Raw genomic sequence first — 288,358 nt, forward strand, 5'->3', positions numbered from 1 at the left:
AAAATACCCTGCAAAATAATTATCAAATTATATTCTTACAAGGAGACAGTTATAGATATGCGACAATCATTTTGGACATGAGTGTACATGCTTGTATTTTTTTAAATAATCTTTTACGTTTTGTTTATGTAACAATTCAGTGATAAAATTGTTGTCATAATTACGTTCTAATCTGTGTTCTTATAATATAGAAAAAGAGCAAAGTTTTATGTCCGGGATATGTGTAATCCTCAGGTGAAAAATGTTGTTGTATAGTACTATATTATCACACTTTAGTACTATAGTACTATTTTTTTTAACAATGTATCATAGTACAATTACTGTATATAAAAAATATGTTTTATTTCACTTGGAAAATATTCAATTAAATGGTTTAATACTCTAAAGAGAAAACGTACTTTGCGTACAGATAACGGCGACCATATTGAATGATACAATGCCCTAGGTACGGATCTTTTGGCATAGCCTATAAATTACAAAGACACCTACCTATTCCACGCACATCAAAAAAGTTACAATAAAACATGTCATCCGATTACATAATACAACAACACTGATGGCAGAAGTCAAACCATTAATCTTTTGACACTTGCCAAAAAATTATATGACTTCTGCAGCCCTTATTTTACGCGACCAATGTGAAGTTTCTGTATATTGGAGGACAACGAATTATAACTGGTTTGAAAGCTTATAAAACGCAGGTTCTATGGATATGTCATATGTACCGTTTGTTGTCATATTATACAGTAAGAAAACAAAATTGCGTGACATTCTTAAAAAAAAAAAAATAAATAAATTTCTTTATAAATAATCTGAGATGGCAACAGTGTCACATATCCTACTGGTACCCTGTTATATCAATGCATGCGCCAGACATCCATGCATGATATACCCAAGTATGGTTCAGATCGAATTGTTATAACTTGAAAATATGGGAGAAAAAACTTGGTGTACACAGTGGTGCCCACCCCCCTCATGTCCATGACGCACCCCCCCCTCAATTGTCTATCCGTAGGTGTTCTTCCATGAAAAAAAAATTTTTCGATTAATTTTTACACCCCCTCAAACATATTTATATAGATTTTTAACCCCCAAAGATTTCAATGACGCAGTTTGCGTCATAGCCCCCCTTCTGGGCACCCCTGGTGTACAAGTGGCGTCATATTGAATATGGCCGACATTTTGAATGACGCACAAGTCCTAGGAGAGGGGACTTTTGGGATATGACTCCTCAGAATCAGAGGAACTTATTCCCCGAGTTTCAAAAAGTTACTAATTTTGTCCGGGTTTTGCTCATTTTTGACTTAATCTGACTGAACTACCACCAGTGCCCAGAATTCCCGACTGGTATTTTGAAAAGTTTCTTTTCGCCCATTTGGTCCCAATAGTGCCCTAAAATATATATTAGAATATTTTTGAAAAATATTTATTTTTTTCTTTTCTTTTTTTTTTTTTTTTTTAAGTTGCCAACATGCACATACGTATTCAAAAAAGGTAACATTTTGAAAAGTTACAATTTTGAGGGAGAAAATACACTGAAAAACATAACTATTAAAATCAAATCAATCAATCCTTTACACACCTTCAATCTTTCCTTCTGGAGCCTTTCAAATCAATCCTGTTGAGTCTTTCTCCTCAAAACACATTGTACCCAAAAAACAGTGCTAACCTCGCGTCAATATATCATACAAAGAAAATGCAACAGTGCTATGATGAACCAAACTCCAAGTTACTTCATGGTTAAAACCAGCAATGCCAATTCATGAGTTTCTGCGCTATGACGAAAAGTTGCCTAGGGGACGCAATGGGTTAATAACTGTTTTCCTATTCCTTCGGACGTATTCAGAATATTGTTAAAACTTTTCTTTCTTAAAATTGCAAATGACGACGTTGCTGTTTGTCTTCTAGTAATGCAGTGTTAACAGTAAACAAGTTCTGGAGGGTTAAATTTACCTTGTGTGAAAATCGGTTGATAACAACAGAGTGTTTTAAATTAACCTTCTTGAATTGGTTACCTTCTTCTAACCTATTCTATAGGTTAATAACAACGAAACACTATTGTTTCTACACATTTTCTAGTAACCTTTTTCGATTGATTATCGGTGACCTCGTGAAATTAACCTTTTCTGTTTCAGAAGGATTGTTGCAAATTATTGACTGGTAGCATATCGTATGAAAGCTATTGTTAAATAAAAGAAGATAGAACAAATCTCAACTCTCTACGATAACCCTGTGCAAGCGGGCAACTGGTCAAAATGTCAATACAACCTACATCAGAATATCTATGGCCACACTTCTAAATCCGTTAAGTTGCGACAATAACAAAATAGAAAAACACGTTTGAAAGTGCAAGGTGTTGAAGTAAAGCAAATTGCTACAGAGTCTCTCTCTCAAAAGCACCCTCCGATATATTTTATTTCTGCGCCATTATTCCAGTTTTCTCCAACCCCACTCCTCTCCAAGTTGCCTCAAAGTTTCAAGGTTACTCCGTTTCGTCTTTAACATTATGTTTTTCGCTCAGCAAATACCCAGATAGAAATTTAATAGTGCAATCTGTGAATTCGGGGTCCCGATGCGCGGAGCATATACCGTTGCCTTTTGACCTTCTCACCCTCCACGACGATTGCGGTTGACAATGTATCCTTTCTCTTCTAGGACACGAAATCCAATGGTCATGGTTATTCTATGAAGTAAAGCATTCGAAGTCACACTTATACTTGGATAAAGTCCGTTGTGCGACTCTGTGAGAGACTCTGCAGCAATTTAGTGTTGTTTTATTGTTTGAAATGAATCAATTTGTCATAAGAAAAAGAAAAAAAGACAGCACATGGGCCAAAGCAATGCCATTGTTGAATAAAAGAAGAGAAAAATTAATTCAAATGATAGTTCCGCTTATGGACTACAACCTGAAACTGACAATGGAAATTCAAATCTTGTATCGGTCCCAATCACCATGAGTGTCCATAGAAGAAACCTCTCAATCTCCACGTCTAGCAAGTGGTTCAGATTTTCCCCACCCTTCGAACCCTTCAAAGCCCAATTAGACTTTAGTGTCACCTACAAATTTTCCAAAACAGTCTCTGAAAGGTCGAACATTGAAATTTGTGCCAACTTGGTTCCTTCCGTGGCTGCACGTCGATCCAAACAAAACGTAATTTTCTGTTTTTACTGTATGGACATCTTGAAAAACATTAAAAAAAAAGTTCTTACTAAAACCATTGAAGCTGCTTTGTCTACTGTAGGATTTTGCAACTGGAAGAAGGCTAAAGAGAAATTAAGTATGCACGTAACTTCAGAATGCCATAAACTGGCTGTACTGCGCTACACGCAGAGAAAAAATCGAATAGAAAACCAGTTAAACAGACGAATTTTAGATGACAACTGAAAGCCAGGAAATTCCTGAAAAAATTGTAATCTCAAGTATACGTTATCTTGCAAGACAAGGGCTCTCATTTAGAGGACATGACTCCCGGTTCAGGAATTTATTTCAGTTGATGAGCCTTTGCTCTGAAGATTTTCCACAATTGAAGAGCCAGATAAAGGGAAACATGAAGAGATGTAATTTCATGGATGTTAAAATCCAGAACGAAATCTCGAAACCATAGGCCAAGAAATTGCTTTTCACATATGTAACACAATCAAATCTCAAAACCCTCCTCTGTTCTCTATAGTGTCTGATGGTTCCCGCGATGTGAATGGCGAACAATTAAGTATTTGTGCCAGGTGAGTTGATGAAGATCTCTGTTCTCATGAAAGTTTTCTTGTGTTCTACAGTATATCTAAAAACTACTGGTGAGTTTATAGCTTCATTTATTCTGGATGAGATGGTGAGACTCCTGCTTTCCATTGCTCAACTCAATGACCAAGTTTATGATGGCTCTGGAAATATGTGTGATGGCTCTGGAATTAGTGTTCCATCTATTATGTGTAAACAGCAACTTCTTGCTTTGTACGTACATTGTGGAGCTCACAGTACTAACCTTGTGCTTAAGGGTGCCTATAGTGCGTCAGAAGTAGTGAGAAACTCTTTGTAGTGGGTGCACAAACTATGAGTACTGTTTGACCTCATTCATCATAATGCCTGCCAAGACCAGTACTCCACTACCACCATATCGATGCCGTTCCACAATGTTCGTGGGATGCAAGCAAGTTCCCTGTTCGCGACAGATCAGAGTGCGATGGGAATCGCTCTGGGAACTGTATCGGGATTCATCAGTGTACAGTACGCGGCTCCATTCGTTCGGTGTTCACTGGTGATGTTCCCGACATCACTGTAAATGGGCTCTTTTGTGTGCCTGCGTCAGTCGAACATATTGCTGGTCATCGGGCATACAGACCACTAGCACGCAGTCTCCGGTATACAGTTTGGTGTGACACTCGCACCCCTGAGGCGGCTGCAAGCTCCGCTGACAATTGTCTTGCAAGAAGAGTCCGGTTCCAACGCACAGTAATGGTTAAGTAGCGAACCTGTTGTGGAGTTGTAACCCGTGGACGTCCCCCACCGGGCCTACGGCGGCAGTCTCCGGTGTCGCAAAACTGTTTCCACAACCTACACACGACACTTTGTGGCACATTGATGGCTCCTGCTACTGTTGTCTGTGTGCCACCTTTTTCCAAGCGCCCAATGATTCGACCTTTGGTAAACGCATCCAACTAACGTCTTTGTGCCATATTTCATTATTATCTTGCTATATACAACTCAGCAGTACCTTCCGCTCACCACAACACTGCACTTACTGCACACACGGAAGGCGCCTTCTTCGCATCCAAGCACTAGTTTTCAATTTTTCCCTATAGAGAGCCTGGCGAACGTTTGCCATAGTCGGTTCAATGCTCCTCACAAGCATCCCACGCCACCCACCAAACGTCTGTGCTCGCAATGACCTTCCTTCCTTTTACATGCAACTTCTTGCATTATGCTTAAGTTTTGGACACGTGTGTATAATAAATATTGTCAACAGTACCATAAATAGGATTTTTTGTCGAACCTGTTATCACCATTGATAGGATTTATTTATCCTAAATTGCGGCACTTTAATTCATGTTATGTGACATTTTGAAAATTATGCGGGGGGGGGGGGGTGCAATGATATCAGCCTTTCTTTAAATTTGGCCCACAATGTTGAAGGGTACTGTCTCCCCCCCCCCCAGAAATTTTTTGTTGGGCACGCCTATGACGCAGTGGAACCGGAGACTCAAGTCATTCCAAGTTTACTGACAAGCCTTGTTCTGGAAGAGCAGTAACTGTCACCGACGTAACTCATCAAGGAACGGTTGACAAGTTGATCAGCGAAAATCGACGAATCAAGCAGGAGACTATCTTGAAGCTAGACATCTCTAGGGTTCATAATCAGGGAACTGCTAAGTACCGCAAAGTGTGCAGAAGTTGGGTTCCAAGAGTGCTGACAGATGAAATGAAGGTCCTCTATCAACTTTTATGGCTTATAATTGGACAATAATTTAATGAAATAGAAATTAAAGTTTAGGAGTAAGTCATATTAATCATAATTTTTAAAAATTGTTTGCAACGTATCAAATCAAAGTGTTGGGAATCACCGAAGTGACTACACCTAACACTTTTTACAAAAATAAAATAAAGAAGAATAAATGCACACAGGATAGAGAGAGCTGCGAATAGGTTTCTTAATTATACAACGCTTTTTTGCTACAGTTACTGTGTGTTTAGAAATAAAGAATACAAATTGTGTATTGTTTGTGTATTACTATAATAATGACTTTTCCCTGTCAAATATATAAATATTTTTCTTGAGCTTTTGTAAAACAACGTTATTACTTTTGCACCGGTCGAAATCACTTTTTTCAAAACTAAAATTACAACTGTGCTACCATCTAGCGGACAGAATGTAACTAACGTAAATGTGATTCTTTTGTTTACTAACCGGTGTGGTGGTGTCACTTTCAAAAGTGTTCAACATTTCTGAAGTTCCCGGAACTGATTGTTAAGAATTTCTTTCCAACTGTACATACAGTACTTAAGAAAATAAAAAGAAAATCTAATACAGTAGTAATTTTGAGAATCTCAAACATGCTTTTCCTTCCTTCGCAGCATTTAGAGGAACAATTAAAATATGAAATTTAGTCATGCCAATTTTCTATAGGATTTCATCAAAGAAAATGCAGTTGTGCCAATGTGGAGACACAGTTCTATCTATAACATTTTTTGTTCAGTTTTATGTTAGAAACGCAAATTTTGCGTTGCGTTGTCGCAAACAAACAGACATAAAAAAAGTGTAAAGAAAATGAACGTGATCAGTTGGTGTAGATGGCATATCGCCAAGTATTGTAGAAAAAAAAAACATTAAATATATTATTGATCTCATGTATTTCCTTATAAATATGTCATTCTTAAATAGAGAATTCCCTAGTACATTGAAAATTGCAAAAGTAAAACCAACATATAAAAATGCAGACATATCAGAGCTTGAAAATTATAGACCTATTTCAATTCTCTGAATCAGTGTTCGAATTGGAAAGAAAGCACAGGAGGTATGTTTTATTACGATTTTGACTCACCATACCGTCTATCTAAATGTTGAAATACAGTGAGGGTATGTTGCCTAAAATATTGCATTTCTATTTACATCTCACAGATGACGAGAAGAACCCTAGCAGAAGTAGTGTTACGTAGGTATGGGCTCGCCCACTTTTCGCACGGAGGTTTCAAATGACACCACGAAATAGCACACATACACATATAACTTTACCTGGAGTGGCAGACGACATCTAAGTATAGACCACACCTCAAACACCGAAAATGGACTTGACCGTGTTGCTGACCTTTCCCCGCGACTCTGTTTTAGGGTTCTTCTCGTCATCTGTGAGCTGTACATACTGACTGAAAACCACTGGAGAGCTTCTCTTTAGTTACGGGGGGCAGAAGGATCATAGAGAGACTTTGATCCCTCGCCAACAACTTTCTGAAAAAAAAAAATCCCTCAGTTGTATTATAGAGAATACATGCACGAAAATGCTCAAAAACCGAATTTTTATATTAACGATTTCCTACGGGGAAAGTTCCCGACCCTCACTTGACTGAGGGGTATTCCAAACTCCGAGAAGAATCGCCTCCACAGCAGATAACGAATAAATCCGGTCATGCTCAAAACATGACATTTATATGAATTAAGACAAGAAGACCATACATAGTGTTGCCACGAGACGAGACGAGACTTCAGGCTGTCCCGTCTCGTCTCGTGCAAAGCATGTCTCGTCTCGAAGGATTCTGTCTCGTATCGTCTCGTCTCGTTTGTCTCGTTTTGTCTCGTCTTGTCTCGTAAAATATTGTGGCATATCATACGAACGAAAGTAAAATGTAGCAGACTGTACCATGCTTATCAAGACACAACAAAGTTATTACCCAGAACCAGAGATGGAGTGCTTCAGTGGGTCAAGTTTTCTGAGTGGGTCAGTGGGTCGTGGGTCAACAGCATGTGATCCACTGTGACCCACTGCGACCCACCACCCACAATGACCTACTGTGACCCACCACCCACCGTGACCCATTGCAACCCACCACCCACCATGACCCACTGCCACCCATCGACTCAGTATGATCTACCGACCCACTCTGCTCACTGCATTGCAGACAGTATCTTCTGAAGACTGGTAAATTTGTCTTCATTTTACTTTCAGGACCTTCATTTCCCTTTCTTTTCCATTTGTTTCTGTCTATTTACCTGAGGTAAGTATATCTAACCAAGTGAAAAAAGAACTTCAGGCACTTTTGGATATTGATATTTTTAATTGTAATAATATTAATAGGACTTATACTACTACTTAGCTTTCTAGACCTGTGTGTTTTTAGAGGAGCTAACTACTGGAAAAAATACATTTTTGAATCACTGTAATATATAAATTATTATATAAAAAATTGAATGTAACTATGTGTGTCTGATCATCACGGTCAAATTGCAAAGTCAAATGAAATGACTTTTGGTATATACTTAGGTCTTAATCCAAACTGGGATGTTATATTGCTTTCATTATAATGCATAATATCCTAAGGAGGTAGTGAGGATCCGAATTTTTGCGAAAACAAAATGAGTATCTCGCACGCTGTTAAACTTACGGAGCTGAAATTCAGTGTATTAACTCTTTATTGAAAATAAACAGAATGTGTCCTAGCATTTTTTAAAATTCTCCTTTATGGGGCGGGGGGTGGGCTTTCTATATATGGAAAATTGGTGGTGAGTTGGTTTGTAGAAATGATCGAAAACGATCGATGTTATTTAAGAAAAAAAATCAAACAAAAAATACAGTGCTTGGCTTCATATATCCATTGCTTTCTACTATAATAATTGCTGAAGCTTATGTTTATTATATGGAGCGCTTACAGCACAGGCCAATGAACCCATAAATTTGTGAGAAAAATAGGCATAAAATTTGTACTGTAAGCTTAATTACACGGAAATTTTAAGTTTGGACCGTACGCATAATTATATGAAAAAATTTACACTTTTTCCCCTTTACGTTGGTCTACTTACTTGATTTGGAACTTTCAAATTTCATCCTTTTTCCACTGAAAAGTATCGATAATTCAACAAGGAAATAATTATACAATGGTAATTTAATTGAAATTTATCGTAATTTGGCAGATGGCAAACATCAATGTGGTAATTGAAGGGAAGGAGGGAAATTCCCATTCACCTCTGAACACTTTCCAGGAGCCTCGTTCCCTTTCGCTTTCTAGACAAGGGAGGGAAGTTGGTAATGGCATCAAACCTTCATGTGTAATTACAAAAACTAAATTTATAAACAAATAAGAAATCATCAGTTTATTAGGCAAAAATTGATAATTTATGCACAAGATTCCCTATCGAAGGTGTGGTAGATGAAGTTTGTGTTCTCCATGAGTCGACATTCCAACTGACATTGTCGATATGGAAAAGATGTTGTATGGTGATAGAGAGATGATACTTCTTGCTGAGTATTTCAAAACTGACCAAGAAAAATCGTCTTCATTTTACTTTCAGGACCTTCATTTCCCTTTCTTTTCCATTTGTTTCTGTCTATTTACCTGAGGTAAGTATATCTAACCAAGTGAAAAAAGAACTTCAGGCACTTTTGGATATTGATATTTTTAATTGTAATAATATTAATAGGACTTATACTACTACTTAGCTTTCTAGACCTGTGTGTTTTTAGAGGAGCTAACTACTGGAAAAAATACATTTTTGAATCACTGTAATATATAAATTATTATATAAAAAATTGAATGTAACTATGTGTGTCTGATCATCACGGTCAAATTGCAAAGTCAAATGAAATGACTTTTGGTATATACTTAGGTCTTAATCCAAACTGGGATGTTATATTGCTTTCATTATAATGCATAATATCCTAAGGAGGTAGTGAGGATCCGAATTTTTGCGAAAACAAAATGAGTATCTCGCACGCTGTTAAACTTACGGAGCTGAAATTCAGTGTATTAACTCTTTATTGAAAATAAACAGAATGTGTCCTAGCATTTTTTAAAATTCTCCTTTATGGGGCGGGGGGTGGGCTTTCTATATATGGAAAATTGGTGGTGAGTTGGTTTGTAGAAATGATCGAAAACGATCGATGTTATTTAAGAAAAAAAATCAAACAAAAAATACAGTGCTTGGCTTCATATATCCATTGCTTTCTACTATAATAATTGCTGAAGCTTATGTTTATTATATGGAGCGCTTACAGCACAGGCCAATGAACCCATAAATTTGTGAGAAAAATAGGCATAAAATTTGTACTGTAAGCTTAATTACACGGAAATTTTAAGTTTGGACCGTACGCATAATTATATGAAAAAATTTACACTTTTTCCCCTTTACGTTGGTCTACTTACTTGATTTGGAACTTTCAAATTTCATCCTTTTTCCACTGAAAAGTATCGATAATTCAACAAGGAAATAATTATACAATGGTAATTTAATTGAAATTTATCGTAATTTGGCAGATGGCAAACATCAATGTGGTAATTGAAGGGAAGGAGGGAAATTCCCATTCACCTCTGAACACTTTCCAGGAGCCTCGTTCCCTTTCGCTTTCTAGACAAGGGAGGGAAGTTGGTAATGGCATCAAACCTTCATGTGTAATTACAAAAACTAAATTTATAAACAAATAAGAAATCATCAGTTTATTAGGCAAAAATTGATAATTTATGCACAAGATTCCCTATCGAAGGTGTGGTAGATGAAGTTTGTGTTCTCCATGAGTCGACATTCCAACTGACATTGTCGATATGGAAAAGATGTTGTATGGTGATAGAGAGATGATACTTCTTGCTGAGTATTTCAAAACTGACCAAGAAAAATCGTTATCAGACTTAAGTCTAACAAGCAGATTGTCGATGAGGAGTTGCAGAAATCGGGAAGATGTTATCAATTTCCACGACAGAGTGCGAACGAGGATTTCCCTTTATGAATTTACAGATGACTGATGTTAGAAATAGACTAAGTGCTCAAACATTGTCTAACTTGTTGTTCATCAATGTTAATGGCCCACCACTAGACAAGCTCAAAGTAGACGAGCTAGTTATTTCTTGGCTGAAGGATGGACATCATTCCACTGCGGATGATTTACCACGAAAAAGTTACCAACGGGAAATAAATCCGATTTCAGATTTGTTTTAAGGTGGAAAATTGCGAGTTATGGAAAATGTATACTTGTATTACTAATGGCTTATTTGTGTTATTCAACTTTGTACTTAATTTTTAGTAAGTTTTTTCTTTGCTTTAGGTAAACTACTTTGAATAAATATTCATAATAATTGCAAGTATGCATATTTGTAACTTAAATTTATTGTGGTGTTTTAGTGATTACACAAATTACAATTATGAGCATACTTTATGGAGATGCTCTCACATAGGGTACCCAAGCACCTTTATACACTATGAAAAACTGATTTTTCAAGTCTTTTGTGAGAAAAATACTGTGAACTGAGAAACCATAATCTTTTTCATATAGTACAGAGGTATTTTCCTGCGAATAGAAGTTTCTTTTGGAATGCGTTCAGAAATTAACACTTGCAAAAATACACTCTTAGTATAAGTATATTTTAGGCACACACTAATTCCCTCCACCACCCCCACCTCGGACTGTTTCAATGTACTCACTGACAAACACTTTACCATATTATATCGTAAAGGTCAGATCCACCGTTATTGTAACAGAGTGGTGCTTGAGCGATTGACTAGAAATTCAAACTCCGATTAGTAACACTTTCACAGTCTTGTTTTATTACAAGTGTAAACTTTCTAGTCAGTACAGAAGAGGCCGTGGATCGTGTTCAGAGTTGATGATGATGGATTTTGGTGAGTCAGAGTAGGTCAAAGTGGATAAGATTGGTTCATGGTGGGTGGTGGGTCACGGTGGGGATGGGTCATGGTGGGTTGTGGGTCATGGTAGGTCAGAGTGGGTCACGGTGGGTGGTGGGTCAAGTTTTCATTGACCCACGCCAACTCTGCCCAGAACACACAAGACAAGAAATGTAACGGTAGCTGGAAAAGTACACCGTGAAGCATTCACCTCTGATGCGTGTGGTAGTCGGTTCGATCTCGGTTAGTACCATGTGAGCTTTGCGGTGAAAAAGACGAGTGTGTCTGTTTTCTAGGAGTTGCCTCGTATCCTACCACTTTCTTCATTCTACTAATTTTTCCATCATCATCCATTCAGCGTGAGCCAAAGTTGCCTAAACGTCTTAAAAATAAATTCAAAAGAGCTCACAAGGCAAGGACAAATAGTCTACAAGATAATATTTCTGTGCTGTTAGTTATCTGATTCTCCTCGACCGTGACTTCTTTTTTTCTTTTACATTCTGAAACATTGAAACTTATATCACGAGTTTCAATACACGAATATGCAGTAAAATGCTCATAGGTACATCGAAGACGAAGACACTTGATTTAATATATTCCAGAAAGATATACCTAGGTATATACTTTGATTTCACATATTCCAGCCTTTAGGTTTCGCAGTGTTAACCCAGACCAATCCAAAAACTACTTTCCAATTTAGCATGTTTAGATTTGTTGCAATTATTTAAAAAAAAGCTTGGAACAAAATAATTTTATTGAGTAATAAAAATAGGATCAGTATTAACAGAGGAAAATCACTTTCATCAAGAAATTAAATGTCGACTAAAAGCAGGGAATTCGTGTTACTATTCGGTTCAAAATCTGTTGTCGTCGCGAATTCTGTCGAGGAATCTGCAGCTTAAAATATACAAAACGATAATCATGCCTGTTGTTCTGTATACTATGGTTGAGAAACATGGTCGCTTACTCTGAGGGAAGAACGTAGAGTGAAAGTATTTGAGAACAAGATCCTGAGACAAATATTCGGACCCAAGAGGAACGGGAATAGGGAATGGCGGAAACTTCATAACGAGGAACTACATAATTTATACGGTTTATTCAACATTGTTAGAGTCGTCAAGTCTAGGAGGCTTAGGTGGGCGGGTCATGTAGCTAGAATGGAAGAAAGTAGAAACGCTGAATTGGCGTTTGACTGGACTGGAAGACTTGACAGGACTGGAAGACCAATCGGAAAACGACCATTAGGAAGACCTAGGCGCAGATGGGAGGACAATATTAAGATGGATCTCGCAGAGATTGGAATACAAAGTAGAAACTGGATGCAGTTAGCTAAGAATAGAAATCAGTGAAGAGCTTTTGTGAACGCGGCATTGAACCTCCGGGTTCCATAGGCCATAGAGTTAGTTAGTTTTTAATAAAAGTATTTAATTCAAATTTTATAGGTTACTGCACAATAAGCTCTATTTAAAATGCCATAGTACTGGAAGCTGAACGACACATCGGAGGAAAGAATGCTTGGGGGACATTCTACACCCCCATTTTACAAATCTGTCCCCATACCCGCGGGGACTGTGCCCCTATATGGGGTTCGCCCCGTTTGTGTAACATACTCATGACGGTACACCCAGATTAGCTAATGGTGTAAAAAATGATTTTTGGGTGGCCATTTTCGATTAATGATGGCGACTTTTTTAAACATTTTCTTATATTGTCATGATCTATTCGTGATCGTACAACGTACATCTGCATACCAAGCCGAGCGGTCTGCGGCGATATACCATCAGCTCGAAGACCCCGGGTTGAGTCCCGGAAGGGTCATGTGTATGGATTTTAACAGCACTTGTCTTTTCGTATCAGTGTCAGGGGCTGAAATCGTGCGTGATAAGAGGATTTCAGTCTGAAAAATTTGGGGAGAATATAGTTTGGTATCCTATTTCTTTTTTGTTAATTATGTTCTTCAGTGTACGAATTTTGCCCGTTCTCATGATATTTTCTGCTTTCAACGGAGTTCCATGAATATTATACCAAATGTTCTTTACACTTCAAGTTCGAAAGGTTTTATGTGCCTGTAGGAAACCGTTTCTGAAGATAATTCAGGTTCTAATTAATATTATTCACTAGGAAAGGGAAGTATTCCCCTCCTCTCAACATGGAAGCAGAGGGCAATTTCGGACTCTGGTCAGATCCAGCATTTCAACGGAACAAAACAAAGACTCCCTGTAAAACCTCTTCACCTTCGTTAGTATCATAAATTTACTGAATGCAAACAACAATTTGAAGGGTTCGTCAACAATATCTTGGCTTTCTTTGTCCTTCGCCCGGCTTCCAAACGAAGAGCTGAATTTTACAACACGACTGCTATATTTCGTAGAAGCCCCTAAGCTAGCGATTGGTAAAATGGTAAAAGTATGTGTGTATGTTTGTGTGTGTGCACGCGCGCGCTAGAGAAAGAGGGAGGAGAAAAAATTTAGTTGCAATATGACGTGCTTCAATTGCCGTTTTCGGTGCATTTATCAGTGAAAAGTGTACCCAGTTTTAAAATTGAAGGGATGGTGGTGGTAGTTCGGTTTCTTGAGCTCGTAAAAATCTTCCCTGTCATTGTTTTGTTTTCATCATCCCAGCCAGAAATGAAAAAAAAAAGAAAGCCTCAGTTTACAACAAGGGGAATTTGGGACAAGACATTAAGGATGATATTTCTGGAAGCTCATGTATCACGATTGTTTCATTCAATAGAAAGAGGACACTTTTCTAAGAAGGCCTTTCAAAATCTTTTCTCACAAAGGGGATTTTACTTTTGCAATCTATATGACTACTGGCAACTTCATTTTTGGCCTTTCCCGCCAGCGTTTGCACTTTCGAGACACGAGACGAGACGAGACATTTCACGAGACGTCTCGTCTCGTGGCAACACTAACCATACAAATGCATACGAAAGAAACAATTCAATTTGGCATATTCTAAATATAAACTAAATGAACTTCTTTGAAAACATATCGTTTTACAAACAAAATTTAGGAGAATGATAACAAATACGTCGATGTTGTCAACTTAGAAATTATTTCTACATTAGAAATAAAATCGTTGTACGTGCAAAACTATTCGTCTATTACTGTGTATAAAAATGGATTTATTAAAGGTATTTAGCATCTACTCTCCCGTGACGGTATGTCTTTGATCCCTAAAAACCACAGTAGGTATGCTTTCATCACTGACAAACCAGAAACGGTATGGCATACCACCGGATACCGTCTCACTTCGACCATTGCTCAACTCTAAAAAATTCCAGAAACCACAATGAGTGTCTGTAGCATATTTTTTTCTAAAACATGCAAGAAAGGATTGGAGAAGGAAGGAAGCGGCCTGGGACCTATAAGTTAGGTACTACTCCGGCATTTACCTGGTGTGAATGGGGAAAACTCAGGGAAAATTTATTCAGGGTGGCTGGCCTGAAAAAGCATGTTACACTTTTTCGACCGAGTGACCCCACCGGGAATCGAACCCGGGACCGCTCGCACCCAGAAAACATTGAAACAATGCTTACGTTTTATTTGCATAAGTAAACTGTGAACACTAAAGTTATTTTTTCTATTAATGTTCTGTCTGAGTGTGTTTTTCTTTAAATGATACTTTCATTCAATGAGGATTGTTAGTGTTATTTTTTATATTGTTTAATATAGTCATGAATGAGCTCATGTCATGATGATTGATGTTTGGAAATTAACATGAAATAAAAGGGAATTAATTGTAATTGCCAGGGAAAATCATCTTATTACATTGAATTTTTATACACCGATTTTATACCGCTTTACGCATATTTTTTATAACAAATTTAGAAATTCTTATTTACCACAAAATCGTGTCTCTAAATATGATTTGTTCTACACTAGGAAGATTTATATTATCTTATTAGTATTACGGAAAGAAGATAGTACATTTCTACCTTTAGTTGCTGTATGAAATGTCCCTACATTTTGCTTCAGATAGGCACTAACTCTACTCACCAGCATAAATAGAAGTTGTGACTAATAAAGGATGCTGAAATAGGCCATTAACTAACGGAGGAGCCTGAATTTGTAAGAGGCTTCGCAACGAAACGCAATGAAAACTATTTGTAACAGCTATGCGTATGCCAGCTGTCACAAAGTATTGTAATACAAAATTTGCGTTGCGTTGACGCAAGGAACATCTCAACACTTTGAGACAAACGACCTTTTGCACCTCTGGTGTTTTGTTCACATTTCACTGCTTTTTGTAATTCACCATATCAATGTCGTATATTGGGATTCTCAATTGTGGCATACTGTTGGACTGAAATTTGTACATTTTTAAAGCAGTCATAAAACGTGCCGCATGGAACATTACTTCCTAAGGGATCTCACACGGGGAATCGAACTAGGAATGGTATCGAGACGAGACGACACGAGACTTTGTCGAGTCAAAAAACGCCCTCTCGGTCAACAGATGCTTGTCTCGATCTCGAGGACCAAGTCTCAGTCTCGTCTCGAAAGTGTCGAAATAAATAGTGTAAGATTAAAATTGTAAAAGTATTATTATCTTACACTCTGTCGTTTCCTTTCTTATCTTTTGCCTTCATTTTTGACTTTTTAGTATAGTATGGTGTACCTTTTCATAGCTAATTTGCTAGCGCTAATGCTTTCCATGCGTGTGTTCCAGGTTAAATCATCAGTGGGTATATCATACCTGGGACTAAACTCTAACAGTAATCCATATTTCCTTTCAGCAATAGACTTTGGTGCATATAGCATCAGTACTGCCTATACAATTAAACTCTATTAAATTAACTTCAGTACTATACAGTGGTGTATTTCCTTCCTTTGAATCAGAATTGTGCATTACCTTCTAACGGATAACGCAACACATACCAGCACGAATGTATTTAATCGTACCGAAATGAAATTTTACAATTTGTCATTATCCAATACGTTCTGCTTTGACTGTCATTTTAAAAACAGAAAATAACATTCATTATCTTAACAAATAGGGTAAATTATTAATACAATATATTTTGTTTCAAATTGATCAAATGTTTTAATGCCGTTTCACATCTCCGTGTTTAGCTGACACTTTATAACACGAACTTCCTGAACTACGACACTCATCTTTGCTATGTGTGTCTCGAGTTGGATCACCAAACAAGTTAGATTCAAACTCTGATGTTTTGCATAGTTCGCGTCTCATTTTAAGTATATTCTGTTTCTTATACAAGTTCACAAGGTCATAATGTAATACATAATCATATATACAGTGCCGTTACATAGACTAGACTAAGCTTATTTCTGAGCTCTCAGTGGTTTTCTTAATTTACTGTTTTTCATTTACTTTCTTTGTTTACTTGATTTCCTTATTTACTACTCTTTTACCTCAGTTTACTGATGGTAATGATAATGAGAAATGAATGAAATGGTGGAATGAAAAAAGTGGGAGGAAACGGGATAACTCCGAGGAAACTCACGCACATGGTTTTTGTCCACCACAAAGTTCACTTGGCGCGAGCAGGGTTTGAACCCGGGACCCCAGAAATCATTGAAGGGTGTTTATGAATATGGCAGAGGTTCCATAGGCCTTAGAGTTAGTTAATTGTTCACAAACTGTGAAGATGTTAAAGAATACCATTAATGAGACAATACTCTAAACTGGACAAGAGAATGCAGTCTATTTTAGGAAATGGAACATCATTTTACAATCTATCTCATAAGATTTTTGTTGTTTAAATTTCCTTGATCTATCAGAAATCGGAAAACGTAATAGTACAATATAAATAAGTTTAGATAAAATATACGTTTTCGTTCTGTTAGTAACGTATATAATGAATTTGTCGCACTGTATTACTCAATCTGAACCATTAACGTGTGTACTTGATACAGTTAAAGCGCTTTCTCTTTGCAATTTCTAGACGGATTTTAACATGAAACGAGACAGACAATTCAGATATTTGAGTATAAACCTTCTTCAAGATCATATAAACCCGGATCTTAACATGAAATGAGACAATTCAATTTAAGTGAAAACATTCTTGAAGATCATTTAAGCAATCTTTTATAGATTAATTTTTCTTAATAGTACAGTGAAGTTATTTACATTTCCATAGTAAAAAATTGATCAATTTCTTATCATTTCCTTTTGTAAATCTCTTCTGCAACACAAATTTGTTTAATTTGTACTAAAACACCATTATAATATATGTTCTACCATTATTGGCATGTCACTTAAATGAAAAGCAAAATGAGATCCTTCCATGGACCGCGATCTTACTTTACCTTATCGGGGATCATCTTTCTGTAACCCTTTACTGTTTCGTCCATCTATTGAAGTTTTCCCCTCTCCTCTTTTTCCTGCCACTATACCTTGTTGCACTCCTCCATGATACAGTTCATTTTCTCACCTAATGTTCAAACCAGATTCTTTCCTATATATATATATATATATATATATATATATATATATATATATATATATATATATATATATACAGTAGAGCGTCGATTATCCGAAGTAATTGGGGGACATGGGTGTTCGGAAAACTGGTTTGTTCGGATAATCGAACTGTACATGTTTATTTGCCAAAAAGAAGTACTGTACAGTAAATTTATTCATAAAAACAGGCATCTCTTTAAGTATTACAAAGTAACGTACAAAGGCAACTTTAGAAGGCTGATTGTTGACAGACCGACAGAAGTATGCTGATTGTTGAAACACAGCGACTGGCGGCTTGGCCGGTCAGCAGCGCCGTACGAAGGCCCCATTAGAAGCAATGTTCCGTCAGCGGTGGCTCAGTGCGGCGACTACTGTGGGAAACTTGGTTTGGGAGTGAGGGGGATGATGGACGGTAGGGTGGGAGAGTAACAGGTGCGAGCGAGTACACAGTTCGGTTAAGCGATCGTTCGGTTGACCGACTTTCGGATAATCGACGCTCTACTGTGTATATATATAAAATCGATCTTTTCCCCTTACTATTCCTAACAATTCGTCTTCAATTCCAAAGTATGATACAATTACATTTCTCCATTCTTCTCGACACCCATATTTCAAAAGCCTCCGGTCTCCTTTAATCGCTATGAACCCTGGGCATGTTCCGTTAAATGTTTGTAGATGTTTCTTTAAATCATATTGGTTCAAATAAAATATAATAATGACGGTATCTGCATTTTGTAAAAACAATGATTTTCTTTCAAACCCTTTATTTTTCTTCAAACGAGAAAAAACATTTGACATGATAGTTAAACGGAGTAGTATCATTCAAATCATTTAACAACCATTTCTATGATTTGTACAGTAACTCTGTGTTATTACTATACTGCTATATTATCATATGTTTATTATTATTATTATTATTATTATTATTATTAATAATAATAATAATAATAATAATAATAATAATAATAATAATAATAATATTCTCTAGGTATTTACAAGGGCATTAGAGAAATTAACTTAATAAATAATTGCAGTAACAGTGTCAGTGAAACCACTGACCATTTATATAAATTAATTTATTCTGTATTTAACGAGCATGTATCTAAGAAGTCAATTGGTTGTAAACAAAAATATAAGGATCCATGGATGACGCGAGAATTGAAAGCACTAATAAACAAAAAAAAAAACTAAATGTTTTGTTAAAGCCAAAAGAACAAATAATGAAGTATGGTATCAGAGATATTCAGACCTAAGGAAACTTGTAAAAAAGAAATTCATTGAAGCAAGAAAATCTTATTATTCAGGTTTAGAAAATAGTATTTATAAGAACAGCTCATATTTTTGGAACGTTTTTAAAAAGTCTGACTGTAAACAAGTACCAAAGCAAATAAATTGTAATGCTATGCTATCTTGTGTAAGTTTGTAATTTACAACTTACAAAAGTCTATTTTACGTGAACATGACTTTTGTAAGTTATAAATTTGTATCCAAGAAACACCATTAAGCGTATGTGCAACTACTGCTTTGCTCTTTTTCTCTTCAAAAGCGTAACATGTTTAGGACGATTCGTTTCGTTTTCCATTAGAGTTTTGAAAGAGATTATTTGTGTTTGAGTGTAGGATCTTTAGTTTCCTTTAACCGACACTTCTAGCAAATGCAACTTAATTCACACAGCAGTTAAAAAAACTCGTACTGCCTTAGAAAGTATTCCTAAAAGCAGAAGCTGCATCATGCATCCTGAACAGTGACGTAACTAACGGCAGTGCGTTGAGGGAGCCCAGAGTAAAACGGGGCCCATTGAAAATTCGTAATTCCACTATTTTTCCTCGATGTCTAAAATGAGACTACTTTAGCCTTACATGAAAAAGAAGCTGTGGAGGGGACTGCGAAGTCTACTGAAAAGATTTATCACGTCCTTGCAGCAACAACTTTAAGTTTTCGAACAGTAATGAAGAACAAGATTGATTGAAATTTTAACTTTGAATGAAATAACAAAAAATCTAATCTTATATAACTCTCATTGATAGTAGTGTTCCGTATTTGTTTAGACGCCTATTCTTTTATAACTTTACCTATGGTGCATGGGGTCCTTGGTTCGATCCCAGCTCACGCCGAATGAACTTTATTATGGACAAACACCGTGTGCATGAGTGTCCTCGGGTTTCTCCCGTTTCCTCTCACTTTTTTCATTAAACAATTTCATTTATTTCTCACCATTACTCTCTCCATAGCATAGTCGGCATAATCGTGGGACGTAAAAATTAGATATTTCATTTCATTTTTCTTTTATAACTGTATATCACTTTTTCTGTGACGAGAGCAACATCTAAGCGAGTATTCAGTAAATTAAACCACTAAAACCTATATTCATTGCACAATAGTGCAGATGAAGTTTAGCCCTTTGGCAATCTTCAGCATGGACAGCAAACAAAGCCAATACATTGATATTGAAACAGTAGTTAACGAATTCCTCTGCGAAAAAGATCACCCGTACTGTTGTGTTTCAGATGATAATTTATAATTATACTTAGTTGGTTGAAATTTCTCCATAGTTGTGGGGCCGAGATACTGAAAAAATCCCTACCAAGAGGTAAAGGTGACATGTCAAAGTAGTCAAATACGAACGAAATTAGTGTCGAATTCATATGCAAAGATGAAAAGTGACACTGTGGATGCTGCGTAAGTCCAAAATAAGCCTTGGTTGGCTTCGAGTTTACAATGGGAGGGTGACAGGAATAAAGAATCGAAAATATCCTATATTTGTGTCGAATGGATAGTTTTCGGGATTACTGACATAAAAGGTGATATTTCAGATGTGTATATGTCCAAGGTTGGCCATATTGAAATAGGGTCATAGGGAGAACCAGTAAATACTTCAGAACAGTTCCTTTTTGGTGCGTTTCAAGACACTGAGAGTGAAAAGTGATAATGCACAAATCACATTTTGAATTATCGGAGATATGACTTCTGGGGAAGTGTCGTTGCTCCAGGGAGGCATTACTAACTGATCACTCCCTAAAATCGTCACTGTTTTGCAGGGCCGTAGACAGAAATTTATTTCAGCGATCGAAAGCTTGACAGGAATTTATTTCAGCGATTGAGGGCATATTTTACTAAAATGTCTATCATCCAGGGGCGGATCCAGGATGATTGTTTGGGAGGGGCGGTCGTTCGAAGTCAAATCAAGGTAAGAGCGGATTGCAAAAAAAAAGAAAGAAAAGAAAAGAAAAAACAAATTTAGAAAAGAAGTAGCTCTTCTGCAGAATTAACTTTCTTAAGAAAGTAAGGCCTATCTACTTTAGGTTTTAATTTAAGTTTATAATACAAAGATGAAAAATACTTAGGATGTGTTTTATTTTTAAAATAAAAAGTATAAAAAGTACCCTATTCTGGGGGATGCGATCACCCCAAACACACTCCCCTGGATCCGCCCCTGCTATCACCATCTATAAAATTAGATATATATACAAACAAAAAAGTAGTGAATTCGTGGGGGCAAAAGCTCTGGATTGCCAAGGCCTGTATCCTGTGTATGTCCCTGCTGCTCTGAATTGTCAAAAGCTCCTCTTCAAAGGTAAGACATAAAATGTAAATAATAAACGTGTAACATAGAATACAATATAAATAGAAAATATGTTATAGTTAAGAAATAGAAAATAATTATAAAATAAATTTGAAGGACAATTTAAAAAAATCAATAATACTTGTAAGTAAAATATACTTTTAAAACAATTTTGCATTTATGCAAGGCTACAAACAAGTTAGGAGTGCCATGTAAATTTAGTAACAAATATAATATTGGAAAATTATTTCGAATTAAACTAGCTGTGACTACATTACTTCAAACTTGAACTTGTGGAATATACAGTATGAGCGTAGCTCAAATCAAATAATCAATAAGAATGGTCTTGATTGGAAGCTCGGACCATCCACGTAAAAGTAACTTACATTAACCATTCACCTAACAGACAATGACGCACAGGGCTTGGCACTACTTTATCAGATGGTTCTATCAAATGTAACTTAATTAAAACAATAGTAACAAATTTCAAAGCTTTAAAAAGTGTCCTGAAGAAGAGGAAGTTCATTTTGCACATTGTAACTAAGTTACAAGAGGTTTACGTCCTATCTAAACGGCGCATCCACCGAGTCAACTTTTGGAATATCCCCTTAAGTTAGCTTTCAACGCAGCTAAGGGAAACGTATGTGAATCAGTAATAGAATTCTCCGTAGCAGAATGGATAAAGTCATGGTTCGATAACCACAAGGTTCGTGGTTCGAAACCCGTCGAAACAGATTTTTTAAAATCTTAATTGCTCAGTTCTGAAGATCTTTCTCTCCTTTCGTAATCATCTGATGCTCTAAAAAGAGTTCTCCACATTAATTCGACAACTGCCTAATGTGATCCTCGCAGTTCGAAAACTTCCCTTCTTATCTTTCACAAAATCAGAATTTTCGTCATAATACGAATGCTGTCCGATCATTTTTTCCCCAATTCTAAATCTGTGTATACAAATCATCCCTCTCTGTCTCCATACTTGAATCCCTCTCTCTCTCTCTCTCTCTCAATGTCACCCAGGAAGTCATATGGCTTGAGTTCAAACCTTCGACTCTTGAAACCAAATGTAAGCTCTTTAGCAATGTGCTATCGTAACTCTATAGGTTTGTTGTTAAAACCAGTGTCTTTTAGACTTTATTCGGGGGGGGGGGGGAAGGAAGAGATTCTCCGGCGACATAAGATTTTCACTTTTTATTAGTGTATTACTATACATTTGATCAAAAAATGCGTATTTATGAAGCTCAAGAGAGGGGGAATTACACTCTCCTGTCCTGCCCAAATGACGCTCCTGAAACATTTGCTTGCATTTACTGAAAAGAAATTCAATGAATCATTGAATAAAACTCGTTTCTGTCCGTAGATATTTTAGAGCTCTTGGCAATTTCCATAGATTTCTTAGGGAGCATCTTACTAGCTTGCACTCTTTAAAGAAAGAAAAGAATGAAACTAAAGATATTTATGAAGCTCTGGGAAGATTGTGTGACTTTCCTTTAATTTAGGCTCTTAAAAATATTTCAGAACAAACGAATGGAAAAGACTGTTTTAAAGCTATAACGTTGTAAACTTGATTCCTGTTTCTTTTTCAGCTGAATGGAAAGAGTGTTCTACGTCACACACACTGCTTTAGACAAGGAGAGGCGAAGGACGGGGAGGAGTTGGAATAAATACTAGAAGCAACTAATCGATTGATACATGTATTGCGGGAATGCATAAGAAAACTGGTCAAGAGTTTGTTATTAATTTGGACTTAGAATTTTTGTAACAAATTTTATGCCGCGGACTGTACACCTTGTCTCAAAAAGGTTGAGCGCATTCTTTATTGGTGTTTTGAGGCAAAAATTTTCTAAGTCCAGCTTCGGGTATCTTCGGTAAAAAGTAAACCAGGTTCGAACCTCCAAGCCAGCCTTTGCAATCGGGAAAAAGTTTGCAGATGTGTTTTTCTTCTTTTAAATATAATAAGACTTGTTACCAAGTGTAGAGAAAAAAAGCAACATTGATTGAAATACTTAATGATACAATATTTCGAAACCTTGTATTAATGTCAGCACATTCTTGTTTGCCATTTAGCTCTCCATACGTAATTGAACATTTAGATACGTTAAAGAATCTTTCCATATGTAAAAGAATGCTCAAAGTTAAGACATAGAACGTAATTATCGCCACAAAAACAGCGTTTGTAGTGGATATGAATGTCATAATTTTCTTGAGAACCGTTACACATGTTTCGCTAGAAGCATGTTTCTATAAATCCTTGTGTTAGCTCACTGGTAAGCTGTCGGATTTCAAATCGTAAGGTTGTGAGTTCGATTCTCGTCTCGGTCAACGGTTTTTTTTTAAATTATATTTTCCGCAATGCATGAAAAATTATATAAAATAATTACATTAAAATACATCAGTTATATATATATATATATATATATATATATATATATATATATATATATATATATATATATATATATATATAATATAATCATTGCAGAACATAGTAATTATTATGTTTAAAATATAACATCTGAGATAGGTAGGTGTTTACAGCAGGTCGGTATTGTATATGAGAATGTTAAATACAAGTTAGGAAAATCGTTCAATAGCAATAAATAAATTATGTAGTGTATTTATTTGCAGCTATTTGTCATATAGAGAGTACTTCTCAATATTCATATTACAGCACATCATTTATGTTCTTGAAAAATTATTCGATGCATAAAGAGAGGGTATAAACAGAGAATCCAAAGTCGGAACGCTCGCAAGAAATTCAGGAACCCCAAAGGTCACGTGAGCAGACTGGAATTGTCCTTATGAAGCATGCCACAGCAGAAAGTCTTTACATAGATTTTCAATTCAATTCCCATTAGCGTAACTAGGATATTTTCCTAAGGGAGATGGGGCATGGTCCATTAGTTCTGAAAAATTGGAAGAATCTTTTAGAAGACCTTGTTATGATGTTATATATAGTCTCCCTTACCCCGCACTCATTATCAACTCCAAGTTATTTAGTTCTAACACGACACTGTCATGTAACATTTCAGTGAAAATTTATTTTTTTGAAATTTACTTAAAATTGTATATTCCCTATATTCTGATGCTACTAAATAACTACCTAAAATCTACTCTAATTATGAAAACTCATAATGTTCTATTACTGTTTTACTCGAGCAATTCTGAGTGAAAATATATTATTCGTAAACGTTAACTGTCATGCTCTTAGTTTACTCTTACACAAGGGTAAAAGTGGGTCTGAAAAGATAGGGGGACGGTTGACGTCACGCCGTCTTCCGTGCCTATCTTTGCCCATTGCATTTTTTAGGAATTGGAGGGGCACCGTAGATAGTTTTGGAAGTGGGAGAAGGGTGTCCTCCTGTGTTCCCCTTTACTTTTACTCCTGCTCTTACATCTTTTAGAAACACAAATAAATATACAAGAAGTGACATAATTTAAAGTTATAACTTTTCAAAAATCAGTCATGGGCTATCCATTGTCGTTTACTAATGTTGCACTTTAATTACATAAATCTTTGCGAACAAAGAAATGCAATAAATTTTTATACACAAAACATTTTTAACTAAAAAAACAGAAACAATGGTATAAAAACAGTGGTAGAAATATAGTTGGCTAACTCCCGAACAACTTAAATATTTAAAAAAAATACAATTAGAGTGAAGCAGATCAACAATACGAGAGGAGAAGACATGTAGACGGACTTGAGGGACCTGTTTTCCTATAAAAGATGTTTCCCATTATCTTTTCAATTAAATATTAAATTACACACCTTACAGTTTTCGGGAGGGCGTATGATAAGTGGCCCTGATGGACAAGCAGATGTGATTGTAAAAATTAAAACAACAAACATTTAATGAAACAAAGATTCAACCAGCAGAATTGATTGATAATAATGTTGATCACAATATTTTAAGAGAGAGAGAAAATATATCAACACTTATAATTTTCCTGAACTACATTATGAGCTTTTAAGCGTATTGTTGTAGTTACATCGTTAGCGTCAACCGTTGGGAAATATCATTACAGCCAGGGGACACCCACAAAGAGGTCCACTGGACCCGAGCCCTCAATATATATATATATATATATATATATATATATATATATATATATATATATATATATATATTTTAATGATTGTGTTTTGTCTGTACCAGGGAGCACTCATGGAAAGTCCATCCAATTTGGATCGCATGAAATCTTAGTGACTTGACATACATATGTGCACTTCCTTAATAAAACTATACTTGACTTAACAGTGAAATTATTATTGGTTTATTTCCGACGAACAAAGCAAATTAAATATTTATATTGGCTAATCAGTAAGCGCAAGAATTTCTCTAGATTAGGGAAATTTCCCTCAAACTACGAACACTGCTTGTTATTGCTGCGATACCCATGTAACTTTTACAGCATGAAACTACAATATCAGGTTATCAGGAACATATTTTTTTTCTTTAGCATAGCACAAATGCACTCCCTTTTCGAAAGCAAAATATAAAAATTGTTCATGTGGTGCACAACTTACGCTACTTGGAAATTATTTATGGTTTACTCGGACGCAGAATAACGTCATGTCTGTGTCTTGCAATATTGTACCCCTCCCAACTTTCGACACTCTGAACAAAAATTTCTGGGTGCGCACTTGATTACAGTTTATACCTTAAGAATGTAAATACAAACTTCAGTTCATAAATAATACTAATACTAAGAAGAAGGAGGAAAAGCAACAAACGATATTGAATAGTGACTTTTGAATGGGTATTATATGCGTAATTGCTTCAGTTTAGCAGTTCAAGAGTTCGGCTTCTTTTTTTCTTTCCTTTCTGTTTTTTTAGTGTACCTTAATAATTTGCTCTGAGAATCGTAACTGTTCAAACATTACTACAGTATGATATAAATAAAATAATAACAATAAGACTGATTTATCACACATATATAAACAAGAAAAAATTACTACGTCAATAAGTGAATTACTTGAAAGAATACAAAAATAATTTACATTAATGAAGCTATCAAATAAAAAAAGTCGCATACAGCTCAAGTCGAGAGGTCACTATACTGCCCACTATCACATTAGTCCAGGTATTTTATTACATTCAGGCACAAGACCATAGACCCATATTAAAAAAAAAAAGTCGATAGGCGGACGAATATAGACACTATTAAACATGTCGAATGCAAGCATCATTAAAATTGTTATGCGTAAATTGAGGTAAATTAATAACATTATTTTCATCCAGTATAAAAATTCTGGGGAGGGCCAGCTTTGCTTCTAGGGGGAGCCGGCACCTCCTGGACCCTTTCTAGTTCCGCCTATGTCAATTCCTGATATATGCTTTTGCAATGTGGAAGTGGTGATGCCTTGAGTCGCTCTCTCTCGCTCGCTCGCTCACTCTCTATTTATACAGAATATAAAAGTGGATGTATGTGTGTGTTTCAACATAATTCTGATATATCTAGAGCAATTTTAACTATATTTCTTACAGTCTGGAAAAGAGTACTGTCGGGATACATATCAAAAATGCTAGAAACGGGTCGAAATTAGTATCGAATCCATAGTTTCGTGGTCGCTTAGATGAATAGTTCTACTTTCAATTCAAGTCCAATTAAGCTCCCATTAGCACCCAGGATGGTTACGTAGCGACATAAAAATATCGACGTCAACCGATATTAGAATCGAATCGTAAGTTTTCAGCGCCGCTAACAGTGCCGCATTTCCCATTAGTCCACATTAGTCCACATTTCACATTAGTCCCATTGCCTAGAGGGCAACATATTTGCAGCGTGCGAAGTTTAAAACTTGAATAATATCTTAATTTTTTCCTTATGAAAGAAGTTAAAAATCAAGAGCAAATATACTATTTCATGAACAATCCTCTTTTACTATTGTAATATGTTTAATATTAGCGTTAGAAATCTAAAAATAATTCAGAACATGTTTCACATTTGTTATTTTTTGTTACGTAGTTGTAGCTGTAGCATCTAGTGAGTGGTATTTAATTGTAATAAATTCACTAATTAAGCATATTCGAATTAAGTTTTATTTTTAAGTAGGGATGAAGGGGCCTAGAAATATGTAGTTATTGGGGACGACGAGAGCAAAAGTGCGTATGTTTAGCCGTGAATTAGAGATCATCTTTTGTTGTAGTTATGTAGACCTTGAATTATTTTGCTGTTTTATTTCGGTAATCCCCGGGAGAATATTGGGATGAGACTGTGCTTTTGACAATTTGTTTTTGGCAATACACGGGAGAGTATTGGGTTATATTAGTTAGCCGGACATGGTGTTGATTTTGAATAATCGGACAAAGTGTTGGAAAATAGAAACAACAAATGAAGGATGTTACTATGTAGAAATAAATAATGTGTAATCGTGTTGATGTAGAAATGGAGCCATATAAGTGGCTGAAGTCTTTTTTATGTTAAGGAAAGTTAGAGCCAGTGTGGCAATTGATATTTTTGGGTTTATGAGCCAAGCGTGGCTGTTGATAATAAGGTCGAAGAGTAGAGCCGAGAGTGGACACTGTTATGGTAGGTTGATGAGCCAAGAGTGGCTTTTGATATTTTAGTGGCTTGGTAACGCCAAGTGGGATCATAGTTATTGTTATAGTTTTTGGGATTCAGAAAGGCTCCTGTTTAATTCAGTGTTGGGCAAATTTCAATTGAATTAACAATTAACAATTAATCTGTAAATTTAATTGTTAATTGCAATTAACAATTGAAATGAGTAATGGTTAATTGTTAATTGCAGTTGGCCATTGAAAAAGGAGAATCAATTGCAATTGATCAATTGATTGAAAGTAATTGCAGTGGAAAGTAATTGCAATTGAATTCTGTAATTCAATTGCAATTGAAATTAATTGGCAATTGATTCAATTGCAATTGATTTCCACAGCAATTACTTTCAATTGATTGATCAATTGCAATTGATTTTCACTGATTAATTTTCAACACTGTAGTTCAGAGAGGGCGTGGGGCAATGAAAACTTTAGCCACGACCAATTGACTCACCACCCGTCGTGACCCACGACCCACCGTGACCCACTCTGACCCCACCACCCACCATAAACCACTCTTACCCACTGTGACCCACAGACCCACCAAAACCCATTGTCATCAACTCTGACCCATGATTCACGACCTCTTTTCTACTGACTAAAGAGTTTAAACTTGTAATAAAACAAGCCTATAAAATTATCACTCATCGGAGTTTGAATTTCTACGATCAATCGCTCAAGCACCACACTAATACAATAACGGCGGATTTGACTTTTCTAATATAAATAAAATAGAGTTTGTTCGTGTGTCTGTCTGTCTATCTTTGTGCGGCCTGTGGACGATAGGAGTGGACCGAAATTTTTCAAAATTTGGTCACGGGTAGCTTGGTCTAGGCCCCAGACCTTTTTAAATTCCTTACTAGGGGGTCTCCAGGGGACGCTTACCGGGACCGGCCTGGGGACCAGAAACGTCGACCGAGAGTTACCAAATTTTGGTCAAAGATACCTTGGTCCAGGTCCCACACCAAGGCAAAGCGTTTTCAACAAAATTCGAACCAGGGGGTCTCAGGGGGGCGTTTACCGGGACATGTAAAAGTAGAACGATATCAGTGTCGATTTCATAGTTTTCGCGGTCGCTGAGATCCATGGTGAAACTCCGATCGCATTAACTTCCAAATTCACCGTGTTCGGCTGCGGGCCGTGGGTCAACGGGGGGGGGGGGGGATACCGAAACGTAAAAGTAATCCAAAATGACAGATATTAGTGTCAAATCCATAGTTTTCGGGATAGCTGAGCTCAATGGTGAAACTCAAGGCCGCGTTTACTTTCATATTTAGCCCCCATCAGCTAAGAAAGGGGGGCATTATAAAGTGGATCACGAGACATGTAAAAATAATCCACAATGACCGATGTCAAATCCGTAGTTTTCGCGGTGGCTGAGATCAATGGTGATACTTTCATTAGCGATGATTTTCAAATTTAGCCACCATTGTATGCGGGCCGGGAGTCACCGGGGGTGGGGAATTGCGAGACATGTAAAAATAATGGAAAGTGATCGATATTAGTGTCAAATCCATAGTTTTCGCTGTCGCTGAGATGAATGGTGATACTTCCACAGACGTTGACTTCCAAATACAGCCCCCATCGGCTGTGGGCCAGAGGCATTGTTTTTCTTTTAATTGGAACCAGAGGATTATAGGGACTTTTACCGGCATATGTAAAAAGTAGTAGAAAATGGCAGATGTTAGTGTCACATTTATAGTTTTCGCGGTATTGGTTGGGGGTTGGTGGGGGCCAGAGGAGATTTTTTCACAATACGAACCAAGGGGGTCTGAGGGGTGGTTCACCGGGACATGTAAAAGTAGTAGAATTTGTGTCGAATCCATATTTATTGGGGTTGCTCAGACGTATAGTGACACCCCCGATAGTGTATACGTTCAAATTCAGCCCCCATCGGCCTTCCTAATGAAAACACATGTACGTTGTTGGATATATATTCACACAAAATATATCCAATTTTAGAAATGTTTCTTAATTGTTCTCCCGTTGTTCAGTTCGTTTACATTGATATTTTATCTGATCCATGCGAAGAACGGGCATAACAGCTAGTACGAAATGGTAATGTGTTTGTTATGGAACAAATTACAATGAATTCAATTATATAGATAATAATTATAATTAATAATTATTTCCTTGTTGAATTATAGATACTTTTCAGTGGAAAACTAAATAAAATTTAAAAGTCCCAAATCAACGTAAAGTAGACCAACGTAAAGGAAAAATGTATAAAATTTTCCATATAATTAAGCTTACAAACTTAAATGGAAAATTAGGTTAATTACATGGAAATTTTTTGTGTCGTTTTGTGCGCCTATTTCCTCGTTTTCTGCGTCACCGGAAATGGGTCAATGTTATCCTACAAATATGGTGGAACAAGTTAATGCTGTTCCGTCAGGAACGATGTCGAGGTCGTTTCCTTCACATCATCTTGTGCGTGTTTTCTACCGTTTTGTAAACCTATTTCCACGTTTTGCGAATCAATGGTAGTGGGTCAAAATGGGCATTCAATGTGGGAAGAAAAATGATCCACTCTCCCACCAGTATCGAATTTCAAGGTCGCTTTTTCGCATTGTTTAGTGCATGTTTTACCGTTTCTGCGCATATTTTCACGTTTTGTTGGCCAACGAAAGTGGGTCAATGACGATCTACAAATATGGCAGAAAAAGACATATCCATTCCACTTTCAAGGTACATTTTGACCCTCTCCCACTGGTGCACAAAGCAACACAAATCATGCAAAAAAAAAAAAACTGTGAAGAAAACGACCTCGACATTCGATGGTGACGAAATAGCATTAAGTTATTCCGCTATACTTGTAGGCCATTTTGACCTATTTTCATTGTCGCACTAAAGTTGAAATAGGAGCACAAAACAGTACAAAGCAGGCACTATACGAGGCGAAAGAAACGACCTCCAAATTCGATAGTGGCGGAACAATGGCTCTATTTCCTCACACATTGATGGACCAATTTGACGCATTTCTGGTGATGCTCAAAACGTGGAAGTAGGCGAACAGAACTGTACAAAATACACACTAAACGATGCGAAAGAACCAACCCCGAAATTCGATAGTGGCGGAACAGTGAGCCATTTAACTCCCACTTTAAAGCCCCGTTTAACTCACCTCGGGTGATGCACAAGACGAGAAATAGGCGCAGAAAACTTAAAAAAAGGCACTAAACGATGCGAAAGTAACGATGTAGAAATTCGATAGTGTCGGAACAGTGGGTCATTTTCGTCACACCTTGGAGGCTCATCTTGACACACTTCTAGTGACGAACAAAACGTGGAAATGGGGGCACAAAACGTAACAAAACAGGCACTAGTCAATGCGAAAGGAAGGACCTCGAAATTCGGTAGTGGCGGAGTCATTTTCGTCACACTTTGGAGGTCAATTTTGACACACTTCTGGTGACGCGCAAAACGTGGAAATAAGGGCACGAAACGACACGAAACATTCACTAGTCGATGCGAAAGGAACGACCACGAAATTCGGTAGTGACGGAGAAGTGGGTTATTTTCGTCACACTTTGGAAGCCCATTTTGACACACTTCTGGTGACGCACAAAAGGTACAAAACAGACACTAAACGATGCGAAAGAACCTACCACGAAATTCGATACTGGCCGAACAGTGAGCCATTTAACTCCCACTTTAAAGGCCTGTTTAACTCACTTCCGGTGACGCACAAGACGAGGAAGTAGGTACAGAAAACTTTTTAAAAAAATAGGCACTAAACGATGCAAAAGAAACGACCTAGAAATTCGATAGTGTCGGAACAATGGGTCATTTTGGTCACATTTTGAAGGCCCATTTTGACCCACTTCTGGTGACACACAAAACGTGGAAATGGGGGCACGAAACAGCACGAAAATTCAGTAGTCGATGCAAAAGGAAGGGCCTCGAAATTCGGTAGTGGCGGAGAAGTGGGTCATTTTCGTCCCACCTTCGAGGCCCATTTTGACCGTCTTTCAGTGACGCACAAAACGTCGAAATAGGCGCACAAAAGGGTACGCGGTGTGAAATTAACGTCCTCGAAATTCGATAGTGGCGGAACAGTGGGTCATTTTCGTCCCATCTTGGAAGCCCATTTTGACCCACTTCTGGTGACACACAAAACGTGGAAATGGGGGCACGAAACAGCACGAAAATTCAGTAGTCGATGCAAAAGGAAGGACCTCGAATTTCGGTAGTGGCGGAGAAGTGGGTCATTTTCGTCCCACCTTCGAGGCCCATTTTGACCGTCTTCCATTGACGCACAAAACGTCGAAATAGGCGCACAAAAGGGTACGCGGTGTGAAATTAACGACCTCGAAATTCGATAGTGGCGGAACTCTTGGTCATTTTCGTCCCATCTTGGAAGCCCATTTTGACCCACTTCTGGTGACGCACAAAACGGCACAAAACGATGTGAAGGAAACGACCTCGAAATTCATTGGTGGCGGAAGAGCAATAATTTGTTCCGTCATATTTGTAGGCCCATTTTGACCCACTTCCGGTGATGCACAAAATGTGGGAATAGGCGCACAAAGCGACACGAAACACGCACAAAAGATGCAAAACAAAGTACCTCGAAATTCGTTGGTGGTGGAACAAGTTAATGACGCCGTGAGCACCAATATAAGTATTAATATATACTGTAGTTCTTACCAGGGGCGCGGTCGGTCAGTGGTAGAACGTTCACCTCCGGTGCTTGAGGACCCTGATTCGATCCCAGATCACGCAGTTTGGACTTTGTGGTGGACAAACACCGTGCTCGGGGTTCTCCCGTTTCCTCCCACTTTCTTCATTTCATTCATTTCCCATCATCACCGTCTCTTTTAGCCTCACCGGTGGGACGTAAAACTAAAGATTTCATATAATTTTTTGTAGTTCTTACCATCAAAGCTGGGAACTGCACGGTCCAATTTTTTAGCCAAAGTAGAGGCCCAACCGGAATAGTGATGTCAACCAGCCCGGCTCGGTTCAACTGAGCGTACAGCTTGAGCTGGCTTGGTTGGGATTACCCATCGACTTGGCTCAATTGAGCCAATGGCTTGAGCCGGCTCGGTAAAGGCGAGTTATCGACTCGGCTCGATTGGAGCCAATGGCTCGAACCAGCTCCGTTGAAACGAGTCTATAGGCTGGGTTCGAGTTAGCTTAACTGAGCCAATGGCTCGAACCGGCTCGGTTGGGGTAAGCAATCAGCTCGGTTCGGTTCGGCTCGTGTGAGCCTTCGGCTCGAGCTGGCTCGGTTGGATGAGCTGTTGGCTCGGCTCACTTCTCGGTTCGGCTCGATAAGTGAATGAGCTGTGAGCGAGCCGCTTGAGTCGTTGACAATCCTAAATCCGGGTCGAGCAGTTTTAAACATGTTTGGCTGGAGTCCCATAACTTCTAACAATTTTTGGCTCGAGCCCGAATACTTGCTCCTCCTGAACTCAAGCCAAGAATCTTGTGACCGATGTCCTTGCCTCCTGAAGATTTCTTGACTACCGAGATCGACAGTTAACTAATTTTTAGTATTCCGATACAAACCGCCTATATTCCATGTTTATACAGGTACACGGTGTTATAATAATAATTAGTTATAGAAGTAGTAGTAGTATCATTGATAATTATATTGTCTATGTAGGATACTTGAAGATAGTAGTACTTGGAACTACACAAAGGATTTAGCTCGAATTGGCTCGACTCGACTGGAAACTCGATCCGAATTCGAAATGAAATGAAATCTTTGAGTTTTACCTCCCACGGTTATGCCGGTTAGGTTAAAGGAGACGGTGGTGATGAGTAATGAATGAAATGGTGGAATGAAGAAAGTGGGAGGAAACGGGAGAACCCCGAGAAAACCCACGCACACGGTGTTTGTCCACCACAAAGTTCACTTGGCGGGGGCTGGGATCGAACCCGGGACCCCAAGCACCAGAGGTGAATGCTCTACCACTGAGCCACCGCGGCCCCGATCCGAATTCGAGTCGAGTTGGGGGGAAATTTTTCGAGCCGAGATCTCGAGTCGAACTCAAAGATGTCTGCTTCGAGTCGAGTCGAGTTTTAAAGAAAACTCGCTCGAACTCGCTCGTGCTCATTCCTATTGTATGCATGACGGGCATATAGAGTTCTTTCGAGGGGGATAGAACCATAAACATAATATATTTAAAAAACACTTAGTTTCACGGCTTTCTTCCCAGGGGGGGAAAGGGATGGTAGGTATCCAGCATTTCTTATAAGTACCTTATTTGAAATATGTAAAACAGTAACAAGTGGACAATACAATATACACACATCTTCTTATCTTCAGTTTTAATTGCTGATTTCAATTGCAATTAACAATTACAATTAACAATTACAAGTTTCAATTGTCAATTGCAATTAACAATTGAATGTTTCAATTGCACCCTTTGCAATTGACAATTAACAATTAAAGGTTTCAATTGCCTGGTGACCAATTAACAATTAACAATTGACGAAAATTTAATTGCAAATTTTATGATTGAATTCAATTGCAATTGAAATTAATTGTCAATTACAAATTGAAATCAATTGCAATTGAAATCAATTGCAATTGATTTTCAAAGCAATTACTTTCAATTGATTGATCAATTGCAATTGATTTCAATTGATTTTGCCCAACACTGGTTTAATTGAGTGTATTGGTGTAAGTCAATTAAAGGTTGACAGTGAAAAGAAAATGGTATAATTCATTTGTAAACTCTAGTAGATTTGAGAAGTTAATTAAAGTAATACTTTGCTTCACTGAAGGTACCAAAAATAAACAAAACTAACAATTATAATACATATCCTTAGGGGGGAGTAGATGTCCGAATTTTTGCGAAAAATTGAGTATCTCACAAGTCGTTGAACTAAGAGCTAAAATTCAGCATATAACTCTTTATTAAAAATAAACAGCATATGTCCTGACATTTTTTATTTTTTTATGAGCGGGGGGGGGCATTTTCTATATATTGGAAATTGGTAGTGGGTTGATTTGTAAAAATAATCGAAAACGTTTGATATTAGTTGAGAAAGAAATTGAGTAATGAAAACTACAGTTCTTCGAATTTTATACCCACTGCTTTCTATTTATAATTGCAGAAGCTGGTGTTTAATATATGGAGCGTTCAGAACATAAGGCAATTGTGCCATAAAGTTGAGAGAAAATGGCCATAAAATTGGTATTCTGAACTTAATTACATGGGCATTTTCAATTAGTACGGCATGCTTAATTATATAGAAAATTAGTTTTTCTTTCTTTTTTACGTTCGTCTACTTTTCCTTGATTTGAGACTTTTAAATTTCATCCTATTTTCTACTGAAATGTGTATGTAAGGCAACAAAGAAATAATTATATATGATAAATTTAAATTCATTTTAATTCGGAAGATGAGAAACACTTTACCATTGTATATCTTAAAGGTCAGATCCACCAATATTGTAATAGAGAGGTGCAATGAGCCATTGACGGTAGAAATTCAAACTCCGATAAGTGATAATTTCATAGTCTTGTTTTATTACAAGTGCAACCTCTTTAGTAATGGAGAGAAGGACGTGGATCATGGGTCAGAGTTGATGACGATGGGTTTTGGTCGGTCGGAGTTGGTCGCAATGATTCAGAGTAGTTCATAGTTGGCGGTAGGTCAGAGTGGATCACGATGGATGATGGGTCAGAGTGGGTCAATGGGTCATTTGGGTGTTGGGTGATAGTAGGTCATGGTGGGTCGTGGATCAAATTTTCATTGACCCACACCATCTCTGGTTAAAATTGTACTAAAGAGAAGAGGCACCGAAGATGTATGTCGGCCATTATGCTCAAATTTTGCACATAGATAGTACCCCACCAGAAAGCAATAAATCTGAAACGGTTCACGGTACCACCTCCTAGAACTCGAGATGTAGGGGTTTGTCTGATTGGCTAAATTAAGACCTCAATGATTTATCCTTCAACAAGCAAGCTTTTTATGATCGTTTCCGTGGGGAAGTCAGAAGAACACGTGCCTAGTAATCGTAATATTGATAGTTCGCGTCCACCCCGGGGTATTTGTTTAGTGTTTTTTTTGACTCACCTAAGTATAAACAAATCACAGATATAGGCAATTTAACATATTTTGGGAGAGTAATTTTGTGGTTCGTTGGCGTTTCATCGCGTCTCTGCCAATGGTAGTAAAGTTTTCAAAATGGAACTGGTGCCACAGCTGATCGTCACTGCGGGACCACCAATTTTTGGCGAAAGGTCAATAGTTGACCATCTGTAGTCCACCGACGCTTACAGCTTAGAGTAATGAACGATGTCTTTGCCTTGTAGACTTCATGACTACCGAGTTATTATTATTATTATTATTATTATTATTATTATTATTATTATTATTATTATTATTATTATTATTTGTAGTAATAGTAGTATAATTGATAATAGAATAATTATATTGTCTATGTGTTGTCTCGGTAGGATTACACACAGGATTTGGCTCGTTTTGGTTCGACTCGACTCTAATCCGAGTCGAGTTGGAGGAAATTTTTCGCGCCGAGTCCTAGAGTAGACCTCAAAGATGTCTGTTTCGAGTCGAATCGAGTTTCAAGGAAAAGTCGCTCGTGCCCATTCCAACTAATGAGAGCTAATCGGAGTTAAGCGAAATCGAAAGGCACACTATTTCTCTAAGCGACCCCGAAAACTATGAATTCGACACAAATATCGATCATTTTCTATCATTCTTTTATATGTATCCCCCTCCCATTCACCATAGGTAACCCAACAGCACTCTTTTTCAGACTATAAGAAATGTGGTTAAAATTACTCTAGGCCAGTGGTTCTCAATCTAATTCCTATCACGATCCCCTTTTATCACATCCTCTTGCCAGCGACCCTTTTATAATTTGTGTTTTATAATAAGCTTGTATGGGATTTTTAACATACCTATTTCTATAATAGTAGAATCCATTTCTTGTTTATAGTGAACAGAGCCGTGGCATGGAAAATCAGCGCCCGGAGCGAGAGTATATGACGATGTCTCCGTACATATGAGTGAGGTCGACAGACTAACTGCGAAGCGCCACCATGGTTGGCACGAAGCTCAATACAATTTTCAAAAGTAAACCCTGCATTTCCTTGATTTTGAGCACATTTTATTACTTTTTCCTTCTATTTTATACATGTGCACATGCACCTTCCTAACATGAGTAACACACTTCCTCCGAAATTTGTGCCCCCTTTTTTCGGCGCCCGGTACTGACAGTGGATTCAGTAACTGTAATATCTATATTCCCAACGACGAAGGTGTTGGTTCAAGATGGATGTTAAACTCCTTCATTAAAGAGGTCATTAACGTATCAGATCTAAGCCCACAACTTCTTGACCAAATAATCGAATAATCATGCGACAAGTCTTTGCAACTGGTTTTCTGTAACGAAGGCTTGGACAAGTTCTGCCTGATGAGGAAAAAAGAATATCCTGGTCTGGTATCTACTGCTTTAAAAGTAATAATTCCATTTGCTATTTCGTACCTGTGCGAAAGTGGGTGTGTGTGTGTTTTATTTCATGGTAAACATTAAAACAAAGACAAGAAATCGCTTATCAGTTGAAAATGGCTTGATAATGTTCGTCACGAAGATTGAACCGGGCATTGCTGTACTAGTGAAATTACACCATGCTTAGGTATCTCATTAGGTTTCAATTTTAATTGTATTTCAATGTGCAGGTTTTGTTCCTTGAGTATTTTTCTAGCATTTCTATATACAATTCTCATTAGTTTCATATCATACCCCTTTCATTTAAATTCATTTTTAAACAACTCTGCACCCTTTGAAAATGTTCAGTAGACTTATTTTTTATTGTGCTTTACAGTAGGCCTATGTATAAAAATAAAAGTATGCCTATCAGAACAAAATTCAAAATAATATTTAAAAATAATTTCCGGTATTAGATTCTAACTATATTTATCTCTTCCGCTTATCTTCGCGACTCCCTAGGGGCCACGACTCCCAGGTTGAGAAACCCTGCTCTAGGCATACATGAGTTATGTTGGAACATATATACATACACTTTTATATGTATAAATACAGATAAGAGAGGGTTGAGAGAGAGCGATTAAGATATTACCGCTCTCAATCTCTTCACTTTACTTTTGCGATTCGTAAATTTCTTACGTGACTGTTTGGGCCTAGCTAGTTTTTTGTCTTGAACCACGATCCGATTTTCGATATGCTCTACCTAAATGCTGTAATGCGAATATTGAGAAGTTACCTGCGTATGAAAATAGCTGCAAATAAATACATAACATAACTTATTTATTGCTATTACACGATTTTCTTAATTTGTATTTAATATTCACATATAACATACCGACGTTCTGTCAATACCTCAGATGTTATATTTTAAAGATCAGTATTAATTATGTCGTGAAATGATATGAATATATATATATATATATATATATATATATATATATACAACTATGAATTGTAATGTAACTATTTTACATAATTGTCATGCATTGAGGAAAGTAGAATATCATAAAAGAATCTCACCTGAACGGGTATCGAACTCACGATTTAAACGCTCGGGGTGTACCACTGAGCTAACATTACCGCTTTTCAGAATCTGCTTCTGAAATATAACTGAGCTCATACGTAAATGCTCTTTTCCGTATGGAAATCACAATGACGAAACAAGAGTGTGAATACATAGTTTCGAAATATTGTATCATTAAGTATTTCAATCAATGTTCTTTTTTTTCTACACTTAATACCATTTCAACATGTCTTATTATATTTAACAGAAGGAAAAACATATCTCTATACTTTTTCCCGATTGCTAAGGTTGGCTTAGAGGTTCGAACCAGCAGCTTTAGTTTACTGTTTTCCGAAGATGTAGGACTTCGAAAGTGTTCGTCTCAAAACAGCTATCATCATATCGCTCAATCTGTTTGGTATATGGTATATGTTTTTATACGTATAAAGTCAGTATAACAATTTATTCTTTAAACAGCTTTTCGTATGTATTAATATTCCTTTATAAAAACTGTTTTTAATATTATTATTACGGCGCACCATTTTCAGATTTCTTTTGCGAGTCGTTGACCAAGTCGTTCCCCACAATAGGCGTGTCGTGCAAGTAACCAATCACACGTCAGGTACTAGCTTTTACCTATTGCTTCCTGCTCACACCTCAGAACATTGGTAACTATGGATAGACGTACAGCAGTAATTGCTTTATGGGAGTTGGAAGACTATTCTGCAACTGCAGCTAGCAGGCGAGTAGGTGTCCCGGCCTCTATAGGAAGGCGATGGATTCGGAAATATGGTGCTACAGGTCAGACTGGTAATTTACGATCTCCTGGTCGTCCGCATGTGTCAACCGAAGCCGAAGATGCGAGATTAGTAAACGAAGCCCGGTTAGACCCACTAAGGACGTCTAGACAGCTAAGGGAAGCTTCTCTCTTTCCTGGTAGTAAGCATACAGCTCTGCGAAGGCTTCGTCATGTTAGGTACGTGGCTGTGTTGCTGCCGTGAAGGAAAAACTCTCAGACGACCACAAAATTTACCGTCTCGCGTTTGCACAGACGAATGTGGGTCGCAATTGGGAAAACGTAGTTTTCTCAGATGAATCCATATTCACAACATCAAATGAGGGACGCCGTTTTGTGTATCGTCCGAGAGGCACCCGATATGACCCTGGATGTGTGGCTGCTTGCAATCGCAGTGGCCATGTATCTATTTCATGTTGGGGATGGATTTCCAGTCGCGGAGCAGGACAGCTTCACAGAATTGAAGGACATCTGGACAGTGCTCAGTACTTAGACATTATGAGTAATATCATGGTGCCATCTGTACGAGTATTTCAGCCTGATGGTGTGATTCAGTTCCAGCAAGACCAATCGCCAATGCATACTTCCCGTGTGGTTCAGGAATGGTTCGCAGGGCAGCCTGAGATTGATTTAATTGACTGGCCTCCTCGTGGAGCAGACCTCAATCCCATAGAAAATATGTGGGCAGAAGTGAAGCGTACTCTAAGGGACAGTTGGTCTGAGGCAGATCCACCAAGAACTCAGGATGACCTTTGGCATCTTGTTTCCGGAGCATGGTTGGAGGTAGGGGAAGGAGATAGATTTGTCACCCATTTAATAGATTCCATGCCCAGAAGAATGGAGCGTGTAATAAATTCAGAAGGGTCTTGGACACAATATTAATGTCCCCGCCTTAACTCCCGAAAACAGCCCTTTTCAGGGCTACCTAAACGCTTCTGAAAATATTTCTAGAAGTAAACCACTCCTTGTATCCGATTTCAGTGAAATTCTACTAACAAAAAAAACGATAAATCGCTGCAAACTTTGAACTCAAGACCTCTTCATTACCAAGCCCGTACTCTACCAGTGAGCTAACATGAACACGCAACCCAAACACGATTTTCAATTTCTGGTATTCGATGACAATGATGCTCATATACTTTGCAAATGGTGTATTCAACTTGGGATATTCCGCAACACACATACACACACATTAAGAAAGCGAGAGAGAGAGAGAGAGATGAATATACAAAAGCATATTCAACGTATTCGAATGAGACTCTAAGTAACGACATTCCGTTCTAAAGAGAGTTTGTGTTTCTTCCCGTGACGTTAAGGGGATCGGGAAAAATTATGTGTCTTCAAGCAGTATCCGAGTTTGGATACTCTGTTTATATACTTTCTATATCCGTAGGAATATACTGTATTTCACGAATGTAAAAACATGCTGTAATGAGAATATTGAGAAGTTACATCTGTATGACAAATAGCTGCAAATAAATACACTACATAATTTATTTAATGCTATTGAACGATTTTCCTAACTTGTATTTAACATTCTCATATATAATACCGACCTACTGTGAACACCTACCTATCTCAGATGTTATATTTTAAACATAATAATTACTATGTTCTGCAATGATTATGTGATATATATACAACTGAGATGTTTTAATGTAATTATTTTATATAATTTTTCATGCATTGCGGAAAATACAATTTTAAAAAAACCGTTGACGAGATGAGAATCGAACTCACAACCTTATGATTTGAATTCCGACAGCTTACCAGTGAGCTAACACAAGGACTTCTGCTAACATGCTTCTAGCGGTGTATAACGGTTCTCAAGAAAATTATGACATTCATATCCAGTACAAACGCTGTTTTTGTTCTACTTTGACTTTTATTTTAGTACTCAGTCTATGTTTATGTTCTATGTCTTAACTTTAAGCATTCTTTTACATATGGAAAGATTCTTTAACGTATCTAAATGTTCCATTACGTATGGAGAGCTAAATGACAAACAAGAATGTGCTGACATTAATACAAGGTTTTGAAATATTGTATCATTAAGTATTTCAATCAATGTTGCTTTTTTTTCTACACTTGGTAACAAGTCTTATTATATTTAAAAGAAGAGAAACACATCTGCAAACTTTTTCCCGATTGCAAAGGCTGGCTTGGAGGTTCGAACCTGGTTTACTTTTTTCCGAAGATACCCGAAGCTGGACTTAGAAAATTTTTGCCTCAAAACACCAATAAAGAATGCGCTCAACCTTTTTGAGACAAGGTGTACCTACTAAACAGGCCCTGGCCAATACCTTCCCAAATCCTTTCTATTGTTATTGTTGTTGTTAGATATGCAGTATAAAATGGCCTCTGAACTGTATCTGGTGATTGTTAAATAAATAAATTAAATAAGTGAGACAATAATGCCTTATCCCTCCACCAACATACACACAGAAATATGATGGGACAGCTGTATTAATTAAGAGATTTTTTAATTCAATAAATTTACCGACAATAAATATAGCCTATATATTGTTTGACATGCATATTGTTAGTACAATATTAGGAACGATATTCTTATTTACTTCTCTAGCCGCTAGCGTCGACGCAACGTAAAATTTGCGTATTAATTTGCGATGATCAGCATAATAATTAGAATGACGTTTTGAATTTTTTGCGTTTATTTCTGTACGCAATGTTTGTGGAGATTAGATCGGAATGTGCCTCTAGAAATAACTATTCACTTAATGTTTTCAACAAAGAAAAATTGGCACACAATGGCGGATCCGGAATATGATCAAGGGAGGGGCTAAAGCATGATTTGCCGCTTCGTCCAGTGTAAAGCAGGATTGAAACCCATTTTATCCAGTGTATACCAGAGCGTCAAGGAGGATCTATAGGTCCTTTAGCCCCACATTGGATCCGCGCTTCCGCAATGATATATCAATCCGAATTTTCTGAACAATTTGATTGTAATATACAGGCGCATTCCAAATTGGTATCCGTAAAATTTCTGTATCGCAACACAACGCAAATATTCCGGATAGCCATTAGAGCCTTTCAATTTGATTTGTGCCCCTTCTGGCGCTGCAGTCGATGTGTTTTTTCCCGTACCCTCCCTCAAAAGAGGAGGGAGAAGTTGTTGCGGCCGAGATCTTTCAATTGTTAGATGCGGAAGCGTTGCCAAAATGAATTATTTCACGGAATTCGCTATCCTCTATTTTGTTAGCCATTCTAAGTAGCCTACGATCTTCACTCGTCAAGACCAAACGATTGAATGACAAATTGGCAACACACGGCTGAGGTCATTCACTTTTTTCCCTATGCAAAGGGAGGGTTTCCTCCGTTAGAGGGCAGTGGGGGTGGGGCCGAAGTATAGTTCGCATACTTTCCGAGGATAGAGATGAGATAGACAGGCTCTACCACTATACCAATTACCACAGATTAAATGCAACTTTTGAGTTGCGTAGACGCAAACCACTAGGAAATGAGAAGGAAGCTAATAATAAGTTATAGGCCAAATTACGATAAAATTTGAAGACCGAGTCAGTTGTGTAACTTTAGACACGGATCCAACTAACGAAGTCAAAGTAATCTCCATATGTCTCTTGAAAAAATAAATCAGTTTTTCTGGTCCGGCCATCGTCGATCTTAGAGTATTCGATAGTAAGCTAGTCTGAAGATCTTGTGGTCCACGAATCAATTCCCGTGCACGCCAAACAATTTTTATTTTTTGAGAACAAGTAGTAAATGTGAATATAGCAAAGAAAACAAGTAATGGTTAGCTTCCCCGTTATAACAGCTACTGTTGATAGAAGATTCAGCTTTCTGAGACATGTCAAAGCATGGTTAAAATCAACTATCTCTGATGAAAGATTAGCAGGATTGTGTATGATGAATCTCCATCGTGAACTTATAAATAAATATAAAACACAATTCATATCAGAAGTGTGGAATGCTTTTGGGAATGAGTCAAGACGTATGCAATTCTCTTTCAAGAAGTAGACCAATGTGTAGTGTAATGATGAATGAATGTTTATCCATATTTGTATACAGATGTTTTCTTTTTTTGTATGTGTACTTTCCTTTATATTGTGTTTTTGCGTTTCTTTTTAAATTTGAAGTCGCCAATTTAGTTAATAAGAAGGTTAAGAAACGCAACCTGAATGGGGCAAGATGTAAATTGAATTGAGTTCTGTGTGTTGTAAAGTGATTACGGGAGAAAGAAAGTTCTTGCGCATTTACTATGAAGTTTATGAAGTGTTTCTACTTTGTAGCTTAATTTTTTAGAAACACGAAGGTTACAGTGGTGTTTTTTTTTATAAAACACGCTATTTCTCTGTAAAACTGTAATATCATTTTCCTAAATACTTTTTTCCATGTATTATTTTTTTTGAGTTTTTATTTATTGTGAAATGATTACATTCTGCATTGGTGTCCACATTTATACTATACACTATTCCCTATTCACGTTTTAATTTCATGCACAAAAGTTACTTCTTTGTATTTATTGAGATCCCGAGAGCGGTAAAGTTCTTGCATCATTTCACGAAAGGCTGATAAACATAGAAGCATTAGGAACATACTACTGTTATAATGTTTTCTCACTCTGTTTTTATTTATTTATTTATTTATTTTTGAGTTTGTTTCTTTTGAGTTTACCACCCTAAAAGCCCGAGAATATATGGGATGTGAACCTAAAGGTTAATGTGGAATCCGGATTTCATGGACTCAAATTTCATCGGGAATCTAACCTGGGTCTCCCGTACCAAAGACACGTATAGTAAGCATTGCAGCCACGAGGGAGTTTTGTCTCTCTCTGGTTTATATATATATATATATATATATATATATATATATATATATATATATATATATATATATAGTAGGAAGTCGATAATCCGAACTAATTGGGATCACAGGTAGTTTGAATTTCCAAATTGTTCGGATTTTCGAAAATGACCAACAAAATGATATTTAGGCTTAAATATACCGTACACTATGCTTTTTTTTATTGATACAGTGGTTATACAGTACATACTTAATTACAATACCGTACGTAAGACTACTTACATTTAATGTTTCTGAAGAACCTACTCGTACACTAAATTACAGTGTTCTTGTAACTCACACTTAAAACTTATCTTGTATATGCCTGAGGGAAAATAAAAACAAAAATATGCATAACAAACTGCTTTTGTAAAAACACTAACTTCTCACAACGCCGAAGGACAATCCTATTGTTTATTTATCGCTAGCGTTAAGACAAATATTCTTGTATTCTGAATTACCGCTCCAAATATTCTTGTAAATATTTTACTCACGGTCGCGGCCATGGTTATTTTTCAGGTTTTGATTCGAGTATCGGGCCGTGGCCCTTGACTGGATGAGGTTTTGTTTGAAGAATATGTGGGTTGGGATGATTGATGGGTTGTTTTGATTACATCATTTGTTCTGTACCACTGATGACTGAGCCAGCAACTGTCGCTGGTCAGGTAATATCAATCATTTCATTAGTTTGATCACGAAGGGGGTGTGCGATGAACATTGCAATGCAAGTGGGCTGTGTCTATAGTAGCGAGTGCTGCATTGATATATCTGGGTATTTTTCTCCAGAAGTTGACACATAGATGTGTGAGGACCTCACGTATGCTGTGTAATTCTAGATCTTATAATGTTTGGCTGTTTTTGGTATATCTATCATGACCAGTGACTATGCGACCTGCGTTGGTTTATACGCTTTCTGAGGTTTTGATATGACTTGGAGCTACGTGCTGCCAGGCCGGAGAAGCATAGGTTAAGGTGGATAGTATTATAGCTTTAAGGATATATACTCTTGTCCTATGGTTGAGAGATGTACAGCGTAACATTGCGTACAAGGCGGATAATCTGCGGAATGCTCGTTGTTTAATTTCTGAGATATGGGTAGCAAAGGTGAGACCTTGGTCCAAACGGATTCCTAAATATTTGGCATGCGGGGATTCAGGTATGAGTCTCCTTTCAAAGTATAATGTAGGATGATCTTGATGTGTTCGTTTGGTGCACACAACAGCCACACTCTTTTCCGCATTTACTTGCAATCTCCAGTTCCTTGTCCAGTTTTGAAATGCGTTGAGTTGTTATTGCATGTATCGGTAGCAGAAATTTAATTTATGGCTGAAAATGAAAAACGCAGTATCGTCTGCATAGGTTGCGGGGAAGCAGCGATGATGTATAGCTGCATCTGCTGAGTATAGTGTGTAGAGTAACGGGGAAAGTACTGTTCCTTGTGGTACCCCAGCTCTAATTGGTCTGGCAGAACAAAGACATTGTCCATAGGAAACTCTAAAATGACGGTTTTGGAGGTAGGAATTTAGCATCTTGATATACGTATGTATCAGGGATACCTTGTTGTAGTACTTTGTACAATAGTCCGTCATACAATGACAACCATACCCGATCAAAAGCCTTTGATATATCGAGGTACACTCCCAGTATATATTACCGTCGATGGAAAGCTGTGGTTATGTAGTCTACTACTCTCACTAATTGTGCTGTCGTGCTGTGTTGTTGGCGAAAACCAAATTGATGTGTGGGTATTAGAGAATAAGCTTCAGTATAATGTTTCAGCCTGGTGAGCAGCACACGCTCCAATAGTTTACTTATATGTGATAGTAGATTTATTGGCCTGTAACTCGTTGGCAAAGTAAGATCATTTTGTAACTTTTTATGTCATCCATTTCTCTCACAATAATAAAACCGTCATTCTTAACACTTTATTTTGTTCTCTTGCAGTTTGCCACACTGATATATTTGTAGCAAAATTGAGGATTGATCCAACACCTTCCTAATTCTCAACCAACCAAACGACTCAGTTTTTGGGTTGCCTACTATTGCAGGAAAAGAATTGCAGGTGGTAATGCACTTTTGGAGGCGTCCATACAAGGTGTAAAGAAAAGTTCGTTACAAATTTCGGGAGGTGACTCCTCACATCAAAACAAGAGAAAAGTTCTTTTGCAGTTTCTTGAATTCAGCTTCGGTTTTGAGATAAAGGGTTGCTAACTTGGAATCGAAAACCGACTCCTAACAATAAGAACTGAACACAAACATGTGGTCACACTTTGGGAGGTGAATCCTGAGATCAAAGCAAGAAAAAAGTCCTCTTGCAGTTTCTGAACCCATACTTACGGTTTTTATCTTGTTTCACACAGTTTCCGTCCCTGGATATTATCTTTCTCTAGACATTCCTTTACGAATGTCCCTTCATAATGTTTTTGTTCGTATGTTTCCAGGTATCAACACTGTGTTCTCTGTTTCATATGTTGCATATGTTATATTAGCGAATACTTAGAAGCCTATAATATGACAGTGCAATATGCAAACCAAACTCGATATACCTGGATGGAGGTATTGACAACCTGATAGCATCACTTGTTTTATCCTAATCCCCAGCGTATTGCTACACATTACCTTCTGGTAATGTTTTGCTTCTCATTTGTAGTGAAGTATTCCGTGTATTCCTGTTGAACGGAATTGCTTTTTGGAGTAGCCCTGGAGAGCCCAAGTTGTACACTCTGTATCTCGTAAACCAAGCTGATTTCGAGAAACTGCAAGAGGACTTTTGCTGTTGTTTTGATCTCAGAAATCACCTCCCTAAGTTTGTCCACATGTTTGTGTTTAGTTCCAATTATCGAAAGTCGATTTTGGATTCCAAGTTGACAACCTTGTATCTCGAAACCGAAACTGAATTCGACTTTTTCTCTTTTTTGATCTCAGAAATCACCTCCCAAAGTTTGTAACGACCTTTTCTTTAAATCCTTTATAAGCCTAATCTATATTTACAATTGCGATGCACTTTGACTTCTATCAATTATGTATACTAAACATAATACATAAATAAATAATCATTAATAAAACAAATCTCAATAGTTATGAAAAGATCAGTGTTCCTAAATGATATATCAGAACTGCAACAGAGGCCTACGCACGCAGAGGATCCAATGGGTCGCATCACCTTCTGTTTGTTTTGTTCACCAATCTCGCGACAATCGCTCAATAATATTAGAGAGAGAGAGAGAAAGAGAAAGGAAAAGCACTACCAGAATTCCCCGTTTCATCGCCAAAACTCTTTAAACATGACTGAAAAGTTGTTACTCGCCTTTCCAGGCCCATATCCAAGAGGGGATCTAGGGAAGCCGGACCCCCCAAATTTTTACTGGCCCCCCCAAAATTTTCATGGTAGGCTTGCCCCCCATTAAGGTAGGCTTAATGACTTGCCCCCCTTAACACATTCATCCCCCCTAAGTTATGTGGCTGGTTTCGGGTCTGGGAACTAAGGACATTTGCAGACACAATAGAGACTCTTAACGAAATGTCCAAGGGATGTCGAATGAAGTCCTTGTGTTTTACTATAGTTATCACGACCTGAGTTGAAACATGACCTTGAGCCAAATGCTGGGTTACAGTGTATGAAACCCCAGTATGAAAATTTTCAGCTTCTGCTGTTGTGTCGTAAACGGAATATTTGAACGTACATTTTTTAACGTACGTTGTTGAATTTCCGTATAATTTTACATTAACTTCGTATGTATATTATTATTATCAATTTATTGATATTACGCTATGTTTGTTTATTGTTTCTATTTTATTATTGATTATCTTTCATTGAAGTTGATTGAACTCGGCTGGCGAGGTTGAAAACTGTGTATGTATGGAAAAAAGTGTTTGCAGTGTGTGGTTGAATTTGTAGTTCTGTACGTTTTTTATAGTTCTTTTTCTAAATTAGTTAATTCAAGATTTAACTAAATATGTATGAACGATAATAACAAACAAAATTAAAAGAAACAATCTGTAAAACGCAAACAAAATATAAAGACAAAAAAGAATCTCGCCTGAACAACAAACTGCAACCATATCATACAGTGTAACATCACCTTTCATTACAATAAGAAAAAATGCGTCCCATTAAAAACATGGACTAAGAATAAATTTCGAGATAATATTATATTTTAATTGAAGCTAGGAAAACAGAAAATACAGTTTCTCATATTTAGTAAAAACGCACAAATCTATTTACAGCAATATTTATTATAAATATTATATATAGGCATACAAAGGCATTTAATACAATAATCATATGTAGCAAATTAATTTATATCTTATACTAAACCTAAATAATGATATTTTAATTACTATATTTTAACAAATTTCATTGCATTCCACACAATTTATTACGTTATTTGGGTAGTTTTTATTTCAAGAATACTATCTTTAATGCACACCTAAGTGAAGATCGAGCTAAAATATGCATTTGTCATATTATACAATTGAAAATTATTTTACAAAATTCCAAGAAGCGTTCTGTACTTCTTGTATGTGCAAGATACAGTATATAAAGCAGATCTATTTTATTACATTGTTATTATTATGTTTTCAACTTGAATTAATTCATCTTTAACAAGTAACTAATTGAATTTATACATTCAATTAGTAGGTCTACGTTCATTCAATGTATGTACAGTCTTTTTTAAAAATATATTAGTGCTTATTTGTAAAAGTTCTGTACTTACATACATAGATAAAAGTGACACAACCCAAATATGCAACTTTTCTTAAAAATCTATTTCGATACATCAGCGGACGTTCATATTATGCTCAGTACCCTCATTTCTATGTGCGAATATTTGGAATGAAAAACAAACGTTCATTTCCTAAACGTGGAAGTAACAAGCCAGCAACCAGAGAGGGTCTAGTGGAGGGACCTGACCCCCCTAAACTTTTCATGGCCCCTCCAGACTTCCAGTTACTTCAGAGTTTTCTTTCAATCTTTAAGACAACTACGGACCTCACACCTTTACATTTTGATACTTTCTTCATAGTAATAATTGAGAGGTAGGTAACAATACTATCACTTAAATTACAAACCTTTAAGCACACAACATGTAGAACATCTATACAGGAAGTCCGTGGTTTTATTTACACCTTTTATAAACTATGAGATGTAAAGAATGCCAAGAACCCCTAGGGATCCGCAGACCATCAATTAGGAAAGACTTCTTTATGCTGGGTTTAAACCAGCATCAATGAAAGATAATAATAAGCATCTTTCGAATGATATTATTATTTTTTTTAATACATATATAGTATTTTCTCACTTGCAATATTGAATGGTAGCTCGTGAAAGAGCTCACATCACATCGCTAAGAATTGAAAGATTACCTTACTCTCTTATATAATAGGCTACACTAATTCTCATATATAATGCATCAGGGCTTGGGAAAGTTTTCTTCCCTTAGATTGTACCAACGAAATTATAACAGTTTCCCCCAAGTGACTTCCCTCACAAATCCCTGCTGCCTCTTCTTTTCTGTAAATGATTTTAACATTTAACACTAAACCGTACGAAATTCGAAAGAAAAAAATATTGTAAGCTACGACTCTTTTGCTTATTTATTTGAACATTTCTAACAGCACACTATTTAATCCATCAAATTCTAAAACATCTACATTTTATTTACATCCAGTACTAACTTAGGAGAGTATATAAAATATACAACATTCCGATATGAAATCACCACAATAGGGTGTTTGTTTAAAAAGGGAATTCAGTATTCATAAATTGAGGGAAATTTTCTTAATCTAAGGAAATTTAGTAGCAAAAGGAAAAAAAAAGATTTTTTTTTACAGAGAAATGATCAAATGCATAGTAATGAGTTACAGATAGAATTTTGAGACCATGTTTTCCTTCTTCCTTCTGATTGAGGATAAACTGTGGCCCATAATTCATTTCAATTACCTTTGCTGTCTTTCCTCTTTAGGGTCCTGATATATGACTCAGTGCCTAGTGTCCGTTCTCCTGACACTATCCTAGAGAAGAATGGTAGTATTGATGAAGATTATAGATCAGGTGGAAATCCACTCTATTGCCTAAGGTAAAATCTTTGCTCCAATCAAGAAACATTTAACTAAAGTAGTGTTATATTGTAAGTGCAGAAAAACCACCATCTACAAACTAAGGAGAAAATTGAACTTCTTTGAAATTAAAAAAAAAAGAAAAAGGAAGAAAACAGAAAATAAAAGAAAATTTTGTTACTTATGTGTGAAATTTGTGTCAGAAAATCTGGGAAGACTGAGTTCAATTCGAAAATAATTTGGACGAACTTCAGAAGGTTACACGTTTTTCTTCAGCTAAAACTTTTAGGACTGCTAATGTTAAAAAAGGAAAAGAAAGCAAGAACTAATGTAATTTTAAATTTCCGAATAAAGATAACATCATTTACGTGTAAAATAATAGGTCTAGTGTAAGAAAACAAGGTTTAATTTACATGGAAAAGAACACTTCCTTGAGACTCTATTAGCTGCGATATTTGTTAGCCAGAAAGACACACAAGCAACTACGAGTACTATACACTGGTACCAAAAGTATTTTTGTTCATGACGAGTACAAAGAAAGCTAATATGAATACTTATTTCAACTTATTGAAGCACTACGTCAATATTTTAACTTAGAGCATATGTTCCAAATATGTTTTTTTAAAGCCGTGTTGTCTTTATAAACATTGCAAACTACACGTCTTTTTGTTTGGTTTAGTTCCATACTTGTCTTTATTGAGTGTAATTCTGGGTTGAAATTTAGAGGAGATGCGTTGAATAATTACTTCTCAATAATCTTCTTTAACATAGACTATACATAACGTAATCTTTCAAAAGCCTTTACCACCGTTTCTGGCTTTCCACAGCCTGCAGGTTGGAACCATTCCCTTAGAGTAATCCCTCTTAGTAAAGGTTGTGATACAAGTGGAAAAATTAATGGCATTACATCTACAAAGTAATTGTTGATTAGGTCTTAAACTTTACAGCGATATTTACATAATCTTCTCTTCATATATATAAAAAAAATTTCGTTAAATTCACACACGTAGAGAGATCTTAATACATTAATTAACTATATTTTAACTTTAGTTCTGATCAGTGACGTCGATAATGGCCCCGCAAATCACGTGATTCAGGAAGAGACCTCTCAAATTCTGAAACTCGATTCGCATAGGACTTGTTATTAGTTCTGCAGGAGACCGCAAACCAGTTTCACCGCCACTGCTTGTGATTTATCTCGTTTTTAACATAACCATCTCATACTGAAGAAAAGCATTGTTAACAGAAGTATTGTTGAAGCCGCTGACTCAACTGATGCGTGATTGTAGAAACCACCTCGAACTTGGAGCCCTGCTGTTTCGATTGTATGTTTGCAGTAATCTCCGTCTGAAAATAGGAGACGTTCAAATTATCAGCATACACTGTCTTTACACAACAATCAAAAAGTACGCTGCATAACATAAATTTGATTATTATTGAAAAAAAAAATTAAAATGAATGATGCACTCAGTATATTATAAACTAAGAATATCATCAGTGGCGAAGCGTGCTTAGCAATTCAGGCCAACTAATCTGTTCACTGATCAAAGATAAGTTTTTAGAATACTCTTTAGAGGTTGGAATGCTCTTTAACAAATATTTTGATATTTCTCAATGAAGAAGTACACGCGATATAAATTACAATGGTTTTCTTTCCAAAAATATTCTTACCTTAATGTTTAATTTCTACCAATCAGGGGTAAAAGTGAGAGGAAACGTCGTCCGCCCACTTAAAAAATATATCTATGGCGTCCCCCCACTTCCTAAAAAATACAATGGGTGACGGCACGGGGACGGCGTGACGTCATGCGTCCCCCTACCTCTTCAGATCCACTTTTACCACTGGTACAAATAATTGGAAGAAATCTGCATAATACTATTGAGTTCAATATAAATCAAATATGTTTGGAATATATGAGAAAAATGTACAAGAAACGTGAGAACTCGTATTTTTGTATTTTTTTACTCATTGAGACTCGTTACGATGTAGAGCTCAACAGCGATGCGTAGTATCTCTCTCTCTCTCTCTCTCTCTCTCTCTCTCTCTCTCTCTCTCTCTTTAAGAAATACTCATGTGGTTCGGATTCCACGTTAATCAGTAGGTCCACGTCTCATATAGCCTCGCTGCTGAACGGGACGTTAAACTCAAAATCAACTCAACTCTCTTTAAGAAATAGACTAGCTTCTTTACTAGTACAGTATTCCCCTTCACTACTCTTAATCCGAACTCATGCTGTGATTATAAATTATTGCGAAATTTTCCAAGTTGGTACCCCTATCACTCGTACACGACACGGAATTCGACAATATGCAAAATTACTTTTTGTCTTCTTTTGATGTCATGAATCACCTCTCGTAGTTTGTGCACATCTTTCAGGTTTACCTTGTGCAGTTAACCATCGCCTTCCTTGGATTGGATTAAATTTGAGTTGAGCGTTCCGTTCAGGAGCGAGGTTATATGAGACGTAGACCTACAGCTTAACGTGGGATCCGAACTACATGAACTTCCACCAGGAATCGAACCGGGTCTCCTACGCTATCCACATAACAATGAGGAAACTCACCTTCATGTTCCTAACCTAAAAATTACGTAATGCGCTGAAATGTTGGCGGGTATGCTTTTGGATCTCGTGTTCGATTCTCAAAAAGGGTACAGTCGATACAATATTGTGGGGGGTAATTATGGGGTTTCATGAATTAAAAGTGAGTAAACTGATCTAGAAATCCAAAAATAAAGATTTTCTGAATCGATACACTGATTATATATTGCATGGTTGAACGTATGACATGTGGCCGGCCATATCCCTCTATAAGTTATAACTGCATTAATTAATTTAGTGCATTTTTATGTCCCATTAAACATCTTCTGCCCATTACGTTAAATGAGACGATGATAAAGGACGATACTAAACACTTGTACCCTGAGCTAGGTTCGTACTCACGACACGATTTAGGCTAGCGATCTCAAGATGTGTTTATCGCGGTTTCGAGCCCCATTCAGGGCACGCGTGTTATGTATTACCGTTCCACTATTCATTCTCGCGTCTCATTTAGCCTAGAGGACATACTTGTGTGTGAACTCACACTCAAAAATAAATATTTATGAAAGGGGAGGGGAAAGAGGTATGTGATTCATATGATCAGTAAACCGAGCCTATTTAGGTCTCAATATTGACAGATATATCCTTCTCATCTTCTGGTTCAAGGTGTCAAACCTCTGTCAAATACACAAATAAACAAAACACACAAATAAAAGTTCTGTCCAAGGATATGGATTCGATGAATTTTGTTACACAGAAACCAAAATTTGGATTCTGTGTAACAAAATACTTCGAATCCACACCCAGGGGTCCATTGCACAGATCTTTTTTTTTTTTTTTTTTTGTATGGCTGTTACGTGTATCTTCTCTATCCATAATCGCTCCATAAGTTTTTCGCTCCTAAAAAAAATACACAGTTAATCGTCCTGGGATTTCGAAATTTGAATTCGGCGTAACAAAATACATGGAATCCATGCCCTGAGGTCTGCTGCACAGAACTTTTATTTATTTATTTATTTATTTATTTTTTATTTATTTATTTATTTATTTATTTTTATTTATTTATTTATTTATTTATTTTTATTTATTTATTTATTTATTTTTATTTATTTATTTATTTATTTATTTATTTATTTATTTATTTATTTATTTATTTATTTATTTATTTATTTATTTATTTATTTATTTTTGATTGTGTGGCTGTGTATTGAATACTTACAAAAAACAACAATAACACTTTTTCTCACTTTCATTGTGTTGCAGAGTTAAGTCTTCAAAAATTCGAAAGTAGATACTCCAAAAATTTTGAGACCTACAAGCTAGGGGATGACCCAAGCAAACTCACACAAATTAAAATCTAGAAGAGTCATTTCACAAATTAAAGCTAATGTATCTGCTTATGAAACAAAGTTTACACATTGTCATTTTTTGTACCGGAAATTATCTTGTGCCATATCCATTAAATCACGTCATGATGAGTTTAAGTAAAAATGGAAAGAGAGATAAAAAGAAAAACAAAGCTCATAAGCAAAAAATGCAGTTCAGTTTTCCTGGAATAAGAAACGAAGAAACTTCCTTTAACACATTGCAAGTGCATTGTCTTTCTAAATTTTTATTATCGATAAAAGTTAAAGCACTTTCACTATTCTTTCAAGGAAACTACGTAATCTTACAAAAAATTAGAAAAGTCTACGCCATTTAAAAGTCTCTCGGTTTATCTATTTCCTGTTGATGTTTTGTAAGGTGTAAAATATCGTAGTTAGGAAGCTGAAAGGTATGACAAAGATATAACCTTTGCAAATGGATGTTTGTTGTTAAGACATAACGCAAGAAGAACCTTACCATACGTCCATCCAACGAATTCTTGCGTTCGTAAGTTCTCGTTTCGCAACCAATCTTCCAGCGGTCGAAAATATTCCCGAATAGCACTTCCATCCAGTTTGTATTCACCAGTGATAATTCTCAAGGCCTCTGGCCATGGTTCAGAAGATCCCACCTCCATCATGCGACTGTAAATTAAAGAAACGTTATTTTACTTAAAATGTTTACTAGTTTTCTAAGCGTTATAAATGTGCAATGGCGTATGTAGGGGAGGGCTTCCAGGCTTAATCCCCCCCCCGAAATCTTACTTACTATAGTAAACAAGTAAAGTATATGAAATATCTTGCAGAATCTTCACATTTTCAGGCAAATCCCCCCCCCCACGAAAGTTAGCAAAGCCTCCCACGAAACAAAATTGGAAATACGTAAGTGTGAATGTGCATTCTTGAAGTACTGCTAAAGTGCATACGCTCTTAAGAACTATCATTGTATACATCAAGCCATTATTTGTTTGTTCTTCCCAATTTGCTTTAGGTGGTTGGTTGAATTAGTGATTAATATCCCTTTCAGCAGTGAGAATATATGAGACGTAGACCTATAGCTTAATGTGGACTCAAATCATATGAACCCCTTTCGGGAATCGAACCAGGTTCTCCCACGTCGAAGACATTACGCTAACCATAGTCTCAGGAAGGGGTTCGCGTTTGCTTTAGTAGCATTTTATGCCATTAGATGCAAAGATCATTAGATGCTTACCAAAGATATCTCTACAATAAAATTTACTATTCACTTATTGTCATATCATATACACAGTGGCGTATTTAGGAGGGTGGCTTCCGGGCTTAAGCTTCCCCCCCGAAATCTTACTTAGTATAGTAAAGTACATAAAATATCTTGCAGCATTTTCACATTTCCAGGCAAAGCCCCCCCCCCTAAAGTTAGCAAAGCCCCTCCCGAAACAAAATCGTAAATACGCCACTGCATATACATATAATGATATTCAGCCATACGAGGACCATATAGGGGTCCACAGTGACTCAGTGATAGAGCGTTCACTTTTGGTATGTGTGATACCTTCTACAATACCAGCCCGCAGCAAAGGGCTTTGTAGTGCACAAATAGTCGACCGTGCACATGAGTTTTCTCAGGGTTCTCCTATTTCCTCCCACCTTCTTCATTTCACATTTCTTTCATTGGCACAATCACTAAAGACTTGCAGTTGTTGAAAAATGCCATTTTTACAAGAAATTGTGAATAAAAAGTCATTTACTGTAATTATTGTCCGTATTTGCCATTTTATGGTTGCTTCTTAAATTTTCTTCACCTTTCTATCAGAAATACAATGTTCGTTTTTATCGTTGAATGCAAAGCAGCAGTGAGATAGGGAAATTAGCTCTCCTCAAAGCTCTCCTAACCAATCAGAGCACGGTTCAAATTAAATACACGCTAATATAAATCCCAATGTTAAGCTGCTGTTTTTATATCGGTAAATGTTGAAAGATTATTTTCATGTCTTAACATATGACAACTTGTGTACAGACAACCTGAAGAAAATGCTTGTCATATCGTGCTATCAGAAGCGAATTATGTGCAATATGGCCGAGAGCCCCAGGCTTGATCAAGTCCCAGTGGTGGCTCTGTGATAAATCGCTTACCTCTGGTGCGTGGAGGTCCATGGTTCGATCCCCGGGTAAGCACGTTTGTGGTGAACAACATCGTGTCCGTGGGTTTTATATGAGTACTCCCGTTCCCTCCCACTTTCTCATTTCACCAATTCTTCCATCATCATTCATTTGCTTTAATCATCGTCTCCCTTAGCCTAACAGGCATAACCATGGGACGTGAAATTCAAAGATTTCATTTTTTTTTATCAAGTCCCAGATCAGAATATACTTAATATGAACCGACAAGGGAATATTCCGATTTGGTGAATTCAATTGCTGAAAATTATTGCTAGCTTTGGATTCAACACCGAAAGGAACACAGAAAAAGATGGTGTTTAGTGGCAGACCGTATACAAGGTGGGAGATAAGTGAGGGCAAAGTGCGAAGATAGGAAATAGAAAATGTGTAGAAATGCCATGTTAATTTTGAAACAAGTAGAGGGATTGAGGTCAAATGTTGGACATGAGAAATGCATGTAGAGCTTCGCTGAATAGACGTGATGTGAATCATGGGAAACATCAGAAAAGCCGCCATGTTGGAATTAGCGCAAGAAGAATATACGGGAAAGGGGTCATGGCTCTTGACACACACCATCTATTGAAATCAATGGTGGCCAATACAGTTTGAGATCTCTGTTTAATTGCAGCTATTATGAAACTTAAGAATGATTGTGTGGTTGATACAAAAATGGAAACAACAGTGGGCACATTTGAAAAACGATAAAGATGGACAATCGGGCTCGTCACAGCTGTCTCAGGTATTGAAATTGAAACAGTACTCGACAGGTGTCATGAATGCGCCAGGTGCTGTTTGAAAATATCCAGTTTTCTAGAAAGTATATCTAATTATAGCTTAGAACCTTGGTGCTGTAAATTGGAAGTGGGTCAGTAATTGCAAGTCAATGAAGTAATATTTTCCCGTTGTCATGTTTTCAAGTAAGATGACAGAAAAACAATGCCTGTTATATATTTTATGAAATTCTTATACGGACGGAAGAAGAACACATTGAACGATTGTATGAGTGACTTGCAACCATCAGGGATAAGGAATCGGGTAAATCCTACATTGTCCGGTTTCTGCACCAACTCTTCATCTTTATTGATTCCCCACGAATCAACGAGAACCAGCAGTTTTATCTGCTGTATAGAAGACCAGAAAATGTGAGTCATGAACTCTTTCAGGTTATCCTTGGTCATATTTGTAGTTTTATCAGCGTATGAACGAGTATTGGGTGGATCGGGATGTTCGTTGGCTGGAAAGTGGCCTCATTCACGTTTGTGCTGTGGTCGTTCCTCATTCACGCCACTTTGACGACAGTATTACTACATTGTCATAGCGTGGAACCTGTTACAGAGGTCTCAAACTGTGTTGGCTACTATTGATTTCAATAGACGGTGTACGTCAAGAGCTACAGTATATGCCACATGGCCCCTTTCCCGTATAATCTTCTTGCGCTAATTCCAACATGGCGACTTTTCAGATGTCCGCCATGATTCACATTACGCCTATTCAGTGGAGCTCTACAAGCATTCCTCATATTCAACATTTGACCTCATCCTACTATTGTTTTCAAAATTAACAACGCGTTTCTAGACATTTTCTATTTTCTATCCTCGCACTTTTCCCTCACTTATCTCCCACCCTGTATACGGTCTGCCACTAAACACCCTCTTTTTCTCCGTTCCTTTTGCTGCTGAATCCAGCGCTAACAATCATTTTCAGCGATTGAATTCACCAAATCGGAATGTTCCCTTGTGAGTTGTAATTTTTGGTTCATGTTGTTAACTAGTATATTTTCTCTGCATTTCTATGTTTACGGTACTAATATTTTTTTTTATAATTTGTAATTTTCATTGTTATTTTTTTCATTTGGATTTGTTCTGGTTATTGATACTTTCAAAGTCACGCTCACTAATTATTTCTATTTCTATCCTTAAAATACGTAGAGAGCTCATTCATGGCTAAGCGATTATCGTACACACCTTTAGCGTCTGAGATCCGGATTCAATTCCCGGTAGGAGCTCATGAGGTTCGGATTCCTCGTTAATCAGTAGGACCCGTCTCATATAGCCTCGCTGCTGAAAGGGACGTTAAACTCACAATCAACTTAATTCAACCTTAAAATACGTAGATTCACACATTTAATTTTAGATTAACACATTAAATTGATGACATAAAAGTGTAATAATATATTAATTTGTTGCATTATAAATGCAACTCTCTAGTAGCATTCCAAAAGGCATTTTGCCATTTTGTCTGCCATTTGCATTTTTATTTTATTTTGTCAGAACTACTTGTCTTTATGATCATCACCGTAGAGGTGAAAGTACGGCAGACTTGCAAACTATGCCAATTCAATATTGAAACTCATACACAGGGTGTTTCAAAATAACACCGACAATGTTTGGGAGGTGATTCCTGACGCCAAGCTAAGACGAAAAGTCTGACCAACCTGGGTGCACAAATGCTTCCTTTCAGAGTTATAGGGTACCAAAAAAATATGAAAAAATGAACTTTAAAGGTCCATAGCTCCAAAACTATGGAACCTACCGTAGTCGGGTCAAGACTTCACTTAGAAACTAGTATCTGCCCTATCCAAATATCTATATTTCAGAATCCTGCGGTGCTTCCGCAACAATTTTTATAGAGGTAGTTGTTGAGTACTTCAAATTATATGCCCGTAGCCAAATCCACCGTATAAAAATTGTTGCTTGAGTACCTCAGGATTTCGAAACATGGATTTTTGGATAGGGCACACATTAGTTCCTAAGTGGTCTTGACCCGACAGCGATAGGTCCCATAGTTTTAGAGCTATGGATGTTTAAAGTTCATTTTTTCATGTTTTTGGAAGCCTGTAACTCCGAAAGGAAGCATTTGTACACCCAGGTTTGTCTACACTTTTCGTCTTATCTTGGGTCCAGAATCACCTCCCAAATGTTATCGGTGTTGTTTTGAAACACACTATATAACTATAATGGAGTAGATATTGGTATGTTCTTCTGAGGCGCTGAATTGTTTGCAAAGAAACCGCTTGTTGCTATCTATTACCGTTCTTGTTCTATGGCGACCAACTGAAACAGTTGATTTTTCACCACTTTCGGTTTCAATAGAGAGTTAACGGTGAAGATCGTACGTACTCTTGGGACGATAAATCGACTGCAGAGAACCGCCTCTAGACATCTCTTAGCGTTATTATTGTATTGAAATCAATATTGAATCGGGGAGTACTAGTAAATTTCAACCATTTCTAGTTTTGGTAGAGGCTGTTGCAAGAGACGCTGAATCGATTGAAAAAAAAAACAGCTGGTCGTTATCTGTGACCATTTTCGGTCTATGTCGATCAACGCCGAAACCGGAAATGGTTGATTTGTACCACTTCCGGTTAAAACATACGTGTTAACGGAGAAGATAAAACCTATTCTTAGAATACTGAATTGATTACAAAAAAAGAAAAAAAAAGAAAAAAAGAAACGCTTCTCGATATCTTTCACAGCTCTTGCTCCATTATTACCTGTCGACAGAGAGACAAACAAACGAACAAAGCCACACTTATATGCGTGATATAGTTTCGAAATCTAAAAAACGAAGAAGAATTATATATATTTATATATATGTGTATAAAATAGAATGTTTTGGTGTGGAACATAATCGCCAAATTATGTAAATACTGTGAGGACATTTTATGGTACAGAAACTACTTAACTTGTTCCCATTATCAGTACATATATTTTCTATACTCATTCAAGCACTTATCATAGACTGATATTACTTGTTGCATTTACAGTTGAAATTCGAAATAATAAAACTACCGTTGTAACCTCTCATGCCCCACTTCCTATATATTCAATTGAAATTCAAATCGATCCCACAATGCAACGAAAGTAATATCGACATGCCGGCTACAGCCGTAAATAATTCTATCGTCTGGTACTGGCAGTAGCTAATTGTATCATTGGCTACCTCTATGAAAGTCTTGCGCTCTGAATGATTGGATTCGCTAGCGTATTTTCTTTTCGTGCTTAACTCTAGTCACTTGTTTTAAGTTGGTCAGAAGGAAGCTGCTGAGGTTGGATTTACATCGAAGTTGGACCACCCGAGTGTGACATATTATCATGGAGGTCAAGGCGGAACAAAACGAGCCCTGCGGGGCTTCTAATCACATTCGCTCGCTGACGCTCGCTCAGCCATATTTCCTAACGTGAGTAAATAACTTTTTTTATCGATAAAGTTGTGTATGCAAAATTTATGCATTATATATTACGTAAAGAAAAAATGAGTATTATTTTCATCTTATTTTAATGAAAAAATTGTTTTGAAAATTAAAAAAAAAAACTTTCCTTGGGCCGGGTTTGAACTCATGCAAAAAGAGATTTTCACTACTAGCCTGCTCGCTAACACGATCGACTATGGGGGCCAATAGGTGTTTGGCGTTTGCTTTCTGCTATATATAGGCTACGTGGTGAGAAACGGATAAGTAAAACCAATCAGAACCGTGTATTTAGTTCCTATGGCTAGAGTCAAGCGTAATTAAAATATATGCAATTCGCTCTCAGTTTTTTGTAGTTCGTACTAAACTGCTTTGAGTAGCGGCATCACAGTCTTTACTTACGTGATTTAGTTTCAGCGGGAAGAGTAGCAGAAACATACTCTAAGATTCTACCTTTCAACGTAACATAACGTATTTGTAGCTTTTGAGTGCATTAGCAGCTAAAAAATGCTTTTTCAAGACTGCAAGCGTTTTCTTTATAGTGTGGACGTTTACTTACGAGTATTTATTTATTTTAGGCTAAAATAAGAGAAAAATCTAACTTTATACTTTAACATTATTTTTCATTAATCTTATATACGTAAAGCAATACATACCCCAGAAGATGACCTGCTTCTGTACTTCGATAAATATCACATTTATGCAACGGGAATGCTGGATCATTAGGTTTGTACTGTCCAGATCTCAGGCAGAGGGCTTTATGAAACTGGAACTGTAGAACAGTACCAACAAAATATCTGAAATGATAGTAAGAAGAAAAATGTTATTTAGTAAATTATTTGCTTATTTTAAAAGTGCCTTACAGCAGAAAAACTGGAATATATTATAAGCGGAATATAGCAACAGAAACTTCTCTCGTACAACTGAGTACTCAAGCACGGTGACTCAGCGGTAGAGCGCTTATCTCTGGTGTGTAGGGTCCCTGGTTCGATCCCTGGCCCAGTAAGTTTGTGATGGACAACATCGTGCCCGTGAGGTTTCTCGGGGTACTCCCGTTTCCTCCTACTTTCTCATTCTACCAATTCTTTCATCATCATTCACTTGCTTTAATCAACTTTTCCCTTAGCCTAAAAGGAATAATTGTGGGACGTTATAGTGCGTCCAGTAAGAGAACGTCTCTGACAGCTCGCAGTGACAGTGCCACTACTCGCGTGTCAAGTTTTTTTTCGGTGCAACTGTAGTGGCAATTTAATTAATGGTATAAGATAGAGTGATCATGGTTGGTAACACTGGTATCAAAGTAGGGGCTGCAATGTCCCACCGCATGTGGTAAGAGACGTTAGAGACCATCTCTTGTTGGCCGTGCTATAGACTCAACTATTTTCAAGTCAACGTAGTGAAATGGAACTATAATGCGTTTGTTTTGAGTTATGAAATACGGTCTAATACTTATTCTTTACCAAATGAGGATCTACGTATACGAGATCAGAACACTGTAAATGGAAACCTAAGACCACGCAAACGTCATGCGAGTCTCGAAATTATTGTTTCCATTGAGTACATACTTATCTAGTGTTGCCCGTGAGGCGAGAATGGGCCTATTCGGTTTGGCATAAGCACCAGACTGTGTCACGTGTTCAGGTCAAAAGTCACATTGTATGTTAAATCAAGTCTGGAGATTCCAAATCAAGTATTTCAAGCACGTAACCTCCGGGTGGGGCGCCCTGGATAATTCTCAAAACATAGATAAACGTTATCACTATTATTGATTTTACTCAAACAACTTGACTTTTGACAATGTTCTATTCATACTTATCCTACGTGCTATTCTTCACTATGTCTTTGCAATAAGCTTTCTATTAGCCATTTTCTTATTACAGTTTTTGAGATATGTGGATTTCATTTTATTCACTGATTTTCCACTGACTTGACTTTTCCATTTTTCGTGATTCTTTTGACTATGTTCCATCCATTTTAGGACAATTTGCTTTCTTTGAATGTAGAATCTGCATAGTCTGTTCTATATTTAGTCTAATTTTCAGCCATCTTCCTCTTTAGGTTTTTGAGATAAATGGAGGAAGTACTTGTTTTCCATTTATTTTCCATTTACATTAATGTTAATGTTTCATGCTTTTTGACTATGTTTCATCCATTTTAGGACAATTTGTTTGTAGAATATAGAATCTACATAGTCTCATCTTCATTTGAGTTTAATTTCAGATATCTCCCTCTTTTGGTTTTGGAGATAAGTGGAGGAATTATTTTTCATTTATTCTCCATTGACATTAATGTTAATGTTTCGCGCTTTTTGACTATGTTCTATTCATTTTAGGATAATTTGCTCTTGGAATATAGAATCTGCATTGCTTCTTCTACATTTAAACTGAATTTCAGCCATCTTCCCAAAATCTGTTTACATCATTGAAACCGGATACGCCCTTTCTCGTCACGTATGGAAAAAGAGACAAGAAATAGGCCTACATTTTAAATTCGAGAAACAGGACAATTTTCGTCTCATTGTCGAGACAAGACGAGAAACTTCAACCAGTCTCCTAGCAACACTACTTCACGCATGTCTTAGACCCTAAACCCTGTTTTAGTGTCATATGATTCATAGTATAGAAACTGAAAAGTGTGAACATAATGAGGAGCATTTATCAATGTTTAAAGATACGCAAGTCATTACATAATAATGAATAGGATAATAAATACGATTTTAATGTTCTTATGTCACTTCCTTTGTCGATCTCTTTTGACGAAACGAAGAAAAGAATCATGTCATATATTTTGTATATAAATTAACAAAACAAGACGAGATGAGGAAAGCTTTACGAAAATCGGGGGAAACGAGATAGAACTGTTTAAGAGTCGAGACGAGACGAGAGATACAGTCGGTATACTAATAAGCATCACTATACATATCTACAATGCTTGATCAATTTATTAAGAGGAATTGTAAACAAGTTTCTATCATTCAATTCAATATGCATTTGCGTGTAGATCCTTCCGTCTATCTATTCTATGATACTTTCGTAAACTTTATGGGCCTTATGCAGAATCGTTTTTAGCGTTATATTAAGAGCTTGACTAATGCGTGATGCTAACTTTCATATACTGTATATACCATAAATCCCGAAAAGATTAAAAGCTAGCAGCAAATGAGAGGGCCGTGGTGGTGCAACCTCTTCGTGTATATATATTAGCTGAACCTACGCTTTCTACACGGTGCATCATTCACATATGAGCATGAATCTGCTTGTTATTCCTCACAACATCTGTACATGTCCCTTTACAGACATAGGTGAAAGACGTCTTGATAAAAAATTGCAAGGTGTGCCATAAAGGGGAAATTTGTTCGATGATTTTTTTTCAATAGCTCGCACCGTTTGCAAGATTGACCCTATTTCAGGTTAGAGTTTCAAAATCATATATGATTTGTGTTTTCTTTCTTCTTGCATGCAGTATGCAGTAAGCAAATACATTATATACACAATTAATTATAATTTCAGTGATATATGGTGTTTTTTTGGCAAAACACTCCAAACAATAAAAAATCATCTCTAGCCTGGAGAAATGGTTATTCTTCGTTTTTCATTATCATTTGCCCATGAAAAAAGCGCCTGAGAGATATGCATTTTTTTCATTAGACCATCAACGTCCCACATACTGCTCTCTACTTTAAAAATTTGGTAAAATCTTCCATTTTGTACCGCTAAGGTCTGACCTGTTGCTCACAAAAAATCTGTACTGTTGTTCTCTGAGTGTAACGATTAAGCGGGAAACTTTCCTGAATCAGATCTGGTCAGAACAGTGGCTGATCAAACTCCAGGACATTTTACAAAACCGCTAGATAATGTTTGCCATAGGGTGATTTATATTCGGCTTGATTCATTATTCCCTTCTCCGTCAAAGCGAAAATATCACTGTGGATCATTAAAATACTGAATACCATGAAATGCACAGCAACATTTCCTGCAATCATTCAGAAATTGCCAAAATACATGATATTATGTTGATGGCAATGCAAACACAAATGTCACTTAAATGACGTTACAGACTCTCCATGAATTGAAGAATGAAATCCTTGTTCATCAAGTGTATTCTCCCGACATTTCTTCCACTTACTACCATCTCTTAACTGCATTTCGAACACTTTTTGGAGGAAAGACCTTCGCTGATAATCGTGTGATGCGACATAGACTCTAGACTTCTTTCGTCATGGACTTGAATCGTTGGCTGAATGATAGCAAAATGTGTGGTTGAAGACGAGGACTATACACTTTTGTCACTGTAGTTTTTGATTAAGCAGGTATTGTAGTTTTCACTTTTTTGGCCTTTGGGGATTACTTTTCCAAAGCCTTTATTATTGAAATTAATGGAGTACAGGGTGTGTTAAATCTAGTGAGCAACATATTTCTGTGGATATCACTAAAACTCTAGTGACCACCGACACCAAACTCAACAGAAATAAGAACCTATATTATGTCGACATAGTCAACAATATCGTGATATTTAATATATCTTTATCAAGAAAAACTATCCAAAATATGATATAAATTTGGCCACCACTGAAACTATCATGGCCACCGACACCAACCTCAACAGAAAATAAGAACTTCTATGATGCAGACATATTTGCCAAAAATCATAAAAATATCATGATATTTATTATATCTGTATCATGAAAAACTATCAAAAATATGTTATAAATTTGGTGTTGTGGTCGTAATAGTTTCTGTAGTGGCCAAGTTTAGTGTTTTGTGATAAAGATATAATAAACATCACGATATTGTTATTTAATATGTCGGCATAATAGCACTTCTTATTTATGTTAAGTTTGATGTTCGTAGAAATGATAATTTCGGTAGTACGCAAATCAATATTATATTTTTGATAGTGTTTCGTGATGAAGATATATTAAATTAATATTGTTATGCTTTTTGGGAAATATGTCTGAATCTAAGAGGTTCTTATTTGTGTTGAGTTCGGTATCGTTTGCCATGATAGTATCACTGGTGGCCAAATTTATATCATATTGCTGATAGTTATTCATCATAAAGATATGTTAAAATCACGATATTGTTATGATTTTTGGCAAATATGTTGGTATCATAGACTTTCTTATTTGTGTTGAGTTTGGTGTCGGTGCCCACTGCCACTATAGTTTTACTGGTAGCAACAGAAATGTGAGGTCAGTTAATTAGGCACACCCACGTAACATGTTTTAAAGTGGTTAGTAAATACGTAACATGTTAGATGTTAATACGCGTAGAAAGATGATTTATACATATTTACTTTCTTCATATTTTGCCTTTCTCTAGCGATCTGTATCTCTTTATATATATATATATATATATATATATATATATATATATATATATATATCATAATAATATATTTCATAATGAAGAGATCATGGAAACACACCTGGTAATCATGATCATTTTTCTCTGTGTTTGCATAGTAAGAACTTATACTATATATTATATCCAGTGGTGCTATTCCAATTTTTTTAACAACTGCTGCTGAATACATACATACACACGCACACACACATTTATATATATATATATATATATATATATATATATATATATAGTCTGTTACAAAATAACTGCACCACCTAAGAAAAATCGATACATTTTGCGAATTGTTACATAATATTATAACAGATATTAATTGCAATAGTTTCAAATTATTTCTATACATCGTTTGGTGTTTTATCTACTACATATATAGAGACAAAAGGTTCAAATACAATATAATGAGCTACAAATAGCCATTATTACAAAAAGTATGAACATGTTTGTATTCATGCACTTTGTATGAACACATGTTAACATCTCATCAATGAACAAGAAATGGATGCGAGTTTTCTTGAACAGTGTTGTTAAATGTATAAAAGCCTTAACTGTGTATATACCCCGTTCAGTACTTTGTATTATCACATGTGCCGCTTTCAGTGCTGCCTACCTACTTGGCATGCTGTGTACGAGAGACTGGCACAATGATTCGTCTAACTCATGGAACCAAATTTGCACCACAGCTTCAATAAGCTCCTTCCTTATTTTGAAGCACTTCCCTGAAAGCTTGCGAGACATGATATGCCATAAATTTTCAATAGGATTCATGTCTGGAGAGTTAGGTGGCCACCACAATCTTTGGATATGCATGTCTGAAAACCACTTCTTAACCACAGCAGCTCTGTGACACGGCGCATTATCATTTTGAAATGTGAAGTAATCTATTTAATAAGTTTTTGCCTGAGAAATAATCCCTTGCTGTTGCTAGAAGTTTACGTTTTAAAATGTCCATGTAATACTCTGCATTAAGTGACCTGTTGGAAATTTCTATTCTTCCGACACCTTTCGACGTGAAACAGCCCCACACCATTACACTCTCACCAAACTTCTCTGTCGGTGATATACAGTCGCTATTAAGTTCTTCCCCACTTCTAATCCACAGTCGGAAGCCACTGTCGTTCCCAAGCACCCTAAACTTTTTTCAACGAAGAAAATCACCTGTTCCCATTCTTCAACACCCCACGCTTCGTACATGGTAAGAAAGTGTTTTCTGGCTCTTACCTGATTTGCGTTAAATATCGGCTTCTTTCCAGGTGTTTTCTCCCGAATTCTTTGTTCCTTTAGCCGTCTAACAACTGTTACGTAGCTTACACTAATGCCAGTATCACCGGACACAGTTTGAGCAATTTATCGTGGAGATGATGCTCTGCTTGTCAGAGCTAGGGCCTTAATTTTTCTGTAACCGTGGACTTGTTTTTCACCTTCGGCCACATTTGTCTCTCAAAGAGGACTTATTATACATTGTTTGATTTTTAATAACTCTACCGACTGTTGTATGATGCAGTTCAAGTTGTTTTGCAATTTGACATTGCGAAATGCCACGATAGTACAGCGCCAGCATCTTCCCTTGTTTAGGAGGGGATGTGTCGTTCAGTATTTTACCCACTTCTAGTACGTAATCACACTAATTATAGAGGATCAATCACAAATATCATATACATATCATAAACAATAACTCACAAGCACAAAAGGGTATGTACGGAACAAATTTTCATCAACAACGATCAGCGGATCACTATTCACTTGTTCATACATAAGGCATCCATTTGCATAATGAATGCACTGCCACCTGTTGAGCTAAGATCACACAAAATCTATGAGTAGCAATAAACAAAAACGTATCAAAATGCAATGGCGAACAATTATATGATATGTTAAGCCCCTTTAGAGATGAAATTAATCAACAATTTTCTAAGGGAAATTAAAACCTTGAACTTTTAGCAAGTGGTGCAGTTATTTTGTAACAGACTGATGTATATATATATATATATATATATATATATATATATATATATATATATATATATATATATATATATATATATGGGAAAACTGGGGTAGTGCCGAAAATTCAAGTTTACGCACGAGGAAGCTTGTTAGAAAACATACTATTTTGCTGTATGCTTGCGGAGAGACCTAGAAAAGTGTAGCATAAATCTGTTGACAGTCAGTTGAATGAATTGCCAGGGAGAAGACGTTTTGTTGTTTTTGTCGTTTCACTTATAACGTTGATTCAACAATCTGGGCAAGGTAATTTGGCTCTTATCTTACCTATATTGTTACAAATAAGGCTATATATTCCCCTATATTTGAGCATTAGTGCATTGTAATCTTACTAGCCTGTATACAGTCAATAATTAGTTTCAACTTTAACAATAAAATGGCGTCTCATGGGGAAATGCCAGACGGAATGTTTGCCATTACCGCGCGGCGTTCGGGATTGCCCCATGCTGTGAAATAAATTATCAAAGTTTTTTTAAATAGTTATTTTTTATTGAAAATTAAGTAAGTAATAAGTTAATGAAATTGGTCTGGGAAATAGATCGTCTTGGTAATAAGCGTTATTAGCTTTATTAATTAGAATAGTTTGCTATATTTATTATTTTAGGCCATTAGCAACCTACTTCATTTTTCTATAGTCAGTAACCCTATTTTAGATATTTGATCCTTCATCATAGGTTGCAATTTTTTTCTGTGTATGATTCACAGAGTGTTTTACAAATTTATTTAGCCAAGTAGCGTCCATTAGCAGTTAGCCAATTTTGTTTAGCCTATTAACCGCATTTGAATATTGAACTAATAAAGAATACTGTCCTTGGAGGCAAAACATTAATGCGTATATTTGTGATTTCTATAATTCCAAATAATGTTCTCATTTTAATGAATATTTTACTTAATGTACCGTTATTTCTGAAATTTATTTCAAAAGACTACATTCTGTTTAGCCTATTATCTATTAGCTTTCATTTGTAATAGTTTCAATGATGAGATCTGGTCGTGTTTCTCATTAACTTGAGTTGTGTTTGTAATTATAATTCTATTAAAGATTTAAATACTAAATTACGGTATAATTTTAATGTATTTTAATACATTTCGCTTCTTCCGTAAAGGCAAGTTTAAAGTAAACAGTAAGTTCGGGACCACCCCGACCGTTTGGGCAATTCCGAACATAGGTACATTTTTAAAACATCGCAATGATTTGTTGAAAAATGTTACTTTTGGCATTCCTCTGCACTTTAGTAAACAGGAGAAACTGAAAGCTTTCTATACACAAGGAATCTTAATTTTCTCTCTAAAACCAAAAGAGTTATTTATAATCAAAGCTTAAATGTTTGTGAATACCTCGGTCTCCTATATATATATATATATATATATATATATATATATATATATATATATATATATATATATATAGAGAGAGAGAGAGAGAGAGAGAGAGAGAGAGAAATAGATTGAGAAGTAGGTAGATACATATAACTCTCATTGGAGACAAACCATACAAGGTAGACGAAAGCAAATTCCTTACTGGATACCACAATGACACGTACAGACCTAAACAGCATCCTAATACAAGGTGGGTGACGAAATTAGCACTGCAAATATCTTGGAAACGAATTATCCAAGATAGATGGTTCTCAAAAAGTATTGGAAAGAGCTTCATCCAGCAATGAATAGACAATTGTTGATAATGGTATGTATGCGTTTCAAATACAAATAACTCTCACCACTATATTCATGTGATCCCAGTTCTCACTCTTGATATCTGAGAATTTGAGATTAATAAAGGCTTATACCTTGTTCTGAGAGATCATGTTTAACCCTGTAGCTGTAAGAATTTCTGTAAGCAAAGACAGTTAAGCTAAATTTACTGTTCCATACATGGGCGGCGATTAGGGGGGGCAAGAGGGGGCGGTTGCCCCCTTTTTTGAAGTGACCACTTAACTCTTTTTAAATTATATCATCTATTTTTCGGTGATAGGGTAGAATCATTATTCGATTTAAAAAAAGCTTTTTACTTCTGTTTTTTTCTTCAAGCCTGGAGGCATTGTAGAAGACGTTACATATGCTTTCACATCTTTCTGCGTCGAGACATAGAGTGTGATGACCACATAACTTTAAAAAAAAAATGTGTTATGAATTTTTTATTACTTTTTGCAGGGCTTACTTTTGCACCTAGAAGATTGAAATTTTGCACACACATTCAGTGCACCCCTTAATATTTTCCAGATTCTTTTCAGATTTCTGCGATAAAACAGGGGGGTCCGGAGGGGCAAAAAGGTAAAAAAAAAAATGGATATCTTTTTAACAAAGATCCCTTTTTTCGCGATTTTCCCTCCCTTAGATACATGATGGAGACATGTGAATGGTACCGTTTGAAAGGCTGTTCTATTCTAAAAAGAACAATGTACGAACCATGATCCTAGTATAAATAGGGATGTCTCAGGAAATTTTTATCTGAGATCTGTTTTTATACGGGAATCTGGAGTATTGTAGAGATATTATTTTTGCCGGGCTTACTTTTGCACCTAGAAGACTGAAATTTTGCACACACATTTAGTACACCCCTTAGTATTTTTCAGGTTTGTTTCAGATTTCTGCGTTAAAACAGGGAGGTACAAAGGGCAAAAATCACAAAGAAGGAATATTTTTCAAACAAATAATCCGTTTTTTCATGATTTTCCCACCTCAGGTACATGATGGCGACATGTGAGTGATACCGTTTGAAAGTATGTTCTATTCTGAAGGGAATGATGTACGAACAATGATCATAGGAGAAATAGGGATGTCTCAGGAAAATTTTATATTGCATCCGGGTCATCTGGGACATTGTGGGAAAGTTCTTAGCTCATTGGTGAACATTTTCCTGCACTTAGTTTTCAAGATAGAAGCTTGAAATTTTTTATACACATTTAGTACATCCGTTCGTATTTTCAGTTGATTTTGAGATCTGTGCGTTAACAAAGGGGGTCCAGAGGGGACCAAAGTTTGAAAAAAATCAGGAAAAAAATTCAGATTTCCCTCACAACTTCCCGCCTTAGGGACATGATAGGAAAACGTAAACGGAACCGTTTGAAAGGTTGTTCTATTCTGAAGAGTATGAAGTACTAACCATGATCCTAGGATAAATAGGAATGGTGCTGTAGCTGATTGTCTGAAATTACCTTTACCTTTAACTTTAAAAAGCCATAATTTACCTTTACCTTTAAAAAGCCATAATTTAAAATGGTTAATGTATTAGTTTCATTTAGATATGTAAAGTTTTTGCATATATTACTGGTTCATATAAAAAATATGGTACCATATAATATTTGTCGTTGCGTGAGTGTGTATTGGTTATTTGTCTTCCCGTGGAGTTAAGACAGCTACAGGAATTGAGTTTTAATTGCAATTCAAAGGAATTAATATTACAATTGTGTCGTAGCATATGCTTATAGTATTTACTGTCTTTCATTTTCTAAGAGTAATAACATACATTTAATGGCAAGTATGGAATTAAAAATGTAAGTTATTCATTAGTCCCCAGTTTCAATATAATTTCTACAAAACAAGCCTCATTATTCATTAGGGGGTATGTTTAGTACAAGGGATCCAGAAGCACGTAAAAAACACAAAATTTACAGGAGAAATGAGTGATGCAAGTACTTAGACTTAACATAACGTAACCAAATCTAACCTAAACTAACATAAACTAACGTAAGCTAACCTGAACTAACCTAAACTAACGTAATATTAGTAGAAATAAGCGAAATTCTATCATTTTTTGGAAAATTATGCGAGACTCCTATAGTAAGACTATTCATGGCTTTGGAGAAAGAATTTAAACTCTGTTATAACAACATTTATATATATGTCTATATTTTCATTAATTTCGATCGTGTCTGAAGAAGGATATGCTAGATATCCGAAACAGTTACAAATTATAATTTAAAATAAAGTTTTAAGCTTTGGTCAGTGTCTCTTTTGTTGAGACTCCTATACTAATATAACATAAACTAAACTAACCTAACGTAACCTAAACTATCCTAACCTAACTTAAACTAACTACCCCTACCCTAAACTAACCGAATGTGAACTGAAATTACCAAAATTGTAACATTTTTAGAGAAAAGAGCTGGACCCCTTCTGCTAAACATAGGCCTTCATTAGTATGATTAATAATATCCTTTCTATTTATTTGTTTTACAGATATGTTATTAAATAATCTGATCACACAATTTTCCAGACAGAATTTTAAGATGTTCATAAGCAAGGAATTAAGGGTTAGTACCTATGTGCGTTGCTCTTGTCAATTTACTTAATAAAATATGAAACACGATATACGGTATTTAAACTGAGAAAGATAGTATCCTATAAGTTATATAAGCTTTCGTCAAACAAAGTATTAGAAACAACCAGGAACACTAACATTGATATAAACATATTCAGATCATATCTTGCCCCCCCCCCCACTTTTAACGTCCAATCGCCGCCACTGGTTCCAGAGTACAACTGAGTAAAATTTACTGTTATGTCTGGGTATAACAAACGGTTCTGCGAACTGGAAATATTTTAAGAACCGGTTTTGCGAATTGCAAACATTGGTTCTAGCGAACCGGGTAAATAGCACCACTGATTGTATCGTTATATCTGATATCTACACAAGTTATCCCACATATGGTTTACGATGTATTACCAGTTTTTCAAAGTGTTAGGAATCACCGAAGCGACTACAACTAACACTTACTCCAAAAATTAAAAATCACTCAAAGGAAAAAAAAAAGGTGATATACTTTTTTTTTCTTTTTTTGCTAGCCGAAGCTAGCCCCACCCAAGGGTTACGCCCTCGACTCGGGAAGAGATGAGCAGGAAGATGGAATATCTGGTACTGTTGTTGGGATAAGTGATATTTATTTATTAATTTATTTATTTATTAGGAGCATATTAATTCACTGGACTTTATGATCTTTTGATCATAAACATAAGCATAAGGTAATGATGAAATGAATGAGGTATGAAGTAATGAATAAGTGCAATACACATCACAACACATAGGTAATGTTAGAATAACAAGTGAAGTTATCTTCTCGCCCCGGGGCAACGCGGGGCATTGATGTGAGACAGTTGGTGCCCTGTTAGTACGGTAGGATTACTGTGAATGATGTGATGGAAAGACGAAATGAGAATGAATATCGAGATGAAATGCATCTAGAAGAGGAATGTCGGGATGATCCGGAGGGACAGTGTATCGATAGAGAGTAAAAAGCAGAGAGAGAGGGGTGGGGCGTAAGGGTGGGAAGGTGACGAAGTCGGCTGCAGTATGTAGTGTGTCCATGAGTAGTGGGTGGTTCATTGTCAGTCGATCAGTGATATATTTCAAGCGAAGGTGTTCTATATGTGAAAGAAGCGTGGGAAAAGTAATACGACTATAGAGATCGGCAGTGGGGCTAGGTAAGGATATACGGTAAGCGATTCTGAAGGCATGGCGTTCTAAGATTTGTAGTTTTTTATAAAAGAAAGGTGCTGCAAGTATCCAGGCTGTGAAACCGTAAGTCAGTACTGGTCGGAGAAAGACCTTATATGTGGTGAGAACTGTAGAGGCTTTAAGACCCCAGCTGGTGCCAGTCAGGCGACGCAGTAAGTTGATTCGATTATAGGCTTTCGATAGAATAGATTTTAAATGAGGTCTCTAGGTGAGATGTTTGTCCAAAAGAAGCCCTAGATATTTGGCGGTGTTGGAAGCGTGAATTCGTGTTCCTTGAACATGAATATTTAGCAGCGTGGGATTGCGGTGAACCCTAGTACGTTTGCCAGGAGGCACAAAAACAATTACTTGAGTTTTATCGGCGTTGATTTTAAGTCGCCATTTGGAACACCAGGATGTGAATAGATCAATAGCTGCCTGAAGATGTTTGTTGATCTGTTGTATGGTTTTGCCTAGTGCCAGAAATGCAGTGTCGTCCGCATATTGAAAAGTACTGACAGTTGGTGGAAGAGGTGGAATATCTGCCACATAGAGAAGGTAAAGAAGTGGAGACAAAGCAGATCCCTGTGGTACGCCTGAATATAGAAAGACTGGATAAGATAATGCGTTGTTAATAGAGATGTAGGCTATGCGACCGGTGATAAAATTGAATATGAGTCGTATGTAGGTGAGAGGCAGATTATATTTCGTAAGTTTGTAAACCAGACCCTGGTGCCAGACAGTGTCAAAGGCTTTCTCTAAGTCGAAGAGAACCAGACAAGAAGGTTTTGTGGAATGAAATTGGTTGTAAATATGGTTGACCAGGCGAAGTAGCTGATCATTTATACTAAACTGAGGGCGAAAGCCGGCTTGATAAAGAGGTAAAAGGCGATGATCTGTGCAGTAGGTGTGGAGGCGAGTAACTAGAATTCGTTCGAAGATTTTGCTGAGTGTACTGGTTAATTGAATAGGGCGGTAGGAAGATACGAGATTGGTAGGTTTGTTTGGTTTCGGAAACATTAAAGTTTTGGACATTTTCCACGTGAGAGGGAAGAATCCGGTGCGGAGTATGAATGTGAAGAGTAGAGCTAGAAAATGAAGAACACAGTAAGGGGCCTCTTTAATATGCCTGTAAGAGATATTGTCCATGCCAGGTGCACTATTTCGTTTTCGTTTGGTTACATTTAGAATGTTATCAACTGTAATCGGCGATGTGAGTTCTTGATTGTTAACCAAGGTGTGGCAGAGTGCAGGCTGGAGGTGTGGAGATTGGAAATCAATTCGATCGACGGGATGTCGATGAGGATAAGGATGTGCCAGAGGCGGTGTGAAAATATCCTGCAGGTAATTGGCGAAAGCATTTGCCTTGTCAGTATCTGTGGCAAGTGGTTGATTATGAAGAAGAAGTGGATATGTTGTAATACTACGTTTGCCACTGAGTTGATTGAATCTCTTCCAGTATTGCGTCGGATGAGAAGTATCAGCCAGTGTATTGCAGGTTTTAGCCCACTGCCGATGTTTATATGTGATGATGTAATTGGTGACGATGCGTTGCATATACCGGTGGTGAACTAATGACTCTCGGTTTCCCGTACGCTCGTAGTCTCGGTAAAGCTGACGAGATCTACGTATGAGCGGAAGGTAGTGCGGAGGTAATTTCGGACTATACGGGTTCGAACTGGATGTAGGAATGTAAGTAGTGGAGGCCTGATTGATCGCACTGGTGGGGAGATCAAGAGAATTGTACATGCTGTCTTCTGATGTAGGTTCGGGAATATTAGAAAGTTTTGCAGTTAAAAAGTTGCGATATCCGGTCCAGTCTGCTTTGTTGTAGTTGAGAGATTTTCGTGTTAATCGTTCGTGGTTTGAGGCTCTAGGATGGGAGCGATTGATGATAAGTTGAATTGGCAAATGATCACTACCTATTGGATCTAGCACTTCTATGGTACAGGAAGATACTAAGTTGGTAGAAGTAATTACAACATCAGGTGTGGTTTGAGAGGATGGCCGGGTGTGCTTAGGTAGCTGGTGAAAGGTACCGGTGGTATGAGTTGTAAGGAAGTTGAGAAAAGCCTGTCGTTGCTGAGGTGTTCTGCTATGGATATTGATGTCGGCCATTATGATATAATGTTGGAAGTTATTTGAAATATACTGGAAGAAATCTATCGGAATAGCATGACCAGGTCGAATGTAAATGGTAGCAAGAGTGATATACAAGTGTTTGAAGTATAGAGTTGTTATTAGATATTCTGGAAGGTTGTGCTGTGGAAGTTCGTAATGACGACATGGTATAGAAGGTGAAAACCCTATTGCAACTCCGCCGTTTGCACGTCTAGCTGGCATCGTGCTGTCTTTCCTTATGATTGAATATCCGGATATCTTGCAGGAGGTTCGAGGTGTAAGGTGAGTCTCATTGAGAAGAAAACCGGAAGTGCGCTGTTCTTGCAGTAGAAGTGCAAATAGTGGTTTGTGCTGGATGATAGAACTGATGTTAACAAATATAAAGGATAGTGCCATGATGATATGTGAAAAGAGGAGGATGGAGTTAGACTTCGGTTTCAAGTGGACTGACATGAAAGTATACTTTACGTCCGCTGTAGGTAGCATGGAAGTTCATATGGAAGATTGCACGTGTTGAGTATTGGAGCTGCTGGAGGATGTGAGGACGGTGAAAAGGATGTATATTTTGAAGTGTGAGTGTGATGAAAGCAAGGAATTGATCAATGGTGACAGCCTGGTGTTTGTCAGCAGGTATGGAAGAAGATGGAATGGACTTAGTGTAATGCTGCAAAGGAACAGTCATTTCAGGCTTGGTTGGTTCTGGAGGAGGCCGCTGCTTGCACTTATAACTAAATGCTGGATGCTGCTCATGACATGTTGAACAGGTTGGAGGTTGTGCAAGATTTTGGCATTGGCGCGTATTGTGTGGTCCGGAGCAGTATCCACAGATTGGCTGGTTCGGACATTTATCAGTAGAATGAGCATTATATTTTTGGCATCTTTCACAGCGTAAGGGAAGTGGTGGCTGAGATCTGGAAGGCTCGACCCTATGTCGTTTACGGTAGATGTATGCTCCATTTGACAAAAGATCATCGATGGTCTCTTGAGAGTGTGTAAGTACTCTCACCATATATGTTGCGCCGTTATTGTTTCGAATGCGAATGCATTTAGATATGGTATAACCTTCTAATGCAAGTTCATCAGTGACTTCTTGATCCGTAATATCTGTGTCAACGCCTCGAATCACCACTGACAGAAAAGGCTCTTTACGTGGTGGGGGCCGTTGTTTTAGCGGTTTTTCAGTGAGTCGAGTAAGTGTAGCGCCTTTCCCAAAGATTTCAAACCCATGTTTGTTGAGCAAGGTTGTTCGAAAGTTTGGATCTGGAGTCCGTAAGATAGTGCCGTTACGTGTAGGTATGATTTGACTTATGTTAGCGCGTGGCATGTATTTAACTAGTTGTTTATACAGATGGTGTGCCTGCGAGTACTTTGGATCAAAGTTAGTCAGCAGAAACTGATAAATTTGTGGCCGAGTGGTCTCTGTTAATTCGGGAAAATTCTCAAGGTCCATTACAAGACCTGATTCACTTGCTGTGTCTGACAAGTCGCCTTGGTGAATTTTCTTTGGTGGCGGTGATTTATGATTGTCAGTATAAGATTTCCCGATTAACGACCTAGCAGGACTGGTGTCACGACTCGTACTCGGATTATTGGCACCTTTGCGCTTTGCTCCTGACGCAGTGGCAGAAGGAGCGGCTACTACCATAGGTAGACCTTGATGATGCCCTAGGTCGCGTGATGTATCCAGGGACATGATGCTAATCTTTGGCCCGAAGGCCGAAAACAAACCAGTGTGGCCCTAACTGTGTGATGACAATACGAACAAAGGTTAGACTACCCGTTTGGATAGTAGTCTAGGTTGAGTTGCTCCCGTTACCTTTACAGTAGAACCAGACGCCCTTGGCTGGATTAGTCTGACGTCTAGGATCTCTTGAGAAGGAACGACAGAGTACCCGGGATGAGGAATAGCAAGGTAACAATCAAAAAACAGCTTTCAGACGTATGGTACGTCAATAGCTGATGAGATCAATTACAGTATCGATCTAAGTATGCGTGATATACTATTTTTTTTTTTTACAAGGTTAAACCGGTCAAGGGGTACACCCTTTCTTCGGGAAGGGCATGAAGGAAAAGCTAAGGGATAGGTGAGAGAAGGTGAGGGCTAAGTGATTTATTTTTATTTATTTATTTATTTATTTATTTATTTTTCAGTGCATTTTTTTTGGGGGGGGTTTGCATTGATTAATATAGTTGGGTTTTCACATTCTTTATTTCTTTTATTTCTTTATTTATTCATTCAGGGCATCCATTGCATATATCGGACTCTTCAAATATGGAGGGCATCATTTAGGTCTATAATCGGCGAGAAAGTGGAGCTAGGAGTTCATCCATGGGATAATGAGATGATAGATGAATGCAGTGCAATTAGACAAGACAAAACACAGGGAAGATGGTTAGTAGAGACAAATGCAGGGTTATCTTCTGTTCTGTGGCAACTCAGAACTAATGAGCACAGATGAGCCTCTGGAACCACAATGATGAGTACTAGTGCAAAGATGGATAGATGTGCCGTGATAGATGGTCAGGGTGGTAGATGGCAAAATCTTGTTTAGTAGGATCGTTGTCAGCAAGGGTATTGGAGTACATTGTGAGAAGATGTTGAAGAGGGGTATCAAGATATTGAGAAGGTGTGTCTAGCAGGATGTCTGTATGAATGGCGTCAAGAATAAGGGGATTACCTGATTGAATGCCTTTGGTGATGTACTTGGAGCGGGTTTGTTCGAGATGTTGAAGAATGGTAGGAAAGGTAATTCTCTCGTAGAGTAGTGCGGTAGGGGACGGAAGGCGAATGCGAAAAGCTAGTCGAAAAGCGTGGCGTTCAATGATTTCTAGTCGCTGATACAGTTGGGGTGGGGCAGATATCCATGCAGTATGGCCATGAGTGAGTGCCGGTCGGAGAAACGATTTGTATGTTGTAAGAACAGTTTGTGTATGGAGGCCCCATGAGGTACCTACTAAGCTTTTCAGTAAAGCTAGTCGTTTAGTGGCTTGAGTTTGGATCTTCTGCAAATGGGGCTTCCAAGTCAATTTACTATCGAAGATCACTCCGAGATATTTAACATGGGAAGTTGGTAATAGGGGAGTGCCTTGAACTGAAAGACGTAGCAAGTTAGGATTTCGACGGATTTTGGAGGGACGTTTTTGAATAATGAGAGTTTGGGTTTTTGAGGCATTTACGGAGAGTTTCCATATGTCACACCAGTTGATAAAAGCATTTATGGCTGGTTGTAGAGTGCGATTAATATGTTGAATAGATTTTCCAAGAGTCAAAAAAGCGGTATCGTCCGCATATTGAAATAAGTGAATATTCGCCGGTAGGGGTGGCATATCTGTTACGTAAAGTATATACAGTAACGGGGAGAGAACAGAGCCTTGAGGTACTCCAGTGTGTAGGAATATAGGATGAGATATGGTAGAATTTATGAGGATATATGCGAGTCTATTGGCAAGGAAGGAATGTATAAGGCGGACGTAGCTAGTGGGTAAGTGAAATTTGTGAAGTTTATATAGCAACCCTTGATGCCATACTCTATCAAACGCTTTTTCTAGGTCGAACAGTAGAAGACAAGATGGGTGAGAAGAATTATAATGATTGGTGATGGTGTTACTGAGGCGAAGTAATTGGTCATTCAGACTAATGCCAGGGCGAAAGCCTGCTTGGTGAGTAGGAATGAGATTACGATCTGTGAGATGAGCATGGAGACGTGTAACAAGAATTTTTTCAAAAATTTTACTAAGGCAAGAGGTCAGTTGGATGGGCCTATATGAGGAAACATCATGAATTGGTTTGTCGGGCTTAATGAAGAGAAGGACCTTGGAGACTTTCCAATCAGGTGGATAGAAGCCTGTACGTAATATGAAGGTGTAGATAGATGCTAGGAGCTGTAGAAGTACTGGGGGAGCCGCCTTGATGAGCTTATACGTGATAGAGTCAAAGCCTGGAGCTGTTGAGCGTTTTCGATGGATGATAGCTTGGATATCTGCCGGAAGAATTTCAGAGGTTAGGTTATTATCAGGTTCCAAAATATGTGTACAATCAGGTTGGAGAAATCGGTTTTGTGGGTCACAAAATCGTGCTATGCGACGATAAATTGGTCTATTAACCAGCTGAGGTGGTGGAGTGAATATTTGCTGAAAATAAGTTGCGAAAGCATTTGCCTTCTCGAGATCGGTGTGAAGAGGATGGGTATTGAGCATGATAGGGTAAGTAGGTCGTTGGAATTTTCCAGTAAGTAATTTGAATTTTTGCCAATATTGAGTAGGATTAGATTTAATGGAAAGAGAATTACAGGCTCGCGTCCACTGTCGGCGCTTATAGGCAGAGAGATAATTAGAGACCATTCTGTTCCATTGGCGATGGAGGCGAAGTGCGTCAGGATTTCGAGTTCGTTGATAGTCCCTAAAGGCTTGTCGTGATGCAGTGATGATTTGACGATATTGAGGTGGTACAGGCGGTTGATGAGGGAAACGCATCTTAACAGGTATATGATCTTGAGCTGCGTGTAAGATTGTTTCTTGAATTTTGTCGGTAAGATGGTAAAGATCCTGTTCAGAAGTAGGAGCAGGTACGGAATGCAGTACTCTGGTAATATCTGATTGGTAAGCGTTCCAGTCAGCATGCTGATAGTCATAGTATTTGATAGGCTCAGGCTGTCGTGTGGGTTGTATAGGTGAGGTGATATCGATCAAAATTGGAGCGTGATCACTGCCAAATGGCGGGAGAACACGAATGTTTGCGATATTGAGCGTGGTAGAGGTTATAATGACATCAGGGGTTGTATCGCTGATTGGTCTTGAGGCAGATGGAAGATCTTTGATTTCAGCTGTCAGGTGATTTTGGACATAGGTTATGAAGTGTGTACGTTCTCGATTCGACCGGCTATGGAAGTTGATATCTGACATAATGATATAATGGCGAAAGTTATTGTTGATGTAATGAAAGAAGTCATAGGGAATTGGATGTCCTGGACGAACATAGATAGTAGCTACTGTTATGGTTAGGGATTTAAAGTAGATTGTATTAAGATTATGTTCTGGTAGGCTGGAGGAGATTGTGGGGTAAAGTATGAGTGCGGACAGGAAGATGTCGGTAGCAGCCTATTGCTGTTCCACCTTGCGCTCTGAGGACATTTCTGGCACAGTCATAACGAAATAACTGATATCCAGGAATTTTGAATGGTGAACTGGGTGTAAGAAATGTTTCATTGAGCGCAAAGGCACATACTTGTTCTTCACGTAGGAGTTGTTCGAAAACGAGTTTGTGTTTTAAGACGGATCGAATATTTAAGAACAAGAAAGTGAAAACCATAAATCTAAGAGTCCAAGTCATGTTGAGGTTCAATTGGGTGGAAAGTGAAGTGTACGTGAGGTCCTGAGTAGGTGGCTTGAAGCTGGACTTTAAAAAGAGACTTGGCAGTGTTTGTGATTTGTAGTAGGATATGGTCTCTAAGAAAAGGATGAACATTTTGAAGAACGATGGTAGTAAATCGTATCATGTCTTCTATGGTGATTGGGTCTCTGATGGAGTTATTGGTAGGAGTTGATTCGTCGTTTGTACGGACAGAGACAGTTAGATTTGGTTTATCTGGTAGAGGTTGCGGTTTAGCCTTACATTTGTAGGAATAGGTAGCATGAGTTTCGGAGCAAGTATTGCATTTAGGAGCGGCTTGTAGATTGGGGCAGGATTTGGTATTGTGATTGCCAGTGCAGTATCCACAGATAGGAGTTTTGGTGCATTGAGCAGTGGTATGTTGATTGTATTCTTGGCAACGTGCACAGCGTACTGATAAAGGAGCTGGAGTTTTAGAAGGTTCTACGCGATGTCTTTTACAATAGATGGAAGCACCGTAAAGAAGGAGGTCATCGATGGTATCTTTAGAATTGGTGAGCACTCGTACCATATAGGTAGGTCCATTTTGGCCGATGATTCGAATACATTTTGTGATTTCATGTCCTCCATAGCGTAGTTCGTCTTCGATTTCTGCGTCAGTGTAGTCTGGAGGTACACCTCGAATGACGACTGATAGTTGTGGAGGTCGCCGAGGAATAGGCGGTTGTTTTTTGGAGGAAGGTGAAAGGCGTTGCATAGTAGCCTGTGGGCCAAAAATTTCAAAAGATGCCTTATTTCGAAGTTTTGTAATGAAGTTGACGTCCGGAGATTTGAGAATAATCCCATTCCGGGTGAAGATGATGTCAGCAATATCTGCTCTCGGCATATATTTTTGAAGTTGAAAATAGACAAGTTTTGGTGTTCTAAATTTAGTATCATATTTCGTGAGCAGGAAATTATGGATGGTAGGTTTGGTAGGAGCAGATCCGGATGGTCCAGTAGGAACATGTTCCAAGTCCATGTCAGTTAGTTGATCTGTAGTAGAAGATTGGTTTGGCACCTGATAAGTGTAAACTGGAGATCTTGAGCGTGCTCGTTTTTCGGAACTTGTAGATTTGTCAGAAGATCCTGATAAGGTTCGTGTTTTGCGGGAGAGGTCGGTGAAATGAGGTTTTTCTTTAGGTTCAGGTTTTGAAGAAGGTGGTCGACACACTCCTGGTAGTTTATGCATGATGGTAACGTGAGAAGAGAGTTATGATAGCAAATACGGGGCACTCAAAGAGTGTTGCCCGTGTATTAAGTTGAGCAAACTGAGTGTTTCGAGGCGATCGTGCGAAGTAGATGCGGAGAGGAAGCCCACTGTGGCTCTCACTTGAGGCAACAATACGTCCTCGCGGAGATGTCGGTCAGTGCAAGCACTGGCCCTCCACAAAAGATGAGGAGATGAGTATGTGATGATGGCCACGGGCTCCCACTTGAGTCAACAATACGGACTGCAAGGGGATGTCGATTGTCTATAATAGAACAATCCTCCCTAAGTGAACAAAAATGCTAGAAAATGCTCGCAGAGCGTTACTAGTCGTTCCCAGACCTTGAATCGATAATCGATCGAATTCTGAGTCGAGTTGTTTCGTGATATACTATCCCGCCCTTCATTTACATAATGATTGGTTCTCCGAGTTATCGTAAGCTTAGAAATAAAGAATACAAATTACTTACAGTTTGAACATTATTATAAAAATGACTTTCCCTATCAAAATCATAAATATACTTTTGTTAAGCTCTTCTAAAATAATGGTATTAGTTTTGCACCAATCAGAATCACTCATTTTAAAATTAAAATAGTTATTATGCTGCCATCTGCCGACCAGAATATAACTAACAAAACTGAACTTTTGTATAGTAACCCGCTGGTGTCATTTAGATTCGCCGGAACTAATTGTTAAAATTTTTGAAGCTCCCGGAATTGGTTCCTGAAATTCTCTTTCCCTCTCTAGATCCAGTACTTAACAAAATAATAAGAAAAATCAAATACTATCTTTGAAAATCTGGAACATACTTTTTATTTATTTCCTTTCCAGCACCTAAAGAGACAGTTAAACTAAAACATGAGATTCAGACATGACATTTTAGTTTTCTAGAGCAGTGATCTGTCTGAGTGATCGCCAAACCGTCGATCGCGAGTTACTAGTAGCTCGGCTCCCACGCAAGTGCCTTGTCAGCCTAATCTTACAATTAAATGTATACGCCTCGGGTTGTGCATGTTATGTTTTTCATCTTGTGTTAGACATTTGCTAACTTGGATAGATTGACTTCATATTTACTAGAAATGTTCAGTTTATAGGCAATAAATGAATGTAAGATTTATTTTATTATTATTATTATTATTATGGTTGGTAGCTCACAGTAGGATTTAAAATCTATACGGTAGCTAAGAAGCTTCGTAAGTTTGGCGACTATTTTCTTAGAAGACCTCATCAAAGAAAAATACAGATGTGCCAATGTGCAGACGCAACTATGCATAACATGTGTTTGTAAGTAGCAAAGCGCCCTGTAAGTAGCTTTCTATTAGAAACGCAATTTTGCGTTTCATTTTCGCCAACCGATACAAATTGAAGCCTCTGTGTGTGTGTGTGTGTGTGTGCGTATATATATATATATATATATATATATATATATATATATATATATATATGTTGTGTGTTTGTTCAATAAAACCGGCGTCGCTGTTCAGAGAACAGTGTTGCCAGTTGTACCAACAAGTCGCTAAATCTAGTTTATTTGAAGAGGCGTATGGCGACAAGATTTATTCAAAAGTGATCAACGACGTTTTCAATGACGTTTGAAGAATTTTGACGATAAACGATACACGACGCTTTACAAAGCTTTTGCTTTTTTAAAAATTCGATATTATTGAGTGTTTGTCTCGAGGCCGGTGAGTAAAACAAACGGGAACCATTCTGCGAGTGCCACTGGGCATAATTCGAGAACAACCCATGTGTTTCATGATTTCGCCACCTAAATAGACCATGTATGACAAATTTTGGAATTCTCCGGTAGCACGTGACAACTGGTAGTATAGGAAAGTACCTAAATATGGAATAAAGTTGAGAATATGGAATACCACCGTATCTATCCTGGTAGGTAGTGCACTCTCGTGAAGGTGCCCGGAGACGCTTGACTATGTACCCTGTCGTGCGTTTTTGGTCAGTTTGTGGTGAAGTAAGCAGTTTGTTGCAGGTAATACTTCAAGGAGTGGATGTTCGCAATTGTTGATTATCGTAGGTGAGTGTTTCAGAAGTAATTCTCTTAGTCACATTGTAATTTGAAATTATTGACAGTGAATCACGCGGAAAGTTGGTGTTTTCTGGCTATAGGCTATGCAAGTTAGATTATTTTGTACCTAGGCTAAGTACCATTTTTGTGGTTATGAAAACAAATATGGCGAGGCTTGCAATAGGGAATACCATAAGGTTTTAAATATGGAATAGTATTCCATATTTAGAGTCTTATGCAATCATTTTGTTTCGTTTCCCAGATGAATAAACAGCGGAAGACTTGAGACCGCAACGCAATGAGGAGTGCAATTCACGATGTGAGGAAGAAGAAAATGAGATTTTTGAAGGCGGCCAAAATGTATAATGCACCTCGGACAACACTTTTTCGCTTGGCGTCATCTAAATTGAATCCTGAAGAAGCTGTTGTGGAGAAGCTAGGAAGAACCCAATTCTAACACCGGAAATGGAGGAGGAACTGGTCCAGTACCTGTTAGTTATGTAAGACAGATTTTTTGCTCTTACTCCGAGGGATGTGCGAACTATGGCATATCAATTAGCCAAACAAAATGTAATTGCACACTCGTTTTCAAAGTGCCACGAGTTTTCAGGAAAGACTTTTCTGAAATTGTTTGTGAAGAGACACAAGGGAAAACTTTCTTTCAGAAAGCCGACACAAACGCCATACAATCGAACCGTTGGCTTTTGTAAAGAAAAAGTGGCCCACTTCTTTGACCTTTTGCAATCGGAGATTGACAATAAGAACATTTCTGCTGATCGCATATTTAACGTTGATGAGACAAGCCTAACTGTCGTTCAATAAAAAGTTCCTCAAGTTCTTGAACACAAAGGAAAACGTCAAATAGGCGCAATTATCTCTACAGAACGAGGCTCTTTAGTGACCGCAATAACGTGTATGAGCGCCACGGGTATTTATATTCCTCCCATGCTAATATTTCCAAGGAAAAAGTGGTCAAATCATCTCATGCGCGGTGCTCCTGAAGGATCTGTTGGAGCGTGTCATCCGTCTGGGTGGGTGCAGAGTAATCCCTTCACTGAATGGTTCAGACATTTTATTAAACACACAAGGCCATCTGAAGAATCTACATTGATGCTCATTCTTGATGTCCATTATGCCCACTCAAGGAATTTAGAAGTTTTATATTTGGCGAGAAGCAATAATTTCTCCATACTTTGTATTCCTTCACATTCGTCGCACAAACTGCAGCCTCTTGACAGAACCTTCATGAATCCCTTAAAAACGTACTACAGTGAAGGGATCAGGATTTGGATGAGAACTGTTAGGACAGATGACGGTTGTGTGCGGTCTTTCTCTACATTTGAGTTAGCAGAACCCTTTGGAAAAGCGTACGTGAAAGCACAAACTGCTTCAAACGCCATTAATGGTTTTAAAGTGACGGGAATTTGGTCCCTCAATCCCCACATTTTCGATGATAGTGACTTTCTTGAAGCAAGTACGCACAACAACATAGATCAGTACCTGGCTTTGAACCATCACGAGATCTCTCTTCCCCTCCTATGCCACTACTAGGCTTAGAACCTTCACCTGGACTCCCTCCTCCTTCTACATCAATCATATCAAACACTTCTCTCCCATATACTTCAGACAACCTTTCTCCTACCTCTGCTTGTCCAATCGCAATTGAAGCTTCAGCAAGTGGACCATCTGGCAGCAGTGTAACTCCATGGCAAATATCAACAGTGCCCGCAGTGAAGAAGAGGGAAGGCAGTCGAGGAAGAAAGGCTGGCTCTGCAGTCATAATTACTTCATCACCTTACTAAAATCAGTTAGAGAAGTCTGTGAAAGCTGTCGATAGTGGAAAACAATTAAAAATGAAGAACAGTGCAAAAAACAAGGGTAGGAAGAATGCAACAGAATGCAACAGAAGAAAATGTAAAATTAACTAAGAAATTCACGAATAGTACGTTACGAAACAAATGTGATGACAGTCGTCCCCAAAGTGAAACTTCAGATTCCGAAACATCTATTTCCATCAGCGCATATGATGATCAATCATCAACGTTTAGTAGCATTCCCGATAATGATCAACCAGAGACAGGAGAAGATGCTGAGTCCCTCTTCTGTTCATCAAAATTTTCTGAAGATAAAGGCGGTGAAAAGCGGGTGATGTGTATGATGTGCCAATCCTGGGTTCACAATGAATGTGCTGGATATGATAAAGGTGTTTATATCTGTGACTTCTGTAAATAGACTTAGATTTCTCACGGGACAATTTACAGCATATCTAACACTAGGCAGCATATCTAATAATTTTTCTTTTACCTAAGTTTACAACTCTAAGATATAAATGTCTACTTGCAAATTTTGCTTCTATGTTTCTTTTTGTAACTTTACAGCTCATTTACTACATTTTTTGTATGTTTCAAATAATCTTTGGAATATTTGTATCTTTATATCATGTAATTAAAATATTTGTATTGGCAATTTCCTTTGTTTTACTTAGCATACCTAGATTAGAACCATGTAAAACATTCTGGTATACTTCATGAGAGTTGTTTATGGTATTCCATATTTAGAGCACTTTTTTTCGAGTAACAATTTTGTACTGTTTTGATTTTCATTTATTTTCGGGGTCTCTTTTTTGTTATTGACTGACTTTAAATGGCAGAAGTTATTACCATATGAGTACAGAATGCACACACATTTTTTCATATATAGAATCGTGTAATGTGAGCCACAGTTGCCAAAAAATGGAACGGTATTCCATATTTAGGTACTTTCCTCTACTGTTTCTTATTAAGACAGTGGTGCGTAAGGCCAATTGATACTCATCAGTTCGGGATAGCGAGAGGAAAATTATTTGCGAATGATTACTGCACGTTCATTTTCCAAACAGAAGAATGAACTAGGGCATTTCGAATATACACTATCTACCGAAAAGTCACCGATCAGTCTGCTAGGACATCGCCGTAAGGAATCCAGAGGAACCTGCACGACGCCGATCATTTGTTTCGGTGCAGACGGCATTATTAGTGACCGTGCGTCATGCGAGGAGACAGTTTGACTGAGAATGGCGCACAGACAAGAACTTACTGAGTTCGATAGGGGAGTCATCATCGGCTTTCATAATGCGGGTTTGTCGAATCGTGCCATTAGTGCCCAATTACGCCACCCAAAATCAACGGTGGGTGATGTAATCCTGAAATGGAAACGTCATGGTATCACCAGCGTCCCTAAACGGCCCGAACGACCCAAGAAATTGACAGACAGTTACCGGAGAGTGCTAAAATGAGTGGTATCCAGCAATCGAAGTCAAACTGCATCTGTCATCCAGCACGAGTTCCACACTGCATCGTGCACATCAGTTTCACTGAACACTGTCAGGACAGAACTGCATGCACTTGGATTTCATGGTAGAGCAGCGCCTCATAAGCCATACATCACTCCAACGACCATATCCAAGAGAATGGCATGGTGTAAAGTTCATCGAAATGGAACCTTAAATCAGTGAAAACATATGTTATGGAGTGATGAATCACGCTACACGTGCTTCATGTCAGATGGTCCTGTGTAGGTGTGGCGACAATCCGGGGAACGCTTCTTGCAAGACTGCATTGTGCCAACAGTGAAATTTGGTGGTGATGGTGTAATGGTGTGGTGTGCATTTTGTTGGTTCGGCCTAGGCCCGCTTGTTGTTGTGGCTGGTAACATGACGAGTGAAAATTATCTGGACACTTTGGATAATTCAGTGCTTCCCACATTTTAAAAATTCTTTGGAATTGACCAATGGTACTATCAGGATGATAATGCCCCTTGCCATAAAGCTGCCAGTGTTATGTGGTGGTATGACGAGAACAATGTGCAACGACACAGTGCCCTGCTCAATCGCCTAATTTGAACCCCGTGGAACATCTGTGGGATGAATTGGAGCGGCATTTAAGGTCCAGACCAACTCGTTCCAATTCACCTGCCGCACTTGGAACCGCCTTGCAGGAAGATTGGGTTGCCATCCCACCTGATACATATCAGCAACTGATGGAAAGCCTTCGTCGGAGGATACATTCTGTGAATCAGTCAAAAGGAGGTCCTACCCGATATTAGGTACGTAATGATTTTCTTCATTCCGAAAGTTGTGGGGTGAATGGTGACATTTTGGTAGATAGTGCATTTTCTACTATATTTACGAGTTACTGTGTGTACTCTGTAGTGGATGGATAATGCTGTGTAATTGAGAACTAGAAGTGACGAGTGTTATGACCTCTGCGTTCTTTATTTCCCTTAAAATTGTGGTGTTCTTTTAAAATTAAGCATGAGTAAACCCCAGTTCCAACAACATTATCGCAAAGAAAACCAGAAAATGCATTTTTTTATGTGTTTAATTCAACAAATACCTGTTTCATCGAGTTTCGAAGCTAGCGACATTTTGCCAATAAGAGTTAGTAACAGTATGGAAGAAGGACCATATTAAATACCCAGTTTAGTTGGCGGGATGTTTACATTTAGCAGGAGAAATGCATGGCTTCAGATAGGAAATTTCCTGTTACGAAATTGACATCACACCAACTAAATGACTGTGTTACTGACAGGCGCACACTCAGAAATGTTTGGTTGAGAGTGGTTCGAAGTTGGAAGGGTGGTGTCCAATATTACAAGACACTACGCATATGTAGTGTTGGTATTGAATAGGTTTAATTCTACATTCGAAAAGACGATAAGAAATTGCCGAGTACTGTTACTTATATTCTCAGTAAAATAAAAGAACTAGATTGTTCTATAAGATTGAGTACAGATAAAGTGCAAAGTCAAATATTTATTATACACAGGGGAGAATCCAGAACTGACTTCTGAGGGGGAGGTGGGTTGTAATAGTGCTACTTAGAGCTACTTTTAAGAGCTCCAAACTCTGGTATGGGTATTATTTATATATAAAATAAAAAAAATTTTCCTCCTCTGGGGGGATCAATCGCTCCGGTCACCCCCTGGATCCGCCACTGTTCTACATCGTCATTTTTCAGTTAAACAAGCAGTGTTCGAATTGGAAAAAAGCAGAGGCGGTATGTTTTATTACGATTTTGACTCGACATACCGGCTATCTAAATTTTGAAACGCAGTGAGAGTATGTTGCCTAAAAGATTTATTTACATAATGACTCAAAGCCATCGGAAGGCTTCTCAGTAGTAACGCGGGGGGGGGGAGGCATGGAGACATTTTGATCCCTCCAAACAACTTTCTAAAAAAAAATATATCCCCTTATGTTGTATTATAGAGAATAATACCGAAAATGTTCAAAAACCGAATGGGGATATTAACAATTTCCTGCGAGAAAAATGCCGGTTCCTTACTCGACTGTGGAGTATTCCAAACAGCCGGAAGATCCCCTAAATCCACCGATGCTCAAAACATGGCATTTATATCATTAAGGAAACAAGACACACACACACACACACACACACACATATATATATATATATATATATATATATATATATATATATATATATATATATATATATATATATATATATATATATACTTAGAAATTATTTCTGCATAAGAAATAAAATCTTACATGGAAAGCTATTCGTCAATTACTGTGTATAAAAATGGTTTTATTAAAAATATTTAGCATATACTTTCCAGTGACGATATGTTTCAATCATTGAAAAACCAGAAAAGGTATGCCTTCATCACTGAAAAACCAGAGGTGTATGGCATACCACCGCATACCGTCTCACTTCTACCACTGTAAACAAGTATAGTTTTACTAAGAAAATTTATAAAAGCATGTCGGGTTACGCAGTTTTAGGGAGGGGGTCTGGATCGAGTGCACCCTCCACATCAGTGGGTCCCTGTTACAGTTCTGACATATCGTTTAGCAAAAGTGATTTTTCCATAACGACTGTGATTTATTTGTGTATTCATTACATTTAGTGTACATAATAGATAGTTAAAGCACATCGAAATTGTAACTGTTGATTAGGCTTTATAAAGGGTGTCACACCTAACTCTGCTACTTGAAATATTTTCGAAATGGACCACTTTCTTGAGGGCCCAAAAAATTAAAAGAAAAAGAACTGGACTTACATTTTTAAATTATAAGATAAATAAAAAGTAAGTAAAACAATACAACACATATCAATAGTAACAGTGTTTTGTGTTATATAGGTTCCTATAATGTAATTAATGCCCGTCCCCCTTCTGCTAGTGTGCTCCCTAAAACATCAATAGTTTGCTTTCTGCATATAAGGTGCCTATGTTCTGCATGGACTGGCTGCACAGCTGGACGTACAAAGGAGGCCTCATTATCTTCTATAGCTTAGGGCCTCATCAAACTTAAATCCGCCTCTGGTCCCGGAGACCAACTTGAAAATTTGAAATGGAAACATGGGTCGAGTGATAGCTTTTTGACAGCTTTTGGAAAATGAAACGGGTCGAAGTAAACATTTGTGATATGGGGCAACGTTTTCAAAATGGCTATCAGAAATGTATGAGAAACGTGCATTGTTTCTAGCGAACTGAAAATTACAGGCACAATTAGTGATAACGGACGAGGTTGAACTTTTCTAAATACAGGTACTAGTGGCCGGTACAGTGGCTCACAGAAGCTTGATGTCCATAAACTACAACCAGCACGGAAAACGCACTCACAAAGAACCAGTAATCTCTTACCTGATGCAACTGTTTCACTTCATTAGATGTTCGAAGTGCTCACTGTTTGCATCAGTGCACTTTTGGAGACGACGAACAAGAAAGCGTTGTACAGATTATAGGGTTTCCACAAATATTGCCGCATATGCCGCACTAATATGTTCTTGGATATTCTCTTGTCTCATTGGGGTTTCCTGATACACTATCGTTCACTACGCCCCAGAGAAAGAAGTTTAAAAGTCGAGGGGTGGGGATGAGCTGGCCATGGCACAAAACCACCTCATCCTATCCACCTGGTTGGAAACTTTGCATCTAGAATTGCTCTGTGTCTAGACATGTTTAAAGCGTGCGGGGCACCCATCATTCTGATATCACATTGGTAGACGCGACTCCAAATTTAGGTCCTCTATGAGAAGTGGTAGAGTGTCTTGTAGAAATTATCCACATCGCTGTCCGTCTAATGTTGTGACACTCTAATTTTTCAACCACTGTTATCAAAACTGTAAAATTTACGCCTATTTTGGTGATTTTTTTCACTTGTCTCCAGATCTAGTACCATACCAGATGATGATTTGCAACTTAATCTGGTGGTGCCGCCTGGCGTGTGCAGAGGAGAACGAAAAATTAAATATGGTGAGAGTGCATGTGTAAATGCGAGTGGAAACAGAAGAGTACAAAAAGTTACATTATTGATCAAATCTGTAGTTTTTAATATATATTATTCATTTCGTGTATTTCTTTATTATACAGTAAGTTAATAATACGTTACTAAGGAAGAATGTTTTAAAAATACTATCTGACAATTTAATAGGATTTTGTTAGGATTCCGGACATAATGTTATGAACGGTTTGTAACGGACAGCATTATTTTACTGTTCTACATATTGTTCATGATATCATGGCAGAAATCCTAGAATGTGCTTAAAAGCAATTTTGAATATACATCACACATATCTGTTGATGAATTTGGTTACTTAAATTTTAATAATGTGATGATTTATAATACTCATGCAGAAATTATTATATACATAAACCTTCAGTAATTGTGCTTTTGGAATTATTACTTATTGATAGTATAAATTTCGTAAGAAGATTTTTGTTCACGAATAAAAGAAGAATTTTAAATATTTCGGCATTTAGTTCCATGTTTTATTGGCTATGTGACTATATCATATTTCAGTGGTTTGAATAACAGGAATGGCATAACACAGGGTGTTCCACATAAAGCCGGTACGCCTCATGCAAATCACACTTTAACAGCAACAATGAACTAACAATGAATAGATTATTGTCACGTTAAACAGTTATTTGTTTATAAAAGATGCTGGAAGTGGTGGCCATGGGTATCCAAGTATCGCTGACCTCGTTTGATGACATTACCAGCAACCCGTTGTAATTCTGGAGGCGTGATGTTAATTTCTCTAGTAATGTTCCGTTAAAGATCGATGGAGCCTGTCTTTACGTAAAAGTACACAATATCAATTCGCTGTTCTAATGCAAACTGCCCCATTTCTATCACAAATGTCACTCGTTACCACAAGCACTGATACAACACATAACACATTGCAACAACTCAACAATACGAGATTCTCACACCAACTGACGTACGAACACACTGCTGCACACAACTTTCCGATAAAATGCAGTGTAGTCAACTTTCCAGACAGTGTTGTCATTCCAGCAAGAGATGATTTACCGGTACGTGAGGCATACCGGTTTAATGTGGGACATCTTGTAGCTTTTAATGGTGATGAAAAATAATGTAAGTCAGTACATATTAAAAAAAGTAATTTTATGTTGAAAATATCTTAAGAAATAATAAACAAAGCGCCCCAGGTATGTATTGTTGTTATTATTATTATATAAATTAATGTGATACTTTTTCCTTTAATATTTTAATTTTCACTAATAGCCCTAATTGTTTTCGAAAAAGCCCTATATTCATTTATATAATCGCGAATAGACGTTTTATTCTGGAGGACATTACAAACTATTGGATGAAATATTTGGCGAAAGTTCCTTTTAGTCGTCAATTTTGACCTTTCCCAGAATTATTTGTGTGAATTGTGTTTTCCAAGACTTACTTCCAGTGAACACTGATACGTAAAACAATGATGTTCAAAAACAGTGAATTTTAAGTTAATTTCAATACATAGTTGAAAATGTATATAGCGATTTTTGACAAAGTGTTTACCAATCGCATCGAACGTTACATAGTTACAAAAATGGTAGAACAGAGATCTTAAAAAATGCGGGAAATACTCGTCAGTCCCGGCGTCCGCCTATGTGACACTCTACTTTTTTAGCCTTTATGATATCAGTAAAATTTACACTTATTTTGGTGATCTTTTTTTACTTGCCTCCAAATCTGCTACCATAGTAGATAATGATTTTTAATTTAGTCTGGTTGTGCCGCCTGGTATGTGCAAAGAAAATGAAAAACTAAAAATGATGAGAGAGTATGTGTAAATGCGAATAGAAACAGATTACCAAAAAAGGAACAAATGGAAAGTTGTAGCCTCGAACTACAGAGTAAGAGCAAAAATCTAAAACATATAAAACAAAGAAGTGAATTATTCTTATCTAGTGATGACTTACTCAAAAATGTTTATTTTATTGTACGATAGTGTTAAACTATTACTTGTGGGGTATTTAGGATATTGTTTAGGGAGGGCTATGCACTACATGGGGTAGCAGGGTGGCAACTGTCCACCTGAGTTTGAGAATTAAATATATTTTATCTATTGTATACTAATATGCTAGGGAAAAAATCTGAAACTCGTATGTCGATTGAGGATCTTACCCTCCCTCCTTCCCCAGGCAAATCTGAAATGACGCTCCTGCAAACACACGTTGCATATTTGTAATTTCATTTCAACTTAACTGATTTCATTTTAGAAAAACTTGGAAATATGGTATTCAGTTTTATTTGTATATGTTTTTATCTGAAAGAAAATGTTGAGACAAGTTGAAGCTGAAATATACTGATTGCAGTTTTAATGGTAAGAATTGCAGACTGGTGAATCTTATGTGATATGATATACACAAAAAATTAGCAGTGAATCTATTTTTTTATTCTATTCATAGAAGAAAAAGGAAACATCCTCTTGACCTACCTAATTTCCTGGACTACTTATTCTCCCCTCTTGATTTTGTTTAATTCAAACATTAACCTTCCTTTATAACTAAACGATTTAAATATTCCTTTCCTACAATATCTAAAGTCCCGTTATGTTGATATCCGTGCAAGTTGGTGTGGAACACCAGTTTCGCCTAGCAGCTCCTCTGAGTTTTGGTAACTGACGACGGCCGACTTGAATCACAAACTAACAACGGTTGAAAGAATGATAGGAGAAACGAAAGAAAGTAGCAACTAAGAAAAAGAAACAGAAGAGTGGAATGGACGAAAGAAAGAAAAAAGAACGCAGTTCTTATACGGAATCAAATTTGACAAATACACTATTATTTCTGAACAAAGAGTTGAAATATTGAAAGTCAATGAAATTCTTAGAAATGGTAAGAAGGATTATTATTGAACGTGGAATGCGAAAAACTAACAAATTTATTTCGGGTGGGGGTGCTTAAGCCCGATAGCGCCCTAGATACGCCACTGACTATTACCTTCTCTTAAACATGTTGTTTTTTGGGAATTCATAATAAATATGTTAAGATAAACATTCGGGAAACTTTCCTCCCAAAAACCTGCGTAGGCATTCTGAGTGAGGCTGAAAACTATAGTTGGCATGATATAAGATGTGTGTTAATTAAAAGTTCGATTTTGATTACCGAAAAACATTTTTAAAGAGTTATAAAGTGTTTAAAAAAAGTAACATACAGAACTGTAGGTCTCATCCGTAGAAGCTTGCAGCTCGACCAACACGTAAATATCAGATCAAATCCTAATCCAAACAGGTATGTCAAATATAAAACCAACATCTTGTTAGTAACATTTTTTCTTGAATGTTTTATGGAAAATGTTTATGCCTTCATCACTAAGAGAGATACATGTGTAAGCTCACAAATAGGGAAATAGAAAAGTTTGAAAAAAATAAAACGTAAAAGTAGCTGATTTGAACCACCAAATTGTGCACTACTGGAAGCGGTAGCACGCCTTAATGTACTTGGTTACGAAACCACTACGCAAGAACGAATAACATTTGAATATGAACGTCGCGCATGAAGAGACGAATTGCAGGACACGCTCTTTTCTGATGAATCCCGTTTCGTCTGCAACATCACTACAGCCGCATCCGTATCTGGTGCTATTGTGGCACTAGGTTCGGTGATATGCATTTTGCACCGCCACGTTGGTACAGCAATAGTACATTGACGAGATGTTGGACCTGAATGTGATACCTTTAGAGCAGGTCCTGTCGGAGACTATCTTCCAGCAGGATAATGCACTCCCTCACATTGCACGTTTTGCCCTAAACTTTCTGGCTAGACACAATAGTCCTCTGCGTCCTTAGCGAGCGCGTTCCTCCGATCTCACGCTGATTCAATACGTCTGATCGATGGTTGCCCAATACCTGTCACTGCAAACTCTTCCACCTACAATTAATGAGCAGGGCATCGTGTCGAAGACACATGGCTTGCCATGCCTCAAGAGGACATCCAAGGGCTCATCCTCTCGTGGCCTTGTAGTGTTGCAGACATTCCGACCGCCCTTGTTGGGCTTACAGGCTACTTACCATTGCCAGTTCTGTTCCGTTGTTGCAATGTTGTCACGTGTCGTACAGAGTGGTAAGTTTAACCATTTCCTATTGTACTATCTCTAACTGCCAACTTTGGTACTTCTCCTTGGTGTTGCATAGTTAATGGCGAGCAGTGTACTAGCTTATAACATAAGAGTTATATAATTTAAGTAGCACTAAATTCCATATTTAAGTCTGTACAAAACTAATCATTACCACACACGTAGCTATATAACCTGTATAATTTCTACATTAAAGTCCTAAATATGACTTTGCGTAATTCTATGCGATTGCCAAATTAAACAGCTTATTCAATTGTATAAAATTGTACAATCAAAATGCAGTTACAATATACAAGGCTTTCCTCTATACGTAAATTTATTCACAGTAGGTATAAATTTCAGAATAATAGTACATTAAGTTATGGCTTACCTGATGTAAGGGATGTTGGCTGGTATATGATATTTTGCACCAGGATCAAAGTCGTATTCCGAACGAAGAACAGGGGGCTTAATTCCTGAATATTTTTCCCTGAAATGAAATAACAATAATTAATTCAATCTTTAATATATTTTCACATGCTCTTGTAATATAAGTGTGTTAAATAACAAACTCTATGGCCTATGGAACCCGGTGGTTCAATGCCGCGTTCACAAAAGCTCTCCATTGACTTCTGTCCTCAGCTAGTTGGATCTATTTTCTACTTTGTATTCCTGTTTCTATGAGATCCATCTTAATATTATCCTCCCATCTGCACCTAGGTCTTCCTAATTAACGTTTTCCGATTGGATTTCCAGTTAAAACTTTGAAGGCGTTCCTACTTTCTCCCATTCTGGCCACATGACCTGCTCACCTGAGCCTCCTAGATTTGACGACCCTAACAGTACTTGGTAAACGGTATAAAATATGTAGTTCCTCGTTATGAAGTTTCCGCCATTCCCCATTCCCGTTTCTCTTGGGTCCGAATATTCGTCTCAGGATCTTGTTGTCAAATACTTTCACTCTACGTTCTTCCCTCAGAGTAAACGACCATGTTTGACAACCATACAGCACAACAGGCATGATTATCATTTTATGTACTTTAAGCTTATATGAATAATAAGCTGAAATAGTAATAATAAGTATGAAAATAATATTTTTAAAAACTCGAACAAAAAATGTAGTAAAATTGTGGAAAAAAGGCACAAATATATCCTTTAGGGGACTCCCGCTTATAAAGATTCATGGTTCACACATCATTGTCTTTAGAGCAAAGCAAGGTTTCGAATGATACGACACATGAGTGCCACGAGTCCAATTTTCTTGCAAAGGATATTTCTAAAACAAATGAGCGTCTCTGTAGGGTACCTACACGAAAGGTACCCTAAAATATACTGCGTGTCCTAGACTACATATTTGTCAAGTTTCATTGGCGTGCAATTAGTAGGAATAAAGACATGGAAATTTTTTGAACCTAAAATACCAATTGTTACAGAAAATGTGACTTCTTGAGAGAGGATGACGGACGGAGATGATAAATTCTTGACTTTAGTTGTAAAAAGATTGCATAATCAGCATTTATAATAATTGAATACTTGTAAATACCAGCTGAACGACATCATTTTTCTTGGACCACGTTGGATTAATGGGGCCAAATTACCGCTTTTTTAGCTTGAAATAAAGAGATCAAGTGTCCAAAGAAGAATGAAATTTATTGAATTCCATCTATGCATAAGAATATAATATATGAACTTTCCAAAGAAAGGTTACTGGGTAGTTTTTTTTTTTTTCTGTCTTAATAAGACTGCGCATAAGATTTTCAAAATTATCCCTTTTAAGTTCTAGTACCTATTTTTAGGCACTAAAGTAGTGTCTTCATTATTCAATTTTAAAAGTACCAATCAAGCTTTCTACCTTGGGGTTTTTTAAGTCTAGAGGCATTGTATAATACGGTATGTATGGTTTCACGCCTTTCTGCGTCAAGACATAGGGAGTGATGATGTAGTAACTTAAAAAGAAAAAAAAAAAGGTCTATTCTCATTATATTTTGGTAGGCTTACTTTTGTACCTAGAAGATTGAAATTTTGCACAAACATTCAGTGTAACCATTAGTATTTTTTTGATTTTTTTTTTTTCAGATGTCTGAGTTGAAACAGGGGGTCCAGAGGGGGCAAAAGAGTAATAAAAGGGATGTTTTCTAAACAAAAAATCTTTTTTTTTCGCGATTTTCCCGCTTCAGATACATGATGGAGACATGTGAATGGTACTGTTTGAAAGGATGTTCTATTCTGAAGAGAATGATGAACGAACCATGATCCTACGATAAATAGGTATGTCTCAGGAAATTTTACCTGAGATCCTGTTTTATATGAGAATCTTGGGTATAGTGGGGATATTATTTTTTTGGCGGACTTACTTTTGCACCTAGAAGATTGAACTTTGCACACACATTCAGTGTACATCTTAGTATTTTTCAGATTTTTTCAGATCTCTGCGTTAAAACAGGTGTTCCAGAAGGGCAAAAAAGGTAAAAAGGAGGAATATTTTTTTGACAAAAAATCCCTTTCTTCGCGATTTTCCCGCCTCAGATAAATGACGAAAACACGTGAAGCATACCATTTGAAAGTGTGTTCTATTCTGAAGAGAATGATGGACGAACCGTGATTCTAGGATAGATAGGGATGTCTCAGGAACTTTTTATATTACATCCGGTCTTTTGGAGTTAATCTGGGCCATTGTGGGGATCAATGGTAAATATTTTTTCCCGCCTTTACTATTCAAGATAAAAGCTTGAAATTTTGTACACACATTTACTAGAGCCCTTATTATTTTTCAATTGATTTTGAAATTTGTGCGTTAAAAGAGGGGGGGGTACAGAGGAGTTCAAAATTAAAAAAAGATCAGAAAAATTATCATTTCTCTCAAAATTTCCCTCATCAGGGACATAATAAGGAAATATGAATGATACTGTTTGAAATGTTGTTCTATTCTGAAGAGAATGATGTACGAAACATGATCCTAGGATAAATAGGATGCTGTAGCTGCTTGACTGAAAGTATATAATTTAACTTTAAAAGTTAAGACTATGGGTAAGATTTTCAAGATTATTCTGTAAATTGTTTATCAGCTTAAATTGATGTTAATATAATACAAGGTTTACAAACTTCACTCTACGACCACCAATATTTCACAGACTGATGCTAACTAAAACGTATGAAGCTTACCGTAATCTCCACCAATGGCAATTGTAATTTTCTTTGGTGACTCCATTTTGGAACACATCCCATCTCCATTTGTCCATAATTAGTGCAAATGGCAGGAAAACTATTTTGTCTAGCGCAAGAGCATATAGGAAGTTGATGTCATGCGCTACATCGTTTACATTTATATTGAGAAGTCCTAATGTTTGTAGATGTCTTGGTGTTGCTACTGATAGTGCTACAGCTTCACCAACAGCTTCATGGAAACCTGGAAATAATAAACAAAGCCCACGTTTTCATATGATTTTCTGTTTATTTGTTAGAGCCTATCGAAAATTATAAGGAAAACAGGAGCGCTGGCAGACACGTGCCATTATCTCCTTTGAGTTTAATGTTCAACTATTGTGCCCTGAAGCAAAAGGAGACGGTGATGATGATGACAATGAATTATATAATTAAATTAAGAAAATGGGAAGAAACGGAAGAGCCCCAAGAAAACACGCACACAGAATTTGTTCATCACAAAGCCTATTGTTACTAATAACATAATATACAATAACTTTTTAGTACTTGGAAAAGTGAGAATACAGGATTTGTTCAGAAAGTACTAGGACTGATTTTTTTTTTTTATGCATTCACAATTTTGAAACATCAATCTAATAGTTTTCAAAATATGCCCCTTCTGCATCAACACAGCGTTTCCAGCGAACTTTGCCAATCACTGAAGAGTCCCTGGAACACAGAAACTGGAATCTACTCTTCATCTCCCTCGTTCCGTCCTCTGGATCGAGCCGTGATGTCGTCCTTTCATGACCCTTTTCAGTCGGGAGAAGAAGAAGTCTGTCGGAGCGACATCTGGGCTGTAGGATTGCTGGGGAAGCTGTGTAGTGCCATGTTTGGTCAGGAAGTCCATGACAGCAAAGGTGGTGTGGCTCGGTGCATTGTCATGATGAAGCTACCATGATCCAGCCATTGCTGGACAGACGCGGGCGACTCGTTTTCGGAGTTTCTCAAGTACTTCCACGTAGAATACACCCGCGTTGACGCAAAACTTCACCGTGTAACGCCGCTATAACAAACGATTCTATGTGGAGATGACAAGGCACTTTGAAAGGGGTTCACCTTAAACTCGATCTACACTCCGTCAAGGCTTGGAGACGACTGGCGACTGGTACGCTGGTAGCTAAGACCCTCCACCACCCAACCAGTGCAATAACATCCCCCCCTCACCACGTTTTGGCGGGAAAAGTCAGTCCTACTATTTTCCGGCCAAACCCTGTACTTAGAAATAAATCAAATCTGACATGTTAATAAGTTGCTGAAATTGTAACACAATTTATTAACATATAGTTAATGCTTTACATACATTTTATTTATTTATTATACCTAGACCGAAAGCTAATATAAAGTGAATATAATTACCAAATGTTTTAATCTTAAATTAACCATTGTTTTAAGAACTTCTCCACTGTTAGGCCTAATTAATACCCGAATGAAGAAATATCAAATTGTATAACGTCGTCACTCATAGATGTACTGTACTGTTAACCATTAAGGAGTATTCTTGGAAATGTTGCATTTATAGTACAGGCAGGTCCGTAGCAAGCCAAAAATGTAGGGAGGGCCCGGCTGAAGTTAGGGGGGCCCGATCCAACCATATTGTAGTTCATCGCCGTATTATAGTTCATTTGCAAGCCTACCATGAAAATTTTAGGGGGGTCAGCAAAAATTTGGGGGCGGCCCCCTAGACCCCCCATGGATACGGGCCTGAGTACCGGTACTGTAAATTATAGTACATTTCTATTTTTATAACTACGTTAGAGGGCAGGATGGCTCAGTGGTAGAGTGTTTACTTTTGGTGCGAGGGGCTCCTGGTTCGATGCCCGACCAAGCAAGTTTGTGGTGAACATCATGATGTCCGTGGATTTTCTCGGGGTACTCTCGTTTCCTTCCAAATTCTCACTCCACCAATTCCTCTATTATTCACTTGCCTTAATCATGCGTCTTCCTCAGCCTCACAGCCATAATCGAGGGGCGTTAAACTGAAATGCTTTATAGCTACGCTACATTTTTACCAGAAAAGGATATCACAAACATTTTTTAAAAATAATAATTTAAAACACTAAAAGATGAAACAATTTTATAAGGAATAACATTCCAGAAGTCAAACTAATCCATTTAAACAGACTACCGGTAACATTGCATGATTTAATTTTTAATCATTTTACTTACTTGTTAGTCTAATTAACATGTATATTTATTAATTATTATTTATCACTGTGTACTGTTGGGTTCTTAAAGATCTACGCCGTGTATTTAACGCTGATTGTTTACTATTAAACTTATCCGTAAGAGTAACTACTGATACTATGAAAGTCGAAACTCTTCTCAGCCTATTTCAGTCTTTAAATGTCTATAAGCCTCTTGGCAGGCCCGTATCCAGGGGGGTCTATCCCCCCCCTAAATTTTGGCTGGCCCCCTAAAATTTTCACGGTAGACTGCCAAATGAACTATAATATGGTGATGAACTATAATATGGTTGCATCGGGCCCCTCCTAACTTCAGCCACCGCCCCCCCCTACATTTTTGGGCTGGCTACAGGCCTACCTCTTGGTAAACACACATATACAGGACAACCACTAAGGTTCACAGACATCAATTTCTCAAAACAATATAATCTTGTACTATATTCTGTGTAGCTTCTCCAAGCTAACTACTCATCAAATGCTTCATATACCGTGAACTCAAAACTCTTTAGTCACTTTAAACTACTATCAAAATCTCAGCCACATATGGCTCAATACTTCCAACTAAACCAAATTTTTATTACAAACATAAACTTGAATGTAGTCACGTCCTTCAATTGTTTCCGCTACAAATTATCACTTTACCCGATAAAACGCACGTAACACCTTGTCCGACATACCTAACATGTACTATGACTAGATTTCTATAAAAAAAAAAAAAAAAAAGTGATATGCTGAAGTGTTATACAGGCCATTGTTGGCTAAGCTACAATTAACTAAGAAAATTATTGGAAATTAAACATGAATAACTGGAATACCTGGCTAGACCATAAATTACTTATCTAACAATATCAATCAAATCATAGTTTATTGCTATTGAAAAAACTGAAAATTTGGACGAGGGAGCAAAATTATAGCTAATAGTCGAAGGTGTGGAAGGAGGCGGAGCTTTAACTGAAATGCGTGGACATTGAGAGTTAACATTCGAATTTTCATAATTATTAAACAATTTACGATTAAGGACGCCACTAACCACTGATTAATTCATTAATTACATATTAATCCATATAATTAATTTACAAACTTCTGATAACAGTATCACTTTATTCACCCCAGTAAGTTATTAGTGTGTGTGTGTGTGGGGGGGTGAATTTCAACCCTCTCATCTTCCCGAGGATTTCATATCCTGGATTGTAACATTATAAAATACGTCAAATGCGATTTGAAAGTCCAAAGGGGGCCCCCTTGACGCTCAGGTATACACTGCATAAAATGGACTTCAATCCTGCTTTACACTGGATAAAGCGGCAAACTATGGTTTATCCCCTCCCTTTATCATATCCCTTTATCATATATATGTAATGAAATTTTGATATTGACATCCAACAAATTACATTTTTGTTTTATTGCACTTAATATTCTCATTTTGTGTAATCAGTAATTTTATATGATTACCATTAGTCTATACGGGTGCATTCGGTGAACAGTATTATTACTCTGTAGGAGGTAGCAAGTTTACTATCGTAAAGGATGTTCGCTGTTAGGGATACGTTCGAGTCGAGTCGAGACAGAATTTTCCTGACAAAATTCGAGTCGAGACACAGCTCTTCCAATAGAAATATATATATTTTTCGAGTCGAGACATCATTTTTACAACACATTTTCGAGTCGAGACAGTCTCAAATCTTGTCTCGTGCGCATCCCTATTCGTTGTCAATTTCATTACTTCTAAGCATTTATTCTGTAAATTTGAAGACTGAATCTTATCTTGGAAACTTAGATAATGCAGACAGAGTACTTAGCTCAGTAGTACATTTTACTTTTCTGGCACTTTAGACTTTATCCCAAGGAAATTTTTAGCACATTGGAATTTGGTAATCTGAGACAATCTTATCCTCTAGTGGAGCGAATTAGTTTTCTATATTCAGGTACACAAACAGGCCTGTAGCCAGCCCAAAAATGTAGGGGGGGCGGCTGAAGTTAGGGGAGCGATCCAACAATATTATAGTTCATTTGCCAGCCTACCGTGAAAATTTTAGGAGGGCAGCCAAAATTTAGGGGAGCCCGGCCACCCTAGACCCCCCTGGATACGGGCCTGTTCACAAGTACTTCAATCTTCAAATTTCACACATAATTCTTGGATCAGTGTACGTTGTTTGCCTTATAAATATTCTTTATAAAATCTGAGTCTGAAATTAAATCAGTACCAAGCGTTATACAAGCTCTAGAGGTCTGCACGGGCAAGAAATTTTAGCCCAGCCCGGCCCATGAATTTACAATGAGATGCCCGATCCTAGTCCGAAATATATTTTAGCATATATGCCCGAGCTCGTGTGATAATCAAATGAGCCCGATATAAACTCGAATTACAGAAACACAATAATTTACGCAAAATTGTTTTGCAGTTGTGCTTTAAAAGTTCTTCAGAAAGAACGGTGCAAATATGTCGTTGTAAAGTATACTTACAAAGTTAGGCCCGAGAAATATGGTTGTATATTTAAAAATTTATGGCCCGAGCCGCTTTGTAGGCCCGAGCCCGTGCAAACCTCTAACAAGCTTCTCGGGCGAACATAATGCTAAGCGGTGTACTTCCGGTGAAATTGAGTTATTAGGTGGAATGGATTGGAATCCAACCACAGAACAGTATGTAAGTAGTTTAATTGCGAAAATATAAATTACCTACAGACGTCAGAGGATGCTTGATGCTTGTTTGGTATGTGTCATTACACTGAATTGCATGGGAATAGCCAATCTTCTTTCCCAGTTTATTCAAAAGTTAGAAAATTAGACAAGCATTATGTTTCTCCAAGTCGCTCATATAAGTTTAATTTAGTATATAATGTACAGGGTGTCCAATATACAATGCGACCCGGAGTTTGGGATAGTAGAACTTTTGAACCTGAAGTGATACACAAATAATGGTTATACTAAAAAAGAAGCTTTGTTCATGCATATATTTTTTTAACTAGAAAGCGACGATTGAAGTACACTAGGAACCACACAGTGTTGCCAGATGTAACCGAAGGTGTAATTTTTTTTTTTTTTTTTTTTTGCAAAACATGTAAATTGACTCATTACTCATACGCATGGATGTTCTGTCGTTAATTTTCAGTTTGTTTAGTTGGAGTAGCTTGGAAAGTATGGAGCACGAAAAATATTTTTCATTTCCACCGATAACTAATCGAGGGAACTAGGAAAATCGTAGTTTTCATAAATTAACTCTGAATTAGCAACCCTGCTGATGTTTCAGCGCATCAAAAGGTGTGTTACGGATCTATCTACATTATGCAATTCCTGAAAACAATGAAAAACAAACTTCGAAATTATCATGATAAAAATTTTACTTACATGCACCCGGCAACATTACTATTCATTTCTATGGGGCTGCTTAAAGCAAGAGGTATACAAGAACATATTCTCGAACCATACATCATTTGGAAACGAACATTCGCAGTGGCATTGAGACAATTAACACTTCTAATCTTCGTAAAGTTGCTGCCAACCTGGTGAAACGTGTGAACCAGTGTTTGAATCAAAAAAGGGGACACTCCCAGCATCCGCTATAGAGCTGGTAACTCATTTCTGATAGTAGCAGTGTTGCCGGGTGCCGGGTAAGTAAACGTTTTATCATGATAATTTTAAAGTTTGTTTTTCATTGTTTTCAGAAATTGCATATTGTAGAGAGATCCTTAATACACCTTTTGATATACTGGAATATCAGCAGGGTTGCCAATTCAGTGTTAATTTATGAAAACTACGATTTCACTAGTTCCCCCTTACAGAGGCCTCATCCGATTAGTTATTGGTGGAAGTGAAAAATTCTTCTTTCTGCTCCATAGTTCCCAAGCTACTCCACCTAAACAAACTGAAAATTAACGACAGAACACCCATACGTATGAGTTATGAGTCAATTTATATGTTTTGCAAAAAAAAAAAAAAAATTTACACCTTCGGTTACATCTGGCAACACTGTGTGCTTCCTAGGGTACTTCAATCGTTGCTTCCTAGTTAAAAATATATGCATGAACAAAGCTTCATTTTAGTTTAACCATTATTCGTGTATCACTTCAAATTCAAAAGTCCTACTATCGCAAACTCCGGGTTGCATTGTATATTGGACACCCTGTACTATACATAGCCTATATAAATAAAAGTGACTATGTTTGTAACCTCGCCCGACCGACACGATCAAATTTTCAACATAGATGAGGTTCGGTTCTGGGATGGTTTTTATCATTTTACTTTGACGATGCAACTTAGGGGAGGGAGAAGGGAAATTTAAAGATGATCGAAAATGGACGATATTTTAGTGCCGAATTCATAGTTTTTGGGATTGCTGAGATGAACAGTGACACTTCCGATGCCGTTTAAATCCAAATTCAGCCATGCAACTTGGTGTAGGGGGAGGATATATATATATATATATATATATATATATATATATATATATATATATATATAGCTATAAATGATCGAAAATAACCTATATTAGTGCCGAATCCATAGTTTTCGGGATCGCTGAGATGAACAGTGACACTTCGGATGCAGTTTAAATCCAAATTTAGCCCTTTATGACCCAAATGAAACGTATTCTTCCCGTGCGAAGAACGAGTATTCTGCTAATAATAGTTATATAAGTAAAAGTAGTTAATAGTCAACTAAGCAAGTTTCATATTCAGCTATTCTCTTGATTCAATCTCAATAAACTCAGTTTATAATAAGGATTAAGAATATATATATATATATAAATATTTTCGCCTAAATCTTTATGCAATCTGCAACTCTCAGACGTTTTAAGTGTTGCATATTAGCGTTGTGTGAAATGTACATTTAAGAATGAATGGGATGTGGATAGCTGCGTTTAAAGGCACAGTTACCTACGAAGATATTAACTGATTGACTCGAACTTGGTCCAGATAATCGCTCGAACTGTCTACTGAAAAAAAAGCCTTCATTCAGAAGTTATCGTGTGGGGTAACGGACAGACTAAAATTAAAATCTTGAAAGGCCAGTTAAAGTGATCCTTACAGAAATAAATTAAGAAAAATTTTTACAATGTTGCCTTAAAAGTACGTTTTTAATCAAATGTTGCCAAATGAAAATAAAATAAAATCTTTGAGTCCGACGATTATCGCCTTTAGGCTAAGGGAGACGGATGATTAAAGCAAGTGGACGATGATGGAAGAATTGTTGGAATGAGAAAGTGGAAGGAAATGGAAATACCCTGGCCTGAGATCGAATCAGGGATCCCACACACTAGAGGTAAGAGCACTACCACTGAACCACTGTGCCCCCCTAAATATTGCTAAGATTATCACTTAAAAGAATCAATTAATTCTCATAAAGTTTACTAGTAGTATAAATGTATCCATATATATATATATATATATATATATATATATATATATATATATATATCATGATACGAATGAACAAGAATCATGCAATACATTTTCATGTCAATTCAGCATAACAAGTTATTTACTAACCGCGTAATAACTTCATAACGAAAGTGGGAAACATACCTGGGTTAGCTCCATCTCTGAACACTTTAGGCAGATGCCGGTATCGTAAAAAGTACTGAATATGTCCCATTTCATGGTGGGCTGTGATGAAGTCCTTCATATTCACACGGGTGCACATCTTTATCCTATAAAATATTCATAACAAGTTTGTTGTTAGCTACTAAAATATGTACAGTATTTCATTCAGTCTTTCTCAGGACATATATCTTATATGTGTGTAACAAATTTATTTATGTTGTTATATCAAGGAGTCCTGGTAAATTCCTATGTGTATAATTCAAATGTTAGGAATTTACCAGGTCTCCTTGATATATTTTCTCTGTACGGCAGGGGCGACCTAGGCAATGTATCGCCCCGTGCAATGGCATCACTTTTGCGCCCCTTTTCTCCTGAAAGAAAAAATCTTAAAAGCCAATATTTTAAGCATGCTACTCCATCATGAACAATGAAAGGGAAGGAAAGAGCAACTCGCACTCAGAAAGGTTTCTACAATCTTGTTGTGTCCGATTTTTCTTTAAATAATAATCTATGATGTTCGTGTAAGATAATGCAAACACACCTGCAGAGGAAAGATGGTAATCCTTTATAGAATCCAATATCGAACTTAATATATCAATTTGCAATTCCAGTGCGACTAGCTCTTTTATCTTGATTTCTTGAGTTTCTTTCTACATCTGTTAAAAATTAAGGAAAAAAAAACTTGTTTCCATCTTCAATGATAAGCACTTGTATGTGACAAACACAAGACCAGTTTTCATATCAAAACTGTGATCTCACTAACTAAATAGAACAGGTGTTCGCTACTGTTCGAGAATTGAATTCTTGTATTGGACAACAATCAAGCAATTCATGCTGGAATTTGTTACACCATTTGTTTTAGTATTGTCCATGTGACCTTAAACTAATGCGACCTAAACTTAATTTATGAATATATATTCAAATAGAAGGTCAGCTTAGTAAATTAAACTACCATAATCATGAAGTCTGTTTCCAACAAGAAATATTTATTTTAAATGCTAGAGTTACGACAGATTTTGCCACCTCGTGCAAATGCACGTGTTGCACATATGGGAGAGCCGGCCCTGCTGTTTGGTGTACATCCGATTAATATCGTTTTGCTCCATGTAGATCAATATTGAAACCGAGAGTTGTAATGGATAGAGACCGGATGTTAGGCAAAATGCCTATTCTTTAATATTAAAGATATTATCAAAAATAACGTTTTAAAGTTTATATGGGGGGTTATAGTTACGATTTAAGCCCATTTTATTCTGTCTATTTTGCCTATTTCGAGCGTTACTGCCTAAATAATTGTTTTAGTGCCTAATGTAGCCTATTCTATGCATTTTCTTCAAAATAAGCCTTCATTAAAAAGATACAGTATAACTTATATAATATCAATAACACACACACGTATATATATATTAGGTGTTTGTAAACACAAACACGTGGTACATTATATATATATATATATATATATATATATATATATATATATATATATATATATATATATATACCGCAAAGTGAAAGAAGTCATTAACAAATAGGTATATTTCTATATTCATTGAACATTATCTGTGACTTGAATCTATTTTTTAATCGTATTTACTATTTATCTCCATTATTTCGTGTTACATTTTAGTGCCTATTTTACTGCCTATTTTTTACATTTTAAGTGCCTATTTGCCTGCCTATTTTCCAGGTTTTTAGTGCCTAAATATCCTGTCTCTAGTAATGGACTTCTGGTTTTAGTATAAAGAGTTAAGAATAAAGATAAAATATATATTCTAGGAACGCTTAATTAGGGATGCACACGAGACAAGATTTGAGGCTGTCTCGTCTCAAAAATGTGCTGTAAAAGCGATGTCTTGACTCGAAAAATGTATATTTCACTATTGGAAGAGCTGTGTCTCGACTCGAATTTTGTCAGGAAAATTCTGTCTCGACTCGTCTCGTGCGCATCCGTACGCTTAATCAATAGTAGGAAACTGCTTGTTCTATACTGACCATTTTTGTTCGATAGTGATCAATATTTAGACCGGAAATGATTTATTTCTACCACTTCCGGTAAGAACATAACCTCCATCAAGGAAGTCAATTCCTAACTTTTGACTTCCTACATCCGTACAAAACTGATGGGGATACATAAAGTAATTCTTGATTTTCTTTTTTTTGGGGGGGTGGGGTGAACGGACCCATAGATAGTCCTTGAAAATATATGGACCAATCCTGATAGATGTTAAGTAAATGCATCCTAAAATCAATTGCTGGACAAACCTTTTTACTCAATAGGGAGACTCATTACCAGTAGTCCGTTCACTAAATTCTGGGACTACCTCGAAATAACATACTTAAACGATGTCAAAAAAAAGTTTACTAAGTCCGATATTTTTTTAAAACATACGTACATCCCTTTTCGCACCACGCACTCTCGTGACCAGTCGTCAAGAGCGCCGATTTCCCTGTAACTTTGGGGGGAGGGGCATATGAGGATTGATTTCAATTGACTTCAATTGATATGAAGACAAATTGATTTCAAATTATGCCAAATATTGTATATTCATAAATTCAATACGGAGACCCACATGAGCTTTGGAGGCCCCCCAGGATCGGCGCCCTTGCCGGTCATAGAGATTTCTAGAACAACCTAGAAAAGTCGTCTAATGGAATACTATTCAACACCGCCGTCACATGCGCTTGAATCGATGCAACATCCTCAAAATGCTCATCCTTGAGATCAGATTTAAGCTTAGGGAAGAGACTGAAATCCATTACAGTCAAATAAGGTGAAAATACCTGTAAGGTGTGTTCAAGGACTTTGACTTTTCTCTTAGCTAAAAACTGGCACACAAGACAGCTGATGCACATTGACGCATTTTCTTGTATGTCAATTTTTGGCCAAAAGAAGAGTGATAGTCCTTGATGAACACACCTTATTTTCACCTGATTCAACTCTAGTGAATTTCAGTCTTTTGCCTAAGCTCAAATCTGCCCTCAAGGATAAGCATTTTGAGGATGTTTCATCGATTCAAGCGCATGTGACGGCGGTGCTGAACAGTATTCCATTAGACGACTTTATTAGAGATTCCAGAAACTCTACGACCGGTACCGCGAGTCTGTGACGATGAAACAGATGTACGTATAAAAAAATATAACGTCGTAATAAACTTTTCTGGTATCGATAAGTATATTATTTCTAGATAGTCCCGGATATTATTGAACGGGTTGTATAGAAACTTGAACGTAATGTAAAAATAAACAATATCAAATGAATAGTTTAGTGCTTACAAACATAACTATGAAATACATATTCTATTCTAATATTCCTACAAAATGTGTAATTCACTATACCTATAGTCGATGCGGTTGCAGAAGTCCCAGGCTGATGGCTGACAAATAACAGGCTGTCCTGGAATTTCTTCCAAAATAGAACCAGCCCAAAATTCTGGAGGCATTGCACTCAGGTTCAGAGAGCGATAGAATTCCTCTGCCAGGCGAAACATGGCAACTGGAGTATAGCCCTGAAACCAAGTATATTTATATTGAATTGCGATGTCAACTATCGTACAACCTACGGAATATCATTCATATTAAGAATATATGAACAACTCATGTATATCAATGCAAATATATTTGATAATACAATATACCTAGATACATATAATAATAACGGCAACATTTGCAAAAAAAAAAAAAATGTAAAATTATGCTGCAAGTTCAACGAAGATCTTACAAAACCGACGGAATATAGAGTATTACAGAGTGAGAACTGACTATCAATCAGGGGCGGATCCAGAGGGGGGCGATCGGGGCGATCGCCCCCCCAGAAGAGGAAACTTTCTTATATATATATATATATATATATATATATATATATATATATATATATATATATATATATACAGGGTGGGCCATTTTAATTAATCCACGGAAATATCTGAAAAATGATAAAACATAGAAGAAATTTTTGAAGTACACATTATATATTGCTAAGGGGGAAAACCAATTCTGCCAAAAGTACCCCTCCCCGCCCCCCGTAAATGGGGGTAACGGGGGGTAACTTTGAAATGTCAAATGGGAACATGGGTCGAGTAATACCTCGTTCGAAAGGTCTTGGAAAACTAAGTAACGCTGTACCAAGAGATGTTTCATATTGTGCACCAGTTTCAAAATGGCCGCCATGATCTGGTTCGGAAACTCCAGTACCCGTAGTATGAAAACCATGGAAGGTAAATGAATGGAACAAAATTGAAATACGTAAATATCATAGGGCATATCGAATGATATAATCCCTGTGATCCCAGTGGCCTCCCTGAAGGGGTCTTGTGGGCTAACTTCAAAATTTCAATGTCCGACCGGACAACGGTTCGGGCGTACGCTTGACCTACCCAATGCTATTTGGAAGGCAGACTTCATGCATAGAGAATTGGTGCACTAAGTTAACGCGGATGGCCACAGTTACATTTTGATTAACTATTAGCATTCATGTCATATTGTGAGCTTGAGGGACGAAACGGTGTGTACGTATATCCCCGAAATGCTTTCTGAATAACCAGCACGCATTGCATAAAAGTTTCTCTTTTTTTAGTCACTACAGCGTCATCCTTACAAACAAATGTTTCAACCACACCATACCTATTTGTAAGGTTAGCCTTAATTTACGAATTAAAGTAGAGTTCTCGTTTGAACTTTCACTTTACTTTCCACCCCACTCACATACAGAGCGCAGGGAGAGATTATTTTGCAGGACTTGGATTTCTCTCTATACATTATGGCAATTTTACTCTAATATTTTTTATCTCTGTTGTATTATTCTCGAGTCTTGGAATGCCTCCGTGGTTTTCCTATTTAATTTTCGTTATTTTCATTTATGTCTAACCGTATTCATACTATGGGCACTAGACATTTTCTTAGACACAGTCACCATGTCTTTGCGATCATTTTGAAAACGGTGTCTCATGTAGAAAATTTTCTTACAGAAGCTGTTTGATATTAATTTGTCTATGTAACGTGATGTTACTCGCTTCAAGCTGCTATTTGAAATTTTCAAGTTGGCCCCGGATACCTTTCAGTTGGCCCTTGGAGTCACCCCGACAACACCTCTCGATGTGCCTTACGTCAGTTAGCTACTCCAGTTTTTCTTTCTCCAATCGCTTTCATACTACGGGTGACCTTTTCTCTGACACGGATACTATGTTTCGGCGGCCTTTTGAGAACACTGCCATTTCCCATCAATCGTTTTCTCCTGCAATATGTTAGATTTTGCAAGATTTATCGAACGAGGTACCACTCGACTCATGTTACTATTTGAAATTTTGAAGTTAGCCCCCAAGACCCCTTTAGGGAGGCCACTGGGATCACAGGGACCACACCGTTCAATATGCCCTATGATATTTACGTATTTCAATTTTGTTCCATTCATTTACCTTCCATGGTTTTCACACTACGAGTACTGGAGTTTCCGAACCATTTTATGGCGGCCATTTTGAAACCGGTGCACAATATGGAACATCTTTTGGTACAGCGATACTTAGTTTTCCAAGACCTTTCGAACGATGTATTACTCGACCCATGTTCCCATTTGATATTTCAAAATTACCCCCCGTTACCCCTATTTAGGGGGGGCGGGGAGGGGTACTTTTGGCGGAATTGGGTTTCCCCGTTAGCAATATATAACGTGTACTTGAAACATTTCTTCTATGTTTTATCATTTTTCAGATATTTCCGTGGATTAATTAAAATGGCCCACCCTGTATATATATATATATATATATATATATATATATATATATATATATATATATATATATATATATATATATAACCCATCCCGAAGTTTGGAGCCCTTAAAAGTAGCAGTATGACAACCCACCGCCCCCCCCCCAGAAGTCGGTCCTGGATCTGCCCCTGCTATCAATTCAACCCAATGGCTCAATGCTACCCGAATCGTGTTGAATTTTGTTTCTTTAACACCCACTTTGGAGGGAAGTGTTATCATGGTGGTAATTAAATGAATCACTCAACATGATACGAAGTATTTTTAGTATTAGCACACAGTTCGGGCATTGTTTCATATACAGCTGCTAAACTCTATTTTCACGAAAACATTTTCTTCCTTATTAAACAGACCTGATTGCTATGAGGGATAATAAAAGTGTGGAATAATAATTATTTATAAGTAATTATGAGGAACGAAATACAGTAGGAAACGAATTGAAACATAGGAATGATGATAGGTGGCAGCATTTCTACCCACATAAACGTTGTCAGAAAATTCACATGCTTACAAAACTATTTTCATGTACGATTATAAGAGATCTAATACATTCTTAGTTACTTGGTAGGAAAGCCAAAAATACCGCACAAAACTTTCCTCATAGGAAAAACTTACAGCTTATAAAAAGTCTCACTATCAGTTATTAGATATTTATGATATGAATAGAACGTCATATGCAGCCTTTAACAAAAGCTGATGCTTTTGCATCTCATTTGCAAGCGGTCTTTACACCACCTGTTTCTGCACATCGCTTAAGTCCACGAATATCTGAACCGGCAATTAGCAACTTACTTCAGCCTTCGCTATCGCATGAGTTAGATAACAACAATCCTTTGACTCAGGCGATTACTACTGATGAAATACGCGGAGCCCTCAAACGCAATACTGCTCCTGGTTTCGATAGTATATCTTATAGAATTCTTAAAGAATGCTCACTGCAGTTTTTTCTCTTCTTAGCAACAATATATACGTTTATTTTACGCACTGGCTATTATCCGCAGGACTGGAAGGTGTCCAAGGTCTGTATGTTCTTAAAACCTAACAAACCACCTTACTCCGTGACTTCATATCGACCCATACGATTAACTTCTACTTTGGGTAAACTGAAAAAATCCTGGTACGTTGTCTCCATCCACATCTTAGCGAACATAACCTTCTACTCCGTGACTTCATATCGACCCATACAATTAACTTCTACTTTGGGTAAACTGAAAAAATCCTGGTACGTCGTCTCCATCGATATCTTAGCGAACATAACCTTCTACCTTCTCATCAAACAGGATTCCGGCCGCTATATAGTATCAATGACCAACTACTACGACTTACCACTATAATTACCAATCATTATAACAAAGCATTACCGTCTTGCCTCGTACTCATGGACCTCGAGAAGGCGTTTGACCGCATTTGGCATTACGGCTTATTTTATAAACTATTGAAACTCGGAATTCCTCTTACGTACCTTCGAGTTATATATTCGTTTATACTGAATCGTATTGCCTATGTGAATATCAATGGTACATTATCACATCCGATATTCCCACTGACCGGCGTACCGCAGGGTTCAAGCTTATCGCCACTTCTTTACATCCTCTATGCATCGGATTTACCATCTCCAGCACCTAATACATATTTGTTCCAATATGCGGATGATACTGCTTTCCTCATGCTAGGTAAAACAATTCAGCAAATTAATGTCCACTTACAGGCTACGATTACTGCATTTCAATGGTGTGATAAATGGAGACTCACCGCTAACGAAGATAAGACACAGACGCTAGTAATTTTACCGCCCAACCGCCGCAGTAAGGTTCACCGTAATCCAAATTTGCTACGCATACGTGTTGGTGATCATCTTCTACAGCCGACTAAAACTGTTACCTATTTAGGTATTGTTTTCGATGATAAATTGCGGTGGACAGCCCAACTCCAGAAACTTGTTGGGAAAGCAAAAAATCGATTACAGCTTTTACGCCGACTCGTGGGTCAAAACTGGGGGTTAAACTCTAAGTTATTACTAAATACTTATAAAGCCTTTATGCGTAGTGTCCTCACTTTCGGTCATATAGCCTGGTGCTCTGCTCCACAGAAGTTTTACAATAGATTAGAAATTCTCGAACGTCATGCTATCTGACTCGCATTTCGCATAAGACTACCATACCCCAATGATGATCTTTATAATAAGATCGATTTTCCTCCACTTGTCCAACATATTGCTCTCTTACGGCAAAAATATATAGCTAACTGTCTCCATTCATATAAAGATATATTTCTCGAGACCATATTCATAGACTTGGAACAAGACTCCCAGTTCCGATACTACTATACACCACTCAGCATCCTCATTTCCATTTATGCTCGATCACATCCAGATGATCATCATCATGCAAGATTTTTCCGACGACAGCTCATTCATCATGATATTCCTAATCTTTTACCATCATAGCACTGTATCCCACAACACTAATAAGGGCTTCCCAACGTTTTTCATCAGTCTTGAGCCGCCCCAAGACAGAAGACTAACCAGCATTCGTCTCACTAACATATTTCATTGTGTTGTGATGTGATGCGCACTGCATTCATTATCATGAGCATGAATGTCGTCCATTACAATATGCCTATATTTCGCTAGCACGTTTTTCATGTTTTGAATATTCATTTATTTGATGCTTTCACTGCACCTCTTTACTATTATTTATCTAAATGCACTTATTATTCTATTATCCTATTATGTGTTAGTTATTGTTAATGTTTACATTTTGTTTTTGTTTCAAGTTTTTTTATTGATATGCATATATGTGTTTGCAAATCTTGCGTTTTAGTAATTGTTAGTTACCAATAGTTTCTTTAACAGCAGATTGCCCAGCAACAAATGTAATAAAAGTTAATTGATGCTTTCACATCCCAGGCCAAGAGAGAGGGCGAAACCCTCTAGTGGCAGTTTATCATATTTCCAAATATTATGCGACAATAAAGATTTCAATCAATCCTGTCTCCCTCAAAAAAAAAAAACAGCCTTTAGCATGTAACTCTTATCAAACTTCTTAATGAGCGAATAGGCCTATACGTAAAAGCTATTTCCACACTGAACGTCATACCACCAAAAATCTGCAGCAACCTCACCTCTGATCAGTATCTGTCGTTCTAATCATCATCCGACTTAAAGGTATAAATGCAAAGCCAGACCCACAGCCGAATCTTTTAAGCCAGAAGTTTTTGTCCCTTTGCGTCCTCACGGGACTAAAGATACCACTATTCCCCCCGCCATCATCCGTATATCAACCGATCACCATCAACCAATTCTTGTCATTAATCACTGTCACTCTTCAGAGTATTCATCCTTTCCTTCGACATAACATCTTACAAAGGTTCAATAAACAGTTAAAGCTATCCTTAATGTAGACTTACAGGCAACAAATTCTGGCTCAAATATGTATTTTCATTCTAATGTGCTCCGAACAGCTGTGTGACAATTCTGAGCATCTATAACATAAACTCGCTTTTCTCCTTTTCATCATGGAACTGAACGTATTATTTTTCAATATTCGTTCACTATTTCAACATCAACCTCTCTTTGAGCAACTGCTCCGTAAAGAACGCATTAGTTCGCTTCTATTAAATGAATCCACGAATCCATCCCTGTATCTCTGGATATCAATTAATTCACCATAAACTTCCAACTCACCCTGCTGATGGCGGAATCGCCATCGGCTTTCCGCCTAACTTTTCTTCCCAGGATCTCTCCGCTATTAGCCTAATCTTCATGAAAATCTCATTGTCACTCTCTATTTTAAACATCTCTGTCATTGTCGCTACTATTTATGTTCACCCTGGCCATTCCATTCCGCATCTCACACTACATGATTTTTTCAGTACCTCTCTTTCAATTTCTACTCGTCCAAACTTATGGTCAATATCAAATTTCATCGCCGCTCACCCCAACAACAGAAAGCTCTTCGTACCTCTTTCACCCGTATACTACTGACTTCATTCATCCTATTCCCAAACCTACTCATCCCGCCAGCAACACACTTGACGTGGTGCTAACATCGACTGATCTTTCGGCCTCATTATGTATTACAGTCTTACAAGGGAAGTACTTGAAGTGGTACGCGGGAATCTGCATGTGTTATACGTCGTTGGAATTATCACACTGAGTATACCTCACATGTGAAATATCTCGCTTGAATGGGGCCTGTAGGGGGCGTGGCGACCATTAGAAGGTCAGAACAAGGCACGATTCGAAACACCAGAAAACGTGGACAAAATAGGAAGCTATTAATGTAATTGTTTTGAGATGTGGTATATGTAGGTTTAAAAGGTAGTTGAATACAAATCTGACATCAAATGTTTACATATCAAAATGGTGGATCCAATATGACGGTCACAAATTAAAAAAAAAAAAAGCTAAGGATCTGAAATTGGGTACATAGGGATATTCGAACGTATGAATCGGATACCAAACAGTGTAAAATTCAAAATGGCGGCCAAAATACAAAACCCTGCCATGGAACTGAAAGCGGGTGTCGCTGAGTAAGAATTCAGTGTTAAAAGTGCAAAATGCAATGTGACGGATCTATCGTGACGATCAAAAAGTGTAAATAATAATAATAATAATAAGTACAGAGCGGACATTGTGATTCTTACACCTGTAGAAGAAAAATTCCCTTTAGTACACAACGGGGCAAGTAGGGTAGGTGATATTTTACAATATAAACAGCGAGCGTGCTTTTCAATACATTCATGCCAAAATTGAGGCGCGGAATGCAGGGCAGGTTTTGTAGCGCACATGAAAGTTTTATGATACGAACAGATTGCAATCATAGACAATAACTATTTTTAATAAAATAGTTAGAAAAGTTAGGCGGAAAGCCGATGGCGACTCCGCCATCAGCAGGGTGGGCTGGAAGTTCCCTCCCTTGCTCCCGAAGGGATATGATATACGGGGTTCGGCATGTGTTATATATCGTTTAAAAGCTCGCACCGAGTACACTTTGCACCTGTAACATCTCGCTTGAATGGTGCCTGTACGGTATTGTGATTTGCAGATACCATCTGAAGATCCGAACAATGACAGCGAAAAGTGCACGTTGGAATTTAAAACATTGTTATGCTTCCACAACTGTCTTTCCGGGCTTACATTATGCCGTGTACACTTGTCAGACATATATATGACAAATGTCCACTCTCATGAGTAGGGATGGTACCGAAACCGAGACTAGTCTCGATCTCGTCTCAGTCTCGTCTTTAATTCGAGACCGAGATGTGCTTTTCCAAATGGAGACGAAGCCCAGGTTTATCTCGATACACGTATGTCCATTCTGTACTTTGGCACATTTTATCAGTCATATTGAATCCGTCATATTGCATTTTGCACTTTTAACATTAAATTCGTACTCCGCGATCACTAAAACCCCTACCTACCCGCTTTCAGTTCCATAGCAGTGTTTTGCATTTTGTTCGCCATCCCTATGTTGAATTTTTCACTTTTGGTATCCGATTCATACATTCGAATATCTCTATATACCCAATTGCAGAACCATAGGTTTTTTTGTGTGTGTAATTTGTGTCCGTCATGTTGGATACAACATTTTGATTTGTAAACGTTTTATGTCAGATTCGTACTCAGCTACTTTTTCACCTATATATACTACGTCTCAAAACAATTACATTATAGCTTTCTATTTTCTCTGTTTTCTGGTGTTTCGGAGAGTGCCTTCTTCTGATCTTCAAATGGTCGCCACGCCCCCTACAGACCCCATTCAAGCGAGATATTTCACATGTGAGGTATACTCAGTGTGACAATTCCAACGACATATAACACATGCAGATCCCCGCGTACCACTTCAAGTACTTCCCTTGTTAGACCCTTTGGAAGCGACCATGTTCCTATCAAACCCTCTATACTTCTTCGGCATTCTCCTGACCCTCAGTAATGACTGCCCGCTCGCACCACTCTTTGTTTCCACAAGTCCGAGTGGGTTAATTATCGCTCCCACAAAGCTGCAGTTCTTGAACGAACCTGAACTTCATGTAGCTCTTGATATTATTACGAATTCCATCCAATTCGCATCCAAGATGTACATATCCCAATCTACATTTCGCCACCACAAACCACCACTTTCGCCCCAAAATCTTCCGTCAATCAAGTCCTCTCGCCAACTATATTGATATTTTACCTGTACAGGAAATTCTGAATGCCTTCGACGTGTAGTCCATAATTACCTTGTGGCCTACAAGTGCCGAAACTGGATCAAAACGTGCAACAATCTTGCTGACACCTCCCACTCCATGAAGTTCTGGAAGCGTTTCCATTAACTCACCGGCAAAAGTACACATACTCCTTACCTACTTTTCGATGACAATCATTCTCTTTCCGATGGTACCACCAAAGCTATATCCAAGTCTTTGCAACCTATAACCAGGATATCTTCACCCCAACTGCTCCTGATCCACCATCCTACCGATCACCGAACTTACAACTTCACCCCAATCATCAATTACGTAACAACAATCAACTCACCATCCCTATCACTTTCTTTGAAATCTATCAGTCTCTCGGAAGAGGAACACTCCCCACACATAGATAACATTACTTATCATCATATCAAGGAAGGTCCTTATATCTTACGTTACCTCCTTTCCCACATTTTCACCTTCGTCCTTCCCATCGGCTTTTACTCCATACCTTGGAAAACTTCTACCACATTTAATATTTCTTAAATCCAGAAAACCAGCACACTCTTTTTCCTCTTATCGCCCCATCCAATTTACCCTAGCTTTTAGCAAAATTCTTGAACGTATCCTTGTCAACCGTTTCCACACACATCTAACCGACTATAATTTACTCTCTCTTCTTCAAGTTGGTTTCCACCCTTTCATTAGCATCTCAGATCAACTTCTCCGCCTCAATACTTTCATTACTAATCCGTTTAACACTTCCAAACCTTCCTGACTTCCGTTATTTGATTTTGAAAAAACTTTCAACAAGGTATAGCATCTGGGCTTTCTTTATAAATTCCTCCTCTTCAATCTACCCTATTGTTACATCCAACTTATCTATTTCATTCTAACCTGCCGCCTTAGCCACGTATTTATTAATAATAGTCTCTCTGATAACATTTTCCTCAATTCTGGTATTACTAACAAAATATTGTATATAAAGGAAGATCATCGTTGTGCTGGTCCAATTTCTGCATTCATTTTCACCTAGTTCTGTAACACTGCTCGAACACCATCTCTGTGCCAAATAGTAACACAAGAACTGTGTTAACCATCAACCGGATCCTTGGTGTTGAAATAACACGCAATAGTGGTAGTCTTGCTGAGTATTAAGCGTAACACTGAACCCTTGGTGTTGAAATAATATGCAAAAGTGATAGTCATGCTGGGACTACTGGCCTGTATTAACCGTAACACCAAACCCTTGGTGTTGAAATAACATGTAAAAAGTGATAGTCACGCTGGGACAACTGCCCTGTGTTAACCGCAACACCTGACCCTTGGTGCTGAAATAACATGCAAAAGTGGTAGTCATGCTGGGACCACTGGCCTGTGTAAAATTGAGTTGTTTTAATATCACAACTTTTACTGTGTACTTCTATCTGTACAATATTTGGTGAAATGCTACTGAAAAGTGAAGTACAATACCTGTTGAATCATTGCTGGAGTTACGTCTAAGAATGTTTTCCCAGGATATGGAATGGTGACGTCAAGAATGTTGCTCCAGGACTGGGCCCACATGTTACCTATACAGAAAGATTTACAGTAAGAAATTGCACTTACACACACACACACACATAAAAAAAAGAAAAGAAAAGAAAAAGAAAATAGGTTGAGAATAAAGAGTCAGATACTGGATACTAGTTGTTATTTGATAATCCCTATACATATAAGCTATTAGAATAAGTATAATATTTACTTTATTAAACTGTATACTCTATACCTTTTCAGGTTTTCAACTATAGTTTGTGAAACTTCGAAAACCACAGTTTGAGAATGGCTGGTTTATAACTGTAAACCAGAAGAAATTGTGTTATTGTAAATGTTGCGTAATAGAAACTTTGGTAGAAGGTAAAAGAGGACGGGACGGAAGAATCAAATTGATGACAGATATTAAACTCTGATAAAAACAGTAAAGAAAAGTAAGCAAAATTACGTTTATGAATGAGCCTATGCTAGTAGTTGAAGTATTATCCTTTTAAATTCAAAGTATCTGAGGTTTTATATCCAACCATATTTTTTTAGATTTAACCCCAAAAATCTTATATTTGAGGTTATAAATTGATAACAAACAACAACAAAACTCTAGGCTTTATATACCCTCTCACACTCCAGGCATGTCAAATTTTAACCTAACCAATATCTTTTAAGGTTTTACATAAAATATTATATTTAAGGTTAAACTTATGAGAAACAACAATGCTCTAGGCTTTATATACCCTCTCATACTCCAAGGATATGTGAATTTAATCGCACCAATATATATATAGGTTTGAAATTAAACTGATGCCAACTGATCCAAATATGTAAGATTTTAACTTCACCAATATTTTTAAGATTTAACCAAAATTTTATATTTGATGTTATGTTAAACTGATGCTAAATAACAATAATACTTTAGGCTTTATATACCCTCTCATACCCCAAGTGTGTGAGATTTTAACGTCACCAATATTTTTTTAGATTTAAGCAAAAATCTTATATTTGAGGTTAAATTGATGTCAAACAACAATAATACTCTAGACTTTATATACCCTCTCATCACCAAGGATTTAACATTTTAACCTCGCCAATATATTTAAGGTTTAATGAAAACATTATATTTGAGTTTAGACTGATTCCAAACACCAACAACACTCTAGATTTTATACCTATCATACACCTAGGATTTGAAATTTTAACCTCACCAAATGTTACATTTGAGGTTAAACTGTTGCCAAGCCACAGCAATACTCTAGGCTTTATATACCCTCTCATACCCCAAGTATGTGAGGTTTTAACCTCTCCAGTACCTTTTAGGTTTAACCAGAAACAAATCTGTTGCCTTAAATAATACTTTTAATCTCAAAAAGAATTTTATCTTTTAACCTAAGGGGACACGGTAGCTAAATGGTAGAGTGCTAACCTCAGGAGCGTTGAGTCCCTATTTCGATCTCCGGCCCACTAAGTTTATGGTGGACAACATCGTGTTAGTGGATTTTCTCCGGATACTCCTGTTTCTTCCCACATTTTCATTCTAGCAGTTTCCCACATCATTCATTTGTCTCAATCGTCCGTCTCGTCCCCCTTAGGTTAACAGGCATAATCGTGCGACGTTAAACCGAAATATTTTACCTTTTAACCTTAAAAAATCTAATCTCAGCATATATTTTCATGTATGGGACATGGACAGTCACCGTCAAAGTCACCGTTACCTGTAAAGATGTTAACGGATCGATTCCATTAACGAATTCTGCCGAGAATAACGAACTCGCTATAGCTATTTATTGCAACAAAAAATTCGCTTTCGTTCAAAAGTTATCGTGTGGAGTAACGGACAATCACGCTAACCATACAACCTTCTCCATGCTGTAAACGTCGCCAATATCTAGTGGCTCACTTGCCGATAAATGTCGATCGTCAACATAGCGACGCGTCGAAGGATTACCGCTGGTGTGGCACTGACGGCAGAGTTTCGTCGAGTCGAAACATATATGTAGAGTCGGGGTGTTGAAGTTACCACTGCGTAGCAGTGAGGACTTCATTTTGGTCCGCGCTCATTCGCTTCGTCATAGAGAATCGCGAACGGACCAATACGAACTATCGCCAATCATGTGCATGCGGTCATTATTATATACCGTATTATTTTTTTCCTGGCGAATTGTTTCCAAAGTGAGATCCGGGGGGTCAAGAGTAATCCCCTGCCTCTACATCAAGAAGTGATATATGTTGAGATGAGTGCGTATATAATAATATGAATTTAGATGGCAACTGTCGTCGATCATTAGAAAATGAATATGGGAGAACTATGAAATAAAGTAAATAGACGCACGTCATTTTGTTATAAAATTACATGGTGAACGCATTTTACCTGATCTCAAACGGAGGAGTACTCTGCTTGGCCAAATTAAAAGAACCTTAACGATTTATCCCTCTACAGGTAAGTTTTTTTTTCATCGCCTCCATGACGAAGTCGGAAGAACACGCACCTAGTAATCATAAAGTTGGTGCTTCGCGCCCATTACGTGGTAATTTTGTTTTAATTCTTTTTAGACTTAAACAAATCACATATATAGGCGAGTTAACATATTTTGGGGGAGTAATTTTGTGGATCATTGGCGTTTCTGTCGCGTCTCTGCCGCTGCTGGTCCGTTTGTAATATAATTTTCATAATGAAAGGGGTCCATCGCGGATCGTCGCTGCGGGACAGCCAATTTTTAGCGAGATGTCGCTAGTTGCCCATCGGTGGTCCACCGACGCTTACGGCATGGGGTTATAACTTCCATTATCATGATTCTAATAACGTTATCCAATATCAAAGCAAAGAGAGAGAGAGAGAGAAGAAGAAGAAGAAGAAGAAGAAGAGAACTGTAGTATTAATAAACGCTTCTTGGTTTGCGGCACGAGACCTAATAAAACTGCTGCTAGAATACTTATTATCTTACTAAATAACAATTATTGTTATTATTATTATTATTATTTATTATTTATTTATTTATTTTTATTATTTACTATTATTATTATTATTATTATTATTATTTGGTACCTAGAATATGTGAAGGAAGAGGTGCTGTGCGATGTACTCGATCTGGGCCGTAGAAGTCTCTAAGTTTTCTTCTGACGTAGGCATGCAGAAGCTCATACAGAGGACGTATCTGGTCCCACACGTCGTCCAAGTCATATCTGAAGGATGGAGTCTCGTATGGAAACATCCAGTAATCAGCCGTATCTGTAAAGTCTAGAAGGGAAAACGTAAAAATTAAGCCATTACGCCATTTAAAATTCCAAATTATTTCAAATGAAACAAACAATAATTGATTATGTAAATCAATAGGCTAAAAGGGGAAGATATCATAGATACTTAACATTGTTATGATTCTGCTAGAAATCATCTTGATCAAAGTTCGTACGATAATTAATTAGTTATTTATTTTCTTTTACGTAAATTACACGTAGTTTATAAGTAATTTACGTCACTAGAAAACTGGTCTTTTAAGCAGATGTAACAAAAGTATTTTTCTTAAGAAAACTAAAATCATTCAAAAGCAGAACAGTCAAATGCAAAACACAAAATATAATTTTTTCAAGCTTCCTAAAGACATACCACATTGACTTGACACCTGGTTTTCCATTCCAAGCGCTGCTATCGGCTGAAAAATTCCACTCCCTTTCGCTAGTGCTCTCTCGCTTAGCAACAGCTGAACCCTTATTGGCTCAACGCATGGGTGTGAGTTTAGTTCAAATTTTTGCCACGCCTCAAGACATTTTGGCAGCACTATAGTTGCATCAACTAAAGCGATGTCTAATCTTCCAGAGCAGGGGCTCACCCATGTGGGGAGTCCACTTGTTCCGGACTTCCCTCCCCCCCCCCCAAAAAAAAGTAAACTTCGCAACTCGACATACATGTGTACATTTTCTTAATAAATTTATACTTGCATAGCAAGAGAAGTAATTGGTGTAGCATAAAGATTTGATCAAACACTTCAACTGTACTCTTTTCTTTTCTTATAAAAACAACCCAGTTCTATCACTTTTTTCTGAGAATATAGGTAACAGTACTTAATTACTTATCGTCTTTTCGGGTCTAGAATAACAACGGCTCAATATTACATAGTTATAGTGTCTTGTAGTGCAGTATTGCACCCCTAGCACAAAAAATGGACCCCACCCAACAATTGAAATGTGGATCCCTCTTAAAATTTTGGACCCCTTCCAATAAAAATTTGTGGGTGCGCGATTATTTCAGTTTATATTAACAACAGAGATTGTGATAAAAAAAAAAAAAAATATGCGTGTTCCGTGTAGCTTATATTTCTTAATGTTTTACCCTTTTACAATCGTTGCAGACTGTAGAAAGGAGAAAAGCATTGAATAGCCGACAGCAAGTGTGAAGTGCAGTTTTTGTGAGTGCAGAAAGCCGTCATCAGACGCAGCGACCGCGAAGATGCAGGGATATCAAGACCAAGCCTTGTTGCTGCATTGTGCAATCGCCCCTGATTTCAGCATGGCTTTCCTGGCTTAAAACTCTAGTCGACCACAGAGATTTTAAAATGTAAAGTATCATGAAATGCTTTTTGTTAAAAAAAAAAAATCATACACCCAAGTCGTAATATTTATGCACCGTAGTATTAGTCGTAGTATCATGCACCTAGTATATATAGACAACGCTACTTTACGAAATGAATGTAACAGTAAAATTGGCAAATCCAATGAGCCCAAACAAATTTCGAAGCAAGGTTTTTCTTGTGCCAAACCAAACAATAATCAGCACTGAAAAAAGTTTCATTTTAATTTGTAAACTTGTTTGTAGATTTTAATCTACGAATACTTTACATACAAGTACGTATTTTAAACTTTATACAGAAAACCTTTCTTTAATTGTAATTATTCAATCCTGATCCTGATATCCAACGTATCTTTTACATTTAGTGCTAAATACTCACTGTTTAGTCGAGCAGCTTGGTTGCTGACGTCTACAAATTGTTCAAATAAATCTCGAATGGGTTGTCCTGTTCGTCGTCGCCACTCGAGCCACACGTACTGGAGTTCGTCCCAATCTTTGCTTCGGGCCATAATTAACGTTAAATCTGAAATTGAAAATTGTTTTTAAAAACTAATAATAACTTGTATGATATGTTAAAGCAAGCAATAAGACAGAAAAATGTTACGGTAAGCATTTTAAAATTTCATTTTTTTTTTATTTGACTTCTCTTTTAGGAAACTCAGTGTTACAAGTACAGTATACAAGTTTTGCTAAAGTCAGTATACCCATACAAAAAAAAAAAAAAAAATACAAGTTTACCTATACACAAAACTGAAGACAGTACAACAAACCTGATTTTCAACTGCCTACAAACGAATAATGAATGGATTGCTGGCAAGATCACCTCCACAATATTAAGTAACATCTTCAAATACATGATTTAGCACGAAGTGTAATTATATCATAATATAAGTGTCATTGGGGAGAAGGAGGGTTAACTGACTTTTGCGCGACCCTATATATCGTCCCTCTCGAGACAAAAGGGCGTATCTCATTTTCTTAACTTTCCCAGGAGACAAGTTTAATAAACATTTTCTCATTATTTATTCTATCGTCTTCTTTTAAAATTTAGTTTGATATCCTTCGTTTCAGGTATATAACTTACAAGATCAAATTAAATTTTGACAGAACACGATAAAATAAACTTATGATAACATCTTTAAACTTGTCTCCTGAAAAAGTTGAAAAATGAGATATGCCCCTTTGTCTTGAGAGGGACGAATCGTATGTGATCGATAAACGCCATTCGATCTTGGCTAAATCTTGACGAGCTTAGCACGTATAAAACATGTTTATGGTGTGTAGACCTTTATTTTTCACTTTCTGAGCCATCAAAGTTGGCGTTCGGACTTAATCATATTTTTCTTGCACAAAAAACAGGAAAAAAAAGAAAAATGTGAAAGCTATTTGGAATAATAAGTAACCAGTACATCACGTAAAGGAGTTTGGTTTCTATGGCGTGATATGTTTTTGAAATAATATTAAAACCAGAAGTTATACTAGATTTATTTCACGTTTAGGTTAAAAGATTAGAGTTGAGTTGAAACATATTCTTTGGAACGGTTAATTGATTGCAGAAAACCATCTTCCCTTATCTATTGCCATTTTCACACTATAGCATTCAACTTTAAAACCGGAAATGGTTGAGTTTTGCCACTTCCGGTGGATGGATCACCTCCATTAACAAACTCTGTTCTTAAATTTTGATCTTCTACACTTTTGCGAAAGTTGATGATGATTCCTCAGGGAGTTCTTGAAATCACTACACACGGATAGAGATAATATATAAAAAAACATTGGTAAACCAAACTCCCCAAAAAATCAGTTAAGGGATTATCTTTTCACAATAGTGAAACTTAGCAATTTATAACAGTATTATAGATGGCTAACATATCATTGGTCAGACAATTATACTAGAAAAGACAAAGAGAATTATTATTATCATTGATTGTAATTAGTTGTAGAAGTGTAGAACATTCAGGATTTTTTAACTTTTTATTCTACTCTTCGCTTCGTTTGGAACCCATAACATGCAAAGAAAAATTTATCGATGTACTTAGGAATAATTCTTGTCTAATCTCTGAGGAAACACGAAGAGATATGAAGAGAGCCCCTTCTATCCCTCCACAAACTCCGCCTCCAAAACTGGTTATAAAAGCGGACTACTCGAGGCAGAAGACTTTGAACTTCGAATTGAACTGAACTGAACTTTGGAAGAGATACTCAACGAGAAAAGTAGGCAGTATTAGGCAGTAGAATAAGCAAATGCTCTTGAACTGCAAACGCTCCGGTAAGACCTTGCGATGTTGACGAGGAATTGCCATGGAAACAGGATTGAAAAGTGTTATACTCATAGAGAGAACTGTTACAATTGTTACAAATAAAGATATCCAGAACAAGACTTTTCACACATCGCTTCCTAAGAAAATAAGGATTGCTTTCCGTCGGCTGGACCCCCGATTGTGAACCAAGATTCGCACTGGTCATATAGGTTGTACAGCCCTTGGCGACAGTCGGCTGACGGGAACACAATATTATCTCCCTGGGATAGCATTAGAGTGGTTCTAAACCCCTATTTAGACTCACTACTCCTAACCAAACTTAGAAGTGCTTCCCTGATCAAAACCATGCCGGACCAAGTAAGTAGACACCACCAAGGGAGAGAAGGAAGAAACAGTTAAAGAAACTTCAAACAGAAGAATGACCACGATCAAAAAGATATATCCCAAGCAATGGAAGAAACAATAAGTGAGGCTGAAACTTTTCTAAAAGTGACACCGGTGACCATACAGAATGTTAGTAGAAGACTCAATGAGGACCAAATAGTGGAAATCATTGGAAGAAAGATGGACTGCAGCGAATTTTTCATCATACAGGGAGAAGAAAATCTAACATTCAGTGTATTCTTCAAATCAGAATCATCAAAGGAAACCTTCCTCAAGATCTTCAAACATGCTGACTTTGGAACATATGCAGTTATAAGGGGAAAACACACCAACGACCAAAGAAGAGAAAGAGTCCAATCACCAGAAGTTATAAGAGATGTCCCCACACAGGCAGAGAAACCTAAATACACACAGATGAAAAAAAAAACAAGTTCCGGCTCTTATGAGGGCCACGAACAAAAACGGTTGAAAAAGCAACACATGCAGGTGAAAATCTCACCCACAGACATGAAATCTGGCTCTTATGAGAACCACCGAAAATAAACTCGAGAAGAGACTGCCAATCAAAAGCAAAGAGTCAAAACCCAAGCCGAAAACGCATTACAAAATGAGAAAGAGGTTAACTTCCACATCGTAAGAAGAAATAATAGAAAAGGAAAGAAGGAAGAAGATGATAGCAATGAACGTACAAACAGCTGTACGGAGAAAAGGAGAAAAACAAAAACAGACCACATACACATGTGTCATAAAAGGCGTGCCAACCACAACAGATGTTGAACAAATAAACGCAGTTCTCAAAAAACAATATTTTCTTCAGAAATATCATTCGAATCCAAACAAAAACAGAACCAGAGCCGATGTTATAACTTTTCCACCAATGCAGATAACGTAAGGCGGCTAACAACCTACGGACTTAAAACTTCGGACAGCTATTACAAAGTAGAGAACTCCAAACTACAGCCAAGACCGATGCCCTGCTGAAATTATCAGTACAGGCATCGACGCCTCCAGTTCAAGGTACAGAGAGTGTGCTACAGTATGGTGATACACACGAAGACAGTGGAAATCCCATAAAGAAAAACTTTTGCGAAACATGCAAAGTAAATAAACACATAACAGGAAGCAGCAGCTGCACATCTAGACCCAAGGCAACTAATAAGCACATCACACATATTTCCTTCGAAGACGAAAACTCACCACCCTACACTACTGGCCCTTTTCAGAGCCAGCGTGAAAACGAGCACGAAGAACAAGAGACAGACAAGCAACTACTATCAAACCCCATAGACGAACACATTAAGGAAGGCATTGCAACAGCAACAGACAGTATCATAACCTGGGTCACTACGGTTCTAGCCATCGCTACCCCACAAAAGGAACACCATAGGATGTCGGAGGCTATTCAAACTGCAACAAAAAAAGTGTTTGCCAAAACTATAAACACACTCACAACAGGAAAGCTACATAAAACCAAGCCAACGTATGCTGAAAAAATCAAACAAATAATGAAAGAAAAAAATAAGTGAACCACTTGAAGTACAAACCAACCAGAAGAACCAAAAGAAGCAGCGAAAGGAAAAAACCAGGGGAGGAAGTAGCTGCAGTCTGCAAACCGATGACGACCAAAGCACAGATTATGGATACCGCAAAGGATAAATTGTATGTTCAAAAAAATAACAGATATCCCCACTAACAATGCACCTTTCTATTACAGACAACACAGATTTGCTACAACTAACATTCAGAAGGTTTTAACAGATAACTTAATATTTTATTACAGACAAATTTACATGGATTTTTGTCACCCTTCAAACGTGGTTTTGCCATATAAATACTTAAGCATGACCGACTAATAGATTTTTTTTCCTGGTTTCCAGGTTTTCTATTCCTCTATCAAATCTGACAAAGTGAAAAACTCTTTTCGCGCTTTCCTATCTTCTTGTTTACCCTTCTTTCTTTCTATCTACACAATGTAAGTCTATCTACACAATGTAAGAAGTCCGCGTGTAAATGTCTCCATTAAAGATAGAAACCGTGACAGACACATACACCGACAGATGCTTTAGTGTACTAATTGCAGGAAAGCCCGCGTACTGACAGAGAGTAAGGCATGTAGACAGATGGTTGATGTTTTACTCTCTGTCAGGACAAGGGCTTTCCTGAGGGGTGTCCTTATTTTTATTTTTAACTTTTCTGTTTGTGTTTCTGCAGAAGACTTTCTATTATCAACTGGTCACATCCTACCTATCTCTCCAAGCTGCATTGGGCAGGAGAGACTCCTCTAACCTTACTTCTGAGCTGCATTGAGCAAGAAACTCCTTGAGACCCAGTTGCAACGGGCAGAGTCATTCTTAACCAACAAACCCTAAACTCCGAGCTGCTGTGGTCTGCAGGTTCAACTTATAGGGGAAAAGAACCATTAGAGAATGACTTATTTGCAACGTAGTGTACACTTTTATAATGATAATTTTAAAAAAGTGAGGGGAAAACTCGTATAGCGTTACTCTACCGACTATTACAATATTAAATGGTTAACTAGTATCTTATAAAATGTTTAAAAAGAAACTCGAAAAGGGAGAACTATACACGTCTGAGCAATTGATAAAAAATGTTAGGTAATCATGTATACATACGAGTATTAACAAATTCTATTCTATATTTAGAAATATTAATTTCCTGCAAATTTCGCTCTCTTTTTTCTGGAAAATTCGTGGTTTAAATACTTAATTAATAGTGACTCAGAGTTTCTACTTCTACATTATCCAAGGAATAATTCATACGTACGTACGAATATATACATACAAATATTTTTAAGACACATAACTTGCAGATGAATCACTGATCTGTTCTTGCTAATAAAGCTATGATTAAATATATTACATACCTGGATCAAGTCGAAGACCACAGCGGAATGGGTCATTGTAGGCGCAAATAGTAGCGGTATTATAGATGGCTAACATGTCATTGATTAGACGATTATACTGGAAAAAGAGAGAGAAAATTATTATTATCATTTATTCTAATTAATTGTAGACTTGTAAAACATTCAGGAATTGTTGTCTTTTTATCCTACTCTTGACTACGTTTGGAACCCATGACATACAAAGAAAAAATATTTATGTAATTAGGAATAGTTTTCTTAGTTTGAGTAACAAACTCTTCCTTTTATTATTCATGTTTAACAAAATGTTACTTGTAGATCTTTGTTAAGCAGAGGAGGATCTAGCCTCGGGCGGGGTGCCTAGCCCCCCCAGTTTTCCAGTAATAAAAATAATTTAAACTATTATTTATGTATTTTTGGAAGTTTATAATAAACTCATGATATATCTAAAAAAAAATCTATCATAACTGGGGTTCTGGCTGCCCCTCCACCCAGATTTTTAACTTCTAGATCCGCCACTGCTGTTGATGGAATGAATTACTTTCAAAATAAAGTAAACAACCAATAAACGAAATATATGTACACATCCCCTTTCAAGAGTTTAATGTTATAGGGCCTTATGCAGAGTCGTAATGACGCGTGATTAGTGGCACAGACTTCGACAAACATATGTTTCCTGCAGGTAGTCAGGCTTTTAGCATGATGCTAAACATACGTCAAAACGACTCTGCATAAGGTGGATAGTGTCTACTGTACCTTGGTATATAAAAGTGAATGTTTGTAGTTTTGTCTGAGCCTTTGTCTGTCCCGTATACAAATCCACCCCGCTTGGCATACTTCAAAGTGATTCTATCGAAGAAACTATAGTTTGGAAGAGATCGTAGGTTATATAAAACTTTTTGCTTCATATCCTAAGGGGGAAGAAGGGATGCCAAAGGGGAACCAACGGTTTCACAAATTTTCCATGTTAAGATGATGAAACCCGGTATGAAAACTCATTTCTACAAACAACTTGACATATACATAAGAACTTTCAATCTGAAAAAAAAAAAAAATATATATATATATATATATATATATATATATATATATATATATATATATATATATATATATATATATACCCTGGATTGGTGGTAAGGAGCTGATGTGTAAAAATAATCGAAAACTACCAATATTTGTGTCGAATTGATAGTTTTCGGGGTCGCTGAGATGAATAATTACTCTTCTGATGCAATCTAAGTTTCAAGATCAGCCCTCATTGGTGTGGGGTGCGAGTGAGGACGAAAAACAAAATGTGGAAAATGATCGAGATTAGTGTTGAATTATAGTTTTCGGAGTAGCTAAGCGGATTGGTGACAATCTCAATGATACTTAATTCCAAGATTAGACAAGAATTTTCATGTCAGCTGCACTGGAAATTGACAAGGGCAATGACAACGACGTTTCTCATGTTATTTATTTTACCAAATTCTTTATATTAGACAGACGGAACACTAAAGGCATTGCCTATTGTTATTTTTTCTACCCAAGGTTAGGTTAGGTTAGGTGTTGCCTTTCGTTATTTATTGTACTCAGCTTTTTCAAATATTGTGACAAACATTATTCTTCCCGTGCGACGCTAGGTATTTCAGCTAGTATTTCATAATCTGCGTGTGCCGCGACGCACTCAGCCAACTTCTGGTCATTCTCATTTATAAGACATCATTGCTGAATAACTAATAATGTCGGCAGCGCCAAACTACACACATTTACCAATAGTGACATGTTTTTCAAATGTAACTAAACCTTACATGTGAGGGAACCACCGAGAGTGGAGGTATGAACTCCCTTAAACTGCGTTTTTCGTGGTTTCGTGGCTGACTTACTGACCGACACAAATGTTTGGTATGTTTCCAACCAGCTAGAAATACGAAGTTTTGCAGATTGATAGAGCGTAACCTGCATACTTCAGAAAGTTTCAACATTTTGGATACCACAGTTAACAGAACCAAACAGCGCCATCAATCCCCCAGATTATACCCTGGTATAGGTCGAAATGATCTTCAACAAGGCATGACTGCTGACTATAATTCATAATGTCAGCAACATCAAATTACAGACAGTTACTGCAGTAGGTACGAATTAAGAGCGGAGCGATCACTTCCAGGGCTCTTCAACTATGACTCCTCAAGATTGTCAAAATCACTGAAAATGTATTTTTAATCCCCGAGAAAACATATACACTTGGTGTTTTTCCACCTCAAAGCTCACTTGTCATTAGTCAGGATTGAACTAGAGACCTGACGCCCACTCTACCAGTGAGTCTCCGTAGCCCTTCTGCCTACTAGTAATGCCATGCTCTACAAAACTACTAAACCTTAAGTGCGAGGTTCGTGGAAGGTTGAGATACCAGCTATTAATACCTCGAAGCTGCATTTTTTGTGTAAACTGTAGGCAAGATCGAAATAATCATTTTTAAGACATTATTGGTGACTAATGAAAAAAATTAACAACCGTAGAATATCTTTAGACTTTTTTCCAGACTCTACTAAAAAGAATTACGTTTACAACTAAATACAAGTACGAAATTTGGCACATTGGTTGCACATTTACATACCGAGGAAATTCCAGCATTTCGAGTACTACTGATAATGGGAAGGGGGAGGGGCACAGTGTCATCAACTTCTCAGAGTATGCCTTTAGTAAAATCGAAACAGAAACAAAAAAAAATTGAAACTAATTCCCACAAACATTATTTTTACTTTAAGGAGAAGTCAATACTCTTCAAATCATCAAAATATTAAAAATATACATAAATATAGTCTTGTGAAATAGGTATGTTTTGGCTGTCGTCTTCGAAGAAATGACGCCAAAATTTGAAGAAAAATAACAAAAATAAATAAATAAATAAATAATGTGGGGTATCAAAGTACAGGAAATTTACTGCTGAAACGCGTATGTGGTGTTGTTTGTTTGGGATGTCATCTTTTCTTAAACTATTTGCTGCAAAGTATATTGAAGCAGGCTTTATGATGTGCAACAACCAGTCAAATTAAATTTAGAAAAAATGTTGATATCCCAGCCAAAAACACTTCGTATCAAAAAGAAACCAAGTTCTAAACGAGTACAAAAATAAAGTTATTAATTCAGGTATGTTAAGTTATGATATTGATTCTGTCAAGTTCTTAAAATCAGATTTCCTCATTCAGGAAGTATTTGAAGAACTTGGTCAACCGGTCACATTATCAGTAGCCAGCTGGCCAAGTTCTTGAAGTACTTTCAGAATGAGGAAATTTATTTCGAGAACTTGACAAAAAGAATATCTTAGTCTACCTTGGCTGAAGAATTTGGCTGTATTGATAATTTTACTCTTTTTGTACTTGTTCCAAGCTTGTCTTCTTTTTTACTTAGAGTGTTTTGAATTGAGATTTAACATTTACAATTGCGATTTTTGCCAAACAGTATAGGAAATCGCTTTTCCAATTTTGAAGTGCTGGTAGGAATAGATTTTAATCAGGTTCGTAGACGTCCTCCAATTTTGTAAAATATACCATTGTTGTTTTTAATAAATTGTATTGGTTTGCCTGAAGTCCCCCCCTCTTTAGTCCTTCCTTTTAACCCTTTGTGTCCCATTAGAATAATGGGGTTAAGTTTAGAGTTACTGTTTACCCGCGGACATTAGGTCTCTCGACACTTCTGCGCATGACAGAAGTAGAACAGTCCACTACAAAAAATAGGTATGTGTAGGTACAGGCAACAAGTGTTCGTTTTCTCCTCTGGGAGCGACTCTGGGGGCGAGAGAAAGAAGGCTGGAAGTTTAAACATAGTTGCCAAGCTACATAAATTGGATCCAGATCAGCAGTACATTCTAGTCAGGCGATGATGTCACGCAGTGAATAGAGCGCGCGCATTTTAAATGCAGCCTAGCTTTGTGTTTCTAGGGGTTTCGATATTCGGTTGATTGCGCCAAATACTCGCGCGAGGACATAAGCTATTGTCTTTCTCTACAGTAGACACACGTTTTATGGTTGTGCAGTTTACTGTTTTTTCTAGTTCTTTCTCTTACCTGTTTCGTGTTTATGCTTGCGCTTGTGTGTTGTGTGTGTGTGTGTGTACGTGCGTTGTTTTGTGTATATTTTAATACGATGGAGCCAATACCGTCAACCAGTGCTGGCGTGAAGAAACACTTACGTAGTGCCGAGAAAAGACTAATCCATAATGTGGTGACATTTTGTGACAAAGAAGCGCTAGAAGACCGTCTTCTAATTCCCCTTTCTCAGGCTACCAAACGTGCAAGTGTAATTGCGAAAGTTTCAGAGTCAACTGTGAAAAGAATTCGTAGAGAAGCGAAAGGTGAAGATGTGCCGAAATTTCAATCGCCAAAAAAGCGCCAGAAAAAGGCCACTATCGAGAACATAGCTTTGGACGATTTTGATAGAGACGTTATAAGGAGAGTTATACATGAATTTTATGCGAACGAGAAAAAAGTTCCTACTATCCCCAAATTGCTTCCTGTGTTGCAAACACGTATTAATTTTCGTTGGCAACGCGAAACTTTAAGGAGAGTTTTACATGAAATCGGTTTTAGTTTCAAGAAGTGTCAGAACAAGCGAAAGTTTATAATGGAGCGGAGTGATATAGTGTTAGCTAGAACTCAATATTTGAGAACAGTACGACGTTACAGGAACGAAAAAAAGACCGATCGTATTTTTGGATGAATCGTGGATAGACAGCAACTTAACCTTCAGCAAATGTTGGCAAAGTGGTGAAGAACATGGAGTTGTGGAAACCGGAAATGCCTCGCGACGCATAATTATTTTATGCGCGGGGGGAGAAATGGGTTTTATACAGAATGCCAATTTAATGTACAAAGCCAATTCGACATCTGGCGATTATCATGGTCAGATGAATTCCACAATCTTCGAAAAGTGGACAAGAGAAAAACTTATTCCAAACCTTCCTGAACGTGCTGTGGTCGTTATTGACAATGCGCCATATCACTCAATACAATTAAACAAACCCCCAACATCATCTAACAAAAAGCAAGAGATCATGGATTGGCTTTCTGTAAACAACGTTCCTCATTCCCCAGACATGCGTAAAATTGAACTGCTAGACCTGGTGAAAAAGAACGCACCCACAACGAAGATATTCAAATTCGACATGATGCTCCAAGAGCATGGATTTATGGCTTTGAGATTACCCCCATACCATTGCGACATTAATGCCATTGAGTACGTTTGGGCAGATGTGAAAAGGTTTATCCGTGACCGAAATGTAACTGGAGATCTAGATATGATGACTCTGTTTAAGTACACTGAGCAGGCGATTAACAGTGTTACCGTGGAAGAGTGGAAAAAGCATTACTCTCATGTGGTGTCATTGGAAAATACGTATTGGGAGAGAGATGGAATCATTGAAGAAGTATGTGATCCTATAGTGATTAGTGTAAGTGCGAGTGATGATGATGATGGCAGTGATTATTCTGATGACAGTGATGAATGAACGGATCTAACCTAAGGTGAGCTGTTTAGTTTTATTTACTTATTTTGTTTAAAATGCTATTTCTTTATTTTGTTGTTTAACATTTTATTACTTATTTATTTATTTAGTTTACTTATTTTATTGCCTTCAGTTGTTACTACTGCGCACTGGAATGTGGGACAATGTAGCTAAAGGAATCTGCTATATCCTATTATTAAAGTACTATCACCGGTGGATGAATTGTTACGCTCGTTACCTTGCAATTAAGGGGTCTCAGGTTCGATTCCCGGTGGAGACTCAGGTGGCTCGGTCCCACGTTAAACTGTGAAATTTCATCTTGAGAGGACATCGCCAGCACATAGACATGAACAACAAACTAGCATCAGTTCTTCTTATCATGGCTCTTGGGCTCTCTTTTAGCAATTTAATGCGCGAATTAGTTGTTAGAAACCATTATATCTCCCCCCCCCCCATTGATGCACTCGAACAAAAATCATTCTACCACACATTTCACTACTACGGGTAATAATCACCGATTATCGTGCTTTCAGTGATGCAGGCCCACTTCGATTTCATTCTCATATTATTATTCATAAATGGGGGCGCGGTGGTAGAGCGTTCACCTCCGTTGCTTGGGGTCCCTGGTTCGATCTCAGCTCGCGACGTGTGGACCTTGTGTGAACAAACATCGTGCTCGTGGGTTTTCTCGGGGTTCTCCTGTTTCCTCCCACTTTCTTCATTCCACCATTTCATTCATTTCTCATCATCAGTCTCCTTTAGCCTAGCCGGCATAACCGTGGGACGTAAAATTTAAGATTTCATTTTTTTATTCATAAAATCTTATCAGCTATAGTTTTGGTGCCGGGTTGGTAACACTGTTCAAACAAACCACCCTCGCCAATAACCAATGCCTTCCTTCCTCTTCTTCTTTTACACTTCTTTCCTTTCATTAACATAGACTCTCCTTGGCACTCTGCCAACTGGAGGTCTCTGCCGAATGGGCGAACAGTACCCCTCCGTTTTTTTATATATAAAAATTAGGAAAATTTACAGGAGAAATGAGGTAAGAAATGATGATTTGGAGTTCTTATGTATGTTTAGGTGTGTAAGTTTGGCAGTAAAGTTAGGTTCAATACGAGAAAAGATATGTGGAAGTGGATACTATTTGTAAGCCGCGGAAGGTTCGATTATTCAGCAGCATGCGCATTTTATGTCGAAAACAGAACCCAACGAACCCCTGTAGCTTCTAACCCGTTCCTAGTACTACTTATACTACTACCACTACTTATACTATGAATCCGTATAGTAAAACTTCACGTTCTAATGTTTTTAGTGCTTTTTTGTAGGCATGAAACTGGAGAGACAACTCTAAACTTAAGCCGAATAATGCAAATACAGTTGAGAATTTTTTTAAATTTTCATAATTCCATGGTCTGTCCCATCGGTTCGAATGTAACCATGAAAGTGTTTAGTCTCAAAAACTGTATGCAGTTGGCAGGAATTTGGGACATTAAAAGAGTCATGTACAGGGTGTCCGAGAAGTCCTTCCTTGATTACAGAAATTGATAACTCAGGCTAGAAATAAGACAGAAATATGAAACTGGTGTTGAATTGTTTAAAAACTATAAAAGTTTTGGTCTGTGTTAGGTTTGTTCTGTTTTACCAAGTCTCAATTTTTTTTGTTTTAGGTTTGTAGTACGTAAGTAAGAAGCCCAAGAAGCCATGCCAACCAACCAGGAGAAGGCACAGTGTGTCCTGTGGTACCATGAGACACGATCACTAACCACGATGCAGAGACAGTTCCAGACAACATTTGGGAGGACTCCACCTGATGTCAAGAGCATTAAAGCCTGGTATGAGAAGTTCAAGAACACAGGGTCGGTTGCTGACCTTCCGAGGTCTGGTCGACCAAGAACCTCAGCAGACACGGTGGATGCTGTGCGGCAGTCTTTTCTGAGAAGTCCTAAGAAATCGGTGCGCAGGGCCTCACGTGAATTACAGATGCCAAAAAGCTCTATCCATGACATTTTACACAAACGTTTATTGTTTCGTGCTTACAAAGTGCAACTCGTTCAGGCCTTGTTGCCCGACGACGGTACACGTCGATATGTCTTTGCGGTCGAAATGCTATCACGTATTGAGGACGATAATGGTTATCTCAGACGAATTGCCTTTTCCGACGAAGCGACATTCTTTGTCAGTGGAGTAGTGAATCGCCATAATGTACGCATTTGGGGTTCAGAACCCCCCCAGGGAGGTCAGGGAGTTCACCAGAGTCGACGAATAACCACAGTCGTTGCATCGATCCCTCCAGTGATGTTGGCTAATGTGTGGATGGAAATTGAATATCGCCTAGATGTGCTACGTGCTACCAAGGGTGCTCATGTGGAAGTGTACTGATGTGACCAAAACTTTTATAGTTTGTAAACAATTCAACACCAGTTTCATATTTCTATCTTATTTCTAGCCTGAGTTATCAATTTCTGTAATCAGGGAAGGACTTCTCGGACACCCTGTATATATATAACAATCTTCATATTGATTTAAAAAATGGTAGTCTAAGGGTTAAACAAGTTTACCGATCACAGTCAAGGGCGCCCATCAGGGCGGGCAAGGTGGGGCGCTCGCCCCCTAAAGGAAACTGTACTTCAGAATATAGAAAATCCAATAGAATTTTTACATTAGTTACAGCAAAATTTGAAACTATTTTTGAAACGTCGCTTATACTTGCCCTCCCTTGGAAACCACAACATGGGCGCCCTTGATCACGGTAGTATAAATGTCTCTGTTTGTGACAATTTTGTTGATTTGCTCAGGGAATGAGAGCCAAATGAGTTTTACAACATTTATCTTTTTTAAAAAAATAATATGTATGAGCGAATTAATTTACCAAGTCTTATTATGGTTATTACGTTATAAAATCGAAATTGTTAGTTACTTACTTCAATTCGGTTTTAAATAAAGTGAACAAAAATCTTTATTTTGTTCATTTCTGAAGATTGGAACAGATGTTCAAAGATTTACAGTGGAAATAACATGAATGCAAAACAGGGTCATACAACAGTATAACAATTGTAGTTCGCCATTCGGCCTATTGATGGCAGCACATGCTACTTACTCTTTCCAGTTGGTCTTGAGGCAGCGCCGCTGGTCCAATGACGGAGAGAAAGCGAAGCTGGCGACGAATATTGAGATCCTGATACCGCTCTCTGTTGATATGCACAACGTTCTCCCATACAGCACGCTGGAAGTTGGCATACTCCAGCTGTGATTCCAACTGGAATAAAACAGAAAGAATAACACATCACTGTCATGTAAACTTCGAAGAAAAGATCATATTGAGCAAAATGTGAACATGAGACTGAATGTTTTGCAGCGATATGCAATTTTTTTTTTCAATATGTTATTTTCATTAATTTATTTCCCACATTCTTCCCATTAGTCTAAATCAGGGGTGCCCACAAGGGGGGGGGGCTACGACGCAAATTGCGTCATTGAAATATTTGAAGGGGTTAATATATATATATATATATATATATATATATATATATATATATATATATATATATGTTTGAGGGGGTGTAAAAATTAATCGAAAAGTTTTTTTTTTCATGGAAGAACACCTACGGATAGACAATTGAGGGGGGTGCGTCATGGACATGAGGGGGGGTGGGCACCACTGGTCTAAATGGCAGAGCTTCTAGCATTTAGGCTAAAGATGACGATGGAAAGTGAATTATAGTGGTGAAGCGAATATGCAGCAACAAATACTTATGCTGTAGGCGAATCTTGAAGGACACGGTGGCTCAGTGGTAGAGCGCTTACATCTGGTGCGTGTGGGTTCGATCCCTGTCCAAGTTTGTGGTGAACATCATCATGTCCGTGGGTTTTCTCGCGGTATTCCTGTTTCCTCTCACATTTCATTCCACCAATTTTCCAACATCATTTACTTGCCTTAATCATCGTCTTCCTTAGCCTAAAATGCGTAAACATGGGACGTTAAATTGAATTATTTCATTTCATTTTTTGTAGATGGATCTTTAAACAGTGTTTTGAGCGCAGCAGCGCACATTCCCTTCACCTTGCAAGTACTTGGGTGCAATCCCCTTAAATTTATTTATACCCCCCCCCCAAATAGTAGTGGAGACTTGAGTTGATTGTGGTAACTCCTTTTCCCTCACAATTAAAAAAAAAAAACAAGAAAAAAAAAACATAATGAGCTCCCTCACTGATTTACATGTCAAATATGTACTTCGTTTGGTAGCCTACCCCATATTTTTTAAACAGAATTAGTCCATAATCGCTTATGTCTGCCGCCACAATTTTGTCCCTCGAAAAATTATTTCACCCTCAAAAGTTACGTGGCGTAGCTTGCGCCCTAAAACCCACCTGGGAGGACCTTTGTTGGTACGAGCAAATTTCATTATTTTGGATTAAATCAATGATAGTCAGTCCCTAGCTTAGGCTATACTCGCGTAGCTTTTTTTTTTTTTTTTTTTTTTTTTTGTCAGATGAAACCTTGTTCCTTTTATTCGTTACCAAGCACAGAAGACGTTTATCTAGGGTAGACTTCGGAAAAAAATCCACGAAATTTTTGACAGCCATTTTCAGCGACAGTATAAAGAGCAGATGTATACGTATTTTTATCTATTTTCTTTACATGACTATCTTTGTGACTTAACTCTTGAACCGGCTGACCGATCTCGATTAAGGTTTTAACATATATGAGGTCCTGGCCTGGAATGCTTTTTATCATTTCACACTAAGGGCACAACGTAACGGAGGGGGATGGGAATATATATATTAGGGTGTCCCTTATTTTGGATAATTTCGTGTTGCGATACGCACTTCCCCCCCTCCAAATGTATTCTATGTGACCATAAACACGCATTAATGAAATAGCAGCTCTCTACGAAAACGTTAACCCGTACCTACTTGACGACAAAGTCATAAAATGGCGTTTCCACATTATAATTTAGAATTTGCAACCGTGATAACGGAGAAACTAAAAGAGACAGAGAAACGAAACTTTGCACGAAGCAACTAGAGAAAGAGCGACATATGCTCGTGTATTGACAAACAGCACTGGATGAACAATGTTGCCAACCCAAGACAAAGTTATGTTTTTGTAAATGAGTTGAGTGGAGTTGATTTTTAGTTTAGCGTCCCTTTCAGCAGCGAGGCTATATGAGACGTGGACCTACTGATTAACGTGGAATCCGAACCACATGAGCTCCCGCCGGGAATCGAACCTGGGTCTCTCACGCCAAAGGCGCGTACGCTAACCGCTTAGCCACGAGGGAGCTCGTTTTTGTAAATGGAATGACCTAAATTGAATATCATCATTGGAAGCAGCAATGGAAATAAAGCCAAAGGAGATTATAAAGGCAGATCAATGTTGCAAACTTTTCGATAAATAACGTGTAATATGTGTTGGCGCACACAGGGAGTGAGCTACTAACATTTTGTACACCTTAAATCAGATATTGACAAGAATTGTTTGCGTTGACTCTAAGTCTAGAAACATCCGCTGAACAGTGTTGCCATCAACAGAAGGGAGAAATTGAGTTTGAAAGAGATAAAATAACTCGGAAAAGGTCACTAGTGCTGTACGCTTTAAAACCTATAATGCAAGGCGGTAGAGCATGAGAAGTAGAACCGTAGTTATGTGAGATCAATAACTGACCGAGATATACGATATATTGTAAAAGCTGACAAGTAAGGTTTGTGAAAGGTGGTAACGCTGCACACCGGGTTGGAATCCCAACAATTTGGTTAAAATATGAAAACAGCTTTCAATTTGCATGGGTTTATGTACTCGTGGGCTTTTGAGAACGCTGATAATCATGATAAAATCAAGAGTAAAAAAGCCGCTGCTGTGCATCGTTGCTATCTTTTACAAACCTTAGTTCTCTGCTTTAACAAGATACCGAATTTATCTGTCAGTACGTGAGCTATCAATCTCACATAACCACGGCACTACTCCTCATGCTCTACCGCCTTGCATTACAGGTTTTAAAGCATACAGCACTAGTGACCGTTTCCGAGTTTTTGTGTTTTCCAAACTCAATTTTTCTCTTCTGTTGATGGCAACACTGTTCAGCGGATGCTTCTAGATTTAGAGTCAACGCAAACAAATTTTGCCAATATCTGATTTAAGGTGTACAAAATGTTAGTAGCTCACTCCCTGTGTGCGCCAACACATATTACACGTTATTTATCGAAAAGTTTGCAACACTGATCTGATTTTATAATCTCCTTTGGCTTTATTTCCATTGTTGCTTCCAATGATGATATTCAATTTAGGTCATTCCATTTACAAAAACACAACTTTGTCTTGAGTTGGCAACACTGTTCCTCCAGTGCTGTTTGTCAATACACGAACAGATGTCGCCCTTTCTCTAGTTGTTTCGTGCAAAGTTTCGTTTCTCTGTCTCCTTCAGTTTCTCCATTATCACGGTTGGAAATTCTAAATCTATATATATAAAAGAGAACGTACAAAATCCTGTCCGCTCATCACGCTAATACGGCTGAACCAATTTCTTTCATTTTTGGGGGGTTATTAGGATTTGGACCCTAGATGGTTTTTATCATATCACTTTAATTTTTAATTACCAGTGTCTTGAGATAATTGACCATTCAAGTGTCCATAACGTACAAATCCTTTGTTATTAGTTCATCATAGGTAAAAATAAACGTATTTATATGCAACCCGCATGACCGTGTCACTCGGCGGGTTAACATAAATGACAGGCGATATACAGCGGAAAATAGCTTGAATCTTCTGTTTAAAATTTTTTAATTGATTTGCTTATTTTTACAGACACTTTTACAATATGCCAGCACCGGGATGACCGCAGCGAAGCGGGGCGGGTTAACATAAATGACAGGCGATATAATGTTAAGATTTACTGCAATCTTCTATGGTTTTTATCATATCACTTGAAAGCGAAAAAGTAAAAATTATCTAAGTAACAAAGTTTATTGCGTTCCGGGGTGACCGCAGCGAAGCGGGGTGAACGCTGCTAGTTATATTATAATGTGGAAACGCCATTTCATGACTGTCGTCAAGTCGGCACGGGTTAACGTTCTCGTAGAGAGTTGCTATTTCACTAATGCGTGTTTATGGTCACATAGAATACATTTGGGGGGTGTGCGTATCGCAACACGAAATTACCCAAACTAAGGGACACCCTTATATATATATACAGAGTGTCCATAAGTCCTTTGCCACCCCTAAAACTCGGAAACGGTGAAATATATGTCAAAACGCAAAAACACATATTTCATCATTTCAAAAGTACCACGTATTGAGTGAAACAAAATTGCCCCAGGGTCTCTCGGAGAGTCCCAGAAGGGGTCCAACTCAAAATTTTCAAATGGTAAGGGGGGCCAAGTACCGTTTGAAAGCTATTGTTACAAGAAGGAAGACGGAACAGGTCTTAACCAACCCTGCTTGCAATGGCGGGGGGATTAAAATGTTAACACAGCCTTCATCGAAAAGTCCATGTCACTTCCAATGATCCGAAATGGTAAAACATAATATGTCAAAATGCTAAAAGGAGCGTTTCCTTATTTGTAAAGTACAGCTTTTCGATGTACAAATATTTGTCCCAGAATCCCTGCAGGTTCCCAAGTGGGGTTTAACTTAAAATTTGCGCATAGGAAATGGGTCAAGTACCATATTGTTTGAAAGTTATCGGTAAAAGAATGAACATAATACAAGTTCGGAACGGCTATGCAAACCGTGTTAGAAAGAACAGGGATTGGGTGAATTGAGAGATATGTAAACAGTCACATTTATTGAAAGGTTTAATTAACTGGATGCCATGTCTGGATTACTAATTGAGACAATACTATTTCAGGTAGAAGTGTGCCTGCTACTACTTCTGACGTTATTACTAATATTCCTATTACAAGTAGTAGTACTATTATTAGTATTACTACAATATGCTTTACAAGGCTGTGTTAACATTTTCAGTCCCCCGCCATTTCACACAGGGTTAGTATACCCACAAGACTTGTTCCATCTTCCTTCTTTTAACAATTTCTTTCAAACGGCCATTACAACTTTTGCGTTGATCCCCGTCTGGGACCCTATAAGGCACCCTGGGGCAACTTTGTTTCCCTCAATAGGTGGTACTTTTGAAATGATGAAATACATGTTTTTCAGTTTTGATATCTGTTGAGCCATTTTAGATTTCTAGAGGTGCCCAAAGACTTTTCAATGCAAACTGTATTAACATTTTGACCTGCCGCCATTTTGTACAGGTTTACCATAGAACATCGAAACTTATTCCATCGTCATTCTTTTGTAAATGGCTTTCAAACGATATACTACTTAACCCCCTTTCCATTTGAAAATTTTCAGTTGGGCCCCGTCTGGGACCTTCCGAAGGACCCTGGACTAACTTGGTTTCCTTCAATACGTGGTACTTTTGAAATGATGAAATACATGTTTTCTCGTTTTGACATATATTTTACCGTTTCCGAATTTTAGAGGTGGAAAAGACTTTATTGATACCCTGTATATATATATAACTTAACGATTGACCAGGAGACCGATCTTGATTAAAATTGGCACATAGATGAGGTTCGGGTCTGAGCTGCTTTTCATTTCACTTTGACGGTGCAACTTAGGGAAAGGGAGGAGGAAAGTTAGCGTCGAATCAATAGTTTTCGGGGCCGCTGAGACGAACACTGACACTTTCGATGCCTTTTAAATCCAAATTCATTCCTTTATGTTCAAAATGAAACGTATTCTCCCCTGTGAAGAACGAATATTCTCCTAGTGTTATATAAAATGTTGATTGTTTACGAAAATGTAAATATAGGTCTATTGTTTAAACTGTAGTAATAAAAATGTATATATAGTGTATGAGTATTAAATGTGTTTATTTATTGCGTCGGTATGATTGAAATATCCTTGCAAGGTCCTTCATTTAGTATAATTAATTTCCTGTCAAAATTAAATAAAACAGTTATTTGACATGAAAATTTATCGGAATGGAAAGTATTTGTTTATTTTAATTAGGTCCTTTGTTAAAAAAAAAAAAAAAAAAACTAAATTTTGAGTAGTTTTACGAGACCATAAGGAAAAAAAATTGATTTCTCTCTTTTGTTTCTGAGTGAAGATTGAATATAAGAACATGAAAGAGACACTAAAAAGAATTGCTGGGGGGCGGGGTTGTTCCAATTTGAGGGATTGTTAATGTGAATCTTTGTATTAGATGCCAAAAGCCTAGAGGGAAGTTAACGTCTACCGAAATAGGTCAGAAAAGTATGAGAGACCCAGTTGTCACTCGTCAAGATGATGTGTTCAAAAGACTTAAATTCATTCATGGGAGTGAGAACTTTTAAATATCATTGTGATAATAAGTGCTATAAAACATCTACCATGATTAAGACACTAGAAACATTAAAGAAGCAAAGGCAAGAAGGGACTGAACCATGTAAAGAAACAAAATGGGGTGGAAAGGAACGTGATGATTTCAAATTTAAACATGTCTCTAAAAGAGTATCAACATCTCGGTCATCTCCTAGAGAACTAATGTATTATATGTGAGAAGCAACAATATGACAAACGTAGTACCAAGTGTATTGGTTGTGTGAATCAAACTTGGCTAATAACTTTTTAGCAACTGCCAATTGTTTTAAAAATGAAGTGTATACGCGTATAGCAAACATTGACAGCAAGAAGAGACTTTAAGATTTACATTGTCATAAAGTATGTATGACGAAATATATTTCTAAGTTCAAAACAGAAGAGAGAATAAAATGCTATGACGTTACTGAAATCCGAAAATAATACCGAAAATATGACCTTATCCTCGACGCTAACAAAACATTGAAGCCAGTGATTGAACCTGGGTGTGGTTTTACTTTGACGGAAATACGTCATTTTATGGAATCCAAATATAATTCACTTAATGTTTATAACAATGAAGTGAAATTATTTCTAATTAAAGAATATGGTGATTCTGTAACATTCAGATCACCCGAAGAAATAAACGAGTCCCTTATGGCGTTCTCATCTTGACTCCTGAAATATAAGCCGGAAAAATTCGATCAACCAATGAAGCGAAAGCTACAGCTAAGATTCTTAGGGATGAAATATTAAACACTAACTTTGGTTTAGAAGATAAATTTTGTGATTCTGAAGAACTCGGAATGTCCTGAATTACCACGTAAATGCCAGAAAATGTAGTAATATTCTTGAAAGTTCTATTCAATACAGTACAACGAAAGACAATCTTTTGAACACGTTATCAAGTGACTATGATTACGGTAACAATGAAAATGACAGCGATTCTAATTCTATAGACTGTGAATCAGAGGAAGAAAACGTAACAGATGGAATGAAACTTGACTTGTCAAATATATTCCATACTGCAGGACCTTTTATATATGTTATCAATTGTCGCCGTAAAAAAATACCTCAACTATTGATGGTTTGCTCACAGTGTCTATGATAAAAACAAAAACAGAGAATTAATCACTTGACTCAACTGTTGTGGACTATCAGTAAGTTACAATGACCTTTTCAGAAATCGTAATCTACAGTCTTGCTATATCGTCTCTACTTCAAAAAATGTTCCAATGCCAAGTCACTTTTATGCAAATTCATTTACATTGGGTGCCCTGGATAATTTTAATTTTGAAGACAGATCTAGCCTCTCTGCTACGAGGCGCATCCAGAAAGTAAGTTTCCCATAGCTAGGAAACCGTATGTTGCGCGAAGTGACTGCCTGTACGTGAGAGAGTAAGGTCCTAACATGGCACATGCGCCAGTAGAACTTCCCTAATTCTCTCAGTAACGTCGTGGAAATGATTGAAGATTAGCGTTCCTATTCCAGCTCCCGTGAAGTGCGAGCAGTGATAAAGTTTTTGAATACACAGGGCATAGCACAGATTGAAATCCATCGTCAGCTGTATCGTTACAAAAATGTCAATGCTGACCCTGTGCGCCTTGCTTTGTTCTCTAAGGTCAGTTGCTTCCACATAAAACTTCTTGATCAATAGGCACTCCGTGACAGTGGTTTGCAATAAGAAGCGGAAAATCTGCAGGAACTGTTTGCTCATGCCGTTAGGCCCATGGACCTGGCACAGCTAACGATGGATTGCGATTGGTGCTATGCCCTGTGCATTCAAAAACTTTCATTTTCACTAATATTATTGAAATCCATGCTGCATTCTGCAGAGACATGAAAATATTAACATTAGAGTAGATTTTTTGGTTAGGCACATGTACCTGTAATTTCGAAGTAACTCTATAATCTATTTGAAATAATATCTGATTTATATATTAGAAACCTTAAAGTATCTCAAAAACTGATGACAAAAGTCCAACGACCACAGATACAAACTTGTATACAAGTAACTCGTCATTATTTATTTAACTGGATGATTTTTTTTAAATATATATATATATATATATTCATAAAGATAATAACAGAACATAAACAGGATGTTGAATTCATGAGTCATAGTAAAGTACAAGACCCGTCATGAAGATTCCTTTGAGAATGTTCTCAAGACATTTCATTCCAATGCAGATGGATACATTACGTAACACTCTTGAGCTTATTAACGGAAAATAAAAATGCATTTTGTTCATCTCATCTCCTGAGTCATTGCCGGCATTGTAACATTTTAACATTTAACTTCCTGTTACAATCCCGTTATATTTCCCCACTTTACTTTCTTTTCGTTTTCATTTAAATTTAATTGGCCTTTATTACGTTTAAATATTTGTATTTCGTGTCCTTCTCTGACATCAAGGACATAAATGGAGGAATCTATTTACTGGTGAATTTACGGAGAGAACGATAGGATTGACCGCTCCCTTTCGAAGGCTACGTTTCCATAGGACTCTTTATAAAATATTGCATTATTTTATTCTGATTTGATGTGAAACTCCATATTTCAAGCCTACATCACCTCTCCAAAATTCACCTTTTTACCCAATTTTACCATTCTTCTCAAAATTTTTTCTTTCCACCAAGTTTACCACTCTACTCAAGATTTAACTTTCCTCCCAAATTTACCAAAATGTATCATTCTGCTCCCGAAATGTATGTACCTCCACAAATTTACCATTTTAAGTTTTTATTGTTCCATTTTCAATGAAAAATTGAAAATTGAAATGAAATCTTTGTTTTACGTCCCACGATTATGCCGGTTAGGCTAAAGGAGACGGTAATGATGAGAGATGAGCGAGATGGTGGAATGAAGAAAGTAGGAGGAAACGGAAGAACCCCGAGAAAACCCACGAGTACGGTGTTTGTCCACCACAAGGTTCACTTGGCGGGGGCTGGGATCGAACACGGGACCCCAAGCACCAGACGTGAAAGCTCTACCACTGAGCCACCACGCCCCTCCCCACACACACACACAATGAAAAATTGATTCTTCTAAATATTCTAATGGGGTAACCTGCACTCTAAAACCCGCCTATGAGTACCCCTGGTCCAGGAGGTGGTCTGCTTCCACCAAATGACTCTTCTGGGTCTGCTAAAGGACCAATTACTAACGTGGCTCCGAATTCAAGTTTGAAACTGATGCAATTTACGAGTTATCGTGCAACATCAAGCCTCACAGTAACAAGATCATTTCCCACCACGCCATCTTGCCTCCATGAAAGCTGGATCACAGGACCACACCACCAGGTTTACGTGGTCTCACGTAGGTAGTCGTTATTACTCTTGTCTTTGGTGTGAATGGTCCCGGATTCGATTCCCGATTGGGACAGTCGGTTGGAGAATGAGGCTTCTGATGGATTTTTCTCATTCACACACCAGGAAATGATGGGATAGTACCTCACATAATGGCCCCATACCACTTTCCTCCTTCCCCATTCCTTTCTTCTCCGTAATTCTCCGGACAGTGCGATTACCAAGCAGTAGCGTCATTTCAGATTTAGCTTGGGGGGGGGAGGCAAGACTCCTTGATATAAGTAAAATTTCGCGTTTTTCACTGGCTTACCACTATTCTATTGATAAAATATATACAACTCTCAAACTCAGAGGGAGGCGAATGGCCCCCCCTGCCCCCCTAAATGACGCCCCAGGGACGTCATCCCTCATATGCTAAGAAATCTAATCCCTAATTCTAATAACTAGCATTAGATCGTTTTAAAAAATAAGTGATTTTTTTCACGTTAAAGTCCTACGCTTATGCTTGTTATAATAAGAGAGACGATGATAAATCAAGTGAATGATGGTGGAAGAATTAGTGGAATGAGAATGAGGGAGGAAACGAGATTACCCCGAGAAAACCCACGAATACGATGTTGTCCACCACAAACTTACTTGGCCGGGGAACGATTCAGGGACCCTATACGCACCAGAGGTAAGCACTCTGCCACTCAGCTACCGTGCAACTTTAACATCGTTTGGAGTGAAGGCCCGTGAACCTAAAATGGATCGCCTATTAGAAACTAAAGCGCAATGCTTTAGGTTTACTTATGTTGTTGTCATGAATATGAGTTGAACAAAGCGTTCATGGTACGAAAGAGTACCAGAACAGTAAGAATAAAGAAAGAAAAAAAGTTACGCCACTTTCTATACTTTCTGTCTTGTAAGATGTTTAGTCCATCAAAAGAAAAAAAAACAACTATAGTTAATTAGTTTTAGTAGTTTAAAATTCAATGCCATGCGGACCATGACCTATTAAGTGTGAGAGCATTTAACGAAAGGTGGTCCTCCACGTATGTTGCATAATATTCAAGCGTGTGAAAATGTATTATCTCCTACTCTTTTAGCACTTACAAGTGAAGGATAAGGGCTTTTATTATTATTATTATTATTATTATTATTATTATTATTATTATTATTATTATTATTATTATTATTATAGGGTATCGAAGTGAGACTGTTCAACTAAAAAAAAAAATGAAATGAAATCTTTCAGTTTTACATCCCACGCCTATGTCGGTTAGGCTAAATGAGACGGTGATTATGAGAAATGAATGAAATGGTGGAATGAAGAAAGTGGGAGGAAACGGGAGAACCCCGAGAAAACCCACGAGCACAGTGTTTGTCCACCACAAAGTCCACACGGCGCGAGCTGGGATCGAACCAGGGACCCCAAGCACCGGAGGTGAACGCTCTACTACTGAGCCACCGCGCCCCCTACTGTTCAACTATATATATATATATATATATATATATATATATATATATATATATATATATATATATATCCTATGACAAAGGAAGCTTTGGGTAGGCTAGAAAGTATTAGGGTGTTGTAAATATTTATTATTATTATTATTATTATTATTATTATTATTATTATTATTATTATTATTATTATTATTATTATTACTATTATTATTATTATTATTGGTTTTATGAAGAATAGATCAACTGCAACTAATCTGGCCCGCTTTATGGCCGATGTTATTGTGTTGTTAAGAATAGTGTTCAAGTTGGTGTAATATATGTTGATTTCTCCAAGGCTTTTGACAAATTACCTTACGATATTTTGATAAAAAAAACTAGAATTGTTTGATCTTACCATTTTGTTTATTATGTAGTTGGTACCTTATTTGTTGCATAGAAAATTTGTTGTTAGATATTATAACGTTTTAGGTTATACTCCTGTATAACCCTGAATTCATTATATTAAAATTATGAAGGTATTTCAAAAATATTTCATATACCAACTGTTCAAATGATAACACAAAAAAGCGAATGTATTTGAACTATTGTATTTTTCGTGGATTTTCTGCATTTAACATTAATTTTACAACTAATCTTCTTTATAAACGAACTTACATCCATCCATTATGGCTTCCCCTCCTACTATATCTAAAGAACTATCCAAAAAGAACAAGTTTCAACATGTTTGACCACAAGAAAAAAAGAAGTGATACCATACCCTACAGACTGTAGGAAATGATATCATAAGATACAGACTATTATCCTTAATAACATATACATATTTCTACAAGTTATCGTTACAATACAAGGGATGTGTTTCTGATATCTGTTCCGGTGTTCCTCAAGGCTCCAATTTGGGTCCGTTTTTATTTCTTACGTTTATCAATGATATTAACCACAATTTGAAATGTAAATTTCTAGTATATGCTGGTGTTTTATAAAATATATAAAACTGTTAAGGATTTGGATGACTACTTTGATATTCAAGGTGTGTATTGGTCCGGTTGACGACAGTCTGTATTGGTCCAAAATTAATACGTCATCGTTAAATTGTAACAAAACATTTAGAATGATTTTTACGAACCAGATTAATCTAGTTTATTTTACTTAGGTTGTTGAAAAACATTAAAGTTTTAAATTTCATGAGATTTGAATGTTGTCTTTGATAACAATCTTCTTTTTAATAAGCATAAAAATAATCTCAAAAGCTCGTAGGAATCTTCGTATTTTAAAATGGATGTCAAAAGACTAATTGTGAGCCAGAAAAAGGATCTAATTCTTTATTATGACAATGTAAGGATTGATTTAGAGTATTGCTCTAGTATCTGGAATAGAAGTAGGGCCTACGAATTATCTGTTAAATTGTTTAGAAATGATCCAAAACTTATTTTTCTCATGGTTATGTTGGAAATTTAAATATTTGTCTTGAAAAACTGTAGAAAATATCAGATTGTAATGGAACATATGTTTTCCACCTTAACGTAATTTTACCAAAAAAAAAAAAAAAAAAGTTAAGGTTGTGTCATGCGAATCGAAGCTTAAATAATTGAAAACAAGAAGTAGTGTCACGTATACACCGCGTGAAGGAGTTTGATTTGTACGACGTGATACTGACTCAATTAATATTGAAACCGGAAGCGGTAGTAAATTTCTACCAGTTTTAGTAGAGACATTAGAGTTGAAATGGGACATATTTCTAATTTATTGCAAAAAAATCTCCGTATCTATTATCGTTTTTACTATATGGTGACGTGGTTGATTTGTGCCATGTTCAGTTTGAATACAGAGTTAAGGGAGAATATAGTACTATCTGTCAAGGAAGTAAATGTACACCTGTCTCTGAGTCTGGTATTTCTGCATCAACTGGCGTGGAGAATATGAGAATTAAATTAGTCAAAGTTATAGTTTTGCAGGGAGAGACAATGACAGTGTCTAATATACTACGTAAGAGGCCAGAAATTGTAAATGCAAACAACGCATAGCGTAGACATGTGACGACAACATAAGAGAAATACGAAATAATCTATGAAAAATATCATAGAAGATTCGAAGTGAGGACACAGAATTCAATTCCCATAAATATATTAATAACAACGCATTCAGAGCAAAGTGGTCGTAGGCTAATGATTAACGCAGCCGACTATGAATCTAAAGGACCAATTTCGAACCCACTAAGTGTCCTTAACTATTTTGTTAAAAAACTTTACGAGTCTTCATAGACCAAACTTTATTTTACTCTAAAGTAAGGTAGAAACGCAATTGTCGTTCATGATATAACTTTCACGATGAAAACTAACTTTGTATGAGCATGAAAACAGAAATGTTTAATTAAGATAAAGGCGGGAAATGCAAAATTATTACCGAGAAGTATGTGCAGTTAGTATTCATATTGCTTATAGCATATCGTCTAAACCATTCCTTTTGATAAACAAGGCCACATAACATCTCTAATCTGCGTGGTTATCAAGGGTTCACAGTAGCTTAGTGTGGTGAAGTTGTATGTCTTGCGTCACAAAGCTAGAATGAATCTCAAATCGCCAGAGCATTTGGTTATAACCGGCGAACTGATCTCAAACGTTTAGATCGGTACCAGGATGATAGAGGTAATGGGCCAAACCTTCGCCCAGATCAAGTATACATAGGGCTGCTCAGGATGAAAAACAGATAGAAGACGTCATGAACAACCTACTACGCCATAGACCCGTCTTATGGGACAAGGCTGTGGAGTACGCCTGTTCTCACGAAACCATATGGCAAAGTCTAAAGGCAGCCTGTCTGGCGAACTGTCGTCCTGACACCAAGATATTTCTCACAGAGATGCAGGAGGTGAGACCATTAGAATGGTTACAGTGGAACATTGAACTCCTATAGCCATAGTGGGATTTAATTATACGGAGTAATGATGAGGTATTCCTGTTAGATCAACGTAAAGATATAGGACACGAGGGACAAGGTATGTGCCTGAACACGTAGTGCAGTGCAGACAGAGCATTACATACTGATTACAGCACACTTCTGGGGTTACACAGCAGCCACTGGCCCAGCAGAAATAATTCCCGAAGCGAAATATAACCGGGTTTATATTGATGAATCCTGCAGAACACCTCGATACCATCTCTTCATGCAAATTGCCCAGAGAAAGAGTAGTTTCTGTTCATGCGCTACAACAGTGCTGTGTATACCCTTAGACATATCAAGGCGTGGCTGTAAGAATACTCAAAACTCATCTATGGGCTGTTCTTCACGGTTCTAATCTCAACCTAATGGAATATTTAAGGGGTTTCATGATGACGGAATGGGAGAAAAGAGGGACATACAGACCAGGTGGTTGTAGAAGCCTATATTCTATACTATAGCAGTACTATCACAGTAACACCGGTCAATTTTCTGCATTTGTTGCGAACATGCATAAGGAAATGAATGCAATAATTACAGTGCGCGTTGATTAATAACGATCTTTTGTAGTCTGCCTTCTCTATTGAAATGATCATTTGTGTCACAGTGGCTTGTCATGTGAGTTTGGATCTGGTCGAGTATCGTGACCGTGGGTTTTCTCGGGGTTCCTCTGTTTCTTTCCATTTCATCATACCACGTCTCTCATCGATCATCAGTCACTTGCATTCATCGTCTTCAGCTTTAGTTGAACTACCGTAAAACGTTAAAGTAAAGAATTCATTTTATTTTTCATTCACGATCCTTTGTAGGATTTCGTGTTTCAGTACCAGAGGTATTAGAGTAATAACGCTGGACATGTGAACAAGGAATTTCCGCTGTTGAAAGCGTCATTTGTTTCCTGTTCCACTCATTCTAAATGTTTTCTTCGTTCGTTTTAAAGGCTGTCCCATACAGAACGCAACTTTTGAAATGCCCGCCGTTTCTGTTCTAGTAAGTTGGCAGCACTGAACGTTACACGATTTTAATCTGTTGTCTTTGTGGTTAGTAGTCACTGAACGCCGAATAGTGCATGATCGTCGTCTGTTTTCTGTATGCGTAGGATTATTAGAGAGATTATTTTCGGAACAGCTGTAAGCGTTCGTACGTGCACCTCTGAATCGAGTCGCACAGCATGACGTTTCTACAACAGCGCGAAAACAACTGGCTAAACAGCTCACACATATTGACCACAGCGCTTTTACCAAGGATGTTATAAAATAGAGGATCTGCCCACACCTATCTTAATCATATGAAATGAATGAAGCCAAAAAAAAAAAAAAAAAAAAACGAGCATCGTCTAAGCCGGCACGTCTGATTGGCTACTCTCGTTTCCACCATGATTGTTGGCTCGAAACATTGCGATGTTACTGGCGCGGGGTGGGCAGTAGGTGTGGTAAGCTGTGACGTATGGCTTCACGATTTTGTTGCATGGGCAGATCCTCTTTTTTATAACATCCTTGGCTTTTACTGTGCACAACCACGACCTTCTCAATCACACGGCCACCTGTTATTTCGAAGGTCGTGGCACAACTCATCATGTGACAGAATTTCCCCTACCATGTTCCGGCTCGCTGACTAGCTTCGCGCCAGAAGTCATAGCTATTCCGAAAATAATCTGCTTATAGGGTGATTTCTTCGAACGGTGACGTTATTTGGTCACACAGATGTTGCGATTTGACACCATGTGGTTTCTTTTTGACGCCAACAAGCCACGATTACTTCTGGAGCTGAATGTCCAACATGTAATTTCAGAACTAGACGTGCCAAGTATGCCGAAAAGTATGGAAAATTTCAACGAAAGAACGAGAGTGTGCCTGCAGAGTCGTGGAGGGCATTTGAATAATACCATATAAGATACATAATCACAGGAAGAATACACTGCAAAAATATGTAAATATGTCATAAGTAAATTACTTAATTTCATCATTAAATTTGCATGTTATTATTCACTCAAAAGATGCGTTCTTTAAGGGATACCCTTTAGTTTTCACTATTTATTGTTCAGACTACTGTGTAGGTCAGGGGCGTCCGAAGAAAATTTTCTAGGGTGACCCATCTCCATGGTTGCTGTATTACATCTAGTATTTAATATACATGGTTTACTATAGTACGTATATGTTTTCGAGAGCCAGTGGGGCCCCACCCTACACCCCCTATGGGCGCCCATGGTGTAGGTTCCATTTTTATTTTTAAGTAGTTGAAAAGGACTTACTCAGGGATAATAGGCTTCTCAAAATTATTGGAACCCCTTCGAATAGGCATCGCCATTAAAGTGTAATGATAAGAATCCGTAATATCAGCCCGTTTTCATTCACTACTCATCATCCCCTCTCATATGCCGATGGGGCTGAACTTGGACTTTAACGGTATCAAGAATGTCACTATTCATCTCTGTAACCCCCAAAACTAAGGATTAGACCAGTGGTTATCAACACATATGTCGCAATACACTGGTGTGTCACGCAGTCCCCTAATCTGTGCAGCGAAATTTTAGACTTTAAAAATCAAGAATTTAATAACAATTAGTTAAAAAGGAGACAGACTGAACCAGTAAACACCTGTAGCGGTAGTAATAATGCTCAGTGCTATATAGAGTCATTATAAATATTAACTGGTTTCACTATTATAATAGATAATAATAATAATAATAATAATAATAATAATAATAATAATAATAATAATAATAATAATAATAATAATAATAATAATAATAATAATAATAATAATATATAATAACATCAAACAAGTATGTCGCGATATCGGACATTCGGTAAAGTGTGACGTCATTCAAAAAAGATTGAGAACCACTATGTTAAACACTATTAACGGCCCTTTTCGATTATTTTTTTTATATGTCACCACTAAATTTTTCGAACAAAATTTGACCCCTGCTCCCCCTTAGGATATGCATTTTAATCAATTTAATTTCATAAGATTCTCAGGAGGTCTAAGATTGATAATCATGCCAGGTATCATTTTAATTGGTTTAGTAGTTATTATATAATGTGAATAGACAGAAACTCACATTCGCGTTTATATAATAGCTTTTCTCGTATCAGCTTTTTATCAGAGAAAAGTAAGAAAATAATAACTGAAATTGAAATATGAAATAAAATTTCTAGTTTTCCAAAGCGAGAAAGGTGTAAAAGTAAATGTCCAGGTTTTCAGCACAATAAGGTTTCCTGATGACATAGCACTGATAGCAGAAAACGAAAAGAACTTGCAGGAAGCACTTTCAAATTTGAGCTACTAATTGAAAAAACCAACCAACAAACAAACAAAAAAACAAGAATGCAAAATGAAGATAAATAAGAAGAAAATCAAAGTGATAAAATGCAAAAAAGCAGGACAGGAAGGAGCAAACATATGGCTAGAAGGACAGAAAATAAAAAAAAGAAAGAAATGAAATATTTGAGTTTTACGTCCCACGTTTATGCCGGTTACGCTAAAGCAGACGATGATGATGAATAATGAATGAAATGATGAAAGTGGGAGGAAACGGGAGAACCCCGAGAAAACCCACGCACACGGTGTATGTCCACCACAAAGTTGACTTGGCTAGGGCTGGGATCGAACCTGGGACCCCAAGCACTAGAGGTGAATGCTCTACCATTAAGCCACCGCGGCTCCCCAAAAAATCAAAGACGTTGAGGTGTTCCCGTATTTAGAAAGTCTAATATCCTCGGACAGAAAACGTGAAGAGATGTCAGTTCCAGAATAACACAGGCTAACCAAGGATTCAAAAGAAAAAGAGGACTGTTAACATCAAGAAATGTGTCGTTGAAAGTTCGTAAACGATTTATTAAGACCCTGGTATGGAGCGTGGCGCTTAATGGATCAGAGACGTGGACATTAAGAAAAGCTGAAATATGCAAGCTGGAAACATTTGAAATGTGGTGTTGGCGCAGAATGCTGCACGTATCATGGACCGAAAGGAAAAGGAATGAAGACATACTAAAGGAAGCTAATGAAGGACGACAGATCATGAAGATTATAGGAAAAAGAAGAAACAGCATGCTTTGCCATCTTATTTGGAACTCCGATTGGATCACCGTGTTGATAGAGGGAAAGGCAGAAGGAAAGGCAGAAGGAAAACCAGGAAGAGGAAAACCAAGGATAGAATAGCTAGATGCAGTTACGAAGAAGAGGCCTTATCAAAGTATAAAACGGCTTTCCCAAGGGAGAAAAAAGTTTTAACATCTCCATTTTACCCAGCAACCTATGGTTGAGGTGAGGAAGAAGTTTTCCGTCGCACGATTGTGCCCTTTAACCTAATGTAGAGGGATGATTAATGAAAGAACTGGTGGATTAGTAGTGTGGAAAGAATCTCGAGAAAATCTACGGATATGATGTTCTGCACCACAAATTCATATGGCCTCGAATCGAACCAGAGACCCCTTGCATCAAGTAAGCGCTCTACCTCTTTCCGAACCTTATTCTCGCTTAGGTAAACGTTTCATGAGCACAACTTGGCAGGAAGACGTAAACAGAAACATTGTGGACAGTTTATAAGGTAAATGCTTTTCAGAGCAACTAGAATCTGCCTTACGTAGCCCAGTCGTAGAGTGCTAGCTCTGGGGGGTCCTTGGTTCGATCCACGGCCAAGTAAACTAGGGTGGACAATACCGTGCCAGTGAGTTTTCTCGGGGTACTTCCCTTTCTTCCTACTCTCATTCCACCTATTCTTTCATCATCATTCACTTGCTTTAATCATCCTCTCTCTCTGCCTAAAAGGCATAATCGTAGGACGTTAAACAAAGATTTCATTTTCATTTCAGAATTTGCCTCACGATCCTCAGCCTAACTTCTTAGACGACTCGACTACAGTAGAGTGGTTTACCAATGATCCACTGTGGCCCAAACTGCCTTTGATGTCTTTGTGCTTGTGTCACTGTCGAATCCGGTAGAAATTCGTAAGTGTAAGATAAGAAAGGTTGAATAACTTTAGTTTCAATCCCAGACCATGTAACGTTTTGGTGGATAACATACTATTCGTGGGTTTCCTCGGGGTTATTCCATTCCCTTCCAAAATATGAACCTACGAAATTTTTCATACTCATTCACTTTCATTAATTATCTGTCTCTTAGACTACTAAAGATCATAAGCGAGGAACACAAAACTAGAAATTTATTACAATATTTAACATGATACTATACAGCGTGTCCCACATAAAACCGGCATGCCTCATGTACCGGTTAATCATCTCTAGTTAAATTGCTTGTGGGGTGTTGACTACACTGCCTTGAAAGTTGGTTACATTGCATTTTCCCAATTAACAGATGCAGAGAAGCTGTATGCAGTATTCCAACAAGATGGAGCAAGCATCCACACATCCAATTAAAGTATGGCTAGCAACGTGTTCCCTGAAGACAGACTTGCCAGTAGAGATCTTTGGCCCTTAAGGTCCCCGGACTTAACATCGTGTGATCTTTATTTATGGAGCACACTCAAAAATAAAGTGTATGCTAACAATCCTCACACAATAGACAATCTTAAACGGAACATTACTAGAGAAATTAACATCACACCTGCAGAATTTTACAGTGTGTTGCTGGTAACGTCACCAAATGAGGTCAGCGATGACTAGATGTCCATGGCCACCACTTCCAGCATCTCATAAACAGCATCTCTTAACTATTTAACGTTACTACTATCTATTCATTGTTAGTTAGTTCATTGAGTTGAGTTGATTTTGAGTTTAACGTCCCTTTTCAGCAGCGAGGCTATATGAGACGTGGACCTACTGATTAACGTGGAATCCGAACCACATGAGCTCCCGCCGGGAATCGAACCCGGGTTAGTTAGTTCATTGTTGCTGTTAAGGTGTTAGTTGAATCTCGTGCGCGAGGCGTACCGGTTTTATGTGGGACACTCTGTATTATCCATATTACAATATTTGAACAATATTATAATAAAAGAAAATTTAAAATTTAAGAGTTAAATCATAATTTTGTATTACATCTCTTTAAGCATAGTATGTACTAGTGCTGTCGTCTTTCTTGTTAGTGTCGTAAGGAAAAGCTTCCACGATTATCCGTGTCTGAACGATTAAAGGGGCTATACAGCAATTAATAGAGGTATATTTACTTATTATGCTGTACCTCACGCCTTTTCTACTACTACATGTACAGTACTACCCTTCATTTTGTTGAAAGTTTGTAAGATATGGCAAAAAATTATTATAAACAACTAGAAGCTTTTGAAATGTGGGTGTGGAAAAGAATGGAGAGAATTAGCTGGATCGAGCAGAAAACGAATAAAAGGTGTTAGAAATGATGGAGGAGAAAAGAACAACTTTAGACATTATTAAGAAGAGGAAGACAAACTGGTTGGGATATTGGCTAAGAAGAAATTGTCGTGAGGGACGTGCTAGAGTGTACGGTGGCAGGAAAAAGAGGTAGATGGCGAACGAGATTACAATTCATGAACGATATCAAAATAGAAAAATCGTACGTGAAGACAAAGACGTTACCGAAAGATCGCGGAAGATGGAAGCCTCTCAATTACGGCAAGTGACCTGCGAATAATGGCAGAATACCTATGATGATGATGATGATGATGTATTATATGTAGCCCGATTATCCTAGGTTAGCTCGGATAGTCGGGGCTCTACTGTAGGTTGCGTGGTTACCGCACGGGAATCAATTTTTGGATTTCTCTTGACTTTTTCTCCAAAACTACGCATAAGGATTAACAATAGGATCTATCAATTGGTGTACAGATACAGGGCCGTGCCGTGGGGGGGACGAGTGGGGCAACGGCCCCGAGCGCCGAAGTAAGGGGGCGAAAAATCGTGAGAAAAATCGGGAGAGAAGGCACGGCCCTGTACAAATGCCTTTGTTAATATTAATGAAATTGTAGAATATTCTACTGCAGAATAAAAATCTTTCAGTTTAACGTTCCACGATTATGCCTTTTCGGTTCAGGGAGACGGATGATTAAGACAAGCAGTGGCGGATCTAGCCCGGAGCCAGGGAGCCCGGGGCCCCCAGTTTTTTGAATGACAAAAATAATTTAAGCTATTATTTACAATATATATTTTTGAAAGTTTATAGTAAACTCATGATATACTGTACCTATCATACTCTGGGTTCTGGCTGCTCCCCCCATTTTTTACCTTCTAGATCCGCCACTGAAGGCAAATGAATGATGATGGAAGAAACGGTGAAATTACAATGTGGGAGGAAACGAGAGTACACCGAAAAAACGCACAGACACGATGTTGTCCACAACAAATTTATTTGGCCGGGGATCGAACCAAAGGCCTTATGTAGTAGAGCTAAGCGCTCTACCACTGAGCCACAGTGCTTTCCCTCCCTTTACTATAGAATATCCAGTTAGCAACATAATTGACTTTAATGCTTAGTGCTTGTGCAAAATAGTTTACACTTAAACAAAGAACATTGTTCGTGAATGAACTGACGAGCTCAGAGGATTTAATTTATATGCGAACATTTTTTTTTCTTATAGGATAGATGGATTTTCCCCCATTAAATCCATGCCATGTGTGACATCACTTCCTGAAAAGCACAATATGTTATTTTATCATCTCACACCGTGCTCTAGTTCCCTTTATCACCAGCGTTAACTGTCTCATGTGAAAGTTACACAACCACTTTCTCATTTCTTCAGGTGGGAATCAATCAACGCTGTTGGATATGTATGTAATGTATACAACATATATCATTTATTTTCTCAGAAAAAGTGTTTTCTTTAGTACAAAGACGAGAGATACACTAAAATACACTATAGATATCAAAATTCGTACTGAGTTGGACAATTTATAATCAATTGATCTGCTCTTTTTGTTTTCTCTGCTTCTATTTTTGAGATTTTCATTTTTCTTCTATTACTTGACTCGATCGGCATTTGTTTGTCTGTTTATCTGTCTGTTCCCCATTAAGACTAGTCAAGCTTTGTTCGATTTTAATGATATTTGGTATATACCTTTCTCCAACCTTCTGAAATAAGCCCCTTTTTATTGGGGGCGGGGGCGAAAGGAATTTGCAATCCATATAGAATAAGAGGGATGAGAGAAAGTCAAAGCCATCTCATGATACAAAATTGAATATGTGCATACAAAACAGGCGCACATCCAAAATATTTTGCTGGGTGGGGTTGAAGCTTTGGGGGGGAGGCAACACTGCAAACCACTACTCTATATAGTATTAAATGGGCATTATTCTGCATCCGAAAAGAAGATAAGTAATTGTAGAATACTTCCACCTAGATTTTCAGAAAAAAAAAAAAACGATAGAAATAAATTGTTTTTATAAGAGAAAGAATACAGATGAAGTGAACGATGAAATTTTCATCCTACATCAATCATTTTTCTATAGTTTTATTGAGAAACTGTACAAATGTATTTTGAATTAGAAAGTTTTGGAGAAGTCCAGACCCATTGGACCTCTCTGTGGATGCGTCCCTGGCCCAAAACAATTTTACAATATAAAGTACAAATTATTCCATTTTGATAAAAACATAGCGCATAGTTTCTTTCTCAGATTTTGATTATTTCCAGAGCGTGGAATTAGATTATGCTAAGACCAAAAGGGTAAATGTCTCCCCAACTTAAAAAATATTTGACTGTAATTTTCGTTTTAAAAAAAGATTCCTGCCTGTTCTGCCTAATGACCCTCCAGCACTTTGTAACGCATATTTGATTTAATCTTATATTTAGGCACAACAGGAATTCCTGTTCTGCCTAATGACCCTCCAGCACTTTGTAACGCATTTTTTATTTAATCTTATCTTTAGATACTAATAAATTTCCCACAAATCTAAATATCCCCTTTTGTGTGAATTAGGCAGAACAGGAACTAGGCAGAACAAGAATTCCTGTTCTGCCTAAAGATAAGATTAAATTAAAAAATCACTACAAATTGCTGGAGGATCATTAGGCAGAACAGGTATTAGGCAGAATAGGAAGACACTTTTTAAAAAAGTGTTTCATTCCTATCAGGCCGGTAGCCAGCCCAAAAATGTAGGGAGGGCCCGGCCGAAGTTAGGGGGGGCCCGATCCAACCATATTATAGTTCATCACCATATTATAGTTTATTTGCAAGCCTACCGTGAAAATTTTATGGGGCCAGCGAAATTTTAGGGGAGGGCAGCCCTCCTAGCCCCCCCAGGATACGGGTCTGATTCCTATACAAAATGGCATGTATTTTCTTTAGTTTCCGAAACATTCCCTCTAGATGGAGCTACGAGTGAAGAATAAAGAGACTATCCCTCCATTTTTTAAAAAAAGAAATGTTCCACAATACATTTTTTCATTTTTGATCAACTTTTATATATATTTTCTTAAGAGTTTTTTTACCACAGTATTTGGAATAGACTTAAATGTCTTCAGGATTGAAGACTGACCTTAGACTCCTAATGTAAGTGAATAAACATCCCTGATATTGCTTTAAAGAATCATGATAATTCTCGTAAATAAATATTAGATTTTGATACAATATGCTCATATTCTTTGAAGCTTCAAAAACTTTCTCATTACTTGCATTTAAACTCTTTTTTTTTTAATTTTATTATTTTCATACAAACACTAAAAGTGAATTTAAATTGCAAACCAACGCATTTAAACAAACAAAAGTAAGCTTAGTTTTGCGTGAAATAATTCAATTTAAAGAACATACTTTCTTTTCGCGCTCATTTATATGATTTATCTTTAGATAAGGACATTATTGCGATTAATGCATGTCTAAAAACAAGTAACAGTGTCACATGTACACCACGTGAAGGAGTTTGGTTTGTGCGGAGTGATATTTTCTCAATTAAAACAGTGGTAGTATATTTCTGCCAATCCGGTTTCAATAGAAGGATTAGAGTGGAGATTGACGCTTAACTGGTTCGAGACAACCGCTTCTTGCTATCTATTACTCTTTTTAGTCTATAGTGAATCAACGTTACAGCCGGAAGTGGTTGATTTGTGCCACTTCCGGTTTGAATAGAAGGGTTACAAGAAAATATGGTACCTATTCTTAGAACGCGAAATCAATTTGATACAAACAACTTCTCGCTGTCTCTTTTGTTTTTAACTCTATGTAGATCAATTTTGGAACCGGAAGTTGTAGTGAATTTCTATCACTTCCGGTTTTGGTAGAGAGGAAACTGTTTCTAGCTATCTATTATCGTTTTTCCCTTATCGTGGCTAACGTTAAGAGAGGAAATACTTGATTTATACCACTTCCTGCGGATGGATCATCATGAACGGAACCAATTTTTAACTTTTGACCCTCCACATCTTGGCTTAAATTGATAGTGGGTCTATTAAGTAGTCCTTGAGATTTTTGTTTCCCCAACAGATGGGCACACCAGTGGCGGATCTAGGCCGGGACCGGGGGGTCTAGGCCCTCCAGTTTTCTAAGTGACGAAAATAATTTAAGCTCTTATTAATACAAAGTTTTATTAAACTCATGATATACCTTATCATAGTCTAGGCTCTGGCGCCTCCCCCCCAGTTTTTAGCTTCTAGATCCACCTCTGGAACACACGGATTTCCGTATCAGTCTTTCGAACGCGTAGCCCTGCGTCATAATCATGGGTACTTCCGGTAACAGCCTCAGCAAAAGTAATAGTATAAATACAGGGGTTTTCAAATTTTTTGCAGTTGAGGTTCCAATCCACCACTAAAATTTGAACGCGCCTTCCCTGTCAAAAATGAAATGTGTCAACAACATAAATGCATGTGTCTCTAAAAGAAAGACTATCACTATGATAAACTGTTTCATAGTGGCTGCACAATGACCAGAAGACAGGACAGGCAATGTGGGTACCACAACAAAACTTCGTACCGCATATTCACTTGAGCATGTGGTAGATACAAGGCCTCTAACCTTGTGACGAGACACACGGTGAACGCACCCAGGGCTCTATCTCTGCATCCTCTCCTCTCTGCCTCACCGTGGCTGTTCTACTTCTGGTTAATGTGCGGCCGGGCTTAATCGTGCGAAAGCAACGCACGATCTCCAAGAATAGATTCTTTAATGTTCGTCGGCTCATATGGAAAGAGGGAGGCACGATAACTCCGATTACACCAGTGACTACCAAGCCGTCAGTTGAGACGGCCTTTATGATTTTCTTTCCAAGAGGACATGAAAGGACAGATTCGTTGTGAAATTATATTTCTTTTATCATATGCACACCATTGATGCATCACTGGCAGGTCACGGCTTACGCGAGCAACCGTGTTGCAGAACGACTACACATATTCGCCCTCGAAATCACTCAATTGCAAAACTGGCATTCGCTGGCGGTGTCCTCGCACTCTAGACACATTGGGAAAACGCAAATAACTCTTATAAACTAGTAGCAGCATTCCTTCTACAGACATCACGATCCACATGTATTCTCGTCTGTGATGTAGTTTACGTCAGATCGACCGGTTAATTCCGTCATCATATATCAGGCGCACTGTAGTTCGCAAAGTTTCCAGTTTTTCGCGGAGTTTGCTCTCTGCATGTATTCTTGTGTGTGCCATGATCAGCCTGCCCTCTATGGTGTAAGCGTAAGGGTACTCCGTTCAAACATCACAACTTCTACAGATACATATTTTGTGGTGCGAATAACGTTGCAATCGGACAATGTATAGGCGTTTTAACGCGTTTCTCCTGTTCTATAAATATACAGGGTGAATCTAAAGTCTAGGGTCATAGGTCAACTTTGTTATAAGTAAAGATACGAAAAAGTGGATAGATAGGAAATTTGTTGGAAATAGGTGGTCTTCAATCTGAAATAGTGGAGTGTTTGCAATCTCAACAGGCGTTTGGCCTTCACACTGACAAGAGGCCTTTATTAAATAAAAAAGGAACGTTTCCAGTTCAGTAGGCTGTTCGAACAGAACGTAAGGGCATGCAAAAATGACATGAGGAACGTCTGACATGAGGAACGTAAGGGCATGCACAAATGACATGAGAAACGTAAGGGCATGCAAAAATGACATGAGAAACGTCTGACATGAGGAACGTAAGGGCATGCAAAAATGACATGAGAAACGTAAGGACATGTAAAAATATCACGAGGAACGTAAGAGCATGTACAAATGACACTAAAAAACGTTTATATTCTTATGTTTGAGAACCTAGTACACTTTCACTCTGTTTCCAAACATTGCTCTATTGTACGTATAGTGAGAGCCCAAAGAAACGGCCTATTAAACTGGCAACGTTGCTTTTTCATTTAACGTAGGAAACCGTGTCAGTGTGTGGCCCAAAAGGCTAGCGCAATTGAAAAAAAAATCCACCATTTTAGCTTGAAAACTACCCATCTACAGCAACTTTCCTTTCTTCACATTTTTTGTAACTTTACTCATAACAGAGTTGGCCTATGGCCTTGGTCTTTTGAAACACCCTGTATGTAGTGTCGGTATTGAAATAAACACAACTTTAGTTAATTCAGAAAAGAAACTACATTGTTTCGGTATTGACTCTTAATATATTGAAAGACTTTGAGCGGATAAAAAAGAGAAATTAAGAACATGATTGTTTCTTTACCCCTTTGTTTACACTTTACAAATGAATGTCTTACTAATGGCTTTCTATATCATTAGGAGGGCACGGTGGCTCAGCGGTAGAGCACTTACCTCTGGTGCGTGAGGTCCCTGGTTCGACCGTTGCCCGACTAAGTTTGTGGTTTACAACATCATGTCCGTGGGTTTTCTCGGGGTACTCTCGTTTCCTCCTCCATTCTCATTTCCCAATTCCTCCGCCATCATTCACTTGTCCTAATCATCGTCTCCCTTAGCCTAAAGGATGTAATCGTGGGACGTTAAACTAAAAGATTACGTTTCGTTTCACTTTAGATATCATTGTTTGTTTATCCCTGAAAATTGCAAGTACAGACGTGTTCAAATTATTAGACTCAAACTTCAATTTCTCAATATTTTACTGTTCTTACAACTTTGTGAGAAAATATGTTCGAACTTAGTGCAAATTACTACTTTGTAACTCTGTCTTAATTTCTAGTCGGTGTGTCATATGCTTTTCAATATCAATAAAACAAATGCGTATGTAACATTCAAATATAATTACTATAAAGTGTGTATATCCACATTGGAAACAAAAAATAAAATGGAATACTTACAAGAAAATTATCTCTCACACAAAGATTAATATTTCTTATGAAATCCCTTATTCTTTATTAAGTCTTTTACCCTTTGTGGCATCCGATGTACGAGTTTAGCACATTTTGCCTTCAATTCAGCATCGTGATACCACAAATTGTTGGTCTCCTTGATCAATTGAGGTTTGGTTCTAATGTGCTTCTTCTCTGGCTTTTCTTTCATTAAGCTCTAAAAGTTTTCAATCGGGTTCATATTAGGACTAGTGCCTGGCCACGGAAGAACACTAATTTCGTTGTCCTCTAAGAATGCCCGGTGGCATGGGGCTCCATCATGCATAAAGATGAATTATACGTTATCAAAACAGAGTGCAATCTGGGAAAGCAGTTCTTCTTGAAGAGCTTGTAGGTATTGGTCGTGCTTCATTGTCCTCTCTACTATATACAGTCTTTCAGGTCCAATGACAGAGATCACACTTCAGACTATGACTGAAGTAGGATGCTTCACGCTTTATTAAAGGCATTCCAACTTGAATCCCTCCCAAGTCAACTTCGCACATATTGTGAATATTTATAAGACACAAAGATAAATGATTCATCACTGAAACACACTATTCTCCAATCGTCAGCAGTCTAATATTCTAGGCCTCGTGCCCATTCGAGGCGCTTCTTTGCCCTGATTGGAATAGACTCTAATTTTTGTTTTCTTTCTTGACCGTGTGCTTTTATTCCCTTGGCACAAAGAATCCTTCGAACATTTTCAGGCAAAAAGTATAGCGGTGTTTATGCCTAAGTCTATTAGAAGTTGCACTTCTGTTTCCCAGAGCCAATCATTTTAGTTTTCTGATACCTCTTAGCGGTAGCTTTGGTTTCCGCCCACACTTCCCAACCCTATTTTGGCTCTTGTTCATTCCAACACAGATTCTACTCATAGATTTTTGTTCTATTCCAACTCTACTAGCAATGTATTGCCGTTCCACCAGAAGTATTTTGTTACCTTCCATTTTACGCGGAGAAAGGTCTTTTGCTTTCCCCGTTATGCTGCAATTACAGGACTACACAGAATAAAAGATTGATACACGAAACACGTCACGATCATTTTAAACTGGGAGCTCCCTCGTGGCTAAGCGGTTAGCGTACGCGCCTTTGGCGTGGGAGACCCGGGCTCGATTCCCGGCGGAAGCTCATGTGGTTCGGATTCCACGTTAATCAGTAGGTCCACGTCCCATATAGCCTCGCTGATGAAAGGGACGCTAAACTAAAATCAACTCATTTTAAACTGGCCCATTCGAACTGTTGAACGCTTTGAATGTCACTAACTTCGCTTCAGAATGTAACTTGTTGATAGGAACCATAATAGCTATCTACAACTGAAACACCACTTTCAGAATCCCCCCCCCCCTCATTAATACCATCTGCTGTTCAACGGTGATATCACCACTTCAACTGTACAGTAAACAAATGAAGGATCCTACTATATTGGTGTTTTAACCATTAAATTAAATGTTCTAGAACTCTGAAATTAGGACTCCTACATCAATTTTGCATTATTCGAGCGTGAGTCTACAAATTTGAACACGTCTGTATACTTCAATAATGAGATGACTTATGTTGGGATATGTGAAAGCTGCGAAACCAGCGTTGCCAGACTCACAGCTCGGAATTATTCCAAAACCTGATCGAAATTATGCTAGATTCGGTCAAATTATGCTAGATTCGGTCAAATTATGCTAGATTCGGTCCTCATAATTACTAATTCAGGAGTTTAAAAAAAAAAACGAAGTTCAGATACGATATCGTAACTTAAAATACGCAGAGCGCAAGAGTGCGTGGATAGAACTCAATACTTCACGCACCAAAAATTTAACTCAACTCAACTAAACTAGTGCAGTCGTTGCCAGACTCAATGGCGTATATATCGTATAAATAAATGCAAAATTGTTTACATATTTTGAAAGAAAATTACCTCGCAGCATAAGAGGAGTTGGAAATTGTCTGCTGGAAGGGGGGGAGGGCAAAATTTTGGTCAGTCTCGGACCTTTCATTTCAGGAATAAAGATGGTCATGAAGTCAGAAATAAAGATGGTGAAATTGTCAAAAAGTTTGGGGGGAGAATGGCCCCCATAGCTCCACCCATGCTTCGCAGTTAAAGGATTAGAAAACCCTGGGTGGAGCCACAAAAAAAAAAAAAAGCCTGTATGGTTTACCGACTGTATCAATGAAAGAGGATACATTTCTGCCGTTCTTTTTCTTCCCACGACCAACTTCTTTCTCATCTGCAGGTTTTACGGCTTTTTGATAAACTTGCTGAAATTATGCTAGATTTGGGCAGGATGCTAAAAGCAAGATGCTAGATGCTCAAGACATGCAAATTATGCTAGATCTAGCATCATTATGCTAGATCTGGCAACGCTGTACGAAACTGTTTTAATCGGGATCTCTTTAAAGTCCCATTTTATTGATGATGCAAAAACCGGGAGGGAGGGAGGGAGAGAAAGAAGTTCCCTCTCCTCATTTAGTAGAAAGGCAATATTCTTCAACTCTCCTTTCCAAGAAAAAAATCAAACGTGTCATGAGCACTTTTAGAAATAATAATAATAATAATTACACCAAGATGTATCAAAGAGGATCAGATGGTCAACTTTTTCCTTTTTTAGTTTCAAACTTTGTTGCATGCTGCATCCTACAAATTTTCATCAAATAACCGCTCGTTTTCACGTACGTGAGAACCATTGTTGTTTTCCGATACTTAGAAATGTTCCGTCAAATGCTGCAAAATTGAGTATAGAGTCGCCGGAAGTGTTTAAGTAATGCTAGCTTATAGTTTATATATATATAAAAAAAAACCTCTCATTTTTGCAAATATGGGAATGTTCTTTACATTGAAGGAATGCTATAAAAATAACAATACAATGTTATACCCAGGAAACCATAAGTACCTAGTCTTGTAAGCAACACAAATAATAATAATAATAATAATAATAATAATAATAATAATAATAATAATAATAATAATAATAATAATAATAATAACAATAATTCGAGCGGAGCTTCTCTTTAATCGACTTATTCGTTTGTTTGTCCGAATACTTCTTCGAGATCCCTGAAAAGTTCTTAACCAAATGTGACATAGTGATTCGATAGCGCACGTTGAGTGTCGTAAGGGATAACATATCTCGATTGGACATACCATTGAGGAATAATCACCGAAAAACGGGATGCCCATAGACTTAACATTGGAAAAGCATTTGTTGTTCGGATTCTCACTGTAATCAAATTTTCAGCATTAAAAATAGGGCGAAACCATTTTGGTTTTGATCTGATAACTCGCCAATTGCCAAATTCAAGTATTTGCATGTCGTATTCGATCACGAAAGCAATTGATGCACTAAAAAGAAATCTATGAATAAAATCGATAAAGGTCGATCGATTCATTCCAAATTTGCAATTATTGCATAGTTAATCTTCTTCTATCTAATACAAATAAAATAGAGTTTGTTTGAGTGTTTGTCTGTCTGTCTGTCTATGTGCGGCCTGGGGACCAGACGAGTGGACCGAGAGTTACCAAATTTTGATCAGGGGTACCTTGGCCCAGGCCCCAGATCAAGACGAAGCGTTTTTTTTTAAATTTCTAACCAGGGGGGTCTCAGCGGGGGGCGTTTACCGGAACCGGTTTGGCAACCAGACAAATTGACCGAGAGTTACCAAATTTTAGTCACGAATACTTTGGTCCAGGCTCCAGACCAGAGTTAAACGTTTTTGTCAAAATTCGAACCAGAGGGGTCTCAGGGGGGCGTTTACCGGGACATGTAAAAGTAGTAGAAAATGACCGATATTAGTGTTGAATTCATGGCTTTCGCGGTCGCTGAAATCAATGGTGAAACTCCGATCGCATTAACTTCCAAATTCACGCTATTCGGCTCCGGGCCGGGGTTCACCGGTAGAGAGGGTGAGATACCGAGTCATATAAAAGTAATCCAAAATTATCGGTATTAGTGCCAAATCCATAGTTTTCGCTGTCGCTGAAATCAATGGTGACACTTCCATTAGCGATGACTTGCAAATTCAGTTACAATTGCATGCTGGCCGGGAGTCAGCGGGGAGGGGGATACCAAGACATGTAAAAAAAAAAATAGCCCAAAATGACCGATATTAGTATCAAATCCATAGTTTTCGCGGTCGCAGAGATCAATGGTGATACTCCCACAGGCGTTGACTTCCAAATACAGACCTCGTGCGAAGTATGGGTATATTCAACTAATAATAATAATAATAATAATAATAATAATAATAATAATAAGAAGAAGAAGAAGAAGAAGAAGAAGAAGAAAAATAAGTACAATTAAATTTGTAAAATATAGGTTAAACATAGGGTACTAAAAGATTTGTTTTTAATCTTCACAAAAATGCTGCAAGATTTAGGTGGATCACATAAACTTACACGGTTGAAGAGCTACATTTTTCCAAGTCTGTCTGAATATGAAGCAGTTTTATGACCTATGTGACAGCTCGTTGATCGCCTAATAAAATGTCCTCAATGGAAAGTGTGTGTGTGTATGAGATCTGTATGCGTACAGAGCGAAAAAAATTTCTCCGAATCAACCTCATTCATTAAACGACAAGTAAAACAATTACAAGCGATGTAGAAATACTCATTTACGGTATTGCAAACAGACGCTTCGAAGCTATGTACAAAAGACGACGAGAAGAATCCAATCTTAACAACGCTTGACAGATGCTGGTGAAGATTTTTTTTTTTTTTTCGTGGAATCGGGAGCACTTGCTCTCTAAAGATCTTGAAAGCGATAGTGGAATGCTGGGAAAATAACGCTCTCCAGGTCACACGGCTGTGTCATAAAAGGGTAATATTATGTCGAATTCTGACCTCATTCTGCTAAAGCAACGGTATTCATTAAGAGTAATTGCGCGAAAAAGAAGAAACAAAATGGCAAGTGATGAATTTGTATCTCACAAACTCAAGAGCTGTGGCTGGAACAATAGAATGATGAGATGACTCTCTCCTTTGTGATTATGGAAAGGAAAGAATTCTAGCATATCCGATAATGTCACATTTACTAAGTGATAATTCCGATACGGTCACACTTTGCATTTATCTGATCCGGGAATGCTATCTATCCACTTCCAAAACAAGATTACTCCAACGAGGCCAGTGGTAACCGGAGGTTCAATGCCGAGTTCTCCATTCACTTCTGTCATTAGCCAACTGGATCCAGTTTCTACTTTATATTCCTGTTTCTACAAGATTAAACCTTAGTATCATACACCCATCTGCGCATAGATCTTCCTAATAGTCTTTTTCCAAGTTAAGATTCCAAAAGCGTTCCTATTTCTTCCATTCTGGCTGCATGACTAGCCAACATAATACTAATGACCCTAATAATGTTAGGTAAAGAATATAAATTACGCAGTTGCTCGTTATAAAGTTGCCGTCGTTCCCGACCGTCTTGAGTCTGAATATTCGGCTCAGGATTTTATTCTCAAATACTTCCAGTTTGCGTTCTTTCCTTAAAGTAAGCGTCCATGTTTCGAAACCGTACAGTACAACAGGCATAATTATTGTTTTATATATTTTACGCTTCAAATTCTTCGACAGAATTCGCGAATATTTTTAGACTGAACAATAACACGAATTCCCTGCCCTCAGCCAACATTTAATTTCTTCGTGGATATGGTTTTTGGTCTGCTAATGATGATCCTATACATTTCGAAGTATCTACTTTGTCGAAAGCATTATATGAGATATTAACGTATCCATAATTTGCAGTATTACGGTTACGGCCAAACCTACCATGTATTTAGTTTTCACAGCATTTACTTCTACTCATTAAAATTCTGAAATATAATTAGCGTACAATAGGAAAAAGATCAATCAATAATACCAATCAACAAATCTTATTGAGCCCGAAGAAAATGAGATGGGTGGGAGTTTTCCACCTCCTGATAAGTTTCCCAGAAAATCGAGGCGAAAAAAAAACGTTTTTTTCTAAACTTAAAAAATTCTATCTTCAGATTTAAGAAGTGAATAATTCCCAAAACCAATGTGTTGAGAAATCGAAGAAGAAAAAATCTGTATAAGTGTTGGAGCTTTCGTTCAATAACCACTGAGTTTCTACAGGAGCTTGAGAACTGTACATTATACTACTGACGTGTAGAGCAAAATTTCAACAACGTGGGAGACATTCAAGAGCATCATTTCAGATTTTGCATGGGGGGCCGAGGGGAAATATGGGCCTGAATATGTTCTTTCTTTCCTTCTTTACGACTACCTGGATAGCAAGTCTTCTTTGACACAACGAACTAAATTGTGATTTTGACCTTTCCTTTTATATATATAATGGTAGCCAAGAAAGTTCTTAGCTTCTTTACCCACCAACTTTCAACATCAATATGTCACCTAAGACATACTTGAAAGATCAAAAAGAGTCCCCATCAGTGTCAACGATCTTCTGCCAACGTCATGGAAGGTCATGGATACATCGCGGTACAACTTAATGGATTCTAAAGCGAAGAAGGTATCAAGTGCATTTTGCATCTCTACCAAGGATTTGAACTGGCGTCCTCTGAGGTGATTGCCCAAGGAATGGAACAGGTGATAATCGGACGCTGCAATGTCCTTGCACTATGGCGGATGCAATAGTGTTTCCCATCCAAGGCGTAGAATGCTGTCCCAGGTCATCCTAGCCACGTGGGACTTAGCGTTATTCCGAAACAGGAGAACCCCTTTGCGATTCAGAAGTGCTAGCTCCAGAGTTTTAAGTTTCTCTCGAACACGGCTCAACTGCTGACAGTACACAGTTGCATTGATGCTCTGACCAGTTTCCGATGCACGATGCCGCGAGCAGTCCACCAAACACACAGGAGGACCTTCTGGTGCAGTGCTGGCTTCCGCTGCTTTGGAACCGGTTCATGGAATGCTAACGAATGATGACGCCACCGTGAAGCTTCGTACGGGACCACTTCTTATCACATGTCAACATCCTGTCCAGAAATGGCTCCTTTCTCCGATGAGACAGCAAAGAAACAGGTGTTCGCGTTGCCTTCTGGCCGGAAGTCAAATCATGTTGGATCTATCGAACCAACTTGTAATGCTTCCCAAGTTGATGGAGGTGTTGCCGAATGGTTTCTCCACTCACACTGAACTGTAGTCCTAGTTCTCCACATATCTGGTCACTGTTCCCTTCAATTGCTGCCTGAAGATCTTCATTTTGTACATGTGGCAAGTAGTGAGTCTTTGAGTATTTCGTCGCCGTCTTTAAACTTGTTAAACCACCGCTGCACTATCCGTGTAGTCACGACACCCTCACGAAAGGTCTGGCATATCTTCCGCCCCTCTGCAGCGGCATTTGATCCCAGTTTGAACTTGTACAGCATACACGTTCTTATCAAGCTCTGTAGAGGTCCCATGTTCACTTTGTCCTCATTCTGTCAGTGTCAAATATAGAAGTAGGAGGGGAGCACATAGAACAGGTGACTAGTTTTTGATACCTGGGCAGTATTATTAGTGATTATATGAAATGTGAACGTGAAATAAAAGCAAGGATAGGAATGGCGAAAGAAGCCTTTAGTAGGATGAAAACGCTATTTTGTGGGACTTTGAATAAAGAATTGAGAAAAAGAGACATAAAATGCTCCTTGTGGAGTGTTGTAGTGTATGAAGCGGAAACGTGGACATTACGTAAAGTGATGAAAATGGACTGGAAGCTTCGAAATATGTGTGTGGAGAAGAATGGAGAGAATTAGCTGGATCGAGCGGAAAACGAATGAGAGAGTGTTAGCAATGGTGGAGGAGAAAAGAACAATTTTAGATATTATTAAGAAGAGAAAGAGAAACTGGTTGGGACATTGGCTAAGAATGAACTGTATCATGAGGGACGTGCTAGAGGGTAAGGTGGCAGAGAAGAGACGGAGGGGACGAAGAAGACTACAATTAATGAACGATATCAGAACAGAGAAATGGTACGTGAAGACGAAGAGGTTAGCGGAAGACCGTAGAGCATCGAAGTTTCTCAGTTACAGCAAGTGACCTGCCAATAATGGCACAATACGTATGATGATTATTATTATTATGGTAATGTTATCCAAAGTTGAGACATACAGCAACTGCTAAACAACAACAAATTGAGCAAAATGGCAATCTTGCGGGTAAATTCTGTTGAGTAGTTTTTGAGAAAATAAAGAAAAATTCATTTTTATAGCAGCCTTCCTTGCCAATATTAATTAATAGCTTTCTATTCTGCTGGAACGGTTTATTTATATATTTATTTATACATATGGATATCAAAATACTGTTAGGTAGGAGATTGTATATCTCATATTATTCATTATCTTGTCCTGGTAACACACAAACTCCTACAACAGTATAACGAACACTATTTGTAATCTTCTCCAACTTTACCTGGTTTATTTTTACTTTCAAGCGACGAAAGGAGAAAATAAAGTGTGGTGATCGTGAAATTAAAAATTAATCGAACATTTCAACGGATTTACACGTTTCATGACTCTTTAACACACCACCGAAAAAGTGATATTTCGATGTCTATTCCTCTGTTCTTCCTGATGTGCACACGCCTAGAGGCCATACTGTTCAACGTAACTGCACCTAATTTTAAACTTAAGTTTATCGAACGATTGCCTAGAGAACTTTTATGAATTTTTCTTCCGTTTCCCTCAGAATAACGGTAGTTTATCTCGGCAAAAATACCAAGAGACTTCGAGAAAAGCATATTGGTACCTATCCCGAAGAGAAAAGGCGCACGGAAATGCGGAGAACACAGAACGTTAAGTTTGCTTTCCCATGCATCAAAAATACTGTGCAAAATTATCGCACAACAAATAGAAAGGAAAATCGAAGAATGGATAGGACCGTAGGGTTGATCATGGAGCAGCATATCAGAATAAACATACCAATTGTGATAGCATTTGTAGATATAGAGAAAGCTTTTGACAACGTAGATTGGAATAGCATGTTCAGAGCGTTGAAGAATCTGAAAGTGGATTACAGACAGAAGAATAATATACCAACATTATAGGAACCAGACAGCTGTTAGAGGAAGAGATCAGAAAGAAGAAAGAATAAGTAAAGGAGTGAGACTTTCAACTCTCCTGTTGAACGTCTATATAGAAGAGGCTATGAAAGAATTCTTTGATAAAAATGAGAAAGGCGTAAAAGTAAATGGTGAGATTTTCAGCACAATAAGGTTTCCTGATGACATAGCATTGATAACGGAGAAGGAAAAGACTTGCAGGAAGCATTTTCAAACTTAAACGACCAACTGGAAAAAACATGCAAAATGAAGATAAATAAGAAAACTAAAGTGATAAAATGCACAAGAGCAGGACAGGAAGAGGCAAATGTATTGCTAGACGGACAGAAAATCGAAGATGTTGAGACGTTCCTCTATCTAGGAAGTCTAACATCCTCGGACAGAAGAAGTCAAAGAGAGGTCAGTTCCAGAATAGCGCAGGCTAAACAAGCATTCGATGGGAAAAAGAGGACTGCTAACATCAGGAAATGTGTCGCTGGGCGCTCGAAAACGATTTATGAAGATCCTGGTATGGAGCGTGGCGCTTTACGGATCAGAAACGTGGACATTGAGAAAAGCTGAAATATCCAAGCTGGAAGCATTTGAAATGTGGTGTTGGCGCAGAATGCTGCGCAACATGGACCCAAAGGAAAAGGAATGAAGACGTACTAAAGGAAGCTAATGAAGGACGGAAGATTATGAATATAATAGGAAAAAGAAAATACAGTATGCTTGGCCATATTATTCGGCACTCCGATTGGATCACCGTGTTGGTAGAGGGAAAGACAGAAGAAAAACTAGGAAGAGGAAGACTAAGGATAGGATATTTAGATGCAGTTACAAAGAAGAGGTCTTATCAAAGTATGAAACAACTCTCCCAAGAAAGAGAAAAGTTTTAAAATTTCCATGTTGAGGTGAGAAAGAAGACTGAAAAGTAAAAATAAATAAATAAATAAATAAATAATCGAAAATGGTTCTAATGGATTTGTTCATTTTTCACAAATTAATATTTCATTATCAGCCATACAATATAAGCAGTTTTCCTTGGAGAAACCCTGGGGAGATAATTTACTATCGAATGATTTTTTCAAAAAACGACTCAGACAATTTAGTTTATCTATCTACCTATATAAATAAAAATGAAAATGACTATGTTTGTGTCTTTATACCTCTTGAACCACCCGACCAATCTCGATCAAATCTTCAATACAGATGAGGTTCGAGCGTGCGATGATTTCCATCGTTTCACTTTTAACGGTGCAACTTAGGAGAGGGGAAGAGAGTGATGTAAATAAATGATCGTAAATGGCCGATATTATTGCCGAATCCATAAATTTCGGGGTCGCTGAGATGAAGAGTGACATTTCCGATGCCGTTTAATTTCAAATTCAGCCCCGCAATTTGGGAGAGGGAATAAATATATAAAAATGATCGAAAATTAAATATATTGGAGACCGCTTTATTAATAATAAAAAGTGATTGACTAATGAAACATATTAATTTTTCTTATTTTAACCTAGTGAAGTGGACAATTGACGCTATTATTTCATAAATAAATGATCCATTAATAAACCAACAATATGGTATAAATCATTTTTCGTTAAAAGATGGGTAGTTTACTCTTGGGGATGATATTTTCTCGGAGTATTTTCTCAAAACGACTCAAACAATTTTGTTCATATTTCATAAATAAATGTTCCATTAATAAGGGTACAAAAATCATTTTTCATTAAAGAAAGAAGACAAAGGAGTGGCTAGCTCGTGGTGTGAGTTCTTTTCGATGCAAAGTTCTGTGGGCACACCTATTATAACTTTGTTCATATTTTGCAAATAAATGCTTCCGTAATAACAACTACAGCTTGATATGATTCAATTTAAGAAGTGAGCGGTGAAAGTTTACTGTGGTGGTCCATATCCTACATTTGTATATCGTATTCACAAAGACGTTTGATTTAAAAATAAGGCTGTGACAAACAATTTTTCAATAGGGTGATGTGTTGTCAGTCAGTCCATTGACTCTCATCGCCTTATTAGTCTTCCAAATTATGCTATAATGTAAGTATCAGAAGTCTCAAGAAGCTGTAGAAATTAATAATTTCCGGTGTCAACCTTGATCGCCATAAAACAAAACCAGTAAGAGATAGAAACAAAGCAGTGTCTTGTAATCTATTCAGCATCTGATGAAACGATCCCTTCTTTGCCTCTATCTCTCTACTGAAACTGAGAGTGGTGAAGAATTTACTACTATTTGTGATTTCAATATTGAATTTCCATAGAGCTAAAATGATAAATTTTCTATTATCTACGCGTAGCGGTTGCTCAATCGCCGCGTTTTCTCTAACTAAATTGAATCAAATAAGTCTTCGGTGCGATCCAAACCTCGCCGGATAAAAGGTCCCCTAATGACACAAGGTTAATAGAAACCATCCAATCGCCGCGAATTGTAACTACCAGTGGTCAGACTTTTGGGCCACGGCGATTGGAGATCCGCTCCGCCGTGGATAAAAGAACTCATTTAACTCAATGTAGTTTTAAAAAACGCGTCGGGCGAGCAGCCCCAATAGCAACCGCGAGTATAAAAGTACCCTAAGAAATAGAGTGCCCTTTTTTCTTTAAATAATCGGTTCAACGTCCCAAAAACAGGTTCCATTTACTCTGTTAACTCTCTTTCAAACCAAAAGTAGTAGAAATTAATTATTTCTGATTTTAGCATTGATCACAATAGAGGAGAAAGAGCAAGAAGTAGCGAGAAGCAGTCTATCGGAATCAATTTAGCATTCGAAGAATAGGTTCCATTTCCATCGGTAACTCTCTATCCAAACCAGATGCTGACTTCTGATTTCAACGTTGATAGCGATAGAATAAATACGGTAAGAGGTAGTAACAAATAGCTTTTTTTTTAATCGTTTTAGCGCCTGAAGGAAAGAAAATATCTTCACTTGTATCCCTCTACTAAAACCGGAAATGGTAAAAGTAGTGAACCGCTACTTCCGGTTTGAATATTGATCTCTAAGAGATGGAGACAAACTGTTTCTCGGAATTGATTCTGCACTCCAAGAACAGGCTTCATCTATCCATTGACCCGTATTGAAACCGAAAATGGTAAAAATTTACAATTTGTAATCTCAATGTTGATTGCCACACAAGAAGTACACTGCAAGGAAAAGAAGAACTGGTTTTTAGTCTAGAAAATTCGGAGAGACGAAGTTTAGCAGAATTCTGTATCACATATAAGCCTTTCTATAGTAGGCCACGTATAGGTTTGTCGCTCATTCAGGATCACAGCCGCAAATAGACGGAATCCATTGGCATGCGCAGGACATCGAAAATCATATTTATGTACTTTATTAAACACTATCTGGTTATGTACGAACACTACACAGTCCACAAAATCTGGATCGCAACACGGATTATCTAGGATTGAAGTTCTCCTCCTATGGCAGAAGCAGACCAGGAAAACAGCCTGTAGCCGCAATCTACGGATTTTCTTTCTAAATGATATCGATTTTTTCTCTCTGTATACAGCAATAAACACCAACAAGCGTTCTTTTAAATCGATTCAGTGTCGGAAGGAAACATACTATTTCCACTCATATTTCTCTACTAAAACTGAGTGAGATAAATTTTTGATCAAAGTGATAAATTTGTGGAACAGAGTGGTAACGTTGGAGAGGTTCCACTCAAATCCTTGCGGGGAAGGGGCTCTCCTGTACTAGGGTGTTATGTACTGACCTGTGATCATTGATTCCTTTTAGTCTTCTTTAGCATAAAGGATACAGCCGTGAGACGTAAACTTCACATAAAGAAAACTCACTGGAGTTCTCTATCTATTCAAGTCATTCTTCAATTGCCTTACAGTAATGGCTCAACGGCGAAAATTTTGTCCTCCTACCAAGAATTTCACATAACAAAAATTCGCGAAATTACAATTCAGCTTTACTGGAGCCAAAGATGTACTTTTCGGTTGGATCGACAACGTTTGCTCTGCTATACTGACCGCGACGATTCCTGAAGGCTGAGCTCTACACAAATCATAAAACTACTTGCCTCACATGTGATACTTCGGAAGAATTCGGTACAATTCGTGGAGCTGCCTTCTGAACGCACATTTGAGAAAAAGCGAAACAGCAGAAGTGCTCCAACAACGTTGCCAAACTTAGAGGACATGACAAAGAAGCGACAACAAAACAGCACTTAAAGAACTATAACACTGACACTATCAATTATTCGAATTAAACGTAACAATAATAATAGTAAAAAGTATAAAACAACGACAGCAATAATAACAACAAAACGAAACTTAGCGGCAATCCGACAGCACTACGCCCTCAAGAGATGTTTTCCGTACAGTGCATGAGACGACAATGGAAAAATTTCATGGGTACGGTTGACGACCGGAAAACACCCTCACGTTCTATTGGGTGATGAAATTAGTTAATCTACGTCAATCTTCACGACTCTTCGTGATCACTATAAGCGAAGTGTCCACTCAGAGTGTTTAGGCTTGTTCAACGGCATTTCTTTCTTTAAATTGACGTATCCTCACAACTGTTTGTAGGGCATTTAAGAATCCTGACTTACATTTAAAACATTAAACAAAGAAATTTCAGAGCTCCTTCGTGGCTAAGCGGTTAACGTAGACGCCTTGGGCGTGGGAGACCCGGGTTCGAATCCCGGCAGGAACTCATGTGGTTCAGATTCTACGTTAATCAGTAGGTCTCGTTTCATATAGTCTCACTGGTGAAAGAGACGTTAAACTCAAAATCAACTCAACTCAAAGCAATTTCAGTTTGTTCCCTTACAGTTAAGAATACAGGACTTTTAAATAGGATTTTTGGACAGGAGTTGATCTTCAAGTCTAAGTATCACATGATGTAGCTGATTTGCTATACAGTTGTAACCAAATATTTTTTTTCTAATTGTAAAGATTACCTTAACAGTAAGAGCGAAGCTAAATACACGAGTTGGCTACACTCAAAAGTGAGGCGCCATGTACGCGGCGATTGTCCTGTTCATTATACTGCGCAGCAGCGCAAATCTGTCTTCAACATTGGGAGGAACAGGTAAGACCGTTCCCATATATATATATATATATATTCGATGCTCAAAATATTTATGAAGTTGAAAAACAATGCTGTGGAGGATCAAGGGAACAGAGTTTTCGTCAACATTGGGAGGCGGGCAGATTTGTGGCTTATTCTGGGGGGGAATGAAATGAAATCTTTGAGTTTTACGTCCCACGGTTATGCCGGTTAGGCTAAAGGAGACGGTGATGATGAGTGATGAATGAAATGGTGGAATGAAGAAAGTGGGAGGAAACGGGAGAACCCCGAGAAAACCCACGCACACGGTGTTTGTCCACCACAAAGTCCACTTGGCGGGGGCTGGGATCGAATCCGGGACCCCATGCACCAGAGACGAACGCTCTACCACTGAGTCCTGTAGCCCCATTACGTCTTTGTAGTATTGAACTGGTTTTATTTTACACGGAAGAAATGATAGATAATTTTCAAGTAGTTCCACCTGTTCTCAGCGAGAAAAAAAATGATAGAAGTAAATTGTCAGAAATATGTATTTAAATATTTATATAGGACTACTATAAAAGTAACCAAGAAAGTTCTGTCGCTCTTTTGTGGAGATCTGTGTTCCATTGGCACTCACACCTTGAGTTGAATACGAATGGAGAGAAGGCGAAGGTTAGTTGTTCGTGTGGGTATGTCCAACATACTACCTGGTTCTGGCAGTTCAGTTACGCCGTAAACGTGCGTAAGGCCAGAGTAAACATGGGACCTCGACATAGCGTCATAAGGGCATGTATGCTGTACGAGTTCGAACTAAGGTCAAACTCCGCTGCCGCGGGGCAGAAGATATGCCGGGCCTTTGGTGAGGTTGTCGTGACTACGCGGAAAGTGCAGCGGTGGTTTAATAAGTTTAAGAACAGTGACGAAACACTCGAAGACGCACTGCGTGCCCCAGAAGACCAACACATGTGCAAAATTAAGATCTTCAGGGAGCAATTGAGGCGAACAGTGGCCAGACATGTGAGGAACTGGAACTACAATTCAGTGTGAGTGAAGATACCATTCGGCAACACCTCCATCAACTTGGGAAGCATTACAAGTTGGATCGATGGTTCCCACATGATTTGACTCCGGGCCAGAAGGCAATGCAAACAAACACCTGTGTTTCTTTGCTGTCTCATCTGAGGAAGGAGCCATTTCTGAACAGGGTGTTGACGAGCTCCACATCGCCGTCGTCATTAGTTAGCATCCCATGAACCTGTTCCAAAACAGCCGAAACCAGTACTGCATCAGAAGGTCTTCCTGTGTGTTTGGTCGTCGATACTGATAGGGACTATTTTTGATCTTTCAGGTACGTCTTAGGTGGCATATCGATGTTCGAAGGTGGTGGGTGAAAAAGCGACAAAACTTTCTTGGGCACTTTTATATATTCACGTATAAGTAAAGAATTTTAGAATAAAAGGGGAAGGTAGGTATAAATCTTTTATACAGAAGGAAGAATAAGTGGATAAATATTGCTAAGAAATAGAATTTTCGGAGGCAGTGGAAGAGAGAGAAGAAGAAAACTTCTGATTTGGTGAAGTGGTATCAAAAAGGACAAGAGGGGGCACGGTGGCTAAATGGTAGGACGCTTACCTCTGGTGTGTGGGGTTCCTGATTGGATTCCCGACCAAGTAAGTTTGTGGTGGACAACATCGTGTCCGTGGGTTTTCTCGGGGTACTCCAGTTTCCTTCCACATTTTTATTCCACCAATTCTTCCATTTATTCTCCTTAATCATCCGTATCCCTTACCCTAAGAGGCGTAATCGTGGGACGTTAAACTCAAAGATTTTCATTTAAAAAGAACAAGATTAGCAAGGAACCGTGATGCATAGGTACTTCTCAACTTACGAAACGTTTGATTTTTCTGTTAATGGCAAAATATTCATTTGTTCGTGATGGTAGAATGTGTATCTATGTAACATTAAACAATATAAGGTCAGAGACGTTGGCTTACATGTACAGTTTCAACTGTCTAAGTGATCAAATACTACAGTATACTCATCGACAAGAAGTGCAGCATGTTTCGTATGTACTACGTGTGTAAAATGTTATATTCTCTTTTGTTTATGACTGTACGCAAAGTCCTAACATGCACTACCTTTTTGATCTACTGAGCATAAAGTGTCACGGTCAGATAGTAAATTTTCCTTCATATAAAAATCCAAGAACAGCAAACAATTCTCACTTGTTAATAATACTTTAGGGGTCGCTGGTTCCATGCACAACATCGTATGCTTAAGTTTTTTTCTGGATTCTTGTTTCTTTCCACATTCTCATTTCAGACCATAATCATAGGACAAAAACTAGAAATATAATTTTGCTTCATTTCGGTGAGTTTTACGTCCCGTACTAATGCTGTGTACGCTAAAGAAGATGATGATAATGAGAAATGGATGGAATGCGGTGGAATAAATACAATGGGCAGAAATGGGAGAACTCCGAGAAAACGCATTTACGCGGTATTTGTCTACCACAAAGATCACTTGGCGCAAGGTAGAATCGAACCAGAGACCACATGCACTAGAGGTGAACATTACCACTGACTCCTGCAGCCCCATTACATCTTTGTAGTATTGAACTGGTTTCATTTCACAAGAAAGAAAAAATGATAGAAGTAAATTGTCTCTGTAAGAAAAGAAAGAGTCAGGTCAATTTAAGACACATCAATCATTTCTCTCTTAAATATAGTTTTATTAAGAAAATCGTATATAGGGTCTTATGCAGAGCAGGGGCGGATCCATGACCAACTTCTGGGGGGCGGTGGGTTGTCATACTGTTAATTTGAAGGGCTCCAAACTTTGGGATGGGTTATATATATATATATATATATATATATATATATATATATATATATATATATATATATATATTATATAAAATAAGTAAGTTTCCTCTTCTGGGGGGCGATCGCTCCCCACCCTGGATCCGCCCATGATGCAGAGTCGTTTGAAGTATGATTAATACTGCATGAAACATACAGTATGTTAGTCGAACACTTTAGCATGGTAATAATCACGCATCAGAACGGCTCTGTATAAGGCCCCTTATGTCTATCGAGTTACTAAGGAGAGTTAGTGCACTCCTGGCGCAGACAAAACGCAAGTTTAAAAAGAGTAATGAGGGGTGGGGTCGAACACGTGGACTCTTCTGTAGATGCGCTCTCGGTGATAACTCATAAAACAAGAACTCAGTAACTTTTTAAACAAAACATCAATCAACTGCATTCAACAATACATTCTATAGTATTTCCACATGAAGGTTTTACGACAATTCCAGTCCAGGTGTTCAACACAGTTTAAATACTTACTAATATAGTATTTGGTCAGTATGAAATGAAAGGTTACCAACTCACGAAAGATTATGACCTACCAAACGGTTCGTCACTGGAAATTGAACTGGACTTTACTACATAATAAACTTGATTCTGGACAGGATATATTTTCCTGGATAAACTTAATTCTGAAAATATGTTAAAAATAATAACTTCAACACATTACTTTTAATGTGACCAGAGGTATACCAAAAGGAACATGGCTGTCTTTTTGCATTTAGCTTCACCAAGTAGAATGAAGAGGGAGAGGAAAATATTTTGTGAATCTGCATGTTTTTCATATAAGCACAAACAATATAATGCACAAACTTCTTCGAAGAAACCTGGTCACCACATACTTCCGTTTGAAAGGCTGTATTCTCAGAGCCTTGTATATAAGTATTATAGCGTATATAATTATATATATAGTTTTGTTTGTTTCAAATAAGGATATGAGTACAAGGTTTTTAACGAAAGGTAGCTGGCTAGTTTTTTTTTTTTTTTTTTTTTTTTTTTAACAAGACTACATTTCTAGAATTAACTAATTTTTAGTGTTGTTCATTCAACCAATATGAGCCTAATTCTTTTTCGTAAATTGCTATTATTTGCTATAACTTTCGAGTATCTGAACAAAATTGAATTATTTTCTCGTATATTACCGTCCATCTAATATATCATCATCATAGGCATTCTGCCGTTATTGGCAAGTCACTTTCCGCAACTGAGAAGCTTCCATGTTCCACGGTCCTCCGCTAACCTCTTCGTCTTCACGTACAATTTTTCTGTTTTGATATTAATTGTAGTATCCTTCGCCCCCTCCCTCTCTTTTCTGCCACTATACCCTCTAGCACATACCTCATGTTACAATTCCTTCTTAGCCAATGTCCCAACTAGTTTCTCTTCCTCTTCTTAATAATATCTAAAATTGTTCTTTTCTCTTCACCATTTCTCTTACTCTTCATTCGTTTTCGCTCGACCCAGTTAATTCTTTTCATTCTTCTACACACCCACATTTCGAAAGCTTCCAGTCGTTTTTCATCATTTTTGCGTAATGACCATGTTTCTGACCCATACAGCATAATACTCCTCACACGAAGCATTTTAGGAGTCTTTTCTGAACTCTTTACTCAAGATTCCACAAAACAGTATTTTCTTCCTCCTAAAGGCTGCTTTCGCCATTCCTATCCTTGCTTTTAGTTCACCTTTAAACTTCATATAATCACTAATAATACTACCCAGGTATCGAAAACTAGACACCTGTTCTAGTTTTCCCCTTCTGCTTCTATATTTAACACTGACCGCTTCGTCCCTTCATCATGACTTTTGTTTTTCTAACATTTATTTTCATCCCATATTTTTCACAGCCCTTCCTCAAGTTTTCTAACATTTCATTACTGGTATTGTTCAAAATTTGTTACTCAAATTTAGCTTTGCACCAATTGTATAAAAAAAAAGCGCTAAGAATTTTTTTTTTAAAAGTAAAATGTTTCGATTTTCATGGCCTTGGAAAAAAATGTAAAGAAAAAGTCTCTTTTTGAAAATTTTCGTTTCCTCCGACCCTTTACAACACTAGATGAAAGCCTAAGATTTTTTATCTCTACACGAATCGCCATAGTAAACCTAAAACACTATTAGATACCAAGAACATTTTTTTAAATCAAATGATCCAATATATCTCATTCAAAAATTTTCTTGTTAGCCTTATATCTGGAGAACTACATATAGTGTACCTAAACCCAAACTATCATTTAACGCAGCATGATGTGTTTATTCCGTAGGAAATACGAAAACTCGATTTAGGAGCCGTTCAAAAATGTTGTGGCCCCTGATCCAAAATCCAATATACTTCAATCCAAAATTTTCTTGTAGGCCTTATATCTGGAGAACTTCATATAGTGTAGCCAAACCTAAACTATCACTTAACTCAGTATGATGTGCTCATTCCCTAGAAAATACGAAAACTCGATTTAGGGGCCGTTCAAAAATTTTGTGGTCTCTGACCAAAAACTAATTATTGGCCAAGACCGCAATCTTTTGATCCACTTTTGATCATTCCTAAATCGATCCAGTAGACCGTATGAAAGTTATATTTCTACGTATTTGCTATTTCAGTATTAAATGCTCTTAGTTGGGGAAAGTCTACTGTAGTTTCAGCATGGGAAACAGAACTAACTTTTTTTTTTTCCTATGTTCACAATGGGAATGAAACCAGAGACCACGCGCAGAAAAGGCATTTTCACTAACCATTCGGATACGTAGGATCATCTACTTGTTATTGTATGCGATAAAGCGCAACTTTTGCAAGGTGACTTGCGACGTCTTTAGTGTGACATTCAAGATAATAGCATGTCTGACAAACATTATCTATATTCGTAACTAAACCCATGTTTACCTCCATCTTGAGATGAAAACACATCAAGTAAATGCGACCAACAAACAAAAAAGTGTAGAAATTCTAAGAGTATCCTCATTTCTTCACAAATAAACAACAAAAGTATCAGTGTGTCAACACAAGACATCCTTGTAGGCCAAATTTCCATTTCCACGCTAAACAATGGGGCTCCCGAGTTTGTTGCAAGGTTATGCAACACATGTTGCTACTGGAAGGTGACCTGTGCTGGGAAAGGTCGCGTATGTCGAAGGCACTTTCTCACACATACGACAGAGGCAGATATTTTACTACAACTTCTAAAAGAATAATTACCTTAGAAAGGTCTTACTCATCTTGCAAGGGAATACAACACCAATCTAGCACAATCATCATAATAATATTATTATTATTACCTTTATTACATGTGACCAATGCAAAATTCTTTGTGATTCCTAGAATTGCAAGGGTAGTTCAGATCTTCAATGGGTCAAGAACATCAGACGTTTCTTAAAAAGCTATTAACCAAAGGGTAACAATTGTGATGTATGCTTTTTGATTTTTTTTTTTTTTTTTTTTTTTTGAAATGTGAATCATTCAAACCGTTAGAACTAGGATTCTTAACCTTTTGAAACCTGAAGTTATGTTTCAAAAAGACTAAAATCCTGGGGTCATTCTTGATGAGGGCAGGATGAAATGCTCTTAAAACGGATATGGTATCATACACCACCACCTCAACATACACACAGATATCCATAAATATACAGGGTGTTTCAAAACAATACCGACGTTTGGGAGGTGATTCCTGACAAGAAGATAAGAAGAAAAGTATAGACCAACCTGGGTGCACAAATACTTCCTTTCGGAGTTCTAGGCTGCCGAAAACATGAAAAAATTAACTTTTAAAGGTCCATAGCATCAAAACTATGGAAACTACCGTAGTCGGGTCAAGACTTCACTTAGGAACATCTGTAATATCTAAACATCTAAGTGTCTGAATACTGTGGTACTTCCGAAACAATTTTTATAGAGGTAGTTGGTGAGTAGTTCAAATTATATGTTCGTAGCCCTGAGTACCTTAGGATTCTGAAACATGTATTTTTGAATAGCGCACATATTAGTTCCTAAGTGAAGTCTTGACCCGACTACGGTAGGTCCCATAGTTTTGGAGCTATGGACCTTTAAAGTTAATATTTTGAAGTGTTCGGCAGCCTATAACTCCGAAAGGAAGCATTTGTGCACCCAGGTTGGTCTATACTTTTTGTTTTACCTTGATGTCAGGAATCACCTCCCAAATGTTGTTGGCGTTGTTTTGAAACACCCTGTATACATAAATAAGAGACTATTTGCTAGCTTCAGAGAGATATTTTTGCCTCATTCCTCCTCTAATACGCACACTACTCACAGGTGATGAATATGTCAGAACAGCAGTACCAAGAAATAGTCGTGAGTCAAAATAGCCCATTCTATGGCTCTTTTCATTCTATATGGAACTCACGCAAACCGACGGTTGGAGCATTAGTCCATTTTTGTGTTTAGGAAGTTTGTCCATCAGAGAATTTGTACATTGGACAGTTTGTCCATTGGGGAGTTCGTTCACTGTGGAATTGCCCAATGCGAAGTTAGTTCATTGGGAATTTGTTCATTTAGTTGGGGAGATTGTCCAATCACGAGTTGTCCAAAACGACGATAGGGTGTTTGTTCATTTGCGGTCTGGAGAGTTTTTCCTGGTCCCGGGTGAATAATTTGAAAAACAGAAAATATAACTCATTTGTTAGCGAAGGACTTAATTATTGATCTTACGTTAGTTTAAATCCAGTTTGCAAATACTTTCCGTTTAAACAACATCGTTATTTTTGCATGGGAGAAAAAACTGAATGAGTTGACTAATTTCTCACTCTCGGTGTCAATGAAAGTGCCAGAGATGGCGTGGGTCAATGAAAACTTGGCCCACAACCCACCGTGACAAACTCTGACCCAACAGCCACCATGACCCCCCTGATCAAACACCCATCAAAACCAATCGTCGTCAACTCTGATCCATGATCAATGTCCTCCTCTCCACTGACTAAAGAATTTATACTAGTAATGAAACAAGGCTGTGAAACTATCACTAATCGGAGTTTGAATTTCTGCGGTCAATCGTTCAAGTACCGCTCTGTTATAATACCGGTGGATCTAACTTTACGATTTAAAATGGTAAATTTTTGTCATATGGGGCCACATTACGATGAACTTCAATTTAATATACATAACTATTTTCTTATTGAATTACAGATATTTTTCAATGGAAAATAGGATGAAATTTGAGTCTCAAATTAACGTCAAGTAGACCAACGTAAAGGGGGAAAAATAGTGTAAAATTCGACTGTATCTCGAACTCCAAGTAGTAAGTCCTATTGCTATTATTCCAATTACAAATATCAATATCCAAAAGTGACTGAAGTTCTTTTTTTGCTTAGATATATTCATCTCAGGTAAGTAAATAAAAATAAATGAAAAAGGAAGAAAATTGAACTGAGCAGGGTGGGTCATGGTGGGTCTCGTTGGGTGGTGGGTCCCATGTTCTCTTGACTTACGACCCACTGGAAAGTGCAAGGTTCCAAAAGTTAGATTTTCGGTTCCAAACAAATATGGTTATTAAGTAAAGAAAGGATGGGCTGGTAGACCTTGTTGAGCTGAACCAAACAAAACACCTGACTGTAAAAGCTTCTGTGTAGTCTCCCAGGAAATTGACAAAAAAATAATTAATGTGTAAACCTAAATATTAATGCTGTACGAAAACCACGTCACTTGCTTATCATAGACTAAGAGAAGCAAATCTCACCAAAGCAACACAAGGCATTTTACTAACAATTGATACAGATTCTGCAATATATCCTTATTAATTTTTTTTATTATGATACTAGTAAGATGATAGTAGGTAGTATAGATGACGAGATACTCTGAAACTTTTTGTTGTTTTAGTACACATAGAGACAACAATCAGGACAATGTTGAACAAATTCATAGGAACATTTCTCAGCGAAATTCAAAATTCAAATTTTAATTTTAATTTTTGAAGTATTACTTTTTATTATACAGATTTTTTTAGTATAGTACAACTTATAGAGCAATCTTTAAGCTTTCCAATGGTGTTTGTTCCATGTCTCTACTGCATATATTAGCCTAATCATTTTATGACAATTTTTAATAATCACTGTAACTGAAAAAATTGCTCTTTTTGGCAATTTTTAAACACCCTGTATGGGAACACTTTCAGGAGAAGAGGGGTAATGTTTGGGATCTTTTCATCTCCCACTGTAATAAAGCTGTGCGCCAATTTTTACAAAAATCTGAGATGGTCAAATCTGATTACTTGTTGATTTGACATGGAATATCCCATTAACACTTACATCTTAATTTCTACTTAACCGGCATATTAAAAATGAAATGTTTCAGTTTAACGTCCCACGGTTATGCCTTTTAGACTACGTGAGACAATGATTAAGGCAGGTGAATGATGAAGGAAGAATTGGTTGAGTGGCGGTGTGGGAGGGAACGGGAGTACTCCGAGAAAACCCACGGACACAACGGTGCTCATCACACACTTACTTAAAAGGGATCGAACCAGGGACCGCGCGCATCGGAGGTGAGCACTCTACCATTGAGTCACCGTACTCCTTTGAAATATTGTTCATGCATAGCATGTATCAGCCAATAAAACACATCAAACTGAACTAGGTAACAAGCTTCAGGATATATTATGTGTAGTTTTTCAGAAAATCGAAAAACAAACGTTTGTGGAGCTAAAAGATAGGTCTTTGTTTCCAATAATAAGTAAATAATTTTGATGAAAGAAGTTATTTCGACCCATTTGACTAATTTTCACTTTTTTTTTTTTTTTTTTTTTTTTTTTTTTTTTTTAAGGAAAGCTTTCACAACTGCAACCTTTTGTTCTGCTTTTCTATCTATTTATACAAATTTACTCTTTAATATAATTTTCTTCTTATAACAAATTTAGTGACAAAGGTGACTGGGACTTCCTCCTGCAAGTCTACTTTATAACTTCTTTGATGTTATGAGAAATAGGAGTTGTTAGTTTACGCGGGAGATGGATCTTGTGGTTCTTGTTGAAGCTTTGCCAACAATGGCACTAAAGCGCCCCTCCCAGCATGCAACAGGAAGATGTCACTGAAACGAGTTAACAATCTTCAGGGAAGATTGTAATACTAGCATACAGTCGTTGCTTTCTTAATAGATATAATAAGCTTGGATGATATGTGCAGAGGAAAAAAAGAAAACGTGTTCACATTAAAAGAGCCGGAGTTAGCAAAATACAGAGTACCAGTAGAAGAAAGCATAGTGGGCGGAAATGCGGGAAGATAGTAGATGCTGATTAATAATTTCTTCATCTTCTCAGCAGTAGCACACAGAGGCGTCATTTCAGACTTCACTTGAGGGGGGCAAGAGCACCACCGACATAAGACTTTCACGTTTTGCACTATTATATTAGTAGACAAATCGATTAAAGTAAACTCTTGGGAGGGGGGCCAATTGCCCCTCCTGCCTCCCCCCCCCTGAATGACGCCCTGAGTAGCAGAGAAACATATCCCATTCGGAAAGAGGGAACAAAGATTTAGGAATATTAAGGATATGAGAAGTGTACATAAGTGGAAGAGATATCTCGTTTAAGGACTCAACGAAATGCGCGACGGAAAGGCTGTCCCCAGGCAGGATCTACGGTGCAACCTGTGCTTGTAGAGGAAGGATGGTTAATTTTCCATTGAAAGTCATAATCGGACTTCAATTATACCATAGTGACGCTACAAGAAATTCTGAAATGAAATAAAATTTAGTCAACAAAGGTAGTTATTTTGTTTTTGTCACAACGAATTCCCATCTCCTCTACTGTTAACAAAGTGTAACAATGTATGTTAAGTTATGAAGTTTATGTGGTAATGATGGTAATGTAAGACGGGGGGGAGGGAGATTCGGACCCGGTGAATTATAAATCTTCCCAGTTTAAAAGAAAAAAAAAAATCATTCGTTTCTACACTGCGCATAGCATCACTGGTTTATTATTATTATTATTATTATTATTATTATTATTATTATTAGTAGTAGTAGTAGTAGTAGTAGTAGTAGTAGTAGCAGTAGTAGTAGTAGTAGTAGTAGTAGTAGTAGTAGTAGTAGTAGTAGTAGTAGTAGAGGAAAGTACCTAAATATGGAATAGGGTTGAGAATATGGAATACCACCGTATCTACCCTGGTAGATGGTGCACTTTCGTAAAGGTGCCCGGAAACGCTTGATTATGTATCCTGTCATGCGTTTCTGGTCAGTTTGTGGTGAAGTAAGCAGTTTGTTGCACATAATACTTCAAGGAGTGGATGTTCGCAATTGTTGATTATCGAAGATGAGTGTTTCAGAAATAATTTTCTTAGTTACATTGTAATTTGAAATTATTGATAATGAATCACGCGGAAAGTTGGTGTTTTCTAGCTATAGGCTGTGCAAGTTAGATTATTTTATACCTAGGCTAAGTACCATTTTTGTGGTTATGAAAGAAAATATGGCGAGGCTTGCAATATGGAATACCATAAGGTTTTAAATATGGAATAGTATTCCATATTTAGAGTCTTATGCAATCTTTTTGTTTCGTTTCCCAGATGAATAAACAGCGGAAGACTTGGGATCACAACGCAATGAGGAGTGCAATTCAGATGTGAGGAAGAAGAAAATGGGATTTTTGAGGGCGGCCAAGATATACAATGTACCTCGGACAACACTTTTTCGCTTGGCGCCATCTAAATTGAGTCCTGAAGAAGCTGTTGTGAAGAAGCTAGGAAGAACCCAATTCTAACACCGGAAATGGAGGAGGAACTGGCCCAGTACCTGTTAGTTATGGAAAACAGATTTTTTGGTCTTACTCCGAGGGATGTGCGAACTATGGCATATCAATTAGCGAAACAAAATGAACTTGCATACTCATTTTCAAAGTGCCACGAGTTTGCAGGAAAGACTTGGCTGAAATTGTTTATGAAGAGACACAAGGGAAAACTTTCTTTCAGAAAACCGACATAAACCTCATACAATCGAACCGTTGGTATTTGTAAAGATAAAGTGACCCACTTCTTTGATCTTTTTGCAATCGGAGGTTGATAATAAGAACATTTCTGCTGATCGCATATTTAACGTTGATGAGACAGGCCTGACTGTCATACCGTCAAAAAATCCTCAAGTTCTTGCACACAAAGGAAAACGTCAAATAGGCGCAGTTAGCTCTGCAGAACAACGCTCTTTAGTGACCGTAATAACGTGTATGGGTGCCACGGGTATTTGTGTTCCTCACCTCATGCGCGGTGCTCCTGAAGGATCTATTGGAGCGTGTCAACCTTCTGGGTGGGTGCAGAGTAATCTCTTCACTGAATGGTTCAGACATTTTATTAAACACACAAGGCCATCTGAAAAATCTCCAGTGTTGCTCATTCTTGATGGCCATTATGCCCGCTCAAGGAATTTAGATGTTTTATATTTGGCGAGAAGCAATAATGTTTCCATACTTTGTATTCCTCCACATTCATCGCACAAACTGCAGCCTCTTGACAGAACCTTCATGAGTCTCTTAAAAACGTACTACAGTGAAGAGATCAGGGTTTGGATGAGAACTGTTAAGACAAAAGACGGTTGTGTGCGGCCTCTCTCTGCATTTCAGGTAGCAGAACTCTTTGGAAAAGCGTACTTGAAAGCACAAACTGCTTCAAACGCCATTAATGGTTTTAGAACGACGTGAATTTGGCTCCTCAATCCCCACATTCTTAATGATAGTGACTTTCTTGAAGCAAAGCACGCACAACAACATAGATCAGTACCTGGCTTTGAACCTTCACGAGATCTCTGTTCCCCTCCTATACCACTACTAGACTCTGAACCCTCATCTGGACTCCCTCCTCCTTCTACATCAATCATACCAAACACTTCTCCCTCATGTACTTCAGACAACCTTTCTACTACCTCTGCTTGTCCAATCGCAATTCAAGCTTCAAGAAGTGGATTATCTGGCAGCAGTATAACTCCATGGCAAATATCACCAGTGCCCGCAGTGAAGAAGAGGGAAGGCAGTCGAGGAAGAAAGGCTGGCTCTGCAGTCATAATTACTTCATCACATTACAAAAATCAGTTAGTCTGTGAAAGCTGTCGATAGTGGAAAAAAAATTAAAAATGAGGAACAGTGCAAAAAACAAAGGTAAGAAACAGAAGAATAAAACAGAAGAAAAGGTGAAGTTAACTAAGAAAGGCACGAAAAGTACGTTACGAAACAAATGTGATGACAGTCGTTCCCAAAGTGAAACTTCAGATTCCGAAACATCTATGTCCATCAGCGCATATGATGATCACTCATCAACGTTTAGTAGCATTCCCGATAATGATCAACCAGAGACAGGAGATGCTGAGTGCCTCTTCTGCTTATCAAAATTTTCTGAAGATAAAGGCGGTGAAAAGTGTATGATGTGCCAATCCTGGGTTCACAATGAATGTGCTGGATATGACGAAGGTGTTTATATCTGTGACTTCTGCAAATAGACATAGATTTATCACTGGATATTTTGCAGCGTATCTAATAATTTTTCTTTTACCTAACTTTACAACTCCTCTAAGATATAAATGTATCTTTGCAAATTTTGCTTCTATGCTTCTTTTTTTAACTTTAAAGCTCATTTACTACATTTTTTGCATTTTTTAAATGATTTTTGGAATTATTTGCATCTTTATATCATGTAATTAAAATATTTCTATTGTCAACTTCCTTTGTTTTACTTAGCATATCTATATTAGAAGCATGTAGAACATTCTGGTATATTTCATGAGAGTTGTCTATGGTATTCCATATTTAGAGCACTTTTTTTCGAGTAAGAATTTTGTACTATTTTGATTTTCATTTATTTTTGAGGTATCTTTTTTATTATTGATTGACTTGAAATGGCAGAAGTTATTACCATATGTGTATAGAATGCACACAAATTTTTTCATATGTATAAACGTGTAAGGTGAGCTACAGTTGCCAAAAAATGGATCGGTATTCCATATTTAGGTACTTTCCTCTAGTAATTATTTAAGTATTAACTATCATGGTTATCCCATTCCTCTAATCTCCTTTGTCCATTTCCTTCTTTATGAAGGTTGATGAATCTTCTTTGTGGTTGAATAACGTAACAACAGGTGGGCTCATTTTATCAGCTACTTTCACGTTCGCGGAAGAAAGTGAAACAACTTTTTTAACTGTTTCCTTCTTAATGACACAAAGACATACAAACACACACGCACACATATACATATACCGGTATATATAATATTAAACTTAACAAGAAAAAGGAAAAAAGGAAAGAAAACAAATTGATCTTCATTTCAAGGTACAAACATTAATGGTGATGTAAAATGACAAATTTAGATTAGGTTAGAAAGGTTAGACATTAGGCTGGTCATTACTCTAATTACATAAAAATGTAAATTTGCTTAAGTTAGGTCAGGGTACGATAGGTTAGGTAGTTTCTGCACCCTCTTCTGTGAAATGAAGCCCTAGAAATTCGCTGCAGTAAAGTAAAATTTTCCAATTTATTTTGAATTTATTTCATTTTTGTCGTGGCTGGTAGCGTAAAATTTAGTTATACCAAGTTACGAATTCTCACCAACCACTGATACAAAGGTCACACGAAAGTAATAAATCACAATTACAAATTAATTTCGTCAATTACTATTATTATTATTATTATTATTTGAAGTATAAAATTGTCAAATGGTGGTCAATAACATTAATAATCGGTTTTTAAAAAGGTGACCAGTAACCTAATTTATTACAGGATTATAGTTCCCAAGTAAGGAATGCATGGACCGAAATTTATTATCAAAGTAATTGCATATCTGGTAATGGTTTACCGGCTACCGAACACATTCATGGTTGCCGTTCACATGACTATTACCAATTTTAAAAAGCAATTTAGTTCATAGAAATCGCAATATTGTCGTTTCAAGTACATTGCTCTTTGGATTCCTTAATGATCAGTATAGCTAGTGGGTGTCAGCGGCCTTGATCTTAAGACATAATTACTTACAGTTCGTACTTTTAGGCAGGTGTAAGGTAAAGTGCCAGGGTCTTGTAACATATCCTTGTAAAACCCAAATTTCCTTCTATAAGGTTTCACTACAAAGGAACTCAATCAACAATATTTCCTACATTTGAAGACTTTGTCTAATTCCAGTAGCAATGTCTTACTCATTGCTCTCATTCAGACGTTGACACAGAACTGATGCAAAACACTTCTGTGTTGATAGACAGGACATAAAATGGTTGTCGGATAACTAACAGAGTTATAAACTCACATTTAATTCAATTTTTCTGCTTTAACATAATTTTTACTTTAGATAATTTGCATTTTGATATGACTGTTATAATTTGAAATTCAAGTAAAACATATCCGGCACCAGTGTCAGGTGGTATTTATATCAATTCAGTAGTTTAGTTTTAACAACTTAAAACGTGATTTCGGATTCTAATAGTTGTATGATCATGATTCCCCTTCCCACTTCCCGACTATGTCTGTACATGCCCCTTTACAGACACAAGTGAAAGACGAGAGGACTCACAAAGGGCGTGAATTGCTACGTGTAAACAAATATAAACGTAACATTTTAAACAGGGGTGTGATTTGGAGAGGGCAGGGGAAAATTGTCCCATCTTGCCTAATCCCATCTCGCCTAACGATTTATCAGCCGCTGATATCTCCAAGATAAGAATGCCCGCCATTTTAGGCAAGATGGGAGTTCCCATCTTGCCTACTCCCATCTTGCCTAAGATGTAAGAAGGGAATTTCTGCACTAAAGAAGGAATTTCTGTAGAGGGAATTTCTCCATTAAGGAAGGAATCATTTTAGCCAGATGTTTCAATCAATATTCGCCGTTCGAATATGTCTGCAGTACAGATACATGGAACAACTATTACATTTTCTGAAACCATCACAAATCTCGGGATAACAATTGATCCATATTTTGAGTGGAAAGCCCGTTCAACGTTGTGCGTAAGAAAGCGTTCTGGTATTTTCATTCACTCACCAGACTAAAGAAAATTCTAACTATTGACACAAAATCACTCCTTGTAAAATCTCTAATATTTCCTCACCTCGAATATTATGATGTAGCTCTATCAGACTTAAATGAAGAATTGTTTATAACGTATCCAAAACGCCTGCATACGGTTTGCTTATAATCTTAAACGATCAAACAGCTGGGACTAATGAAACTTTCCGATAGACGTTATCTGCATCGACTCACACTTCTCTAAGATTTTGCGCTTTTAACAACCCTCTTACTTATTTCAACGATTGCAACCATTAAATGCTCATCACGATCATGATACAAGATCAGGTGTAAATAAACTCTTTTCACTTCTCCTACACTCCTCTAAATATTACTAGAAATCATTCTTTGCATCCACTGTCCGTGCATGGAATGATCTTCCACCCAACATACGACAATCTCAGTCAATCAATCTATTCAAGAAGTCGGTTGAGCAGACCATCCATGGGTCTCTCTAGGCCATAGTTTATCAACCTAGGGATTGCAAGAAGCTTTCATGGAGGTCGCGAAGATAATTGGAAGAGATGAATATAATTAGAATCTAATACAGAAAAGTATTTTTAAATATTATTTTGAATGTTGTTCTGATAGGCATATTTTTTTTTTATACATACTGTTAAGAACAACAAAAAATGGTGTCTTCCCACTTGAGTACGTTTCCATTTTCGTACATGTCAAAATCGTTCCCAGTTGCGTACAAGTGCCAGATGCAATTAAATGTCATGATTTAAAAGCGAGATAAGAATTCCCATTTCCGTACAGGTTCAATAGCTGGTACTATTTCTGTGAATTTTTGTTTGTTTTTGAGCAGAGCTGGATGTGGAATCTAAAGGTTTCGTTTCGAGTAGCAGCCACAACGAATAAGAGCCCCTGAATAGTTTCATTTTGCACGCCAGCACGACCTTCTTTATTGGCAGACATTTAAGAGCTACAACAAACTTTCTTCCCAATTTTTTGTAATTCATGCAGATATTGAAAGTTCAATAGAGGAAACTAATGTGATTCCAGTAGTTTTTAGCCTTCTCCCGAACAAGAGAAAGTATATATATGAAAGGTTAAAGTCCTGAATTGGAATCCTGAAGTTGTAATAGTAGACTTCAAGGAAGCAGTAATAAATTCTTTTAGCACAATTTTCCCTTCAGCTTCCATAAGTGGGTGAAATTTTCACTTTAACCAGTCTTTGGTGTAAGATACAGGATTTGTTTTTGGTTACAGACTACAAAAACAATGACTTCAGGTTCGAATGTTTGCGTCATTAGCTTTTCTTCCGTTAGAAATGGTCGACAGTGGTTGACTGTCTATTCAAGAAGACATCCCCTAAGCTTGAGCAGTTCTATGGTTATTTCATTGACCAGTGGCTAGAAAATTCTACAGTTCTAATTAGCATGTGGTACTGTCATAAAAAACGCCATAGAACAAATAATCCCGCAGAGGATTGGGATAATAGATTAAATACTCTGCTAAATAAGCAAAATCCTCATGTCATCGAATTAGTCCGTTTTCTCAAGTTAGAAGCCAGGAGAAGTGGCCATGCTTACGACGTAAAGTATCTCAGCTTGCAAGGTAAAAAAAGGATATATGCAGCTTGAAAAAAAAAAAAAAAAGGTTTTGGGTAGTTTCGATGTTTCAAAAGATGTTAGATGATATTTGGTTGCACTTTCATATATTCATAAGTTGTCATAAACTGTAAATCGTATATCTATATATATTGATAAGCATTACTTATAGATGGTGGTAACAATGGTAAACGGCCTACTGCACATGGACCAAGATCATAGAAGATCCAGATCAGGGGCGGTCTGGCCAGGTCGGCATGTCGGCAATCGCCGAGAGCCCCGGAGATGTGGGGCCCCCAAGAACAATACGATAAATTTTTGGTTGGTATTAAAAACGTTTACTACTCCATCGCATTCAAGCATAGGATGTGTGAAAAATATTTCAAAGCTGTAAGGCTATGCCTCGTTCGCACTAACTTATGTTTGTAATAAGCATTAATATAAACTTACCTTGCAGTACACAAATTTGGTTGAAATTCTTAAAGAAAGCAAGCCTGGTGGGCTGCTGAAATTTAGACCAAAAATATGAAACTTATATAACTTAGTGATACTCAGTAAAGAATAGCGACAGTGGAAGCATTGGAATGCACAAGGGCCCCCGCTCAACCTGTTTATTATTCTGTACTTAATATTTATATTGTTATTCGTTTATTATGTGTGAGAAAGAATTATTGTGAAATCCAAACACATTTTCATGTATCCAAGCCTTACAAGAAGAGCAAGCGTCGAATGAATTAGCTATAAGAATGTTGGAGCTGGGCAATACCCCTACAAAACAAAAGAAGAAGTGGAGAATAATTGATGAAAGGCTAAAAAACTTAAAACAAAGACTAGTGAGCGGAAATATTGATAACGTTCACATAGGGTAGCTTCTCTCTTTCTCTGTGTGTATATACTATTTCATGGGGCAAATCATTGTGACATGAGCATTAATGTGCTTTCTTGTTGTATAGTGCTTATTATATATTCATATTGTAGTTAACAGATATTGAAAATATTCATTGAAACATACTGAAACTAGATTATTGATTTTCTTATGTAGAAAGATTAATACATAGATTATTTCTTTTCTCAAATGTGCGTATGATTTCACAATTTTTTAGTGTTGGTGGTCAGGCCCGTATCCACGGGGGGGCTAGGGGGGCCGGGCCCCCCCTAAATTTTGGCTGGCCCCTAAAAGTTTCACGGTAGGCTTGCAAATGAACTATAATATGGTGATTAAGTATAATATGATTGGGTCGGGCCCCCCTAACTTCTACCGGGCCCCCCTAAATTTTTGGGCTGGCTACGGGCCTGTTGGTGGTTAATACTAGTACAGGAATTCCCTCTTTAGAGCAGAAATTCCCTTCTTACATCTTAGGCAAGATGGGAGTAGGCAAGATGGGAACTCCCATCTCGCCTAGAATGGCGGAGATTCTTATCTTGGAGATATCAACGGCTGATAAATCGTTAGGCGAGATGGGATTAGGCAAGATGGGAGGACACCATTAGATATGGCCAATTCCGGAATGTTTACTTTTATTAATCCTGAAAGCACAATCGGAAAAAATCCGCAATTCGGAAAATATTGGCCATCCCTAATACACTGTATATCTATCCGAATACGCCTCATTGCGGCTCTACACATCTTTGAAGGTTGTCAGCATACAACAAGTTTTGCCACTCACATCAGATTAATGAAAACCGCCTGCAATGTCTGTCAACCCGCTATAAATAGCTCTTCTGCTGGTTGCCTAACATAACAATATCAGCCTTAGCAATACAATAGCCAATGATATCAGCATCTTGATAAGTAAGGTAACGGAAGTAACGCGTTACTTTTTAAGTAACGTTTCCTAGTAACGCGTTATATTTTTCCAAAGTAACTGTAACGGTAATCTTTAATCATTTGGATTTCGTGTCTTTTGCTTAGATGTTTGATTTAGTTGTATATCACATGACTATAAACTCTAGAATAGAGTAGGTTAATGGCAAGCATTACCTAATTGAAAATTCAAATCAAGTTCATGTACAGAAAAAGCTAAATATCATATCGATTTACCCATGAAAAAATATTCAAATAAGTTATATTATGGAACATGATATGTAATAAGTATTCCGGGCGGGATACCCGGTTCAAATCCGGGTAATTCGGATCCCACGTTAAGCTGTAAATACAAATTAACCAAACAGTAAAAGTAAAAGGTAATTTGAACGATAGAATGGCTAAGTATCCCTATGAGATGTTAGCAAGACGCGGTGTAATACAACTATGGTGATTGAAGATGACAGAGAGGAAAAGATGAATTGTTATAATTCATTCCAATTTGAATGGACTTCAGTATAGTTACAGGTGATCGTGGCGTAGTCGCTAATGCTCTCGCCTTTGGTGTGAGCGATCCCGGGTTCGATTTCCGGTGGGGCACTCAGTCGAAAAAGTATAAAAGCTTTTTCAGAGCAGTCATCCTGAGTGAGGTTTACCTCATTCACATCAGGCAAATGTTGGGATGGTATCTAACATACAGGCCCCTGGCCGCTTCCTTCTCTCCCAATCCTTTCTTCCTTCTCTTTCCTCGAATAGTCTGATCGCCGAGGGACATCATGTCTCGTACGTGACGAGCGAACATGGCTTTAGATGCTGAGAGCCCAGGAATCTAATTCCTGATCCTAATTACAGGTGATTAGATCTTACTTGTAGAAGTGAGCACGAGACAAGAGTTCATGGTGTCTCGTCTAGAAAATGTGTCATGGAAGTCAGATAGTAAGTTGTAGGAAACCAGGGAACAATTGCACCTCTGTTTAAGCTCCCCGCCATTCAAAGAGGAGTGTGGCACTTCAAGATAAAAATTTGCTACTTCAAATTATATGATATCAGCATGAATGCATAATGAAGCATGGAATAGGTTCACAGGCTGCCTTAAAAAATCTTAAATGGTGCTACAACTAGATCTGGGCCCGTTTCAGTAAAATGTCTACTACAGTGAAACCTCTACTAACGGACACCTCTATAAAGCGGACACCTCCCATAACGGACATATTTTGTAATCCCCAAACACTATTAATATAATAGGAAAAAACATATTGGCAAACCTCTCTAAAGTGGACACTCTCTAGTACGGACACGGACAGTCTTTCTTGTCTTTTATAGGTATTATTTACCTCCGTATTACGGACACTTTCTCTAGAAACAAGTTGGAAAGTGCAGTAAAAATACACCTTTAGTAATTCATACGTATGTCACCAAGGAAGAACATGTGGGTGTGACAACATTTTGTCTCCTCAACTGTCTGTTCAGCAACCCAGAGGAAGGGTCTTTGTTTCACAACACCCTTATATCCTTTGCTTGCATTCCACTCCCACCCAACCTGTTTCAGAAACAAAAGTGATTGACAGTTGCCCACTGTTTGAGATGACACATCATTCTACTGTCCCTCTGGAATCTCTAACCAAACAGAAGACAAGTTTGGTATTTTTGACCACGGGCACGCATATTGTCTTTTAAAAAAGTCATTCGTGGACTACAATTCATTTAGTAATTAAAGCAACACACCGAAAACATAGTAAGTAGCGATAAGTGTAAAGTGCAAAGAACTATAACATCTTATTCCCATGTTGTGCCTCGAATTGCATGGAGCAAAATAATGCAGGTACACTAACATTTTGGTAATATTCATAAATACATCATTCATGCAAAAATATTTTTTTTTTCTAATTGCATATTGGGTGATATCAGTAAAACGGAGAAGTTACTCATTATTTCCAATTTTGTAGTAGTTACTCGCATTGGTATCAATAAAAAGAGAACTGAGCACTAGTCGTCTCGGCTGACCTCGAAGAAGCCCCGCCCTTTTGAAGTAACCACACCTTTAATCTCAAGCCAAGTAACCACACCGCGTTTGATATCAATAAAAATCCAAGACTCCTCTGTGATGCTAGTAACTTCTCCAAATTTGTGGAGCAAGCTCAATAGGTGACTCCGTGCGAAATATGACAGTATATGATTGTTTTGCTACGTAGAAAAACTAATAAACCACATAGAAATGTTGGAAATGGAGATTACAAAAAGCATTATAGGTTTATGAAAGAAAATGTAGTGGTTAGCGCAACATTTTTTTTTTTTTTTTTTTTTTTTTTTTTTTTTTTTTTTTAAGGAGAATCAACCGAAATTTGGGGTGGTGCACTACGTAATGACGAAAAGATACGGGTTTTCTTGCGTTACGTGAGTGATCCGGGATTCCATGTCGGAATGTTAGAGGATCTGGTGTGGCTCAAAGTACTATGTCTATGACTACTACAAGTGTAACGGATGCGATTGTTGCGAAATCTGAAAATGGATTGTTTCCGGAAGTGTGTGTAATATGCAAACAGCGAAGCCAGAGTGGCAAGAACAATATACATTTCCGGGTACTATCGGACTATACACACGTGGCAATAAAGAACCCTAGTATTTTGGAGACGAATACGTTAATAGGAAGAGCTCATTCGTGGCTAAGCGGTCAGCGTACATGCCTTTGGCATAGGAGACCCGCGTTCGATTCCCGGCGGGAGTTCATGGGGTTCGATTCCACGTTAATCAGTGCGTTCCGTCTCATATAGGCACGCTACTGAAAAGGACGTTAAACTCAAAATCAAGTCAACTCAACGTTGATAGGAAGGATGTATACATGAGAATATATTTTGTTTATGTCAAGGCGAAAGGGGACACGTATGGTGGGGAAAACGCAATTAGATGGACGTGCTTTATGACGTAAGTGGCTGGACTTTTTTTTTCAAGAAACAAAGGAGCCAAGTGTCTGATTTCGTTCTTAAAGCCAAAAAATGTACAAAGACCTTGGACAACACGTGATATGCGCTTGTCGTGTTAATCTTGATGCTGGATTTGAATCAACATCCATCAGCTCCAATAGGTTCATCCCCATGGTTTCAGTATTATTTTCTTGTTTCCCGTTTTTTATTTTCCTTCTTTTTTATTTTTGTTTTATTCTCGCTCGAATATTAAAGATTCTCTTTTGGATTTGTGTCTCAGTCATAGATGTATTTGATATTTCGTTGTATTTCACCGTAATTGCCTTCAAAGTTTCGGCTTTCCTTCGTTTACTTTATGGTAGCTGTGGCTTTGAAAGTACCACTGGAAACTCTTTTACAATATCCACAAATGCACTTTGATTGAAACTGTCGTTGCTACTTGCCCGTTCCACGGCGTTTAGGATATTACGCCATAGATTAAAAACAACGAAATGACCGCGCGACGGACAGGAGAAATGAGTAACTACTTCTTTTATTGATACGACTCAGTGCTACGTGCAGACGAAGCGCGAGTAAACGTTCATAAATCTGGAGCAGACTCGACCTGAGTAGTGGTTTGTTTTATTGATACGAAATTGAGGGAGGAGATTACTCCAGGTGTAGTTACTCCGATTCTCGAACAGGACTTCTCAGGAGTAGTTACTTATTTTTATTGATATCACCCATTACCTTGTTTATTAATTTACGTAAGAAAATATTGAAACCTCTCTAAGGCGGACACCTCTCTATAGCGGACAATTTTTGATTCCCCACGGCTGTCCGCTTTAGAGAGGTTTCACTGTATTAGGAAACTCATATATTTCTCAAGGTTTTAAGTTGTGCCAAATATTAGATCTTTAATTTGATTTGTGAAGCATGAAATGGGCCCATGATACTGTTTCCGAAAGAACTAATTATTACTATTATTATTATTATTATTATTATTAATAATAATAATAATAATAATAATAATAATAATAATAATAATAATAATAATAATAATAATAATAATAATAATAATAATAATAATAATAAAGTACTGTTGCTGCCCCATCATCTGAAGTAAATATATTTATCTAAGATGAATAAATGTTATCTGGGCCTTACTTTAGTAAAACGCAAATTGGGACTCCTACAAGTAACAAAAACTTCTATTAAGATTTTAATTCTACGAAGCTCCAAGTTTCATATTTTAGTTCGGGGCCCAACTCCATATATTTTTAGAACCCCAAATATTAATGCTTACTTCATCAGGAATAATCCTAAGTCTCGGCACTTGTAGAAGTGACTTCACGTCTCGAAAAATGTATGTGGTTATCGTGTGCGTCTTACGTTAAACCTGGGTTCGATTTCCAGGGCGAGTTCATATAGTTCGGATCGCTCATAAAGCTGTAGATCCTTTTTTCATACAGCCTCGCTGTTGAAAGAGATGCTAAACTCATATCAAACCGAACCATCTCTAATCAATTGTCTCATTAGTCACTTTCTTACACCTAAAATTAACGGATTTGTTCCGGCTTTTTTTCTAAGTAATAATTATTTCTTGTATGACAAGTTGATTAAGTAAGTTTAAATCCAATCTCTAAGGCTCTATAACAGCGTTTCCCAACCTTTTTCAACTTGCGGCACACTACAGGTGTAACTTGAATTCTCGCGGCACATTCATATATATAGACATTATTATTATTTGTAAATATGAAATACCGTGATTTTTTTTCTATGATTAGACCTACTGATCTCACAGAGAAGAAAGCTCGATGACTGGTTTTCCTTTGTGGTAAATCATTATGCTTATTTTTCATTCTAATTTAAAAATAGTAAACAATTGCATTGAAATATAGGACTCGGATTTTTAAATATTCACTTCCTCTTTCGAAAACTATATAAAATCTTTCATTAAAAACGAAGATCAATAAATAACGAACGAATAAACAAATCTCTTGTACTTTTAAAACACAAATTAGGTAATTTGTATGTATGTTTGCTTTGTCAAAAGGATTGAATGATATTTTAAACTTTCAAGTTAGGAAATAAACTGCAACAACAATAAAGCAATAATGGTCATGCCAATGATAACAAATACTTTTCTCAATATTAAAATGTACTGAAAAGTAACACTGTATGAAACTTTTGTAGATTTATAGTAGAGGTTTATAGTAATGTGAAATACAAATATACATTTTTCCCTATGTCTTGCAATTTGATTCCTATAGAATTAACAATTTTGTTTCGATTTCCTCGCGGCACACCATCGGCCCATTCGCGGCACACCGGTTGGGAAACGCTGCTCTATAAGATTTCATACACATACCAAGGTCAACAAAATCTACTATTGTACAAAGTGTGGTCAACATCTGACAAATTTTATTCAATAATAATAATAATTGTACTAGGGCCGTAACTTGTGGGGGCAGGAGGGACAACTACCCTCCCCCAAAGAAGCTCCAGCCGTTCGATGGGGGCCCACTTTAAGACAAAATTTTCTTACTCCATATACGATACGAACATGAAATTATAAATGAAGCATACAATGTAAAACAGTTGAGTTGAGTTGAATTTGAGTTTAACGTCCTTTTCAGCAGCAAGGCTATATGAGACGGGACCTACTGATTAACGTGGAATCCGAACCACATGTGCTCCCACCGAGAATTGAAACCGGTTCCCCCACGCCAAAGGCGAGTACGCTAACCGCTTAGCCACGAAGGAGCTCTCAGGGTAAAACAGATTCATTACATTACATAAACAAAACAACACACACAAAAAGTAAATAAAAGAAAACTGAGTCGTGGGCCCCTTTAAGTAAAAATAATATTTATTTGTATGCCTTTTATTGTCCCCTTAATTAATTTGTCATGTATGGAGTGGGTCCAGGAGGGTAACTAACGGCCTCGCAGACTTTGCCGTACGGGAAGGCCCACAGGCTCCGGGGGCCCATAAAGAGTAAGAAAAAGATGGAAAGAGGGGTCCAAGAATTAGAAAAACAACTTTTTTTTAGGGGACCCAGATACGGGTATTAATGCTTGCCCAACCACGACGCTGAATTCTACAAATATACACATATACACGCTGATTTATATGTTGTTGTTCTAATATTTTTTGCCTTAAAAAGTAGAATTGATTAGTTGAATTGTATTTTCTTAAACTTTTCAGTATCATAGGGAAACTGACAATTTAAGGCGGAATCCGATTCACTGGAATATATTGAAATTTCAAAGCTCTCCCACCGGGAATCGACCTCAAGGTTCCGTGTACGAAAGGTACGTGCCACGTCTGTTACTAAAACAGAGCCAGCGATGAGGGCCAGTACACATGTTTTACAATGTGAAGGGAATTCGAGTACTCACAGAAAGAGGAGAGATGTTTTATATGAAAGAAAATTGAAATCTTTTTCGTCTCTCGTATCAGATTCATAAGACAAATTAAATCTTTTACTTTTACGTCCCATGATTATCTCGGCTAGGTAAAAGGAGACGGTAATGATGAGAAATGAATGCAATGGTGGAATGAATAAGGTGCGAGGAAAGAGGAGAACCCAGATAAAGACCCATTAAGACGGTGTTTGTCTACCACAAGGCCTACTTGGCAGGAGCTGAGATCGAACCAGAGACCCCAATCACGGGAGATGAACGCTCTACCACTAAGCCACCCCCCTGATTCATAGGAGAGTATTGCCTTCATAATCTGAATGTCCTAGGGCTTGAACAAACTTGAAATGCAAACGAAATATTCGAGTACTCGTTTTTCGTGCTTATATTTCCCTGGCTCGGGTCCTTCATACGCTTTGTCGCTCGGTTGCTTGTTGGAAACTTGAGGAGTGCATATGTTTGGTATTTTATGCAAGCAACCTTATGGTATTCGTCGGAGCTACACTGCATAAAAACTATTTGTATCCAGAAACATTATATTTACGTGACTATATGAACGTCATTCTTCCCACATATACATTTTGTCTTTTGTTTTGTTTTTTAATCATCATCATGATAAGTATTTTTCAATCATTGGGAGGTCATTTGGCAACAGAGAAGCTTCCGTGCTCTACGGTCTTCAGCTTATCTCTTCATCTTCACGTACGATCGTCCATTAATTGTAGTCTTCTTCATCCTCTCCCTCTATTTCCTACCACCATATCCTCTAGCACATCCTTCATGATATAGTTTCTTTTTAGCAAACGTTCCAACTAGTTTCTCTTCCTCTTCTTAATAGTACCTAAAATTGTTCTTTTCTAGCCCATCTCATTCGTATTCCACTAGACCCAGCTAATTCTTTCTATTCTTCTCCACACCCACATTTCGAAAGCTTCCAGTTATTTTGCAGCACTTTTGCGTAATGTTTATTTTTCTGTTCCATATAGTACAATATTCCATAAGAATCATTTTATGAGTCTTTTTCTTAACTCTGTGCAAGCTCCCAAAAAATAGACCTTTTTCCTTCTAAAGTCTTTTTACCATTTTCATTCTTGTTTTTCTTTTCACGTTCGCACTTCATATTATCGCTAATAATAGTACCGAGAGATCTAGTCACCTGGTCTATTTTCTCCCCTCCTACTTCTATTTTTGACATAAACCGCTTCGTTCCAGTCACCATGGCTTTTGTCTTTCTAACATTTATTTTCATACTATTCCTAAATTTCAAACCTAGCCAAATAGCTTCGTTATGTATGTGTTGTTATACGCACATCAACCCCTTTTTAATAGTTAAGCAGTCTTGCTCTTTAGTATTTTTTTAAAAAAATAAAGTTTGTAATTTCAGTAGCAAGTAGTTCTTCATAAAATAGTACAGTAAGGAAAGTTGCGATGATAATTTTTCATTTTAAAAATTATCGTATATTAATCACGTTTTAATATTTGTTTCTTTGGAGATTTGTGATGGGAGAAATTTTAAACATCTTGTATTAAAGATTTTGCTTAACTGAAATTTTCGGCTATCTATGTAAAACACTTACTTGTTACAAACTTCTCAATAATAAATTATTCATTTTACTTCATAATACTACTTTTTCAGGTATTATGTGGAATAAATTATGATTCAAACGGATTTACACTAATTTGATTTTCTTTCTTTGTTTCCTTTCCCACATAATATTTTCGAAAAGTTGTTACAGGAAATGGTATTTCGTTTTAACTGATAGATAATTTTCTTCAGACAAGTTCTACCTGTAAGTATTATATTAACAAGAAGCATTTAGAAGAAAAGAAAAAAAACTGGTTTGAGACGTTATCATAAGATATTTTAGAATTACGTTCTAATTTTTTAGTTACGTAACATTTTTTATCTTACTTTATTGACGCAAGTTCGACTTGTTTTTCCTAGAAGTTATTATAATTACAATAGTACATTACAATGTTACAATAGTATGTTTTTGTAATAACTCTTTACCTCTGTAAGAATACAGTTCCTTGATTATATGACGTCAGAGATCTTTGTAGATGAGGAATAGTTATTCGCACGTAACTGTGAAGATACAAGTGACAGTAATTTATAAGATCTTGTATCGTTTAGCCTACATTAACAAGAGAACATCTTATTTTATATTGATAGTATCGTTGGCCAATCAAACAACGTGCAATCGATAGAGGAGTGAAGAAAAGTGAGAAATCCAAAATTTTACGGGCCGACACCCAAAAACACAGGAGATACAGAGGAAAGAAGAATCTAGAATCATGTGACGATAGCAATGCAAAAGATACACTGACACAGAAAGAACTTCAAAATGATTAAAATAATCAAAATGACATTTACACAACAGTATAGTAAACAAATATTGACTCACAGACATGCTCAATAACATCATATGTAATGTAGTGTTGCCAACTAAGCACAAAATGGAGTTTTGTTAAACGGCAAGGAACGCAAATTATAACATGTAGAAAATCTAATTATGTGTATAACCATAACTATAAACTCATGGTGTACAGTGTTGCCAAATTTTGAAGATGGGCTTATATGAATTCCTACATGAATCTCGGATGTTTGAAGTGATATACTGGACTCCCAACTCGCCGGATCTGAACCCAATCAAACACATTTGGGATGTGATTGAACGTGACGTCAGAGCGCATCACTCCTTCCCTGGAATTTACGGGAATTAGGTGACCTGTGTGTGCACATGTAGTGCCAACTCTCTCCAGCGACCTACCAAGTATCACGCGTCCATGCTAAGACGCATCGCCGTTGTTATCCATGCCAAAGATGGATATACTGACAATTAGGTAGGTAGTCATAATGTTCTGGCTGATATTTTAGCTACGTGTGCTTATATTTTAGCTCGTATATTTTGTCGCGACTAAAATTTCTTCGAGAATCGAGACGAGACGAGACTTACTAATTTACGAAACGAGACGAGAAGATCTAGACGAAACGAGACTTAGTAATTTACGAAATCAGTTGTCGCATACGTAGTATCCCTAATGATAATTTTCAACCTATTCCTCTACTCTTGCTGTAAAGCCAATTCTCACATAGACTGCCGTGCTCTACCATGCTCCATCTGTGCCATGGACGCGACCATTCATACATACCTGTTCCCATGCCATGTCGCTTCTGTTTTCTAAACAATTTTCGAGATAAATTGCAAGAAGTAAGACATTTCTGATTGGTTCTGGCTAACTTTATGTCGATTCGAGTGCTCCGAAGAAAGCCGAAACAACGCGGCCGTCGTGTTTCGAAGGTGGCACTGTCGGAACATGCCAGCGGAACAGCACGGGCACGGCACGTCATGTCAGAATTAAGAAAGAAGACAAGCCAATGAATTTATAGTGTTAAAGTCTGAAAGGAACCTTCGTGGGCCAGGGCATAGACGAGGCACGGCGCGGAAACAACACACTATGTGTGAATTAACCTTTAACATCGAGGTTCTCATAAGGGCTTTTTGAATTACAGGAGAAAGCAACTAACCACCTTACCCTTGTCTAACTGGCTTAGTGCCCTCGCCTGGCTCCGTTAAAATGAGTAGGCTAGAAGTTGCCTTCGACTTAGAACAGCCTGTCAGACAATAATCATTTCCGATAAATTCTGGTTATTAAATGAGTTTGTTTTAATAAAACTATTATATATGCCTATTTACCCTAGTTGTCTATCTGTCCGTCCAGAAGACAAAAAAAAAAAAAAAAAAAAAAAAAAACTCAATAACTACTTAATGGATCACCATAAATTTTAGCCGGAATATAGAGGATCAAAAATTAGAATTGGGTTTCCGTAGTCAATAGAGTGATATTCAAACTAGAATTGGTAATTAAAAAAAAAAAAAAAAAAAACTTTTACAGTTTTCACGTTGTTTACTATAGGGCCAAAAAATTGTAGTAGATAGCAAAAAGCAGTTTCCTGCAAACAATTGAGTTGACTCGATTTTGAGTTTAACGTCCCGTTCAGCAGCGAGGCTATATCAGACGTGGATCTACTGATTAACGTGGAATCCGAACCACTTGAGCTCCCGCCGGGAACGGAATCTTGCAAACAATTAATCCTCTCACGAATGTAGTTCATCCTCAAGCCTCTACTAAAACCGGAAGTGATATAAATCCACTACTATTTCCGGTCAATATTGATCTACATAGAGTAAAAATGATAAGAGATAGTGAGGATCTGTATTTTGCAATGGATTTTGCGTTGTAAGTATAGGTGCCAACTTCTTTTTAACTCTATATTCAAACCGGAAATGACAAAATTCAACTACTTCCGGTTTTCATTTTGATTGCTATAGAAAATAAATGAAGTTTTACGCTCCACGGCTTATGCCGGCTAGGCTAAAGGAGACGGTGCTGTGAGAACTGAAAGTAATGTTGGAATAAAGGAAGGGGGAGGAAACGGGAAAACCCCGAGACTTGTCCATCACAAAGTCCACTTGACGCGAGCTGGGATCGAACCAGGAACCCCACATACCAGAGGTGAACGATCTACCACAAGGCCACCGTGGCTCCTGATTGCTATGGTGTAAAAATGATAAATAGATACCGAAAAGTGGTTTTCTGTAATCAATTAAGCATTCGAGGAATATATTTGTATTTTGTCTTCATAGTAATCTTTCAGATAGAAAATGGTTGAAATCTACTACACTTCCGGTTTCAATAATAATTGATAAAATATAACACATGATACCACTACTTGTTAATTTTATGCGATTGAATCTTGCTAATAGCTTTTCTACAACAACTTCAGAAGTTTTATCTGTTTAGTGGAGACGCAGCTGGAAGCAAGAGTTTTCTCAACATGACGTCATATGTTAATCCAACAATCTCACTTAACGTTAATCTTGCAGTAATTTTAGATTCTCAATCTTAAGACTAGATTGTAACCTCATCGTCAATCAATCTCATTTCTAACAACTAAGAACGGTTTTAGCTTCAGAATTCGTTCAAAGGTGGGACATTACGTAGCGTATCTTTTCAGCATAGATGCTACGAGAACCTACAGCTGAATATGGAATGCGAAATTTATGATCTTCCATCAGGAATCGAACCTATATACTCATCATTGCGAGGATTCTATATCATGGCAGGTTGCTTATTAAATTCAGGAGGTTCCACGTACTACAGTCCTCAGTGGACCAATTCCTATTGACATGACAATTATACGTCTTAATTCCGTTCATCACTTGTAGCCTTTTTTCCCCTCCTCTCATTTACCTTCCACCGAACCTCAATCATATCTTGCAGAAAGCGACTCATTTTCAGACAATGTCCTTACCAGTTTATTTTATTCTTCTTATCAATTGAAGATTTTTCTTTTCTCCCTCGGTGTTCCGGCCAATTTAATATTGGTTTTGCGTTTTCGATGAAGTTTCCGAGAACCTGGGAACATATTACTCCGTTTGTCTGTCCGAGAGACACTATATCTCAAGAACTGCTTGGCCAGGATTTACCGGGTCAAAACATAATGCAGGTGATCCACTCACCGCAAGTGGAAAAATCAACCACTTCCGGTTTTAACGTTGATCACAATAGAATAAAAACGGTAACACATAACGAAAAGCTGTTTTCTGCATTCAAGTAAACATCCCAAGAATATATTCCATCTCCATTCTAATCCCTCTACTAATACCGGAAATGGTAGAAATCTACTACCTCTTCCGGTTTCAATATTAATTGAGAAATCTTCACGTCATAGGAGTACAAACCAAATTCCTTCAGGAGATGTGCACGTGACATTCTTACTTCTTTTTTTTTTTTTTTTTTTTTTTTTGCACAAATTCCAGGGCTTTCAAGTAACCAATGGTCTTTCACACCTGTTAGTGTCGATTTTATTCATAATTGGAGACCCACCTATTAGCCACAGGACGTTATTAATGGATTTAAATTGGATTAATTAGAGTTTAATGTCCGTCTCAACACTGTTTAAAATAACATCCGAAAAATGAATTCCAGATCTCACTCATAGAAATGAAGTGCGTTAGTCACTCGAGCCACAAGGAGGCAGCACCGGCATTACTTTTGAAAAGGCTACTTCGTTTAACGCTTACCTTCAATAAGTTTACATGAGGTATGAGCTTATTGAGTATTATGCGATCTAAGTCACATGTACTTTAATCAAGAATCGAAGCCAGGACTACTGAAGGAAAAACAAGTGTGTTAAACGTTTACCCGTGATGAAATTTTTACATAAATTTAAAAGAAGGAAGAAAACGAAATACAGGTGGGATTGAAATCGCTACAAATTTGTAGCCACATTTATTAAGTCATAAGTTAAATCATATGCTTCAAACATGATTATTAAGGTATCTGAATTAAACTGGATTGAACTGGTAAATGTAGTAGTAATTGGAAGTCAGTACCGTGTAGTATGAATATTCCTGCTTCAATTCCCACAAGCCATATACCCTCTGATTAATTCTAGGCATTACAGTATACCATCTGCTTCAAGGTGGATATTAGTCCACCAGCGAATGAGTGCGGGTGGCCGATTTTGGAACTAAAATACAAACAACAGTGTTTCTAACCGGATCACTTGTAATTAATCTATCACAGTTGTTTTTGCCCTGTTCATAATAAACCACTTCACACATATGTTCAAGTTAAGACAAACACAATTTCAAAAGTTATGGAAGTTATTTTCAGAACATTTTAAGGGACTGCAAAAAAAAAAAAAAAAAAAAAAATACATACACCCTCCATATTAATATGACAATAACTTGCGAATAAACTAATCTCGGTGTTGTACAAAGGAACACTGAGAACTTCGTAGCATTAGAGTGTAAGGAATTCCTAATTCATCTGTTAACGAAACCTCAAAGTTCATCTTTGTGAATCAAAGTTATACTTTGGCAACTGCGCTTTCATTGTTTAAAGCAAGTTCTATTGTGTAGTTTTGAGATAAGGCGTCTTCGAAATTGCTACCAATTTGGACCATGTGATCGATCGATTGACAGTACCTTTAGTAACAAATTTGCATTGAGATCATTTTCGGATGTGCTGCAAAAGACTGATGAGAGAGAAACTGATAATCTAACCGCCTCCAAAGGAGATTTGGATCCGCACCTAATTAAGAAGGTAGATAAAGATAAATTTCTCTGATATCTAACCTGTCATTATTTAGCATGGTTTGGTAATTTAAAAATCCAGTATTTCTACCATATTAAATAAAAAATATTTAAAAGAAATAAACCCAATGTTACATTGAGGCGGTAGGGGAGCGATTAAAATTTAAAGTGGGGAGGCTGACAATTGATTTCTTATAGCTCGTGAAATTCAGAAAAAAATGAATTTTATATTAAAAAAGAAATACAAAATAAATTTTCAGGGTAACTCTTACATTCATTATGTTATTATAAAGTTAATGGTACTTTTGAAATTGATTAGAGTGAATAGATATGTATTTAAGTAACAAAACCACTTGCGTAAGTTTTTCAAAATATCAAGTTAGAAGAACGAAGTTTGTCTTCCACTGCTATCTCATTGCTCAAAGATACCGGCGATGAAACAATTGGCCGGAAATCTACGTAGCACATTTTAGTACTTACACTTGAAATAAAAATACAGCTGTTTAAAGACGATTGATTACCTTTGTTTTTGAATTTCATATGTGTACACAGGATTTGTTAAACAAGACCGTACATCTGATACGTTTGAACTATATGCAACTTATGCTCACGGGCTAAACTCAGTCTTCTGAAGTCAATCAACAAATGATTACGTATTACAGACACAAAGACAACACTAGGCTCCCAAGTCTCAAAATTATATTGTGTATGAAAACAGATAATAGAATTAATTCTTTGTCACAAGAGACCTAGGGTCTGAAAGAAATTCAGAGGGAGTTCAAAGGGAATTTCTATACTCATAAATAAAAGTAGTGAATTTATTGTGTATTGAACCAATGATATTTATGCTTGCATTACCCATACGCTGCTGTTTTATCGATACTTTTATTTCACATTTACCAAAAGGCTGGATTACGATTATAATTCTAAAAGAAAGATACATTGTAATCAGGTTTTACAAGGCAATCCCGAAAGACAAGCTATCCAATCCCGTAGCCCTTTAAAAAATTAAGGAAAATTTCTTCTTCACTTCCTTTTCCCCCAAAGGGTTCACATTAATCGAAACAATGAAATGAAGTTTCTTTATTTTAACGTCCCATGATTATGCTCTTTATGCTAGAGGAGACAGATGATTAATGAAAGTGAAACATTGTAAAATTAATTGTTGGGCTCTCACAGAACCACGTACAACAAAGACACATGCGCTAGCCAATAGACCAACGGAGAGAACTTCCACAGTTCTCGAGTGGAAACGTATCGGAATTCTTTCTTGGCTACAACTCAAGAAAATAATTTAGTTGTCAATCGATAAACCTACATTAAAATAAATACAAGCATCGCGAGCCTTAACTTGATTTAAACTTACAGTTACAAGATATTGCGCAAGTATCTAAGCTACCAACCCATAATTAATATTTTAGTCATTACATCTTATTACTGAGTTTTACAGGTTTCTACTGTTTTATAATGAAATCAAATAAAACGTAATCAATTTTTTTATATAATCTGCTTAATACACGGTAGAAACTCACTTGTATGCTATCTTGTTCTTAAATTGTTAATTTCCATGCATATGCCATTATCCACAATACATCTGCATTACTGCAGGAATAACCATTACTGCATTCAATAACAAATATATAATTTATGGAGTTCTTTATTAAGCGAAACAGATTAGGCTACTTATAACATGTAAACTGCAACTTTTGAAAATCGTTGGATACACTGCAGAGTGACGCTCTCCGTTCCCCTGTCCCACCGCGCTTACCCAGAAACTGATGTAAACACTACACTAGCGTCCTCCACGAAAAACCGCACTAATATCCTGGTCAGGTAATAGTACTTTTATTATATTTACGTTTATTCACTTATTTATTTAATCGGGTCATTACTTCAGTGATAAAGTGACAATATCTCTTTTCAACTAGCTTTTCGTTACAGGGTTCTCTATGTCTGTGGGTGGGTGTCTATTATTTGCGAATTTTTGAATTTTGAACTCTCCATTCGATAGAGCATCAAAAACTATCTGAAAGAAGTGATGGAATTTTTCATGTCACTCTTATTGTTCCCGAGACATTGGCTTAAAAAAAATAAATAAATAAAATAAAATAAAATAAAAAAAGTCGCGATTTCGCTAGATTTAAGGACCTATATCTCGGGAACGATAAGTGATAGAGAGATGATACTAGTGTTGATACCTAAGAGGATGGTAAACATTTTGGTATAAAATAGTAACCGGTAGTCACTGAACAACTGGTCACCGTTTCCCAGATTTAACCCAAAACAAGTTCCGATTTCGGGAGATTTAAGGAGACATATCTCGGGAGCTGTAAGTCTCAGATGCGAATTTTTCAATTTTGAGCTCTCCATTTTGACCATATGTGTTCGTAAAACAACATATCATAGAACCTTTTAACAGAACTCTTAAACAAAATATGTGGAAAAAATTTAGAACTCAAGGAAATTATAAATGGATAGATATATTACAAGAATTCTTTAAAAAATATATAATAATAAAGTACTTAGAACAATTGGTATAAATCTTGTAGAAGTTAATAAGAAAAATTAATTCTTTTTAAGATCGCTCTGGCAATGCTCTTGGAGCATTCTCAACTGGTTTAACCTATTCTTAGCCGCTGTTGAAGTATATCGATCATGCGAAAAAAATCCATTCTTTCTAGTCTACGATCACAAAAGTGATTTATATAAACAAGATTCTTAATCTAGAATCTGAACCACATGAGTCCCCGTATGGAATTGAATCCTGGTATCCAATCCGAAGACGCATATGCCAATCATATAATCACGAGGGTAGATCATTAAGAAGCCAGAGGAGAGAAGAGAAACAAAAATGGAACGATTATTTGCATCCTATCTCTCTCCAAGTTCGTTTAGGATTAAAAATTAGAAATTAGACGTCTGGGCTTCGGCAGCTATAGCCATATTAGCCTGTCATGTATAAGGGATGACGTCCCTCGGCGATCACACTGCCCAGGGAATTGGGAAAGAAGGATGTGGCTTCAGACAATTATGTTAGGTATCATCCCGGCATTTGCCTGATATAAACGAAGAAAATCCGGGAAACTTTACTGAGGATGGCTGGCCTAAAAGAGCTTTTACATTTTGTGGACCGAGTGTCCCCACTGGAAATCGAACTCAGGACCGCTAGCGCCAAAGGCAAAAGTGTTAGGGACTATGCTACTCTAAGCTCCCTCTCCAAGTTTGTGCTGAGTTCATTTGTGAATATCAATACAAAAAAATTGTTTAATTATTATATTGGTATTTCCATTCTTTTTCCTAATTCCTTCTAGTATCGAGCACGATTTTCTCTGTTCCTTCTCCCAGTGGATTGGTTCCATGTGCGTACCTACGCTCATTTATGTTTTGAATAGAGTGGTTTATCTTCGGAGTATCAACCAGAAAATACCATAAAATGCTTTGAGACTATAAAACAGTATCGGAGCAGCCTTTATATTTTAATGATAATATATACGTATTACATCCCTAATTAAAAATAATTCTTTCTCTCTTGTCATACGTATGTCTTTTATGTCAGTCATATATGTTCACAAAACAGCGTATACCCCGTGAAAATTTTAGGACTACAGCATTGGATATACTATATTTTTCGCAGTCGGATGTCTAGTGACGGTTTTTAATTGTTCCCCATCGTGGGGAAATGTTTGAAAAGTTATGCTTTACCCTAATGTTCCTCGTGTTTTTCAGTACTCTAGGAGTTTCACCTGTATCACCACTTGAAAAGAGTTTGATTTGTACGACGTGACATTCTTCTCTCAATTAAGAGGGCAGACTACTATATATTTTTCAAAAGCTGACAATTTTTCTTTTGCCAGATTTTCGTAAATGAAAAGAGATAATGAAATGTAACTTACCTCAGTAATAGATAATGTTATTCTACACCCGAAAATAGGTAACGGAACAATTTTCAGTGTTGCCATCCATAAAAATTACAGTGTGGCCAGAATTTAAATTACCCAAAAATCTAGGTTATGGTAGTGACTAGAAAAATGAACTCAACGGCAATTGATGACTTATCATGCTGTCTGTGTTCCTTGTTAACTACTTTTTAAATAATATTTGTATTTATTTTGTAATAAAGATTACAAAATAATAAACAATAGAATTAAAATAAACAATAGAATTAAAATACAAACATTATTTGAAAAGTAATTAACAAGGAACACAGACAGCATGATAAGTCACCAATTGCCGTTGAGTTCATTTTTCTAGTCGTTGCCTTAACATAGATTTTTGGGTAATTCAAATTCTGGTCACACTGTAATTTCTATGGATGGCAACACTGAAAATTCTTCCGATTCGTATTTTCGGGCGTAGAAAAACTTTATCTATTACTGAGGTAAGTTACATTTCATTATCTCTTTTCACTTACAAAAAACTGGCAAAAGAAAAATTGTTAGGTTTTGAAAAATATTTAGTAGTCTGTCCCCTTAAGGCAGAAACCGATTTGTGTATCTTCAAATGATGAAAAATGCTGTTCATTGTGTTCGAACAATCAGTTTATCAATTAATTAGGTTTTATATTATGAGTCGTGTAACACTATAACAGTGTTTGAGATGTAAGACTTGGGTAAACAAGTGTCTCGTCTCGAATTTAAAAAGGTACTTCCCGTCTCCTTTCATAGGCAACACTCAGTAGTATAATAGCTTTTCATACCAACCATCCTGAATGAGGTTTTCTTGGGGTTTTCCTCATTCTTACCAGGCAAATGCTTGGTTAGTACCTAACGTACAGGTCCCAGGCCGCTTACTTCTTTCCCCTTCCTCGGATAATGTGATCGCTGTGAAACGTCCTCCCTCATACGTGACGGGCTAATATGACCATGGATGCCGAAAGCCTAGAAATCTAATTCCTAATCCTAATCCTAGTGACGGGCTAATATGACCATGGATGCCGAAAGCCCAGAAATCTAATTCCTAATCCTAATCCTAGTGACGGGCTAATATGACCATGGATGCCGAAAGCCCAGAAATCTAATTCCTAATCCTAATCCTAGTGACGGGCTAATATGACCATGGATGCCGAAAGCCCAGAAATCTAATTCCTAATCCTAATCCTAGTGACGGGCTAATATGATCATGGATGCCGAAAGCTCAGTAATCTAATTCCTAATCCTAATCCTAGTGACGGGCTAATATGGCCATAGATGCCGAAAGCCCAGAAATCTAATTCCTAATCCTAGTGACGGACTAATATGGCCATAGATGTCGAAAGCCCAAAAATCTAATTCCTAATCCTAATCCTAGTGACGGACTAATATGGCCATAGATGCCGAAAGCCCAGAAATCTAATTCCTAATCCTAATCCTAGTGTCGAGCTAATATGACCATGGATGCTGAAAGCCCAAAAATCTAATTCCTAATCCTAATCCTAGTGTCGAGCTAATATGACCATGGATGCTGAAAGCCCAGAAATCTAATTCCTAATCCTAATCGTTTCATAGGTAACGCTAATCCAGAGATTCCATTCTTGGACTTCCATAATTAGTTCTTGCTTCAAATTTTCTTTCCAATAGTGGGAGAGACGAGCTCGATTCCCTATGGAAGCTCATTTAGTACGGATTCCACATTAATCTACATAGCTATACACCTTTAGGTCTCATACAGTCTCGATGTTGGATAGAATCGATAAAGTGTAAACAAACCATCAATGTGTGTGCATGTTGGTATGAAAAGTTGCGAAACGAGACGAGATAGAATCTTTATAATAAGATCCGAGATGGAGCTTTTCGAATATAAATATACTTTCTGAGACGATACATTACTTTTACTGCAGTTTTTCGAGTCGAGACAGTCTCAACTCTTAGGTAACTTTATTGATATAATTTCATCAACCTAAAATGTGTCTGCCATTTCACTTAGACCAAGTACTGAAAAAGAATAATGAAGTCCAATTCAATAAACGCGATCTGAATTTCCACTTTATTCCAAGTTCCTCCATTGTACTTTTAAACTTTCTACCAACCATCATCTATATTCGGAGGCCGCGGTGGCTCAGTGGTAGAGAGTTCACCTCTGGTGCCAGGGGTTCGTAGTTCGGTTCCAGCTCGCGTCACGTGAAGTTAGTGGTGAACAAAACAATGTACGTGAGTTTTCTCGGGGTTCTCCCGTTTCCTCTTACTTTTTTCATTCCATCACTTTCATTCATTTCCAATCATTACCGTCTTCTTTAGCGTGGCCGGAAGTAAGCGTGGAACGTAATACTTATTTTATTTCATCGTGCAGTATTACTATACGGATCAATAGTATAAGTAGTACTAGTAGTAGTAGTAGAAGGAGTAAAAGTAACAGTAGCAACGGGTTAGAAGCCCGGCAGGGGTTGATTGGGTTCTGGTCTCGACATTAAATGGGCAAATTAAAGACGATCAAATTTTTCCATAGATTTTACAATCTCTGGATACGTATAGTAAAACTGCACCCATTTCATTTCATTATCTATATTCATCAGACTTTGCTAAGGACAGAAAGAGTTCATAGACCTTCCACCGTATCGGTATGTATAAACACAGCATAAAATGAAACGAAATGAAATTCTTGTGTTACGTCCCACGTTTATCCACTGAGTCTACGGGCTCAGGTGATGACAAGAATGAATGAAAGTGGTGTGAGGGACCAGGGGAACCCTGAGTACATGCAAGCATACTGTGTTTGTCCACCACAAAGAACAGTTGGTGCGAGCTGGTATCGAACAAGGGACCCCATGCACCAGAAATGAGCGTTAGACCATTGAACCATTGCAATCCCAAATCAATTCAAAGTTTGCGATATTCGCATTGATTTAGGTATTTGAAGTCAGTAACACAAATCTTCCGTTTCGGAATTATCTATCCTCAGCATTTTTTTAACAGACTCGCCACCAAAAATTCTCAAGGCTTTATGCAGAGTCGTTCTGACGCGTGAATAGTGCCATACTAAAGAGTTCTACTATCATATCTTTCCTGCAGTAGTCAGACTTTTAGTATCACGATAATCATACGACAAAACGACTCTGCATAAGGTGGTCAATGTTTATTTTGAGTTGCGTTGCGGTACGCAAAGTTTCAGAATACTGGTGTAGAATGAGGCCCCAGGTTAATTGTTAATGTACATTCCCTAAATTTCCTTTAACACTTAGTTGGTGAACCCAGTTCTCAGAATTCAGTTGTTTTCAGTGATCATTTGTCATTTAACTATATTTTATTTATTTGTTTATTATCACGAAGAAAATCGACTATTCTCCATTCTGCCATAATATTAGGCTGATTTACCAATTTACCAAATATTGTGAATTAATTCGATTTTGTACAATGCTGTCCAATTACTTTTAAATTTAGATTATCATTAATATACGCCTGTAAATATAGTTATGAGAGTGTACTTACCGCAGCCAGTTGTGTTGCCTCGTTGACATTAGTTTCAAAGTTCCACTGAGCGAAGACATTTTTCGTACACTGTTCCGATCCTAAAACGTCCACTTCGTTAAGAAAAGCAAGAACGTCCGGATCCGCAGGGGCAAAACCTTCCACCAGGGGCTGCTGGTGATTCACGGGGAAAGGTTGTCCTGTTGGGCCCTGCAAATAAGGGGAATCCGGCGGGACTTGAGGATCCGCCACTGATCTTGACACCAAAAGCGGGAAAAGAAACAAACACCATGGACCCGTCATTCCGAAACGACAAAATAGCAAAAATAAAAAAGATTAGTTCTTCCGATTCCAAGCACCCATGCACCACCACAGTCTACAGTAAAACTGGGAATACAAGTGCAAGATAGTATGGGAAAAGTAGTGTGAGAAAAAAAAGAAGAAGAAGAATACGGTAATTCTCTGTGTTATCAGGTGGGTGTTGTTGTTACGAGTGGGGGAGGGGAGGGAATCCTCGTTGCGTGTGCAACCAATCAGTGGTCGGTCTCAATACAGATAATGAAAACTTTTTTCTTTTGCTTTTCTTGGGAAATTGTTTTGCTTTTTTTCTTCTTTAAGTGTATACCGTTCCCTCCCGTTTGAAAGAAAAGACGGTACCACCAACTTCAAGAAAACAAGAGTGACTGACTACTGTGTTAAGCAACCGATGTGTGACGTCATTTTTTGATTCGTCGTTTAGCCACACACACACATTCACACACATATATGGAATATGATCTTGTCACTTCACGTAATTTACGCTAGACTGCTTTTCAATTTCATCCATTCGCGAGATTCTTTTAAGTGTGTCTGTCCCTTCGCTAAGGGAATGATGGTGTAAAGCGATTTCCCTTGCTGAAAATAAATGTCAAAAGATGATCGTACGTTAGTTTTCCCGTATGAGTGTCTAGAACAAAACTGCATCTGTGTTTCGAATGTCATCTTACGTATATGAAGAATGTAAATTGATGAGTTTGAACATGTAAAATATAGTGTAAATAAATAAACAAAATTGAATAGAAATGTCAAGGTCTTATAGAAGCAATTCAGAAATAAAGGATCACTCATATTCAAATCTAAAACAAAACTGTACTTTTCTTCATCGAACGACGGTGTGAGATCCTAAAATTTGATTCTCAATAGAGGATACAAGTATATATTAATAGTGGTACTCATAGGTGGGTTTTAGAATGCAGATTGCACTTAAGAAATTATTTGGGGAGTATAATTTTTCATTGAAAATGACACAATCAAACTGGGAAATGTTAAATTTGAGGAAAGGGGCATTTTGGTGGCAGAATGGTAAATTAGAGACTTATAATTGTAAATTTGGGGTACAAACGTAAATTTCGGAATGATAAATAAATGTAAAAGGTAATGAGAATGGTAAAATTAGGAAGCATAAACTTGGGGCGAATAATAGTAAGTTTGGAAGACAAAAACAAATTTAGCGAAAGTGGTAAATTTAGGAAAAACAATAACAAATTTGAGGTTATAATTGTAAATTTAGGAAGAAGAATAAATTTTAGATTAGAATTGTAAATTTAAGGAAAAGAATAATAAATTTGGGGGACAAAGATAAATTGAGAAAGAAATGGTAAATTTGGAGCAAATAATAGTAAATTTAGAAGATAAAGGTAAACTTAGAGGGGGAAGTGGTAAACTTAGAGGAAGAGTGGTAAATTTAAAGAGAAATAGTAAAATTTGGAGGAGGAATGGCAAATTTAGGGGAGATTAATAAATTTGAAGAGATTTGCATCCACGCCCTTGAAGATATAGGCATTTGTGTGTGTTAGAGCATAAAACAGTAATCCTAACAGCACACTTGGTAAGCTCTACGTAGACCAATTATTGCCATATGGTTGGAAATCGGTAATTGGAAAAATAAAGTTGAAAAATACATTGACTCAACGTTGTTTTAATACAACAGTAACACCAGCAGCACACTTGGTGGGCCCTACGTACACTAATGGTTGGCATATGGTTGGAAATTGGTAATTCCAGAAATAAAGTTGAAAGATACGTTGGTTCTACGTTGTTTTATGCATATGTATGTTGTTCAATTAATAGTTTGCCATGATTTATCCAACCGTTTCGGCCTCCCTTTCCCAATCAGAATTTTTCCCGAATTTCGTAGGTGCTACTTTTGTAACTGGTTGGCAAATACTCAGCAAAACATCCAATTACGGCTTAGGGCCAAAGTTGGTAAATAATTAACCTTCCGTTTTCCCACTGTTGGGCCTATTGCCTGTGCCGCTAGGGAATGGAATAATAATAATAATATGGATTTCTTGTAGATGCAGCTAATAATGATTTCGAAACATTTTCTCCAGCGAGAACTTTCAATATGCCATTTTTTAAGTGTTACTTACTAGAAGCACCATAAATAATTTCTCAACATTTTAAATGGGAAAAGCATCACTTTTTAAAACATGTAGTAAATAGCTGAACGCAGTCGTATTTTCACTATATAATCTAACATCCATTGTTCTGACAGACGGTAAAACAAAAATTAATTAATAAATAAACAGTGACTTTCAGCACAAATACACAAAATATTGCCTTCTAGTATCAATAACTTTTCAGAAATTACCACGACATAATTGTATCTTAAGTAAAGGAATACCAACTCAGCACAACCTAGTTTAATTTCTGCCGTATTATTGAGAATCTACTGTTTGTTCAACATTCCTGTAATTCGGCACAACTTAATCAATTATCTGTTGGATTACTTAGAATCTTGTGTAACTAAAAATGTGTATATAGATATTTTAATATTTTGTAACGATTCCAAGATTCAATGAGATTTTTTTTTTTTTACGATATAGATATTTTAATAGGCTATTTTGTAACAATTGCAAGATTCAATGAGATTTCTTTTCAATGTCTTTTAAACGAGCACAAAGAAAATAGCAAGGTAACATCAATTCAATCAAATGTATCAAGTAAAGCCATATAGAAAACATCTCCCGCATTTTGATTTCCAATAATTGATCCACCCAATAGTAAATGTTCTTTCGACATGAATTTATCATACGCCTTTTCAGTTGACATATAGGAGGTTATACGCAGGTGAAGTTAACTTTCACACATAAACCATCTGCAAATGTTTTCCAAATGGGGGTTGGAATTTAATGAATAAGAAAATGAAAATAATTATTTAAGAGTCATCGAACTTCAGTCAATATGGAATCGCAATCTGAAAATATCGTGGCACCAAGATTTGATTGGCTGAGATTTACGTCCTTGTACAAAGTGCTATTTGGCTTAAATTATCCATGACGATGGTTGGAAGTAACTTCTTTTTTCATACAGTTGCCAATAGTTTGATGTGCTTTCAAATAGAATTTATTTTGATTAAACTGTTGGCCTCTCACTAGTGTGCTGTAATACTAGTCTCATTTGACGGCACGTAAACCAACAGCTTCAGAAAATACTTTCTGTTTGAAAATGAAATTTATGTCATTTGTTTCAGAAAAAAAAACTTTTTCGAAAATACAAAAGCAAATATCATAAAGTAAGATTCTTCCTGTATGAAGACACGGTAATATTTATTTATTTAACAATCACCAGATACAGCTCAGAGGCCATTTTACACTGGATATCTAACAACAACAACAATAGAAAGGATTTTGGGAAGGTATCGGCCAGGGCCTGTTTTAGTAGGTACCATCCCGGCATTTGCCTGGTAGGACTGAGGAAAACCCTGGAAAACCACACGACCTCCCGAATGCGAAGTCAACGCTCTACCACTTGAGCTACTTCGCTCGGTGCAACTTCTAGTTGGAAACTCGTAAAGCAACAATGCAACTTCTATTTGGAAACTCGTAAAACAACAATGCAACTTCTATTTGGAAATTCGTAAAACAACAATGCAACTTCTATTTGGAAACTTGTAAAGCAACAATGCAACTTCCATTTGGAAACTCGTAAAGCAACAATGCAACTTCTATTTGGAAACTCGTAAAGCAACAATGCAACTTCCATTTGCAAACTCGTAAAACAACAATGCAACTTCTATTTGCAAACTCGTAAAGCAACAATGCAACTTCTATTTGGAAACTCGTAAAACAACAATGCAACTTCTATTTGGAAATTCGTAAAACAACAATGCAACTTCTATTTGGAAACTTGTAAAGCAACAATGCAACTTCCATTTGGAAACTCGTAAAGCAACAATGCAACTTCTATTTGGAAACTCGTAAAGCAACATTCTACTGGAAGAACTCTGTCTCGTGTCGTATCGTATCAAGTGACGAAAATTGTCTAGTATCGTATCAAGTGATGAAAATTGTCTCGTATCGTATAAAATGACGAAAATTCTGTCTCGTGTCGTATCGTATCAAGTGCCGAAAATTCTGTCTCGTATCATATTAAGAGACGGAAAATATGTCTTGTCTCATATAATGACGAAATTCTATTTCGTCTCGTATCAAATGACGAAAATTCTGTCTCGTGCCGTATTGTATCAAGTGACAAAAGTTCTGTCTTGTATCGTATCAAGAAACAAAAATTTGGTATCGTCTCGTATCGTATCAAGTGACAAAAGTTTATTTCGTCTTGTATCAAATTACGAAAATTCTGTCTCGATATCGTATCAAATGACATACATTCTGTCTCGTATCGTATCTTATCAAGTAACGAAAATTGTTTTGTCTCGTATCAAGTGACAAAAGATCTACCTCGTCTCCTTTCGTCTCGTGAACAGCCCTTGTGGTCCGTGGTTTGCAAACAATATGAAAAAATTATTTTGTTAATATTTAATTTTAGTTAACAATGATTTTTTAAACTTATTCCAGTTATAATGGTATCTTTTGCCAAACCTAACTAGGTTGCTTACACAACACTTCCCGATAATGCGCTGCGCTGTCTGCCACGAGCAGAAAAAGAAGTTTTGTATATATTGAACAATGTAAATGGTAGGTACGGTTTACTAGCCAAAAGAAGTAATAACTCAATGGAATTTTTGACAGTGTAATAGTGAAATGATATGATTCGATAAAATATTGATGTACTGAGAAAATCAATTCACACTATTTGTACACAAGATAGGTAACATAGAGCTAGTAGGATTCGAACCCATAACTTTGCGTACTAGAGGTGAGCGCACGCTTGCTACGCAACAGTTATTTCTTTCGTTTGATTGATTGACTTTTATTTATGTCCTGAGTTAACAGTAAGGCTGTATAGGACAAGACCTACAGTCAAAGGCGCCGATATCTCTGTAAATTTGAGGGTCCCATTCAGATGCAGAAAGCATATATGAGGATCTTAAGACAAATTGCATTCAAATTATGCCAAATATTGTAAATTTACAAATACACATGAGCTATGGGGGCCCCGGGCCCCCTCGGCCCCCGTCAGGATCGGCGTCCTTGCCTACAGTTTAGAGTGGAATCTGAACTACCAGAATGTGTTCTGTGCTCTACCACCGAGAATCGAACCCGTAACCACCTCGTCCAGCGAAGTCATACACTAACCACTATATAAGCAAGGATAACTATTATTTCCACCTCTTTATTTATTTGATATACTGATTATATCCCATGATTATGCCAAGTAGGGCATTAACAACCTTATGTACACAAGGGGCCATGGTGGCTCAATGGTAGAGCGCTCACCTCTAGTGCGTAGGGCCCCCGGTTCGATCTCCGACCAAGTAATTTTGTGGGGGAAACATCGTGTTCGTGGGTTTTCCCACGGTACTCCCGTTTATTCCACTTTCTCAGTACACCAATTATTCCATCTTCATTAGCTTGCTGTACTCATCGGCTCCCTTAGCCTAACAGGATAATCGTGGGACGTTAAACCTAATTTTCATTCCATTTCATTTAATGCACACAGAGATTGAACCTAGAGCATGCAAACGGACGAGAAGTGTGTTTTCCATTGGCCCATGAAAAACAAGTTTTTTTTTTTTTTTTTTTTTTTTTTTTTTTTTTTTTTACTTATTATCAATTAACTTGTCTAATATGCTGGTTATTGATTATGGTATTTGTGGGACTTTTTAACGCCTTAACAATTCCATGAAGTTGCTCTAATATTCTCACACACATTACAAAACAGTGGAAATTGGGACTCAACCGTGTAGGCGAGAAGAGAATTCTTTGTTTTAGGAATTCAATCTCTTTCAACATACAAATCGTAAAGTGAGAAAAGAAAATTAAACAAAAAAAAAACGTTTGAGAGGTTCAGGGTCATGCAAACAAAGTAAAGTATTAAGTAAGGAGTTGTCCCTGTGTTATTAGTCACAAAAAGTGTATTACCACATATTTCATCACCTCATTTGCAACGCTTGTCAACCCTATTGAAATAACGTTCACTTGTATTTTTTTTTCTCGTTTGCATTGAGTAGGATCTTTCAAATGTTTTCAGCGTCACGTGTCAGTTGGTAGTTTTTCGTAAATTACTTTACGGAAATTTGTTTTTGTAAGATTTAGCTGAACAAATGAACCAAACAGAAATCTCGGATTCGTAGTAGATTTCAGTAAACAAGCAACTTCGAAAAAATAAGTTCGTTTCACGCTCATGATTGGGGCATACCCACGCAGGGGTCCGCTGTGTCTTAACCACTCTGAAAACTTTGTAACTTAACTAACAATGTTATACCTTCTTAAGAGTCTTCATCCCGTCGAAATTAAAATACCGCTAATTTTACATTAATTATGTGATATCTTCAAATAGATAAAAGATAATTGAAATATGGAACAAGAGCGCCCTAGACAATATTATTTTGCGTGAGGTACCGTTATCACAAGTCACCTAGTAGCTTTCCGTTTTCAGCTGTTTAGAAACGCGAAAATAAGTGCCGATTTTCAAAATGGCTCGAAATCGAAAGCAGATAAGTGAGTCGTGATAACGGTTTCTCATATAAAATATTATTGTCTGGGGCGCTCTTGTTCAACATTTCGATTATCTTTTATCTATTTGAAGATATCACATAATTACTGTAAAATTAGCGGTATTTTAATTTCGCCGGGATGAAGACTCTTAACATAACTATATTTGTTAAGGTAAATATAAGAAATGATATGGTGTATGGGGTCCTTGGTTAAATCCGAGCTCGCGTCAAGTGAACTTTGTGGTGTACAAACACCATGTGCGTGGTTTTCTCGGGGTTCTCCCGTTTCCTCCCACTTTCTTCCCTCCACCATTTTCTTCATTTCTCATTTTTACTGTCTCCTTTAGCTTATTCGGCATAACCGTAGGACTTAAACCTTTAAGATTTCATTTTTTTTTTTTTTGTAAGAAATGATTGATGTAGCTTAAAATTTTGATTTCACACCTGATTTGTGCTCTTTTTTTCTTACAAAACTGATCATTTTTTTTCTGAAAGTGTAGGTGGCAGTAATTAACGATTACTTAACGTCTTCTTGAGTGCAGAACAACCCGGGTTCAATACTATATACACGTATTACACACCCTCCAAAAACAAACGTTTGGACCCCTCCCTGCATAAATTTCAGGGTGTGCAACTGGCTCATAATATCTTAGATCAAATGCATTTCGTTTTATACTTGTAGAACTTTGATAGACTTCCAAACTATGCGAGTTGAACATTAAAACTGATCTTAACACAACTTCGTACTGGAAATGAAATGAAATCTTGAAGTTTTACGTCCTACGGGTATGCCGGCTAGACTAAAGGAGACGGTGGTGATGAGAATGAATGAAATGGCAGAATGAATAGTGGGAGAAAACGGGAGAAACTCGATAAAACCCACGCACATGTTGTATGTCCACCACAAAGTTCATTTGACGCGAGCTCGGATCGAACCAAGGACCCCATGCACCAGAGGTGAACGCTCTACCACTGAGCTACCACAGCCACAACTTCCTGCTGGAATAAAGGGACAATGGGAGACATGGAATCTGTTCATCTGACGCTAAATTCATAGTTTCCTGTTACTTTTTTACAATTATTACTATATGGGAAATGAAATAAAGGTTGAAATGAAAGATTTCCATCACTTCCGATTGACATAATGGAATAAAGGTTGAAATGAAAGATTTCCATCACTTTCGATTGACATAATGGAATAAAGGTTGAAATGAAAGATTTCCATCACTTCCGATTGACATAATGGAATAAAGGTTGAAATGAAAGATTTCCATCACTTCCGATTGACACAATAGGATAAAGGTTGAAACGAAAGCTTTTCTTGGGCTATTCAACTGTTTTTAGTAGGCCTACTGCCAGTTTCAATGTAAGAATAACGTTGAGATGAAATGCATTCTTCGGGCACTGAATCCATATTTTAGAAAAAAAAAATCTATTATGGCTTCTTATTATCATTCTCGTTCTATGGGAATCAATATTAAAATCAAATTCCGATTGCAATAGAGAAGTAGAGTCGGAGATTAAAACTATTTTTGCGATGCTGAATCCAAATCAGAAACCTACTTCTCGATATCACTTATGGTTTCAATAGATAGATAAATGTGAAGATAAAAACTTATTCTTGGGATACTGAATCCAAAACCATTACTCAGTGTCTTTCGCCTTTTCTCGTCTACGGTGATATCAATATTGAAACTGGAACTAATAGTACGCGTATATTTCTATCACTTCTGGTTGCAATAGAGGAATAATCTGAAATATGCAACCTATTTTTTAAGGTATTAACTCCATATTAGAAAATTGTTTCTCTCTTTCTATTAATATTATGCACTATTCTTATCAGTATTGAAACCGAAAATGAAAATTTTCCAACGCTTCAGATTGACATAATGGCATAAAGGTTGAAATGATAGATTTTTATCACTTTCAATTGACATAATGGGGCAAATGTTGAAATCATAGATTTCCACAACTTCTGATTGACATAATGCAATAAAGGTTGAAATGAAAGATTTCCACCACTTCCTATTGACATAATGAAAAAAAAGGTTGAAATGATAGATTTCCTCCACTTCCAATTAACATAATGGGGTAAAAGTTGAAATGAAAGATTTCTACCACTACTGACTGACATAATGGGATAAAGATTGAAATGAAACATTTCCCCCATTTCCGATTGACATAATGGAATAAATGTTGAAACGATAGATTTCCACCACTTCCGACTTCCAAACGGGATAAAGATTGAAATTATATATTTTCATCCCTTCCAACTTACATAATGGAATAAAATATGAAATGAAATATTTCCACCACTTCCGATTTTCATAATGAGATAAAGGTTAAAATGATAGATTTCCACAACTTCCGATTGACATAATGCGATAGAGGTTGAAATGATAGATTTCCACAACTTCCGATTGACATAATGGGATAGAGGTTAAAATGATAGATTTCCATCACTTCTGATTAACATAATAAGATAAATTTTGAAATGAAAGATTTCCACCACTTCTAATTCACATAATGGGGTAAAAGTTGAAATAAAAGATTTCTACCACTACCGATTGACATAATGGGATAAAGGTTGGAATGAAACATTTCCACAACTTCCGATTGACATAATGAAATAAAGGTTGAAATGAAAGATTTCCATCACTTCCGATTGACATAATGAAATAAAGGTTGAAATAAAAGATTTTCACAACTTCCGATTGACACAATAGGATAAAGATTGAAATGAAAGATTTTCTAGGGCCATTCAATTGATTTCCAAAGACTACTTCTCGATATCTCTTACCGCTTTTACTTGATGAAGATCAACATGTCGATGTTTCTACAAACCGGTTTCCGGTTTTTTATATAGAAAAAAGTTTTTGTGCATTCCTAATTATAATTCTAACCGGATTTATCAATTTCGCTTTCAATAGGAAGATAAGGGGAGGAAATAAAACCCTTGGGATGCTGAGGGACACGGTGACTCAGTGGTAGAATGCTTACCTGTGGTCCATAGAGTCCAGATCCTCATCGAAGTAAGTTTGTGGTGCAGAACAACGTTCCCGTGGGGTTTTCTCGGGATACTCCCGTTTCTTCCCACATTCTCATTCCACAATTTCTTCCATCATCATTCACTTGCCTTAGTCATCCGTCTCCTTTAGCCTAACGGGCTTAAACGAGGGATGTTAAACCCAAATGTTTCATTTCATTTTTCTTGGAATCCTGAATCTGTAACAAAGAAGAATTTCTATGTATCTCTTACAGTTTTTGCTCTATAAGCAGTGGCGGATCTAGAAAGTAAAAAAATGGGGGGGGGAGCCAGTACCCAGACTGTGATAGGTATATATAAACTTTCAAAAATATATAAATAATAGCTTAAATTATTTTGTCACTGAAAAAATGGGGGCCTAGCCCCCCTCCCCCGGCTTTGGCCTAGATCCACCACTGCCTATAAGACTCCACCATTAAAACCGGAAGCAATATAAGTTCGGGTTTAAATAGAAAGATTAAAACCGAAATCGAATCTATTGTTCAGGCAGTCAATATATGTATAAACAATTTTTTTTTTTCATTATTTTCACTACCATAACCACACACTTTTCTTCTGTGAGGATTAATATTTGGAAATCGAACCGTAACCAAGTACATGCTCCGTAACTGTTCAACTGCACGGGAGAAAAAAAAATCTTTTCTTTTTCTGTTGAGTTGTCGTAAGTTGTCCTAAATAAACAACCAGAAGCAAACACATCTTTGAATTTTGAATATTGCTTTTCGCTTATCGGAAACGGATATATAGAAAAACTTCCGTAAACGCAAGAGTAACCTATTTTTTTTCCTTTCTTTCTACTTTTTTAGAGGTTAACATAAACAAATCTAGTTAAGTTAAAAGATTACGGATTTCTTTTGTTTTTACCTTCTGATTTAGGATAGATCCGCTCTTACAATTATTCATAAAAGAAACAAACAGTAGTGTAATACCGAACAAAGTTTGTGTAGTCTATATGAGAATGAAATAGACACTATGGTTAAAAAAAAAAGAAAGAAAGAAAGAAAGAAAGAGAGAGAGAGCACGAGTGGAAATCTCTAAAACGTTTCCGTAGGTAAAAAGAACAACAACAAAAAAACTTCAATGAAACAGAAGAATCACACAAATTATAATTTTTTTTAAAAAAAAATATGCGTTGTCGATTCGTAATTGGGAGATTATAGGTTCGAATCGAATTCAATAAGCTGTCATGCTAACTGAAAATTTTACCAGTGATTTTCTTCAGACTACCAAGGAAATGCTGAGATAGTAGCTTTAAATGAACCAGTCATTGTTAAAGATAATGAAACTACCTAGATATATTTTTTCTCTGTCAAGTACTGATATTGAATAAAATCAAACAGACCTATAAGTCAAATTATGATGAACCAATGGATATCTCATCCCATGATTACTGCATGCGTTTTTGTGGATTCGATTCTCGATGGAAGCTCTAGTCTCGAATAGAAACCCAAGTTCGATTATCATTTTAAGCAGTATGAAGTCTCTCATATAATGAAGGGTGCTGAAATTCTAATCAGCTAAACAAGATTTAATGCATAGACAAGGAACCTATTTGTGTATTTCTTTCCCTTTTCTTGGCCCTCCCTCTTTTTCCTGTCATCGTATCTTCTGCCTCATTCTTTAGAATGTTGCGACCTATAAGTCAATAGTCAATAGCCCAATCAGTTTCTCCCTTTTTTTTTTTTTCGTTGTTTCTCCACTTACTTCTGAGAGTATACATTCTTATTGATATTTCCGTTCCATCCAATTAGTCTTCTCTATCCTTCTCTACGCCCACTTTTCAGTAGTTCCCAATACTTTTTCGTAGCTTTAGTGCAATGTTCATGCTTCTGCCTAATAGAGAACAAAATTCCATTCGAAACCTTATTTTTGTATAAGCTTCCTATTCTAAGAGCATAAAATATACTTTTCTGTTTTCTAAATGCTTCTTTAGCTATTTCTCACTTTGCTTTTAGTTAGCGCTGGAAGAAACTAAATATTGATAACAGTGCAATTAAAGGTAATTTAATCGAATAGCAAATAAATTATACTGGTATATTCATATACATACAGGATACATTTCAATATAGCAGAGCTTATTTTTTTTAATATTTTACAGCTGGTGTAATTTTTAGTATCTTAATTTATATAATAGTTTATGCCATAACAGTTCATACCGGACCAATTTCATAATTAGAATGATACTAGAGCCAATAACTCTAACGTCGTAAAGTAATAATAATAATAATAATAATAATAATAATAATAATAATAATAATAATAATAATAATAATAATAATAATAAACCACGATGGCTTAGTTGTAAAGCGCTCACCTCTAGTGGTGCCCACAACATGAGGCGAGACTAAAAATCCTTATTTCTCTTCTCGTCTCTTAAATTTTGAAGAAATCTCGTCTCATCTCTAATAAAAAAAAACTTTCCTTGTATTGTCTTGGAAATTTTCTAGTCTCGTTTCCTAAATTTATGAATAAATTTATCTTCTTATTCTCAGAGCAAAATTTATTTTCCTATTCCACGGCTTGATTTTTCTCCTGATTTAATTTAGGAGTTACATATCAGAATCCTTTTGCATCACGAGAGGTCCACCAAGAGTGTGATATAATAACACTTAGACCATATTTGTTATTGAAATACAGGGTGGCCCAAAAGTAGTTATGCAGTATCGTACTGATCAGATCATTGGATTTTATATCATTTCTTATTGTTATTCATCAAATACATTTAGTTTCTTTATTATTTGTTCTTAATGTGTTTTTACTTATATTTTAGGTTCGGAAGAGCCGAAGCAAATAAACCCATAAACTAGAATGTTATACTTGATGAATGCAGGAGTGTATACCTACTTTTCAATCACCTTGTATATAGTGTAATGACATGCGTCTCTCTAGATATACAAAAATGCTCTTCATTGTGTACGTACAATCACTTTTATCAATTTATAGTTTTTTTTTTTTTTTTTTTTTTTTGCTATGAATCGTACAACACTATATACAGAATTTGTCACGAGACTCAAGAATTTTTTAAACTCGTCTCGAGTTCAAAAAAACGCACTTCTCGTCTCGTTTTCGAGATGACAAATAACACCAGCTGTAAAAGATATAAAATTTAAGTCAGTGATGCCAACTCGTGGGAAAATCCCATTTTGTGGGATTTTTTGATATCAATTTTTCGAATAGGGGAAAAGGGAATTTTTCTCAAAATTCACAGCATATATGGGATTTTTTCTATGTATTTCATCAACTCCAACGTAATTCTTTATGAGACGCAAGTAGAGTAATGACGCTTGACTAAACATGAAATCAATGCTAACTGTCAAATGTTGTTATTTGAAAGTGTATGTTAATGTTACCTGTACAGTGGTTTATTGAGAAATTTGTGAAACTCAGAAAACAAGCAACAAGGAACGTAAATTGTACTTTGGAGTTTTTTTTTTTTTTTTTTTTTTTTAATAAATTACCATACGAGAAAATATCTAAAACGTCTCACATGGAATAACTGGAGAATAAAGTTTGTCAATTTTCATTACGTTCAGTAAAACATTATGGTACAAAAGGCTGAAAAAATACTAAATTTTGACAGTAAAACGTGTTTCTTTTTATCAATAAATTCAAGTTTCTTTTAATTAAGGAAAAATACTTATTAACAATTTAGAAGTTGGAAATTTACGAATATGTCTCTCAATATTGAAGAAAGTAAGTGTCATATAGTAGTTTCAGTTTTCATATTATATAAATTTTGAAAATCGCTGCCATTTTTCGAGCGCACAAAAGGGATTTGATTGAGTTTACTTCGCCCTCTCCCATTGATCAAAGTTTAGTTTGACTTTCATTTTTTAATTTTTGTTTTTCTTTTTTCTTTTTATTTATTATTATTTTTTACTTGTTAATATAAAGTGTTTTCATTTCTTAATGCCCCTTTTAATCTTTGTTTTAAGTTAATTTCCAAGTTTAAGGTGACAACTTTTTTTTAGAGCTCTCACGGTCAATCTGTAACAAATTTTAGGAAGGACTTCTCTTCAATATTACGTAATATTCAACTAACGAACATTTTTGACCACTTTTGTTAACAACACGTGTTTCTTGTTCTCGATAGTTCTTTTTTCTCTCTCTCTTTTCATTCTAATACTCTCTATATATTTTTTCTTTTGGTGCAATTCGTGACCTTTTATGCCTATCAAGAGCAAATTCCATTTGCTATTTAGTACCTCTTTAAGAAAGAAAGAAAAAAAACAAATGATATCTTTCTAAAACAAAGGAAATACAACATAGGAAGTGGTATAGTCTTAGGTGATGGAATATTTCAAGCGTGTTTTATATCTCTTGGACAAAGTGTTCGTGTTTTTGTTCGATTAATTCACTTTTTTTCTTTGTTTGTTTGTTTAGGCTTAAACCGCGCTGAAGGCTGGAAGTTCTACTCCTCCACGTGTGCAATATTTAAATTGTAATTGAAAGAAGCTTAAGAAAAATTTATCCTTCAGCCAGTGGAGATTTGGGGAAACTGTTCCGTCTCCCTTTAGCAAGATATTATCGAAAAATTAGCATTTACTGCAAAGTACATATATATAGATATAAAAAGGCCCGTTTGGTTATTGCAAAGAAAATTGTAGGAGAAAAAATATATTGTCGATTCTATTCATACTCCGGCCAGTAGTCACCATGAAACTCCATGCATTTTTGATAGTCCGGCCAGTAGTCACCATGAAACTCCTTGCATTTTTGATAGTCCGGCCAGTAGTCACCATGAAACTCCATGCATTTTTGATAGTCCGGCCAGTAGTCACCATGAAACTCCATGCATTTTTGATAGTCCGGCCAGTAGTCACCATGAAACTCCATGCATTTTTTATATTCCGGCCAGTATTCACCATGAAACTCCATGCATTCTTGATAGTCCGGCCAGTAGTCACCATGAAACTCCATGCATTCTTGATAGTCCGGCCAGTAGTCACCATGAAACTCCATGCATTTTTGATAGTCCGGCCAGTAGTCACCATGAAACTCCATGCATTTTTGATAGTCCGGCCAGTAGTCACCATGAAACTCCATGCATTTTTGATAGTCCGGCCAGTAGTCACCATGAAACTCCATGCATTTTCGATAGTCCGGCCAGTAGTTACCATGAAACTCCATGCATTTTTGATAGTCCGGCCAGTAGTCACCATGAAACTCCATGCATTTTTGATAGACCCTGTGTTTTGTAGATACAACATTATTTTGTAGACCCTGTGTATACAAATCTGTCATCGGAGTCTTCAGAAAATCAAGAACTGATGTTTTGAGTGAGAACTTCACTGTTATTGAAAGTTGCAAAGCAAAGTACCTTTTCAGGACTGTGTGACGATTGATCAAAAAGTTCCTATCAAAAATTTTGAGTTGTTTCCACAAACCCTTAATATGAATCAAAAGAATTCCAGACTGTAGCGTTTTCTATCTTCCGGTTTTGGATGGCATGTTGCAGATAAGACAGTGTTTGGCAGTATCCATTTGCTGTATCAGCCGTATCCTGTCCTCTTGCGTTGAGAAGTCGGATCACAAACAAACCCCACATCAAATTTGGCGGGATGTTCTGTGGCTGCAGTCACTTCAACTTACTGTTACTCTCAGGTACGCACTCCACACTGATAATTATATCTCTGTTGCAGGCACAAAATACTAGTGTCCGTGGATTTTCTCGAAGTACTCCCGTTTCCTCCCACTTTCTCATTCCACCAATTCTTTCATCATCATTCACTTGCCTTGATCGTCGTCTCTCTTAGCCTAAAAGGGCATAATTATGGGACATAAAACTGAAATATTTCATTTTCATTTCAAAGGTATCGCGCTATTGGCAGACAATGAGATAAAAATTAGTAGCAGATGTAAACGGAATGCAACAGGTGCTAAGCAGTGAATTCAATATGAAGATCGTGGGCGGCGATTAGGGGGGCAAAGAGGGGCAGTTGCACCCCACTTTTTTGAAAAAAAAAAAAAAAGAAATGAAATCTTTGTTTTACGTCCCATGGTTATGCCGGTTAGGCTAAAGGAGACAGTGATGATAAGGAATGAATGAAATGGTGGAATGAAGAAAGTGGGAGGAAACGGAAGAACCCCGAGAAAACCCACGCACACGGTATTTGTCCACCACAAAGTTCACTTGGCGGGACCTGGGATCGAACCCGGGACCCCAAGCACCAGAGGTGAACGCTCTACCACTGAGCCACCGCCCCCCCTTTTTTGATGTAACTCATTTATGTATATAGTTTCATTTGTAAATGTAAAGTTTTTGTATATATTACTGGTTCATAGAAAAAAATGGTGCCATATAATATTCACCGTTGCGTGAGTACGTGATGGTTATCCTCCCGTGGAGTTAAGAAAGCTGCAGAAATTGCCTTTTAATTACCACGGAAAATAACCCAAAAATTAACCTATTGAAACACAATTTCAGCATACTTTCACTTCTTACAAGGATTCAATATATTAATCAGATGCTTTGTATTTTAAGATGTTCATGAGCAAGGAATCAAATCTCTGTTTAAGAGTACAAAGGGCTAATACCTACTTGCGTTGGTCTTGTCAATTTACTTAATAAAACATGAAATACGATATACGGTATTTTAACAAAAAAGATAGTATCCTCTTAGTTATACAACCTTCCATCAAGTCTTGCCCCCCAACTTTTAACGTCCAATCGCCGCCACTGATGAAGATCAAGAGAAAAACAAAGGTTATGAGATGCGTGGGAAAAGAACCAAAGAAAAATGGAAAACAAAATACATCGCGTGGTACAGAAAGTGCAGGAGTTACTAGGTTAGTAAAATAATAAGGGATAATAGGTGCTAAGAAGATGTGAAATCGAGAATAGCTGAGATGAAGAAGGCGTTTGAAGGAAAATAGAAGCTTTTAACCAGCAGCATCGACATAGAACTGAAGAATTGGCTGGTGGAAGTTTATGTGTGCAAGGTAGGATTGTATGAATGTGACGTATGGAGTTTAAGGGGAAAAGAAAATGGAGAATGGGAACTTCGATATATGGTGTTAAAGAAGAGTGCTGAAAATTAGATGGGTGCATAAGGTATCAAATGAAAGAATGATGGGAAAAAATGAAATGATATCTTCCTCCTCCTCCAATGTTTTGAGGTGTCTGAAATTTATGCCTATTTCGCCCTGATGTAATATGTCTATTGATGTTTTTATGTTTGCCGTATTTGTTACTTTGAGGAACGATATGTGTTATTTATATAGGTTCTATTACGTATTCGTCCATAAATACTATATAAATTATACTCAGATCTTTCATAGAAATTCGCTGATGCATGCATAGTAGACGGACAGTGTAATTGGAAGGTGAGCTCAACAGAGATTATGTATTTCGCCGACATTATTTAATAACTATATAGAAGAGATAACAAAAACGAGTCTACCTAATGAAGATGGAATTTCGGTAAGAGATGAAATGATGAGGTGTATACGGTTTGGGGTTGATATAGTTGTTGTTGCAGAATCTAAAAAGAAAATTAAAAAGATGTAGAAAACTTGAGACAGGCTTCTGAAGAATATGGGATGAAAATAAATGTTAGAAAGACAAAATCCATGGTGATTGAAACGAAGTGATCGGTGTCAAATATAGAAGTAGGAGCGAGAGAAAAGAACAAATGACTAGTTTTCGATATCTGAGTAGTATTATTAGTGATTATATGATATGCGAACGTGAAATAAAAGCAAGGATAGAAATGGCGAAAGAAGCCTTTCGGATGAAGAAAATACTATTTTGTGGGACCTTGAATAGAATTGAAAAAAGACTCATAAAATGCTTCGTGTACTGTATTTTACTGTATTTATAAGGCAGAATCATGGACATTATGCAAAAATGATGAGAAACAATTGAAGGCTTTCGAAATATGTGCGTGGAGAAGAATGGAGAGAAATAGCTGGGTCGAGAGGAAAACGAATGAGAAGGTGTTAGAAATGGAAGGAGAAAAATATTATTAAGAAGAGGAAGAAAAACTAATTGGGATATTGGTTAAGAAGGAACTGTATCATGAAGGATGTGTTAGAGGGATGGTGGCAGGAAAGAGAGGGAGGGGATTAATTAGACTATATAGAAACAGAATTAGGCTATTGGCGATATCAAAACAGAAAAATCGTATGTGAAGATGGAAAGGTTAATAGAAGATCGTGGAGCATAGCAGTTTCTCAGTCGCGGTAAGTGACCCACTGGTAATGGCGGAATACTTCTGATATAATGATACCGATGATGCACAGTAGAAACAGAAAAATCCACTTTACTGTCATTGCTAATACGAATCACAATGCAATTTTTTTTTTTTTTTGTATTTTTATCGGATTCGAATAAATAGAACTTCGAATAGAGACCACGTTGAATTCATTTATTGAGTAAGCCTGAAATTCTTATAAGATATGGCTATGATTTTATTATTATTATTATTATTATTATTATTATTATTATTATTATTATTATTATTTGAAACTTTGAAACTAATAATAATTTTAACTAATAATAATAATAAGTACGAAGTTTCAAATCAGGTGATGCAGTATTTATGTAAACTAAATGATAATTTATTTGATAATATTCACTAGCTTACTATACATTTGCGAGGTTTTGCTTTGGGAAATGAAGTGTATACGACATTGAATAGTAAAAATATTACAATAAAAATATATTATTAAAAATATTGATTAAGTAATTGGAGTTAAACATGCTTTCCAGTAAGAATTATATATAGAGAGGATTTACTTTAAAGTGCAAACAAATATTCTAGTTTTAATCCGATTAAAAAACGATAACTTACACAATACTATTTACTTCATTAGTTCTATAAGCTTTTATGCTTATCGTATTATAATTATCTTTAAAATTATGATTTTGTCATTTCAAAACATAGAACAAGAAATAAATGTAATATTCTACCTAGGTATTTGTTAAGGAAACCTTTGAAACAGGGATGATTTCAGGGCATGACCTGTGGGAGAATTTGAGACCCTGTTGACATAAATTCGTGGCCATATCTTCGATCATGCTCAAAGTGGACTAATAATGTTCTATTATTTTCCTCTCATTCATATATTGACCATTACCCGGGGAGAATCTTCTGAAATCATCAATGCTTATAATTAGTTTTTCATTACAAATCAAAGGATAATAATGAAATATTGAACATACTTAATATTTTGTTTTCAGTTGTGGATTTTAGATTTGCAATTCATATAATGTTCCCTTCTAATCGAATTTGAGAGAAAAGTAGTTGCCAAAGATTTATTCAAAGAAATGTTTTCAGTCCTCTGATCAAAATAGGAACACATTTTTAAGGAAAAAAAAAACGAAACCAATACTTCCTACAGGGTTTAAACACACAAACTTATGATTGATAGACTATTGAGCCAAACCGCTCAACCAGTTCGTACGTCTTCACTGAGCTTCTTTAGACTTTTGTGTAAAGTAGTTTCCTGCTCCACACTTTTTTTTTTTTGTTGTTGTTGTTTATTTCGATACCACTATAAGTTTGTGGTGAATATTTGAGCGTTACAGGTCTTGCAATGCATAAAGGTCTTTTTCGTATAAAGTACATTCAATTTTATGTCCTAATAACTTATATGCAACAGGTTGAATCTGTGAAATGATTGGGGTTGGAGTGATCGTAAATGTTTTCATAGTTAGGAGCCTGGATATGCAAACCCGCTTAACGTGGGGATTTACTATTGTGAAATTTGGTACCCCTTGGTATTCTTCAAATTTTTAAGATTTCTGCGTCAACCTAGTGGGGTTCAGAGGAGTAAAAAGGGATTTTTGAAACATCCCTTTCTTCGTGATTTCCCCGCATCAGATACATGATGGAGACATGTAAATGGTACCGTTTGAAAGGCTGTTCTATTCTGAAGAAAATGAGGTATGAATCATGGTCCTAGGGTAAAGAGGGATGTCTCAGGAAATTTTTACCTGAGATCCTGTTTTATATGGAAATCTGGGGTATTGTGCGGATATTCTTAGCATATTGGCAAATATTTTAAACCTTACTTCTCAGAACAGAAGCCTGAAACTTTGTACACACTTTCAGTATACCCCCTTCGTATTTTTCAGTTGATTTTGAGATATGTGCGGTAAAACAGGATTGGACCAGAGATTTTTTCACCAAAAAATCCCTATTTCCCTCAAAATTTCCCTGCTTGGAACATGTTAGACTCACGTGAGTGGACCTTTTGAAAGAGTATTCTATTCTGAAGAGAATGAAGTACAAAACATGACCCAAGGATAAATAGGGATGTCTCAGGAAACTTTTATATTACGTCCGGGTCTTTTCGGGTCATCTGGGGTATTGTGGGCGGGATGCTCTTAGCTCATTTGTAAATATTATTCCCGCCCTTTGCTATTCAAGATAGAAGCTTGAAATTTTGTACACACATTCAGTATATCCCTTACTATTTTTTCAGTTAATTTTGAGATCTGTGCGTTAACACAGGGGGGAGAAGGAGTTAAATTTTAAAAAAACTCAGAAAAACTCCCGATTTTTCTCAAAATTTCCCGCATCAGAGACACGATAGGGAAATGTGAATTATATCGTTTTAAAGGTTGTGCTATTGGAAAAAGAAAACGAAAAAAAGAAAGAAAGAAACGAAAAAGAAAGAAAAAAGAAGAAAACAAATAGCAATGAAGCAGTACCTGCTTAACTGTAAGTCTATAATTTTATTAAAAAGAAGGCAGGATTTTAAAAGGGATAATAGTGAAATCTATCATATTTAATTTGAATTGTAATCCATTAATTTTTAAATTAATTTTTACTGTTTTCAGACACTACTTTTTAAAATTTATTGAATTATCTTTATCTTAATGTTTTGAATTTTAATCCCTTTAATTTTTCATTAATTTTTCCAACTATGGATGACTAATATCAGATAAAACTATCATAATGTTGAGCATGCATTAAGTTAATTAAAACTTCTGTGAGAAACAGGAACCGGATCTTTTGATTCACATTCGAAGTCATTCTTAAGATGTTGCAGAACTGATGTTGGAATGAGTCAAGTCGCGAAATGCTGATTGCGTCATTTCTTGAGCGTAACAACCGTGGAAACATATTGGTATTAAACAAAGTCTGAAACCAAGTTCTCAAAGGATTCTTGAATGCGTCATACAAAGGTATTGTATACAGCCAAGGACATGTAGCTATATAGTTTTGACCCGTATACACGCTATGAATTCAACACACTACTCAGCACTTGTAATTGGAAAATATGTTAAGTTTTATACATCTTATAAGAATTGTTTCTATGTGTTACAGCAAATTGGAAATGTGCTCATTGGCTTTTATATAGCTACAAATGACTTCGTTAGTTTTTGTTGTGCAAGACCTTGGGTTTGATTTTCGGTGGAGTCTCTGTCAGTGACGGTGCTTCAATTTAATGTTTCTTGTATGATCTCTTGCAAAAGTTAGATCCCACACAGTGGCGCACCGGGTCCGGACGCTTGCAAAACATTCCTAATTCAACAAACATTTATAAATTTTCTGAATAAAATTATACTTGTTTAACAGGGAAATAATTGATGTAGCACGAAAATTTGATCTTACACTTCATCTGTACTCTTTCTCTTATAAAAACAATCTAGTTCTATCATTATTTTTCTGAAAATATAGGTGGGAGTATTCTACAATTACTTATCGTCTTTTTGGGTGTAGAATAATACCCGTTCAATACTATATAGAGTAGTAGTTTGTGGTGTTGGACCGTTACCCAAAGCTTGGGCCTCTCTCAACAAAAAATTCCGGGTACGCGCCTACTCCCACCTTAGACGTTTTATTTCAGAACCATCGATTTCTCATTATGTGTCATTTAAAATTTAAAAAAAAAAGATCAAAACTTGACCGTACTTAACATTAAACAAACGAAGGGGGAAAAAATACTAATTTTCATTTCGTTCCTACAAGAAATGGAAATGGTTCGTCGAAATCAAATTTAATTGCGAAACCATGCTGTCTTTACTGGGAAATATCTACATGATAATGTGTGTTAGTTTTACAAGTGGTATGAGCGAAACTGTTGGAGGTATGTGTGTCACAGTTAGGATAAGACATGGTCTGATAGTTAACAGCGTATTGTTTTTAAGTAGACAGTATACAGTGGGTAAAAAAAAAAAAAAGTATTTGGACAGCTAGACCTAGGATGAAAACACAAGAAAGTACCGTATATGCAAATCAGTATAGAGCAAAAGATTATTGGGCCATTAACACCGTGAGCATTAGTAGTAATAGTAGTAATAGTAGTACTAGTAGTATTTGGTTGCATTGGTTTAATGCCACTTTTCAGCCCAGAGTCCATATGAAATGACGGTTACAGTTTAAAGCGGGACAGGAACCCATACACCGTTATGTATACCCATACCCAAACCTGATGGAGTACTCGGGCAAGTTCTCCATCAGGAATCGAATCCCCGATCACACGCAAAGAAAGCACACTCTTTAACCAATCAGAGACGAGGAAGACAGCATCAACTTCAGTAGTACTGTAGGAGGATAAGAACAATGTTTTCAATTAGACTATGGTTCCACCTTCTGGTAAATTTGTTCTTTCTCATTTCCAAATGCCATTCTAAGTAGTGATGCGCACGAGACGAGTCGAGACAGGATTCTCCTGACAAAATTCGAGTCGAGACACGGCTTTTGCAATAGAGAAATATACATTTTTCGAGTCGAGACATAACTTTTACAGCACATTTTCGAGACGAGACAGCCACAAATCTTGTCTCGTGCGCATCCCTAATTCCAAGCTGGCAATTTTGACTAGAAAATAGCAAAACGTCGGTAAGGCAGTTCATAAATCGGACGCTAAGACAATTAATATAATAAAATTTGTGGAAAAGAAAAAAAACTATATAAAACAATATAACCGAATTGAATTAAGACATTTTTCACGACTCATGTATGTAGTCAATAAAAGTACTCCGAAATTTAGCATCAATGGTAGATACAACTTAAATAAAACAATATTCTGTTATTTTTATTCTTTTTCTCCGTTTCACACCACTGCCAAAGAACTATAAAATTCTTGCCTTGCTTCACATAGTAATCCATGGTTGAAGGAGCTGGTAACACGTACGTTAACGCGGAGACGAGTGGGACATCAGATGTAAAACATTGGAATCGCAAGCTTTGTAGTGTTTGCTGACTTTCTACACAGACAGCCATGACACAGTTCACGTGGGAAGCTGAAAATGGCTGCTCCAGAGACGAGAGACGTACCGAAAGATCAGCTCCTTTTGTGTTTTCTTCTATTACGTTTTGTTGTCAGCTCAAGCAACTGACAGGGAATTGTTGAGAAAAGCAAATTTTCACCGTTTATTACAGTCGTAGGTTGAATAGTTACCATAATGCATCAGAACAGTAGACAGTAGCAGATCTTCCAAACAGTTTGAATACATTTATGGACATTTAATGGACATACAATTAGCATCTGGTACCTTCCAAACAGCACTAGACTACTAGTGTTTCATAAATATCTAACAGATGCTCGTCCATCATGTCTGCATGTTTTACTCTATGAAGGTTTTTTTTTGCTTGGGGTCCCAGGTTCAAACCCAGTGAACTTTGTGATGAACAAACATCGCGTGCGTGGGTTTCCTCGGGGTTCTCCCGTTTCCTGCCACTTTCTTCATTCCACCATTCCATTCACTGCTCATCATCACCATCTCCTTTAGCCTAACCGACATAACCGTTGGACATAAAACTCAAAAATTTAATTTAATTTCATTTCTATGAAGGTTTTATCCCATTTACTTCATAGTTAGTAAGATTATTAAGCAATAAGCTATTTAAGATAGAATAGAATCACATAGTTACGTCATATACCAAATAATACCCTAATAGCATGCTGGTTTGCAGCAAGTATTTCACTATATTTGATTTTAACTTGCTAGACTTTCCGTGCACTGTACACCTGCTGCAGAAGTTTTGAAAGAGTTACCCGCAAATGTCGAATTTGATTTTCACTTGCTAGATTTTACTTACTAGATTAGCCTCGGAGGCTTGCTGCAACTTTGTAGCAAGTGTGTCAGTTCTAGTTTCTACCAACATATGGCACAAAAAGCTAATCTTAGAAATCTCCCGGCCAGGCCGCCATTTGTAGTAGGTGCGAAGTGTGTGAAGCATTAAAACAACTGGATAATTAAGATAATTACGTATGTATCCAGTATGTAGAGATAATTTATATTTTAAACGTGTATTGTTTGACAAAGTTGTTGAGAAAAATATACTGTGTGATTGTTCGTATACAGTAAGTTTTCGGTTTGCAAAATGCATGTAACGCAATGCAAGTATATACCTGCAGAAGACTTACTACACTCACTTGCTGAAGACCTGCTCTAGACTTGCAATGCAAGTATATATTTGCAGAAGACTTACTACAAACTTGCTGTAGACTTGCAGTGCAAGTGGTATCCTTGCCGAGACTTGCGTCAAACCTGCACTAACTTGCTGCCGACTTGCTGTGCACTTGCAGTCCAAGTCGAAACTTGCAGTAAGCTTGCTGTGCAAGTAAACTCCTTGCAGAAACTTGATTTGTAAACTGACCATACACTTGCACTGCAGACGTGCTGCAAGTTCGAAGAGCGTGAACTAGGAAGTTTGCATTAAACTTGCATCAAACTTGCAGACTTGTATCACAAGCCTGCTGCAAGTTTGCCAGACTTGAATTGCAAATCTGCTTCAAGTTTGTTGCAAATCATTTTTGCTGTTTGGGTATGGCCCACGAGACGAGATGAGACGAGCAATAAGGCTTTCTCGCAATGGCGGACCTAGCCCGGGGGCGAAGAGGCCTAGGCACCAGTTTCTTTTTTAAGTGACAATAATTGAAGCTATTATTTATATATTTTTTGAAAGTTTATAGTAAATTCATGACATACCTATCATAGTCTGGATTCTGGTTGTCACCTAGTTTTTAACTTCTAAATCCGACACTGCTTTTTCATCTTGTTTCGTAAAATACGTAGCCTTGTCTCTGTCGTTGTCCTCTTCACAGATACGGGAGCGCGGTGGCTCAGTGGTAGAACGCTTGCGTGGGATCCCTGGTTCGATTCCCGGCGAAGTAAGTTTCTGATGGACAACATCGTGTCTGTGGATTTTCTCAGATAGTCCCGTTTCCTCCCACATTCTCATTCCATCAAATTTTCCGTTATGCACTTGCCTTAATCATCCGTCTCCCTTAACATTCAGACCATAATTGTGGGACGTTAAATTGAAAGATTTTTTTCACAGATTTTCTCGTCTCGTTTCGTCTCGAAAGTTTTATAATCTTAGACTATTTTTTTTTTAATTTATGTCAAGATTTTTTCTTACTTTCATCTGGAACTTGTCAGAATCCTTTCGCGTTACGAGAGGTACACGAAGGGTGTGATATAACAACATATAAATTATATTTATTATTGGAGTATATTATGTAATGACTTCTGTATTTTTAAGGCTAGTTTAAAGGGACAAGTTTTGCCGATAGATGTCACTACAGTCTTCGTATCTCTCTCATGTATTTTTAACCTTTCACGAAAATTCACGATTTCTCTTACAAATTTCAACCTAGAGATTTCAAATTTTTAGAGAAGGAACTTCATAACCTATCGAAGGCAACAATCCGTGCCGATTTTTTATTTAGAATTTTCTTCATTGTTAAAATGGCTTGTTTATTGAAAGGGATATCCTAACCTTTAACAATATAACTCTCAACAATGAAGAAAGTTGAAAATACGAAATCGACACGGATTGTTGCCTTTTATAGGTTATGAAGTTCCTTCTCCAAAAGTCGAAATTTGAAGAGAAATAGTGAATTTTCGTACAAGGTTAAAAATACATGAGAGATACGAAGACTGTAGTGACATCTATTGGCAAAACTTTCCCTTTACACCAACCTTAAACGTTGATAAACGCTTTTCGTTCTGTGCCTACAATCACTTCATTAATTTATAGCTTTTATACTATGAATAATTTAACACTAAAACAGTGTCTGAGATCTAAGACTTGGGTAAATTAGTGTTGCTCACGAGATTCATGAAATTATTATGTTTCTCGCCTCGAATTTAAAAATGAAAGCTCCCTCGTGGCTAAGCGATTAGCGTACACGTTTTTCACGTGGGAGACCGGGGGGGAATGATTCCCGGCGGGACCTCATGTAGTTCGGAGCCCACTTTAAGCTGTAGGTCTACGTCTTATATAGCCTCGCTGTTGAAATGGACGCTAAACCCAATGTCGAATTTTAGAAATTCTCGTGGCTAACAACATAGCTAAAGAATAAAAATGATAAATACATCAGAATCAATATGGAGAATTGGTACGTACAATTAAAATGTAAGAACGTGAAGAAATTTCATGGAAGCGATCAAGCACAATCTAGGATTCTGCGAAGTTAATGGGCTATACCTGTTTGTATGCCATTTTCTCTATTGTAAAGCGCAATCAAGTGCCGTAGTTGCCATTTTAATAGTCATTTATCTTCATACAGATATAGGGTCTTATGCAGAGTCGGTTTGAGGTATGATTAGCGTCACACTTAAGGCTTGACTACTGCAGGAAACATATGTTAGTCGAACTCTTTAGTATGGCACTAATCACGTGTCAAAACGACTCTGAATAAGGTCCATAGTTTTTTTACTTTATCGGGTTAGACAGGGACTCAAACACTTATTACACGCATTGAAGACAGTTGAAAACATTCAAGCTCTCCAGTGGAACTTGAACCAAGCGTGCACATAAACATTTTTGTTAAGAGGGGTCTCGAGTTGTGGGTGGGGTCCAATGGGGTCATTATAAAACAGTAGAAACCTGTAAAACTCAGTAATAAGATGTTAATGACTAAAAGATTAATTATGGGTTGGTAGTTTAGATACTTGCGCAATATCTTGTAACTAAGTTTAAATCAAGTTAAGGCTCGCGATGCTTGTATTTGTTTTAATGTAGGTCTATCGTTTGACAACTAAATAATTTTCTTGAGTTGTAGCCAAGAAAGAATTCCGATACGTTTCCACTCGAGAACTGTGGAAGTTCTCTCCGTTGGTCTATTGGCTAGCGCATGTGTCTTTGTTGTACGTGGTTCTGTGAGAGCCCAACAATTAATTTTACAATCTTTCACTTTCATTAATCATCTGTCTCCTCTAGCATAAAGAGCATAATCATGGGACGTTAAACTAAAGAAATTTCATTTCATTTTTTCGATGAATGTGAACTTTTTCGGGGAAAAGGAAGTGAAGAAGAAATTTTCCTTAATTTTTTAAAGGGCTACGGGATTGGATAGCTTGTCTCTCGGGATTGCCTTGTAAAACCTGATTACAATTTATCTTTCTTTTAGGATTATTATCGTAATCCAGCGTTTTGGTAAATGTGAAATAAAAGTATCGATAAAACATCAGCGTATGGGTAATGTAAGCATAAATATCATTGGTTCAATACACAATAAATTCACAACTTTTATTTATGAGTATAGAAATTCCCTTTGAACTCCCTCTGAATTTCTTTCAAACCCTAGGTCTCTTGTGACAAAGAATTAATTCTATTATCTGTTTTCATACACAATATAATTTTGAAACTTGGGAGCCTAGTGTTGTCTTTGTGTCTGTAATACATAATCATTTGTCGATTGACTTCAGAAGACTGAGTTTAGCCCGTGAGCATACGTTGCATATAGTTCAAACATATCAGATGTACGGTCTTGTTTAACAAATCCTGTGTGCGCATATGAAATTCAAAGACAAAAGCAATCAATCGTCTTTAAACAGCTGTATTTTTATTTCAAGTGTAAGTACTAAAATGTGCTACGTATAGTTCCAAGAGGGAATCCTTAAATAAAAAAAAATAAAAAAAATGAACTTACGTACCTAACATTGGCACTCATCATCTTCTTCATGATTTGATGTAAGAAGCGGCCGCATGATTTCCGGCCAATTGTTTCATCGCCGGTATCTTTGAGCAATGAGACGGCAGTGGAAGACAAACTTCGTTCTTCTAACTTGATATTTTGAAAAACTTACGCAAGTGGTTTTGTTACTTAAATACATAGACCTATCTATTCACTTTAATCAGTTTCAAAAGTACCATTAACTTTATAATAACATAATGAATGTAAGAGTTACCATGAAAATGTATTTTGTATTTCTTTTTTAATATGAAATTCATTTTTTTCTGAATTTCACTGGAGTTATAAGAAATCAATTGTCAAGCTCCCCACTTTAAATTTTAATCGCTCCCCTACCGCCCCCATGTAACATTGGGTTTATTTCTTTTAAATATTTTTTTCAAAATATGGTAGAAATACTGGATTTTTAAATTACCAAACTATGCTAAATAATGACAGGTTAGATATCAGAGAAAGTTATCTTTACCTACCATCTTAATTAGGGGCGGATCCAAATCTCCTTCGGAGGCGGTTAGATTATCAGTTTCTCTGTCACCAGTCTTTTGCAGCACATCCGAAAATGATCTCAATGCACATTTGTTACTGAAGGTACTGTCGATCGATCACATGGCCCAAATTGGTAGCGATTTCGAAGACGCCTTATCTCAAAACTACACAATAAAACTTGCTTTAATAACGAAAGCGCAGTTGCCAAAGTATAACTTTGATTCACAAAGATGAACTTCGAGGTTTTGTTAACAGATGAAGTAGGAATTCCTTAGACTCTAATGCTACGAAGTTCTCAGTGTTCCTTTGTACAACACTGAGGTTAGTTTATTCGCAAGTTATTGCCAAATTAATATGGAGGGTGTATGTACTTTTTTTTTGCAGTTCCTTAAAATGTTCTGAAAATAACTTACATAACTTTTGAAATTGTGTTTGTCTTAACTTGAACATATGCGTGAAGTGGTTTATTATGAACAGGGCAAAAACAGCTGTGATAGATTAATTACAAGCAATCCGGTTAGAAACACTGTTGTTTGTATTTTAGTTCCAAAACCGGCCGCCCGCACTCGTTCGCTGGTCAGGATATACCTCCAGCTCAGACGATGCTAGGCTGTTTTTCGACTCCACTGAGTTTATAGTTTGAAGATACGTATGAGCAGATACTCTATTTTATAACATCCTTGCTTTTAACGAAGAACGCGGAACCTCGTTACCTGGAATTTTTGTTCTGGTCACTTTTATAGCTCAAACCTTGATTATTCGAAAAACTCGACAGCTCGAACATTTGTACATTTCCTTCAGCTTCGAACTATCAATGTCCCACTGTATGTCTGTTCATGAAGTCGCAAGGCAAATGACCTCCAAATTGGGTTATTTGAAGTGTGCCACTTACGCAAATGATAAAAGTGTCCACCCTTGGATACATTTCTAATTCCGTTTTTATAGTAATTTGAAGACAAGGAATCCAATGGAATTACCATCAAACATAATCGTTAACTAAGTCAGAAGAAAAATGACATCAACGTTTCTGTAATTATATTTATTTATACCAAAAATTTGAGATAACCCCATAATACAGGGTGTTTCAAAATGATTATCGGGATTTTAAGGTTTTGTAGTATCTATTACATTTAACGTATAATTATAAATAATACATCAAATGAAAGAGCAACTCAAACACTTCTGCTACAAGTGTTCAATGTGAGCACCATTCGTCACACGTCACACATCGAGTTGATAGGCGAGAAAGGCATATAAACTTTCGCCGGGATATGGCACAAGACACATTCAATTTAGGAGAGTCTCGTTGCAACTGTACCATCTTGTCGGGGTTTACTGCCCCCAGATGCGAACATTATGAGTGTTCACATCGCCACTTAGGTGAAATGTCAATTCATCACTGAAGACGACACGATCCAGAGAATCTTCATCGTCATGCAGCAACATTTCATTTACAAAGTTGACACGTAAACCGTAGTGTAGGCTTTAGAGCTTGTAGCAACTACAAACGAGAAGGACGTAGTTGTAAGTAGGGATGGCCACAAAGATCCGGTTCCGGCGGAACCGGTTCCACAAGGAACCGGGTTTCGGATATCCGGTTTTCAGAACCGGTTCCGGACTTGGATCCGAAAACCCGGTTCCAGAACCGGATCTTAGGAACCGGTTCCAGAACTGGATCCGAAGAACCGGTTCTATACCTGGATCCGAAGAACCGGTTCATACCTGGATCCGAAGAACCGGTTCCAGACCTGGATCCCAACAACCCTTTCCAGAACCGGATCTTCTAGAACCGGATCCGTTCAGACCCGAAAACCGGTTCCACCAGGAACCGGTTCTGGCCATCCCTAGTTGTAAGAGTCTCCTTAAAATTCTCCACACAGACGGTTGCACTGTAACTATACGTTCAGTCTTTGCAAAATGTAAAAGGCTTCTACTTACTAGCGCTTTCTAACAGCAGACAGAGGAAACAGTGCATGTACGTGCGTGCGTACAAAACTGTGTTGCTCTTTCATTCAATGTGTCATTTATAATTGTAAGTTAATTGTAATAGGCCTAAATACTACAAAGCCTTAAAACGCCTATATTTATTTTAAAACATCCTGTATATACAAACGGCTATTATGAGTTACTATAGATAATGACGCATAAGATGGGTTGGAAACTCTCGAAGGATGTGTAGGTTTATGGTGGGAAAGTATTTGGGTAAAAGATCTTTGGATAAATGAGATCTAGGAAAAGATGGGAAGATAATATACGTGAAACAAGATCTTAGGAAAGTAGGGGGTATCAATTTCTCCTGGGTTGGATAAGATCATAATAGAAGTAAGACAAGTCTATTTCTACCATGGATAAGATCTAGTGTCATTACCAGAGTTCGGATGTTGTTGACCTAAAATTTTCTAAAAAGTGACCTATAAAATTACACTAAAATTCCTGTAAAATGACCCTAAAAATCACAAAAATTGACCTTAAAACTTGAGTTTTCTTAAACGTTTATTTTGTTAAACATCGACATTTTTTAATATCCCTTGGATTTTTAATTAACATTTCTCACTCATATTCAAAAAGTATTGTTTCACTTAGTTGCAGTCCATTGATCATTTATTCCTATTGATCAGTCCATTGTACGGCATTGTAAGTATTGAAAGCGTCAATTCACTCCTGAGTTGAAGTTAGGAAGCACTCTTAAAAGTTCGCAAGTGTAGACTACATGAGAATAATAGATAAAAACCCTGTTTAAAATCCTTGTACGCCTTCTAATCCATTTTTAGTTATTCGCGTAATCACATCCTTTGTGGTCAACAACCCAAAACTATCTGTTTGGCCACCTACCAACCCCCACCTTTCGTTAACCCGCTACAGCTTAGTTTTCATTAGCTTGTTAAGAATACAGTTTTTCCACCTCAATAGTCAGGAAGCAAGAAAAGAGATTATTCAACTTCGTCTTTTCCACATTCGTAAACCGTGTTCATTTAAAGATTTCCTTATGTAGAAAAAAAAGAATAAAAAGACCATAAATGACCTAAAAGTTACCTTAAAATATTAAAAAATGACCTGAAATTTCAAAACGGCAAAAAGTGACCAAAAGTTGACCCTAAAAAACTATATTTTTAGAACCTAGAGTTGATGGATAACGTTTTTATTTGAACTTGCCTTGTCCTATGCATAATAGAAAAAAGTTGACTTGTCAACAAGATCCGGGCCCTGGTCATTACTTTGTTTTTGCGGCTATGAACCTTTGGATTCCGTAACTCATAGAATGAGTCGGTAAATCAGTCATTGGCTGTAGGCTTTTGCTCACTAGCGCTTGGGTACATAAAAATCAAAAGTAGGAAATATGCAATTATTTTGATTCAACTGCTGGTAAATGCAATCAGCAATATCCAATTATTTCGTTGTCAGGGTGAATCGGTAAATAATATTAATAATAAAGCTATTAATGCTATTAATAGATGATTAAAACATAAACGACTGAGAAATTCAATGAAACTATATTCGGCTTAACTTTGTTTAGTACCTGCAAGAATTCACCTGTGACTGGTACACATTTAACATACAATATATTACAACAAGGGTTAGAAATTTATGTCAAGGTAAATGTGAGAAAAAAAAAGTGTCATGCAATTAACATGCAGCACCACCTGTATATATATTCTAAATCATCGTGACAGTTATGGCAATGTAGAACATTACTTGGACACTCCCAAAAATCCCCCATTCACAAATAGAAGAATGAGGACTTCTTTGTGTCGAGTGTTAAATGGTGCATTCTCTGAATTTATTTTGAAACACATATGTAAGAAAACGTATACGGTGCTGGTAATTAAGTTATGCAACAGGAATTCCTATTTTCCAGCAGGTAACCCAATGCTGATGCAAGACAATGTTGCCAACTAGAGATTTTCTTTAAATTTTGGGAAATCAATTAGGAAATTTTTGGGGATTATCCCATTTTCGTATTATAAATTTCCTTTCTGATTTCTCATATACTTAGTGGCTGGTTGATTTTGATTGGGTTGGATTTTTCAGTTTAGCATCCTGTTCAGCAGCGAGGCTATATGAAACGTGGCTCAACAACTTAGAGTGGGACCCGAACCACATGAGCTCCCGCCAGGAATTGAACCCAGGTCTCCCACTCCAAAGATGTGCACGAGGGGTTAGTTAGTTTGGAATTAAACGTCTTCCTTATTAAAAAAGCTATATAAGAAATGCTCCTACAGATCAATGTTTATTCCGAACGACATGAGGTCCCACCGGAAATCAAACCCACATCTTCCGTGCAGAAGACGTGCACACTAATTATGCCTTAAATCTGGTGACCCTTAGTAGCGTAATCCTTAACGCTCTCGCTTTTGGTGCAAGCGGTCCCGAGTTTGATTCCCGATGAGGACACTTGTTCGGAAAGGTGTAACAGCCGTTTTTAAGGCCAGCCATTCTGAGTGAGGTTTTTCCTAATTCAAACGCCGAGATGGTACCTTTCCGAATGGTCCCAGGTCGCTTCCTTCCTTTCCTATACATTTCTTCCTTCCCAATTTCCTAGGCACTGTAATCACCGAGAGATGTCATCCCTCATATGTGTTGCGGGTTAACATGGACATAGATGCAGAAAACCCAGAAATCTAATTACTAATCCTAATCCTGTAAATTTAGGAGGAAGCTACCGTTATATTCTTGAGGTTAAGGATTAATCTTATCTTTGATTACTAATTTACCGCAACCACTCTTCCCTCTTTTCGGGGCCGCGGTGGCTCAGTGGTATAGCGTTCAGCTCTGGGCTCCTTGGTTCGATCCGAGCTCGCGCCAAGTGAGGTTTGTAGTGGACAAACACCGTGTGCCTGGTTTTCTCGAGGTTCTCCCGTTTCCTCCCACATTTATCATCACATCATTTTTATAGCCTAGCCGAGATAATCGTGGGACGTAAAACTTAAAGATTCCATTCTCTTCTCATGTCATTCATATTCAAATTATAAGGTTATAACTTTGGTAGGCTTTCAGGTATCCCGGTTGTCAGGGCAATCCAGCATTTGTATCACCTTTCCGCTCCTTAATAATTGGCCAAATTTACAAATGTCACGTTTTTTTTTTCTCTCCAAAATACAATATCACTCGTACGGTATTTAAATATTCAACTTTCGTTAAGTCATTGATATTCAACTAATACGCATATTTATTTTTTGTGGCTTACTTTTGATAAGCGTTGACCCATTATATGATTAATTCTATTTCAACAAAAAGCAACTGCAGGTGGCGACATTCGGTCGGAAAGGTGTAATAACTATTTTTAAGACCAGCCATCCTGAGCGATTTTTTTCTTGGTTCTCCTCCTTCACAACAGGCAAATGCCGGTATGGTACCTAACATAAGAGTCCCAGTCGCTTCCTCATTCCTTTCTTCGTCTCCCATTCCATGGGTAGTGTGATCCCCGAGTGACGTCATCCGTCATGTGTGTGACGGGTAACATGACCATAGATCCCGAAAGCCCAGAAATCTAATTCCTAATCCAAAAAGCAACTACATAACTATGGGTACACTCTAGATTTTCATACGGTGTTCCTAGTGATGTGTTATGCTATAATTTTTGACAAATATACTCTCGACCCATATAAATATACAGTCGTTTTTTTGTAAATTTTAGGTGAATTACGCTGAACTATAACAAAGTTAGAGACCTGCATTCCTATATCCCTGTATGACGTCCTTTTCATCCATGAATGGTCCGTTCTTTTTAGTCTGGAAATCTAAGAGCCCTAAACTCAGGCCCGCAACCAGACACAGAAGTTGGGGGGAAGGGGGGCAAGTCGTTAAAGAAAACGACACTAGTGATGCCAAATGATAAGAAAGGCTGTAATTACCCCTCCTATGGGTCTCGCGGCATTGATTACTAATGTTATTAATACCCCGTGGTCAGTGGCGGATTTACGGGGAAGGGGACTTTCGAACTGAAGCTTCTCTTTAAAATTCTTCAATATCTTACAGAAACAAAGTTAAATGTTAAGCTTTCCTGTGGTTCCTAAAATTCAAGCCCCCTCCAAAATTTCAAGAAAAGATAAGTGTCAAACCTCGCCTCCAGAGGCTATTGTGTTTCTGTTCAGTGTTAAGTACGGAGAATGTGGTATGGAAAACAAATGATATTGATATTCAATGAAAGAAAGGCCGTAATTATGCCCCCGTGCGACGCGTGGCATTGATTTGCACTTCTATTAATAACCCCGTCGTGTAGCAATATGTTACGAGCGATGATGATGATGATGTGGAGGTCCTTGAGCAAGGAAAATGCATGGTGACTAGCCCCGTATGAGATGATGATGGCGTTCTAAGGACGGGACCTACGGGTTAACGTGAGATCCGATTGACGTGTGACTTTACCAAAAATCGAACCCGGGACTCTTGAACACAATGCAAAGAGTGTGGGAAGAAAAAGAAGCAAACATCCTATGACCATCAATTCACTTCTGGCACATAGTGGCCCTCAAACCCATATTACTGAAACACATGCAGGCGTGAGTAAGAACCTGGAGAGGTAATTACAGTCTTTCTTATCATTTAGCGTCACTAGTGTCGTTTTTCTTCCACGCTGGACTTACATGGCGTTTTACAGCGCCACGATATCCTCTGGTGGCGAAAATTGGAACTAATTTTGTTTTCTACATCAATCGCTTCTGCATGTTTCCAAACATGCTCCTGCCAAGTTTGGTTGCATTCTGTCGAGTGGTTACGTCACCAGAGTTCTCTGAACAGCGATACTTATTTTATGATAATCTGGTATATCTACTATACAAATGAAAGAAACTTATCTATCATAACAAGAAATGGCTTTATCGCTTAAATGGAAGTTTTAAACATAGTTAATATATACCTCGAACTGGGTTGTTAAGTCATTTTCATGAAAATGTGTATCCCAAGGGAGAAGAGGAAGTCCAAAATGTATGCCAAAAATAGAGATTCTATGTTAGAAAGATGAAACTTTGTATATAAATTTCTTATTAAAAACGAGTGGGCTAATGTTCTAGAGTTTTTAGAAATTCGACTTTAAAGGGGAAAAAAAAGGAATTTTTTTTTTTTTAATGTTTAAGGATGACATGAAGGTCGTATGTCTCGTCATTACGGCAAGACGGATGAACCGTTTGAAATTATGTCTTTCGTCATAGCGTATTAGCAATTTGCTCCAGTCGGGTTTTTATCATGTTACATTCATTAACGTGTGTATCATAAGAGAAAGACGGGTTTAAAAAGTATGCCAAATATAGAGTAACGCACTAGCACATAATGTTAGGGAGAAGAAAATTGGTATATAAATACCTTATATATTTTTTTAAAAAAGTGAGTAGTGTCTACATTGTCCATCGTCTTCTGAAATTCCGCTTTTGTGGTGAAAAGAGGGCAACTTCGAAATATTTGTTCAATATATAAAAGTGACATCGATGTTGTCTGTCGAATCATTACGGAAAAAAGGGGGAACCCTTTAAAATGAAGTTTTGAACAGGTTTAGTACTTACTAACGATAATTGTCAACTGGCGCTCGCTGGGAATTTGACCAAACTTGGACACAATTTAAAGGCTGGTCAATCCAAATATAACATTTTAAGTGGAAGTGCACAAAGAGGCAGAAGTAATGAGGGTTTGAAATTTAGCATTGGACATCAATGAGAAACAGTATTTGATGTGTACGAAGAAAAAACATTTTACAAGGTTTCGAATAGTAGCAACTCGCTTCATTAGAATCGCACAAAATCGAGAAACCCACAAAGTGCCAGAACAGGGAGAACGCAAAATTTGCGTATCTTAATAGAACCAAATAAGTGAGTTTCATTTCACGGTGTGAAACTACAGCAGACTTCCAAAGTATGGGAAATCAATAGTCAAACTTGAAAGTAGTACATCTATAACTACTGGCTGCAATAGATTAATAAGATCAAAGAACCTGTTCCTCGAACGTTGAATCCATATTATATATAACATTATGTCTTACTGTATTTGTTCTATGTCGATAATGGTTGAAACCGGAAATCGTTCATTTTAACCACTTTCGGATTTAATAGATTGTTAAAGAAGGAGATGAAACCTATTCTTGAGAAGCTGAACCAATTGCAAAAAACATCGATCTCTCTTATCGTTTTTGCTCTATAGAAATCAGTACTGAAACTAGAAGTAATAAATTTAAAACACCGGTTTTGGTTGAGGGCTGTGATTGTATGCTTTCTTGAGATCGTCAAAGAAAATAAGGCGGAAAATATTTGCGGTAGCGATGCTTTCTATTCAGAAAGACTTGGCGAGCAGCATTTCAGGTTTCAATGAAGTCCTAGGAACATTCAAAGCTCGAAAAGAACGAAGAAAGACCCTCCATTGTAATATAATGCATAGTTTATTTAATTGAATAATTTAGTTTAACTGCATACATGAATATATGCAATTTTCTTGCTTTTTCTTCTTCTTTTTGGGTTAACGCCATCATTCATGCTTTATATATTCGATTTATCTCTTGTTCAATAACAATATTTAAGGGGGGCTTCCGGGCTTAAGCCCCCCGAAATTTTATTTACTATATTAAAGTAAGTGAAATATCTTTCAGAATTTTCAGGAATAAAGCCCCCTCCCCCCGAAACAAAATCGTAAATACGCCACCGAACATGAGAGAAGTTTCGTATATTATAAATAGTGTATAAACGTACATTGATAGTAGTTGTTTGTATAAAAGGAAATAATATTAAATCTATATTTGAGAATATCCTTTAATCAATAAATAATAGAGCTTTAAAAGACTTTCCTCTTCATATTTCCTGAATATTTTTGGACAAGACTCAAGAACGCTGGGGAGGGAAGCACTTGCGCATACTTTCATACCTTTGATATTGCAACACGTGCTTCTACAGACCACTAAACGCTACTGCTAGGCTGTATCCAAGAGTCAGTCCCTCTTCCATTTAGAACTTGAACCCTTTTTCCTAATATGAAAAATTGCTAGTTTTTAAAATAGTGCTGTTGCGAGAAGTAAATTTTGTTTCATTCAGACCATTTGTTTCAGAATGACCCCCATCCTCCGTTACACACATGAAGAGCACAACATGCTTTTGTACAGCATTTGAATTTAATTTCCAATCCTGTTTTCAGTTTAATTTTGTCGACTGCTTGAAGTGTAGGGACACTATAAGGTTATTTACCAGCTTATATCTCTGGAACTAATAAAGATGGAGTTTGTTACGCAAAAGGCTAACAAATTTTATTGTTTACATCATTAGTGCTTGAACTAGAATCCCAGTGCGAGCTCTCAAGGTGAAGAAAATAACTATTTTGATTTCAAACCTTTTTTTAAGTTTTCAGCTTCTCTAGCAGTTGAGTTTCACCACAATCTAGCATAACTACTAACAATTGACACTAAATTTTGCAGTTAGTTCAGATATTAGTTTTTCAACTTTCTTTCCTGTATTTCTGGAAAGAAATCTGAATAGACGGTAATACTACTCATATTGTTAATTCTTGAAACTGAGTGGGCAATGTGAATTCTTTAGGTATATAAAAAAAAGTTAATTCCTTTTGTTAATTTTCGAATTATATCTCAACCTAATGAAGAATCAATTGCAGCATTTGGTGGACAATCGAACACAAAATATTTACACTAATTTTGTCATTAATGGTTGAAGTAGTGGGAAGGTGAGTCATCCACTTTCTTTGCTTCTTTGCTTGTATCCCCCAAACTAATGATGCACTAACAACGATACGAATTCCATCGTTAGCGCTCCAAACAGGGATAGGGGTATGAAAGTTCATGAATCTAAAATTTTATTATCCCATCGCCCAGTTCTTTGAAACTGCAATCAGCCACTGGTCCTCCAGGTTGGGAGTTCGGTAGAGCTGATCACCCTGCCTGTAAAACTCATCGATCGATAGTAGCAACGTAAGCCTCGGATGAAGCCGGCTGGATTTTTGGATTTCGTACCACTGCTCTGTCCTGGACATGACTCTGGATTGTTTCGATGATGGTCGGACCTTGGATCATGAGACGGCGGAGTGAAATGTGTGCGCACCCAGCTGGACCGGATGGAGTGAAAGGGAACGCTGGGAGTCTGCGACACAGGGATCTCCAATGAAACATAGATCTCTCCCCTAATACGGTGGAACGTGGGTCTTCTCAAGAGTACCCATCAGTCGGCGGTGCAAGTGGTCCTGGCCTCGTGTCAAGCATGACTTGGGGTGACGGCTTAGCTTGCTGACAAGGGTCATGCAAGTAGCACCTACCTGCCAGCCTCGTTCGCCGCTACGTTGCCGTTCCTGTCCTGGTTGAAGCTCATAACCAGCTCAATTCCAGCAAGAGTGTGATTTTATCAGTCACTATTAATGCAATAAATCAGTACAGATTATAATTTAAAAAAAGAGCCAATATTCGTCCTCAATTATATAATAAGTTGGTATGTTTCGAGCTCATTCATGGACCTCCCTTTCAATCTATCAATAACCACCTAAAGTTTAAAACTTTGTACAATTAGAGTAACAACATTGATATGTGCTTCCTAATGTTTTAATTAGTGTCAATTTCCCGCTTAGCTGGGTTAAAATGAGAAAATTAGTAGTATACTCCGTTAGTCATTTTTTACTATTACTGAAGCGCGCTCTCATATCAGTCATTTTCGATCATTTTTATATAGTATCTCTTCCCTTCCCCAAGTTGCATGGCTGAATTTGCATTTAAACGGTATCAGAAGTGTCACTCCATCTAACCGATCCCGAAAACTATAGATTCGACACTAAATATCGATCATTTTCGATAATTTTTAAATATTTCTTCCCCCCCCCCCCTTCCTCCTAAGTTCCAACGCCAAAGTGATATGATGAAAACCATTCCAGGTCCAGACCTCATCTATGTTGAAAGTTTGAGATGGTCGGATGGTTCAAGATGTAACGTTATATTTTTATATTTCAATTTGTTACATTTATAGCAAACAGTTCGAATCACAGAACCATTAAGGTGTTTAACCGCATTTACCAATTATTGACTTTTATTCTTATTTTATGTATAATTATTCTGTTGCCATAGCAACAACAGATAAAATGCTATCTTCTTTTTAACAACTGATATTACCTGATTATCAACATAAAAATCAACATATATTCTACAATTCTTTCTTCTTCTTCTTATCAACAAATTGTGCAGTTTTAAGCGCCGTTGCCCAAAATAACTACAAGAAAATGGAAGTAATTTATAGGTTAGATATACAATCTCGTTGTAAAGAGATATTGAGTCACAAAGACAGTTACTTTCATTTTCATTCTTTTTACATATATCTACCCCTTTCCCCCCTCCCCTACGTTGTGCCGTCAAAGTAAAATGATTAAAACCATCCCAGGTCCGAACCTCATCTATATTGAAATTTTGATCAAGATCAGTCGGGTGATTCAAGAGTAAGAGTTACAACAAATATACTGACTTTCAATTTTATTTTTAGTTTGAGATTTTGCAATTTTTGCAAAGTTTGAAGTATATAACTTTTTATTCGATGTTCCATCAAAGATGTGATATATATTGAAATATATAATCGTTGATGGAACATGGAATAAAAAGCTACTTCAAACTTGAAATTAATTAATTAAATAAATAAATAATTAAATAAATAAACAATTATATAAATTTAATTAAAATAAATAAATATATAAAAATTTTAGGAAGCGCATATCACCGTTGTTATTCTAGCTATAAACATATAGTATTGAGTCTAATTACAATAATAAAAAAGAGTCAACGTTAATATTTCACTTAATCATAAACATCAGCTCTAAAAAGTGGAATTTGCTAAAGTTCGGTACTAAAATTAGGGAATAATTTTCACCTATTAGGGTTGAATTAAGGCTTCTTATGCTAAGAGAAAAAAAATTGAAGGATAATAAGTGCTGAAGGATATTGTATTTGTTGCAATGTTTTTTTGAATAATCCACTCCTACGATATACAAGTGTACGCTAGCATCTGGAATGTCAGATTGGCACGCGATGCTGAACAAAAATGACCACCACTCACGAACAGGCTGAAATCTAAATTTTAACCCTTTAAGTGGCAAGATTTCCTTTAAGTTCCAACACAAATATCTCGTTGCATTTTGTTTCTTTGTGTCATGCCATGATTTTATAACATGCTACTTTGCCTGGGTAATAAGTATTATGTACGCTATAGGAAACAATCAGTGGTTATTTAAGTAACCACTAATCCATTTATTCATGCAGCGAGAACTTATAAACGAGTGAGTGGTAGTGGGTAGTTAGAAATATAACCACTATCCCTTAAAGGGTAAAGCAGTTTTGTGCTGTCAATGAATATACAGTAGTAATAAGCATATAAAACCAGTTCAGAATGCTCCAAGGACGAACTTAAAAAGAATTAATTTTTCTTATTAACTTCTGCAGGCTTTAAACCAATTGTTCTATGTACTTTATTATTATACTTATTCAACACTTCTTGTAATATATCTATCCATTTATAATTTCCTTGAGTACTAAATTTTTTTTCCATATGTTTTGTTTAATAGTTCTGTTAAAACGTTCTACGATATGTTGTTTTACGAAGACTCATGCTCAAAATTGAAAAATTCACAAAATATCATCTCTATATCATTTACGGTTCCCGAGATATGGTTCCTTAAATCTCCTGAAATTGGAATTTTGGCCAATATTTCGGGAACGATAAGAGCGATGCGAACAATTCCAACACTTCTTTGAGATAGTTTTTGATGCTCAATCGAATGGAGAGTTCAAAATTGAGAAATTCGCAAATAACAATCACACAAACAGAGAATTCAGTAACGAACTTTTTAAGTTTATTGAAAATTAGTGATGATTATGATGATGATGATGATGATGAAGAAGAATTGGTAAAGACCCTCATTAGATCACTTCATATGGATCGTCTAAATGAAAAGCAGTTATTTCGTCTCAGACGAATTTATTAAATTCTATCACATAGTTTTCAAAATCTTTCGATAACATCAGATAAAAATTACAAATAAAACTTATTAAATTCCATAGTTTTATACATTAATAATTTAGTAACAAATTTTCTTGAGAAATAACTTAATTTCTTGTTTTCCACATTACTTCCAACAAATTAACGAGATCAATAATAATAATTGTTCTATATACTATGTAATAAAACTACGTATATTGCTATTCACTGGCACCTACAGCGCAAAGTTGTATCTACTAATACTATAAAGCCAAAAAATATAATTCTAACAAATTTTTAACACCTTAATACTGAACTCTGTAACAGCACGATTCATTTCCACAAATATTAAAATATATAATTCTTACACTGTACAGAAATGTTTGCATTAAAATGTATTTCATGTAAATGTTGATTTTACCCAATCGATAAAACAGACATCATAAGGCACTGCACTATAAAGCACTGGTACTAGGATTCTTACAGTACGTGGATATACTTGGACAATATCTAGCTAGTACCTTAAAATTTTATCAATATTTTTTTTCCTGCAAATAAAAGTACTATATTTAACTGGTACTGTTTTGCTTTAATTAGGGGCCATCTGTTATCAGAGTTTTATAATCACTTCTAAAGATCACCATAAGTACAAAAAAGTACTATGGAACTTATTTATTAGTAGAATGCACATGAGAGATTAGGCTATTAAAAAAAAAGCTGGGACATTCTATTACTTTTCTAATTTTAATTCATTTATAGACTATATTTGCAGTCTTAGTAGCTTGAGTGTAAACTGTTTACAGAATACAAAGTTTGTTTTAATTCTTTAAACAAGTTTTCAAAATTTCCTTTGGTTCAGACTTAGTGATATTTTTTTAACTCCAATTCTCAATTTGAAAGAAACTACGAAATTTAAAAAAAAAAAAAAAAAAAAGTTCTGATGTTTACATCCCAATATTTTTTTTTTACGATATACAGAACAACCTAAATATAGTTAACTTATAAAAGCCAATTTAGAAGTTATTCCAGTTTGCATCTCAAATGCAGCAACAAATTTAGGTAATTATTCCTATTGCATCACAAAGATATGCCAATCCAGGAAGATATTGTGGGCCAAAAGTGGAGAACCAGGGCGAAAAGTATTAAAAGAAAAGAAGCTGTTATTCCCTCACGGCCATTTCCTTCACCTGATCCTTGTGGTGAGCAGTAAGGTTTATCTGAAAAGAAAAAGGTTGTTCAATAAGTTTGGATAAAATGACAATATATGAGTTAATAAAATAAATAATGTGCAAAAAATGACAATATATCAGTTAATAAAATAAATAATGTGCAAAAAATGACAATATATGAGTTAATAAAATAAATAATGTGCAAAAAATGACAATATATGAGTTAATAAAATAAATAATGTGCAAAAAATGACAATATATGAGTTAATAAAATAAATAATGTGCAAAAAAATGACAATATATGAGTTAATAAAATAATGTGCAAAAAATGACAATATATGAGTTAATAAAATAAATAATGTGCAAAAAATGACAATATATGAGTTAATAAAATAATGTGCAAAAAATGACAATATGAGTTAATAAAATAAATAATGTGCAAAAAAATGACAATATATGAGTTATTAAAATAATGTGCAAAAAATGACAATATATGAGTTAATAAAATAAATAATGTGCAAAAAATGACAATATATGATTTAATAAAATAAATAATGTGCAAAAAATGACAATATGAGTTAATAAAATAATGTGCAAAAAATTACAATGAGTTAATAAAATAAATAATGTACAAAAAATTACAATATATGAGTTAATAAAATAAATAATGTGCAAAAAAATTACAATATATGAGTTAATAAAATAAAGTGCAAAACAATAAATACTGCTCAGCAGGACTGCAATAAATAAATAAAACATATAGATTCACTCGAGACAATAGTAGATTTTGCTTGAAACTAAAGGTACAAATTAATGAACAAAACAACGTTTATTTAAAAATGTGTAACAGTTTCACTAATTGAACATACTGGCTTAATCAGACACTCTGAACATATTGATATATTGATGAACATATTGATAGTGTTTGATGAAGCCAATTTGTTTGGTTGTTGGCGAAACTGTTACACATTTATTTTTTTTAAATAAACGTTGCTTTATTTAGTAATTTGTATTCTAGTTATTTAAGATAGCGAAGTTAGTATAAACCAGTTACTGTTTTTTTTTTTACATAAAATCTTTCACTGATATCGTTAAAAAGGAGTTTGAAAGATGCTATTTTTGTTCAGAATTCACTTTACAGGAAGCAGAACTAGATGTAATTAAAGCATTTCGAAGATGAAGGTGGTATGTAACAAACTGCACATTTCGGAAAAATTTACTTTCACATCTAAGTCTGTTAACATACACCCTTCATCGTTTCTAAATCTCTTCACTCGGACGAGGACTCATTAAATTATGTGTTATGTAGCATGACTAAACATGTAACATATGCATGAACCGCCGGAATTCAACGTTTCGAAGAATGTAACATAACACCTTTATCCTCTAACCGTTTCAATTTATTCGAATTAAGAGTCGGCGGGAGTCAAGTGACCTTGACAAATCGAAGGTATCAGCCTTCCTCAGTTTCTCCTTGCAATACAAAGTGTTTCCTTATTTTGGCAACAGATGGGGTTGTTGCTGAAATGCCGTCAAAGCAAATGGCACCCCTCCTTTTCCTTCTTTTACCCTGCATGTGGTCAAAGTTGGACAGCGCAGGAGGGGGTGGTTACGGCTGCAAATGAGAAGAGTGAAATTCCTTGTTTTGGATAAAAGAGAAACAGAACTGAAGAAAAAAATAAAGAGGGACCAACATGGTATCAGCCCTCAGCCCCGTGTCTAGAGAGCCACTCAAATATCTACAACGATCACAAACATACCATAGAGAACTTAAAGCACTTGTCGCCTGTCTCTTTCTTAAAGGATTCTACCTATGGTAAATAACAGAATAGTGCGGGAAGAGTGATATAAATGAAGAACCATGCCTATATATATATATATATATATATATATATATATATATATATATATATATATAAGGGACAGTCGATATTCTAATTTATTTAGAGCCTTCGTGGTTAAAAAAAAAAAAAAACTTGGAATTGAAAGGCAGAAAACCCAGGCAAAGATCTGAAATGTATTGACAATGTGACTTTTTTAGTGGAATCCATTTCCTTATTTTCTTTCCAAAATATGACCACCAGATTTACCCTCTCACCTTCACATTCGATACCAGTGGCCGACAATCCTGAGTTTTTCCTATCACAACAGGAAAGAGCCGCAATGTTACATTCAGCCTTGGGGACCGGCTTAGAAGGACAGGAGGGAGCATATGACCTGCTTGGTGTTGGTTTTTATTTGGGGAAATAGACCACTTCATTAACAATAGAATTAAAAGGTCACCTTCTTCAGGAAGGTACACTCATGTCCAAAATTATTGTCGCATATCTATAAATATGTTGTTGTAGGAATATAATTTGATAACTAATTCATCCAGTATTTCTTATAATGTTAGTATGTGTACAATCAACAGAGACATGTATGTGGCAAATTTCATGTCAAACGAGCAGTAAATAAGAACAATAAAACGAAAATAAAACTTTCGTGTCCATTTAGCAACATTTTGTTTTACTCATTCTAATTTTCGTATTTATAAATATTTTCCTATGAAATTTACCACATATACATTTCCCAATTGCACACATAGTACCAGTATTAAAAGCACCCAGCAAAATCATTATTACATTATACTATTACAAGAAGACAGTTATAGTTATGCGACAATCATTTTGGACATGAGTGTACAATGATGGAACAGGTGTTTGTTTCAAACATTGAATAAGTGTTCGTATAAATTGAACTTATTTCCTAACGTCATAGAACTAAGAACCGTTGCAGAGCGAAGTAAGTCCGGTGACAATACAACATTCCATTGTTACTTTTATACTTTGCAATATATCTATTTATTTTAAAAGCAAATTTTAATATGTTTTTATTTTAAACTATTTTATCCTAAAATAAATACTAGCCTTTAACCAGCCCTTATTTCCCTGGTTGCATATCACTTTAGGATTTGGAAAATGTGTCCAACGAATAAAAAGATGATAAAACACCTTTTAAAAACATTCTTTTGTTAATCAATACGCACTAAAAAGTTAAAAATAATTTTGTTTATGCAAGACTAAATAAAAAGAATGGGGCGCGTCATTTTAAGAATTTATAAAGTAACTAAGCCTATGTTAGAGTGCATCTCATTTTTTTTTTTTGTCATGCATAAACAAAATGTTTTTTTTTTTTTTTTACTTTTAAGTGCGACTTGATTAATGAAAGAATTTCTTTAAAATGTTTATTATTATCTATTTTATTATTGTTAATGTTTCCATCCTTGGCATAGGGTGTTTATTTTGGTAAGGTACCGTATGATGCGTTTCTATACTACTAGGGTATATTAAAATTTAGTTTCCTATGCGTTACTACATACATTAAACAGCACTGTTTTAAGAATTACTACCGAATATAGAGTGTTTCTCCGCTAATAAGAGGGAGACAAATTGAGGGTACCAAACACCCCTACCGTTGATTGAGAAATATTTAGGTGTCGACACTGATGAGCAACATCTACATTTGAATTTGAATGTTTTATGGGCTTTAGACAATTGATTCAGACCGGGATACATGGGGGACGGAATGTTGGAAGCAAGTAGTCCAGTCCCTAGTTTGAATGCCTGGAATGAGTAAGGACTCTTCCCCCTTGGTAAAACCTGTCAGAATTGGAAGCAATATCAAAGAAACACTGCTTCGAAAAAAGAGAGAGAGAGAGAGAGAGAGAGAGAGAGAGAGAGAGAGAGAGAGAGAGAGAGAGAGAGAGAGAGCAAACATGCATAAATAGATAGAGTCGGATTTAGGTTTAGTGGGGCCCCAAGCTGTTTAATGTAATGGGGCCCTTTATGTGTCCAGATGAACATAGGCACCCTACATACAGAAATAAAGAAACTAGAGATAATTTAGGAAGCAGACTAGCAGAAGGAGCCCCATTAATTACATGGAGCCCCATGAATGTAGGCTACACAGTAGGAAGCACTGTTGCTACGTATATTTAAATTTAATTTTATTTTTTAATTTTCTTATATTGTAGAAATGTATATCCAATTTTTCTTTAGATTTTGGAGCCCCCAAGAGAGCGGGACCATAAGCTATAGCTTGTTTATCTTATACGTAAATCCGGCAGCCCCCCACCCTTGACGCTCAGGTATACACTGGATAAAATGGGCTTCAATTCTGCTTACTCTGGATAAAGAGGCAAACTATGGTTTAGCTCCTCCCTTGATTATATGCTGGATCCGCCACTATATATATATATATATATATATATATATATATATATATATATATATATATATATATATATATATATATATATATATATATATATATATATATATATATATATATATATATATATATATATATATATATAAGGCCGGCCTTGGACCGATTGCTCCCAATCGGGCCCCGCGCTAGAGTTGTCTACTCTACTGTCCAGTCTAATCTACTCTCCAGTACAGTTTTAACAGTATATTAGGCTCAAAGCAAACAAGTGTGTTGTGGTCCCTATGAGTAAAGTTTGCTCCTAATACATGCCATTATGTTCGCGAGGCCCCCTGTGAAGTGAATCTGCTCTGCTACTCTCGGTTATCAAGTACACACAACAGCATATTACAATACAGGTATATCCATGGACTCCACAAGGGAAGGTATTGCATCTCCCTAACAAGTAAATGAATAGTTTATATTAAGTTTCCGGGCATAAGCAAATATTTTCTGAATTTAATGCTGCAGTAGTTTCTTTAGTTTTTTTTTTATGTTTATAACTTCTGTTGTAAAAATAGATAGGGCCTATTATGTCTAGGGAGTATTTTGCACACCTTAACACTCCCCTAAATTTCCTTACACGCATTCCTGGCCGTAAAAATATTGTTTTCTTTGAGTTTGTGTAAAACTGTATATCATTATTCTGGGTGCACACCCTTTTTATTTTGAACACCCCACTAAGTAAAAGTTCCTGGCGTTTTTACTGATTACGCCATGTGATACTACCGAGATGGTATCAAATAAATCAGCCTCAGTGCGAGCTCTTTGCATATCCTTTCTCTTATTATATTTATATTAAAAATTCAAAACCATAAGACAAACTTTGCCCTCTCTTGCAAAAAATCCCGTGGATTTTTTTTCTTTTCTTTTGAAAAATGAAGTCAGGAAAAGCGAATGTATACTAGTGCATACTGAATAGGTGGCTGCTTATGAAGGTTTGTGTTCTAACTAGAAGGATCCAATGTAAAATATGTCATTCATCTGCAATCAGTTCTTTGAAGTTTGTAATCCTCTCATCACCATTTCATTTTGTCTACAGTCGATGACGATTTCAAGCTGATTATACCTTTCATAAGTAGCTACCAACGATGTTTTCACTAGCGTACATTAGGTTTCCCTGACTTCAATTGTTTTCAAAAAGATACAGCTGTTAAGGGATCTTTGAACCAACTAATTTATATCAATGTGTATTTCAGTATGTCTTACACATATAAACTTATGGAAACAGACTGCACCACTGTATTTCTCGTAAAAGTCTACCCCAATTTGATATATTACATGTAACCGCCTTCCTATTAAAAAGAAAATAGAAGTTAAGTGAGATACAAGATGGCAGCCATGACAAGCATACCCTCAAATAGATGTCTACTTCCCCCGGTGTCGGTTAATGTGGTTTTGGTTTTCATCAGTTTACCCGTTTTACAAATAAAACGAATTTTCAAATTTAAAACTCATTGTTATGGCTTGTTCTGGTCAGTCAGGTTTTTCGTCACTGCGGCCATCTTTATGGACAGAATAGAGACCTGCACGGGCCGGGCTTGGGCGGGCCGACTCTATTATTTCTTTGGGCCGGGCCGGGCTTGGGCGGGCCGACACTTATTTCTTTGGGCCGGGCCGGGCTTGGGCTGGCCGACACTGATTTCTCTTCAGGTCGGGCCAGGCTGGGGCCGATCAATTCAATTCTTTAATAATTATTGACTTTCGTTAAACGATAATTGGAATAAAGCCAAACGTTGAAGAAGTGTGTCCGTGAAAAATGTTACAAAGAATGCAATAGCTATTTACAGTTTGTGTTGCTTAGCGGCTCCCTATCACTATAGAGGATTGCAGGCATTATGTAGTAAATTGATTCTCTGACCTTGACCTTCACTGAACTCAAAATATAAAAAGAACGGGTGGGAATGTTTTGCCTGTCGCTAAACAATATTGCAATCTTCACTTTATGCTAAAAATCAATTAAGTTAGATTTTTGTTACAGGGAATGGTTTTCGTTCTCTCGATGACAGGCAAAGTTCTAGGAGGCAATGGTACCATTCGGGAGGCAAGCGTCAGGTTGTGAACCAAAGTTTAGAAAATGTTTCTGAGGGTTAGGTAAAATTTAGTACTAAATTTTGAAAAAGATTCGGGCTCGAGCTAATTTTTTTAAAATTTATCGGGCCGGGGCCGGGCTTGGGCCAAGAATTTTTAAAAACTTATCGGGACGGGCCGGGCTCGGGCCGAAAATCTCCAAAACTTTTCGGGCCCGGGCTGGGCCGGGCCTAGGTACGTTCGGGCTGGATTGGGCTCGGGCCAAAAAATTCGGCCCGTGCAGGTCTCTAGGACAGAAGCACTTTAAATTTTGCTTACGCTCGTTTCTTGATATTCTACATTTCTCTGCCAAGTTGGTCAAGAAACTAGATTTCAACATCGATAAGTTTACTTGTAAGAGATGAGAACTGAAATACTGGTACAGAACCTTCTTAAAAAATTGCGAAGCACAAGGGTGAAACGTATTTTAAAAATTCATTCACTGTCTGTATTGCTGTATATAATGTTCCCAATCGGGCCCCGCACCACCTAAGGCCAGCCTTGGTGTATATAATATGTGTGTGTCTAGTATTGTACGATGGAAGCTGATGAAAGAGCTCTATATTATTCTTGATTTTTTGATAGGTAAACAAAGAATATTTCGGGGATTAATCTACCCTAAAGATTTCAATAATGTATCTTGTCTTTTCTCTTGCATGTATATTCTCAGTCCAGCAGGAAGTTTTCATTTCTTTCTTGGAATACATAAACGAAGACTTTGGTTCGGCTTCTTCACAAATCTTTGCCGAAAAGTTGACTTCCTAAATTACTTCTCATAGAAACCATCTAGAAATACACTGTCCTGCTGAAACAGAAACCATCAACTAAAGAGGTCATAAATTTTGCCATTCCTCGTGTTTGAAGTTCCCGTTCTTCACAATGATTTCCTTCCTCCCGCCCCTGTTAAGAAGTTCAAAGTAGGTTTACAAAAGGACTGGCTCCCGCTGAGAAGGAAAGTGGGATGAGGAATGACTATAGTGCCATCTAGCAGTTAGACGGCCAAGTACGTGAACACGAAAAAATCTATTTCTGATTTCTGTAGATTCAATGATGAAGGATATAATTTCTCACCGATTGTGTAATGGATGTATTTGGAAACAGCGAAAAAATAGTACAGTAGCGCACAAATACAAAGATAGTACTCCATTCTCAAAAAAGTCCGAAGTTTTTAGCTCTTTTCCTTACTGTAAAAAAACAGAAGAATTTTCCCCCTAATTTTGATCATTTTCTTATGGGAATTTGGATCATAATTATCTGTATATATAAGAAGAAAATATCACGCACAGAGTTCAAATTGCACCTTTAAAATGAGATGCATCATATTGAGTGAGCTATTGAGACATTTTTGCGAAACAACGAAATGAAACCATGATTTCCCTAAAAAATGGTTGAGATCCCATGTCAAATTGAACACCAATATTCCGGCCGCTGTGGCTCACTCCTTCTCCCTCTTAAGACCCATTTAACATTGATCATATGATTTTTTTTTTTTTTTTTTTTTTTTTTTTTTTTTTTTTTTTTGTAAAACGACACACGTCAAATTTTATCAGACACGAAATTAACAGTATTATGTGCTATGCGTAGATACATATTTTGTGAGATATCTGCATCTGTCAAGATGTTTCCTACACTTGGTACCTATGTATATTATAAATAAATAGACGTTTTTGGAGACTATACTGTATAGTATAGTTTCTCATTTTTCTCAAAACTGTTTTTCTGACATGTGTTGTTTTACAAAATAAGATGTAAATACTTTATTATTTATCTCAGCTGCATGATTTTTTCTTACGAAAATACTACACGAATTCAGTATAAACGACATGCAATAATGCGAAACATATGTCCATGAAGCTTCTATTGAAACTTTTTTTTTAAGGAAGCGACCAGAAAGGGTAGAGCCAACTCGTACTCTAAAATATCATGCGCCAAAAACTGTTCTATAAACAAGGACATAGGGCCACAGTCTCTAATAATGAAGCTATTCCAGGACACAAAGAAGTATTATAGGCGTGTTCAAGATCGAAAAAAAGAGTCGCTAAACGTTCATAAGGAAAAGCATCCTGAGTTTCAAGATGGATAAGATGATCAGTAGTCAAAACGAAATTGACGGAATCCACATTGGAGGTTTGGGAATAAAGAATTCCGTTCCGAGAACTAGACCAACCGACAATTAATCAGCTTTTCAAAAACTTTGCAGATAGCTCGTAAAACCAAGACTCCTATAGCTGGAACTAGAAGTTGATTTTGTTTGTTTTAAAAGGAAGAATATGAGCCTTTCGCCCGACTTTCGGAAACTAGCCATCAAAATGATGTAAATTGAGAGGCTCTACCATAAGGAGGTGACTTAACATACCACAATGGATGGAATCAGGACCTGGAGCAATATCCTTAATAGTTGAAATGACAGTCTAGTTAGTTCTTCAGCAGTTAAAGGGCGATTAGAATGTTCCACACTACGTGAGATGACGGGTAAATAAGTGCGTTGAGCTTGCTGTTCATAGTGAAGTTAAGTCTAAGGAATAATGGGTACAGTTAGAAACAAAGGAAAAATAACACGACCCGCTCGGGAGAGTAATGCTCCCGGAAGTACGGTTTTTTCGCGCGGAACTCTACCCAGCTGTTTTACGCGCTATCCTAGCCAGCTGTTTTAAGTTGGTCACAAAATTTATATCATGGGGGTCAAGGTGGAACAAAACGAGCCCCGCGGGGCTTCTAATCCGTTCCTACTATTATTATTACTACTACTACTACTACTACTACTAATCTGCACAAAACTAAGTAAATCACTTTTTTGAGTATTATTTTCATCTTATTTTATTAAAAAGTATTATGAAAATCTTTAAAAAAATAAACTTTCCTTGGGCCGGGTTTGAACCCACGCCAAAAGCGATATTCGTTACTAGCACGTAGCGCTAGCACGCTCAGTCACGAGGGCCGACAGCAGCAAGCGTTTGATTTCTGCTATTTGCATGGTACGTGGCAAGAAATGGATAACGCCAACCAATCAGAACTGTGTATTTCATTCCTACTTCCGGGAGCATTACTCTCCCGAGGTAGTCCTAAAACAACTGCCCATTTCATTTGTTATTTGCTTCTTATCAGTGACTAAATCGTGTTCTATGAGGGTTGGGACATATTATATATATATATATATATATATATATATATATATATATATATATATATATATATATATGACGAAATTAGGTAGCACTGCGAAAGACCTTAATCCACCAATAGACTGACAACTACTGATAACTGTATGTATACGTTTCAAAGGTAAATCCTTACCACCACACTCATGTGATTCGGTTCTCATTTTTGATACCTGAGCATTCTAGTTTAAGAAATAAACGCTTATACCTTGTTCTGAGAGATCATATGTTTAACCCTGTAGCTTTAAGAATTTCTAAAAACAAAGATAGTTAAACTAAAATTTACTGTTCCTGAGTATAACTGGGTAATATTTACTGTTATACTCCAACAAACGGTTCTGCGAACTCTAAATATTTTAAAAACCGGTTCTAGCGAACCGGCTGGATCGCACCACTGCCTGAATCTGATCTGAATCCAATGGCAATTGCAGTGTTTTAGTTAAAGTATACCGTGGAAAAACCAGAAAAGAACACATGCGTGATCTAATTACTTCGAAGTACAGCGCCAAATTAATAAATCTCATACGTGATTTGAGCCAATGACTACAGATGTGTTCTGACAATAGTGACAATCACATATAACAAATATTGTAATCCCTATAGTGAGAGGTTTTGGTCATCTTATATAACATTATTAACAAAGCTGCAAGTACTAATGTACAGTATTATAATCATTAAGTTAGTTATACTTTTAAAGATAAAATTGAAAAAAAAAATGCGTTTATTTTCCTTAAATAAAACCTGGTTCAATAAAACAGTAAGAATACAGTGAAGGGTACGAGAAAAGATTGCTGAACCAAATTCCGAAACTTTAACCCTCAACATTGCTTTCTATCGACATGAGTTGGGTTAACTGCGAAAAAGTACTTATAATCAAAGTTATTCTTAAAATTATTTCACGAATTAAAAGAAATTTTAGTTATTTTAAATTACTTTTAACTGAATTCTGAAATTCTATGGCAGCGAAGTAGCTTTTAATTAGGTAGGCTTATACCATTATGTCCATAGAATATACGAAGAAATGCACAAACCTGTCTTCCAACCAATAAATTCTTGTGTTTTCTCATTTTCTTTCTTCAGCCATTCTTCTAAAGGTTTGAAGTATTCTCTTAAAGCACTGGCATCCATTTCTCTCTGACCAGTTAGAACTTCCATTGCATCGGGCCATGGCTTTGATGAACCCATTTGCAGCATGCGGCTGAAAAGGAAATAAAAAATTTTGACAATTGCATTTTTGCGGAGAAGTAAGGATTTTAGGAGAATACAGTTAGAATTGTAAATCTGAGAAAACTAAACCTGTAACATGTATATTAAGAATATCTGGAAATTTATTAGAATGGTTCCTACAACCTGAATTGATTTCAATACCTCAAGCTTAATACTTAAAAGTTGCATCTATGGAGTTACGTAGGCACTCGACAATTCCTTAAAATTCTCATTTATGACTTGTATCTCCATCTTAACATACCAAACAAAGGCAACTAGATGCAATAATCACTTCACGCGGGAAACCATCTCCCGAATACTACAAGACCGTGGTGGCTCAGTGGTGGAACGTTCACTTCTGGTGCGTGGGGTCCATGGTTCGATCCTAGCTCGCGCCAAGTGGGCTTTGTGGTGAACAAATACTGTGTGCGTGGATTTTCTCGGGGTTCTTCCGTTTCCTCTCACTTTCTTCATTCCACCATTTCACTCATTTATCACAGTCTCCTCGAGCCCACATGGCATAACCGTGGGACGTAAAACTCAAAGTTTAAGGTTTCGAATGCTCCAGACGTACTCACTTAAAACTGTAAAACTGTATTATCACAGTTGCTATTTTCGAAAGGTTGCCAAAGATCAAAAAATATGCCTATAAGGATTACTTTTTGATCAACAACAGTTATAAGTATCGTGATTGAAGTAAGTGGAGTTTTACATTTTCTGAAGCCACTGTGTTTTCGGGATTATGCCTTGTTTATTAATAGAAATTACTTATCGTTTACATCTACTATTTCTACCACTACTACTTTTTAATAAGTTGAGAGAGAAAATGTTGAACTGGTAGGTAATTTTCTATTTCCGTATACCCTTTATTGAACTTGAAAGACGACTGATTTCAATGTATCGCGAAAAACTCAAATTTACTCACTATATCTTGTGGGGAAATTGGTATAAGAAAACAAAAAAGTTCGATAAATTTAGACTTTCGTAGTTTGTCACTTAAAGTATACTACGAATAGCTTTTTCAATTCACTTAAAGTATATTACGAATAGTGGGGGAAATTCAGGATTTAGGTATTCGAATTTTGGAGTGGTTTAGTGAAGTTGTTGCCTACTAAATATATAATTCTATATTTCTTTCTCATCATATTATGTTACACGATTCTTTGCATTTATTTTGTGTACTGTGTATTTCATTTCTGTAGTTTTTCCTTTTGACGATTCATTTTTTATTTATTTATCTTTTTTCGAGATATTAGAAACCGTTATTTGTATGTTTCTTAAGACCGAACTGTTCCTTTAGTTTCATATTTGGAACTAGAATACTATTTGTACTACGGGATTTAATGTGCATATTATTTTTTCTTTTAGACAAGAGTTTCTATAGTTTGGGCACAAACAAAATAAACTTTTACCCATTGAAGACCATATTATTCAAGGGAAGCAGGTCAACTTCCTGTGCCTTTGGGTAACATCTGTGACTGGCAACATTAAGACTAACTCATTGGTCGCACGTGGTCTCAATGCCCTTGTGATGGTTTTAATGCTAAGGAAAATTTGCAATTTTACTGTGAACACAGTTAAATTTATGAATAAAACATTTGTACATATCGTTTACGTTATCTTTCACATTTATCAGTAACCCAATTTTAGTTTTGAAATAAAAAAATCAGTTACACTTTCAGTGGTGCCCACCCCCCCTTATGTCTATGACGCACCCCCCCCCCAATTGTCTATCCGTAGGTGTTCTTCCATGAAAAAATATTCTTTTCGATTAATGTTACCCCCCCTCATCAAACATATTTATATAGATTTTAACCCCCCCCAAATATTTCAATGACGCAGTTTGCGTCATAGCCCCCCCTTGTGGGCACCCCTGCACTTTACTCATTATAGTATATTTTCTGTAAAATATCTACGTTTTGCTGTTTATGATTGAAGCAACACGTCAAATGCAGTATAATGCTTATCCTACTCGATTATCATCCGTTTATATACGTACTTCCATGTTTTGTGGCATTTCTACAATATTTACACTTCAAATTGTAACTAGGAACACTCCCCCCCTCCTCTCAAGCTAAAGTTTCCAACCACCCGGTATTCCGGACAGTTCTGTTTTTGACCGTCCGGTGTCCGGTACGATCTCAAAACCGGACGTTAAAGGTCCGGTAAGTTTTCCTCTTACTAGTCCTATTATTTGTTCTATTTAGATTATTTTGGAATAACGAAAGGAATCCTTTGTCGCTGAACATAGTTAAAGCAGAGCTTCACTTTGATATCGGCATGTCATGCACAGAATTTGCTTTGCTGAAGAGTTGAAGGTAGGATTATTTACTGAATTTATCAAAACTGCTAAAGGTCAAGAAAAGTACATTTTCAAGAGCGCAGCTAACACTGCTTCTTGCTCAGCTACATCTTCCAATTAAATAATGCATCCAGATCCAGTAAAAAGTATGTAGGCATTATGATACATTAGCAGTTCCTGCGAAGCTGGTAAGACTTACTTTTCAAGTATATTTTGTGCATGCCAACATTATATTGCCAATTATGTTTGTTTTGCTGTTCTAAATACAATGTATAATTGATGGCAGACTGCAAAAATTGCATGTGCCGCCTCAACCAAAACTGGAATATAAATTAGTTTAATAAATGCTTCAAAAGTAACTAAAGTTTTTAAATTCGAACTCCGAATCGCTCAATTTTATGTGAAATCGTTCACATTTTGACGAGCGATGACGTCGTCACAAATTTACGAATATATGTACTCCAGGAGGGTGTCCGGTATATCCACTTTCAAAAGTTGACAACCCTAACTCAAGCCAATGTTCTGATAAGCACAAGTATATTTACATCGTGTAATTCTAACAATTTTCACATCCATATAAGAAAAAAAAATTAAATATATATTTAATGAAACTGAATAGTTCATTCAAACATTTATTTTTCTTTATCGAATCCTGGAAACTATTTTGGTCTGACCTGTGATTTGTATTCTGGAAGACAATTGAGAAAAAATAAGATTTTCCTGGTTCGTGTCACAAAAAAGGCAACTTTCAAATATCTGAATTCAAATATACTTAATTCCAATCTACTGATTTTTCTCATGCTCAAGATTAAGACTACAAACAATGCTGGCCACTTCCTTGAAGCGATTTCCTCAAATTTCCACGCAGCTTCCTCGAAAGCCGACCACATGCAGTTCCGTGCCGTGGAAAATCAGCGCCCGGGGCGAAAGTATACGACGGCGCCTCTCCGTGCATATGAGTGAAGTCGACAGACCAGCCGCAAAGCGCCACCATCTTGGTTGGCGCGAGGCGGAAGAAAAATTTAAAAAATAAAGCCTGCTTTTCCTTCATTTTGACCACTTATTACTTTTTCTTTCCATTTTATACACATCTTTTCTTTTCCTCCCGAATTTTGCGCCCTTCTTACTTCGGCGCCCGGGGCCTTTGCCCCCTCGATCCTCTCCCTCCCACAGCACGGTACTGACCACATGTTGTGAAGTTTATAACTCAGAAACTAATCAGATTTCGATTATCAACATAAATACTTAATACAACTGCTCAATACTAGTTTGGTTTTCTTACCCTAATAAGTTTCCTGCTTCAGTGCTTTTGTAAATATCACAGCGATGAAGAGGTTTGGAGGGATCTCCAGGAATAAATTCACCAGCCTTCTCACATAGCGCTCTGTGGAACTGAAACTGGATTACGAAACTCACAAAATATCTGGAAAGAAAAAGAAATATATTACGTATTTTGTTCATGTTTAAGGAAGCTATTGAAGTTGCTATATTTTGAGGACTTCATGTAAATACAAGTCGTTTTGGTCTTCCAAATATCTTACAAGAACAATCTGGAGAATATTCAGTCCTAGAAATTCAAAACTACTGTAAAAGCGGTGGTAAATTCGTAAAATTCCTTGGGCGATAATTATAGCTGATAATCTTGTCACGTCGTAAGATTATCAGTTTATTTTCCAGTTGTTTCCAGTTATTTTCCCATTTCTAGAACTCTTACTATTTTTAAGAGTTAAAATAATTCTTCTGTTTGCACGTTTAAATCCTTACGCTTTACAAACTGGTTACAGACATTACATATACTACACGTTCTTACGTAGGTTGAAAATTTTCCTCTGGTTACACACAAAACGGAAATAACATAAGTGAATACGGCTTCAATCAGTTGGCTGAATTTGAGTTTAAAAAAGGTCCTTTCAACACCTATGCTATACGAGACAGAGGACTACAGCTTAACGTACGATCTGAACCATATGAGCTTCCACCAGAAATAAAATTCAAATTTCATACACCGAAGAAACTATATAGACATGAGGAAACTCATACATTGCTCATGTTTCTACAACATTTAATGAATTCGTTGAATCTCAGAATGTATGTGCTGATTGGTGATACTAGAATAGACATTTTATTGTTAATAAGTACATATAAAGTATGATATTGTAATATGTTAGTAATTCATAACCACCTATGTAATTTTTGACGTTATCTATTGTCTAGTTGTAGGCTTAACGACAAGAATATTCTATTCTCTTTTATAGTATGACACCCAAGTAAAAAATTCGATTCATTTATCAAAATAACCGCAACAAAATTTAACAATTAGGAAATCTGAAGTCTTAAATATTAAGAATAACAATATATAGGATATAGGGTAACACCGGTAGTCGCAACTTGAATGTGAGGGAAGGAGGAATTAGTCTTCTGACTCTTCTGAGAGCATCGTGAATCTTTCGTAGCTATTCCATAGGCAAAAATCAAATACTACTACTACGTGATCACGTGGTTAGAATTTAAAGTTAATAGCAGTCGAAGAAAAAAAAATATCCCTTGCAATGCACTAGTAGTCGCCATCCAGAAATCAAAATGGTTTAGTACTAGTCAGGGTTTTGTACCAAAAGCAGTCACTCATACATCGGCATATATTATATATACGATAGGTATATATAGGTAGACAAAAAGCAAATTTTTTACTGGATACCATAAGTGACAAGTAGAGACCTTCAAGGCATCTTAATACAGATTCGTGTGACGAAATTAGGTAGTACTGCGAATATTTTAAAAACGAATTATCCAAGATAGATGGTTGTCAAAAAATATTGGAAAGACCTTACTTTACCAATGGATCTACAATTGTTGATAATGGTATATATGCGTTTCAAATATAAATAACCCTCACTACTTGACTCATGTAATCTCAGTTCGCATTCTTGATATCTGAGCATTTCAAATTCAGAAATAAATATATCTTGTTCTGAGAGATCATAAACTGTTTCTGGGTATAACTGAGTAAAATTTACTGTTTCTGGGTATAACTGAGTAAAATTTACTGTTATGGTTGGGTATAACAAATGGATCTGCGAATTCGAAATATTTTAACCAGTTCTGCCGAACCGGCTGAATAGCACCACTGTAAATAATAAATAAATAAATAAATGGTATTCTTTTTTTAAAAAAAAAAAAAAAACTTTCGCGTACACTGGAAAAGAAGATTAACCATTCCCATGCAATTCAATGCAACGACATTCCCAGCAAGCTTCCAATGCCATTTGCAGGTATATTTCCGAAACTATATCTACATACTAGTCTGTGGTTCGGTCACAACCCATTCTACCCAATAATTCCATTTCACCGAAAGCTGCGATTACCATTACGTTGATCCGACTCACTCATATCTTGTAATGTTCAATACCATTCTTATACATTTTAAACCTATTTTGTAAACAGATTTTGTAAAACAAACATAAGTAAATCATGTGCAGAGGAGAAATTATGTAAAACTACATATTTTAACAAATAGAGCATAATGTATGAGAAAAAATGAATTCAATTGATTCTATAATTAGTTTTCTACGAAAGTGACATTTGAAATGTGATCTGTTGACTGTCAAAAATCTGACAAAAGTAGACAATTAAATTACCTTATGTAAGGAACACTGGCAGCTATATGGTATTTTGCACCAGGATCGAAGTCTTCCTCAGATCTCTCTGCAGGTGGTTTTAATCCCTGATATTGTGTTCTATAACAAAAATATTAATTTAACAAATATTTCTAGAAATAAAAATAGTTTTAAAAGATTAAGGGCACTAAACTGTTCCTTTACTGTAGGCAGATAAAAGATTCACTGCACTGAGAGAGGGAGAGAGAGAGGACACAGTAGGAGAAACAAAAAGGAAGACAAAGAAAAATAATAGAGAGAATGAAAGAGAGTGGATTTTGTAGTTACATGCAGAATGTAGTATTAGCTATCATTCCAGTTATTTTAAAATCTGACTTCTGAAAATTCCTTGCATATTCACATTTGGGCTCTTTCTTAGAACCTTGTTCATAAAAGAACAAAGTTGAGAGTAAAATAAAAATATCATTGAAACAAACTAATAGTGCAAGCTCTGTCGTTGCAACAAATTTTCAGGAATTTAAAGTGAAATGTTGAAACTCTGCGTGTTCATATATTATATATATATATATATATATATATATATATATATATATATATATATATATATATATATATATATATAACTAATTTTAACAGTATGTGTACAATATTAAATCTTTCTCTGTAATTTAAAAACTACTGAACTAAATAGAACTACTTGAAATTACAAGTATATTTATGAGAAGACAACCATTTTAAAAAGTTACCAAAACTTCATGTAATTTGTAATTTAGTTTTCCAATAAATTAAATATATAAATAAAAATACAAATAATAGAAAAATTGTCGATGCGAAATAAATGCTATTAATTCCACAGAACGAAATATAATCATTGCAAATAACGGTGCAGTTACATGGTAAAAGAAACTAGACTTTTTCAGTGCTAATTATAGAAAACTAAGGAGTAAATTTAAAAAAAAAAAAGTTTTCAGTAGTGTGAAAAAGTGACAGTTTTTTCAAACCTTTTTGTGATTATTATTATAAAGTAAACGGATGAAATATTGTGAACCACATACTCTTATTCCACGGAACATTTAAAAAAAATTTCAACTTTGCGAAATATATTCAAATTTAAATTTTACATTGTGTTCTATTGATACTATAAAAGTACAACAATATGTTTTAATCTTTTGTGCATTTACACACTAAAAATCGATCACTCCCGTTCTGACAGCTAGACTGGATAGATCCATAGTAAGACTGCAATACTTGTTTTTATTCATCAATCGGTATTATAAAATTGAAAGTGACTATAGGATTCAACCTCTTGAACCATCCGACCGATCTCGATCAAATTTTCAACATAGATGAGGTTCCGACCTGAGATGGGTTTTATTCACTCTGACGGTGTAACTTTGAGGAAGGGAAGAAAGAGATATTTTAAAATGATCGAAAATGACAGATATTACTGTCGAATCTATAGTTTTCGGGATCGCTGAGATGAACAGTGACGCTTTTCATGCAATTTAAATCCAAATTAAGTCCCGCAACTTGGGAGAGGGGGAAGGGGAAGAAATGTGAAAATGATCTAAAAATGACCGGTATCAGAGTGTGTTTCAGTAATAGCAAAAAAATCACTGATTAACGAAACATATTACTATCTTTTCATAATTTAACCCAGCGAAGCAGATAACTTATCTTCCCAATTTTATTTTGAACTAGCATAACACAAGGAACAAGACACGATAGTATTGAGAGGCTTACACATTGCTACAATAATTTGTTTCTAAAATGTACAAAAGTAATTAGCTTTTATAATACGTTAGTTGTTATTACGTAAGTACCCTTTTGTTTCTGTCTTCAAAGTATCGTATTTTCCATTTCTCAAAGAAAAACTTTATTCAGTTAAACCACCATGAAATTTAAGGCATTCCACTGGGTTTAGACTTTAGTAAGAAGTAATCTTTATTTATTTATTTATTTATTTATATATATATATATATATATATATATATATATATATATATATATATATATATATATATATATATATATATATATATATATATATATATATATATATATATATATATATATATATATATATATATATATTATATATATATATATATTATATATATATATATATTATATATATATATATATTATATATATATATATATATATATATATATATATATATATATATATATATATATATATATATATATATATATATATATATATATATATATATATATATATATATATATATATATATATATATATATATATATATATATATATATATATATATATATATATAATTGGAAACAGTTGTTAAAACTATGTTTCACTAGGAATATTGCGCTAACATTTAATTACTGTATTAAATTCTCAAGTATTCAATAGCATCTTAGTACTTTAGCTTCAATTTGAATAATAGAGTAATCATTTTTTTAAAAAAAAAATAATTATGCGTATATTTATCTTGTTAAACAAATAAGGTAACTCAAATAATCTAAATATATTATTTTCTGTATATTTGATACATCACAGTTTCTTTCATAAAAGTAACTGAAATTAAATTTTTATTAATACTGTAAATTAAAATTTTGAGACACTAAAAGTACATTTGTAAAATAGTACCAACATATATGTGTTCAAGTGACATACAGCAATAACAAAGGAATACTTGAAAATACCAATCCAGTGATCTGCATCTTTCAGGCTCTTTATCTGTACCACCCCTAAGAGGTTGATTAATTGCCAGTTTTAGTTGAGCCTTAAGATTTTCTTGACAGATAACTTTTAAAATTAAAAATCCAATTGAGCTTAAACTGCAATAGATCATTGATTGATTGCTGATTCAAAGTGGGTTCTGACCACAAAACAAACATTACATATTGAATGATTTTAGTTTTCCTCTTGTTCATCACAGAACTGCAGTAATAGTTCTAAATTTTGAACTTTGAAATTTCAGTATAGGTATTGTTTACCTTTTAGAATATCCATTGTTGTCATGCGTGCCTGACTTTTTCTTTTAGTTTAACGTTATACGATTATGTCCGAGGGTAAAGGAGACTAATAATGACAGATGCAGGGGTAAAAGTGAGGAGAAACGCGGGGGAACGTCGTCCCCCATTTCTAGGAAATATCTGTGACGTCCTCCCGCTTTCTAAAAAATTAAAATGGGGAAAGATAGGTACGGGGGACGGTGTGACGTCATCCGTCCCCCTATCTTTTCAGATCCACTTTTACCCCTGCATAGATGAATCGATAATGGTGGAGTGAAGAAAATGGAAGAAGTGTTTGTTCACTACAAAGCCCACTTGGTGCGAGATGGAACCGAACCAGGAAACCCATGCACCGGTGTTGAGCACTATCACAGTCTACGCGGCCCCTTTTTCATTGCTGCTAGAAATAAATTTAATCCCCAGTTACAATTGGACTATGGAAAGGCAGTTAATTTTTCAAGAATTATGCTTTATTTTATATATGCTTTCTTAAAATTATGCTTTATAATCCTCTTAAAATTAGTCTTGCGGTACCTTATTCTGAATCATGTTCAGGGCAGCAGTCTCCTCCCTCCATACTCCTCCAATTATTAGTATCAAACACACTTTCGGCTTTTTTTTATTTTTAGTGCCATTCTGTAGTTTTCCTAATTTTTTTACATTTGCTTAGCCAGTGACGTAACTAGGAGGGAGAAAATGGGGCTTGTGCCCCAGGCGTCTGATTGGGAGGCCCAAAAATTAGGAAATATTTATTTTCACTATAAGGCAAGGAGAAGAGTTTTAGCAAACTAAAGATCATAAAAAATACCTCAGAAACTTAACAGGACAACAAAGACTCACCAACCTTAGGATCATATCCATAGAGCATAAGTTAACTTTAAAGCTATCTTTTGGGGACATTGTAAAAACCTTTGTAGCCAAAACAGCCAGCAAAGTTAAATTTTAGTTCCAGCTTTGTGTGCTTTCATTTAACTTACATCGATTTAATAGATTTGTAAACCGTCCGAGTATAATATTCGAGACAAAAGCTTGAGTGTCATAATTAAATTTTCTATTCTAAAGTGAGACTGATTCGTTCTACAAACATGGACATCCCAATATAATTCCAAAAACATTGTGATTTGCAATTATTATAATAAGACTATAAGAATATGTCAAGCATGCTACTCTCAGATTATTTGGCAATCAAATACTAATTAGTTTGGTGTTTTGTTTTGTACTAAAAATTAAATTATGTACTGTAATTTTGAAATCAAGCTTTACCATTTGAAGAGAAAATGGAATAGGAGAATTACTGTGTGATGCCACCAATATCAGGTGTAATCGGGGAGCGATTTGGTTTGGTTGGTAAAGGGGGGGGGGGTAAGGCGAGTTCTTGTCCAGGGTGACGACTAGCCTAGCTGCGTCGCTGTTGCTTACAGCGAAGTTTTTATTAACCTTAAGAGCTAACTATTTGTTGCTATGAATATCACGCAATATTTTTTTGAAAAAAATATCGGAAGTTACGAACCTCAATTTCCACCAATGGCAATTATATTGATCGCTGGAAATCCTTCCTTCAAACACATCCCATCGCCAGAGATCCATGAGATAACCAAAGGGAAGAAAAGCTATCTTATCGAGGGCCACAGAATACAAGTAATTGAGCTCTGCTTCTTCATCATCTTTCTCTTCATCTAACAAACCTATTTTTCTCAAATGTTTTGGCGTAGATACTGAAAGAGCTAATACGTCTCCAACGGCTTCATGGAATCCTGAAGGAAAGAAAAAAAAAATGTCAGTGAACATGGAATAAAGTAATGAGGAGAGAGACTTGCGTTCAATAAGTTGTCATGAAGTGGTAACAATATGTAACAGACAAATGTTGGTATTGGGATTACGTTGAATAATGGCTGATAAGACCTGCACCTCAAGTATTGATAGTCTGCCACTTCGCTCATAGTCCTTTACCAATCCAATTCTCGTAAATTCCTAAATTTCTTGATTAGCACTCTTATGCCATCTCGAACCTGGAAATCTGAAGGGACACTAGTCTTTCATTGTGCGTGTACTCACGGAAGACTTGTTAACTAGAAATATTCGCGGGTCTAAAGTTAGCACCATTCTGAGCTCAGACGGTCGATCTTACCAACGCAATTGTTCAAGAGCGATGGGGACAACATAGACATTATTTTATCTACTAGAACCAAAAGGCATATACTGTGAAATTACAACATTCATTTGACTTCTTTATTATTCTTTGAAGAATATAATATCTGTTGACAAACTAGTCATTTCACATTGTGGAACTATAGTAGACTATTACCGAAGGCCCCAATATTTTTTTTTTCTCAAAGTTTTAGAACTTATTTCTGATTTTAAGAACAGGTTGAATGTGCTCTTGGTATGCTCAATTTACGCGAAGAAAATTTATCGTTAGTGCTTACAGTTATAACGATATGGATAGGCATAAACTTTTAAATCTACCCTCGTATTTCCCAACGTCAATTCTTAGAAATATAACGCAATCAGCTAATATTTGGAGGAGAACAATGCTCAGGAATTTGTTACCCAAAAGTTGCTTCAATTTTCCAGACAGTCCTCCTTCTCCCGTCAGTCCAAACAAGGTAAAGAATTTTGCTACTCTCGTGCTGAACGCCCACGCAGCAAAAACTCATGATGATGATAGATTTTACGTGACAATGTAAAATCTATCAATAATCATCGATTTCACGACTTATTGGAATTATCAGTGCTTTTAATGTGATTTCAATCAACCTATGAATCATCTATTACACATTATTAATAAAATAATGAAGCAAAAACTTAATGTTTTCTACGAACTATATTTTAGTTTGTTAGTGTATTCTTACGCTACTTAATTGGCAACTATGTGACGCATCAAGCCATCCGGCAGAGCATATCTGGAACTCCGAAAAGCAAAAACGTAGAGGGTTCTTGCTCTCAATAGAAGAACGCATCATACAACGCAATATGAAAATAATTGTGAAATTAACAGTGCCACGACAAATTTGTATATTTTTAATAGTGGTAATATCATGACATTAACCATATCTTTTCATCGTACAACTGTAGTGAACATTTTTCGAAGTTAAAATGAATGAAGAAACTTATTATAGAGATTTAATGTACTCCAGAAATGAAATCTTCACACAAATTCATCTTTAGTCAGCAGTGGAAGTGAAATCTTCTTCATAAACATTTATAGTTGTTCAAATCACCACGTTTGCCGATCGCGAATATCGTGCGCCTTAAAGACGTCGTCCCGAAATCACTTTATAAGGGCCAGTTTAGTTTTGAGTGAAGTATTATCAATAATGTGAAAATATTATTGTGATGTTTTAAAATCATATGTGATTTGTGTAGGGAAAGTGAATATCAATACAATGTTTGCCTACAATTCTTGTTATTTTTCTTGAAAGTGGAAATAATAATAATGTGCGTTTAATAAGTTATGCTTTCTCTTTAGCGGTTAAAATATCAACTTAAAGGAGTATTTACTTTAACCAAGGATTTAAGCAAGGTATAGTATCTCCAAAGTGGATCAAACCAAACATTTATTTGTATTCCGCTGCTCAATTGGTGTTGAACTAGCATATGGATCCCATTTCACGTACTTTGTTACAGATTTTGATTATGTTGTCCACAGCCTGACACGGCAGCGATGGTGGGCACACGGCCAATGCCTAGTTTATTATAACTCCCGGATCCTGAGACCGTGAGAGAGAATTTCTGTTATCTTGCCAGTATTTATATTCGTACATTTTTTTTTTATTTATGACACTGAATAATGTTGTAAAGTGGTTTTCTCATTTTAAAGGTCCAAGGTTCGAATCCGTATTTTAGACCTAACATTCCCAATCTGGCGCTCCTAATAGGAGCATTCAGAAATTCGAACCCTCTCCCATTATACAGTACACTATAAAAACAAGGAATACCTAGGTTTGTACAACTTTCAGTCAACAGGGAGACTCCTACAGAAACGAAATCTGGTTTTGGAACAGAGAAAGAGGGAGAGAGAAAAAGAAAAGTAAAGATAAAAGAAGATATAAAAAAGAAAGGAAAAGAGAAAAATAGGAAGAGAAAGAGTGAAAAAGAGTGCTCTGTGGAAATCAATATTGAAAATTGATATTGTGGTGGATTTATACTTTTGGTTTCAGCAGAGGGTAAGGGGTGGAATAGCATCTGATTTTGTAATTTTAAATTCATTCTCTGAAGAAAAAATTCTTACTCTTACCATTCTTCCTCTATCGTAATCAGCACTCAAACCGGAAATGTTAGATTTCTGTCACTTCCGGTTATAACAAAGGAATTAAAGCCAAGATTACACATTTTTCGGACACTAAAATAATGTTAAATAGTTTCTCAGTATCGAAACCAGAAATGGTTGATTTCTACCACTTCCTGTTAACAGAGTGATTAGACCCAAGACTGAACCTCTTTTTGGGACAGTAAAAATTCATATAATAATGTGAAATATTGCTATTTTTGGGACAGTAAAAATTCATATAATAATGTAAAATGTTGCTTATAACTTTTGCTCAAGGGAATAAATATTGAAACTGGAAGTTGCTGAGAATTTTAACCACTTCCGGTTTTAACACAATAAGGAAAGAGTAGGAGTAAGGAAAGTTTGCTCCTGAGATACTAAATCAACATCGAAATTTTTTCTCGCTCTCGTTTGGGCCTTTTTTTTTTCTGAAGAAAGATCGTGTAAGTCCAACTGAACCCACTCAATGTGGATCAAACTTTGTATGGTACTCGACCTTCACCTGCTATACTAGCGTGTGAAATAATATATGATACATAGGCTTTTGGTTTCCGAGTTATGGGCCATCAAAAGTGGGGTAACATTTTTCATTAAAAAAATAAAAATAGAAAATTCAACTAAACTCATCCACTCACGAACCTATTTTTCAAAATTACTAGTCTTATAATACTGGTGGAAAATTTTCCAAAATAAGATATTTTAGAACTATACACCATAGAATAATGACAAATTTTAAATATCAACTTTAATATTTAGAAATTACTTTTATTTTACTATTTCTACTTCTTGATATTTTGCTTTCAAAAAATTACAAGACGGGTAAGCTTATATAGGTGCATGAGAGGATTATTCAAATTAACAAAACTTTCTTACCAATGTATCTTCTCCAGACATATCGAAACAAGCTAGTTTCTTCTTCAGTGGTAAGATAAAATATAAACGGATAAGAGAAATATGGTATGGAAACAAGAATACATACCACCAAATGAAGGTAACGTAAAATATGCGTACTGAAAAGAACAAGCACAGTACAGTGAAAGAAAGAAAGAGTAGAGTTTGAAACTTTTTTTTTTTTTTTTTTTTTTTTTTTTTTTTTTTTTTTTACGTTACGTTCATTCAGTGGTATGTATTCCTGTTCCCATACTACATTTCTCTCATCCGTTTTTATCCTTGTTGCCTTACCAATGAAGACGGAAGTAGATTCCAATAGGTCTACAGAATATTTAGTTTCCCTACGAGAGAATATATTGAGAAGAAGACGACGAAGTAGAAGCCGAAGTAAAAGAAGCCGAAGTAGTAGAAGTAGAAGTAGTAGAAGAAGTAGAAGTAGTAGAAGAAGTAGAAGTAGTAGAAGAAGTAGAAGTAGTAGAAGAAGTAGAAGTAGTAGAAGAAGTAGAAGTAGAAGAAGAAGTAGAAGTAGAAGAAGAAGTAGAAGTAGAAGAAGAAGTAGAAGTAGAAGAAGAAGTAGAAGTAGAAGAAGAAGAAGAAGTAGAAGTAGAAGTAGAAGAAGTAGAAGTAGAAGAAGTAGAAGTAGAAGTAGAAGAAGTAGAAGTAGAAGTAGAAGAAGTAGAAGTAGAAGTAGAAGTAGAAGTAGAAGTAGAAGTAGAAGTAGAAGAAGTAGAAGTAGAAGAAGTAGAAGTAGAAGTAGAAGACTACTAGTTTTGAGAGAGATTCTCAGACTGAACTTTACGTGGTGGTAGACCTTGACCTCTCATACAAGTTTCTGAAATAATATGGTGTGAAGGTTTTTGGTTCCCGAGTTATGGGCCTTCAAATTTATAATGTGGACTTCATTAAATTTGTTTTGCGAAAATTTTACGAAGTGAATTATTTTTTTTCCGCAGCTGGTAAACTTAATATTGTTCGTGCTATATCATCATTATTGAAACTAGAAATAATCAATTTCCAGTTCTACCATTCTCGGTTGGAAAAGAGGGATAAAGGTCTGAGATAGAACCTTTCATGGAACAATCTATAGAAAAAAAAATAGCAATTTCTTACAATTTTCACTTTTATACCTGTCGACGGAGGACATGGCGTCTTAAGACTTATGCATAGAATAGTTTGCATGCAACCAAACATTTTGTTGTTTTCAATTATTTACAACTAACCACATGAGCACTTCGTCTCTTTACAGTAGAGCTAATTCTATGCGGAGAATGCTCTGAACCTATGACCTCAAGTAGTTTACTATCCCACGTTTATTCCTTACAGGCTAAAGAACTCGATTAATCAAGTAAAATATGAAAGAATTTGTGGACTGAAGCGAGTGGAAGGAAAGAACCGGAGAAAAACTACAGGCATGTCGTCATGTCAATCAAAAACTCACGTATTCTGTGATGGAACAAGAAACTCTTTGAACCACGTAAAAACTTGCTATTATTGTTCCCATTCCTTATCTGATAGCGGAATTTAATGATGAGTTAGTAATCTTACAGACAATATTGTCAATTTGCCAATTTATTTAAAGAGTCTAGTTGCTTGTTCTCCAACGAAATAGTTCATTCAGCTTTTAGATTCCCCACCCACCACACCCATACTGTAACAATAAGTTACTTTTTCTTCTACATTTGAATGAAATCTGCAACTTAAAATCTTCCACTAATTCATAAATTTCAGGTCTTAAGTTTTAACACAAGTCACAGTTTTACACAAAATGCTTACCTGGATTAGCACCTTCCCTATATACAACTGGTTGATCTTTGTATTGTATAAAATATTGCACATGTCCCATTTCATGATGGACGGTGAAGAGATCTTCCATAGTAACTCTGGTAC

General features: G+C 36.8%; 2 protein-coding genes across 2 annotated transcripts in view; both read right to left on the minus strand.

The window, feature by feature from the left end:
• Window positions 1–48,185: 48,185 nt before the first annotated feature.
• Ance-3 (angiotensin-converting enzyme Ance-3) lies at window positions 48,186–219,922 on the minus strand. The gene is made up of 13 exons (XM_081749285.1): window positions 219,348–219,922; window positions 138,220–138,378; window positions 129,639–129,735; window positions 124,489–124,632; window positions 122,592–122,783; window positions 119,495–119,592; window positions 109,420–109,589; window positions 106,066–106,190; window positions 98,319–98,562; window positions 95,548–95,646; window positions 60,918–61,058; window positions 54,412–54,578; window positions 48,186–51,376 (listed from the first exon to the last, which is right to left on the minus strand). Exons 1-13 carry the CDS (start codon window positions 219,627–219,629, stop codon window positions 51,234–51,236), a joined length of 2,061 nt encoding a protein of 686 aa, XP_081605411.1. The 5' UTR covers window positions 219,630–219,922; the 3' UTR covers window positions 48,186–51,233.
• A 40,605-nt stretch (window positions 219,923–260,527) lies between these two features.
• LOC145678783 (angiotensin-converting enzyme-like) overlaps window positions 260,528–288,358 on the minus strand; it is a 138,924-nt gene continuing 111,093 nt past the window's right edge. Inside the window, exons 8-13 of the mRNA XM_081749286.1 lie at window positions 288,245–288,358; window positions 282,821–283,064; window positions 278,336–278,434; window positions 275,983–276,123; window positions 272,224–272,390; window positions 260,528–261,764 (exon numbers count right to left, since the gene is read on the minus strand). The exon at window positions 288,245–288,358 is cut by the window's right edge and continues 11 nt beyond it. Of these exons, the coding sequence (XP_081605412.1) occupies window positions 261,625–261,764; window positions 272,224–272,390; window positions 275,983–276,123; window positions 278,336–278,434; window positions 282,821–283,064; window positions 288,245–288,358 (905 nt within the window). The 3' untranslated portion in view covers window positions 260,528–261,624. The remainder of the gene's footprint in view (window positions 261,765–272,223; window positions 272,391–275,982; window positions 276,124–278,335; window positions 278,435–282,820; window positions 283,065–288,244) is intronic.

Source organism: Thermobia domestica, chromosome 2, assembly GCF_964235325.1.
Source record: "Thermobia domestica chromosome 2, izTheDome1.hap1.1, whole genome shotgun sequence".
In the NCBI taxonomy this organism is placed as follows: Eukaryota; Metazoa; Arthropoda; class Insecta; order Zygentoma; family Lepismatidae; genus Thermobia; species Thermobia domestica.

Coding starts and splice junctions, on each gene's coding strand:
- Ance-3 (XM_081749285.1), bottom strand. CDS start 219,629: ATGACGGGTCCATGGTGTTTGTTTCTTTTCCCGCTTTTGGTGTCAAGA. Junction 61,059..95,547: donor GCCAACATCCCTTACATCAG/GTAAGCCATAAC, acceptor CTATCATTTCAG/ATATTTTGTTGGTACTGTTC. Junction 51,377..54,411: donor ATTCGTTGGATGGACGTATG/GTAAGGTTCTTC, acceptor TCCTATTTTCAG/ACGGAGATTACTGCAAACAT.